This window comes from Anabrus simplex, chromosome 3 (assembly GCF_040414725.1).
Source record: "Anabrus simplex isolate iqAnaSimp1 chromosome 3, ASM4041472v1, whole genome shotgun sequence".
NCBI lineage: Eukaryota > Metazoa > Arthropoda > Insecta > Orthoptera > Tettigoniidae > Anabrus > Anabrus simplex.
In genome coordinates this window covers 334612641-334900998 of record NC_090267.1, presented here as the reverse complement: position 1 = coordinate 334900998, position 288358 = coordinate 334612641, and the positions used below count along the sequence as shown (strand labels likewise).

Below are 288358 nucleotides of genomic sequence, written 5' to 3'. Positions count from 1 at the left end.
ATTATTTTGGAAGATAAATGGCGATTTGTATTCTGCGGTAGAATAACCCACGGTATCCCCTGCCTGTTGGTGGCTGACGGTACTACACCTCCTAGGTAATACTGACTTTTAAATCATTTTCCTGAAAGGAAAACACCGGACTACATTAGATTTTTGCCTTTCACTGAGAGCTAGAGGGGGGCCGTGGCCCCACCTTGCCCCCGGGTATGGGCGCCCTTGCCTCATTTTGACAACCCTGAGTCAGACAAAAAAGTGTCTATCTGAGTTTATCTAGTGCGGCCTTGGCTTGCTCCTGCCCTGGACCAAAAGGTGTTGTACCAGACTCTTTTAGAGCTACAAAATGTAAACTTGTATACTTTTTAATTTCGTGTGGCTATTTCTAGCCGAGTGCAGCCCTTGTAAGGCAGACCCTCCGATGAGGGTGAACTTGTATACTAATGTTTTTACATGAGGATTCTCAGAGAAAAATTCTGATTTCCCTTGTCAACAATGTTCTGGAAAACGAAAACGTCATGTTTAAAACATGCAGTGATTCAATAAATAGTTTTAAACATTTCGTTGACAAATGTATATACATCTCTTGTAATACATTATTGAATAACAATAGAAAAGTTACCGTAGACAAACTCATGGCTAAGAAGAAGAAACCCTCAGGAAAATAAAAAATGTATGAACTGAAACCTTAGAAATTGTTGGGTAAGTTTTAAGTTGCAGCTTCGTTTCTAAGAAAGGTTTCAGACTATTGTGGTGAATTGCCATCATGTACTTTCCTAGTAACATTACAACTATATAATAAAATTCTTCCGGGCTGTTATGCCGTGGTCCACTCCTCTCGCTTCTCCGGGAGAGGAGTGGACCACGGCATAACAGCCCGGAAGAATTTTATTATATTGACACCGGCCGTGAAAGCCTTCATACTTTAACATTACAACTATTTGTATACGTATTATGCGTTCTAATCTTTTACATGAAACCGTTTTCAGTTACAAGTGACAGATGTCGGCATAATTTTACGTAAAGAAATGTACATATACTGCCCAGCCAGTTTTCTCCCCGCATAAAACTCGTGTAGTATACAAGCCTAAGTAATGCCACAATTGAAGGAGTGTTCAATTATATCGTTAAGGTTGAATAAATGAACAATATCATTGTGAAAGTGAGAGCGGGCCCTACACTGCCATGCTGAACGCCTGCCACTCTCGTGACGTCACGGTCCGAGCCTTGTGGCCTGTATATCTAGTGCGGCCTTGGTCACACACGGTGCAAGTTGGATCTGTCCCGCAGCGATTTTCGTGCGAAGATTTTTACGATTATAAAAATATTTTTTTTTTTTTTTTTTTTTTTTTTTGCTAGGGGCTTTACGTCGCACCGACACAGATAGGTCTTATGGCGACGATAAAAATAATTTAAGTGACGAAGAATGCCGTTCTTCTTTGCTGCATGTTTTTGGCGAGGCTTCCCTTTCTAGGTCCACAGTTGGATATTGGTTTCGCGAGTTTTCAAGGTGTCGGCAGTCAATTGAAAATGGACCTCATTCCGGTCGCCCAGCAACAGCTGTGATTCAGGAAAACATTGATGCTTTGAGGAAAATGCTCAAAGAAAATCCACATCTTACATTTTGTGAAATTGAGGGGACTCTAAATATTGGGTCAACAGCAGCGCAGACCATCGTTCACAATTATTTAGGCCTTACCAAGAGATGTGCTCGTTGGGTGCCACGTTCCCTGAGAGAAAGCCAAAAGGAGGCGAGAGGGGACTGGTGTCGTTTTATGCTACAAAAATCCAATGAAGGGAAGTCCCAAGACACGTACAATATCATCACAGGTGATGAAACATGGTTCTACGATGATGACCCTGAAATGAAGAGACAGTATTCTATGTGGTGTTTTCCAGGGGAGGAACCAACCACAAAAGTTCGACGAAGTCGGTCGGAGCTCTGGAAAGAAGATGGTGGCAACATTGTCTTTTTAACGAAAATGGGACATCTCGTCTCTGTGGCATTGGACACACGTCGTACAGCCAATGCTGAATGGTACGTGAATGATAGTCTTCCCAAAGTCCTCGCACATGTAGGTCAAAACATCCGAAGTGCAAGAGAGGGCACTTCTGCTGCATCACGACAATGCATCTGCGCACAGGGCTGCCAGAACAATGGACTTTGTGGAAAAGGAAAAAGTGCGAGTGTTACCTCGCCCCCTCCCTCTACCCCCACCGTAATCACCTGACGTTGCCCATGTGAGTTAATTCTGTACCCTAAGACCAAGGAAAAATTTCGTGGGCAGCGGTTTTTGTCAGACAAAGAGAACATTGCAGCGTACGAGAGTGCACTAAGTGACATTCCGAAAGAAGCTTGGACTGAGACGTACTGCAATCAGAATATCAACATAATATACTTGTACTCGTATCAGTGTCCTTATAAAGGAACGCATGGATGCGCACACCACACACTCACAAGCACCTTCATTATGTTCTATTATAATTTCGTATCTATAAACACACACCTCCCAAAAAAAATCGGTCGATCGTGGCTACGCTACTGGCTTGTACAGTATCACTTAAATGAATTTAAAAACACAACGGTTCCACCTAATCGATACTGTTTATTTGCTTAAGGCAAATTCAAAACTTTAGTTAGAACATGTTTCGTCTACTCTGTAGACATCTTCAACTACATATTTTTAGGCTTATTACACAATTAACAAGGAAACATTCCTGTTATATTAATTTTAAAATATATATTAAAACATTTTAAAATTTAAACAATTATATTAAAAATTGCATGCCATGAAAAAAAGGGGGAGGGGAGGCTGCGTTCACGGATGGAAAGGGAATATAGTACATTAACTACTATCACTTAAATATCCTGGTAACAAAAGTACTAAATTTAAAATGTTTGCGTTGTCACTGTACAGATATCATGTAAATCATCTTGTAAAATCTTCGTGGCAAATCTGGCAACAATAAACTAGGTGGACGATAATCTGGTGTTCTTCTTTAGAACGCTATCCTTGTTGTGTGTTGGTAGAGAGCCATTGTCTTGTTGAGAATTTTCTACCGTTCTGTGTTTAACTGTTGTCAATTTTGATGGTAGCTTGTAACCAGATTTTCTGATATCCCCGAGTTACTTATTTGATATATTTTCGAGGATCGGTTTTCCGGTCCATGTCTGGACTGGCAAGTGAACTGGTTGCAAGCTAGCATAAAAAAAACTACCAATATTTAAATACAGGACAGTACATGATTTTCAAGAAGACAATGGCTCTCATCTAACAAACAACGACAAGGTTAGCGCTCTAAAGAAGAACACCAAATTCTCGTCTTCCTAGTGCATTACAGTTAGATTTATCACGAAGATTCTACAAGAAGTTTTTACGTGATGGCGAAACTTTTAACTTTTCTGTTCATGACACGCACATTTTAGTATAATTAATTTTAATTTTTTAAATATTTTAATATGTATTTTAAGATAACAGGAATGTGTCCTTGTTAATTATGCAATATGCCTAAACATATGTAGCTGAAGATGTATACGAGGTAGACGAAACATGTTCTAACTAAAGATTTAATTTGCCTTAAGCCAATAAACAGTATCGATTAGGTGGAACCGTTGTGTTCTTTAATTCATTTAAGTGTAAAACATCGATACGGAAAATGCGGATAATTGCTTGCAACTTCTATAGTATCATGCTCGTATATCCACTATTGAGTAACTACTATAAAAATTAAATAATTATGTAAATAAGTATTTGAATATGATAATAATAATACAGATAGCATGAGATACAGATTTAAATTACTTCGCAATGAATAACGCAAAGTCCAATTGTACAGCAGTGCGCATGCGTGAGCATGTGATTGCTTACAACCAATCAGTAACCAGAACCAAGTCTTGGATTTCCTGTCTGTTGATAAATGTAGGTCAAGGGCGGGCTTGTGGTTGGGAACACGTCGAAGTCAGAGATCGGCCGACTCTAGAGGAAAAAGCGGAGCCATTACCCCAACTATCTATACTCCGCACGGCCTTACTTCTAAATTGAAGTTTCGCAAAACAAATGAGCATCGCCTTCCCTCTGTTGCCAGCGCGCCACGCCTGCGAGAACAGCTGATGCAATATGACCGCGGTGAACAGCCCTTTTAAATTGTAATACAGTACTCAGAAAAACGAATGAATATGGATTGAAAACAAATTCACAAGAACTACACTTTCTAAAAATATCTGGCACTAAAAGAGAATATATATTAACAATAAAAGAGAATGAGGAAATAACACATCATTAACGGCTAATGGCTGGCACAGAAAGGAGGTTATGGCCTACAAAGGGAACACACTACTGATCTCAGAGTCACTGGAACCCTCCAACAATACGAAAAACACACTAAATATTGAAGGAAAATGCAAAAGATCGCGAACCGTACCGAATACCATACACGCTGAGCGAGATAGGTTAACCACGTGGCGAATGTAAATATTAGAGTTGGCAACAAAGTTTCGAGATTGTGCTCTGCCTATACAAATCGATATGAATGGCAGCTTGGGATTGGTTGGATTTCTATGCTTCAGCGCATAACCACCAGACAGAGCCAAAATCTGCTAAATCGTCAATGTAGAAGTAGAGCCGTACGGAGTATAAAATACAGAGAGTATTATACGCCGGTTCGTTTAAAAGCAGGCCATTGACCCCTGCTGTACGGATTTTTATATTATTATTTCATCTGTATTATTATTATATCAGCATTATTATTATTTTATCTGTGATATTATTACTATTATTGTAATTATCATTCGTATTCAATTCAATTCTGCAACGCTTGTCGCTTGCATAATTATAGCTAAATGTATGCATATATACGTATGTGTAGAATAACACTCAAGACATGTACAGTGAGAATTGTTAAATATCAGATGTTGGATATGACATTGCTATATTGTGCAATACTGCTGACATTTCTGTCAAGTCATCGCCACGTCATGGCTACGTCATCGTGCTCACTTAGCACTGAGCTCAGTTCCTTTGAGTTTCTTAGGGAGCCCCAGGGCATTTCGCCATTGTAGAGGTGTACAAACTCCGCATTTAACTTGCCCATGCTTGCCTGCTCTCCAGGCAAGCAAGCTAGCCGCACGTAAACAACAGTACAGGCAGGCTGCTGCACTCCTGGCCAGGTCAAGCTCAGCCCAACTTGGGCAGGCTACAGGTTAGCTTGCTTGCTTGCTTTCTTCTTCCTGCTGCATTAATCGATGTTTGCTCGTTCATTGTGCTGATATGAGACTCGCATGAATGCAGGCAGGAAAGGGGTTGTTACATGCCAGAATTTATATAGGATTCGTCAACACAAATATTATTTTGTATGGTTATTTAGTATTATGTTAATCATTACAAAGTTATGTTTAAATTTATTTCGTAATTCAGACGTCTTATGTAACTAATTAACAAATAATATTTCTCACTGTCAAACATAGTTACTTAATAAAAAGTAGTTTCTCTGAACAAAATATTTGAATATTTAAATAAACATAATGACAGCTGATGGAAGTATGACCATAAATATAATGCATTATTTATTATTCGAGAAAATTAGAAACAAAGATATACGCAATGTAGCTACAGGTCATAAATATCTTTAAAAGAATCGTTTTATAAGTAACTTTTTGAAATACATTTAATAATTTAGGAACCCCTTCCCCACAAAACCAAAAGAAATAACTATAAAACTAATCAGTTTAGAAATGTAATTTTACCATTTGCTCTCTTAGTTTGTGGTCGCCTCATACTATGCATACTGCATACCAATATTTAATGCATGGACACCTTTATCGCTTGTGTCATTGTGTCATTAAGTGTTTATAAAGACGGGAACGTTTTCGCTGATAAAATTTCCCGAACAGCTGAAAACCCTTTCGCTGGAGAGACTCGTAGCGGGTATGTTAAGCACCTTTTTCGCTACACAGGCCAGTCGCAGCAGCCTGTGCGAATTATTTTTCCACCACCGCAGTATATTTTCGTCACTAATAAACCCTTCTTGCAAGTATCTACTGAATTCATCATGTATCATTGGCGAATTTTCTACCCAATCATCAAATTTCGTTTTCTTACGTTGCACTGAATTTTCTTCATTTGAAGATGGGACTTCTTGTCTCTTTTGATTGGGTAGCTGCTCTGAAAATAATTGATATTTTATGCTAATAACAGAATGTTAAAATATCTAATTTGCATAGGTATAATAATAATAATAATAATAATAATAATAATAATAATAATAATAATAATAATAATAATAATAATAATAATAACCAGAGAACCTTACCTTCAGCACACATTTGTCGAGCTGCCTCGTAAACATACATTCGTTCTCCTGCATTTAGTTTCTTTAATGTGCGATATTTAGGCACCAAAAGTGTTGCAATTTTGTGTAACATAGTGACTTCCATTTTCTGCTCCAGGAAGACATTTGTTTCAAAAGCGTCAAGTAATGAAAATTCATTTAGTATGAAAACATTAAAATTTAAAAGAAATGAAATATTAGCTGTTCATCGTCATCCTGTGGAGTACAATGGGCTTTTAAGGCATAAAACCACGGAAAGGCCAGATGTAAAGTCGGGTCCTCATCACCCTCAAGATCAATTGTGGCTTCCTTAAATGGCTTAAGAAATGTTATAAGCAGGCCAGTAATGTCCTGATCATAACCGAGCATTTTATCAGAGGCACCCTCCTTCTCTAAAATAGTTCTCACAGCATCTATCTGGGAGTGAACTGATTGCAGCATGTCAAAATAACTGTTCCACCGAGTGGAAACATAGGGTTTCAGAGATGATTGTAACCTCACACATATGCCTCTTCTTTTAAAGTACGAAACCAGAGATTTCACTGAATGGATAACAGCTAACACATTAGGAACAGTTTCTTTCAAAAAGGGTTCACTCAGAACATGCTTCAAAACCGTATTAATAATATGAGCCATGCATGGAAGACGCTTGTATATGCTGAAGGCCTTAACAATATTGCTTCCCTGGCCTGTTACAAATGTAATTTTGCAAATATCTTCATGAGAAACGCCATGTCCTTTCAAACGATCTTCCAATTCACTGTGAATATTTTCACCAATTTTTGGACAGTCAGGGAAGGCCGAACACATTAATACATACCGTACTTATTGAGAGACCAATCTCTATTTATATAGTGCATTGTGACAGACATATAGTGCACACCCTTGTACTTATCTGTCCACAGGTCAGTGGTACTCGCACAGATACCTGATTTAATAGCACGTACTGTATCAGGAAGCGTTTTACTGTGCACTTTGTCCGCGAAAGTTGTACCTTCCTAGCAACTGTGACTCGAGAGAGTTATAACATTTTAAATATCCACCGAGCCATAATTTTTGCCCATTTCTATCAACGTTTGCCCTAAATTTAAAAATCCTTCACCCTCAATAGTTGTAAACGGTCTCAAGTCCTTGGCGCACATTTCCACGCACTTGTCAGTCACCAAGTCCTTGTCCTCTTTCAAAATATTTTTAGACTGTGGAAAATTTGGGTCAAATTTGCAGACATGTCGCAACATACTTGAGGTCCCTGAATGGGTGTTGAGTAGCTTTTTGCAAAAATTGCATTGCGAGTAACCTACTGGCTTATTTGATACCTGTTCATAAACACATGAAAATGTTTCCCATGCTAGACTTGAGCCCTGTTTTATTGCTGGAATAAATCCACCACTTTTTAATTTTTCTTCGATTTCCTTTACGGTTGATTTGTTCATTTTCCTGCTGGTTGCACCTCTAACTACAACAGAGCTACACTCGACGCAATACGTAGCTACACTAACATATAACGGCACAATCACGTCGCATCGATAGCAAATTTCACGTTCACTCTTGTCAAGTCCGGCAGTCCGAACGGGTCCCAGGCAACCTGTCAGGCTTAGGGAAACCCAGGTTTTGGTTTGCTATGACTAGCAGCTCAGTACGCGTGCACTCTTGCTTCGCTGACGCTCAAGCTAAGCTGCTTTGCTTGTTGCAGAGCAGCTTGGGGCAGGCAAGCCTGAAGTACAATTTGTACACCTTTACGCCATTGTAGGCAACACTTGTCGCGAGGTGGGGGTCGATGATGGTTATTTCTGGAGGTTACGTAGGTGCGTCAACTAACGTCTATAAAAGGTGGTGGCTGCATATTGTAGCGTCAATCATTATTCAACTGGAAGGAGAGGCGACAGTTGGTCGTAGTGTGAACGAGATGGAGAGGCCTCAGTCAGTCAACGGGAGTCATTAGTTAAACGGAAGCTGAACAGTGAAGAAGTCAAATGGATAAGTGGACAGTCATTATTCTACTGGAAGCAGAGGCCACAGTTGGCCATTGTGTGAACGAGATGGAGAAGACTCAGTGAGCCATTAGTCTTTGGTCATTGAGAGAGTGAGGCCAAAGTTGGTCGGTCACTTAGTTGAATACCATACAGATTTACCAAGAAATCATATGATATGGAGAAGAAGCAGTCACAAGGATGCATCACCAAGTTAGGCGTGACACATCTACAGTAAACACCAGATCTAAGGAATACGTCGTAATTACACTCAAAGTGTTGAAGGCACAGTCAAGTGAAACAGTGAGGGATATATTTTGTATAAATTGTTAAATGTCCGGTCAAGAAGAATTCAATTAAATAATTATGTAAATAAGTATTTGAATATGATAATAATAATACAGATAGCATGAGATACAGATTTAAATTACTTCGCAATGAATAACGCAAAGTCCAATTGTACAGCAGTGCGCATGCGTGAGCATGTGATTGCTTACAACCAATCAGTAACCAGAACCAAGTCTTGGATTTCCTGTATGTTGATAAATGTAAGTCAAGGGCGGGCTTGTGGTTGGGAACACGTCGAAGTCAGAGATCGACCGACTCTAGAGGAAAAAGCGGAGCCATTACCCCAGCTACCTAAAATACAGGGAGTATTATACGCCGGTTCGTTTAAAAGCAGTCCATTGACCCCTGCTGTACGGATTGCCTACCTCACAGGCGCTAAACTCCCCCCCCCGCCATTTTTAATCCAACCCTCGAATAATTTCCCGTAGTCATATCGTGTTTCTTCCGAACTATTTCCTAGACATTATCGTTTTTCAGAATTCCTTAGTTCATATTTTCCCTTCCGCCATATTTCAGATATTTGCTTCTAAGTTTCTGAAGCCATCCGTATCGCCGCCATGGCACCTTCTACTCAGTTGTTCCTATTGGTTGCTCTGCACATTTCACTTCCTTGGTACTCTATTACTGAGACGTATATCCATTTAATATTCATTAAAAAATTCCCCGTCTCACTGGGATTCGAACTCCAGCATTTAGCATCCGCACTCCTGCGCTTTGGTGTCTGTTTTTTTGTCACTCAGTTTGTTTGTTTGTTTGTCGATAACTTAAAAACTACGGGATATATTTCTACCAAACTTCATATTTAGAATCCACCAGTCCTTGGGGGGGGGGGCAATATTGTTTCTAAATCCCTGAACTGGCTGGGTTTTTTTCGAAACTGGAACCGTGATTTTGCTCTCCCACAAAACATACGCAACCAAACTTAATGTAAATCTACCTGCCTTAATGGAGATATCATTCACGTACCGTTTTTCAGTACAAGTCCCACCGGTCTTAACTCAAGAGCGGGTGCGTGTAAAGCATATTTATTATAACTTGAAAACTACTGGAGATATTTCAAACAGACTTCATATTTAGCAGCCACCGGTCTAAAGGTTAAGTCTCTAGGTCCATACCATGTCAAATTCCCAGTATGGACTGGGGGTTTATAGGGAACCGAAACAGTGATTTTACTCTCCCACAATATATACAAGACCAGTCTGACTGGAAATCGACCACCCTTGATGGAAATCCATTTCTAAAACTTTTTCTCATGTGCATTTTTTCGATAGAAGGGTTAATAAGGGAGATATCATAAACGGTCGGTTTTGCAGGCTGAATCCAACGGACATAGCCCAAAAGGTAGGTAGAGCAGATTCCTTATCTATATAAATAAAATCGTAAAGACCGTGTGTCTGTGCATTGACTATTTTGGCGGAATTTTCGTACAGTTATCCGTTTCAAGTGTAATAATGACCATCTGCATATTTGTTAGCTTTAGTTTCCTGAAAGTCATCATTTTAAAACCCCCGCCCCTCCCCAAAGCAAGATTAATGCACAATCTTCCAGACGAGCTAGAAAAGTGATATTTGGCAAAATTATATGTCTTAGCCGGTAATCAACGGGAAGCTTCCAAGATCTTTAAATATTTCATTTTCTACGCCCAAAAAATATCGGAATAATGAGACAATTTTAATTTCGGTGCAGACCTTCGTTTCGAAATATTTCGTGGCTAAACGGTTAAGTCATATTACAAAACGGATGACACAGTCTCAGTTCAATTTGGAGTGATCTACAACCTTGGTCCTATGACGTTTCGTCGTATTCTTTGCCCTCACGTTTTGAATTCTGGTCAGTGGAGTCTTTTGGACTTTTAATTTGTCATTCCATTTCGTCTTATTTCGTACCATTAGGGACCGATGACCTCGATGTTAGGCCCCTTTAAACAACAAGCATCATCATCATCATCATCATCATCACAACAGCCAGTGTTCAGCCATGGCCATTTAAATGTTGCAATGTCAAGGAAGCGATATTTTGAAGATGCGGTAGTACCAAAAGGTAATTGTTACGAGGAATGCACCGAGCAAATGGCTGCATGGTTTGGGTCACGAACCTATCAGTCTTTTTTTCACGATTATACCTACATTTTGTTCTTTGTACACGTATAATTCGTAGTTCGAATCACTTATACGAAAGGTATAATCTTATAATTGTACACGAACGTTGGCCAACCCAGTATCCATACGCGAGCCAACTTCTGTGTTTGTAGCTGTCATATTAGTACCCAAAATAATGCATTGTGAGAAACCCTTACCTAAATTTAACCCTATTCAACGTTTCTAACTCCATTTTACCCATAAATAGATGAGACAGGAGAAAATATCTTAAGACCAGCCACTTAGACCGCTAAATGGGGCGTCGTATGGTACAGTCCGTTTGTCGATAGGATGTATCGTTTAGCAGCAGTTAATCTGTAAATGAAGGTTTGTAATATTGTAAACATGCATATACTTCGTATGTCGATCTATATACACTGACTGACAGAGCAAATGCAACACCAAGAAGGAGTGGTTCGAAAGGGATGAAAGTTGGGGAAAAAACAGAGACGGCACGGACGAATAATTGATGTTTATTTCAAACCGATATGCAGGTTACACAATGCGCACGGCATCGACTCAGTAGGATGAAGGACCACCGCGAGCGGCGATGCACGCAGAAACACGTCGAGGTACAGAGTCAATAACAGTGCGGATGGTGTCCTGAGGGATGGTTCTCCATTCTCTGTCAACCATTTGCCACAGTTGGTCGTCCGTACGAGGCTGGGGCAGAGTTTGCAAACGGCGTCCAATGAGATCCCACACGTGTTCGATTGGTGAGAGATCCGGAGAGTACGCTGGCCACGGAAGCATCTGTACACCTCGTAGAGCCTGTTAGGAGATGCGAGCAGTGTGTGGGCGGGCATTATCCTGCTGAAACAGAGCATTGGGCAGCCCCTGAAGGTACGGGAGTGCCACCGGCCGCAGCACATGCTGCACGTAGCGGTGGGCATTTAACGTGCCTTGAATACGCACTAGAGGTGACGTGGAATCATACGCAATAGCGCCCCAAACCATGATGCCGCGTTGTCTAGCGGTAGGGCGCTCCACAGTTACTGCCGGATTTGACCTTTCTCCACGCCGACGCCACACTCGTCTGCGGTGACTATCACTGACAGAACAGAAGCGTGACTCATCGGAGAACACGACGTTCCGCCATTCCCTCATCCAAGTCGCTCTAGCCCGGCACCATGCCAGGCGTGCACGTCTATGCTGTGGAGTCAATGGGTCAATGGTAGTCTTCTGAGCGGACGCCGGTAGTGCAGGCCTCCTTCAACCAATCGACGGGAAATTGTTCTGGTTGATATTGGAACAGCCAGGGTGTCTTGCACATGCTGAAGAATGGCGGTTGACGTGGCATGCGGGGCTGCCACCGCTTGGCGGCGGATGCGCCGATCCTCGCGTGCTGACGTCACTCGGGCTGCGCCTGGACCCCTCGCACGTGCCACATGTCCCTGCGCCAACCATCTTCGCCACAGGCGCTGCACCGTGGACACATCCCTATGGGTATCGGCTGCGATTTGACGAAGCGACCAACCTGCCCTTCTCAGCCCGATCACCATACCCCTCGTAAAGTCGTCTGTCTGCTGGAAAGGCCTCCGTTGACGGCGGCCTGGCATTCTTAGCTATACACGTGTCCTGTGGCACACGGCAACACGTTCTACAATGACTGTCGGCTTAGAAATCACGGTACGAAGTGGGCCATTCGCCAACGCCGTGTCCCATTTATCGTTCGCTACGTGCGCAGCACAGCGGCGCATTTCACATCATGAGCATACCTCAGTGACGTCAGTCTACCCTGCAATTGGCATAAAGTTCTGACCACTCCTTCTTGGTGTTGCATTTGCTCTGTCAGTCAGTGTACATTCACTGAAGTCGAGTGTAGCGATGTAGAAAGGGTGTGTTTGCCATTATAATTAATATTTGACATCGATAGTGACTCTCAGCAGGAGGGCGTCTGCTATTGTAATCATTATTACTCTACACTTCGATTTTGACTGCCATTAGGAAAGGGATCCTTCTCCAACTCCTTTGTAACTAGCCTTAGTGAGGAGGAACTACCATTGTAGTTAATAATTTCCTTCTCGATTTCACTGGCAGATGTCAAGGAATGATGCATTTTTTCAAAACTCCTCTAACAGATTATGTCTGGGAGTAGACAAATGTTCCCGCCATTATAAACAAATTTTCCCATCTAAACTGTGACTGGCATTAGGCATGGCTTTGCTATTATAGTGGAAAATCACCAACTCGGCGTGACTGTCATAGAAAAGGAGCTTCTCATTATAATGATAACAGCACAACTCAGTTTTGACTGGCAGTAGGGAAGGTACCGAACCAGCTATTATAATAAAAACTCCTCAACTGTAATCTGTCTGGAAGTAGGAAAAGGGTACCTGCCATTGTAATGAAAACTCCCCAAATCGATTTTGACCACGCAGTAGGTAATGGGACCTGCCATTGTAACGAAAACTTCCCTACTCGACTGTGAATGGCAGTAGGCAAGTGAGGCTGCCGCTATTATCACAACTCCGCAACTCGCTCTTTACACTGGAAACAACGTATGGGAACCTCCCCCTCCCCCTCGCTGTTTCTGGATAACGCTAAGAGATGCAAATTTAAATGATCAAATCGCCTTTTGGGGTAGTGATTTGTGTGTTTAGCTGCCACACTCGGAGGCCCGGATTTGATTCCCGGCTCTGGCACGAAATTTGGATAGTGGTACGAGGAGTAGAGAGGTGTTCGATTCCCACCTCAGCCATGCTCGAAGTATTTTTTGCGTGATTTCCCGATTCTCCTCCGGGCAAATACTGGAATGGTACCTTCCAATCTTCCCATCCCCCACAACGCCTCTGTTCAGGATAACAGGTGAGGTACTGGTGCTCCTCCCCAGTTTTATCCCCTAACAGAAAGTGTCATGCTCCAGGACACTGCCTTGAGGCGCTAGAGGTGGGATCCCTCGATGAGTCCAAGGGAAAATCCAGCCCTCGAGGGTAAACGGATTAGGAAAGGACAGGATATAATAATAATAATAATAATAATAATAATAATAATAATAATAATAATAATAATAATAATAATGGGAGCACTAAAATAGAACACCTACAAGTAATATACAGCGTGTCATTGACCTAACCAGGGCGCGCGGCGTGGCGTGGTGGAAGGTCAATGGAATGACTAGCAAGCTGGACTCGCACCAGTTGCAAAGCAACAGTTTTTCAACGCCTCGCATTCTATGCTAGAGTGATGAGAAAAGAAGACTTAATTAAGATAACTTCCAGATTTCAGGTTCCTAATACTTCAACATATAAACATAAATATTTATACACACCGAGCTCGATAGCTGCAGTCACTTAAGTGCGGCCAGTATCCAGTAATCGGGAGATAGTGGGTTCGAACCCCACTGTCGGCAGCCCTGAAGATGGTTTTCCGTGGTTTCCCATTTTCACACCAGGCAAATGCTGGACTGTACCTTAATTAAGGCCACGGCCGCTTCCTTCCCATTCCTAAGCCTTTCCTATCCCGTCGTCGCCATAACACATAACTGTGTCGGTGCGACGTACAGCAAATACCAAATATATATATATATACATTCCTAAATATTTCAGTGTGATTTGATAGACTTTGATGTTCTTTCAAGAATGAAACACAATATTCTATTTTAAGTTGCATCCTGGATAATTTTCGTTAGCCACGAACCTGCTACGCAGGCGAAGCAGGGGGAGAGGTGATACTCCCACGTGGCGCGTCCCAGGTGGCAGATAGGGGGTCCTAACCGGCTTACCGGCGGACTTGAGGGAAATAAAATACCCCTCGCGGACCAAACACACTACCTCCTGTGGGTGGGGGAGGCAGACGAATAATACACCCACGGTATCCCCTGCCTGTCGTGAGATGCGACTAAAAGGGACGACCAAGGGATGATTGTATTAGAACTATGAAACTACTTGTGATTAGTACCACCACGCGGAGAACACCAAGGGTCGCTTTTACTTGCGCGTAGTACCACTATATTAGGTACGAAATAGGTTTGTGATTAGTAGCACACTGGAGCACCGTGCGGTCGGCTTTTGCAGTACCTGTGATTAGTACCACCATATGAGCAGGACCATGGGATGATAGCTACCATGGCTCTGCCTTGCCCATGATTAGTATCCACTATTTGAGGAACACCACGGGATAGGGGAAGGTCCCTGTGGTTAGTAGTCTACTCTTATGTGATGAACACCATAGGGTTGCGTTGCCTGTAAATGGCGCCGCAATGTGAGGAAAACCATAGGTCTCTATTATATGTCGAATTTCATAACCTGTGAGTAGTACCATAATGTGTGGAATACCGCGAGTCTCTGCTACTTTTGTTTAGTACCGCAACATGACAAATACCATGGTTCTACTTTCCTAGCGATAAGTACCGTTATGAGGGGCCGATAACTTGGATTTTGGACCCCCTTTAGACTGCAAGCATCCTCGGTTCAGTATTATGCTCTAGCAGCAGTCCCTTGGTCAGTAATCCTATTGTTTTTCCGTCAGTTTCTATGAATGTAAGGTATTGCGGGTGGCATCCACTGATTGTTTTAAATTCATATCCATCCATTCATTCTTCGTCCTCATGTTTTGAATTCTGGTCAGTGGAAAATTTTTGGCTTTTAATTTGTCATTCCATTTCGTCTCATTTCGTACCATTAGGGGCCGATGACCTCGATGTTAGGCCCCTTTAAACAACAAGCATCATCATCATCATCAATTTTCGTTAGCGACTTTGTGTGATGAATGTGATTGATATGTTCCTCTACAGGATCTTTCTTATAAACCCAGGCCGAGCGCACGGTGTGTGTATTCTGCGGTACAGCAGCTGCCTCAGCGCAACTTACGTCGCGCTCGGCTGCCCTGCTTTAAGTGTATATACGATCTTCATGAAATCTTCGCTTATAAAATATGCTGGAAGTGTCATCCTTTATAAACACCATTAGGACTTTCTGCACACCAATAGCGAGAGTTATGTCTGTTCACGCCACCATTTAGATGAAACCAGGTCTCATCCGAAAAGAACACAAGATGTGGGTCGAATAAACGATGCAAGATACCACTCAAAATATCTCACTCTTGTGGCCAGATCAGCAGGTTGTAAACAATGAGCCCGTGTAAACCTGTACGGTTTGATATGTAACACCTTTTTAGCTCTGTGTGCAGAATAAACCGAAACCCCTATTTGTGCTAGTTTTTTGAGTGATTTATTCGGTGATCGTTCAAGATTCGCACCCATGTCATCTAGCTTTTCATCTCTTAAAACTGCTCGTGTGCGCGCATGTTTTATTGAGCACTGAGCCAGTAGTTTCAAATTTATTGACAGTTACGTGAATCTGTGCTCACCAGGAAATTGCTGAACAAATGCATCGCGTCGCCGTCGAGCCGACACGTACATAAAATAAATTTTACATACGAGAATGCGGTGTTTCAATTACAACTGTCTCAACATGTTAACAGCTGGCTACTGATGCTAGGTCGAGCCCGTGCACGCCCCTTGCAAGGTCAAGAATTAAGCGCGCGCCTCCCGTACAGCTGCTTAGGTCTCCGAGAGTAGAAACGCCGCTGGACGGTCTGGGTTTATAAGAGAGAGCCTGTATTTATCGCACCCCATCTGCGTGGTATCGTCATTTATTGAATACGTCATGCATTTATTAAAACTAGCGCGAGGTTGCGAACAAAGGAAAGCGTGCCAGACCTATGACACCCATGACGGAGAAAAGTAGACCAGCGAAGGGGGAACCGCGACCGGGATTTACAGATTAGTCTCCAACTCTGCTAACCGAGTCACCTAAGTACTAACTACAAGTATAAATATCGGAAAGAAACAGGGATGGAATGCTTGTAAAATGTACGGATAATTACACCTAGGAGCTACATGACGGAAAACTGGAAGGGACAGAAAATATTGATTGGATTTATCTAGTGTCGATAGTTGATTAGATCTGTTATATCGAATATTCAAATATTAGTCACCGTGGGAACCGAAGCCATAGCAACACAGTGTTTTTGATGTTTTATCAGTAATCCCCCTAGTGTAGCGTCTCCCCACGTATGTGATAAATGAGGAACGACAGACGCTCGGTCTATTCCCATCTAGAGAAGGTTGTGCGTATGAGCTATTGCGTGTCAATAGAACAATAGAAGTGTAGAACCGCACGATGGCAGTGTAATAGTAATTGCGATTATTCAATATAATCTCTGAACTTACTACGAGAGAAGAGTATTTCACTAAAGGCATAATTGAAATTACCACGGTGAATGCTACTATAGGGCGTGTAACTTATGAGAAACGGTGCAATAAAACAATAATCAAATAAAGCGCGAAGGGAAAACTAGATAAAGGCGGAAGTATTGGGCATGTTTCCATATGTTATTTAATACTAAATTCCAGTACAACTTGAGTAAGCAACCAGAGTGGTCGTGTTGAATGCAGAGTGCGGAGAAACATGGTAGGCATTGAGCAATACCGGGCGGCGATTGGGAGCTGGCAGCGAAGGCAGAAGAAGACGGCAGGACGTGCGGCGAACAACGGAGAGCAAGATGGGAGAGGCACTACTAGTAGCGGCGGTGATAACCATGCTACTAATTATAGGAGGTGTGGAGATGAACCCGGGCGCAAACATGAGCTGGGAGGACTGGGAGAAGATTAAGGAGCTGATAGGGGACGCTGTTAAAGTAAATGCTAGAGACGAACTGGTAAAGGAATTGAGAAAGGAAAGGTTTATTGGATAAAATATAGAAGTGAAAAATATAATAGAAAGTTTGACATAGTATCACTCTTGGAAACATGGCTAGAGGTAGGCAGGGAGATAACTTGGGGGGATTTACGGTCAGGCACAAGTCAAGAAAAAAAAAAAAAGAATCAAAATGGCCGATCGCCCGGAGGAATAGTTGTGTTAGTTAAAGAAGAGTTTAATGAATTAATAGAAGATATTGAGAGTGACATTGAAGGAGTTATATGTATAAGATTTAACATGGGCAGAGAGGTAGGGAGAGAAAAACATATTTGCTTGGCTTTTGCCAACTGTCACCCCAAAGGATCTCACTTCCTTTCAATCTACAATACAAAACCAATAAGTGGTACCTATCAATGTATAAAATAATAATTTTACGAACCTCAACCTAGTTGTTTCGCAGCAACCGTGTAAACAAAATGATAGGCCCTACAAAATAAAGTCACCATAACTTAAAAGAGCAACGAACACAAGACCATTCTTATAAACACATAAATACTTCTCTAAAGTTACAGTAAACACTATATTGATGTAAAAATACCATAAGAAATCACGCTAATGATTATAAATAGAGCAAGCATGTAAACAAATCGCCAGTCTGTTTACAGCCTTCTCAAGTTATTATTATTATTATTATTATTATTATTATTATTATTATTATTATTTCATTCTTTCTTTCTTTCTTTCTTTCTTTCTTTCTTTCCTTCCTTCTTTCTTTCTTTCTTTCTTAAAATCGGTTTACCCTCCAGGCTTGGTTTATCCCTCGGACTCAGCAAGGGATCACAACTCTACCATTTCAAGGGCAGTTTTCTGAAGCGTCAGATTTTGGGTTGGGGATACAACCGGGGAGGAGGACCAGTACCTTTCCCTGGCGGCTTCACCTGCTTTGATGAATAGGGGCCTTGTAGGGGGATGGGAAGATTGAAAGGGATAGAGAGGGAAAAGGGAAGGAAGTGGCCGTGGCCTTAAGCTAGGTACCATCCCGGCATTTGCCTGGAGAAGTGGGAAACCACGGAAAACCACTTCGAGAATGCCTGAGGTGGGAATCGAACCCCCTCCACTCGGTTGACCTCCCGAGACTGAGTGAACCTCGCTTAAGCCCTCGTGCCACTTTTCAAATTTCGAACCTGGACCTCCGGGGATGGCAGCTAATAACGCTAACTACTATACCACAGAGGCGGATTATTATTATTATTATTATTATTATTATTATTATTATTATTATTATTATTATTATTATTATTATTATGTGCGACTCCTCGGCTGAGTGGTCAGCATTGAGGCCTTCGGTTCCCGACCGGGTCGGTAATTTTAATCGCGTCCGATCAATTCTTTTGGCTGGAAGACTGGATATTTTTGTTTGTCCCAACACTTTCCTCCTCTTCATATTCAGACAATACACTACACTATCAACCACTACAGAAACACGCAATGGTGATTACATCCCGCGTCAGGAAGGGCATCTGGCTGCAAAACAGGGCCAAATCCACATGTGCGACACAGTTCGCACCCGCGACCCCACAGGTGTGGGAAAAGTAGTAGAAAAAGATTATTATTATTATTATTATTATTATTATTATTATTATTATTATTATTATTATTATTATTATTATTATTATTATTATCATCATCATCATCATCCGAAATCATCCCAGTTTTAGACTTCTCGGAACACTAACACTTCCTGGTAATTATCACTAAATTGAACCTCAGTGTTAAGTGTCACAAATTCTTGGCAGGAATCGGGTTGAAAGGTAAGAGGTTGGCCAGAGAGATAAACGTTTTACCCAGGAGAACTAGGAAGAAGATAAAATAAATTCACGATACGAACATTCTCTTGAAGGTGCCCTTCCGGTCCGTCTCTGTTATAAGTGGGCAACATTGAACTTTAATAAGTTACTTAAATTACTTATCATTGCAGTTACTGTCTGGAAATACTGTAATTATCTGAGCTATCGATGCGCGTTGTTCTTACGTAAAAGGAGAAGCCTTGAGTATCACTGAACAAACAAACTGGCCCTCTTATCCTGTGCTACGGTTTTGCGGTTCATATGATGGCTGTCATTCTACTAAACTACATTGATCAGTGTTATAAGATACTAGAGTTAATTTCATTCATCAATAAGGTAACCAGATAACTATGCTGAATTGGGGGACACATAAGACTGAAATGTAGGTCATCTGATTCTGATATAAAATATTAGAAACTGTATCAATCCGACTAATTTTGTCTCTAGTGAAGTTATGGTTGTTCTCTACATATAAAGGCATTAAAGAAAACTGCGTTACGGATATTACAAAGAAATGGAATGGCGTATGGCTTTTAGTGCCGGAATGTGTCCGAGGACTTCGGCTCGCCAGTTGCAGGTCTTCTTATTTGACTCCCGTGGGCGACCTGCGCGTCGTGATGATGAAATGATGATGAACAGGACACGCACACCCAGCCCCCGTGTCAGGGGAATTAACCAATTATGTTTAAAATTCCCGACCCTACCGGGAATCGTACCCGGGACCCCTGTGACCAAAGGCCAGCACGCTAACCATTTAGCCACGGAGCCGGACATTACAAATGAATGATGTAATTAATAGGGGGCAGACGTTGATGACCTAAAGAAATCGCTGAAAATGATCAATAAAATGCCAAGGGGGGGCTACTAACGCCATAGGGGAAACGGAGTCATTACTCCAGCTTATAAATACAGTAAGGACTCTATGTTGTTTTGTCTAAACGTAGATCATTGAGCCCCAAGCTGTGTGGGTTGCCTACCGCACAGGCGCTGCTACCCCCCCTCCCCCCATTTTCAATTCAACCCTTAAACAACTTCCCTTCAGAACCTGTGTCCATTACAATGGACATAGCATATTTTCACTTATAACAGAAATGAAAGGGTTTCCGTAGTGTTTTTGACCGTCTTTCCATCTCGGTTGACATGTACACTCAACACACATTCAGTGCTGCAGCCACTGTTGGCAGCTGGATTTTAAGGCGGAAATTACAACCAAATAATGTTTAGTGCACATAAAAAAATCAGGTATGAAGGGGTTAAATTTATGGGAAAATGCTATAAAATATGTAAAAAATGACTTTAAAATATTTACTGAGCAAGTAGCCGTACGGTTAGGGTCGCGCAGCTGTGAAATTGTATTCGGGAGATAGTGGGTTCGAACCCCACTGTACCGGGCGAGTTGGCCGTGAGGTTAGGGGCGCGCAGCTATGAGCTCACATCCAGGAGATAGTGGGTTCGAACCCCACTCTCGGCAGCCCTGAAGATGGTTTTTCATGGTTTCAAATTTTCACCCCAGACAAATGCTGGGGCTGAACCTTAATTAAGGTCACGGCCGCTTCCTTCCCATTCCTAGGCCTTTCCTATCCCATCGTCGCCATAAGACCTATCTGAATCGGTGCGACGTAAAGCAAATAGCAAAAACCGAACCTCACTGTCGGCAGCCCTGAAGATGGTTCTCCGCGGTTTCCCACTTTCACACCAGGCAAATGATGGGGCTGTACCTTAATTAAGGCTACAGCCGCGCTTCCTTCCCACTCACAGCACTTTCCTATCCCATCGTCGCCGTAAGACCTAGTAGAATCCTACAATCATTTAGCATAAGCTGAGAAGGGATAGGGATGTTAATTTCTATTTTTACAATTCGAATGCCATTACTTACATCGGCGAATTCGTAGGCTTCATTCCGCCGTTCTTCGGGAACAAAGTGCTAGCTCTACATCCAGTAAAACATTATTTATATTCACTTCCAAGTAAATTAGGAATAATCATTTATATAAAACGAACTGTGCAGTGAATAGTAGTAATTTATTGCTTTAAAACCGTTGTTTCACATTCGCCAGAATTCAGTTTACTCTAATATTTTAAAGTTTTTAAAAATTTTATTTACAATTTGTTTTGCGTCACACCGACACATATAAGCTTTGTGTCTCACGGTCAATCACACCTGCTTCAAGCTAAGTGTAAAATCTGTGTATGTATAAGGTAATATTTAATTGAAGAATGTATCCTACAATTTTGAAGGGCTAAGTTGGAGTTGGCTGGCATAAAATGAAGTTGAGATAACTCCACGCCAAGCGACTAAATTTACAGGTCTGTCTAATTTAAATATTATGTTTTGTAGCTAGAGATGTAAATGCTTGTCCCTTTAAATTAAGTAATTAATAAATCAGAAAATCGCGTTCTATAAGTGGCGTGTGTAATCGAGTATATTGCGATGGTGAGGAAATGCCTTGTCGTTATTCTAGTGTGGTGGCGAATTGTCTATTATTTATATCAGCGCGCAAGACTTTAAAATGTGTTCAAAGTTCTTTAAAATTTTAGAAGTGAAGTTAAATATTGCACTGAAAATCAATGAAATAAGGTTCGGGCTGGTAAAAGTTACAATAATGATAACGATAAAATAAACGTTATGAGTGTGATGAAGTAATCCAATAATAATAATAATAATAATAATAATAATAATAATAATAATAATAATAATAATAATCACGTCAGGATAAAATTGAGATGATAAATAATGCGTTCAGCAATTATAAGCGAGATTTGTGGCTTATATCGAAATCGAGTGAGGTATGATAAAGTAGGCATTTTTTGTAAACTTAAATTTTGTGACACCGTGTATTTGTGATACAGAAAATCACGGTATGATATTTTGCTCCTGAGGTCAGGGGAAGTAAATTGTGAGATCATTATAAAATTGTTTGCTCATGGGATCGTTTGTATTTTAAAAGTTTTAAATAAGGAGAAAATGGATTGTAATGGAAATGAAATATTGTGAGAATACTTAGGAAGAGGTTAAAGGCAGAGTGAGCCTGTATTTTATGAGTGATGTTGCATGGGCAGGATGCCGAGGATACGAGGTCCTGTATTTCGATGGAGATGAATTTTTGTGACATGGTGTATAAGTTGAGGTGTAATATTTCTGAGGTCCGGCCCCGCGGTGTATGGGCAACGCGTCCGCCTGTCACCCGGCGGCCCGAGTTCGATTCCCGTTCGGGTCATTGGTTTTTAATTGCTATGATTAATATCCCTGTCCTGGGAACTGGGTGTTTGTGACGTCCTTAATCTTCCTTTTCTCACACACAACATTCCACACTACCGCCATTCCAGTTACACGCAGGTTCATACAAATGGTGCCAGTAGGGGTAAAAGATCCACATGGGTCGACTCCCCGAACAAATAGCAAATATATATATACAGTGGTGGTCAAAATAATAGAGCCACCTGGCAAGGGTTTGGAATTAAGTGCAAATTTATTACTGTACATGTTTGTACTATGATGGAAACAACATTTTACGTTGTACAGGAACCATTACAACAGAGTCACATTGTACCACAGTCAGTTATATAGATAACACAACTCAAACTAATCAATAATATTCAAAAGAATACCAGACCACAGGGTCAAAAAATAGAGCCAATTGACACAAATATTTTGTACTTGATCTCAGTCTTATGAAAGTTACAGGAACAGTCGTTTCTGCATGGGAGTGCATTAGTACTTCGTGGGGTAACCCTTATTTTTGAGGATTGCCCTGCACCTCTTACCCATAGAGTCGACTAAACGCCTGCATTCGTCGCTGCTGATCGCATACCAGGCTCTCTGAATTTCCTCCCAAAGTTTATCTAAAGATGTAGCTTTTGAGCGGTCAATTCTCTTGTCTACGATCTCCCATAAGTTCTCAATGGGTGATGCGTCAGGGGATTGAGGTGGCCACTCTACTTCGATATGGTGATCTTGAAAAAACTGCCTTAAGATCCTTGCAGTATGCTTTGGATCGTTATTGTGCTGAAATTTCCATTTCAGCGGCATTTCCTCTTCAGCATAAGGCAGCATCACATTTGCCAAGATGTCTTTGTACACTTCTGCGTTCGTTATGCCGTTGATACGGTGTATTGGACCAATGCCGTACCATGAAAAACTTCCCCATACCGTAACACTTCCGCCACCGTATTTCACAGTTTTTAAAGTGTACTTGGGATTAAATTCCTGGTTTGGTGGGCGGCGCACATAGACTTTTCCGTCTGAGGCAAACCTATTATACTTGGATTCATTGGACCAAAGGATGTTCCTCCATCAAATATTAGGTTTTTGTTCGTTTCTCCGGGCGAAGGCCAACCTTTTCCGAACATTAACTTTTGATACATGTGGCTTCTGTCTCGCAATGCGCCCATTCAATTTTGCGGATCTCAGTCGTCTTTGAATCGTTGAGGTTGATGGTTGAACATCATTTTTGTCGCTAAACAAAATGGCTTTCAGTTGTGGTGTTGACAAAAATGGGTCTTTCTTTACTTCCCTAGTGATGAGTCTGTCTACGCAAGGAGTAGTTACACGAGGTCGCCCCCTGTTCTCCACCTGCGGCTTTGTCTGTTTTGCCAATTTAATGGCGTTCTGGACTAGTTTTCGTGAAACGTGTAAATCTTTGGCTATTTGATTCATGGACATCCCACTTTTGAACATCCGGAACATTACTATACGCTCATCATCACTCGTATGCTTTGCTCTGCCCATCTAGAAGAATGTAAACAAAACAAAACGTCAATTTACATACAAAATAATATTGAGTGGAGGTTTGTTGACAAATAATATCGCTGGCTCCCAAAACAACTGCAAAAATCAATTTGAACGGGACTTCTGTAAAACGGCTCTATTATTTTGACCCATAAGATTCTTACCTTTATGCCTCTTTTCGCACATCTAGCTCAAACGCTTCCTTTCGTACGAGTACAGATAGCAGCGACGTCTTCCCTGATGTTATCTAAAAGGGACTGACAACACGGCACTTATGGAGATTTTGCGAACTAATAGATATCCTAGTTCTTAATCCCGTCAATAGAGGTGGCTCTATTAGTTTGACCGCCACTGTATATATTTCTGAGACAGGCTGTATAAGATCAACGATGTCCTGTATCAGTCCAGAACGGTTGATGAATTTAAAGGTTGCCAATTCTAAGTGAACGCATTGTAACGTCTATTTTAAGTACAAGTTGATGTTCCCCCATGACTACTATTTTATGTAAGACCGTAGGTAACAGCAATTAAGTTTAAGTGACGATTCTATTTGATACCAGCGAGGTGCAATTTTGTGATAGCCGAATTCACGAACGAAATGCATTCTGACACACGGTCAAGATAATACTTGATTATCGTAAATTGAATTCTATTGTGTTTCTTTACGAGACGAAATCATTGCTGACTAGAAGCATTGCAGGTGTGAAAAATGATTTTTTTGGAATGATAGATTAGCTTGAGTAGACTGATGGAAAGTTACTTCACTGGACAGTTTACGGTGATGCCTGTTTGGAATGTTAACATGGAAGGCCAGTTGGAGCCTCACGCTCGAGTTATGCCCTGAATATCGTGATGGTAGTGATTATTGTTTTCAGTGATATTACATAATCTCAAACGAGAGTTGAGTTTATTTTTATTTAGCAAACTTCACTGCATGTGTTGAGATTGTATTGTGGAATACATTAAACTATTCGGACATGTTTAACTTCGATTTCACGCTTTATTGAATGAAATGTATACAGTAATATTTCCATGTTCGAGTTTATTTTTTGTAGGGAATTTCACTTCATGTGTTAGAGTTTCAACGAGGATCAGATTTAATTATCCGGACTTTGTATTAAAGCTTCGATTTCGCCTGACAGTATGTATGATGTGTAGATACCATAACGTTGGCTCAACGATAGATATAGGATGCCGCGTGCATTATATAACTTACGGATGAGTAGACACTGTAACGCTGGCTCGACGACAGGATTAGGGCATCGTCTGTTCATAGTCAAATCATAGGTTAGGCATTTTTGCGAATCGACTTGAACGATGTTAGTGTTTGCAGTAGTGGATACGAATGCGAAATGTGTTAGCAGGGACTATTTAGGCCATGTTTCGGCATAATTCTTACTAGCCAGAAGGTGCTCCCATGATAGCGTTGCATCAGTAATGGCATGAAAGTAAGGGTTGTCGCACGTGGAAACCTAGCTAATGGAGACTGATCCTTACTGGTTAGCCGCGCGTGTTCAAGTTCGATGAACTTTCGTTTTATATTTTTTTATTTTCTTTACTGTACTTTAAGATTTATTGTTCCGGTGTCCTATATATTATGATAATGCCGTGTGTTGACACTTAGTTGATTTATGTATGATTTACACGACGAATACGGTTTCTATTCGTAAGTTGTTAATATACTTTATTTTCATCTTTCGTTATACACATTATTTATGTGAGACGTTGATCTACCGATCACTTGTAGTTTAGTTTAATGGGACAATTGTAGGTAGACACGTTTATGATTGCAGTCATATTAATAGAAAATTGGAAAGATTTCCTTTCGTGTTTTTTTATCGTGGACTTGCATTTTAACAAACTTAACGAAGTAATTGTTTCATAACCTGAAAGTGGGTTTAGTAAGAACATTTTCAAGTGATTTAACACTTTTCTTTAATGAATTAATGTTAATGTTTTCCACTCGGATCAGGTGTTGTTTGTTCCTTCTGAACATTTGTTTGGGGTGATGCGTGTTTCAGCATCTGGATTCCTCTGTAACTTAAGGGTGTCACGAGATGACGATACATGGTGCAATCTTATTTTTGATTGCGATCATTGCTGTTAACTTTTAATGAACACCATGCTTTCTAGAAATATTTCAGAACCTATCCAACGCAACTGACAGTCGATTTGGTTCGATTGAGGGTCCATTCGGTGGATGTTCCAATATTCGATAGGATACTAGACTGGTGGATTACCTTAATTAAATGCAAATCTGGAATTCTACTTGATTTGCCACGGATCGTGTGGATTAACTCTCAGTTATCGTTTGGATCAATGGTGGCCAATTTTCAGGTTTTATTCTCGTTTTCTTTTTTTCTGTCCACGAAATGTTTACAATGTTTTCAATAAAACTTCACCAATAACGTTATGTATTGTGACTGCGTTAAAATATTGTGACAATTTTATGTGACTTTCTTAACCTATTTAATGAATGAATTATCATGATTTAAACTGAATAAATATTTTAGTAAGCACATTTTTGCCCCTCATTTAAGTAGTTATGCTCTCCTCTGACCCCTATCGTTCGGTCGATGAAGTGACAGAAAAAACTCGCAACGACCCCAAGATCTAAGTATACGATATTGCTCTACTGAAGCAGTCGAGGTAGACGACCAACGATGGAAGGTAAGTTCAAGGGTTCAATATGTGTCACGAGAGATTATAAATAGGCTACACAATTCTAAGGTTATATCGGTGTCCTTCAGTGACCATCATGCTCTCATGTTCCATTACTCAACAACAGTACGACCACCTCTACATGGGTAAGGATACTGGAAACTTAATGCGTCCCTCTTGTACGACCAAGATGTCCAAAATGATTATCGAACACTATGGAAGAAATTGCGAAGTAAACCATCTAAATACCATTACAATGTGACATGGTGGACTGATATTATTAAACCAGAATTTAAACGATTTTTCAAAATATTTCCAAAGAACGGACATAGGAAAAGAGGAATACATTGAACTTTTATTAAGAAGTTTGATACCAGCTTCAACGACAGCAAGCCAATGGAGGGAACGTCACTAATGCAGTGAAAGAAATCAAACGCACAATCATTAATTTTCGACAGAATCATCTGAAAGGGGCATTCATCCGTGCGAAAATGCCATCAGTAGTTGAAAAAGAGCGGTCATCACTATTTCACATTTTGACTGAAAGATGTAAAGGGAACTCCAAATTGGTGCAGACTACTTCACAACACTCTTCAATGACAACTCACACATTAATCAGCATTTTTGACAGCATTTTACATCACGGTCTACCAACATTGGATAAAGAAGATAGCTCTAGTTTGATTGTAGATATTACCTCGGCGGAAATCCTCGCTGCACTTTCCCAAGCACAGCGTCATCGCTCTCCAGGACCAGATGGAATCATTTATGAATTCTACAAAATAATGTGGAAAATAATAGGGGAAGACCTGCTGAAAGTGTACCAAGACATACTAGAGAGGCCACACATCCTAATGAAAGATTTCACGCCAGGAATTATTATTTTAATTCCCGAAACCATAAGACCTCTAGGAATGGAAGACTTCAGGCCGATCACCTTACTAAATACAGATTACAAGATGTTCGCTAAAATAATAGCATCTAGAATAAAACTGCAGTTGCAACAGATCATCGGACAATGGTAATCGTGTGGGACATCATGTCAAAATATTATCTCCAATCTGTAAGTGCTGAGAAACGTTATTCTCTTACAGTACACGACAAAGCCTCGTCGAACCTTCTTCCAACGACACTCGTAAGTCTGGACTTCAATAAGGCCTTCGACAGCCATATATATGGTCCACAATGCAAACTATCGCCTTTCCATCCAAATTGCTTGAGTGCATTAAAGGACTGTATAGAACAGCAACCTCAAGAATAATTATAAATGGGAAAATACTGTGAAAATACCTCTACGGAAATCAGTTCGTCAAGGATGTACCCTCTCTATGCTTCTGTTCATCGTAGTGCTGGAACCATTTCTTCGCCGAGCGTATGCTGACGACGTTTGTATTATCCTAACAGAACCATCCGACGAAAAGCGAACTCCAAATATAATCCACTAATTTGAGGAAGATTCAGGATCGAAGGTAAATAAGAAAAAGTCAGGAATGCTGCTCCTTGGCTGACATCAATTACCTGCGCCTAATAGATCACTGCCCATTGTAACTAAACTGAAGATCTTAGGAATTGCTTTCCAACAAAATTTTAAAGATATGCTAACAGAAGATTGGACGTCGGTAACTAATAAAGTTAGGAACACCTTAATGCAGCAGCATACTAGGTCTCTGAATTTCACCCAGAAAGTATGGCATATTAATGTGTTTGCTTTATCCAAAATATGGTACTTTGCTCAAGTTCTACCTGCAACAAAACAAATAACACAGCGCACAGAACTCTGTACAGGGCACTATCTTTGGGGAGGTTCTCTGTGTAGGGTGAGACGTGATCAGCAATACTTGCGACTACACATGGAGGACTAACCTAATTTGCGTAGACCTGAAATGTAAGGCTCTCCTGGGAAGGACGATACTTAAATCATTATCAGGAGTGCAAAGTCGAAAAGAACTGACGTTTCTTCAACCTCCTGAGCCAGATGTAAGAGGTGGTCGACATAGGAACATACAGCCTGCTTTCCATACCATCATTGGAATACTTGACAGTCTCCCGCAGGACCGAAAAGAAAGAAAAGAATTTCACTCGACGAAGAATTGCTACACTTACCTGCTGAAAGGATTTCAGAAACCAAACCGACTGAACAAAAATTCCCGCAAAGAAAAGGGTGTGGTAAAATGCTAACAACAAACAAGTACCAACACAGTGGAGATCATCAGTCTACTCGGTAATTAACGATATCGCTCCAACTGCAACAAAGCGCTTTCGTCACAACTTGTCTGAAGGTAATATATGTGGACATTGCGGTGAACTCGATACCACAGTGACCGGGCGAGTTGGCCGTGCGTTTAGGGGCGCGCGGCTGTGAGCTTGCATCCGGGAGATAGTGTGTTCGAATCCCACTGTCGGCAGCCCTGGTTTCCCATTTTCACACTAAGCAAATGCTGGAGCTGTACCACTAGCAAATATATATATACCACAGTGCACCGAGTAACATCTTGTCGGGAAGCGCGACCTGTCCTGACATGGGCTGTCAATACAGTGCAGAAAATACAAGCAGGTCTGTCTTCGTTATCGACTGAGCAGCTAATGATTGGAGAATTCAACTGGCGGAAAAATCAAAAGTGAATGCTCTAACTTGGTTGATAGCGGCGGCAGTGCATTGGAATTTAATGTTGGACGTTAGTGGACTTTATAAAATCAATCAAGACTGCTCGTTGGGAAATGGTAAAAAACCGCAATATAGAGAAATATGCGAAACTTTTATTTCATTTTTAAATAATGTTTTTATTTTATGTACTTACTATGGTGATGTAATGAGAATTGAAAACATTGAGATGGCTTGTATTCTTTTCAAAAGATTATAATTCTATTTTTTATTTTTTATTTCAGTTATAAAGTGCAGTTTTTGTTTTATAATAATCTCAACACTTTTATACAATTATACAGGTGTGCTTATAGTTTTCAGCACACTACTTTTCTTTAAACTGTCATGTTGGTTTTTCTTTTTTAATTGATTGATTTGAAATTTATAATTTGATTTGTAATTAGTAATTTTGTAATTTTTGAAAGGTTAATAAAAAATGTATATTAATAAAAATGTGCTGTTGTACAACAAACCTCCTTTCCACACTCACTTTAACACTGCAGAGTTTACGAAATAAAACACGCCCATCTGCTGTAAGACGTATTTTCCAGATTCATACACTATTTGAATTAAAAATATTTTGTGATGGCTCTTTTGGCATATTCGTTGCGCAGAATTACTTGAGAGGATAATTCTATACTGAAGCGGAAAGTTAACTGATGTTAACTGTTGTTTCTAACCCCTTTTCGTTCCCATTTATTCTTGGCTTTGAGGAACACGGGGGTGGATGACTGCTCTAGGGGTGGTTGCGAAATACATTCTCCTAATTATCCGAGTTCTGTATTGTATTCCTGCACATGACATTGGAAACACAGGACTCAGGGGTATAAATCCTTTCCTTTCTTGGTCACCAACAACTGTTGGTCAGTTTGCTTGGTTATGAAAGATATTTAGCAAATTTAATCACATGTAAGAAACATTCATAATATTTTATGTTGTCACATGTGAACTTTTATCAGTCTGGCAATAAATACAAGCATAAATTTATAAAAATTCATTTCAGAATGTTATAAACATTCTTGAAAATGCTATATATTGACCTAAAACTTCTTGAAAGTTGAAATAATGACTGAACACCCCAAATAGGCAAAAAAAAAAAAAAAAATCCAAAACAATGGTAAATAAAAACCTGTTATTTTCGTTTGTTGTATCTTTCCTTCTTTCTTTCTTTCTTTATCTTAATTCTTTTACCCTCCAGGGTTGGTTTTTCCCTCGGATTCAGTACCTCGCCCAGGTGGTCTCACCTGCTATGCTGAACAGGAGTCTTTTGAGGGGATGGGAAGATTGGAAGGGATAGACAAGGAAGAGGGAATGAAGCGGCCGTGGCCTTAAGCTAGGTACCATCCCAACATTTTTTTTTTTTGCTAGGGGCTTTACGTCGCACCGACACAGATAGGTCTTATGGCGACGATGGGATAGGAAAGTCCTAGGAGTTGGAAGGAAGCGGCCGTGGCCTTAATTAAGGTACAGCCCCAGCATTTGCCTGGTGTGAAAATGGGAAACCACGGAAAACCATCTTGAGGGCTGCCGATAGTGGGATTCGAACCTACTATCTCCCGGATGCAAGCTCACAGCCGCGCGCCTCTACGCGCACGGCCAACTCGCCCGGTCATCCCAACATTTACCGGGAGGAGAAGTGGGATACCACGGAAAACCACTTCGAGGATGGCTGAGGTGGGAATCGAAACCCCCTCTACTCAGTTGACCTTCCGAGGCTGAGTGCACCCCATTCTAGCCCTCGCACCACTTTTTAAATTTCGTGGCAGAGCCGGGAATCAAACCCAGACCTCCGGGGGTGGTAGGTAATCACACTAACCACTACACCATAGAGGCGGACATTTGTTGATTCGCAGAATGAATTTTATTAGACTAATTAGGGAAAAAATAAGACATTTCAATAACATCCGCCCCCTAATAATTAATATGGCCGGGCTGAGAGGCTCACACGGAAGAGGCGCTGGCCTTCTGACCCCAACTTGGCAGGTGCGATCCTGCATCAGTGCGATGGTATTTGAAGGTGCTCAAATACGACAGCCTCGTGTCGATAGATATACTCCTGCGGGACTAAATTCCGGCACCTCAGCGTCTCCGAAATCCGTAAAAGTAGTTAGTGGTGCCGCAAGTCAATAACACTATTATTATGTATATAATATGTTACATAACAGTTTACATTTCAATTGCATTTCACTTGCTACAACAGGAAAGGATTGCTTTTAAACAGCAATCTAAATATATATTTGTGTGAAGAAGAAATGTTTGCTAATCTTTTTTTTCCAACACATTTTTATGAAAGTCTTCAATTTCCTTGAAATTGTACTTAAGTAGTAGCACTGATGCCGGCCCCGTGGTGTAGGGGTACCGCGCCTGCCTGTTACCCGGAGGCCCCGGGTTCGATTCCTGACCAGGTCAGGGATTTTTACCTGGATCTGAGGACTGATTCGAGGTCCACTCAAGTCTACGTGATTAGAATTCAAGAGCTATCTGATGGTGAGATAGCGGCCCCGGTCTAGTGGGCCAAGAATAACGGCCGAGAGGATTCGTCGTAATCTGAAGGCCTTCGGGCTGAGCAGCGGTCACTTGGTAGGCCAAGGCCCTTCAGAGCTGTAGTGTCATGGAGTTAATAGCACTGATGCAATGTCCAGCTGATTTCTAGCGTCTATTCACTGAGTGGACATTAAAGAAAGAAAATATTCTCTTTGCATTGGCGTTATGTCCAGATATTGAAAATAAGTATTCAGCAAACTTTATAAATTCGGAATATTGGGCGGCGAGCTCTGTAATTAAAAAAAGTGGAAGTGTCATATTTGCAAACAAATTTATATTACTTTATAAATATGTGTTTAAATAGCCCCCAATTGACGGCCGTATACAAGAAATGGGGTTAAAAAATAAAAACGCTTAAAATGTAGGACCTTTTATACTTTTCCGGGACTTCCGGACATAGGGCCGAAATGTAGGACATGTCTAGAAAATGTAGGAAATCTATTTACCTTATTCAACACGAACTTTTTTCAGCCGCGTTGAGTAACTCAGACGGTAGAGCGCTGGCCTTCTGAGGCCAAGTTGTCGACTCAGACCGATGTTATTTGAGAGCACCCAAATACGCCAACCTCGAGTTGGTGGATTTACTGGCACATACGAAGACCTTTGAGACAAGTCTGCAGCCCCTCAGTCTCGAAAAACCGTAAAAATTGTTAGTGGGGCGTAACATGTGGTGATTATTGTTTTAAGAGGAGTACAACTGGGCAACCAAATTCCTTTAACAATAATCAGAGGAAGAATGAAGAGGTCCCACCCTCAGAAACTCAGGGTATCGGCAAAAGAAATGTAAAGATCATGAAGGGCGTGAAAATTAAAGGACTCTAGGCACCGTAAAGCTAGTACCGTAGATGGGGTTGGAAATGAACGAGTGTTCAGAAAGTGTGGTTTGGTATGGGAGATCAAGCAAGGAAGCTAGTACAAGTAAGTGGAATCAATGCCAGTCTCAGCAAAAGATCCCTTGATAGTTAACATTCGCTCCCAAGCACAGAGTCCTTTAAGCCTCTTACGACATGTAAGGAACAACCTGAATACCGCGGATGCATTCTACCGCCCCTGCCCACAGGGGGGTACTGCTCCTTTCTGAGCAGTCCGCCTCTGTGGTGTAGTGGCTAGTGTGATTAGTTGCCAGTACCAACTCTGCCACGAAATTTGAAAAGGGGTACGAGGTCCCCTCAGCCTCGAGAGGTCAAGTGACTAGATGGGGTTCGATTCCCACTTCAGCCATCCTCGAAGTGGTTTTCCGTGGTTTCCCACTTCTTCTTCAGGCAAATTCCAGGATGGCCACGGCCGGTTCCTTCCCTCTTGCTTGCCTATCCCTTTCAAACTTCCCATCCCCTACAAGCCCCTGTTCAACAGCCTGGGCGAGGTAATGGGCGTTCTCCCCAGTTGTATCCCCGACCAAATGTCTCACGCTCCAGGACACTGCCCTTGAGGCGGTAGAGGTGAGATCACTTTCTGAGTCCGGGGGAAAACAAACCTTGGAGGGTAAGCGGATTAAATAAAAAAATGCAAAAGAAAATCTTAAACCGAACATCGCGACAGTGGCTAGCCTGAGTGGGATTGCATTGGTGGTTGGTGACGCAGTTTAATGGGTTTAACATTGCCGTTATCAGTATCATGAATGGTGGTGTTGGTGCTAAGAGGAACTACAACTGGGCAACAAATCTCTAATACTATTTAGATGGTAAAATGAAACAGCGCGCCTGGTGGCCGTGATCGTTAAGACATAAAATCTGTATAGTCTGACACCATGGTTATCCGGTTCGAGTCCCGTTGGTCGAAAAACTCACCATCAAAATGTAGGAGAGGTGTGGTATACAATTTCTGATCACTGGATTCAATTCCAAACCTCTCCGCAGTGGTCATATAATAATAATTTAGTGTGGCTATTTCTAGCCGAGTGCAGCCCTTGTGAGGCAGACCTTCCGATGAGGGTGAGCGGCGTCTGCCATGTGTGGGTAACTGCGTGTTATTGTGATGGAGGATAGTGTTATGTGTGGTGTGCGAGTTGCAGGGATGTTGGGGACAGCACAAACACCCAGCCCCCGAGCCATTGGAATTAACCAATGAAGGAAAATCCCCGACTCGGGCTGGAATCGAACCTAGGACCCTCTGAACTGAAGGCCAGTACGCTGACCATGCAGCCAACGAGTCGGACAGTGGTCATATGAAGTGAAGGCATATGACGCTGTTGATAGTGATTCGTCTGGCGGACGGAGACGTAAAGCTTTGAGCAGACCCCTTCCTGCTATTCGACAGAAGTAGGCTATGTCAAGGCCAACTAGATATACAGGCCATAAGGCTCCCCCTCCACTTCGGGCGCTACGTCACACGAGCCGCCAGCCGCTTCATTTCTCGCCAGTGACTTGTAGGCTGATCTGAACCTCGTAGCAGTGAGGCTATCGATGGTGTTGAATGATTTAAACGCGTGTGAACATAGTGAATTAAGGCCATGTCGTATTGTACACTTGGTTGTAGAATCAACTACAGTTCAAAACAGCCTAATATTTCAGTGTTTAAATTTCCTACTGGCTTGTTTCGGAAACAAAAGTGGATCATAGCCATCCATCGAACAGAATTCATCCTTTCAGCAAGCTCAGTTGTGTGCATAAAACACTTCGACGAAGTTTCGTAATTAGGGACGATTCTGTTAAAAGACCTGATGAGTCTCTTTTAACTGTAAAACCTAACCATTTAAAACTCTCAAACGATGCTATTCCCAAGTTTGAAAATGTGCCTGCCTATCTGTCTAAAATTCTTCCAACACCGAGCAAAAATCCTATTCAAAGACAAGAAGAAATTGAAAAACGGGAAGAGGAAGGAAAGAAAGAAAGCTGAGGAAGAATATGACAGGATCAAGGACTTCGATGACGTTCAGGGTAATTTCAGTATTAAACGCAAATTAGATTTGGACAAAGTTTCCGTCAACTTTGATGATGATGATGATGATGATGATGATGATGATGATGCTTGTTGTTTTAAGAGGCCTAACATCGAAGGTCATCGGCCCCTCCGTCAACTTTAACAGCCAAAGTCGGTATTTTCAAAATGTATATGACTGAGGAAAATATTCCGAAAATTGGTACTTCCTTTACATTAAACGAGGCTCTTGATTTTAAATCCATTAAACATGATATTTTCATGAGTGATAACCCTGATATACGTGCATTAGGTGACGGGGGCAAGATATTAAAATGGTCAAATTAGAAAAGTATTTGTAACTTCCTGTTTAGTCTAGACCTGCTTGTAACTCAAAAGTGACTGTCCGCGACAAAATAGAATCTGTACACAAAATAACCGATGAAATTGAAAGTGAAGTTGATGAGTGTATCATTACTGATAAATTATAATTTTGTAAGGAACAGTTAAATATAGCCTTTGCAAAGAAAGTATTTTACTCCTGTATTCTAATAACATGGTTCACTTCAATATTTTTCGCATTTCCTGGGGCGTAAAAGAAGATAAGACAGTCAACGTTTCTTACAATGCCTCACCCGGTTATTCATAGTCTTTTACTGCAAAACTAGGCACGGGAAATTCGGGTATTGACGGTTCACATTGGAATTACTTGAAAAAGAAACTAAAATTGTTAAAGGAGCATGAAATATTTTGTAACTTGTTGGATGGAGTCTACATAAAACGTGAGCTTAACTATAAAGGACGAAAGGTTTTATTTTTGTTTTTGCTAGTGGCTTTTCGTCGCACCGACACATATAGGTCTTATGGCGACGATGGAATAGGAGAGGCCTAACAGCTGGAAGGAAGCGGCCGTGGCCTTAATTAAGGTACAACCCCAGCATTTGCCTGGTGTGAAAATGGGAAACTACGGAAAACCATCTTCAGGGCTGCCGACAGTGGGATTCGAACCCACTATCTCCCGATGCACGTTCACAGCCGCACGCCCCTAACCGCACGGCCAGATCGCCCTCTAGGAGGAAAGGTAGAGGGAGTTGCTTTTAGTGGTAAAAGCGGAGAAAATAACACTACATTAGCTACAACTGCACAAACTTTTATGTTGCCATCCAGTTAAAAAAAAATAAAGACGTTCTTGATTTGTTTCCATGTAAGAAGCTAACGTGACATTTCTTAGAAGAACTAACTTTGCAAGTCTTTAAAGTATTAACAGACAGGCCTATAGCTTATAAGGTAGCATGCATAATTTCTAATAATAACAGTGTTAGTAGGAAAATGTTTGAAAAGCTGTGCAAAAGCAATTTGCAAACCACTTTTCAAAATCCATTTGACGAAACACACGCACAAAAAGTTGTTTGATACTGGTCATTTATTTAAAATCTTAATAAATAACTGGCTTAATCAAGCTGACAACTTATCCTGACTTTGACAACTCTGAGTCAGACAAAAAAAATGTATATCTGAGTCTATCTAGTCAGTGGCGGCTCGTGAAAAAATCGTCCTACGTGCTACAAAAAACAAGCTAAATACGCTGTTTTAAATCTGCATATTGCCATGATGAACAACGCATACTTCAAACTTGGTAATAATAATAATAATAATAATAATAATAATAATAATAATAATAATAATAATAATAATAATAATAATAGTAATACAACTTTTCTCGCAATTTATTACTCAGAACAAACAAAAACAACATTAATTTGGAAGCAGATGAATTCTCCGACAACTGTCTACGAGATAAATAATTCATTGAAGAAATATTGTTTTTACTAACCTAATGGCGCAACTTACATCAGTGCAAATAGAATCGTGGGAATATAGATCCCCACTAAGAACACTAATTTAATTTCACTTTATATACACTGCAGTGGATAAATAATTTGATAAATCTTCGTATAAACTTTAGCACTAACACAATGACAGGAAAAACACGCACCAGTAATATAACCGCGAGATTAAAAACTGCACAAAGCAACTGAAAGAGCTGCCAACTGATTCATTGAGACCTCCCCTATTAGGTTACCAGAGTAAATGTCCGGCTCCATGGCTAAATGGTTAGCGCGCAGGCCTTTTTAGTCACAGGGATCCCGGGTTCGATTCCCGGCAGGGTCTGGAATTTTAACCATCATTGGGTGTGTGTGTTGTCGTCATCATCATTTCATCCTCATCACGACTCGCAGGTCGCCTACGGGTGTCAAATCAAAAGATCTGCATCTGGCGAGTCGAACATGTCCTCGGATACTTCCGGCACTAAAAGCCATACGCTATTTCATTTCACCAGAGTAAATTACATTGTAATGTGGGATAACATTTAGGGTCAGTCAAAGATTCTTTGACTCACCTAGGAATTCCTTATTTTTGACACAAAAGGAAGATGGATATTTTAATAAGCATGTATGAGATAGATTGCCTCCACTTACGCTTTACTTTCGAACCCAGACGATGCTACTCTCTAGTGGCAGATTCGCTTACCACGTTCAACATAAGCACGGCCGACTGGATCAAGACCAACTACAATATATCAGACCTTAATGCAGCTATCGATATTAGCTAAAATGGCGGCCCGATCGGTTTGTTCAAATGTAAACATGAGCATGTGCGAAGCATCTGTTTAGTTTTTTCTGTTGGTTTGGATTGCTTAGAAAACGTTAGTGTAGTCATGTTTTTTTGAAATATGGTTTTAAAACTATTTTGATATATTAGAACGTGTCGATCGTATTGCATGCCTGGATGTAATTCGTATTACAGGAGATGCACTCGCATTCAGATCAAGTGTACTTAATGCATCGTGACGATTTCGTAGTTACAAGTAATTTATTATGGTGCATTAAAACATTCGAGGATAAATTTGTCAATAGAGAGGATGTGTTCCGTGTACTTGATGAGCTGTCTTTTTCCGGATAAGGCCAAAACTCTGTGTTGGTGCCAATCCTAGTACATTTCTCAATTACTATACCTTTTGAGGATTTTAAAAGTGAGGTTATAAAAAGTGATAAAGCTATTTATTCATCTGTCAATGAAGATTATATTCTCCTTGTTAAATTAGAGGACAAAGTATCAATTGATATACTGTCCCTTACAGCACGTATTTACGTTGCCAACGATGTGGGTGTTAAAGTGCTTTAGACGAAAATGAATATGCTACCAGAGAATTTCAAGTTGATTCTCCTATAGATTCTCTGAGGTGAAACAGATATAGCAGTTTGGTGGATCATTAGGCCCTATCAGAATCATTGTTATGAGATAATTGAAATTCGCGACAAGGTTAGGCCTATGTTTCTAAAAAATTTCTTGAACGAGGTAGGCTATTATAGACCAAACCAAACCAAACCCTTGAAGCCCTGCTCAGCCCGAAGGCCCGCAGATTACGAGGTGTCGTGTGGTCAGCACGACGAATCCTCTCGGCCATTATTCTTGGCTTTCTAGACCAGAGCCGCCATCTCACCGTCAGATAGCTCCTCAATTCTAATCACGTAGGCTGAGTGGACCTCGAACCAGCCCTCAGGTCCAGGTAAAAATCCCTGACCTGGCCGGGAATCGAACCCGGGGCCTCCGAGTAAGAGGCATGCACGCTACCCCTACACCACAGGGCCGGCTAGGCTATTATAGGCCTACTTTAAACATATGGTAATAGAAAGGTCATTCAAATAAATGTATTTCTAAAACAAGTATTGATTTATAGGAAGAAGAATTACGGTCTGGAATAATTTACCAAGGTGCTCCCTACTATTTCTACACCAATTCGATAAATTTCCGATTTCTTTGAAATCACTGAGTAGACAATTGATATGTAATCTGCCACTTGGTTGACAGCCCAAAATTCAGATCATAGGTGAGTTATTAATTAATTGACTGAATTGAAACGTACCAAATATTCCTCCAGGACTGTTATTTTAGAATGCAATCCTATATTACCTATTTACTTTACCATACTAGTTCACAGAAAATATGTACCGTATATTTTGAATTATCCACACATTGCTTATCTAAATATAGGCTATTTCTAGATAGTGTTGGTCTATTACCCAAAGTAAAGTTTCTGTTCGTTATTATTGACAGCTTAGCAATTCATTACGATAATTCAAAAGATTATGTTTATGTATCACAGGCGTGTTTAGATGGAACCGATGCGTCGGCCATGTTGTTTTTGTATTAAGGTCTGATATTATTGTAGATGGTCTTGACTGGATCCCTCGCTGCGCTCCGGGTAGCAGGAGACATCGAGTAATTCTACCCCCTTGCGGGAGAGGAAGTAACTATAAACGGGATCAGTGAAAGTTGATCCCGGTTTACGGTATACTCCGCCGGCTAGGGGGAGTGTTGCAAGCTTGGCTGCGCCTGCGTATTGCTTCCTTCAGGCTACAGGCAAGGGCTCATTTCACATGAGCACGAGCCTTGTTTCCCGGGAGAACGGCGCTAGGTGTTCGACAGATCTCGTCCTGATTTTCACAAAACACAAATTCATATCGTACTCAAAACAATGAAAAGGCACCAGGATAATTGTACTGTGCATAAATAATATTCCTTACAGTTCCAAGCTACGTGCTGGAGCCCGGTAGCACGTACTGACCGGCCGCCACTGTATCTAGTGCGGGCTTGGCTTGCTCCTGCCCTGGACCAAAATGTGTTGTACCAGACACTTTTAGAGCTACAAAATGTAAACCTGTATACTAATGTTTTTACATGAGGATTCTCAGAGAAAAATTCTGATTTCGCTTGTCAACAATGTTCTGGAAAACGAAAACATGTTTAAACATGCAGAGATTAAATAAATAGTTTTAAACATTTCGTTGACAAATGTATATAAATCTTTTGTAATATATTATTGAATAACAATAGAAAAGTTACCGTAGACAAACTCATGGCTGAGAAGAAGAAATCCTCAGGAAAATAAAAATGTATAAACTGAAACCTTAGGAATTGTTAGGTAAGTTTTAAATTGCAGCTTAATTTCTAAGAAAGGTTTCAGACTATTTTGTGAATTGCCATCATGCATTTTCCTAGTAAGATTAAAACTTTCTGTATACGTATAATGCGTATAATGCGTTCTGATCTTTTACAAGATACCGTGTTGAGTTACAAGTGACAGATGTCAGCATAATTTTACGTAAAGAAATGTGCATATACTGCCCTGCCAGTTTTCTCCCTGCATAAAACTCGTGTAGTATACAAGCCTAAGTAAAGCCACAATTGAAGGAGTGTTCAATTTTATCGTTAAGGTTGAATAAATGAACAATATCATGGTGAAAGTGAGAGCGGGCCCTACACTGCCATGCTGAACGCCAGCCACTGGCGTGACGTCACGATCAGAGCCTTGTGGCCTGTCTATCTAGTGCGGCCTTGGCTATGTGCCGGCATCGGATTTCACCCTTTCCCTTCCTACTATCATCTACATAATTTCATCCATTTCATCTCATTAATTTAATTCATTAATTAATGAAGGTGAGGAGACTTATGCAAGTAAGTGGTAGCAATGCCAGGCTCAGCTAAGGGCACCATTGTCACCAACCCACACTTCCAAATTGAGAGCTCCTGGGGTACCCTATTAGTCACCTCTTACAACATACAGGCGATACTGTGGATGTAGGCAGACGTACCGCCCCACCCACAGAGGGACTGACAGGAGAGCAGCTCTAGCAACAGAAGTAGAGCTTTAACCTCTCGAATATTGTGGAAATCAACACGGAGGGTCATGAGCGGCAGGAAGATGAGGCACGCTCTGGAAATCGTAAACTTATACTGTACATCGGGACAGGAAAAAGAGCAACAGAAAGTATTATAGCAGAGTGATATCGTCGCTGGCTTCTCACCAACACGGGCGTGCTTCGTATCCCGGCCAGTGCTTATAAGATTTTGGATATGAAAAGTCACATTCCTATGCATCGGATTCCACATAAAACTGGAGATCCCATGGATATGGTCATGTTTCTTGCAGTCCCGCCGAGGCCGGAAGAGACATTTGATCAAGGGAAGTCGGATAGGATAGAAGAAAGTGAGGAGTCAGGCAAAAGTCAGTGGAGGCAATGCCAGATTCAGCTAGGACCCCTTGGTCACTTCCAAGTTGAGGCAGTCACCTTTTAAGACAGGCAGGAGAAATCGTCGATATACTATACCCAATCACAGGCGGTCCTCGGTTCCCCTTTCAGTCGCCTCTTATAACAGTCAGGGGTACCGTAGATGTGTTTTACCACCCCACCCGTAGAGGAGATATTGACCGAGCTCGATAGCTGCAGTCGCTTAAGTGCGCTCAGTATCTAGTATTCGGGAGATAGTGGGTTCGAACGCCCACTATCGGCAGCCCTGAAGGTGGTTTTCCGTGCTTTCGCATTTTCACACCAGGCAAACGCTAGGGCTGTACCTTAATTAAGGCCACGGCCGCTTCCTTCCCACGACTAGCCCTTTCCTGTCCCATCGTCGCCATAAGACTTGTGTCGGTGAGACGTAAAGAAACGTGAAAATAAAAGAGGAAATATTTGTATCCTCGGCACTAAAGAGAATAGAATGATGATTAGCTTCACGCTCGGACGCTTCTGACCAGAGGAATGTACTGAATACCCCAGTCGTAGAGTATCCCAGAGCTATGCACCAGTCCAGAAATGGTAGTGGTTCGAACCCCACTGTCAGCACCCCTGAAGATGGTTTTCCGTTGTTTCCCATTTTCTCACCAGGCCAACTCCGTTTCCTTCTCATTCTTAACCCTTTCCTATCCCATCGCCGCCGTGAGACCTATCTGTGTCGGTGCGGCGTAAAACAGATTGTAAAAATTAAAAAAGTAGCATCTTGCACCCACACATCCTTCTGGATGAATCAAGTGCACTTCACCTACTCGGCTAGACAGTATCATCAAAGAATGAAATCCTAATTACAGCTAAAACTGCTGTCCTCAGTGATACAGTCAGTCAATCAGTCAGTGTCCTGTTCCCAAGATAAGCGGGTTCGATCCCATCTGAAGTCTGTGGCACTTGACGGTGTCTACATACAACTCCGTGTTGTTGGTTTCCTGCATATTAAAGTTTCCCTGTAGGGAAAAACATCCGACATAGTAAGGCATCTCTTAAAATTTATAGTAATTGAGAGAGCGCTAAACAGCAGCAACAACAACATCAATTATTATTATTATTATTATTATTATTATTATTATTATTATTATTATTATTATTATTATTATTATTATTATTATTATTATTATTATTATTATTAAACGAATTACGAGAAAATACCATTTTCAGCAACTAATGACGAGGAATCACCAAAATGATTCACATATTATCCTACGGATACTGCCTGCTACCGTCTCGATAATTTTGCTAAATATTCATTGAAGCAGGACAGATCAAAATGCAGGAAATGCAAGTATTAGTTATGTGTTCTCACACGATCCTAATGAATAAAATGCAAAATTCTGAAAAATAATGCTGGTTGTAGTGGTAATAACTGTTTTAACAGGAAGTAGGCCTACAACTGGACAATCATCCTCTTTTAACCAGAGGGCAAATAGAACAGGTCCGACCCTTTTAACAATGAAGGTATCGACAAAGGAAAGGGAAGGTCACGAGTGGCATGAAAAATGGAACACACTCTAGACCTCGCAAACCCAGTACCCCTTGGTTCGGAAAATAAAGAGAGTTGACGAAGGAGTGAAGGATAGGAAAAATGAAAGTGACGAGCCTGGCACAAGTGAGTGGAAGCAATGGAGAGATTGAACTAGGGGACTTTGTGATCGCCAACTCTCCCTTACAAGTCGGGAGCCCCTATGGTTATCCCTTTTAGTCACCTCTTTCGACAGGCAAGGGATACTGGATGTAATCTACCATCCCCATGCCATTATGAGCAATGAAATGAAATGGCGTATGGCTTTTTTTAGTGCCGGGAGTGTCCGAGGACAAGTTCGGTTCGCCAGGTGCAGGTCTTTCGATTTGACACCCGTAGGCGACCTGCGCGTCGTGATGAGGATGAAATGATGATGAAGTCAACACATACACCCAGCCCCCGTGCCAGCGAAATTAACCAATGATGGTTAAAATTCCCGACCCTGCCGGGAATCGAACCCGGGACCCCTGTGACCAAAGGCCAGCACGCTAACCATTTAGCCATGGAGCCGGACTATGAGCAATGGTGGTGTTATATTGGCGCTTTCTGTTTCGGCGAGGAAAGCAATAGTAAACCCTCACACTCTTCACCTAGCCTAGAATTATCCTTTATAGCAATACATAGTAGTAGTTTTTTTGGACCGGGCGAGTTGGCCGTGCGCGTAGAGGCGCGCGGCTGTGAGCTTGCATCCGGGAGATAGTAGGTTCGAATCCCACTATCGGCAGCCCTGAAAATGGTTTTCCGTGGTTTCCCATTTTCACACCAGGCAAATGCTGGGGCTGTACCTTAATTAAGGCCACGGCCGCTTCCTTCCAACTCCTAGGCCTTTCCTATCCCATCGTCGCCATAAGACCTATCTGTGTCGGTGCGACGTAAAGCCCCTAGCAAAAAAAAAAAAAGTTTTTTTGGGTGGAGTGGGTGTGGGTGGGGTTTACTGTTTGAGAATCTGGCTGTCAGTAAAAAATAACGCACACATCGTTATTCAACTGAAGAGTGTCGGTGAATGTCGTACCAAAGGTAAACAGGAAAACATTAGGCATATTACGATTTTGCCCTGGGACTTTTCACAAGACGTATGGTCTATTACGCCACTCCATTAAAACTTGCGGTATATCTACAAATGTACATAGTAGCCCGAGGGAACTGGAAACGGTTTGTTATCGCCGTTAACACTGCTCCTTTCTGTTTAAGAAAGAGCTGGGTATTTCAAGTTTGTCTGCCGGTAAATCTGCTGATACAGGTTTCTCACACCTTGGTAGCGGTGATTATTGTTTTAAGAGGAAGTACAGCTGCGCAACAGTCCTCTTTCAATTCTAATGTTTTAAGAGGAAGACCAACTGAGGAAACATCTTCTCTTAATACTAATCAGAGGAAAGCTAAAGACGCCGATCCTTCGAAGAATGAAAGGTATCGGTAAACAAAAGAGAAGGGCCATGAAGGGCGTGAAAATGAAAGGCTCCCTAGGCCTCATGAACTTAATAACTTCGGAGTCGGAGGGGAACAAGAATTGACCAAGGGTGATCCGATAGGAAAGATAAAAGGAACCTAGAATAAGTGGAAGCAATTTCAGATTCAGCTAGAGGCCCAATGATCGCTAATTCACTCTCCTTTGGGTTACCCTTTCAATCGCCTCTTATGACACGAAGAGGTTACCGTAGATGTACTCGACCACTTGCACTCAGAGGGTTGCTTACGAGTAAGGTAACATAATGATCACAAGCAGCATAGAAGTGAGATATATCCTAGGCTCTTCCTGTCCACACAAAGCTTTTTTTTTTTTTTTTTTTTTTTTTTGCTAGTTTCTGATTACAATTTGCTTTAAGACGCACCGACACTGATAGGTCTTATGGCGACAATGGGATGGGAAAGCCCTAGGAGTGGAAATGAAGCGGCCGTGGCCTTAATTAAGGTACTGCTCCAGCATTTTTTGCTTGATGTGAAAATAGGAAACCACGGAAAACCATCTTCAGGGCCACCGACAATGGGATTCGAACCCACTATTTTCCGAATGCAATCTCATCTTTTCGCGCTATCATTATAGAATTATCATTTCTTCAACTTATTTTAATCTAAATATTTTCTTAACATTAAGTTCTAGAATCGTGTACATCTAATCCGAGCGTACAGACAAAAATTATCAATTTATTTATATACGTGAAAGTAGGCTGAGTGGTCGCGCGATTTAAAGCGCTACGGCTGTGGAGCCAAGCTCTGCATTCGGGAAATGTGTGGGTTCAAACCCCACCGTCGGCTGTTCTCAGAATGGTTTTCTGTGGTTTAATATTTTCTCTTCCAGGCACATGCCGGTACAGTTCCTATTCATAGGCCAGAGCTGAGTCCTCCCGGTCCTTACCCCCCCCCCCTGTGGGTGGGAGCGGTAGAATAACACCCACGGTATCCCCTGCCTGTCGTAAGAGGGAACTAAAAGGGGCCCCAGGGGCTCTGAACTTTGGAGCGTGGGTTGGCGACCACGGGGCCCTCAGCTGAGTCCTGTCATTGCTTCCACTTACTTGTGCCAGGCTCCTCACTTTCATCTATCCTATCCGACCTACCTTGGTCAACTCTTGTTCTTTTCCGACCCCGACGCTATTAGGTTTGCGAGGGCTAGGGAGTCTTTCATTTTCACGCCCTTTGTGGCCCTTGTCTTTCTTTGACCGATATCTTCATTTTTCGAAGTGTCGGATCCCTTCCATTTCTCCCTCTGATTAGTGTTATATAGAGGATGGTTGCCTAGTTGTACTTCCTCTTAAAACAATAATCACCACCACCACCACATCCCGGTCCTTACCCAATTTCATTCACTATAACAAATTTCATCTTCATTAGCTCCTCAACTGAGGTTGGTGCCAGGAAGGGCATCCGGCCGTAGAAACATCCTGTATAAATTAATCTCATCTCATCCCGACCCAGTATCAAGAAACGAGACTAAGGGGTAGACATACAAACAGATAGATGGAAGTAAGCTAATTATATCTTGAGCAGCTGCTTACTTAACGTGTCAGTATGATGTTTGAACAGTTTGAGCATTATGTAACCATTAATATTGTCCCCTATTGTATAAGAAAGTGTAGGTTAACTGTTAAGTTTGAGATGAGCTACAACATTGCTTCAGAAAGGGTAGCACTATCGAAGAAGCAAAGTGTTACAACAAAATCCTTTGTTTTGAAATTGGAAAATGAAAAATTCAACGGTTTTAATACGCCCATTTTTTGCCCTACTTGAAATTCATTTAACCGCTTTTACACCCACAACCATCTGGTAACGCTAAATAAAAGGTTCACTAGAGTCCTGTTTATTCTCTGTCAGTCGCGATATTAACGCATCAGTCTTAAACGGTAAATATAAGTAATTTAATGAGTTTCAACATACGATTCGTAAGAATTCTAGTATGTAGTTTCGCCAGTTACTTGAGTGATGTCTTCCTGTACCAGTCCTTCAGTAGGGAATTCCCTCACAGCGACCTGTCTGTTTGTATGTCACATAAGAGTGATCGGAAATGGGACAATGCTTAACCCGTCAAAAATAATTTTTCTTTTTTGCTATTTTGCTTAACGTCGCACCGATACAGATATGTCTTATGGCGACGATGGGATAGGAAAGGTCTAGGAAGTGGAATGAAGCGGCCGTAGCCTTAAGGTAAAGCCCCGGCATTTGCCTGGTGTGAAAATGGGAAACCACGGAAAACCATCTTCAGGGCTGTCGACAGTGGGGCTCGAACCCACTATCTCCCGATTACTAGATACTGGCCGCACTTAAGCGACTGCAGCTATCGAGCTCGGTCAAAAAATAATTTAGTCTTGTATTCTACCTGAGTGATCGCAAAATGGGACTGATCGCAATTGGGACACCAACCACACGGCCAACTCGCCCGGTTTTGCTAGTTTCTTTTCTAGAAGGAAAGGGGTATGACTGTAAGGCACAGCCCTAGTATTTAACTAGTGTGAAAATTGTGGAGTTCGAACCCACCATCTCCCGAACGCAAACTTATAATTACGTGACTTGTGCTGGGAATCCAACTCGTTCGGTGCACCACAAAGTTATTACATTCTTTTTTTTTTTTTTTTGAAGGGGCATTACCCTCTATACTGCACGTTCTTCACCGGAAGGAAATGGCCGCAATTTCCAGTCATTTAGTCTACTTCAAAGCAATTTTCGTGAAATGAAATGTCATGGAATACTCAAAACAACTCCATAAGTTCTTGAACTTAGGTGACGTCACAAATAATATGACTGGAAATGGTATTCATTGTGTGACATTCAGGGTTAGGTAAAATGATCTATGCTGAGCGTTAATGACGGCATACGTTGCTACTTCGCTGATCATTAGTCAAGAGAATGTTTTACATATCATCACTTGAGAATGGAGAACTCGTATCTGCAGTTTCCCCGACATAGTATTTTTTAGGTATTTTTAGGAATTGCTGGGCTGAGTGGCTCAGAGGGTTGAGGCGCTGGCTTTCTAATCCCAACTTGGCAGGTCGATCCTGGCTCAATCCGATGGTATTTGAAGGTGCTCGAATACGGCAGCCTCATGTCGGTAGATTTGCTGACACGTAAAAGAACTCCTGCGGGACTAAATCCAGGCACCTCGGCGTCTCCAAAAACCATAAACAAGTACTTAGTGGGACGTAAAGCAAATAACATTATTCAATATTATTATTTTAGGAATGTCCTATTGTTCAGGGATTCTATGTGTATCAGATTCTCTGGCACCAAGTTTTAAATTTTTTGGGTGCCAGCAAGTGCCTCGTTAATTCATATATATGAAATGAAAATCAACAGCCTGTTTCCAGTCATTCGACCGGGTTAGAAATGGAATGAATGAAGCCCCATCTAGCGGCGAGGATAGGAAATGTGCCGGCTGCCGAAGCCTGTCGCACTCCTCTGGGGCAATGATAAATGACTGACAGATGAAATGAAATGTTAATGGAGGGTGTTGCTGGAATGAAAAATGACAGGGAAAACCGGAGTACCCGGAGAAAACCTGCCCCACCTCCGCTTTGTTCAGCACAAATCTCACATGGAGTAACCGGGATTGAAACACGGTATCCTGCAGTGAGAGACCGCCTGAGCCACGGAGTCTCCTAATTCAGATATATATATATATTGAACCCATGACAGTTATGCCCTAAGAATTTGAAATCTTAAAGTTACCACATGAGGCAACATGTCAATTGTAATGAGAAGCTCGAACCTATTTTTTTATATCGCAGATGCGACACTAGGCAGGAAAATGGCCGTTTTCTTTCCCACGCTATGGGATGTAACATCATCCGCACGTGTCAAAGGTGGATGGATACAGAAGAAAGTTTTGGTTAAATAAGCGTATTTAAATAAAGGAATTAGCAATGAACGGGGTATAATGAGTGGCATGTAATTATGTGTAAGACAATTGGTCTTTAGTAAGACAGATTTGAGATTGATAAGCCATTTCTGTGGATTTTTTCAGGAAGGACGCGCGTGTCAATGTTACCCACGCCGAGTCGTCAGAAAATAGTGCCTATCAAATGAGGTCATTTAACCAATTAATGTGGTAAAAAATAATTTTAAATGTTCGTGAACACTGTCGACAGCAAGTTAGCAAGTACTTTTCTTATTTTCTATTTTATATCAATTCGCTTTCCGTCGCACCGACACACACAGGTCTTACGATGACTACGGGATAGGAAAGGGCTAGGAGTGGGAAGGAAACGACTGTGGCCTTAATTAAGGTACAGCCCCAGCATTTGCCTGGTGTAAAATTGGGAACCATCTTCAGGGCTGACGACAGTGAGGTTCAAACTCACTATCTCTTGACTGCAAGCTGACAGCTACTGTATGTGACCTAAAGCCTGCAGCCTCTCGCTTGGTATATTGCACATGATTTTCCTGGATATTCGCTTTCAAAGACATGGCCATTCACTGAAAGGAAAATGTCATGCCCTATATTTCGTAAAACAAGGTAAGATCCAAAGAATCTCATTCACGCCGATAGGGGAATCAGTCGCGAAGTCACCCCAAGTAGGCCAATTCACATGACGATGAGTGTCACGAAAAATATTATTTTATACGCACGGAAATGAATTTCAAGGAAAATACCTGTGATATGATACGCCATTGCCCTTTATGAACCTCTCTATGAGGCCATAAGCTGCACAGGAGACTGTCATTTTCCTTCAGAGAAGTATTGAACCCATAATTCTACGATGAAAATTAATTCCAAATATTTATTTCAGCTACAAACAACTTTTTTGAGAGTAGCCATGTTTTTATTTCAGGAGCCTCGCTTTCTCGTGGGAACGAACTTACCGTGACGAGCGAGCCGCGAGCTTGTGAAATGCCGGTACATTTCGGTGGACCTCGAGTAATGAATAATTTGTCAATTTCGAGAAATCCTTCATAACGAGAGATTTTGGCGACATGGTAAATCCTGGAATAAAGGATCTAAATTATTTATAAACCGTATGTGAAGATAGAATCACCAGGGTAAATATAAATGCAGTTAAGCCTCGAGGAAAATTTGCGTCATGCTCGCGGAACGGCGACACGGGGCGAGGTCATTTCCTGAAGAAAATGCCGCGAAACTCCAGGGCAGAAATAATTCGTTTCGCCCATTGCAAGTATGGGAAAAATGAAATTAACACCATAATGAATTGCAAGTCTGTCCGAAGTTAAGGAATAAATTTCAAGAAAATTGGTCCAGTGGATGTGGAATTAGCAGATTGCACAATCGAGCCTCGTGGAGAGGGTGGCGTCCCTCGCAGAGGTTATAAAAGAAACCCCCTCCGCCTATTTTACACACTCTGTCTGATTGTCTGGATGGTGTAACCCACGCCGCTCGTCTGCAAGAAAGTGCGGGGTTTTGTTCTCAAAGTACTTTGTTATATATTCGTGTCATTGGTTCAAATAGAATATTAAATGGAATGTGTTAGAAATTTTCCTGAACTGCCGCCGATGAAAACTTTGAAGGTTTAGAGATTTGGGTAAAATACGTAGCTGAGTTTCTCTCCGTATTAGAAGTGCATGTGTGTTTGATATTTGTAAAAGGGAAGTCTGGAGGTTAGCAGTGAGGTCTGATTTTCTTATCTGTTTGGAACACCTGACCAGAAGTAGAGTGAACGGAAGCAGGGTCCGGGGAAAACTGTGGTAGTCGCCATTTGAGAAGCGTGCTCGTCGCATGTTAAACGCGAAGAAAGTGCGGTATTTGCGGTGTTAATCGACACCCAGTATAAAAATCCATAGCTTAAGTTATATATGTATAAGAAGATGATGTCAAATGTAGCCATGGAAGGCTAAGCACGAGGCCAGCTGGCTAAATGCAGCCAGAAATCCAGGATGACGACTATGATTACAGGTCTGTAACTATATTTTTATCAATGTTATAGTTAGAATTTGCTTGTCCCAATAAATTTTCAGTGCGTGCGTCGAATTTATATTTAATCATGATTAGGCGAATGTATTACATTTCTGGTCATCGAGTGAAACTCTTCAGGGCTGTAAAATTCACGTCGAGAAAGTACAAAATGTGAAGTTTAAATAATGTGTTAATATTCTTTGAGATATTGTTCAAATTGAGTAAAATTAGAAAGGTGATGACGATCATGTAGCCGTGGTGAATGTCTTAATTTCGAATATCGTACGAGTTCAAATTTTTTTGTCGAAATAATAATAATAATAATAATAATAATAATAATAATAATAATAATAATAATAATAATAATAATAATAATAATAATAATAATAATATTTATCGCAGGATAAATTTTTCTATGTTAAAAGTGTATTTAACAGTTATGTTCAATAAGGTTTGCGCGTGTCTCGAAACCCAGTGAAGTCTGATAAAGGTTTATTTATTCATGGGAAGTTAAATTTTGTGACACCGTGTATGTCGGTGATATAGGAAATCACGTTGTGTTGTATTCCTGAGGTCCGAAAATTGTAGTAAAAGTAAATGAAAAAAGGATTTTTATAAAAGTTGCTTGTCACGAGAGGATTGAGGTTTGAAAAGTCTTGAAACAGAAGAAATGGATTGTGCCGGAATGATATGTTGAGATAAGAGTTGTATAGATGTTGAAGGCAGAGGAAGCCTGTATTTCATGTGTAATGCCGCCGTAAGAGGCGATGAGGATGAATTTTTGAGACAGGCTATATTTGCTGATGGCGATGAATTTTTGAGGCAGGCTGTATATTAAATGTGATATTTCTGAGGCAGGCTGTAGTATATTCCTCTAACAATCCCGAACAGCTGACCAGGCGAAGGTTGGTTCGAAGTGAGTGCTCTCTGACGCACATTATGATTTCAAGTTAAGATTCCCAGTGAAGAAAACAATTTCTGTTGAAGATTGTAGCTCTTGGCAGTTAAGTCCAAGTGACGAGTCTACGTAAAGCCAGCATAATGAATATTATATCATACGACCTCAAGGGTAGAAGAGCATTCTGAATACACGGTTGGTGTTATTTGACTGTTATAACAAATTTCCAATCAGTAAATTTCTTATATTACAAGACGATAATTTATCGTTAAATCGGAAACATTGTGGGACGAGATATTGGACGTTATTAAAGCGATAGTTTGGCTGTGTAGATTCATTGAATTTCGCTTCATTGGATAGATAATGGATATGGATATTTGGAATAGTGAGATGGTAGGCGATTTGAGGGCCTCACCCTAGAGTTATGTCGTGGATTTTTGCGGTGGTGATGATTACTGTTTTGGCGATATCCACGTAATGTTAGACGTGTGTTGAAAATCATTATTATTTTTCCAAACTTCATTGTATATTTCGAGATCGTGTTTGAGTTGTGGATTGCTTGGCACGCGTAATTTATTTTCAATTTCACGTTTTATTAACAAGATAGGGACTTAGTTGCATTTCCCGACTTGCGTTCATTCTGTGGAAAGATTCGTTTCATTGTGTGCTATTAGTTTCGACAAGGTTTACAGCTAAAATATCTAAGAGTGCGTTTGAAGTTTCGATTTCACCTGACATTCTAGAGGAAACGTAGACAACCCAATTTCCGCTCGACAATATATTTAGGACGTCACATGTTGTCCTAGGAGTATACTGATGATAAGACGTCCCAGTTTACGCTCAACGATAGGTTTAGGAAGGTGTGTGTATGTACATAGAGGTTAGTGTTAGGGTGTGTATACACTAGGTAGGCCCGACGATAGGTTTAGGGTGTAGGCTGTATAAACTCAAGTCTTAGATTAGGTGTTTTTGCGAAGTGACTTGAGCGATGGTAGTGTCTGTAGCAGTGGCGGCCCGTGGCCAAATTATCCGCCGGGGCACAATTTACAAAATAATATGGACAGTCAAGTAGAAACTTAAGGTATCGATTGCAAAATATAACACTAATGCGCATGTGAATAAATACACTAACACCTGACTTGTAGATCAGCTTATCCCGTTTACAGATGGTGCCACTTAGATATTAATACCAAGGAAAATGACAGTGAAAGATGGGGTCAAAGGCACCGGGACACGAACCCGTGACCTCTCCATTTCCGGTCAGGTGTTATTTCACTGAGTTAAATGGCCAGGGATAAGCTGATCCACATTTCATTTATAACCTGTTCCCCTACAAGTCAAGTAATAATGAATACACTAACCTTCTTATTTATAGATGAAGTCCATTCTTTGATCCTTTGCTTGAGCAAATACTTCGATAATTCGCTGGTTGAAGTCGGGATTCGAACGTACCATTTTACTTTCAATTGAAAGCACGGCCAGGGCCGTTAGTCTATCTTGGCTCATCGTATTTCTCAAGAAGGTCTTTATTCGATTTAGAGTAGAGAAACACCTTTCACATTCCACTGTCGACATCGGGATTGTAACAATGATGCACAGTAACTTAACGCATTAATTGAACTTGTCTTGCATATTGATGCGCAGAAAAAGTTGCAAAAGTGCCGCAGCACCATCTGCCGCACGCACGTCTACCCTGGAATATAACACTTCAAGTTCGGTCCTGAGCCTGGCTTTGTTTATTTTCGGGTACGTGTTTACGGTTGACGCGAAATCTTTCTCCGAAAAGCGAGTTCAAAATTATTCAAAACTTGATGTCCGAAAAAACGTTGGCAGCTGCTAAATGGCCTGTGAGACGAAATCTTTCTTCTGCATGTAGTAAAATAGTATCACATGTTTCCAAAGCAGCGATTCGTTTTCGTTGCTGGAAAGTTCGCTGCCGCTTAGGAGAAACTGGAGCTTCGTAGTCATCAGTTTCCTCTAAATCAGAGCGAATGCTTCTGATGTTACAAACAAAGTTTGCTAGGAATTCAGATACCAACACAGGGTCAATATTACGCATCTGAATTTGGGAGAACAGTATATTAACATGATGCATCACTCTATGGAAGAAATTCAGCCAATATATGAAGTCAGCGTCGTTCAGTAATCTGATAAATCCAGAAGCTTGTCCTACAGGTTTTGATCTGTCTCCATTTCGCATTTTGTTTGGAAGCATTCAATCAGGACGTCTCTGTTTTCGAACACTGTATTGACAACGCGGGTCTGAAAGTTCCAACGCGTTGGAGCTGCTTTCGGCAAACGGCGCATTACTGCGGTTTCTAGTAGTTCGACTGAAAAGGAGGAAATTCCCTGCATATCACTGAAAAATATCTTCACTTCTTTTATATCGGACGTGGCTTTCTGCATAATCAAATTTCCAACATGAGCATAACAATGAACAAAATTAGCTTTCAATCAATACTGATCTGCATTTAGGGCAGTCGCTCAGGCGGCAGATTCCCTATCTGTTGTTTTCCTAGCCTTTTCCTAAATGATTTCGAAGAAATTGGAAATTTATTGAACATCTCCCTTGGTAAGTTATTCCAATCCCTAACTCCCCTTCCTATAAATGAATATTTGCCCCAGTTTGTCCTTTTGAATTCCAACTTTATCTTCATATTGTGATCTTTCCTACTTTTATAAACGCCACTCAAACGTATTCGTCTACTAATATCATTCCACGCCATCTCTCCGCTGACAGCTCGGAACACACCACTTAGTCGAGCAGCTCGTCTTCTTTCTGCCAATTCTTCCCAGTCTAAACTTTGCAACATTTTTGTTATATACTTTACTTTGTTACATACTTCTTTTATGCGTGCTTGTACACCAGTCTGCGCACCGCTCATTACACTAGCCCCATCAAATGTTTGACAAGTTAGTTTTTCAGGGGTTTTGTCAATACCCAACTTACTTAGTTCACTGAAAAGCACAGAGCTTATACCTTCAACTGTATGACTGGGTATCAGAAAGAAACCCCAAAACCGCTCATGTATTTCGGCATTTATATGATAGCGAAATATAAGCACCACCTACATTTTCGTTGCATTGACAGTTGTTTTATCTGCTTGGATGACTAAGTAATTAGCAGCACTGATTTCCTTCATTATAAAAGTATGACGTACAGTACTTCGAGCATAGCATCAAGTACATCGTTCTGTATCGTCTTCGACGTACTCTTAAAAACTGTTGCAGATTCTAAATGTTCTTTCATTGCTATATCCAATCTAGCTACAAAGTCAGCTAAACCGCGAAATATTCCAGGATTGTTTGAATCGGTTGATTCATCATGGCTGCGGAGCGCAAGCTCAAACACACCGCAGAATTTCACACAATCAATCAGAGGAAATAAAATATATCTATTTTGTCGACCTGTTCATGTTGTTTACGAAGTGAAAGTCTGTACCCACTATCAAGTTGCATCCTTATGTCCAGCTCACCTAGAAGTGCGAGATCCATTTCGTTGTTTAAATCTTTGACACCTATCGTCACCACCGAAGAGAATGCAAGGGGGAAAAAATGAATTTTTCTCTTCACATCCACATAACCATTTCGCTTTAGCATACATACCATTATTAAATTTTCTGTTGAAATTCCTGTTTTTTTTCCTTCCGTCTGCTGCACAATATTCATATCAGGTTGAGGTGGTCCTAAACACATTCAGTTCGAACAACGTACATTGTCCAGTGTCTAACTTCTCTGTGCGCACAAACAACTAACCAATTACTGTCAGCTCTGCACTGTTTATGAATGTAAAGTATTTTGAAAAAAAATAGAAGAAAACATTGTCCATAATGTCGTTCCTGACATTCCCAATCTTGGCATGTAGCAGGGATTCATTCTAGAATATACGCTCCTATTTGATCGCAGTAGTACCTCGACCGTTCTATGGCCTACTGCAGTTTCTACGCAGTCTTTTGAATCACTCTATAGATCCCTATACCTCAACTTCCATTTATTAGTACAGATTAGTAATAGTAAACTATATGTGTCTCTTTAGGTTCGCGGAAACATTATTAGCATGGGGAAGACTGAAGGCTGAACGCACGATTCCCTTTTCTGAACATAGTAATAGATTATTATTATTATTATTATTAGACTTATTCTCGAAAATAAAAAAATAAAAACAGACATGTAGCATATCAAGAGCGCACGTACAGGTCCCTTTCGAGAACAATACGAAGATTGTCCAATCGTTAACTTCCCCTTCGCTGATTTGAGACAATTAAATAGGTCGAAAGTGAACATACACAATAACAAGACATATTCTACGAATATTGTGTGTAGATAATCTTCTCCATGATGATCCTTAATGATTTTGTGCTAAAATGATAAGAAACTTGGATATAATTCATTTGTGTACTTGAACACATTGTCATAACACACGAAGATGATAAATAGATTTTTAAAATCAGAAAAGATGGGATCGTGATATTACATAGAAAATTGACCGGGAAGGTCGCACAAGAAAGATGAAAGTGAGGAGGCTGGTACAAGTAAGTGAAAGCAATGTCAGACTCAGCCAAGAGACCCGTGGACGTATATCCACGCTCCCAAATTGAGAAAACCCCCGGGGTTTAGGCCTACCCCCCCCCCCCCCGCTGGTGTCGCAATAAGATCATCTACTGTACAGGATATAGGGCACTACAGGCAATCCAGTAGTTGCTCCATGGTCTTGGATTCTCCACAGTCGCAGTTAATGGTGTCATTTCTGGAGATTACTCTTGGATCTTTCAACTCCAGAACGAAGACGACTGACTGATCTCCACGCGATCCAATTTTGTTCCTGCCCAGATGGGAGGCTTTCCGAAGGGCGATGCCAGATAGAATTATTCTCAACTCGAGAAATCCACATTTTTTTTCTTGAAGTACAGTGAGCTTCTCTCTTCGATTGACTGGCATGCGCGCTCATATTATCTGCCTCCCTTTGGTACATCACTGCCCGCTCCGCGACATAGCAACAAGGACAGCATTTCGCTCAGTTTATCTGTGCAAGACATGAGATAGCAATTAAAATTAAGAAAATTAGTAATTAAGAATTAAAATAATAAGCTCGTGCCTTATGAGAGGAGATGTTGGAAATATTCTCCTCCTGCAACCACACATTTCTGGCACCGTCTTAGGAAATTCTGTTTCACACGTGTAAGTTCGTCTTCCGAAATCGAGGCAATTTCTCTCCGTATATGTGGAGCCTAAAAGCAAAAGCCGCAATCTCCATTTTTTTTGGAAAATTGAGTTATTGGTAACACTGTATGCTCTGTAGTGTATAGTTTTCGAATATAAGACTTACTTGCAAAAGCAGCACACAAGGTATCCTTAGAATCAAAGTCTGCAAACTCCAAGTTTATTTTGCGAGATCTGAGAAGCAAAAGCAGCAAAAGCAGCAAAAGCAGCAAAAGCCAAGTTCACAAATCACAGCGTTCTATTCAGTCACGTGACCTGTCATGGCTGGCCACTGTCTCTGAGCTTACAGTTTGTTATTGTTACAGTGGTTTGGTGTTGTGTTTTGCACTGTGTTGTCTATTTCAATTATTTTTATCGAGTTTTAATTAATCTTAAATGATTATGGAACCTGAGTTAGGACAAGGAATTTCTCTTGTATCACCTAGGAAAGCTAGTAAGAGGCCCAGCTGCCCTGAAAAGTGGAAACGAAATGTTGCTAAAAAGTTGAGGTTAGTAGGCCTATTTTTGGTTGAACAGTTTCTTCCTACACATTTTAAATTTAATTAGAATTAAAAATTGTGGTAGTAGTAGTTCATAGATAGGTTAGCGTTACCATACGTTTTAGTTTGATTTCTCAGGCTGACCTTTCTTAAATGATTTTATTTCAGATACAAGGCAGAACAGATGCCGACATACCCTTCATGTGGCCATCACACAAAAAGTTTTAGGTGTAGCGTGTTGACTATGAAACAGTGTTTAGAGTTCATGATCTTCTTTATAAGAACAAAGACAGACAATCCCAAAATCATTTTCTTTTGAAATACACTGAAACCAAGGAAGTACAAAGAACAAGGCCCAAAACAGGTACTAAAAACTCAAAAAATTTCCAAACAAAGTTCTTTGTAAGGAAAAATGAAGGAAATAAAATGGTTCCTGTATGTCAAAAGGTCTTTTTAGGTATACTTCAAATAACAAGATCACAAGTGGAATTCGTCACAAAGAATTTTCAGAAGAGTGGATCTCTCCCAGAAGAAACTGATGATGCTTGTTGTTTTAAGGGGCCTAACATCGAAGGTCATCAGCCCCCCCCCCCCCGCAGAAGAAACTAGAGGGGGAGATCGTGTATCAATAAAGTTCAATGAAAAGAAACAGTCAGTAATTAAATTTATATCCTACTAGTTGATGTACCCGTGCTTCGCTACGGGATTCTCAGAAAGACCGACTTTGTGGTTTTCCTAACTGAAATCAACATAAGTCATTACAAAAACGTAAGTATGAATGTAGCGATTAAAAGCAATGCTATCATATAAAATACTCGATCAAGTGGAAAGCCGCACGTTTTATCACTTTTAACGAATAGTGCTGCGGTTAGATTGCGGTGCCAGTCTAATAGTCCAAAGTTCCAGAGCTGGGATGACCAGGCCGCAGATTGCCATGAACACTCATCTGCCATTATTCCGCTAAATATGCACACTGTTCATTCCAATCGGTGCCTCAGAGTAGGGATTGAATAGCCCGAATGCTATGATGATCCAGTGTGTTACGTACCAGTAGTATCAGAAAATTTATAAACCAGGGGAATGGCATGCCAAAGAAGAAAGTTGTCTAACTCCCCAGCTACTTCCCATCAATATTCAGGCAGGCTGTTACACTCTGTACGACTGGGCGAGTTGACCGTGTGGTTAGCGGTGCGCAGCTGTGAGCTTGCATCCGAGAGATAGTGGATTCGAATCCCATTGTCGGCAGCGCTGAAGATGGTATTCCGTGGTTCCCCACTTTCATACCAATCAAATGCTGGGCCTGTACCTTAATTAAGGCCTAAGGCACTCCTAGCCCTTTCCTATCCCATCGTCGCCATAAAACCTACCTATGTCGGTGCGACGTAAATCAAATAAAAAATACTCTGTACGCAGCAGTAGTCCTATCTACCGAAGATGAGGGGCAACAGAAGACACAAAGCACATCACGACAAACAATGGTCAATATAATGTTATTGTTGATCAATGTTAGGAGCTTTCTATATTGTAGGCCTTCACATTTAGGTTTCTTTCGACTATGTGATTTGTAAAATATTTTATACCGTAAACTGCAGTTTCTTATTCTACGACTTACGTAGCGATTTTCATTAAATACTGTTTACCCATTTTCTCGTTACTCGGCGCTGATATGGACTTAGTAACAAAAATCCAAATTCATGAATATGTTTGTGATCATAGCCAGTACGGTAACAATGTATAAGACATGAATAATAGGAAATTTAATACTATATAACCTTAGTTATGTAGTATTCATTGATTACACCTCTAATAAGAAATATTTGAGAATTACATTTTAGGCCTTCCCCTAAACTATCATTTCACTCAGCGTGAATAAAATAATTTACAACCTAGACTATAGCGACTTATTTTCGGACTTTGCATACTGATTTTCATCAAGATAGGACTACCAAGAACAACAATATTTGAGAATTAAATTTTAGGTCTTCCCCTAAACTACCATTTTTCTCAGCGTGAATACAATTATTGATAGCCTAGATTGTAGCAACTTATTCCCCAACTTTGCATACCCATTTTCTTTAAAATACGACCACTAATAACATAAATAGTTGAGAATTCAATTTTAGGCCTTCCCCTAAGCTACCATTTCACTCAGCGTGAGTAAAATTATTTATAGCCTGGACTGTAGAGGCTCATCCCCCGACTTCACATACCGATTTTCATTAGACCACTAATAACATAAATAGTTGAGACTTCAATTTTAGGCCTTCCCCTAAACTACCATTTCATTCAGCGTGAGTAAAATGATCTATAGCCTAGATTGTAGAGGCTCATCCCCCGACTTCACATACCGATTTTCATTAAATTCTCTTCAACCGTTTTCTCGTGATGCGTGTGCATACAGACAGACAGACAGACAGACAGACAGACAGACAGACAGACAGACAGACAGACAGACAGACAGACAGACAGACAGACAGACAGACATAAATTACGGAAAAGTAAAAAGTGCATTTTCTTGTTACTATGGACATGACCGATACAGAAATACCATTATTTTCAAATTCTGAGCAATGTACAGACAAAACTCTTATTTTATATATATAGATTTGACCTGCAGTGATGCACACTACTGTCGATCGAAGAGTGGCCGTAAGTACTTATCAGGAGAGCTCAGTATAGCAAACTTACACAAAATGTATTATGACAGTGTTGAGGAAAATTTAACGGTGAAAGAGAGTTACTTTAGATTTGTCTTCAATCGTAACTTTAATATTGGCTTTGGCAGTCCAAGATTGGATATGTGTTCCGCATGCATAGAACTTAAAGAAAGAATGAAATTGGAAAAGGACCTAGAGAAGAAACAATACTTTTTAGTTCAAAGACCAACACACAAAAAAAGGCTAAGGCTGTTTATGATCATTTAAAAGAAGATGACCATTCAGTTATGAATGTCTCGTTTGACTGTCAGAAAAACTTAACCACTCCCTAAATTTCCAGACCAGGAAATTTACTGTAGACGGCAGCTTTATCTATACAACCTTGTAAAAGATGCCTCTAGGAATCAGCTAACGAAAGATAACTGCACAAGCTATTTATGGTATGAAGATGTTCACAAGAAAGGCTCGAGTGAAACTGCATCATGACTCCACCACTTTTTGACAAACACAGATTTTACCGGTAAAACCAAACTGAGGCTGTTTGCAGATGGATGCGGGGGCCAAAATAAAAAGCAGACCATTCTTGCAATGTGCCCCAGATGGATTTTGGATCCCCCACCAAATCTGAAAGACGTTGAAATAATATTTCGGATACGTGGACATTCGTACATGCCACCGGACCGGGTTTTTGGCCACTGTGAGTAGCAATTCAAATCCATGCTGCAAAATGAGAACCCTGAACAATATGTGGAGGTTATATCACAGTTTGCAACTGTAGTAAAAGTGTGTGTGGGGGGGTTAATCGTTGGGTTCGAGATTGGCGGAATGAGGCCTACAGGGTTTTCAAATCGATAAATCTATGGCATTTCAAATTCGCACCGAGGAAACATTTTTCTTCGAAGATCAAAGTCAAACAAACAACAGGTAATGAAAGGAGAACATTTTTATTACCATGAAGTAAATAAGTTCAAATGTGTCACAAAAGATGAATGTACAATCTCAGACATCAACCCTCCGTTAATTCCGTCAGGATTGCCAGGCCTGGTAAAAGGAGTAAAAATCTCAGACGTGAAAAGGCTGCTTGAGATACACTTTGGCCCAAATTGGGTAGAAAACTCAGTCGTAGGCTATTATGAAGATCTTTTTGCAAAGTGTGATGGCCAAGAAACCTTCGAGAAGAACTAGACATCCAATGTGAGCCAACAGAAGAATCACCAGAAACAATAGTGTAGGACAGAACTGTTTCAAAAAAAGAAGCTTACCATGACAACTTTGTAGTTTCAAAGTTTACGTGTTCTTAAATTTATTTTAATAATCTTTGTTTCAGAGAGCTTTGTATAGACATTTTCCTCAAAGTTTGAGTGTATTTTTATGATGTAACATTAAATTTAATGCTTTAAAATATTCAATGTGTAGCTTCTTATTTCCATAATTAATTCCTTATTTTACATGGCAACGCTATACAATCTAGCCTAAGATGTTTCTAATTTTTTTTAGATAAACAGAGTTGGTGTCTTAAAATAAAAACAATTTTAGTAGCAAAAACAGCAAAAGCCAAGGTTTGGTGGCAAAACCAGCAATCTCCAAACATTTATAACCTGTAACTACTTAAAAAAAACGTTTGGCCATAATTCCTTGTATGTTTTCTCATATTATCCTTAGGAACAACAGGAAAATAATTAGCTATATACCAAGATGTTTCCAACCTCACATTTTATTTTGCTCTCTTGTAAAATTTGCTAGAGTGGAGTTTGCGCCTTTTGCTTTTGGGCTCCATATATGTTCTTTCAGTTCATTCAACGAATGAGGGTTTCTTGCATACACTTAGTTCCCCCATAAATGAAAGTCACAAACAGTTAAATCTGCGGACCGTGACGGCCATAAGTCCGTACTAATAAAACGGTCTTCAAAAATTTCCTCAATAAAGTTCCATGCGCCATTAGTTATATGCGCAGTAGCAGTGCCTTGCTGAAAATATCCATTTCGACAGTCAGTGTCAGTCAGTTCGTAAAAAAATGGTTTGAGTATATTATCCCTGTATCTTTGTGCATTAATTGTGTCCTGAAAAAATATAGGTCCTAATAGTTCCATTCACTACGTAGCACACTCCGATCCGTTCGTCATGTAGAGGAATTTCGTATATGCAATGGGGGGTTTTCCTTACTACAGTATCTGTTATTCTGCGTCGAAACATACCCGTGTAAATGGACTCATGCTTCATCAGAGAAAATTATTAAGTGCGGATCAATTATTTCATCATGAATGTTTCGCAACACCCAATTACAAAAACGTACTGTAGCCCTTAGTATGATCACATGGATACAGTTCGTGTACTACAGTTAGCTTGTATGGTTGTCCGGCTCCATAACTAAATGGTTAGCGTGCTGGCCTTTGGTCACAGGGGTCCCGGGTTCGATTCCCGGCAGAGTCGGGAATTTTAACCATGATTGGTTACTTTCTCTGGCACGGGGGCTGGGTGTATGTGTCGTCTTCATCATCATTTCATCCTCATCACGACGCGCAGGTCGCCTACGGGAGTCAAATCAAAAAACCTGCATCTGGCGAGCCGAACTTGTCCTCGGACACTTCCGGCACTAAAAGCCATACGCCATTTCATTTTTACCTTGTATGGTTTTAATTTAACATTTTCGTAGCCGCCTTGCTGAGCTATTTGAAATCCCGGCTTCTTGTCCAGGCCATCTTACAGATTTTGTAGGCGAATGTTCTAATCTTTCTGCGATTTCATTTACTTTTTCCTCATTAAGTACACTTCGCCTCTTATCGAGTACAGAACCTGTTCTTCTCAATCGTTTACGAGTTTCTGCACGGTCTCTCTATGTGGAGGGCGTACAGCTGGAAAATGTGTTACAAATCGCCTTACGACTTCCCTATAAGGCTCTGTTTTTACATAATTATTGTACTTTAAATACCCTTTCTTCTACACATGTGGAGGAATTATGAGAATTATACCCCGAAGTAACACTTCACAAGTCGTGAACAGTTGGAGCGACAGATCAGCACTTAATGCATGTTCTAAGCACGGACCTGAACTGGGAAGTGCAGGCATTCCCGTGCTGTCGATGCGCTGTGTAACGTGAAGTGATGAGTCAACGGGAGGCAGATAAGCTGGGAGCGCCTGCCAGCCGACCAAGGAGAGAAACTCACTGTAGCTGCTGTAGTTCGCAAGACTACAATGGTTTTGAGAAAGCTTCACCTGGACTTCAATCTTGAGGTAGCTGATACATAACCATAGGCCTACGAGTACCCAAAAAACCGGAATTATTTTTAAAAGCAATAGATTTTCATTTTTCTACAAAAAAAACCTAATTCCCTTCAAAATACTCTCCATTACAACTAATACATTTGTCCCACCGATGCTTCTACTGTTCGAAACATTTTTTTTGGAATGATCTTTAGAAATGGCTGACAACTCTTCCCTCGTTTTTATCTTGACCTATTCAATATTGCCAAATCGGTGTCCTTTCATGCCCATTTTCTTGCGTGGTAATAAGAAAAGGTCGCACGGAGGTAGGTCAGGCGTGGGGCAGCGGAACCATGCCATTTTTAGCCAAAACTGTCTAACAGATATGGCTGTGTGTGCAGGTGTCTTGTCGTGGTGGACTAACTTGTCTCCTCTCTGCCACAAGTCGGGTCTTCTTTGACGAACACTGTTGCGCAATATTCTTAAAACCTAATAAAAGGTTTGCACGTTGTTCACTTAAACTTGCCATCATACAAAACGAAACAAGAACAAAACAGCGCTAGCAAAAACAATCACTGCAGATGAACAGAACAAGCCAGATCGACAACGCAGGCAGCACTGAACTGGCAATCAGTTGCGCTATACACGCCTAGTGGCAGAAATGCGTACTATACAAGCTTCGCTCACGGTAATGTTATCGGGTTATTTTTTAGTAGCCCTCGTATAACGGGCGGGATTGCTGATGGGCCTGTTTAGTTCTCTCTGCATTGGCAGCTACCTCACAACGAATATCTGGTGGTGCTATCCCTGCAAGCTGGTAGAGTTTTACAAGAAGTGTACGCTTCAAACAACCTGTAATAAGTCTAGATATTTCATTGAGCGCCTTGTCAACTTTGATTGCGTGGGTAAATTTGTACCAAACTGGGCATGCATATTCTGCAGTACTGCAACATAACGCAGGAGCTGTCATTAGTGTCATAACAAATGTGGTACGGGCCCACATACCAAAATAGAAATTCGGGCCCTCTCGAAATGTAAAACCTATGAATAATACAAACGTAATTACAGCAAAATAGAACTAACGAAATACATTTTCAAAGTATATCAACAAAGGGATTATTCACTATCGCAAGATTATTAAAAAATATTGTAATGTTTTAATGGGTTTTATTTTACTGCCTCTGTGGTTTAACGGCTAAGCTGTTGAACTGCCAAGGCAAACGTACACCACTTAGATGTTCGCACTTAAAATTGGTTTCAATTTTCAGTAGAAATATACTATGTAACCGATACTGAATTCACGGTTATAATAATTTATTCGATCACAACTCAGAAAAATATACGAACAAAATTAAATAAATTGTGAAAAACAAACCGCACAAATAACTGATAAGGCTATAATTACCCCTGATGTAAGTACATCATGTAAGTACCTTCGCGCAAAGAGAGCTCATTCGAAACTAAATTGACTGATTGTTACTACATCAAGTACCGGGCGAGTTGACCGTGCGGTTAGGAGCGCGCAGCTGTGAGCTCGCATCCGGGAGATAGTGGGGTCGAACCCCACTGTCGGCAGCCCTGAAGATGGTTTTCCGTTGTTTCCTACTTGCACACCAGGCAAATGCTGGGGGCTGTACCTTAAATACGGCCACAGCCGCTTCCTTTCCATTCCTCGGCCTTTCCTGTCCCATCGTCACCATAAGACCTATCTGTCTCGGTGCGACGTAAAACAAATAGCAAAAACTACATCAAGTTATTGTTGGAATTATACACTGTTATATAATAAATGCGTGAAAATAATTAAATGATAAGGAAATTGTGTGCATAATACAATCTCAGATACTCTACACATCAAGAAGGTACCATTATTTTCTAACTAAAATATAGTATTTTGGTTTCAAATTTCACTTTTGTAATTATTTTTTAATAATTTGGTGCAAGTCTTCTCCCTGGTAATTCCTCTACGTACACATTGTAAAAACAAACTACCTGTACTTCGTCGTGATCTGGTCTTCTGTCCATTTCCGTGCAAAGTGACATTAGGCTATATATATGTTATTTTTTGCTTTTGCGAGGAGTCTGCGGTGCCCCTTGAAGTCCGGACTCGCCTGCATTGCAGCTAGAGTTACGCCCCTGGTTGTCGTTCTTAGGTTTAGTGGTTGAGAGTCACACGTGTTACCAGTAATCTTATGAAGGATGTTATTCCTAGCCTCCAACTTCAGCCCTGTATTCTGGCAATGTTGCTTGTATGTCAGATTACGATCAAGAGTGAATCCCAGATATTTTCGATCAATCACTACTGATCTGCATTTACGGCAGTCGGCCAGGTGGAAGATTCCCTATCTGTTGTTTTCCTAGCCTTTCTTAAACGATTTCAAAGAAACTGGAAATTTATTGAACACCTCCCTTGGTAAGTTATTCCAATCCCTAACTCCCCTTCCTATAAACGAATATTTGCCCCAATTTGACGTCTTAAATTCCAACTTTATCTTCATATTGTGATCTTTCCTAATGTTAAAGACACCACACAAACTTATTCGTCTACTAATCTCCAATGACAGCTTGGAACATACCACTTATTCGAGCAGCTCGCCTCCCTTCTCCCATATTTTTGCAACGCTACTCTTTTGTCGGAAATCACCAAGAATGAAATCGGGCTGCTTTTCTTTGAATTTTTCCAGTTCTTGAATCAAGTAATTCTGGTGAGGGGTCCCATACACTGGAATCATACTCTATTTGGGGTCTTACCAGAGACGTATTCCCTCTCCTTTACTACAACCCCTAAATATCCTCAAAACCATGTGCAGATATCTGTACCCTTTATTTACAATCCCATTTATGTGATTACCCCAATGAAGATCTTTCCTTTTATTAACACCTAGATACTTACAGTGATCCCCATAAGGAACTTTCAGCCCATCAACGCAGGAATTAAAACTGAGAGGAATTTTCTTACTTGTGAGACTCACATCCTGACTTTTAGCCCCGTTTATCATCATAGCATTGCCTGCTGTCCATCTCACAACCTTATCGAGGTAATTTTGCAGTTGCTCACAATCTTGTAACTTATTTATTAATCTAAACAGAATAGAATCATCCGTAGAAAGCCTTATCTCCAATTCTACTTCTTTACTCAGATCATTTAGATATATATAAGAAAACATAAAGGTCCAATAATACTGCCTTGAGGAATTCCCCTCTTAATTATTACAGGGTCAGATAAAGCTTCGCCTACTTTAATTCTCTGAGACATATTTTCTAGAAATATAGCAACTCGTTCAGTCACTCTTTTGTTCAGTCAAATTGCACTCATTTTTGCCAGTAGTCTCCCATGATCCACTCTATCAAATGCCTTAGACAGGTCAAACGCGATACAGTCCATTTGGCCTCCTGAATCCAAGATATCTGCTATATCTTGCTGGGATTCTACAAGTTGAGCTTCAGAGGAATAACCTTTCATAAACTCGAACTGCCTTCTATCGAACCGGTTATTAATTTCGCAAACATATCTAATATAATCAGAAAGAATGCTTTCCCAAAGCTTGCCTGAAATGTATGTCAAACTGACTGGCCTGTAATTTCAGCTTTATGTCTATCACCCTTTCCTTTATACACAGGGGCTACTATAGCAAATCTGCATTCATTTGGTATAGCTCCTTCATGGAAACAATAATCAAATAAATACTTCAGATATGGTACTATATTCCAACCCACTGTCTTTAGTATATCTCAGAAATCTTATCAGTTCCAGCCGCTTTTATAGTTTTTGGATTAGGCGTGAGGCGTGAGATGTTAAGTTCGCGACGTGACTGATTGTGCTTAAAATGGAATGTGCACAGTTGGGTTTATCCTAGGTTTGGGCGAAGTTGATTGTTAGAGTAATAGGTATCCAATTCCCTTTAAGCATCTGTTAGGTGGGCTTCAACATCTTCAAAAGATTTCCCTTGACTTGTTAATGCCAGATCTTTGGCATACAGGAAACCTACTGCGTTCACCGCAAGGGGTTTGTCATTAGTATAGATATTAAATAACAACGGCGACAGAACACTTCCTTGTGGTAAGTCATTTCTTTGACATCTCCATCGACTACGTTGTCTCTGGAAGTCCACAGAAAATCTCTTGTTTTGAAGTAAACTTTCAATACGTTTGGTGAAAACATAAGTTAATCCTTTGTGATCTCGTAGATCTTTTGTGACAATGGACGCTGGTTGACAGTGTCATAGGTAGCGGTCATATCAATGTAAAATACTCCTGTGATTTTCCGGGTTTCAAAGCCGTCCTCAATGAATTGTGTAAGATTAATTTGGAATAAACAATTTTTCCCTGATCTGTCGTTTCTGACAACAGTCAGGAGATATCATGGATTTATTATGCCATCTCCACCTAGTCGGGTAAAAGAGAAGATTTCCGACCTTTCAAAGCACGAGGTCATCGGGAGAAGAATTGGAAGGGTCGCGAAGAGACTGTGTACGCCCTGCAAACATAATATCGTCGGAATTTAATATGAGAACAGTAGAAACTCAGGATGTTGTAGTACGAAGCGACCGCCATTCTCGTCAACCTTTTACGGTTGGACTCAATAACAATGATGAAATTCGTATCATCATCACCATCATCAACCAGCAAGATATATACACCCTGTAACCCAATGGTCAGTGTAACTTTTCCCGATGCCTCTATCTTATGTTGTTGCGCCACACTGGGCGACCGATTTAATGCAACCAACGGGTTAAACATTCTTTGCCCGATACCTCCATTTTCTAACTCGTCGTTAGACAGCCTAGTTTGACGAAATGGAGTCGCTCAGCGGATACCTCAGGGTTTAATTATGGCTAGTAGGACATGTAATCCCACTGTAGAATTCGCTTTACGTGAGTCCATGAGAAATCCGACCCACGGATGTCACCCAACGTTACTCACGACATTATAATAATCATCGCCGACTACCTTATTAGAGTTTTGACCTCGAGAAACTTGCCATGGTTAAATGATTATTTAATTACACCATACCTTACTTCGCTATAAATTAACTTACAATCTAGACAATAATTAAAGAACTCATGACACCAGCAAATTGTAGAAAAATACCAAGATATTTATTAATAAATATTAAATTACCAATTTCCATATTATGTAACGCAGTATTCAAATTGACTGGTAATATGTATGAAAAGATGAGTCAGCGCTGGCTCGTATGATAAACAAAAATAGAATTCAATATTTAAATTAATAAAATGATCAGTTCCTTTGTGAAATTGAAATTCAAAAATTACATATTTACAACAGATCACTGGTCCTATTCGAGTTCCACCTCGCATTTGAAATGTAAGTAAAAACATCGACACAATAAACTCGTTTCGAAAGTTCACTTTCTTTAGTCTTATTTAAGCAATCTCACTTGGATATAATATCCAGCCGCAACGCATCTCAAATACACCAATAAGTCTAGTGTGAATAAATTGGAATTCGTTTAAGTAATTCTAATTGAGTTATAGGAAATCGAAAATAAATCTGAATGTTTCAAGTTAAATTTTAATAAAATCCGAAATCATGTTTTTGTTGCAAGGATCTCGTTGTGCTTTGTAACTACTTATGAACTAAGGCATTCTTTCCTAGTGCCTGTTAAATACAGCTCCTACTCTAGCCTTTCCCTAGCCGAAATTCGTTAAAAAAAATGTACTTTTAAACGGAGAATATTAACCGATCTAGCTATCTATCTAACTTCAGTATAATCTTTGGTTGTCCCACACATGCCCTTATCGGTTCAATGTCCCATTAAGTAGTTATATTTCAATAACATTCAACCACAATGCAAGCTACATTACTCTCTTGCAATTAACATGGAAGCGCTTTGCTGCGAGGTTTGGAAAAACATAATCTCATAAATATCGGTGTTATAATGTTTCTGGTTAACTACAGCTATTCAAAGTCGTAGAATTTTAATATTCATTATAAAACATCTTCACTGAAATATAATTATGTCACGAGCATACATCTATACTAATAAATCCAGTTCGTACCTTGGCTTGTGCAGCTCCTGCGGTGTGGGCATTCTTACGCAAATAAAACATAAAATTCACTTGTAGTGCAGGTACACGATGGTCCTGCATCGCGTAAAAACCTTCTCAAATCACAATACATAACTCGACACTTTCATCCAATCTCATATTCATATTCTCATTACAACATCAATCTAATATAAACACCGTAGCCTCCATAATAATATATCGCGTTCCCAACTTGACGACTACGTTAAAAATACCACACTGTTTCTTAATAAAATTTACAAGTCGCAGATCCTCATAACCTACAGACAAGTTCAATGCCCTTTTTATGGACCAAACAAATGCGTAATTCCATGTTTCTTACAACACCGCGCACAACCATTCGTGACGTCAACTTTATGCATTACATCAATGAAATCTCTATAATCTCTCATTATGTCAATTCAATCAGCTGTTTCATATTTCTCTTCAAACCTCACGCTTCCTACAAGTATTCTGGTCGATATAGCATAACTTCTGCTATGTTATCCAATCGTAACTTAATTATCTCACACTTAGTTGATAATCATCACTTGCATTGCCAAATTATCGGTCTACAATTAGCCATCAGCACATACCTAAGGTACATGTGTAAGCAAACCAAAAATTATGCAAAAAATGTTATGAATGACTTAGCTCGCTCATAGTTGTCCCTGGTCCAGCTGTTCCATTCCCATTGGATGTAGATGGGTCTTCGGTTCGGTCACGGGTATGACATCTGGAACGTCATCCGCTCCAATGCTCTGGTAGTTCTATCTGGTTACCCGTCGCCTTCTTTCGTCATGGCTCGGTCGGATGATTACCCGTCGCCTTCCTCGACATCTCCTGGTCATTTCCTGGTCGTCTGGCAAGATGAATTGTTCCCAGGTCGGTCCATCATGTGAATTCAGTGCATCATCTTGATCATCTTCTTGACAGACTCAAAATTGAAGCTAATAATATTACGATATGCTGCCATTTTTCTATTCTTCTTTGACGTCGTTTATCCTTAATTTTTTTTTAATTTCCTTCGTAGCTCTTCGTCGTATTCGTAATTTCTTCGTAACGACTTCAGTACTTTTATTTTCGTCTTAACCGACTTTGAATTTTGGTGAAGACTGATACTTTATTCTTATTCAATAGTTGTATTCTTTCTTTCCTTTTATACGCAATCCTTTGCTTCTCCAAATGAAATATTACGATTACGGTGATTACGTCCGCTCTCGATGCCTTGCAAATTTCAAGATGAAGATTTTCAATAATAATGTTTTTCTATTTTTTTGAAAACAATACTGTGCACCGTCCACTGTCCGTCTTACTCGAATACATGACCATTTCATGAAGTATATGGCCCTCTGAGACATCATAGCAGGCGACTATTCCTTGCTTGCTTTAGATTACAAGGCCCATACCTTAGGTCGGCGCCATTTTGTAATCTGTCGTGGACGTGCGAACGGGCACATTTAGACGTGCGAACGGGCACATTTATTATCCCCCGTCACGAACAAAATATATTGGTCACAATATATTTTCCTTTCTTAAACTCAAATCATAAATGTGCCTTCGCTTCTTATACATATTCATTGTCCTATTGTGACTGGCAAATCGATTTTAATATATCGACCTTTTATTATCGCTCCTGATTTAGAGATGTTCTTTGCTACACTCGACTGTGCTTATGTAATCAGTTGATTCTTTCCTACAATAAACATAATAAATCGTAATTTCAAATGACTTGCAGACGATAACTTGTTATTGGTATGTAGCTTATACATTCTTGTCCCTTTATTCTTCTAGTTCTGTGGTTCCATTAGTCTCATTCTCTTGGTAATAAGGCTTGATGTTAGCGGCATTGTGTACATTTCTGTACTTTCCATTCATGCTCGTTAATTCGTATGCATTATTTCCTAGCACACGCTCTACTTTATATGGGCCGTTGTATAATGGTAGGAACTTCGCACATACTCTATTCGGTGCATTAGATATTGGTACCGTTTTAATTAATACAAGATCACCTCGTTTATAAGGTGCATGGAATTTCTTATTTTGCATCCTCTTTAATCTTTTTCGTGACTGTTCCAGTAGTTTTTCCTTTATCATAATCTCTATTTGCTGTGGATCTGGCTTCCTTTCCAAGGGCATATTAAATATTCTGTCCCAACTCCTTTCAGGATGTATATTCTTGTGAGCTACGCTGGGAATCTGTCCGATGGATTGATTAATGGTGTTATTCAAGCTCCTTTCAATAATATTCAATATCTCCACCCATTTCCAATGCTGTTGGTTACAGTATATTCTGCCGAACTTGGCGATTTCCCTCATGTATCTTTCTACAGGGTTCGCTTCTGGGTGTCGTACTGAACACATCGTATGTTTGATGCCTTCATTTTTCATTCGTTCACGGAATATTTCAGACGTAAACTGTGTACCTCTATCTGTGAGTATTTTTTTCGGCTTACCCATCTCAGGAAAAACCTTTTCCACTAGGGCTCGTATGACTTGTTTAGCATTGGCTCTTTGTATAGCTTGAAGTGAAATGTACTTGGAAAATATGTCAACCACCACTAGTATGTATCTTTTTCCTCTTTTTGCGGTCGGTAGCTTGCCAAAAATATCTGCCGCATATATCTCGTGCGACCTTGTTGGAATGATTGGCACTGGTTTATGTCCACATACATAGTTGTTGTGTTTAACACGCTGGCATATGTCACAAGTTTTAACTAGGTTCCTGACAGATTTTCGTAGTCCCTTCCAAGTGAATTTTTCCTTTAACGTACTGATCACTTTTTCTATGCCTGCATGTCCCGTGATGTTATGGGTGTGCCAAATCAGTTCTTTTTGTAATACTTGTGGTATTATAATCCTTCTTTTTCGGTCAACTCTATCCATAATTTTGATCAGTATTCCATCTACTATCTCATAATTATTCTGCCATTCAGAATCCGGTTCCTTCTCTGTTAACCTGTTGATAATATATTTTAATTCTTTGTCAGACTCTTGGTATTCCTTTAGGTTTTCGAGCTTTCTCAGTAGTTCTTGCTCTCGATTGTCTATCTCGATTTCTAAAATATGTTCTTCTTGTTCTGGAGGGTTCCTACTCAAAGCATCAGCTAAAATATTTTGTTTTCCACTGCAATGCTCTATCTTCAAATCAAATTGCTGTGTATACAACATCCAGCGCGTTATCCTCTCGCTTATCATGACTGCCTTTAATCCAAAAGTTAATGCTTTATGGTCAGTTCTTATGGTCACTGGGTATCCAAAAATGATCCTTCTCCACTGTTGTAACGCGTGGATTATCGCTAGAAGTTCAAGTTCGGTGGTAGTGTAGTGCATTTCATGTTTCCTTAATTTCCGGCTGGTGAATGCCAGATATATTCTTTTCTGTTCTTCTTCGTTTTCTTGATACAAGCATGCGCCTACACCGATACTCGATGCATCTGCCTGTATTATAAATCTTTTCTCATAGTCTGGATATCCCAGTTTTATGCTCTGTTTCATCAATTCTTTCATCTTATTGAAAGCGTGCTCAACCTCGTCATTCCACTTCCACTTGTTATTAGCTCTTAATAAATTGTATAGTGGTGCGGCTGTCTCAGTATATCCCTCACAGTGGTCTGAGAAAAATCCCGTCATTCCTAGGAATTGTCTGACGTGCTTGACCTTTGTCGGCCGAGGAAACTCGCAAATAGCTTTAATCTTGGCAGGGTTAGGTCTTATTCCTTCACCATCGATTATGTTACGGAACCACATTTATTCCATGGACTGCCGTGTCATATCTTACTGGCATATCTATGAACATTGCAAGTGACACAACACTGTTTATCTTGTTTGTGTAATCTTTGGTTGTGGTGTGGATCATGGCGTACAATGTATCTCTTGGTCAGTGCAGTGAATTGTAAACTTGTTTTATGTAAATAAATTGGAGCGTTTGTGTTAAATTGTGTTAACGTTACATTATAAGCACTTTTCTCAACATCTGGCGACCGTGACAGGATTAGTTTCCGCGTAAATATGGCAGAAATCACGAAATTGAAAAGTGAACGAACACAATTGCGCCGATTGTTTACACGTGCTGGCAATGACTTTGAACAGAAGTTAAATGCAGAACAACCCACAAGAGAAGAGGTCTCCGCAGGATTCAAGATCTTCGAGGACAAAGCTGAACGATTATTCGTGCTCGATGAAAAAATTCGTGATGTTTGGTACGCCGGAGAGCACGAAGAAGAAGAAGAAGAGATCGCTGCCGAATACGAAATCATGGAGGGATACCGCGAAAGGTGGTTAACCTTAAAGACCAGGTATGAGAATTTTTTGCATGATGACACACGCAGTGACAATGGGGCAAATAGTATTGCTAGTACTAGTTCTAGTAAATCCAGGAGTAAAAGAAATTTAAGATTGCCGAAATTAGAACTTAAACAGTTCGATGGAGATGTGCGCAACTGGATAGCCTTCTGGGGGCAGTTCAGAAAGATACATGAGGATGACGAAATCGAGGAAGAGGATAAATTCCAATACCTTTGCCAGGCTACTGTACCCGGGACGTCAGCTAGAGAACTCGTGGAATGTTTCCCACCCTCAGCTTCAAATTATCAGAAAGCTATAGAGCAATTAAAATCGAGGTTTGCAAGAGATGAACTTCTGATTGAGATTTACGTTCGTGAACTCTTGCAATTAGTACTTCAAAAGAGTAGCATGCTAAATGATATAAGTCTACGGAGTCTTTTTGATAAACTGGAGACCCAGTTAAGGGCACTAGAGTCACTAGGGGTTACTAGCGATAAATATGCGGCAATGCTCTACCCGCTTGTAGAATCAGCACTACCAGATGACATTTTGAAAGCATGGGAGCGGTCTCGTATGTCGCAGGCATGTAAGAAGGGTGACCAATCTAATTATCTCGAGACACTTTTGAGATTTTTGAGACAAGAGGTAGAAAGTGAAGAACGTCTCCTTCTGGCTCGTTCTAATTTCCTAGGTGGCTGTGGGAGTGCATCGCAAAACAACAAAGAAAAGCTACCGACAGCAGCAGTAATTTTCTCGAGTGAAGAGAAAAGGGGTGATAGGACATGTATTTGGTGCGATAAAGGGAACCACATGTCTCAGGACTGTTTTAAAGCTAGAGGTCTCACTACAGAGAAAAAACAAGAAGTTTTGAAAAAGAAAGGAGCATGTTTCCATTGCCTCAAGGTGGGCCATAGTGCAAAAAAGTGCAAAGTTGTACTCAAGTGCTTGATTTGTTGCAAGGGGCATCACACTATTATGTGCAAGGGTTTAAAGGATATAATTCCAGTTGATAGCAGCAAGAAAAGTTCAGTTGAGAAAGGAAACGAACCAGGTAGAACAGAGAACTTACTGTCTCATCAAAAGGGTCAGACATTGTTGCAAACTTTGGTAGTTAAAGTGTCGGTGGACAAGGTTGTTAAGTTGGCAAGAGTGTTACTAGACTCGGGATCTCAAAGATCATACATCACGAAGGACAGTGTTCACAAGCTTGGGCTGAAGAAGATAGGGGAAGAGACGTTAATACATAATCTGTTTGGTGGAGTAGAGACAGGGCGAGAAGTGCATGGTATTTATGAAGTTACTCTTAGAAGTTTAGATGACAAATTTGAGTGCACCATTCCTATGTTGGACCAACAGAAAATTTGTGATTTTGTACCCCGGCTTGAGACACAGCGGTATTACCCAGTGCTTCGAAACCACAACATAATCTTATCAGATGTAGGCTATAATGTTCCTGAGGTAAAGATATTACTTGGGGCAGACGTAATGGGGCAACTGCTAACAGGCTGCAGATTAGTTTTAGATGACACGATGGTTGCTCTCGAAACTAAGCTGGGCTGGACGGTGATGGGGCAGCGTAGAATATTCAGCAACTGCAATACAGTAACTGACCTCTTTAGTATGGCAGGTTTTAATGTAGCTGATTTGTGGCGTCTGGAAGCCATAGGCATTAGCGACCCGGCAGATGTCAAAACCAAAGAAGTTCTAGAAGCAGAGACACTTGAATTCTTCGAGAAGACAGTGAAAGTTGACCAAGAAGGAAGATACGAGGTTTGCCTTCCCTGGAAAGAGGGGCACCCGCAGCTGAGGGACAACTACGATCTAGCGGAGAAGAGATTGTTGAGTGTAAGCAAAAGACTAGAAACCATTGGCAAGTTGGAAGAGTATGATGAAATCTTTCGTGAATGGCTGCGGGAGGGCATAGTGGAAATGATACCCTCTGCCAGCAAGAATGATGGTCACTACCTCCCTCACCAGCCAGTAATAAAGGAATCTAGTATGACCACCAAAATTAGGCCTGTGTTCGATGCCTCAGCCCAAGATAAAAGAGGCAACTCACTTAACAGCTGTCTGGAAAAGGGGCCCAATTTGGTGGAATTAATACCCAAGCTGTTGATACAATTCAGAAAACATGCTATTGGAGTGACAGCTGATATCAGAAAGGCATTTTTACAAATCAAGCTAGCCCAAGGTGACAAGGATTTTTTAAGATTTCTTTGGTGGAAGGACTGTCGTAACAAAGAGGTGGCAATCCTCAGGCACTGCAGAGTTGTCTTTGGAGTGTCGTCTAGTCCATTTCTACTGGGTGCGACTATATCACATCACTTGAGACATGCGCCTGAGGAACTGAATAGTACTGCAGAGCGACTCAGAGACTCTTTCTACGTGGACAACTGTGTTACCAGTGTAGCCAATGAAGAACAGTTGCAGAAATTTGTGAGGGAAGCTACTGCACTGATGTCTACAGCACAATTTGATCTTCGCGGATGGATCAGCAGCCCCGTTCATCAAGAAGACAGAGCTGCTATGCAAGATGGAGTTGTTCCAGTCCTGGGTCTCTTATGGGATGTCACTACAGATGAGCTTCTCTGTGATGTCAAAACCATTGCGATGACCACTTGTCGAGTTACCAAGAGGAATCTGTTGTCTGTGGCTCAGCGTGTTTTCGACCCAATTGGCTTCACATGTCCGTCTACCTTACTACCAAAGCTGATGCTGCAAGAAACATGGAAACACAAATTTCGATGGGATGAAGAGCTTCCGGATAGCATTACAAGTAAATTCAAGAACTGGGTGGAGCAGATGCAATGGTTAGCTAGATGTCGCCTTCCAAGGAGAATGGTACAAGTGGACTGGGGAGCGGAAGATATCAGCCTTCATGTATTTTGTGATGCGAGCAAACTTGCTTATGCAGCTTGTGTATTCTTAAGGGCAAGGAGAGGCGCAGAGGTATCGGTCCAGTTGGTCCAGGCTAAGGCGAGGATTGCTCCTGTCAAACATGTCACTATACCACGTTTGGAACTGTTGGCAGCAGTCATTGGTACCAGAATTTCTACCCAAGTGAAAGAGGCATTGGGACTACAACGGTGCAGAACATTCTTTTGGAGCGACTCGTCAGTAGCCTTGACTTGGATAAAGCGGGCGGACAACTGGAGTACATTCGTGGGTAACCGTTGTCATGAAATACGACAGTACACCAATACTGAGGATTGGCGCCACCTATCGGGGACTCTGAACGCAGCAGATCTTCCATCAAGGGGATGCAGTCCAAAGGCACTCTTTGAGAGCAAATGGTGGGAAGGACCACGCTGGCTAAAAGATAATCCAGAGCAGTGGCCTTTTTATGAAATTGCCGCACCTGAAGACGAAGTCAATATTGAGAAACGGAAGACAGTTATATCGAGTGTGGCGTGTAGTTCACCTGACTTTTGCTCGCGTCTCTTGTATTTCTCAAGTTATGTCAAGATAGTCAGAATGATTGGTTGGATCATCAGATTTTTCCGCAACCTTACTAAGGCAAAACAAGCAAGAAGAGGTGAACTCACTGGTGAAGAAATGCAACAAGCCGAGAACACCTTGTTGAGAGTTGTGCAGCAGGAATGCTTTCGAGATCACGAGCAGGAACTTGAGAAGAAAGTCAGGGTATTCAAGGACGAAATGGGAGTTCTGAGGGTTGAAACAAAACTTACCTTTGGGGAAGAAAGTGAAGCATTCACGAAACCCATCTTGTTGCCGTCAAACCATGCCATCATGACCAGATTGGTTTGGGACGAACATCATCGGTCACAGCATGCAGGGCTACTGACGCTGTTAGCTAGACTCAGGGAAAGATTCTGGATTCTTGGAGTTAGGAAAGTGGCAAAAAGAGTTATTGCAAGATGTGTCAAATGTAAAAGGTACAAGGCTAGTCCTACAGCACCAGCTTTTGCTCCTTTGCCCAAGGATAGAGTGGGCTCAACAGCAGCTTTCGAGGTCTCGGGAGTGGATTATGCTGGACCGCTGTACCTAAAGTCTGGAGAAAAGGCGTGGGTTGTATTATTTACTTGTGCGGTGTATCGTGCTATACATCTGGAGCTGGTGCAGTCTTTGACAACTGATGCTTTCATTCTGCCGTTAAGAAGATTCATTGCCCGGCGTGGAAGAATTTCTGTGCTGTACTCAGACAACGGGACCAATTTCATAGGACTTAATAATGCCCTGAAAGCGTTGGATTGGGATGAGATTGTCACCCACTCGGCTGTGAGAAAGATTACTTGGAAATTTATCCCACCTACAGCAGCCTGGTGGGGAGGATGGTGGGAGAGACTAATCAGAACAGTGAAAGAACTACTGCGTCGAATCTTGGGACGAGCCTCTGTGTACTATGAAGAGTTATATACTGTTTTATGTGATTGCGAGGCGACGATCAACTCTAGACCACTTACATACATTGAGGACCATTCGTCTGAACTAAAGCCTTTGACACCAGCAACATTTCTGCAGGGTATTCCTACAAATGAGACTCCAGATTTGGATGCAGTTGACAAGGTTGACTATGTTAAACGATGTAGGTACCTCCAGAAACTACGTGAGGACCTACGACAAAGATTCAGGAATGAATATTTGGCGCTCCTAGTTCACCACGGCCAGAGGAAGACCAACAGCATCAAGGTGGGAGATGTGGTATTGATAGGAGCAGATTCCACAAAACGCATCAACTGGCCCCTCGCGGTCGTCGTGGAAGTGTATCCAGGGAAGGATGAAGTAGCAAGAGTAGCCAAACTGAAGACATCTGAGGGAGAGCTGATCAGACCACTCCAGCGTCTCTATCCATTGGAGGTGCACACAACTCCAGAGGAGTGGAAGCAGCCTGAAACTGTGACTATCACTTCGCCTGAGACAAAGCCTCCACATGAAGAATTCAAATTGTCAAAAGGGGGGCGGAGAATTAAAGTGCCATCAAGACTTGATTTGTGAATACTCTTGATGTGACCTTGCTTTTGTGTTCATTTATTTATTGTGTTATGTGTTTTTGTTTCAGTTGTGGTACGGAGTATTTTGCAATTGAAAATAACAATTGCAAGGTGGGAGGATGTTACGGAACCACATTTATTCCATGGACTGCCGTGTCATATCTTACTGGCATATCTATGAACATTGCAAGTGACACAACACTGTTTATCTTGTTTGTGTAATCTTTGGTTGTGGTGTGGATCATGGCGTACAATGTATCTCTTGGTCAGTGCAGTGAATTGTAAACTTGTTTTATGTAAATAAATTGGAGCGTTTGTGTTAAATTGTGTTAACGTTACATTATAAGCACTTTTCTCAACAGATTAAGTGTCCGACAAAGAGTACTTGGCTTTGGCAAAATCTCGACTTCGAGATATTTATTTTGAAACCAGTTTTCTGCAGATTCTTGAGCAACTTTTCTAGGTTAATACAATGCTCTTCAAAGGAGGAACTTCCGAAAACTATGTCGTCGATATAACAATTAATAAATTCTTTCACTTCACTAGTAAGGCTTCTATCCAATGCTCTCACCAATACGGCAGAACTATTCTTCAATCCGAATGGAAGACGACAGTAGGCATATGTTTGGTTGTTGAACATAAATCCAGTTAACAACCGTGACCTTTCCTCGAGGACAATGTGATGGAAAGAAGCCGTGCAATCCATGGTCGTAAAGTACCTCTGACCACGAAATTTCTTTACTATCTCCTTGATCTTAGGAGCCCTATTATACTCAGGAATCAGTCTTCCATTGATACATCGCGCGTCTAAACACAGCCTCAGTTTCCCGTTGTTTTTCCTTACGATTACAATTGGATTCACGTAGGGAGTGGTGGTTTTTATGATTATTCCATCGTCTAACATTTGCTGGATAATCGTCTTCACTTCATTGAAGTACTTCTCTGGCACGTCATATATTTTGCCCATGTATGGAGTCCAGTCATTCACTATTATCTTATACTTGAAGTTCGGAATTTGCCCTGGTTTATCATCGAAAACGTCAATGTATTTATCGATAATTCCGTACAGTATTCTTTTTCCTTCAGATGGTACGTCGGCTTGAGCAAGTGCCTCCCATATCTCTGTTTTTTTATTATTTTCTTCCTCCATAGTTATGATTTCTTCGATCCTTTTTGTCATTTCGATGTCTTCTTGCAGCTCTTCATCTTTCTCTACCAAAGCTGGATTCTCTTTACTCAATAAGTCGACTTCCTTTCCCTCAATCTTCAAGTATTCTTCAGGATGTAACATGTCTTTAAGTTGGATTGTTTCTATAGTTTTATTCCCATCATTCTCCCTAATAGGGAATCTAATTTCATAACGTTCCATATCTATCGTCATTTGGGAAGCCATCATGAAGTCTATTCCGAAAATTATACTGTATTTTATCTTCTTCATTACCAGAAATGGGTGTTCGAACTCGTGTCTACCTATTCTTATTGTTAAATATGCTTGAGTCTTGCATTCTACCGATTTATCTGGAATGACACCCCTGATCTTAACTCCAGATACGGGTATTATCGGTATTTCCATTCTCTTTGTCAATTCTTGAATTAACGTATTTGACATGACACTAATGCTGGCCCCGGAATCAACCAAACAGTATATTTTGATATCTGCTACCCTTACTAATATTACTGGCAATTTAAATACTGGTTCCTTTGTGTCGCATGTCTCATCTCGAACCAAGTCTTCTGGTCGGATGTCCCAGTGATCAAATTGTGTTATTACCCAACTACGAATTTTGACAATGTTCCTATTTTCCCGATCATTAACATCTTCCAGCTGAGTTATTGTTCCATCGGCGTTTTTTTTTTTCTTACCGATGGTTCGGAATCAGTCGTACCTCTCTGCGTATTGTTTTCTCTATATCTCTCCTCTTCTCTTTTCCTCTTAAAATCTTGGAGCTCGAGACTCTCGGCTCCTTCGAGGTCTCCATTGATATCTTTGTCTCTAATAGCATCCTCCCATCGGGTCTTATTTTGCCTTTGCTCTCTAAGCTCTTGTATATATCTTCTATTTTCTTCATTTCTATTATACTCATTAGGCCGTCGTTTTTCATTATACCATCTTCTATTTCTTGGATAGGGTTGGCTCCTATTTCTATTATATCGAATGTTGTTCCTGTATTGTGGGTTACTTCTGTGATCTCTTGGTTCCCATCTCGCAGGTTGCTCTCCGCTGCATCTACAACAATGTCTCTTTCGTGCTTTATCTTGAGTGTTAAAATGATTCTCCGTCCTGTCTTGTTCAGATCCGCTCACTCTACCGCTTGTGCCTTCATCCCTAATAGTATTAATCGCTTCTACTTGCCTAATATTTCTGGAATTTCTTTCTACCAGGCATGATGATGTCATATCAATCTGCCTCAGCCGTTTCTCCATGTCTACAGCGGTCTGTATATCCGTGGCAGCTAACAACCTCTGCACCTCTAACGGTAGTTGTCTCTGTATAGTCTTGATCGCCTCTAACTCACTTGGTGCGCAATCTAAGTCTTGGAAACGGTGAAACTGGTAAGAAAAGAAATCGGAATAACGTGTTTGCCCTGCATTAGAAAATTTCCTAGAGTAGAGCTCCAATCTCAACTGCTGTTGTATTTCTGAGTCCCAGAATTTTCTCAGGAAAGCCGCTTTAAATTCATCGTAAGTGTGAAAAGTGTATTTAAATGCTCGAAACCATATATTCGGGTTCCCATCTAAGTGTTTCTCAATTATGCGTAATTTCTTATCCTCCTGTATTCTCCCTTCCCTAAAGTATTCCTCGATATCTCTAAGGAATTGTTTGGGAGAGATCTTCGCTGAGCCGTCGAAGTGCTTGGGCCGATCATCATAATTTTTAATGATATTAATAATGGGAGTACTATCACTCTGGTTGCTTCCGTTCATCATTTCCATGTCTCGCCTGTTCGAATCGATTATTACCGAAGGTGTGTTTTCTCTTTCCTGTACTTGTGTTTCCATAACTCTTTGCCGTTCACTTGAGTTCGAAAACACGGATTTCGCCGATTGGTTTTCTACCCTCATCTCCTGAAGTTCTTTCCTTATTTGTTTCATTTCCTCATCGTTCTTCTCCATCTTCCGCTCTGAATCAGCCTTATCAGTTTCCATTTTCTCCTTCAGTTCATTTATTTTGTCGGCTACCTGATCTGAAGCTCGGTTAAATTTTCCTACTAAGTCTTGTTGTTTCAGGCTTAGTCCTTCCATGCCTTTCGCTATTTCATTTATTTTCTCATCTTCTAATCTCTTGATAGTTTCCTGTCCTTCTGTTATCTTCTTCTTTATTTCGTTTACTTCTTCCCATTTCTTCTCATTAGTGCCTTTGATTTCTTCTAGCTTGTTAGTCAGTTTGGCAATTTCTTCATCCACCAGTGTAGTGATGATATTCGGATTCTGTGCCACTTCTGCCCTCATTCTGTTTATCTCCTCTCGCATCTCTTGGTTTTTATTTTCCATGGTTTCGGTCAACTCGGCACGCAAACCTTGTATTTCATTTCTGACTCCAAAAAATTCTTCAGTCATCTTTTCCTGTTTCCCTTTTAATTCTTGGATCATCCCTTTATGTTCGCTTTCTATTCTGCTAACGATTTCCTCCATAGTCTCCTTTTGCTTCAGTTGCCACTCTTCCTGTTTCTTGTCCAACTCCTGTATTAGTTCGTAGCGTTCTTTTCTCCTTTCTTCAACTTGCTTCTCATATAATTCCTGTATCTCCTTTCCTCTATCCTCAACTTGTTTTTGTTGCCATTCTATTAATCGTTCCTTTTCTGCTCGTCTTCTTTCCTTCTCCTCTTCCTGTCTCTTTCTTTCCTCTTCCTGCTTTTTCTCCTTCTCTTCGCGTTCCTTTTTCTCCTTCTGTTTTTCTTCTTCCTGCTTTTTCTCCTTCTCTTCGCGTTCCTTTTTCTCCTTCTGTTTTTCTTCTTCCTGCTTTTTCTCCTTCTCTTCGCGTTCCTTTTTCTCCTTCTGTTTTTCTTCTTCGCGTTCCTTTTTCTCCCTCTGTTTTTCTTCTTCCTGCTGTTTCAAGTACTCTAAGAACCATATCGGGGTTCCCTCATGTCTTTCCTGTATTTCTCTCATTTCTTCTTCCTGACCCCTTCTGGTCTGTACTCTTCCTTGCATCGCCATATTTCCGTCAAGTAAAATTCTATTTAGTATGCTTTCTTTAAATTCCTAACAATTTTTCAATTTTCCTAAGGTACTCTAAGTTTCCTAGCAATACTCCAAGTTCACAGGGTATAAATACACATACATATATATAACACAATTCACAACTCCTTAAACTACTTATACTAAAATAGTCTCTTATGTCACTATTGTGCACTAGCTTAAAGTTTCTTGTTTTCAATCACTTATGATATGGATGGACCTTGCTGGAAACAGCATCATCTTACCAGGTAGACCATGAACAACTAGACCATGAGTTCGGATTTTATCATTTTGAATTCACTCCGGAACTGATCTCAAAGAAGAAAATAAATTGTTACTATGTGGCATCCAACCAACGTTCAGTATTCACAAGCCTACATAGTGTTTAACATGTGCAATATATTTAAAAAAGAATCACTTAAAATTAACTCATATTATTAACATGACCAGAAGAAAATAAACATTTAACAAACCTCAATCACTCCTCAACATTGACCATTTCATTTAATATAACTTTATACTCATATATATTATATCTCCTTCTCCTTCACAGATTCTCGTCATATATCTTGCAAATATTACAAACCTAATAAATCCTTTCCATACAATACCTCTACATATTATTATCTATATTGATCAATATTATCTGAACTTATTGTATTCCATGACAATACGTTCCCACGGCGACTTCTCTTCTCAGTCACAATATAGGAGCTAGCTGAAATATTCTAATATTCAATCTCTTTCTTGACGATCCCGCGGTGTCTTTCACTTCTTGTCAACGTTGGTACTCCAATTTAATGCATTATACTTCCACGGTGTCTTTCTCTTCTACTCACGTTGGTACGACAACTTAATGTGCTTAGCCGCGGTGTTTTTCTCTTCAGTTAGGCCCCACGATTGGTATGACATATTATAACTTTCCCGCGGTGTCTTTCTCATAAATAGCCTCACGATTGGGCAGCCAATTAAATGTAACCCAATGGTCAGTGTAACTTTTCCCGATGCCTCTATCTTATGTTGTTGCGCCACATTGGGCGACCGATTTAATGCAACCAACGGGTTAAACATTCTTTGCCCGATACCTCCATTTTCTAACTCGTCGTTAGACAGCCTAGTTTGACGAAATGGAGTCGCTCAGCGGATACCTCAGGGTTTAATTATGGCTAGTAGGACATGTAATCCCACTGTAGAATTCGCTTTACGTGAGTCCATGAGAAATCCGACCCACGGATGTCACCCAACGTTACTCACGACATTATAATAATCATCGCCGACTACCTTATTAGAGTTTTGACCTCGAGAAACTTGCCATGGTTAAATGATTATTTAATTACACCATACCTTACTTCGCTATAAATTAACTTACAATCTAGACAATAATTAAAGAACTCATGACACCAGCAAATTGTAGAAAAATACCAAGATATTTATTAATAAATATTAAATTACCAATTTCCATATTATGTAACGCAGTATTCAAATTGACTGGTAATATGTATGAAAAGATGAGTCAGCGCTGGCTCGTATGATAAACAAAAATAGAATTCAATATTTAAATTAATAAAATGATCAGTTCCTTTGTGAAATTGAAATTCAAAAATTACATATTTACAACAGATCACTGGTCCTATTCGAGTTCCACCTCGCATTTGAAATGTAAGTAAAAACATCGACACAATAAACTCGTTTCGAAAGTCCACTTTCTTTAGTCTTATTTAAGCAATCTCACTTGGATATAATATCCAGCCGCAACGCATCTCAAATACACCAATAAGTCTAGTGTGAATAAATTGGAATTCGTTTAAGTAATTCTAATTGAGTTATAGGAAATCGAAAATAAATCTGAATGTTTCAAGTTAAATTTTAATAAAATCCGAAATCATGTTTTTGTTGCAAGGATCTCGTTGTGCTTTGTAACTACTTATGAACTAAGGCATTCTTTCCTAGTGCCTGTTAAATACAGCTCCTACTCTAGCCTTTCCCTAGCCGAAATTCGTTAAAAAAAATGTACTTTTAAACGGAGAATATTAACCGATCTAGCTATCTATCTAACTTCAGTATAATCTTTGGTTGTCCCACACATGCCCTTATCGGTTCAATGTCCCATTAAGTAGTTATATTTCAATAACATTCAACCACAATGCAAGCTACATTACTCTCTTGCAATTAACATGGAAGCGCTTTGCTGCGAGGTTTGGAAAAACATAATCTCATAAATATCGGTGTTATAATGTTTCTGGTTAACTACAGCTATTCAAAGTCGTAGAATTTTAATATTCATTATAAAACATCTTCACTGAAATATAATTATGTCACGAGCATACATCTATACTAATAAATCCAGTTCGTACCTTGGCTTGTGCAGCTCCTGCGGTGTGGGCATTCTTACGCAAATAAAACATAAAATTCACTTGTAGTGTGGCACAACTTAACTTGCAGGTACACGATGGTCCTGCATCGCGTAAAAACCTTCTCAAATCACAATACATAACTCGACACTTTCATCCAATCTCATATTCATATTCTCATTACAACATCAATCTAATATAAACACCGTAGCCTCCATAATAATATATCGCGTTCCCAACTTGACGACTACGTTAAAAATACCACACTGTTTCTTAATAAAATTTACAAGTCGCAGATCCTCATAACCTACAGACGAGTTCAATGCCCTTTTTATGGACCAAACAAATGCGTAATTCCATGTTTCTTACAACACCGCGCACAACCATTCGTGACGTCAACTTTATGCATTACATCAATGAAATCTCTATAATCTCTCATTATGTCAATTCAATCAGCTGTTTCATATTTCTCTTCAAACCTCACGCTTCCTACAAGTATTCTGGTCGATATAGCATAACTTCTGCTATGTTATCCAATCGTAACTTAATTATCTCACACTTAGTTGATAATCATCACTTGCATTGCCAAATTATCGGTCTACAATTAGCCATCAGCACATACCTAAGGTACATGTGTAAGCAAACCAAAAATTATGCAATAAAATGTTATGAATGACTTAGCTCGCTCATAGTTGTCCCTGGTCCAGCTGTTCCATTCCCATTGGATGTAGATGGGTCTTCGGTTCGGTCACGGGTATGACATCTGGAACGTCATCCGCTCCAATGCTCTGGTAGTTCTATCTGGTTACCCGTCGCCTTCTTTCGTCATGGCTCGGTCGGATGATTACCCGTCGCCTTCCTCGACATCTCCTGGTCATTTCCTGGTCGTCTGGCAAGATGAATTGTTCCCAGGTCGGTCCATCATGTGAATTCAGTGCATCATCTTGATCATCTTCTTGACAGACTCAAAATTGAAGCTAATAATATTACGATATGCTGCCATTTTTCTATTCTTCTTTGACGTCGTTTATCCTTAATTTTTTTTAATTTCCTTCGTAGCTCTTCGTCGTATTCGTAATTTCTTCGTAACGACTTCAGTACTTTTATTTTCGTCTTAACCGACTTTGAATTTTGGTGAAGACTGATACTTTATTCTTATTCAATAGTTGTATTCTTTCTTTCCTTTTATACGCAATCCTTTGCTTCTCCAAATGAAATATTACGATTACGGTGATTACGTCCGCTCTCGATGCCTTGCAAATTTCAAGATGAAGATTTTCAATAATAATGTTTTTCTATTTTTTTGAAAACAATACTGTGCACCGTCCACTGTCCGTCTTACTCGAATACATGACCATTTCATGAAGTATATGGCCCTCTGAGACATCATAGCAGGCGACTATTCCTTGCTTGCTTTAGATTACAAGGCCCATACCTTAGGTCGGCGCCATTTTGTAATCTGTCGTGGACGTGCGAACGGGCACATTTAGACGTGCGAACGGGCACAACCCTAGCTCATGAAAGATACCTCTATATCGAAGGACGCATCGAAGACCAAGCACATCTCATCTAAACAACAATGGTCTAGCTTTTCTGAGGCGCGTCAGGAAGTAAATAGTTTAGAAATAGATAGATCAAAGAATGTTGGTATTATAAGTGCAATGAAACTCTACCCTTCACTTAGTGTTGAAGAAATTATAATTTTACGCATGACAGGATGGCTACTAACAACTGGATGATTAATGAGGACGGTACTTTTACAGGCATGTTATCAATAAAACATATTCTTGGCTTCGCTGAAGAATATAGACATATTATAATCAACGCGAAAGAAGAGCTAATTCTGATCCGTGATCGAAGTGATTACAATATTCTTAAAGGAGCAGAAACACCAGTAGACTCGAAAATTACTCTTCAACGTATATTGTGGAGGATTCCACATGTGTCATTATCTGATCGACAAAAAATCGATTGCTCGAGATTAGAAAAATGATACACCATTACTATACGTTTTCGAAGCTAGGAGCTGCATGAGTATCCTGTGTTCGTACCTACAAACAGGCATAGTTGGGCTGTTAAAACGTCACGTTTTGCTGAAGGGTATCTGTACATTATTTGCGTATTTCCAACTCATCGTAAATTCAACTATGAGAAAGATAACTCTGGGTTTGATCACTGCAAATTAAGAAATATTAGATTATACCTCGACGGGCTTATTTAACGCTACGAAAACATGGACAGTAATTTTGAGAAAACTAAATTTGGCTTTCCCTATGACTTGTTTTGTAAATTCCAATCATCGCGTTACCAGAAAGACCGCCCGCTGTTTTCTCCTCAAGAATTTAAAAATAAAGCATCGATTATAGTTATAGACCGCTCTTAGCATGAAGAATCTATAGAAGAATCTCCCGTCGATATTGGTTTGATAATTTGAAACAGGTTAAAATATCCCTGCTAACACTACAGCCTACTATCTTATTCACATGACTAATGTCACTTCGAATGTCGAATGTTGCTACAATAGATACTAAATCAAGAATATGTCTACATTATTATCATCAGTGTGTGCTTCTAAACCGAATGTTATGAATCGGAAAGAAGAAAGAAGAAAAAGACTGTACAGTTCCAATCAATCCTCTTCACAACAAACAACACTATAAATGTGCAACCTTTTTGACTAGCAGCGAGACTGATACGCTATATCTTATTTACGTCTCTCAAGTAAGTAAGACTATTAAGATGTTCTATAAACACGGATTCTTACATCGGATGCCAAAGCATTTGATTCAGTGTTTACCGCCAGTCTTTTTGTCTACGTACGCTGCTTATGAGGTGGATGATTTTTTGGAACATGCTACCCCTCCACAGTAAGATGTCAAGCGATGTAGCTGCATGCAGACGCTGTCGACGATATTACAAGCACCGAGATCAAAATGGTATCGATTGGGATGGACCTAATCCGAAGATTGTAAACTGTAGACAATGTATGCGTGAACTTGCAACCATATTTGCATTAGTTGATGACTTTCAAGGAAACAAGGCACGTGGATTTCACCATAAATAGGATGCATGGTAAGAACAGTGACAGTTTTGCAAAGTACAGTGTAACATGTATGGTATATTTGTCAAATTTCAATATTGCAGGGACTTCACAACTTTTCGGGAATGCTACCTCTTCACAGTGTGATGGCAAGGAGTATAGCAACCTTATCAACGACATTATACGCATTGTAGTAACACCGGTAATAATTTACATAATTTTGTAAATAATTACACAATAAATATTTCGTTAAATGTAAATTTTGTACGAATTTCATTCCCTTCGCCTCTTCTCACCTATCACATGTTTTCGTAGTCGTCACCGCCTTATTTCTAATATGTAGGCTAAAGAACTTCTAGTTAACTCCTCATCACCTCTCCATTGCTCGCCTCCTTGGTTCAAGTGAATACGAAGTAGTAATTAGTTACCTTATGCACGCTGCATAAGGTTCGCTTCCCAAACCTAGGAGACGAATATTTTATTTCCTCAAGCACAATAGGAAAAACCTTGCACAAGGTAGACTAGAGACCTAACACACACAGAGAGAGAGAGAGAGAGAACCTGTCAGCGAACAAGTCCAAGGGTTTGGTCTCTGAGTGATGTAAACACCACTGTAGGCTACTATAAGTCTCTAGAGTTCAAATCTATAAGCTTTAAAGTTAAAATAAAAGACTGAGTGTTCCAGACACTAAAAAACAGAGCGTTACTCATCAGTACAGACGCTAGCGTATTTGACTCCGCGGTCGCTCAGATGTGAGACCCTGAGGTAGCCCTGCAAAGTTATACCTATATAATCAATGCATACGTATCAGCCCTTACACCACATCCCTAGGGCCATAAGAAAAAATGTATAGTCGTGATTTTGTTCAAAGCTGGCAGCTCAGCTCCGAGGCCCTCAGATCGCCCTCCAAAGTTATTGCTATATTAGCAATGCATACATATTAGCCCTTACACAACCTCCCTAGTCCCATAGGAACAATATCTATTCACCATCTTCTTGTTCAGAATTCCAAGGTCAGCTCCGTGGTCATGAGGTCGTCCTTCAAAGTTATTTCTATATAAGCAATGCATACTTATTAGGCTTTACACCTCCTCCCATAAGAATAATGTATAGTCACCTGACCGATTTGACTTCTCCAAGGGGAGCCGGTTAACAGCATGTATGGGATTAGGTTAGCGTTCGTGACAGCAAGGTTATATTAACACGTCTGACGTCTTAACCCCACCTGAGGTCACCTGACCGATTCGGCTCCTCCAAGTGGAGTCGGTAAGGGGCCTGTGTGATGTTAGGTTAGCGTTCGTAAGGTTAGGTCAACAGATCACCTGACAGATTCGGTTCCTCCAAGAGGAGCCCATTAGTTTAGGATTGGATTCGTACGTAACGTTCTGACGTCTTGCCCTCACCTAGGGGTCAAAAACCCCAGGTCATTGTACCCAATGCCCTGACCTATTTGGCTCCTCCAAGGGAGCCTGTGAGGTTAGCATTGCTCTCGTACGTCATGTTATGATGTTATTTCAGGTCTTAACCTCACCTAGAGGTGAGAACAATTAGAACAATGGAAATTACACATATTTACACTAACTGAAAACAGAGCTAATCCACCTGTTCACAACCATCATTGTCCTACTGCTAGACCCACTGGGCCAGAACCTTCATTGCCCTACTACTAGAAAGAGAAGTGCTGTCTCAGCGTAGGAAAACGCTGATTCAGCATCCATTGTTCCAGAACATACTTTGCTCATACTATTGATGTCGCGATTCCTACGATGGTTTATCCAGACGTAAATTAGAACAATGGAAATTACACATATTTACACTAACTGAAAACAGAGCTAATCCACCCGGATACAAATGGAACATTGCCATAGACTGGCACATAACTACATAATAGCAATTTTTAAGTCACAGATCTGATGTTGAAATTTCTTCTTCCATTGTGATTCGCTGGCGATCTCCATTAAATTTAGGCAATCATCCTCCACGTTTTAAAGAATTTCGTATTATACATTGGCTCCACAACCTTGTGGGCTTTCAAAATGGTTGTTTCTTGCCTTTACATTTTGTATATACCTGAATATACACAAAGAAAATATTCACACGAGATGTTTTTCAATCTTGCTGTATGCACTGAAATATGATCAGACCCGTACACGTAATACCACTTTTCGTACAGGGCACATAATATGATCTGCTCTGCCTGCGTGGGAAATTAACTGCCATTGCCACTGTCGTCTCGCGTCAGATACACTTTGAAAATGACCATCGGTTGAAAGTATCTAACTCTCACTCACAACTGCAAGGATCAGACAGATAAATAAAATATATCGTACTGCACATAGCAAATAATCTCATAGCAGTCCTGCCTGCGTAAGACGATGCGTTGAGTTGAGTGGTCTGACTTTAAAATGTTACAAAGTCGAAGTCATAGGATTATATTCACTGAGTAAAGGTTGAAATGGACAAGCCACAAATAAAGGCTAAGTTTTTGAAACTGATAATGTTAATATCTAGAATACTATCCCTATCTTTGGTAGCTCCGAAGAGTTTAAGTTCTTACATCGTACTTCCGATCCGTTTTGATGTGTTGTGCGATTATGTCCCTGCTGCCGACGTCGTTCAAAAACTGAGTCCCGCACTTCGGACTCTGACTGAAAATCCGGCCTTTTTGACCTGGCGTGGAGCTGCGTAGATTCCCGTCAGTTTTCAGTCAGCAATGTAAAGGTAGTTGGATATAAAGATAATATCCTGATAGAGGAGGCGAGTAATATTCACGAAATACTGAAATTTATCTATGATAATAAAGGCAATCAGAAAAGGCATAAAAGTTTAAAGCTAGAAAGACAGCTGGGATTGATAAGATTTCTTGGGATTTATTAAAGACTGTGGGTTTGTATATATTGCCATATGTGAAATGTTTATTTGATTACTGTTTGCATACCGGGCGAATTGGCCGTGCGGTTAGGGGCGCGCAGCTGTGAGCTTGCATCCAGGAGATAATGGGTTCAAATCCCACTGTCGGTAGCCCTGAAGATGGTTTCCCATTTTCATACCAGGCAAATGCTGGGGCTGTACCTTAATTTCTTTTTTTTTTTTTGCTATTTGTTTTACGTCGCACCGACACAGATAGGTCTTACGGCGACGATGGGACAGGAAAGGGCTAGGAGTGGGAAGGAAGCGGCCGTGGCCTTAATTAAGGTACAGCCCCAGCATTTATCCGGTGTGAAAATGGGAAACCACGGAAAACCATTTTTAGGGCTGCCGACAGTGGGGTTCGAACCTACTATCTCCCGAATACTGGATACTGGCCTGTACCTTAATTAAGGCCATGGTCGCTTCCTTCCCTCTCCTAGCCCTTTCCTATCTCATCGTCGCCACAAGACCTGTCTGTGTCGGTGCGACGTAAAGCCACTAGCAAAAAACTGTTTGCATAAAGAAGCAATACCAAATGAATGGAGAGTTGCAAGAGTAACCCCAGTATACAAGGGTAAAGGGTGACAAACAAATAGCGGATAATTACAGGCCAGTCAGCTTGACATATGTTGTTTGTAAGCTCTGGGAATGCATTCTTCCTGATCATGTTAGACACGTTTTCGAAATTACTAACTGGTTTGATAGAAGGCAGTTCGGGTTTAGGAAAGGTTATTCCAGTGAAAAACCTCGACAAGTAGGATTCTAGCTAAATACAGCAGATATTTTAGATTCAGGTGGTCAAACGGAGTGTATCGCTATTGATCTATCCGAGGCTTTTGATAGGGTAGATCATGGGAGATCACTGACGCAAATGAGTGCTATTGGACTAGGCAAAAGAGTGGTTGACTGTGTGGCTAAATGTCTAGACAACAGAACTCAGAGAATTAGAATAGGTACAGCATTATCTGATCCTTAATAATTAAGGAGGGAGGGGAGGGGGTCCCGCAGGGCAGTATTATTGGACCTTTATGTTTTTCTTGTGTATATAAATGATATGAGTAAAGACTTGGAATGACAGATAAGCCTATCTGCAGAAGATGTTGTACTAGGGATACATTAGTGAATGAGTTGCAGGAATGTGAGCGACTGCGGGGACACTTAAACAATGTAATAAGATGGACAGCAGACAATGGTAGGAATCTAAATAGGATGAAAAGTCGAAGTTGTCAGTTTCACCAAGATGAAAAGTCCTCTCAGTTGTAATTATTGGATTGATGGGGTTATAGTACCTCATGGATAACACTGTAAGTACCTCGGAGTTAATATGAGGAATGATCTTCATTGGGGTAACCATATTAATGAGGTCGTTAAGAAAGGTTACCGATCTCTTCACATGGTTATGAGAATACTTAGGGGCTGTAGTAAGGATGTAAAAGAAATGGCGTATACGTCTCTGGTAAGAACGCATTTAGAGTATGGTTCCAGTGTGTGGGACTCTCACCAAGACTAATTGATACGAGAACTGGAAAAAAATCAAAGGAAAGCGGCACGATTTGTTCTAGGCGATTTCCGACAAAGAAGTAGTGTTACGAAACTGTTGCAAACTTTGGTCTGGGAAGAGCTGAGAGTAAGGAGATGAGATGCTCAACTCTGTGGTATGTTTTGAGCTGTCAATGGAGAGTCGGCATGGATTGACATAAGTAGACGAACAAGCTTGATCGGAGCCTTTAAAAGTAGGAAAGTTCATAATATGAAGATTAAGTTGGAATTCAAGAGGACAAATTGGGGCAAATATTCATTTATAAGACGAGGAGTAAGTGGTTGGAATAAATTATCAAGGGAAATGTTCGCTTGTCCAAGTTCTTTGAATCTGTTTAAGAAAACGCTACCGAGCTCGATAGCTGTAGTCGCTTAAGTACGGCCAGTATCCAGTATTCGGGAGATAGTAGGTTCGAACCCCACTGTCGGCAGCCCTGAAAATGGTTTTCCGTGTGGTTTCCCATTTTCACACCAGGCAAATGCTGGGGCTGTACCTTAATTAAGGCCACGGCCGCCTCCTTCCCACTCCTAGTCCTTCGCTGTCCCATCGTCGCCATAAGACCTATCTGTCTCGGTGCGACGTAAAGCAACTAGCAAAAAAAAAAAAGGCTAGATAAACAACTGATAGGCAACCTGCCACTTGACCGACGGCCCTAAACGCTGATCACTGATTGATTGATTGATTGATTGATTGATTGATTGATTGATTGATTGATTGATTGATTGATTGATTGATTGATTGATTGATTGATTGATTGATTGATTGATTGATTGATTGATTGATTGATTGATTGATTGATTGATTGATTGATTGATTGATTGATTGATTGATTGATTGATTGATTGATTGATTGATTGATTGATTGATTGATTGATTGATTGATTGATTGATTGATTGATTGATTGGAAGTTGCGCGTAAATCTCAGGACTTGGCATGTGGCATGGCCACCATCACAAACTCGTGGAAACGGATCGGAACATCGTCTGGCCTCTAACTTTGCGGTCACCAACTTAATAAAAATGTCTCTCTTTCAGCATTAAAGGTTATGGGTTCAGCACATGCATATATTATCAGTCATGTTCACAGATAGTCAGTCACTGGCCAATATCTTTGCTATTGACTTTACATGGGCGGGGGGTGGGGGGTGGAGGAAGGTGGAGGCCAAAGTGAGGAAAATTGTCTTCGGATATGGAAGTTATTTTTTAAAACATACCCCACGTTCTTATCTCGCTTGGTTCTTAATTTATGAACGTCTCTTTAGTTTTGGTTTCACGCATGGCTCAACTGGCTATCTGCCGGCAGGAATCTCACAAAATGTGGGCATTTTCGTCTTAAATGCAGCGCTGTGTTCGTGTAGTTCGTGAGTTTGTTATCTTATTTCAAAGAACAAAGGCAGAAAGGTGTACATTGGATCCTCAAATTAAGAAGGAAATTTCCATCGATAAACTCAGGGGGAAAGAACGTAATATTTAATGAGTGTCCTGGATTTTTTTTTTTTTTTTTTTTTTTTTTGCTAGTTGTTTTACGTATTTTTAAAGACAATTAATGTGAGTAGCGTAGTAAGTGAAACATCTAGAGCCCAAGGTTGTTCCGAAAGAACAATCGTACGCGAACCTTTTATTGAGCCCTAGTTCCCATTCAGCACTATGGAGCTCAGGACTCAAGAAAAGGTTTTTTATTTTATTTTGCTATTGGCTTTACTTCGCACCGACACAGATAGGTCTTATGGCGACGATGGGACAGGAAAGGGCTAGGGGTAGGAAGGAAGCGGCCGTGGCCTTAATTAAGGTACAGCCCCAGCATTTGCCTGGTGTGAAAATGGGAAACCACGGAAAACCATATTCAGGGCTGCCGACAGTGGGGTTCGAACCCACGATCTCCAGAATAATGGATACTGGCCGCACTTAAGCGACTGAAGCTATCGAGCTCGGTCAAGAAAAGGTTAGCCTATTTTATATTATAATTAAGGAATAGCCACACACATGGTTCTTCGTGAACTCTCGCTATGAAAAGGCAGAAAAGAGAAGGACGGCAGAAAAATCATTATAATGTGCAAATTTGAGTGCGTCGGGTGGTTCACTCTCTTATTTGCAAACATACGAATACCACCGACATTGAACGTGATTTTGACTGGGGAAAATGGAAACGATTATTTGCCACAATTTTCCAAAACTATGTTTTATTACTTCTTACATGATATAAGCTTCCATTACTAAAGACGGAGTAATAAAGCAGCTTTCATCCAAACCAATTAAATTATTAATTGGAGGTACAGATATCTAAGAGAGGTAACACGTTTATGGCACAACATAGATATATAATGTAAACAGACGAATTCTGGGTGAATGCTTATCAGACAGTGACAGAATCAATTTAAAAAAGAGAGGAATACGACGATGGTGGTGGTAGTGATTTTTGTTTCAAGAGGAAGTAAAACTAGGCAATCATCCTCTCTGAATAAATTAAGTGGAAAATAAATTTTAAATGAAACACAATTCGTTATTCAATGAAGGAATTTCGAAATGCATTACAAGCAACTTCAGGCAGCAACTCAATGTTGAAAATATCCTAGGCATATGAGCTATGTATGAATTGTAAGCAAATAAAATATAATAAAGTATGAGAATATAATCTTTATTTATTCCTAAAACTTCCAATCCTTTTCTTAATTATCGTTATCAGGTCGATTAGATAAGCAGTTTGCCTTTTTTTTCTACCACTACGAGCGCTAATGCGAGTCCACGCACTGTTTAACTTAAGGGGAGATATGATTGAAATTTGAAGGATTTTGACGATCGACTCGCACAGGATTGTCCTTGGATCTTACAGGCAATATCCACAGTTAGTTTATTAAACAGCCGTAACTGCACACGCAATACAAGAACCCACTGCAGTTAACACATTTGTCAGTCAATGAATGCGCCAGATCGTTTCTCCTCTCGTCTGCTGGTTGCAGTAACATTCTTTATTACTTTGTATTTAACTCGCTCGAAGGTGCAACGCTGCCGCTCCATAATTGTGTATTCCTTCACTCACAACATTATAAATGGAATGAAATACTGAAGGTGGTGGTGGTGGTGGTGGTGATTATTGTTTTAAGAGGAAGTACAACTAGGCAACCATCCTCTATATAACACTAATCAGAGAGAAAAATGGAAGGGGTCCGACACTTCGAAAAATGAAGATATCGGCCAAAGTAAGATAAGGGCCACTAAGGACGTGAAAATGAAAGACTCCCTAGCCCTCGCAAACCTAATAGCGTGGGGGTCGGAAAAGAACAAGAGGTGACCAAGGGAGGTCGGATAGGATAGATGAAAGTGAGGAGCCTGGCATAAGTAAGTGGAAGCAATTCCAGGACTCATCTGAGGGCCCCGTGGTCGCCAACCCACACTCCTAAGTTCAGAGCCCCTGAGGCCCCTTTTAGTCGCCTCTTACGACAGGCAGGGGATACCGTGGGTGTTATTCTACCGCCCCCACCCACAGGGGGATGAAATACTGAATGAAAGAAACAATACGCCCAATGGTTTGATTACAGCAGACGTTTAATATGTTCTCACGGCCCCCCACCCCCACCCCCCACACACACTCCTTTGATGCACAATTAACAACGGTGTAGTAGTGACCCTGCTCAGGATGTGTGGTTTGTCTCACATTACCTCTGTCTCCCACTTCCCACTTTCCCTCCCTTCCCTTTCCTCCTGACGCACAACAGCAAGCAGTGGCTGGCTCTCTGGCATAGCAAATACAGCAGTTCGTCAATTTGAATCGCGCGCTCGGAAGTAACAAAGCAACCTTATTTTCTCGAAAAGAAAAATGTTCTCCGCCAATCCGATTGCACCATCGTTCTTAACACGAACAGCATCCCTGATTTTTTGTCGGTATAGTTATGTATATATATAGGCCTATAACACATCACATCTGGTAAAATGGAATGAGTGCCAAAATAAGTTTTTATTTTACATATTTTTCTTATTTTACTTCTGGATTCTACTTCAGTACGAGGAACTAACTGCTCGACAACATTGCAGTCAGTTTTCGTTTTCATTTGTTGTAGCATCGATTGTATTGAGAACAGCGATTTCTGGCGCGACCTTCTTATTTCAGGCCTTCGATTAGAGCAGGGATGGCGAACCTTTTCCAACTATTGTGCCAATTTAAGTCTGGTTTATTATTCTCAACTGCTTGCTGTGCCACTTGTTATTTTCTTTTAAGGAATGGCTAAAACCCCTCCCCCCCCCACAACCGATTTATTACTGAATTCCCCATTATGTTTCATAATATGTTACTTACTCATTTAGTCATTTATTTAATTATTTATTTAATATATAACTTGTAAATACATTTGATTGCATGGTTTGTGGTTGTATTTTGCAAATACATTAAAATACATTTTTAAGTATGTAAGTTTGGAGAATACCTAACATTACTTGTATAAATAAGATATATATATATATATATATATACAGGGTGTTAGGTGTATACGTGCAGATATTAAGCTAGTCGGCTAAGAAAAATACATCTCATAATATATGCTATGTACTTTTTACCTTGTCCTATTAGTTTGCCCATAACTGAGCCAAATATTTCAGGACCTAATGTGTTTTGAACGGCCGTAGCAGGATACGCCGGTGATGTCATTCTGTCCACGCGTAACGGAAGTACAGTAGCCGAGTATAGGGCTTGTTGAACCTGTTTCTTATCGCAGGCCAACACATGTTGTTGTGCACTTCCCCTAAAGGCTTGGCAAGTAGAAGAGGATGACTCACGTGCCAGGTCACTTGCTGTACTCGAAAACCGGTGTAGGGTACTCTGTGTAAAAAGTACACAGAATCCTTACAGTGACGTCGAAGATCCGTACAAGCACATACGTGCGAATCAAGTGTTGTGTATTTGTGTGCGATTTTTAAGACGTCAGTGGCATTACTCAGTGATCCAAGCTGACAAAATGAAAGGAAATGGTTAATAAGTAAATGAAATATGGGCGCAACATTTCTGTGCTGTTATTGCGACAGTCTACGATGAATTTCTGACAATAGACAATGCGGGTTGTCTATGCTTATTCATAAACTTTTTAGGTCATTGAAAGGACGGTGGACACTGAAAGAAAAGGCTATAAGTATTCAGTGAAATTGTTATTAATGAGACAAATTTCAAAAACCGTAGTTGCATCCATCGTGAACATTGCTCGAAGGAAAAAGACCTGCTGTGGAATTGCCGCCGGGCATTTCTAATAGAAGGCTTATTCTTCTTTTTCCTAATCTGTTTACCCTCCAGGGTTGGTTTTTCATGGGACTCAGCAAGGGATCCCACCCCTACCGCCTCAAGGGTAGTGTCCTGGAGCGTGAGACATTGGATCGGGGATACAACTGGGGAGAATGACCTGTACTTCACCCAGGCGGCCTCACCTGCTATGCTGAACAGGGGCCTTGCGGGGGTATGGGAAGATTGGAAAGGATAGACAAGGAAGAGGGAAGGAAGCGGCCGTGGCCTTAAGTTAGGTACCATCCCGGCATTTGCCTGGAGAAGGGGGGAACTACGGGAAACAACTTTCAGGATGGCTGAGGTGGGAATAAGACCACCTCTACTCATTTGACCTCCCGAGGCTAAGTGGACCCCGTTCCAGCCCTCGTACCACTTTTCAAATTTCTTGTCAGAGCTGGAAATCGAACCCGAGCTTCGGGGGTGGCAGCTAATCACACTAACCACTGCACCACAGAGGCGGACGGAAGGCTTATTACTGAACAGTAAGTATCGATAGGTAAAATGATGACTGTAATGGACCCGTTTAATTAGAACTTCCGTAAAAATAATATTACTACTACTACTACTAATACTAATAATAATAATAATAATATCTTTACGTTCCACTAACTAATTTTCACGGTTTTCGGAGACGCTGAAATGCCAGAATTTTTTATCGCAGTATTTTTTAATGCAAATAAATCTACAGACACGAGACTGACGTATTTGAGCACCTTCAAATACCACCGGACTGAGCCAAGACCAAGCCTCCCAAGTTGGGTTCAGAAGGCCAGCACTTTACGCAGTGCTGCACCAATCATCTTGCCGGGCTGAGTGGCTCAGACGGTTGAGGCACTGGCCTTCTGAGTCCAGTCTTGACAAGGTGCTCAAATACGTCAGCCTTGTGTCAGTAGATTTACTGGTACGTGAAGAACTCCTATCGTACTAAATTCCTGCAAATCCGCGTCTCCGAAAACCGTGAAAAGTAGTTAGTGGGACGTAAAGCCAATGACATTATTATCATCATCTTACCTGCACAGTTCATAGGGGTATCTTACCTGGAGTTCCTTATAGGTACGTTATTAGAGCTTTCAGAGGATGCTCCGTTTCGACTACGCCGAAACATGTGGTTTTTACACGATGGTCCACCACCTGATATAAGTCGCTTACTGCGTGATCATTTGGATCAGTCCTTTGGTCTATGGCGAATAGGACGACATGGACCCATCAATTGGCCCGCCAGATCTCCAATGGATATTACGGAAGACTGGATTCGGAGAAGTGATTTTCTGTTGTTAGTTGCTTTACGTCGCACCAATACAGAGAGGTCTTATGGCGACAATCGGACAAGAAAGGCCTAGGAATGGTAAGAAAGTGGTCGTGGCCTTAATTAAGGTTCAACCCCACAATGCCTGGTGTGAACTTGGGAAACCACGGAAAACCATCTTCAGGGCTGCCGACATTGGGGTTCGAAGCCCCAATCTCCCGGATGCGAGCTCACAGCTGTACGCTCCTAACCGCATGGCCAACTCGCCGGGTACGGAGAAGTGAAGTCTGCAGAGTAGTCCAGGGAGGTCACTTGAACAATTGCTACGTGATTCACATTGGTATGTCAGATGTTACACCATTTCTGCAGCGTATTGAGTTGGGAGTTCAGTTCCCAATCGATGTAGTATTTTGAGTCTCGATAGTTCGATATTCTCATAAATCCGAGCAGAAAAATTGAAGTACCGGTAACAAAAATTATAAATCTAGAGTTTCAGTTCGCGATTGCCTTGTACGTGGCGCAAGCTGAACACAACACACGGAAGACGTGCTTGTTAAAACGCTAGATATTGACCTTGAACACAGCATGGCATTTCTTCATTCTACACTGTACTGGTTTGGGTACATTGCGTGTGTGTGTCTGTTGGTGTGCATGTTTGATGTTTATACACAAAACCTGTTTGTCACACTTTGTCATCTAGTGCTAACCACAATACGAAGATACACCTGACTCATCGCAAAGAGACCTGGTTCTGGTCTTACGCATGCTATCCTGTAGTAAACTACTGCGAGCGATGTAGGCACGGGTGAAGTACATTTCATCTTGTTTCCTCCTACACCACGCATATTTTACTATTTTCTTCCCTGCCTTTCAGCTCCTAATGACCTGATAATACCGGTAATGTTATTTGCTTTACGTCCCACTAACTACTCTTACTGTTTCTGGAGGCGCTGAGGTGCTGTAATTTAGTCTCGCAGGAGTTCTTTTCACGCGCCAGTAAATCTACTGACACGAGGCTGACTTATTTGAGCATCTTCGAATACCATCGGACTGAGCCAAGATCGAGCCTGCCAAGTTGGGGTCAGAAGGCCAGCGCCTCAACCGTCTGAGCCACTCTGCCCGGCAGCAAAAAATATTATTATTATTATTATTATTATTATTATTATTATTATAATTATTATTATTATTATTATTTCCGGGCGAGTTGGCCGTGCGGTTAGAGACGCTGGGCTGAGAGCTTGCATCCCGGAGATAATGGGTTCGAATCCCACTGTCGGCAGCCCAGAAGATGGTTTTCCGTGGTTTCCCATTTTCACACCAGGCAAATGCTAGGGCTGTACCTAAATTAAGGCCACGGCCGCCTCCTTCCAACTCCTAGGCCTTTGCTATCCCATCGTCCTATAAGACCTATCTGTATCGGTGCGTCGCACCGACACAGATAGGTTTTATGGCGACAGATATAACTAAGGACTAGGATCGGGAAGGAAGCAACCGTGGTCTTAATTAAGGTACACCCCTAGCATTTGCCTGGTGTGAACATGAAAAACCACGGAAAATCATCTTTAAAGCTGCCGACAGAGGGATTCGAAGCCAGTACATCCCGAATATTGGATACTGTTCGAACTTTGGCGACTGCTACTATCAAGCTCGGTGATGATTTAAGAGTGGATTTCTGCCGCTGGTTAATTGATCAAGCACTCAATCCAGAATTTCTGTCAAGTGTATTAGTGACACATAAGGCAATTTTTATAGAAGGAGTGTTTAATATTTAGTATACCAAGGCAACCTCTAGCACCGGCTCTCAATTAATATCTGGATGGATGCAGTGAGAAGTCTGTCTCTTTGACCAATCGTCTTTTTATTAGCGTTATTTTGCTTTACGTCCCACATACTATTTATACCGTTTTCTGAGACGCTGAGGTGACGAAATTTCATATCGCAGGAGTTCATTTACGTGCCAGTATTTCTACGACACGAGACTGACGTATGTGTGCCCCATCAAATATCATCAGACTGAGCCAAGATTGAACCTGCCAAGTTGGAGATCGGAAGATAAGGACCTCAACGGTCTCAGACACTCAGACCGGTACCAATCACCTTACTTGCATAAATTTGATCGGTGTAGCTTTCCTTATGGTGACGATGGGACGGGAAAGGGCTAGTATCGGAAAGGAAGCGATCGTGGCATTCATGACGTTACAGCCCCAGCATTTGCCTGGTGTGAACATGGAAAACCACGGTAAACCACCTTTAGGGCTGCCGACAGAGGGGTTGGAACCCACTATATCCCACTCATGAGCTGTGGAATATCCCCATTCAATAGGACAAGGCAGTTCCCAGCACCGGTTCTAATTAATATCAGGATGGGTGTAGTTGGAGGTCGGTTACATCTTTTTATTAATGTTATCTTGCTCCTGTACAGTAGATACAGTACGTTACTGGAGCTTTCAGAGGAAGTGTCGCTTCGACTACGCCGAACCACGTGGATTTTACACGATGGTGCAGACATTTCCTCAACGGTAGACAGGACGATGTGGAACTATCAATTGGCCAGCCCTTATTCCAGTGGATTGTTATGCCTGGGGGGACATGAGAAACAAAGTATACCGAACTGAGGTAACCACTTCGGATGACCTCCGTGAACGTATGTTTAAGCACCAGAGGATATTATGAACCACAGTGGTGTCTTGGCTCGAATGACAAGTTGCTTTACGTCGCACCGACACAGATAGGTATTATAGCGATGACGGGGCAGGTAAGGGTTAGGAGTGGGAAGGAAGCTTTTTTTTTTGCTAGGGGCTTTACGTCGCACCGACACAGATAGGTCTTATGGCGACGATGGGATAGGAAAGGCCTAGGAGTTGGAAGGAAACGGCCGTGGCCTTAATTAAGGTACAGCCCCAGCATTTGCCTCGTGTGAAAATGGGAAACCACGGAAAACCATATTCAGGGCTACCGACAGTGGGGTACGAACCCACTATCTCCCGAATACTGGATACTGGTAGCACTTAAGCGACTGCAGCTATCGAGCTCGGTGTACCAGTAAATGTACCGACACGAGGCTGACGTATTTGAGCACCTTCAAATACCACTGCACGGGGCCAGGTTCGAACATGCGAAGTTGGAGTCAAAAGGCTGGCACCTCAACCGTTTTAGCCACTCAACCAGGCAGGAAGCACGAAATGTAGGTACGTTTAATTTACTTAGTTGTATAATATGTCCATTTTTCGTTTGAAACAAAACGTTCGATGTGCTTCGATAATTCAATTCTGATTCTACTCATATGGATATCCTATGCCATGCATTTGTTCGTTGGCGCAAGGAACTGTCTTCCTTCTTCTACCTTTACGCAATGCACAACGGGGATCGTACCGCATTTCACGTCCCGGCGTGCGTATCCCAACCAATAATTATATCACACGCTCGTACAGGTCGCGCACCGACACAGGTTTTCAGGTCATTTCCATACTCACTAGACCACAGGGCTGACGACCACAGATATCCCTATCCCCTAAAGGACGTAACAGCAAATGAACCAGTATTAACGCTGAGAATTCAATACATCTCCAGGGTCCGAAACCGATAACTAGTGTTGTCTGAAACCCCTAAGACGGAAACTAAATACTAACAACATCAAACCAGTCTGGCGATAATGTAACGTAACATGTTGTAGACTGGTAGCCTTCAGCTGTTACCGTAGGTCAGTTGCTCGTAAACATAAAACCAGTTTGGCAAGTACTGTATATTACGTAACATCTCGTGGCATTGAATAGGGAGCGCTCAGCTGTCACAGTAGTCCTTTGCTCTTAAACATAAACAGAACAGAAACCAGTTTGGCAGGGATGGCGCGTGACTTGCCTGTTATCAAAGGAAAGCTATTCATTCACAAGAACAAGGCATACTACCTATTCTAAAAACATTGTACCCCTTTGCTCTCGAAAATAACTTCCGAGGATTACTAAAAGTTTGATATATAGTGGTTCGTCACATCGTTCTCTATTGCTACAATAAATATCTGCACGTATACACCTAACACCCTGTATATATATATATATATATATATATATATATATATATATATATATATATATATATAATAATTTCCCATTGTAACATACTTAGTCATCACACGTTATTAGATATACCAATTAAAAATACTAATATTGCTAATGGACTTCAAGTGAAATGTCGTTCTCACATTTAGTACCCATGTCATTTATATTAGATTCATAACTTTTGACTTCAATACCACCCAAGAAGCACTTAGGTCTGAACCGAGACGGCTTCTAACTGTTGACTTCACAACATTTATTGTAGAAAATAGCTGTTCGTAGGCATATGATGACCAAAACAAAGTAAGTAATACTGTAGCAAGTATATTCATCACCGAAAAGTTTGTGGGATGCTGTCCCATTGTTCAGGTATTAAGTTGTCTGGCTTCTGGAGAGAGCATTCACCATCAACAGCACAGTCTATTTTCACCCATGATTCACCAAGTTGTACGAATTTGTTCACGCAGCGTTTCACATTCAGCCAACTCCATTTCTAAATGGTCAGTAAAAATGACCTTAATGTCACTAATTTGTGCAATATGAGGTTTGTAATAAACTGCAACGTTTTCTACAAATCTCGAAATTGGGAAAATCTCTTGGAAATTACTTGCTTTGAATTTTGTGAGACGCCCACATACTTCTTACATATACTTTCTGTGCCTCCAAAAGTTAATTGATTTCAAAATTTGACATCAGTTCAAGTTGTACTTTAGGTGAAGGAAGGTACTCAATATTCCTTGTTTCAACGTCCCTGACGAATACACGTTCTCTCTGGTATGATTTTATGATCTCAAACAATATATCTGCAGGATGGCCCTTTCCTTGTAGTTCCTTGTTCATAACGTTGTATACTGCTTTAAAATCACGAAGGAACATTCATTCGTACAGCCAAATATTTTCCGTGAGTTCTGGGAATTCTTGATACTTTTCTATCACGAAGAAGCGAATTTTGTCGAAGAATTCGACAAGCCTCTGGAGTACTTGCCCACGACTCATCCAGCGAATATTATTGTACATTACAAGTACGCCACAATGAGATTCCACTTCGTGTAACATTTTCAAGAACTGGCGATTATTTAGAGCACGTGCAGGTATGAAGTTCACAATTTTAGTTACCACCGAGAGTACTCTTTCAAATGATTTCATATCTTCCTTCGCACAAAGGGCTTCCTGGCTGACACATACGATGGAACTGTAAAATAGGGTGTTTAATTTTTTAAAGAGAAATTTCCCGAACCCATTATGAATACCCACCATACTTGAGGCAATATTCTGAAAGTCAAACCCCATTATTAATACTAGTTCTTGCTTCACATGTTTCGTTATATTTTTACCTATTGTCGTATTTCTTAAACTCACAATTTAACTAATTCCTCCCTGATCGCATTAACACAAGGAAATCAGTCAAAAAATAGCAATCCTTTCTTGTAAGGTCACATCCGTGCTTTCATCAAGACATACGGAATACATCTGGGAGATATCCGAATCAGCTTTCAGTTGCTCTGAAACATCTTCACTCATTCTTATTATTCTACCCTTGACAGTATTTCGTATAGCTGGCTGGCATTTCTTTAATTCTGTTAATTATTTGTTGTTTGTTAGGAATGTCTTCAATTAACGTATCGGACGTCAATAAGAAAGTCTCTTTTAAGAACTCACCGTGAGAAATCTGTTTCCCATGCTTTAATATGCACTGAGACAGATGGAAACAACCGCACTGATATTATTCCTTGGCCTGAAAGATGACATAAAACAACACGACGGGGTCAAGCACAAGCAACACAAAGCTTTATTGCTTCTTTCTATCGCTCCGAATTCCCTTGTCCGCTGTTCTTGAAGAATCCGGTCACTAACTTAGTTAATTTTCTGTTTCTTCGGCACCGAAAACATGTTTATGAGGTCTGTATGAAAACGAAATTCAATAAACAGAGACACACAACGAATAATTACGCGCTACTGGCTACCACACACAAGTCAAACTTCACTCACTGACTGACTTGCGGCCAGGTTTTCTATATTTATTTCTTACACGTCAAACACTATGACTATACGATCCACGGGATATGCATAGTCTGTAGTACAAGACGTCTATAAAAACTTCAATATGTTCAAGTGCCGTGCCACCGAAACCGTGTTCGCGTGTCACCTAGTGACACGCGTGGCATAGGTTCGCCATCCCTGGATTAGAGGATGTGTTCAACTGCTAATGGGAAAATCTTGTCCATAAAAGAACGATGAAGTTTAATTTTGCGATGTGCAAAACAGCAACTGCCTCTGAATAGGAATATGATGAATAAGGGATTGAGTTAAATTTCATAAAATGGTCGTAATAAGATTTTACGAAATGATCATAGCAGACTTTCAAGTTGCACAATGAGGATTAAACGAAGACCGAAGCATTGTACTGATCGCAAAACATCATAATTAAAAGCGAACGCCTTCGGCATGGTAAAGTAAACTATTCAGGCCGATCAGACCTGAGTTGGAGGAAAAATGGAAGAGGTCTGACCCTTCGAATAATGAGACTGGTAAAAGACAGAGAAGGGCGTAAAATGGAAGACTCCCTAAGCCCTAAGGTATCGCGAACCTAATATCGTCGGGGTCGGAAGAGAACAAGAGTTGACCATTGCAATAGATCGGATAGTAAAGTTGAATATGAGGAGGAACTCACAATCAACAGGGAATACAGACGGGAGATGTGGTGGTGGTGATTTTTGTTTTAAGAGGAAGTACAACTAGGTAATTATCTGTCATCCTATCTGAACAAATAAAGTGGAAAATAAATTTAAAATAAAACAAAGATACTATGGATGTAGGCTAAATGCACCAGTGAGCTTGCATTCGGGAGATAGTGGGATCAAACCCCACTGTCAGCAGCCCTGAAGATGGTTTTCGTGGTTTCTCAATTTCACACCAGGCAAATGCTAGGGCTGTACCTCAATTAAGGCCACAGCTGCTTTATTCCCGCTCTTAGCCCTGTCCTATTCCATCGTCGCCATGAGACCTATTTGTGTCAGTGTGACGTAAAGCAAATTGTAAAAAAAAAAGAAATAATAATAATAATCCTACCGCCTCCATCCACAGGGGATCTAGATAAGTACAATGTGCCTTACAATGCTGCACCATTTCGAGGAAATGAGAACTATATTCCATGGTGACGAATTTCTATATAGGCTATATCATTATAATAAATGCTGTTGCTACAGTGCCCCCCCCCCCCCCCCGCCTTCCCACCTTCGCCCCTCTAATCGCTACTGCCTGGAGACGACGAGAATTTAAACGTTTCACATTAGTGACAAACGGGAACATTTTGGTGTCTTATATAGTTAGACATTTTTAGTTAGACTGGGGCAACGGAACAAAATTCCTTTAGTAAGGCCCGAAAGTCGAGGAAAAATATTGTTTCCTCAAGTCCGAAGACGTGGCCCAACATAATATACATATTCATTCTGGGTCATTGTAGGCCAGAAAACGGTGAGTTTTATTTGTACTTTTTTTTTTGCCTTTTTCGGCGTTTTTGGCTTATTGGTCCTTTTTCAGGCTTTTTTTTTTTTTTTGCGAATTCACTTTCTTTAGACTAAATATTTACTGACCTTTCTCAATTCGAATCACCATTAGTTCATCCAACACCTCTTTAGCAACCTTTCTCTAGTAAAACATATCTGAAAAGAGAGAAAATTAAATTAAAATGGAATGAAAAATGAAAATAGTGCTTGAAAGAAACGTGAAGTAATGAAATGAGAAAATTTTGATGTGAGTGTTTTTTAAGAGGAAGTTCTCACTTGCTTCATGTATGAGCCCCTAACATCCGCTGACGTGGAGATAAGTATTTCGATTGTTTCGCAACGTGCTGTCTGAAAACCGACGATCCTTTACACCTAAGAACTTGGAGATGACTATTGTGATACTGCAAAGGCAACTGAAAATCCACAGCCTGTTTCCAGTCACTTGACCGGGTCAGGAATGGAATGAATGAAGCCCTATCTAGCGGCGAGGATAGGAATTGTGCCGGCTGCTGAAGCCTGTCGCCCTTCTCTGGGGCAATAATGAATGACTAACAGATGAAATGAAATGATATTGGCGAGTGTTGCTGGAATGAAAGTTGACAGGGAAAACCGGAGTACCCGGAGAAAAACCCTCTCGCCTTCGCTTTGTCGAGCACAAATCTCATATGGAGTGACCAGGATTTGAACCATGGAACCCAGCTGTGAGAAGCCGGTGCGCTGCCACCTGAGCCACGGAGGCTTATGTTTCCAGTTATAGGCCTACTAATTATAATTTCTTTCCCCAGAATGTCCATTGCTGGTTCGTTGAATTCATTCTAGGAGAAAAAAATATCATTCTTAATTCTGCACGTACCGTAGAACTACTTTTTTTAACAAACACAGAATTCCTTTTTTTAAATTATATTAATCTAAAATATATATAGTGTCTGAAAGAAGAAGTATTTCTGTCATATATTTTTTGCATACCACCAGATTTTTTTATTTGCTATTTGCTTTACGTCGCACCGACACAAATAGGTCTTATGGCGACGATGGGATAGGAAAGGCCTAGGAATGGGAAGGAAGCGGCCGTGGCCTTAATTAAGGTACATCCCCAGCATTTGCCTGGTGTGAAAATGGGAAACCACACGGAAAAAACATCTTCAGGGCTGCCGACAGTGGAGTTCGAACCCACTATCTCCCGGAAGCAAGCTCACAGCTGCGCGCCCCTAACCGCACGGCCATCTCGCCCGGTCCACCAGAATTTTTCATTGTTAAACATCATATTCCTTCGTTAAATATGTCATTAAAATTAAGAATGAATTTGGATCGTATTTTTACGGCCCTTTTGCTAGTTTTAGGACCTCTTTAGGATATTTTTATCGTTGTATAGGTCTTTTTTTTTGGACAATTTATAGGACTTCAACTTCAAAACCCTGATTATTAATTTCTTGTGGTTAAAGCTACTCTTTAAAGTGCTCTAATAAAAAGACGCTGTGAAAAAATGTGAGGTTGAAATGAGTAAATAGTTATTAACAGTGCTTAATTTCTAAACTTTTAGGTGCTGGAACGCATACCTACACATTTTCCCCGTTTTCAACCATATGCACCCCCCTAACCCACCCTGATAAAAATCACAAGTTTCGATATTTGAAAACTTGTGATAAAACTGTATGAAGCATGTATGAACATACATGTTCCAGTAACTTTTTATTGAGCTATCCCCGTAAAAGTACTGTGCAAAAAAAAAAAAAAAAAAAAAAAAATCCCTGGAAATTAAGCACTGTTTATTAGGTAAGAGAAGTGATGGAAGCTATCCATACTATCCGCGAAACTTTTCGCAACACTTTGTTTTACTGGGGTGAGGGGCAAGGAAGGAGCTTAAACGTTCCGGTATGCCAACTGAATGGAACTGAAATCTGTATTGAATCAATAGAATGGGGTAGCGTACCTGCCTCTTATCCGGAGGCCCCGAGTTAGATTCTCGACCAGGTCAGGGATTTTTACCTCATTCTGAGGACTGGTTCGATATCCACTCAGCCTGCGTTATTATGATTATATTCCATTAACTGACTACTATAATGTATGTAGACTCTGTTCGTAGTTATGCGAAAGAGTGGTTGGTAGTAGTGATTATTGTTTAAAGAGGAAGTGCAGCTGGGCAACCACCCTCTATTAACACTAATCAGAGTGAAAAAACGGAAGGCGTCCGACACTTCGAAAAATGAAGGTACCGGCCAAAGGAAGGCAAGGGGTACGAAGGGCGGGAAATTCTCTCTTCTAGCTACCGTGGGGAAAATGATAGACTCCCTACGCTTCGCAACCTAATACTGTCGGGGTCGGAAAAGAACAAGAGTTAACCAAGTGAGATCGTGTACGAGAGATGAAAGTAAGGACCCTGGCACAAGTAAGTGGAATCAATGTCAGCACTCATCTCTGAGCCCCGTGGTTGCCAATCCACTCTCTCCCAGTTAGGAGTCCCTGGGACCCTTATGCGAAATATAGCATATCAAGAAGTGTAATTCGAGACTCTGTTCAATCAGTAAGCTTATTAAAGGACCAACACTAATGCATATAGTGCACACTGTATATATGATGATGATGATGATGATGATTATTATTATTATTATTATTATTATTATTATTATTATTATTATTATTATTATTATTATTATTCTTTGTCGTTTAGGCCTACTGAGGACCACGGGGCTCGTATCTACTCTTCGATAAAGTTGTTGCTTTCTTCTTCCAATACTCCATTTGCTGACTATGAGCCAGCTTTCTCTCCTCTGTCCACTTTGTTCCTGTAGTCTTCTTACTTGTAAGGAACGTAGGGAAAACTCCGTGCCGGATGGCTTGACGGAACAGTAGTCGGTCATGAGTTTGTCCCAGTTAATTATTATTATGATTATAGTAGGCCTATGTCTCACGGCGATGCATGATCGATTCATTGATGTAGATGCATTTTGCATTTTTGCCATTTGCCAAACCGTATCTCTAAGATAACTGAGGTCTTCCAATTCAGCATTAGGGAACCGAAATGTCACTCAAGTTTCGCGGATCCGGATATAGTAATTCTCATTCTACGTTCACAATTATGTGTATTATGGTAACTACATTCTATATATCAAAATCGCATAGCTCTTCCATGATCCCAAGCGAATATTTTATTGACAGTTGAGAATAAATTCTTATAATGATTTTGTATGAATCGGAGAAGTGCATTCGATTTGCAAATTGGAAAATTACTGATCAGAAACTCGGAACTACAGTCAACCACACAAAACAATCTCCGTAACATACACCAATCCGAGTAGCCCAATATGGGATCACGAACCAACTGTTCGGTGCGGGTGCGCAGCCGCAGCTGGTTAGCTCAAAGAAGTTTATGTATAAAGAGTTGCCTTTTTAAATGATTTTTGATGGATATATGAATAAAGAAGTTCAAATAAAGGTCTAATAGACAAGTTTTCAGATACTTATTCATGCTAAGCATCTCTCTACCCCTGCATTAATTTAAAAAAAAAAATCACAAGAAGACTCCTTTTCCTGGTAACCTATGGCACTTCTTTCAAACAGTATTCTTTGAGAATTTGACGTAATTTTCAATGTTGATGTACGATGCATTAGTGCAAAAATGGTGGATTATGTTTTAGAAACGGATATTTTGATATTAACCTTGTAAATAGACTTAAACTTTGTCGTTGTTGTGTTGTAGGTTATATGTTAGTAACGAATAAGAAGGAATTTTGTAAAGTTGTTCAGGATACCATTTTGTGAAAAATATGGAAGCTTATGATAATGAAGGTAAGAATATTGAAAATGGCTTATGTTTCGAAAATTAAGACCGATGTTAAATGAACAGGTTGTCGCCGCTCTGCTCTCATGTTGTAGAATGTTAAAACGAATCCGTACACTCTTAAAAATTAGATATATATCACTGATAATATTTCATTTACATGTATACCTGCGTAGCGTGTTTACGCACAATGTAAACATTACTTTCAGCATGCGATTTTCGGGAGAGAAATACTGTTAAACGTTATAGCAGCCCTGCCAAATAATAGATCATTTTTTAGCTTGGTGTTTAGTGGTTCCCGGGTCGACCGTCTAATTTATGAACTTCTAAATGTGAAACGTTACCAACAAATGGGGCCTACTGGCTTAGTAAACAACTGGTATCTCATGGTTTTTGACTGTGAAGCAATTATCGCAGAATTCCTTTGAGTCCTTGTGTAAATTTGTATATTCGCCCTTGCAATTTATTGAATCGAACAGGAATAGTTTATTTGCCGTGAGAGTAACTTAGTTTACGCTAGTCTTAGAGTTACCGGTATGCAATAAACTGAATGGACAGTTGATAATCTATGTAGGTCAGTGTTAAATTATAAATGAAAGGTGTTTTCTTCAGTGGAACAGATATTTCAGATAATAGAACACTATTTTTCTTTATATATAGTATTCAGTCAGTCACCACTGATCTGTATTTAGGGCAGTTGCCAGTTTGGCAGATTGCGTATCAGTAGTTTACCTAGTCTTTTCTTAAATAATTTCATGGATTTAGAAATGCAAGAATGCAAATTTCAGTATTCAATATAATTCAATATTCACAGAACAAAAAAAATTTCTGTGATAAACTCTCAGGGCATTTTAGACCAGTTTGTGGTTGACAGTAGCCCTATAACAGTAATAGGTTTGATTCCTCTATAGTTAAGACTAACTTTTGTGTACTATAGATTTTTTTTTTTTTTTTCTAACTGTTAATAGCGTAGGCCCTATCAAAAGTCCCATCCAAAAGCTAAACAACAGTAATTGATGTTCAGAGCAAGAAAATCCCCTGAGGATGTGTGTTTTTTTAGTGGGAAAGAGACTTACTCAGTTTTCAAATTGTTGCCAGCCTTATTTATAAAGTTGCTGTGGTGTGTGTGTGTGTGTGTGTGTGTGCGTGCGCACGTGCAGGATTTTGATGTGATTTGAAATATAATTATACCCATTCTTTCCTATTTCTTTTAAGATTGATTTGATACCTTAATATCAAAAGATTTAAGCTTTCGGTTACGGTACACAAGCCGGCTATCGTCAGTTCACTCGTAGGCGCCATCATATGCTGTTAAATATGTTCATTAGGGTACAAGGAAGGAGTAGAGGTGCGAAAATACTAGGTTTTTGTATTATTACCTGCCATATAGAACACTGAAGAAGACACTATATAGGACTGGTAGAGCACATGGCGACCATGTTTACTTGGTGACGGAGGGGTGATGACGTCATACCTGACGTCACAGGGTGTAAGAGAGAGACAGGGAATTAATATCCGAAAACTAAGGCTACTCAAAATTATCCAACCAAGGGAATGCTGGTGTATGTCATTATCCCACCTGCTCAAGGAGTTGCACTCTCTGGAAAAGTTCACTGCGTTAAATATCATTTGTGCAAGGTAAAAATATTTTTAGGGTCACGTAGCTGTGAGCTTGTATTGGGGAGATGGTGGGGGCAAAAATTGGCACCTTGCTCCCTTATGTTTCTGAGGGAGTAGAAATAAATCAAATCTTACTTGGAACGAGTGTCAGAGGAGACATGTGTTCATTATGATGTCTAGGAACCCACCATCCCACCCCCAGAAGTACATTTACTTTTATAATCTAATGAAGAGCAGTACACACTATTTTCCATTGCTCAAGTAGCTACTTGCATTCCTATTGGCCAACGTAAAGTGGGATGTGCCTTCATTCCCATCAGTCATGATAAATTAGAAGTTTCCGTTACCAGCCCCGGCAGAATAAAAGCACAGGTAAATGGAACACATGAAGCAAACAATGTGGAATACAGAACCGCAATAATGTTATATGGTACGTACCTTACTGTAGTGGTGCGTACAGGGCTGCTGCAGGGGCCTGCTGGCCCTGTTTCATAAAACTAATCTAATATTACCTAATAATATTAGAACTCATAAAAATAATTATTAGTTAACCAAATTCTGTTTCATAAAGATTTATACATGACTAATAAAATATCTTCACTAATAATATTAGTTCATTAGTCAGCTGATACAAATGGAGGTTAAAATCAGTCTTGCATACGTTCTTGGTTTGGGTTTGTTTCTAGCAGTAGGCTAATGCTTGACTACGACGACTATTAATCCACATGTTCGAGAGGCTCGCTTGATATTTTCGTTGTTGTGACTTTGATACATATGAAAATGGATAAAAGAAGTGAAAATAATGTGAGAGAAGAAAGTTTCTTTGCAGAAAGTGATTGAGTTAAAACATCAACTATTTGCAGCCTTTTGCACACTATAACCCTCCTTATTCCTTTTACTTTTTTATTTCATGTGCTCAAAAATCTCTGTTGAGACGGACTAGCAAAATCTTTGTTTACTACCCTCTGTTGGTGGGGGCGGTAGAATAACAGCCACGGTATCCCTTGCCTGTCGTAAGAGGCGACTAAAAGGGGTCCCAGGGCTCTCAACTTGGGAACGTGGGTTGGCGAACACGGGGCACTGAGATGAGTCCTGCTATTGCTTCAACTTACTTGTGCCAGGCTCATTTTCATCTGCCTTTCCGACCTCCCTTGTTCAACTCTTGTACTTTTCCGACCCTGACAATATTAGGTTGCGAGGCCGAGAGAGTCTTTCATTTTCACGCCCTTCGTGGCCCTTTTTTCTTTGGCCGATACCTTCCTTTTCCAAAATGTCGGATCTTTTCCATTTTTCTATCTGATGAGTTAGCTGGAAAATTTATAATGTCCAATAACGGACCATTATATTGGTATTATAAATTTACTCATTCGGGACAAATATTTTAGGTTCCCTATGGGAATCAGCTCTGCATCATTTGATGGCCAGGCAGGCATCTATTTTTTGGAAATGAGACATAGCTCTCATAGTGCATTGGCACTGCTGGTGGCTTCAAATAGCCTATGCAGTGGCCTCCACGGTATGCACTAGCCTTGCGTCTTGGGTGGTGTGCTAAGTCCCAACTGACGAGCCTAACTTAGCACACGAGGGCGAAACGCAGGCAACCAAGAATGAGTTAGCTGGAAAATTTATAATGTCCAATAACAGACCATTATATTGGTATTATAAATTTACTCATTCGGGACAAATATTTTAGGTTCCCTATGGGAATCAACTCTGCATCATTATCTGATTAGTGTTATTATAGATGATGGTTGCTTAGTTGTAGCCTACTTTCTCTTAAAACAGTAATCATCACCACCATCATTTTGGTTTACTGGTGATTTAAGCCAAGATTTTAAAGGCTACCTGGAGTGTTCGAGCAGAACTGCACTAGAGAAACACAATGATTCTGTGTATCACTACCAACCGGTGGAGTGCAATGCAAAGCTGCTATTTTAAGGTTATGCTCCATTCCTTGCAGTGGAACATTCTATTACCAATCCTATCAAGCAAATACTCAAAAGTTCTGTAATCTAACCAAATCTCCCATTGTATTCGTATGTTTGTTTCATGCCAGTACAGGCTGTTTTTGACGTGACGTTTATTGAACGGTGAATACCTACACTCGTTTCTTATCACTATTTGAATCAGAGTCGACAATTTCAGTGATCTTCACTATTTTATGCCAAAATATTAAAATACCACTCACTTTGGTTTCACTAATAACATGAATTATGAGTCAAAATACACTCGTGAAAATAATCCTAATAATATGAGTAACTTTTATTAGTTTATTATTATTATTATTATTATTATTATTATTATTGTCCATGAAACAATTTACCGGTACTAATAGTCTATTATTAGGAATATCTACTAGGCCTAATAATTTTGACTCATAAACTAATTACTAATATTATTAGCTAATAACTCTATGAAACATAATATATACTATTGGTTTTTCTACTAATAATATTAGTGAAAGATGTTTTATGAAACAGGGCCCAACAATCTCTGTCAGGAAGAAAGTACGGAAGGAACTTGTAATTCACCTATCGACCACTAGCCTACATACTAGCTATCTGTCCGTGCACGGCAAGAAAAAGATTGCAATTCACCTTTTCACCACTAGCCCACATAAAATGCGTTGCTATCGCCCTAACTCTACCCTAACCAGTGCAGACCAATGGTGTTTGCACAAGAAACTAGAGGCTCTCCCATATGCTTGTCTCCATATCACTTGTCTTGTTCAGGCCCTACCCTAACCAATCCAGACCAGTGGCATGTCTGCACAGCAAGAAAAACTTTCAATTCATCTTTCCCCCACTAGCCCCTTCGTTCCTAAGTAGATATGTTGGCAGCCTTGTGCACCACCTTGGTGGGTTCGAATCCTGCTGTTGGCAACCCTGTGTAAAAATTATTCAGCAGAAAACAAGAATTATGGTGTGCAAAAGGGTAAACATGATTTTGAAAAAAAGTGAAAAGTGGCAGATGGGTGCCTATGTCAGCAACGTAAGACACGCCTCCTCTGTACAGGAAGAACAATTATTTGCAATACTCGTTTCAAAAGGAACGGACAATTCCACAAACATTCTGTTTGCTGCTAGCAGTTCTAACACATGTACCAGCAATGTAAATAGGTTGTACAAAGTGATCTGTTATGGTAGAATGCTAACTGAACGCTATAAATCGTGAATCAGAGAAGTTGTTTTAAGAATTTTGAATTGCCTACCTAGGGGTTGTTAAAGTCAATAGTGGCATATAAAGAAAGCCAAGAAATGGGATAAGTGCTTTGCCTGGTATAAAAATATTGAATTGAGTAGGCTCTATAAATTTCAGGGGGAAAAAAAGTTTTTGATTCAGTACTGTACTTAAAACAGAAATTTGGGAAGTAGATGTTAGAATTGTAACATGGGACGAAGTCACAAGTAAGTTTGCCAGAATGATAATAGGGTTGACAATTTAGGTACTGCAAACAGTGGTGTGAGAATGATGACTGATGGGTCAAAAAACAAGCATGTATTGTTAAACAATAGTTAAGTATTGGTTGAGACTAAACAATGCAGCAGGATATGAAATTCTAATGATTGTGTATCAACACCAAATGAAACCTCAAATCGAGGCACCCTGGGTGAATAGGGGTAGGAATCCATAAATGACATAGGAATGAGTTATTACTGGTTTCTTTCCTCAGTATGTCATCAGTCATGGCCAAGGTCAAAATAAAAGTAAAATTCATCTGCACATCCTTTGAACCATGTGACGATCTTGAACTGCCCTCCGTCGAGTTCGTATCAGCCGCACTAAGACGAAGTACATGGAATGTGACTGGTGGCAGTGAGAAAACAGGCAGCTAAACATGGATAAGTAGCAAACACCTCCTAAGTTTCTTGCAGTTTAAATACGGCATCTGTACTGACAGCTAATGTGAATGTTGAAGACTTAACAATCGAATAAAGACTGCTTGAATGAAGTGGGTGTACTGTGCAATTCCTAAATGCCAGTAAGAACCAAACGCAAGGTTTACAAAACTGTTGTTAGGCACGCCATCATGTATGAAGCAGAATGCTGGACCACCAAAAAAGTGCTTGAACAACCATTGCTCATAAATGTTAAAAATACAGTGCTTAGATGCGCAGAAGGGAACAGCTGAGTCGATAAGATCCGGATTGAATATATAAGAGGTTCCTTTAAAGTCACCCCAATTACTGAGTATGCTGCATGAGGTGGTATGGTCATTTAATGAGGACGAATGATCCGTACATTGTCAAAAAAGTACCTAGCACTAGTACCTTCCACTCAGGCGAAGAGGCTGTCAGCAATGTGGTGGACAAACATAGAAATAGAAATCAGGATCGCCAGCTTACCATCAGTGACAACACAAGATTGAGCAATGTAGTGCTGCATTATGAGGGGACCCGACCCCAAATTAATTTGGGGAAAGAAAGAAAATGAGAGATGAAATGCTGCCATCTTAAGAGCCCCATACACGCGCAGACTTAGTCGGAGGTAAGTCTGCGCAAACCAGTCTCTTCAGACATGTCTCTGTGTGTATGGCCGATAAGTCTGCCGACAAAAAGTCTGCAGGCAAGTCTCTGACATTCTGGCGCTGCTTGAATTCAGCTGGAGACTTTGCGACGAAAGCGCTATCTCGGAGTTGTGGCAATAAATGTAAACGTGGTGAACTACAAATATGAATATTGAAATAATTTTTTGCGCGTCTTCTTCGTGCCGAGCGCTACATTATGTCCAAATAACAACTTATTTTCTATACCGACTATCTAATTAATTTCAATCCGTATATATTTTTCAACCATCCGAAGTGCATAATCTTAAACAGAAAACAGCTGAGCGCGTCATATTCAACCTCCTTGGTAAATAATCATTTAGTCTGAGCGTGTGTGGGCAACTGCATACTTCCGACTTACCTCCCAGAGGCAAGTCTGTGCAGGTAAGTATTCCAGAAGTCTGCGCGTGTATGGGGCCCTTTACAGTCTTGAGTCACTGAGGAACAAAATTGTAGTTTTCTTAGTATGGAAAGGTGGCATAGTTGTTGGCTTCTCACCAAGGCAGCCAAGGTTTGAATCTTGGCCAGTGTATGTGAGATTTTGGAACTGAAAAGTTACACCTTATGGTTGGAATTCCACGTAAAACTGGAGGTCCTCTGGCTATGATCACGATATCAACTGTCAGGCCTATATAAAACTGCGAGCTTGCTCGTTGGCTGTTAGGTATGGCAAGCATAACTGGTGATCCAAAATCATTATTTATGTCTTGTTTGAAGTACTTTAATATTTCCATGTACATATCCTACCTTGACTGTTTTACTTTTCATTTTTTCAGGTAGTCCGTGGAACAACTCCAGCCCCAATGTTGAGGATGAAAAGAAACCATATCCAAAGCTTGAAAAGAAGAATAATGTTCTACCTCTATGGGGCAATGAAAGGACAATGAATTTGAATCCTCTCATACTGACTAATATCCAGTCTTCCCATTACTTCAAAGGTAGCAATTCATTAATGAGTTTTTTGTATGTATCTAACTCTCACTTTTTTTTTTAAGCTTTAGTGTAGGCCCTAGGCTAGCACTGTAAGAGCGCGCTGCAGGAGACATGGAGGATAGTGCACCTCACTCGGTGTCTGAAAATGCTGTCAACTCTTACTGGAGCACGCTTTCTTTATAGGTCTGTGCATGTCCGAGTTAATGACAAAATTTGTTAGTCTAGCACAGCTGGTGTGCTTAGCATTGAGGCTTTCGAAGGGAGTGTGAGGTGGGGCCACTGTTTCATGGCAGACCATTAATCTAATTATTTAAGAGTTTTTATGTTGTATCCTATTTGGTAAAGAAATTTATTTGTGAACAGTTTTCAAGCTTTGATTGATTTTGATTGTAAAATAAAAGTAAATGTACAACGTCAGATCAAATATAAACGGGAATTATTTTTAAAAATTTATGCCATCAACCAAAAAACAAAACAAAAATACACATACAGAGATCACGTTTCTACATAGTGTCCTGCTTTCCATACACATTTTCTCCATCAGATTGGTAAGTTTTGATGCCATCCTGATAGAAAGGAGAGGGATGTGTGCTGAGCCAGTTGTGCATGAACTCTTCTACACTCTACTGGACTGTACGGAGGGTGTTCCAGAGCTGTCCAGTGAATTTCCTCCAGTTTTACCCACGTTAAAGCAGCAGTATGCGGCCTTGCATTGTCATGGAGGAGAATGACATTTCAGATTGGTTGCCCACGTCGCTTGTTGCAATGCGCAGCTTTTGCTTCGTCTAAAAGGCAACAGAAATAGGCTGCATTAGTTGTCTTTTTTTAATGAAGAAAATCCAGCAACAAAAGCCTGCGGAGTCCCAGAAAATGGTTGCAAGCACCTATTCAGGCGTGTTTTGGTTTTGACTGGACCTGCTTCGTCCCCTCGCCACCACTGCATGCATGCTTGCTTGCTTGCTTGCTTTGACTCTGGGGTGTAATAGTACACCCAAGTTTCATCACAAGTGGGTGGTTCAATTAGGTACATTTTAGTGACCTAGTAAATATTTCTCACATGGAGTTTTCACACAGGCCAGTTCTTCATTCAAAAACTCGGTAATCCTTGCTCGTAACTCTTGGTTTTTGACCTTTGCCAATGGGATATTCACTTTTGTAAACACTTCAACTGTTCTTTCTGAGAAGTGATCTGTGGAAGTTTTCCAGTGTTTACAGCTATGTGCCCCATAACCTGAACAATTAATGCTGATTTATTCTTTTCACCTTGTGCACAACGCAGTTGAAGCAAGAATGACAGGAAGTGGAAACACACATCTCGCATCTTGTCTCGTGCTTTTCAGTAATAATTGATAGAAAAGTTGTATGAAACCAGAAATTTAGGAAGAAATTAACACACTTCTTGTGTCTTGCAGATATTATTTACCAGTAATAATCGATAGAAAGTCGTATGACCGTTGTATAAATTTAATATTAATCAATTCAACTTCTTCTTATTAGTATTCTTCAAGTGCCATATCCAGTCCCCCAAATGTTGGCGATCACCCTGGAGGAAGCACCCCTTTCTTTAGCTAACTTGAAGAGTTTTCTGGTGTTGTTGATGCAAGTGCAGTCTTTGATATTTTGGAGCCATGACATTGGTGGTCTACCAGCTCACTTGCCTTCTATCTTTCCTTGTAAAATGAGGTGTAGAAGCCAATACTTTCTTCCTCGTAGAACATGACCTAAATAAGGTGTTTTCTTGGCTTTGATGATGTTTGCCAGCTCACGCTAAGCTCTAGCTCTCTTTAACACTTCATTATTGGTTACAAAATCTGTCCAGTATGAGTATCAATTAGCAATTAATACTAATCGATAGTAACAGTTGAAAATTGAATTCTGGACGTTTTTCTGTCAATAAACATGGTTTTTGCTTTAAAAAAATGATAAATTCATACCTACAGAATTGCAAGTATTTGCTACTTTAACATTATTCGTATTTTGAGGCAAAATTTGCATTAAAATTTGCAGCTATCGTAAAATGCAAATTTTTCCAGTCCCTATTCATATGACAATATTTCTGTTGTATATCAAAGTTAATGATAACATTTGTCAGAAACATTACTTTCAGCTCCCATTTTTATTCTTCTTCCTGGTTCAAATGGGCCTACTTTGAACACGCTTGTTGAACTATTGGGCTTTGATCTTTGTCCAGTATTGGCGCATTTTCTGCCGGTGTAACTTTCTTTCATCTGTCCAGGGGTTACCTTTCTTCCGGGGTTTTCCTGAAATCCATGGATTTCCTTCAGGGTACCTCTATCTTGAAGATCTGATATTCCCAGTTCTAGCTGCTGATACAAAAATAACTCGGAAACCCCTGCCCCAAGGCCACTTTCCAAGCCAGCCAGTCACCTTGAGCCATCCCTCTCACTTTTGTCTTTGTCAGTACGCTTTATCATACAGTAATCGTTCAGTCAAATTACAGTAACCCGCTGGTAGTCAGGGAAAGTTACAATATCATTGGAATTAGTTGTGTACTACTCTGAGTGGTAACGTTAATACCAGTAAGTGTAAAAGTTATTCTGCTTCTTGTAAACTAAATGTTCTTACGTTTGCCAATAATAATGGTGTGCGGGTCGCTGCCCGTGAATTCGTTGTTCAACCAAACATGATCAGATATTGGCGAAAACAACAAGGAAAACTAATGGTCGCAGAAAAGAATGTTGGATCTTTTCGCGGACCGCAAACGGGTAAATATTCTGAATTTGATAAGAATATGGTGTGGGTACAGGAAACCAGGAACAGCGGCAACATCATGTCTCATGAAATGCTAGAAATTAAGGCACGTAAGATGGCAAAGTGTTATGGAATCATGTCGGTGATGAATGAACTGTCATAATTTTTTCCCTAATAATAACGCATCTATTTTTAATTTTAAAAGAATATCCCTACTGGTATTTTCCGTTTATTTCAGACGCGGTGAACATGAAATTAGGCCTACCCTACCACGCGCGGATACTTGCCGCAAGTGGGGTAGATTTAAATCAGGCTAATATTGTATAATGATCCATAATTGTATCTTTTGAAACCTGAATAATACATTTTCTGTTTTGATATTTTTGAGGATGTTCTTATGTATAGTTATTTAATGGATATTTTAATATGCTCTTAATTTTTGAGATATGCGTATATAAGATCCTCCTCGATTTTTCAGCATTAAAAATAGGATAAAAAGTGGGTCTTATACGCGAGTAAATACAGTAACTCAGTTCGTATGCAGACCAGGTCAGTGTCGAGTTTTACACCAGAGGTCAAGTGCGCTTTTGGTTTACGTCTTTCTCACGTTAGGGCAGAACGAGTGTAAAATGTCACCATCACTTCAGAAGGCATTCTGTGTGTTGCTGTTTAAAACGTTGAAATCTGTAATCGCTGTGCAGTGTGCATTCTGGAATCAATTCAGTGACACTGGATGTTTATGTAAGGTTCTGTGATAAGAGTCAAACAGGTATTTTCATGGAGTCCTCGTAAATCAACCAAACGGTCCAGTCAAGAGCTGCAGATTCCATAATTGATGATAGCCAGGGTGAAGAGAAAACATCTGAAACAAATACCGTACAAGTTGTAGCTCTTACTGAAGCTTGGGGTTAAAGGCATCCTTTTGTGTAGACATCCTGCGTAAAATGGAAGAGACACCTTTTTCACCTCTTTTGATTTTCAGTGGCTCGGCTATGTTCCATGTAAACGGTTAAATGTTAACCGGCACAATGACTACATCTGACAGACAGAGAAACCACATGCACACATCAAGCACAGGTGCAATTCACCAAAGTTAAATGTGTTCTCTGAACTTACTAAATGAAGTTAAATGTGTTATTCACACTTTTTCTTTGCTGAAAATTCTGTGACATGTTTCACCCACCAGGGCATGCTGTAACAGTGGCTGTTCTCGCAAATCAAAAGTTATAGTGCCGATTACATTTTCCAATGAGATGGGCATCACCCCATTGTCACGGTGTAGTGCAACATTTCCTCAATCATACTCTGCTGCAAAGGTGGATGACGGCACGCTACTTCCATGGCTACCCGGATCACCCAATACTATATTACACTGTGTAACGTTTTGTAGGATCTGGCAAAGGACCCTGTTTACGTTCCACCTCTGCCTGTGGATTGAACAGACCTACACAACACCAGGTATGATGTCAATTTTGCAGGTATGCTATAGTGTGTGTAGAATAAATTGGACTGTCATTTAGATGTGTGCTGTGTGACCAATGGTGCCGCTTACATTGACAGACTTTATATGTACCATTACAAACTTTGGCAATTTATATAGACTAATCAGAGTGGGTATTATCAAGATCATTTGGGTTTAGAAGTTGAAAATCAGTACTGAAGCCCTTGTTCATTATCAGACTGTATCTAGAAAAGCAGAGAGCCTCCGTGGCTCAGACGGCAGCGCGTTGGCCTCTCTCCGCTGGATACCGTGGTTCAAATCCCGGTCACTCCATGTGAGATTTATGCTGGACAAAGCGGAGGCGGGACAGGTACTCCGGTTTTCCCTGTCATCTTTCATTCCAGCAACACTCTCCATTCTCATTTCATAGCATCTATCATTCATTAATAAATCGCTTTGGGAGTGGCGACCCTATCGTACTAATAGCCTATATCTACTTCATTCATTCCATCCCTGACTCGGACAATGACTGGAAAACAGGTTGTAGGTTTTGATTTTCATCTAGAAAAGCATTGGGAAAATGGGAAGGGTATTGTCAGATTGGGCAAATATTACTAATGTGGAAGAACTGCAACACTGCTACTTAATCTTTTACATAATAGCCAATTATATATCCAACATGACAAAAGACTACAAAATCGTACAAAGTAAAACGTTTCGACTTATCAAAAATATTGATCGATTTATATTGGTGCAAAACAAGAATAATACAAAACATTAAATTGTAATCTCAGTGGATATGATATTTATTGATTTAGAAAAGGGCTGTGATCAGTGGCGGCCCCTGGCCAAATTATCCGGCGGGGCACAACTTATAATATGGACAGTCAAGTAGAAACTTAAGGTATCAGTTGCAAAATATAACACTAATGCGCATGTGAATAAATACACTAACAACTGACTTGTAGATCAACTTATCCCATTTACAGTTGGTGCCAGTTAGATATTAAAACCAAGGAAAAAGACAGTAAAATGTCTCAGTGGACACGAACCCGTGACCTCTCCCAAGTGTTATTTCACTGAGATAAATGGCCAGGGATAAGCTGATCCACATTTCATTTATAACCTGTTCCCCTACAAGTCAAGTAATAATGAATACACTAACCTTCTTATTTATAGATGAAGTCATTACTTCGATAACTTGCTGGTTGAAATCGGGAATCGAACGTACCATTTTACTTTCAATTGAAAGTCTGTCTTGGCTCATCGTATTCCTCAAGAAGATCTTTATTCGATTTAGAGTAGAGAAACACCTTTCACTTTCCACTGTCGACATCGGGATTGTAACAATGATGCTCAGTAACCTAACGCATTCATTGAACGTGCCTTGCATATTGTTGCGCAGAAAAATTGCAAAAGCGCCGCAGCACCATCTGCCGCACGCACGTCTACCCTGGAATATAACACTTCAAGTTCGGTCCTGAGCCTGGCTTTGTTCACTTTCGGGTACGTGTTTATGGTTGACGCGAAATCTTTTTCCGGAAAGCGAGTACAAAATTCTCCAAAACCTGATACCCAAAAAGGTTGGCAGTAAAATAGTATCACATGTTTCCAAAGCAGCAATTCGTTTTCGTTGCTGGAACGTTCGCTGCCACTTAGGTGGAACTGGAGCTTCATAGTCATCAGTTTCCTCTAAATCAGATACCAAGACAGGGTCACTATTATTCATCTGAATTTGGGAGAACAGTGTATCAATATGAGGCATCCCTCTATGGAAGAAATGCAGCCAATATATGAAGTTAGCTTCGATCAGTAAGCTGATAAATCCAGAAGCTTGTCCTACAGTGTTTTGATCTGTCTCTGTTTCAGATATTGTTTGGAAGCATTCAATTCAATCAGGACATCTCTGTTTTCAAACACTGTATTGACAATGCGGGTCTGAAAGTTCCAACGCTTTGGACCTGCTTTCGGCAAGTGGCGCATTTCAGCTGTATCTAGTAGTTCGGTCTGTTTACTAGAGCAACTGAAAAAGGAGGAAATTCCCTGATTATTACTGAAAAATATCTTCACTTCTTTTATATCGGACGTGGCTTTCTGCATAATCAAATTTCCTACATGAGCATAACAATGAAGAACAAAATTAACTGCATTATATACTTCCTTTATGCGTGCTTGTACACCAGTCTGCGCACCGCTCGTTATACTAGCCCCATCAAATGTTTGACAAATTAGTTTTTCAGGGGTTTTGTCAATACCCAACTTACTTAGTTCACTAAAAATCACAGAGCTTATACCTTCAGCTGTATGAGTGGATGCCAGAAAGAAACCCCAAAACCGCTCATGTATTTCGTCATTTATGTGACAGCGAAATATAAGCACCACCTGCATTTTCATTGCATTGTCGGTTGTTTCATCTGCTTGGACGGCTAAGTAATTAGCAGCACTGATTTCTTTCATTATAAAAGTGTGACATACTTCGAGCATAGCATGTAGTATATCGTTCTGTATCGTCTTTGACGTACCCTTAAAAACTGTTGCAGATTCTAAATGTTCTTTCATTGCGATATCCAAGCTAGCTACAAAGTCAACTAAACCGCTAAATATTCCAGGATTGTTTGAATCGGTTGATTCATCATGGCCACGGAGCGCAAGTTCAAACACACCACAGAATTTTACACAATCAATCAGACGAGATAAGATATATCTATTTTTGTCGACCTGTTCATGCTGTTGACGAAGTAAAAGTCTGTACCCACTATCAAGTTGCATCCTTATGTCCAGCTCACCTAGAAGTGTGAGATCCATTTCGTTGTTTAAATGTTTCTTCGATTCGCTGTGTTTTTTTCAGTTTTTCATTCAAATGCTTTAAATCTTTGACACCTGTTGTGCTCCACACATCGTCACCACTGAATAGAATGCAAGGAAAACAAAAAAACGAATTTCTCTCTTCGCATCCACATAACCATTTCGCTTTAGCATACATACCACTATTTCATTTTCTGTTGAAATTCTTGTTTTTTCCCTCCGTCCGCTCCACAATAATCATATCAGGTCGCGGTGGTCCTAAACTCTTGGCACGAACTCTTGTCTCAAAATTTAATTGCTTTCCAATTAACTCACTGACTTTATTCGTTTTAAAATAAACAAGCACAGAAATACACAAAATATAACACTGAAGAGAATTCACGTCACACCCAGTGTTTTTGTAACTAACTTAACAGTAGCACTTCGAGCAAAAGAGAACGTGTGTAAGTGCCGGAACAAAATGTTACTGTTGCTAATTATTGGTCTCTTGGTTATCTGATATAACTTATTATATCTGATATAGAAACACGGTAACCTCATTTAAGATAACTTAATTTAATAATTCAAACATCTGAAAACAACTAAATCCTTGCAGGAGCGATATGAACACATTTTTTAAATAAACAAGACTAAAATAATATTAGATTTACTTTAGTTACAGAATTGGTGAATTGGCTACACTGATGTTTGTAAAGCGTGGTTATTTCTCGTGATCTGTTATTTGCTCTATGCGTATGAGCTGCAGAAGTCCTCAAGGATCTGAGTGCCCAACCTGAAGTACTCCCCGTCGCCCGCTCACCCACACAAGCCCACAGCTGTCATGGATGTTCACCATCTTCAAATACTGTGTTCTAAAGCGCAGGCGTGTCTTTTGGGCACAAGACGGTCTAGTGCTCAGAGCTGCGAAGTTCGCCTGCCACTCGTCTCGCAAGGCTCCTGCAGTCATTGTCGCACTGACAGCCACAGCTTGTCTCTTTAAATAAAAAAGGTATCCTCTCTTTGTGCTTAAAGACATTGTGGGTTTAAATACCTACCAAAATCCGTAATCCAGTTAAGAATATAACTTTTTTTTTAAAGGTGTGATCAAATGTTCCACCTTTACAATACTAAAAGTTTTATTATTTAATTATTTGAATAACATTTTTAAAATATAACGGAATATGTTTCATCTATCTTGTAGACATCATTAGCCACAAACATCCATACCACGCCGAGCTAGTTATTCTTGGGTAGGCGAGAACGGCCCTCCACTGCACATTCCACACACGATACTACGATCAGATATTCCACCCAATTATTTTTTAACAAGAATTGTCAACATCATCACGCCAATAAGACGATCTCAATATCTTTTTACTGGAATCCTCACTCATGTTTATCACGTTATTCGATCGTCTTTATTCTACTGAAACTAAACATTATGCTCCTTATCAAGTTTTTACCGACACATCGGAATACTGTCCATCAACACAGCACCATCAAGTCAAGAAGGACTCTAATGCCAATTTTACTGAATCATCTCATGTGTACAATTTTTTAATTTCATTTTTAACTGTATCCAAGTGTTATGCTCAACATTCCAGCACATTCTTCACTATTTTAACTGACGCATTCGGCAATCCGAATTATTTTAATGTGTTGTTTCTTGTCCTTGTCCTTTGTGCTTGATCTTGAAACTTTTCGGCTGATGGTGTCTACAAGATAGATGAAACATGTTCCGTTATATTTTTAAAATGTTATTTAAATAATTAAATAATAAAACTTTTAGTATTGTAAAGGTGGAACATTTGACCATACCTTTAAAGTATACGTACGACAATACAGGCTTTATAATGAAATACATTTTATACGATATAACATTTTGTCATGATAATATATGTAGAAATATTTCTGTTGTTCGGCTTTAGCCCAACTAAATTATAAATTATTTCCCGAAATTCTGAGTGCAAAAACTTGACAGGGCACATGCCCCTGTGCCCCTAAGGGCCCATCGCCACTGGCTGTGATAGTACCCCCGGAACAAAAATTTTGGAAATCTAATTCAGAAAGATACTGAAAAAGAACTGTATAAATGATAGAATCATTTCTGTGTACTACAAATGTTCCAATTGTGTCAAGACACAAGTGGGCAAAACAAGGTAGTTTGAAATTGAAATTTGACTGAATCATGGTGGTATACTGTCACCTTTACTGATTTATAATTCTGTTCATTAGGCCAGGAGTGTATGGAGGTAGAATAATGACCTCAGTGTTACTGTTGATGATATTGTATGAAAGAAAAGTGTAAGAACAACTGGATGCAGTAAAAGGGAAGATTGAAAAGTAGAGAATAAGGATCAGTGTGTAGAAAAGCAAAACAAAAGAATTGACAAGAGAAGAATAGGGAGCATTGCAAACGAGTAACAAGGATATTGAAGCTGTGAAGAATTTCTGCTATTTCAGACCTAATAGAGAATTCAATAATAATAACAATAATAAAAATGACATGTTGTCTCCACAGGGGCCTGGTGCCAGTCTTTCGATTTGGCAGCTCGTAGGTGACCTTCATGTCTGAAGATGTGGCCCTACCCAAGATAAGTTTTAATGATGAAGGCGGCACAAACACCCGAGCCAAAGGAATTAACCACTGAAAGCTAAAATCTCCTACCCAGCCGGGAATCAAACCCGGGACCTGTCAAAAGGCCCTGCATGCTAACACTATAGTCATGGAACCAGACTAAAGAATTCAATACTAGGTATGGAAATCAACAAGAGGATAGAACTTGGGATTCATCTTAATTGGAAAAAATGGTAGACTGGAACATAATGATTGATTAGAAGTGAAGGGGGCTGAAAATACGATACATTTAACCCCTTGACGTCGACCTCCATACGACATATAGACCTCATTTTCTTCACATACTGCCGACCTCCATGCATGATATAGACACCTGCTGGCCTAAATTCATTTTGTTGTAGCTTGTAAAGTTTTCAAGTTTTCAAGATGGAAATGGTATATCTTTGAAGGAGAAGATCTCTGCCTTCCCTGTATGAATCAGCCCAAATCAATGTTTCTCCTTTGTAAAATGTTTGAAATAGTCTGACCTCTTTCCGCGTGAGAGCATATAGGGCCAGAGTTCTGCTGCATTCTAGCAGATGTACGTTTCATTACAGGATGTTTCCTTATGTAGATTGATAGCATAAATCACCATTTCTTCCCTGATATGAATGTTGACATCATCTAGTGAGAATTCCTATAATTCTTTTAACGCCTTGAAATCTCTTACAACTCATTACTTCACTCACTGTCACTTTGAAATACAATATTGTGTGGTGCAGAAGCATGGCACAGTGCGGTTTGAATGAAAGAGAAGTAAGTAAGTTTTAATAAATCAGATGATAACAGCACTACACCAGACTGAGCTGAGCAAAGTGAGAGTAGACACACAACATAAGGAATGGGAAGGCATGATAAGCACGGCCAAGTAATGGACGACAAAATATGCCAAATTATACCCCCTCTTTCTCATGAAGTAATCGTCCCATTAAACTGGGATTTATGCTAAATGAATCTTTGAACTATTGTTCACGGTTCTTCTGCTCAAATTTCCCAAGGCAACGATTACCGTCCTTTTCATTGCATTGTGAAACAACCTAGGCAAATACAAGAACATTACTTTCATTCCGTACAAAATGTGGAAGATCTATTCTCTATTTCTACACTATAAGGTAAATATTAAGTTAATGAATGTAAACTACAACTCTACTGTAAACATTTCAAAATAATCTGAGCTAAACTGTTGTAACAGTGAATTTTTAAAGAAATCGCTGCATTTTCGCAGTGCTCACATCTGAATCACCTCTGTCCGCTGGGTAAAGCGGCACTCAAACGTTCTCCATTGCTGAGGGGTTAAATAAAGGAGATGAAACATTTATCTACAATGATATTTACAATTTTAAAAGTTTATGCCACCTTTCTACTTATGTTATTTACTTCCAAGTTTTATCTGATATTGGAATCACTTCTATCTTGAAACTACTGTATATCTGTTAAGAATTTTAAATTTTTTCAGTTAATTTGTACGAATTGAAGACATACCACGAGGTAATAGACGAGATCTACTACAAGGTCACTCATTTGGAGCCATGGGAAAAGGGAAGCCGCAAGACAGCAGGCCAGACGGGCATGTGTGGAGGGGTGAGTTATCACATATTCTTAATATAATAATTACTTCAGCTATCATAGTACCAGTTAGCCCATATTCTGACAAGTTTCCAGATTGTTCTTACTTGGGAAGTGTATACAGGTTTTTACCTGCATTCAGCATAATTCTGATAATTTATTGATAGTTCACTTTTTTGGAGAAGTTTTCTGAATTACAAATAATAGTGCTATAGGACTGATTTCGAAAGGGACTGGGCGAGTTGGCCGTGTGGTTAGGGGCGCGCAGCTTTGAGCTTGCATCCGGGGTTCGAACCCTACTGTCGGCAGCCCTGAAGATATCTGTGGTTTCCCATTTTCACACCAGGCAAATGCGGGGCTGTACCTTACTTAAGGCCACAACCTCTTCCTTTCCACTCCTATGCCTTTTCTATCCTGTTGTCACCATAAAACCTATCTGTGTCGGTGCAACGTAAAGCAAATTGTTAAAAAAAAGAAATTGAATGGAAGTTTGACTAGGCAAAATTGAATTAGTGTTGTTTAGGTTTCCAATTATATTTTAAAAAGTTAATTAATTATAGAATGGATTCTGTGTACCAGGTGAGCAGTGCTGGTGGATAGGCTCTTATTGTTTGTGCCCTAGGTTGGGTTGTAGGATCAAATCCTAACTCAGTTGTTTGGAATTTGATGGTAATTTGATATGAGAGATCCATTTCAGTAGATTTACTGACAATTTAAAGAATGCCTTTTCAGGGAAACTTTTTGGTATTCCACACATATCATTAGACTGATAGGAGTTGAGGGGATGTTAAACACACATTATTATTATTATTATTATTATTATTATTATTATTATTATTATTATTATTATTATTATTATTATTATTTGGAAATTCCAGGAATATCTTTGTCGAGAATATGTTTCCCACATAGTATTAATACAGTACAACCTCGTTAAGACGTTTCTGCAGGGGATGAGGAAAAATAACGTTAAGCAGAAGAACGTTCTGCTGAATACACAAGTATAAACTATCGAACAGTGATATGGAAGTACTTAACACGATTTTTTTCTTCCTGGCATGAGAACATTTTACATTATATATTCACAAATACAGTGAAAACTATATCTACCATTTCTGAAGATGAGAGCAGAGTATCAATAGGTGTGAAAAACATGAGAGAAAAGTATGGAAACCTTTTCTCCTGGGGCTTAAAAATAACAGTGAAAAACACCAGACAACAAATATGAAAACATTTGCATGGGGGCCCATAAAAATATCATCGTATTATTGAAGATCACACACTTTCTAAAACAAATCTTAGCAGAAGCCCTTTATTTTGACCAGTGGGTTATTAACATCATTTTCTAGTCACTCTCTTATACAATATATTAGAGGTTACATGTGGCAATGTGCGACTGCAAGGAAATTTCTTTGGCCCCCATTTTGAATCCGACAAAAATTCGACCATCTCAAGTGATTGAGTCGAAACTCGAAGGTGCGAGTTTTGGAATGTACTTGGTCTTGTTTCAACATTCGTGCAAGTCGGTCTTGATTCGCACCATCTCTGCGCACTTAGAGTTGCAAATGCCAGTCCATTTTCTGGAGGATTTTAATTTTGTCTTTATTAGTAAGGAATTGGTTCGTTTACAGTTCAGCTTCCATAACTGCAACAAAAATAATAAATCGCTTTATGCATGCAATACAAGGGATCTATTTCATGCATATTTCAAAAAAAAAAGATGGGGTGGAACGAATCGGACGTTAGGTGAAGCTTTGGAGGGCATTCACTGAGCATTACCGTTAATGAGCTGTATTATTTGCTCAAGTGAATTGTTAAAAAAAGAAATTGAATGGAAGTTTGACTAGGCAAAATTGAATTAGTGTTGTTTAGGTTTCCATTTATATTTTTAAAAGTTAGTTAATTATAGAATAGATTCTGTGTATCAGGTGAGTAATGCTTGTGGATAGGCTCTTATTGTTTGTGCCCTAGGTTGGGTTGTAGGATCAAATACATATGCAACTGACAAACTCACTTCAGTCAAGCTGTATTTTGGAATCGTGTGGAAAGAAAACATTACTAAAACGTATTCTGAATAATAAAAGTTTACAAGATAGCTGCTAAAAAGTCGCCACTTCGATGATGATGCATTCTGCAAGTTTTTATCTGACCTAGATTTTCAGTCAAACATCATCAGAAGCACGTGCGCTAACTGTGCCTTTTGTCAAAATGAAAAGAAAGAAAAGAGGTTTGTTTTATTTAATGCAATAATAAATTTTGTTTGTGACCGATCCTTTTCTTATTTTAACTCGGGGACTGTGGCCATAACTTGGTCATGAAATGCCATCTGAAGTTGAAGAAATTGAAAAAAAGGAAGGAATGCAAGGAGATGGAATCTAGACAAGTTGAAAGAAAAGAGTGTGAGGAATTATTTCAAGGAACATGTTGCATGATGACTAAATGAAAAGGCTGAAGGAAACACGATAGGGGAAGAATGGACAGTTGTGAAGAATGTCATTAAGGCTGCTGAAGATAGGTTAGGAAGCAAGGAAAGATCAACTAAGAATCAGTGGATAACACAGGAGATATAGTCCTGATTGAACAGCAAAAGTGCAAGAATGCAAAAAATGATAACGGCAGAAAAGAATACAGGTGATTAAAGAATAAAATGGGTAGAAAGTGCAGGAGAGCTAAGTAAGAACGGCTGAAAGAGAAGTGCAAGGATGTTAAAGGTTGTATGGTCCTAGGAGAGGAAGATGCTGCAAACAGGAAAATCAAGGAAACCTTTGGAGAAAGGAAAACTAGCCACTTCTAGGGAAAGAAGACAAGGCAGAAAGATGGCAGGAACATATACAACAGTTGTATCAAGGTACAGAGGTAGATAATAAGGTTCTGTAACAAGAAGAGATTGTTGATGGTGATGAAATGGGAGACCCAATTTTGAGGACAGAATTCAACAGCTTTGAGAGACCTAAATAGGAACAAGACACCTGGAATTGATGGCATTCCCTCTGAATTACTGACTGCCTTAGGAGGAACCAACATGGTAAATGAAATGGCGTATGGCTTTTAGTGCCGGGAGTGTCCGAGGACAAGTTCGGCTCACCAGATGCAGGTCTTTTGATTTGACACCCATAGGTGACCTACACATACACCCAGCCCCCTTGCCAGCGAAATTAACCAATTATGGTTATAATTCCCGACCCTGCCAGGAATTGGGTTGAAAATATTTCGGTATTTATATAAAAAGGGTTATTAGAGAATGCAAACATTAAGATAATGAACCCAGGACCCCTGTGACCAAAGGCCAGCACGCTAACCATTTAGCCATGGAGCCGGACACCAGCATGGTGAGCTGATTACATTTGGTGTGTAAGATGTATGATACAGGAGAAGTGCCATCCAATTTTCAGCAGAATGTAGTTATACCTGTTCACAAGAAAGCCGGTGCTGACAAGTGTGAAAACTACCGCACCATTAGTTTAGTATCTCATGCCTGCAAAATTCTAACACGTATTGTTTACAGAAGAATGGAAAGACAAGTAGAAACTGAGTTGGGAGGCGATCAATTTGGCTTCAGAAGAAACTTATTAACACGTGAAGCAATCCTGGCTTTACGTGTGATCTTAGAGTACCGAATTAAGGACAAGCCCCCGTACATGGCGTTCGTAGATCTAGAAAAAGCATTCAATAATGTGGATTGGATCAAGCTATTTGAGATTCTGAAGGTGATCGGGATCAGATACCGACAGTGAAGAATTATCTACAGTCTGTATAAAAATCTGTCAACCGAGCGAGTTGGCCATGCAGTTAGCGGCGCGCCGGTGTGAGCTTGTATCCGGGAGGTAGTGGGTTCTAACCCCACTATCAGCAGCCCTGAAGATGGTTTTCCGTGGTATCCCATTTTCACACCAGGCAACTGCCGGGGCTGTACCTTAATTAAGGCCACTTTCTTCCAACTTCTAGCCCTTTCCTATCCCATCTTCACCATAAGACCGATCTGTATCGGTGTGACGTAAAGCAGATTGTAAAAAAATATCTGTCTGTGGTGATGAGAATCAGGGGCTTTGAAAAAGAGTAAGCAATCTAGTAAGGAGTGAGGCAAGGCTCCAATTTGACTCCCCCACCTCCCCTTTCAGTGTTTATATAGAACAGGTGGTAAAGGAAATCGAAGAAGAACTTGGAAAAAGACCCACAATCCAAGAAGAGAAGATCAAAACCCTGGGATTTGCCGATGATATTGTTATTTTATCTGAGACTGCAGAAGATCTGGAGAAATTGCTGGATGCTATGGACAGAGTCTTGGGGAAGGAGTACAGGATGAAAATAAATAAATCCAAAACAAAAGTAATGGAATGCAGTCGAACAAATTCAGGTGATGGAGGAAATATTAAATTAGGAAGTGATGTCTTAAAGGAAGTAGATGAATATTGTTACTACTTACTAATAGTAAGGAGGAAGTGTTGTTTGGTGGTGACAAGCTGAACATTGATCGCTCGTGTAATATTAGCTGATCTGATCAGTACGTGTTGTCAGTGAATGAATTCGGGGGATTCTCCCGTTGCCTCGTCGCACGGTTGAGTTTCCTCAAGAATTCGCGTTTGAAATACCGCCATTTCCAAATCTAGCGAGAAATTACTAATAGTAAGGACATAAAATGAGACTAGCACAAGCAAGGAAAGGCCTTTCTTAAGAAAATAAATTTTCTCACCTCGAACATTGGTGTAGGAATTAGAAAGATGTTTTGAAAGACTTTTGTATGCAACATGGCATTGTATGGAAGTGAAACATGGATGATAACTAGCTCAAAAAGAAAGAGAATAGAAGTTTTTGAAATGTAGTGTTACAGAAGAATGCCGAAGGTGAAGGTGGATAGATCGAATCACGAATGAAGAGATACCAAATTGAATTGATTAGAGGAGATCTATTTGGCTAAATTTGACGAGAAGAATAGATAGGACACATCCAAATCACCCAGGACCTGTTCAGTTGTGGGTTTTTTTGCACCGACACAGATAGGTCTTATGGCGATGATGGAACAGGATAGGCCTAGGAATGGAAAGGAAGCGGCCGTGACCTTAATTAAGGTACAGCCCTAGCATTTGCCTGGTGTGAAAATTGGAAACCACGGAAAAGCATTTTCAGGTCTGCCGACAGTGGGGTTTGAACCCACTATCTCCTGGATGCGAGCTCACAGCTGCGCGCTCCTAACCGCACGACCAACTCGCCCAGTCAGTTGGTTTTTTGAGGGAAGTGTAGACGGTAAGAATGGTAGGGGTAGACCAAGGTATGAATATGACGAGCAAATTGGAGTAGATGTAGAATGTAGTAGTTACGTAAAAAATGAAAAGGTTAGCACAGAATTTTGTGGCATGGAGAGTTGCATCAAACCAGTCTATGGACTGATGACTCAAATGACAACAACCACATAATACTGTGGAGTGAGAAATGAAAAGAAATATGAAGCAAGAAAAATCGTATGTCCCTCAAATTATAGTTTTGGCTCCCTGTGCAATACTAACAAAAATAACATACAGTAAAACTCTGATATGACGGGCAATAATGAACACAGACTCGACAGATATTTGCAACTCTGATAAACTTCATTATTAGGTATCCGCATTGATGCTATCTAATTAAAGTTGAGAACTTTCCACCATTCAGTGCAGTTATAGACTTTGATGCTTTAACGATCATGGCCACCAGGTGGGCTATTGTTCAGTGGCAGAATGACCTAAATTATATTTAGATAAAAGGTACAGTAGAAACTGTACCTCATAAAGTACATGACTTAGAGAGCTACAACTTTGTACAATTACATAATATCTATAGAGTCTATGCACTTATCACATTTCATGAAATTCAAAAAGATCAGGTTGAAAATTCCACCTAACTGTATTGATTTCACATTGAATGATTCACATGTGTTCTGTTGTTTCTTTCGACTTCATTTTGAATAGTTGTCGTTTAAGCTCCTTTGTGTTGCAGGTACGAGGTGTAGGTGCGGGAGGCATCGTGTCCACTGCCTACTGTCTGCTCTACAAACTGTTCACCCTCAAGTTGACTAGGAAGCAGGTAAATGGGCTACTCACGCATCCAGACTCGCCTTATATTCGAGGTCTGGGTTTTATGTACATCAGGTAAGTAGGCTCTAGGTCTCTATTCTGCCTAGTTCCTATTGGCTTGTGGGATTCCTTGTGTAATAATCATTAAAACATGTTGCAACAAATATTCTGTGGTGTAGATTGAATTGCTGCCTCATATATCTGAAGAAAATGTGTGGTAATTTCTGCTTACCTTCTTTTATCTTGCTGATTTTACATTGGCTGAATAAGTTGTCAGACTTTACAAGATTGCTAGTCTGCATAGATGTCTGGGAAAGGACAATGACTGTCCCTCAGATTACAAGATGGATGGTTAGCAGTTACTGAGTTGTCTCAAAAGTAGGCAGAATAGTAAAGTATAGAAGATGCTATTTGCAGTTTATAATATGATCAAATTATATATTGGTAAAGGATGAGGAATCTGTTAACACATGGGTGACGGGCCCCGAGAAATCTCGTAGTACGCTCGCCAGCGGTAGGTGACGGGCCCCGAGAAATCTCGGTTTTATTCACAACATTGTTTTTGGTCTTCCCGTGACATCTCTTGACCATATCTTGAACTATTTCGGACGTGCACATTGAGTAGAATAAATCGTAGATGTATACCTGCCACTTTTCTTTTATTCACGGCCTCTTTTATTCTTTGATTTAGTTTCGAAACGTCGACTTTCTTCCTGCCGGTTCAGTCAATGACAAGATGGAGCGCCCGCGGAATACGGTGTTAGCTGACGACGATATTTTAGAAGAATTATATGCCGATGATCGTTCAAATGGAAATAGTCTAATGAATTAGTGGAAACTGAATGTGAGAGTGATAGCGGAAGCGATATTCAAGCCTCTACAGGCCGTAATTTACCTAGTGTACTTATTTATTCAAGTGATTCTGGCGATGACAACGATGTAAACATTAATGATGTTTTAGGAATTGACGCTGAATATGGTTTTGTAAAGGCAGATCCAGAATTACTAGGGGCATTGGAGAGTACCCATACCAACTTTAAAGATAAAATATTGACTGGTTTAATATTTATTAACGTCTTTATAATCAAGTGCACCCTAGCATGGTTAGTAGAAAAATGTCCGGTCCACAGGGTATGTGACAAGCTCAAGCATCCGGTCAGCAATGTGTTAACACGTTCGCGGCCGCTCGAATATCGGCAACCATTACCGTGGTACCGTAATACTTTTTTTGTTTAAAGGAGTTCATTTCTGTGTCCTTATGCATTTTAGATTATTATTTTAATTATTTCAATATTATTTATGTGCATACGAGCCATGACGCACACTCTGCGTCAGCGGCACTACCGATGAGTTTTTCACCTTCGGTGCCGTTTGACGCAGCATGTGCGTCATGACTGGTAATGAAGTGGAACGAGGAAAATAATGTTTTGTTTGATTGTAGAATTTCTTTACAACAAAAAAACAAGTTTTTGAACATTTCACACAAAAATACTGTGCAGTAGAATCTTATTATTGCTGTGTGAACAATGTATACTTACATTACTCCATAAGCTGTTCAATGTAACTACAGTAGTCCATACAGTATGCTACAGTGACATTTCCTCGCAAAAATAACTCTTCTGCAAATGCGTTACATTCAGTTACAGTGTTATTCAGCGAGTTGTCATCTGCAATCAAGCGAAAACAATCAATAGGTTTCGCGTCACTTGGCAGTGGAACCTTCATTCCCGGCCGACGAATAAAGTTTGTTTCATTGAGGACGAATCTGAACTCCAAGAAATGGCCCCTGAAATATTGCCCATGTTATTTGGCGGGAGATTTGGAGATGAGATATTATTTATGTCTTCCTCATCTTCTGTAATGTGAGAATTGGGAGTAGACACTCAACACACACATCCATGATTAAAATTCTCACTCAGGTGGCTACAGTCACTTTTCACACTGTCATCGCTGTCGTCACTATCATTGCTGTCACTGTCACTAGCGTTCAGGAGAGCTTCCAGACTATCATCATTAATTGCAAATTGCCTGTTTATCCCGCTAAGACGGGGTTTCTTCCGGTGAGAAGGTACTGAAACTTCACTGTTTCCTCTTGGCATAGCGGAAATGTATGCCAACTTGTAATGGCTACAGAGATTGTACCTAACAATTGATCTGATGCCCGGATGGCGCATATGTTTAATAACACCTTAATAATGCACATATAAGAGGTCTGTTTGTTTACATACATATTGGCAGAAATACGAGCTTTAATATTTGGCGCGGAATGTGACGCACGTGTCGTCATCGGCACTGAGTGAAAGTGGAGTCATGACGCATGTGTGTCGTTATCGGCCGCGAACGTGTTAAGCGCGTGCATGTATTCTAGGTTATGTGAATCCTCAGCAGTATTTTCATGCAAATTCAGTTAGAAATTGTTGAATGGTATTGTCTGTAATACTATATGTATTTATAAGAAGTTTGCTGTATTTTTAGTTTACTAGGTCAGTAATATACCGTATTTAGTCGCATATTGGCCACTTTGTTTTTACCACTTTTAAGTTTCTAAAATCAGGAGTGTGGTTATTATATGAAAAAATTTCAGAAAACGTTTCTAAAAGATCTGGAGACATATAGCCTTTTAAACTGCAGTAAAACCTTGTTAGTTCAAAGTTGTTGCAACACAAAATTCGGACTTCAAATTACATGATTTTGATTTAACCGCCAACTCGTAATTCAGCCCTTGCTGTGTCACAAAATATTCTAAGACCCGTTACTGCATGCAATTAACCTTGATTCACACTTTGAACCTTTCAAATACCATGGGGGAAAAAAAAAAAAAAACCACTATTTCCTAAATGTATCCAACGAGGTGCATTTACAATATTCAAATAATGCACTTGGATAACTCGCTGACAAACGCAACCTCACGCTACGAAACAAAAAACGTATGATTCAAAGATGACAAGAAATCTATGCTGGCTCCCCTGTGCTAGTGCTTTATTAATTGGATTTCTGTACTGTGTGCATTTTAGATGCCCTGTACTTGCACGGAAATTTCCTGATGCCCTTAAAACATCGTGTCTTATCGAACTTTCCTATGACGAGGGGAGAAAGTCTCTCACTTCTATCTGCATTACAACGCAGTAGAGTGACTCTGTCCTTGTACGATTTCCTGCAGTGGCACTTCTCTCGTAATTCAGAAATGCCAACACTTGCCGCGTCACTAAGTTTTCTAAGACCCCTTAATGCATGCAATCACCTTGATTCACAGTTGAAACCTTTCAAATGCCAAGGGAAAAACTATTTCTGAAATGTATCAAACAAGGTGCATTTACATTATTCAAATAATACTCTTGGATAAATTACTGGCAAACATAACCTCACGCAACGAAAGGAAAAAAACACACGATTCAAAGATGAGGACAAATTATGCTGGCTCCCTGTGCAAATGCTTTATTTTCTGGATTACTCTACTGTTTGCATTTTTTAGGTGCCTTGTACATGCACGGAAGGTGACCGACGCCCTTAAAACATCGTGGCTTATGGAACTTTCGTATGACGAGGGAAGGGAGTCTCTCGCTTCTGTGTAAATTGCGACCCAGTACAACGACCCCCGCTCTTATACGATTTCCCGGCTAGCACTTCCCTCTTTTAAAACCATAAGTCCGTTTGGGCTTGGCGTTAAAAAACAATGCAGTTTCTTCAACATTGACAATATTATTCGGTGCGTACGAATTTACCACGTATGAGCCACACTTTTTCGCCAACTGTCGGTATCGCTAGTGCTCCCGGATTCTGCTACTCCGCACACTGCCTGCCACATGATATTGTGGCATTCCTTAGAACACTGATATGAGTAAAGGAGTGGAATCGGAAGTAAGGCTTTTTGTGGATGATGTTATTCTCTATAGAGTAATAAATAAGTTACAAGATTGTGAGCAACTGCAGCGTGACCTAGAAAATGTTGTGAGATGGACAGCAGGCAATGGTATGTTGATAAATGGGGTTAAAAGTCAGGTTGTGAGTTTCACAAATAGGAAAAGTCCTCTCAGTTTTAATTACTGCGTTGATGGGGTGAAAGTTCCTTTTGGGGATCATTGTAAGTATCTAGGTGTTAATATAAGGAAAGATCTTCATTGGGGTTATCACATAATTGGGATTGTAAATAAAGGGTACAGATCTCTGCACATGGTTATGAGGGTGTTTAGGGGTTGTAGTAAGGATGTAAAAGAGAGGGCATACAAGTCTCTGGTAAGACCCTAACTAAAGTATGGTTCCAGTGTATGGGACCCTCACCAGGATTACCTGATTCAAGAACTGGAAAAAATCCAAAGAAAAGCAGCTCGATTTGTTCTGGGTGATTTCCGACAAAAGAGTAGCGTTACAAAAATGTTGCAAAGTTTGGGTTGGGAGGAATTGAGAGAAAGAAGAAGAGCTGTTCGACTAAGTGGTATGTAATACCAATATAAATGGTCCGTTATTGGACATTATAAATTTTCCGGCTAACTCATTCCTGGTTGCCAGCGTTTCGCTCTCGTGTGCTAGGCTGGGCTCATCAGTTGGTACCTAGCACACCTACCAAGACGCCCAGCCTAGCACACGAGGGCGAAACGCTGGCAACCAGGAATGAGTTAGCCGGAAAATGTATAATGTCCAATAACGGACCATTTATATTGGTATTATAAATTTACTCATTCGGAACAAATATTTCAGATTCCCTATGGGAATCAACATTTATATCATCTGATGGCCAAGCAGGCATCAATTTTTGATAATGAGACAAAGTCTCTCATAATGTATTGGCACTGCCGTTGGCTACAATTAGCCTATGCAGTGGCCTCCATGATATGCACTAGCCAGCGTCTTGTTAGGTGTGCTAGGTACCAACTGATGAGCCCAGCCTAGCACACTAGGGCGAAACGCTGGCAACCAGGAATGAGTTAGCCGGAAAATTTATAATGTCCAATAACGGACCATTTATATTGGTATTATAAATTTACTCATTCGGAACAAATATTTCAGATTCCCATAGGGATTCAACATCTATATCATAAGTGGTATGTTCCGAGCTGTCAGCGGAGAGATGGCGTGGAATGACATTAGTGGACGAATAAGTTTGAGTGGCGTTTATAAAAGTAGGAAAGATCACAATATGAAGATAAAGTTGGAATTCAAGAGGACAAATTGGGGCAAATATGCATTTATAGGAAGGGGAGTTAGGGATTGGAATAACTTACCAAGGGAGACGTTCAATAAATTTCCAATTTCTTTGAAATCATTTAGGAAAAGGCTCGGAAAACAACAGATAGGGAATCTGCCACCTGGGCGACTGCCCTAAATGCAGATCAGTATTGATTGATTGATTGATTGAAAAGAATTACGATTTCACTGTAGACATACCGAAGTGAGTGAAAGTGTGCAAAGCTACCCTACACGTTTTAGAAGATGCGTTCTATCATGACATGGATAAAGTTTTAATTTAATACTCTGTGGTTTTTTTTTAAAGGCAGTTTTGAATTAAATGTCTGAATTTTGGTCAAATTAAACAGTTTAAATAACATGCAAAATCGTACCTCATAGTTCCGGGAACGAGAGCTTCTTCGAATTAGGCTGGATTTTGAATTATCGAGTTTCTACTGTATTAATAGAGAAGTATTTATATAACAACAAAGAGATGCTGTACTATTGCCAATAGGGCTTTTGACTAGTACAACATTATAGGGAGCTGAGATCGGTACATCCACCGTCAAATGAAGCGTGGTAAATATTGTGTGAGATGTGAGATAGTAGTTAAATCGAGCCATGATTTCAGTACAACTTCAGTGTAGGCCAAGATGGAATTTAATGGTATACCATTACTTATTATTGCTGGGAACAGAGAGTGATGCTGTCGCTTTTTTCATCAGGTGCTATGGAAATATTAATTGCCATTTTAAAATGTCCAACCTGTGTGTGTTCAGTCCATTTACTTAGAAGTTACCATGTGCCTTTAAGGCAATAATAATTACGCTGCATGCTGAGTTAATAGCCTAACCTTAAAATGTCACTCTAGGAGCATGCTCAAAGGACAACATGTTTTGACCACCTTACTTGCACCTCATCACGACAAAAGGCAACTGTATTTAACTTCAACCATTGATTTACTTTTTCTTCGCTGCATATCTGACGTCAGATTTGTAGTCAGCCTAATTCATTTCTAGGAGATGTGCATGCTGTGTTCCTGCATCAGCTGGGGGTTTTTTTTCGTGCATGCGTGCGTGGTTGTACATTGTCTGCTGTTGTCACTCCACTGCAAGCTGTACAGCATTGTCAATAACATGATAAAATATTTCGATTCTCCTAGTAGGGAACTTCATATATTTGTTCTGAGTAAGTAAATTCATTGGTCTCTCTTACAAAAATCTATGCTTGTTAGGCCATCAGTTGGTAAAGGATTCTGATTCTCATAGTGCATTGGCACTGCCGGAGGTTCCAAGTAGCCTGTGTATTGGTCTCCACTACATGCACTAGCAGTGCGCCTTGGTAGGTGTGCTAGTGACCAACTGATCAGCCCAAATTGGCACACTGGGGCGAAAGTCAGGCAATCAAGAATGAGTTAGTTGGAAAATTTAACTACCAATAACAGACCAATTGTATTGGAATTTTTTAATTTTTAAAAATTTTTTAAAATATTTTTTTTGCTAGTTGCTTTACGTCGCACCGACACAGACAGGTCTTATGGCGACGACGGGACAGGAAAGGCCTAGGAATGGGAAGGAAGCGGCCGTGGCCTTAATTAAGGTACAGCCCCAGCATTTGCCTGGTGTGAAAATGGGAAACCACGGAAAACCATCTTCAGGGCTGCCGACAGTGGGATTCGAACTCACTCTCTCCCGGATGCAAGCTCACAGCTGCGTGCTCCTAACCGCACGGCCAACTCCCCCGGTGTATTGGAATTTTGTCAACACACAAAAGTAATTGATACTCCTAAGTTTAACATAGTAATGTATACTGTATGAAATGAGTAATGTTGCATGTATTGTTGAACAGTCACCGGATACACACTTAGAAGATTTTATTTACAAACTTACAAAACACAAAGTAAAATTGAAACTGTACAAGGAGGCTATTATTAGTTTTTATTCTGTTTGTAATTTACCAACTCTGTCATTTGCAGAGGAGCTAGATTGTTTACAATTTGAAAACTTTGTAGAAAGAAATGCATACTGTCATACTTTACCAATGTTGTTCATTTTAAAAATCCATTGCATATGAATTGGCTAGTTCCACTTTAGTCTGCATTAGAGGTGCTCAGCTGGGCACCCATTGAGGCTGGCACAATGCGGTCGGGCTGACCCTACGTATGCGGGCAGCTTATGTAGCAAGCATACGTCACAGTGAAGCGAGAGAGCGAACAACTTGGCAGGGAAGTGAAGCAATGATAATCGATTGTGACTACGAAGCTCTCTTCCCTGTCCGTTTCAAGATATTCCGGTTTGCTTTATACTGTGCTGGATATAAACAGTCAGTTTTATGTATTTTCTTATATTTATACATTCCAAATAAATAACCTAACTGATGTTATTCCCGGTAAGCATGATTGGATTCTTGGTGAGTTTATCAGATAACTTAAACCCAAGCAACACAAGCTACAGCTTATCCACCCTAACTCATATTATTTTAGAAATATTTCTAAAGTACCTCTTAAATATAATAGTGAAAAATTGTAATTTATTACATAAAATACAAAAATATTTGAGGTTGTAAGTCCAACTCTTTATTGTATTCAGTCAAAATACAAAAAATGCAATGAACATAAATAACTTATTTCTTACAGTGTAAATTGAAAATGACATGGATTTCTGCCCTCTTTCTTTCATTATTTTCAGTCCCCCATTTCAAACTCGGGTATTGCCCCAGTGATCCAGAGTGACTAGGAGAACTTCGGCCAACCTTCACGGCCTGTGATGTAACCAGGTCACTGTGGCCAGCCTGCTTACAGTGCTGTGCGCCCACAGGATGAAATGCCTAGCATGAGCATCTCTGGTCTACATCCATGTCACACACCAAATCCTTCCCATTTCTGTCAGGCCGTATAGCGCCATCGTCAGTGCATTGGAAATCCCAGTTTACATTAAGCTTTTGGAGGTGATCACTTCTGATTGTCAGATCAGCTGGAGCAACGGATGCTTTGACTTACCACTCAGCGTATACAGAAATTTGTGGTTTCCAGCAGCCATCCGGTTGGAATACTCTAGTCGCAAATGGTCTTTAAACGGATTGTTTGCTGACATGCCCTGAAGTTGCAAGATCGATGTTAGACCATCTGGAATCACAGCAAGATCAGTTTTATTAGTGCCAAGATCTTGCTCTACAGAATCTTCAAGGTGGTGGCCTCTAAAGCTGTCCAGCACAAGTAAGGCCTGCTTTCTTTGCTGCCACATAGAATGCATCCAGTCAAACATCGTTTTCTCATCCATCCAGCCTTTTACCTAAGCACGCACATGGATACCGGTTGGGAATGTGATGTTCTTCGGAATTGTCTTGCATTTAACATACAGGGGTAATTTACGGCCATCAGGAGTAATCGCCACCATCACTGTACATTACTTTTCATTGCCAGTAGTTTTAATTGGAACACTTGCCACTCCCTTCTCAGAAACAGTAGTGTTCCTTGGTGTGTCAAAATACAAAGAGGTTTGGTTAGCATTGTCAATAGTATTTAAATATTTTATTATTAAGGTCCACCTTTTCAATACAAACTGTACAATGTTTTACATTACATTTACGTTCAGGGACTAGTTTCGACCTAACTGTAGGTCATCATCAGCCTTAAAGCAAATCAACAGAGGACAGCGTGACTTGCTCAGTTAAACTTTGAATAGAAAGCAGCATATTTAAGGAGCCAGCCTTTATTGAACTTCTACGCATCATCCCTGACCAGCAATTTAAGGATCTCTATCGTAAACAACTTTTTAATGTAGTGCGGTGCACCAGATTTTTATGAATCTCTATCAAAGAGCAACATTTTAATGTAGTGAAGCGCATCTCTCAAACCTTACCTTAATTTCTTACATGGTATGTATATATCATTTTTTATGTCATTGACACTGCACTGCATCTTAAATTGCTTTAACTTTCAACAGAATTTTATTTTATGTAACCAGTCTTAGACCATTGTTGTCCGGGCGCGCGCTTCTCCATTCTTTCCTCTGGACCGGCAACAGAAGCACACCTAGCATGAGAAGTTGGATGAAATATAAATACATGTAACTTTTAAATGACATGAAATAAATTATTGAAACTTGGTGAGAGCACTTACCAGTGATTCTAGTACTTGCTGTTACCGGGTAAGTTGGCTCTGCGCGTAGAGGCGGGCGGCTCTGAGCTTGCATCCAGGAGATCGTGGGTTTGAGCCCCACTGTCGGCAGCCCTGAAGATGGTTTTCCATAGTTTCCCATTTTCACACCAGGCAAATGCTGGGGTTGTACCTTAATTAACAACGGCCGCTTCCTTCCCACTCCTAGCCCTTTCCTATCCCATCGTCGCCATAAGACCTATCTGTGTCGGTGCAACGTACAGCAACTAGCAAAAAAAAAGTACTTGCTGTTAGTGTGGTATTGCGTGAAGCAGCTGCGATTGTGCCTATGAAATGACTACTACCTCCGGAATACTCTCGGAATTACTGGCGTATAAGTGAGGTCTGTAAAACCTGTAAATGATTTTTTTTTTTTTTTTGCTAGGGGCTTTACGTCGCACCGACACAGATAGGTCTTATGGCGACGATGGGATAGGAAAGGCCTAGGAGTTGGAAGGAACCGGCCGTGGCCTTAATTAAGGTACAGCCCCAGCATTTGCCTGGTGTGAAAATGGGAAACCACGGAAAACCATCTTCAGGGCTGCCGATAGTGGGATTCGAACCTACTATCTCCCGGATGCAAGCTCACAGCCGCGCACCTCTACGTGCACGGCCAACTCGCCCGGTGTAAATGATTCTAGGAATCTTTTCATCCTTCTTTGTCCATCCATTAACCTCACTGTTACTACTATCACTGGCATCTTCACTCGTATTATTGTCGCCGTCAACAGACTCGTCTGAACTGAATGTCGCACTTTCACTTTCGCGGGTATATTTTGACGTTGACGGACACACATCTTCACAATCACTAATACTTACACTTTTGCAATCACTACGGACATCAGATAAACTATCAACATGCAATTCTCCAAATATTTCATCATCGTTCAAGCTGTCCTTGCTACGGCGCGCCATGCTGACACCTGACAATACACTCCATCACACGGGACTGAGTGTTACGAAACCACACTTCCTGTGCCAAAAGCATTGTCAAGGGAAGAATATATCTATCTAAATTCCGATCAACAAAGACTTTTTGTAAACAACACGAAATATTTCGATTAATAAACATCACAGGGGATAAAATCACTCAAGAATGAAGCTGTGCAAAAACGTTCATTTACGTAGCCGGTCGCCCACGCACCAATACGAAACTACGTTAATTAACGTAGCCCGTCATTAATATGTTAACTTCAATTCTATGAGTAGCGCATACATTTTTTAAGACCTTTGTGTCTATACATTGTTTATTTTCTTTGATATATTTGTGTTGATTTGCTTTAAGGCTGATGATGACCTACAGTTAGGTCGAAACTAGTCCCTGAACGTAAATGTAATGTAAAACATTGTACAGTTTGTATTGAAAAGGTGGACCTTAATAATAAAATATTTAAATACTATTGTAATCACAGTTCAATACGGATCATTCATAATGAAATTTATATCTTTTAATTAAATAGCATTGTCAGTCTTTGAGAGGAGGTACGAGTTCTGCTGCCTTAACCTGCTTGTAAAACTCTGTAACTTTATCGGTACAGTCTTTAGGCAGTTTTTGGCACAAAGACATTTTGTAATACAATGACATGTTATTTCGCTGTATAAACTGCAGTTGGCAGCAGTACTCCAAGAATAAGTTTCCCAGAATATCATGGGAACGTGTAATTTCCTGTGCTTTTAGTTGTAACATTTTGTGGGAAACACCGCAACCATTGTTCCACATCTCTCTCACCTACCCCAGTAAAGCTTCCTCAGCACCTGGGAACGTGCCCTAGTTTGGGCCTTGAAAAGTATGTCTGGATAAACTACCGGTTTTTAATTCCACTTGCTACTTTCTCTAATTCCTTGCTTGTGTTTCGTGAATAGAAAACTCACGGCCTGCTACTCTGTTACTATTTTCTCACGCAAATTTCACCACTTTTAGCTTGAATGAAGCTGTGTAGCTGTTAACTTTTCCCCATGACAAATATTTACCAACTAGCTTGACAAATTGTGCACGACAGTGGCCCTTTCCTTTTGTTTCTTCTTCTAAGGTTGTCAGCCCGCATGTTGGTTGGCAGCTGTACTCCAAGAGTTGCGGTCTTGTGTCAATCTCTTAAGCTCCACATAGGATTAGCAGCCCAGCTCGTCCATAATGCACCTTACTGCATCCAGTAAAGGTGTATTAAAATTCTGTGGGAACTCGGATACAAATTTGTATGGAAATTGTAGCAAATTTCAATACGGGTCTAAACATGAGATTAGTTACATGTAATAAATCTCAGATGATCTCAGGGTATGGTTATGGTAAATATTTTCGCTTAACATGGGATCTGAGGGATAGTACGGTGCTCCTAAAATTATAGCCTATCAATACCTCAGATGGACGTCTCCACCCTATTTACCAGATTAAACGACATGAAGAAACAAGAATCGCATCTCACTTACATCTATAAACTTATTGTACAGCTTCTACCTATAAATAACTACACCACACATGGTTAATCTTAACTATATGGTTTGAAAATGAAAACCTACAACCTGTTTTCCTGTCATTGACCGGGTCAGGGATGTAATGAATGAAACATATATAGGCTGTTATTACAATGGGGTTGCCACTCCCAAGGTGATTTATTAATGAGTGATAAATGCTATGAAATGATAATGGAGAGTGTTGCTGGAATGAAAGATGGCAGGGAAAACCGGAGTACCCGGAGAAAAACCTGTCCTGCCTCTGCTTTGTCCAGCACAAATCTCACATGGAGTGACCGGGATTTGAACCACTGTATCCAGTGGTGAGAGGCTGACGCACTGACGTCTGAGCCACGGAGGCTCTCAACTATATGGTTTACTAAAGTAAAATAAAATGTCTTGGAAAGAGAAAATTAAAATAACGGGTTCATTTCATAACTCTTGAAAATCAAATAAATCACATGGGAATGGTTCTATTCACAACTAGGGTACGTATTCGTTTTCCAAGTTTGATTATCACTTGCTTGACATGAGCTGACCTAACATATAACATTTTATTCCGGTGACTGAACTTATTTCTTTCAAATAATATCCACTGACATGCTGACTTCTCTTAAAACAATCTTATTTACAATGTATGTACCAATTTCCTAAATTTGAAATTATTCTGGACCACTAAATTGCTTTTCCACCATGATTATTTATCATGACTACCTTTGAATGACATGCTAAGTTTCACAGTTTTCCTTGCCAATTAAAATCTTGCATCTACTAGCCTAACCATAATTTACTTGAATACTTCGATCATATGTCATAACCTCAGAAAGTGAAAGTCTCTAACAGAACTCTAATTCTATTCATTCTTAATTGATTACAGTTCTCATCTGAAAACATATGCTCAGGAAGATAGGAAACTTAAAAGGGGTCCACCTTTTCAATACAAAAATTTTATAGTTTATTTACAACATATATTTACACTTGGAACTAGTTTCGACGCTGTTTGGCGTCATCTTCAGCCAAAATGTGGGAAATAGGCTAGCCATTCTCAGTTCAATACGGACAAAAATGAAATTCTTAGATTTAAACATATGCTCAACTATCAATGTAGTAGAACACTCCTCTTACACGTGTATTCAGCTCTTTAAATCCATTGAACAGCTTAATTGCGACTACCGATATCAACTAATCATTTCAACTATATACTCTGTATATTTAGGGGCTGCCTGGCTGAGGCGGTAAAGGCGTGCTCGGTTCTCCCGGAAGGACGTGTGTTCGAATCCCCGTCAGGAAGTCGTAAAATTTAAGAAACGAGATTTCCACTTCCGGAGGTGCATATGGCCCTGAGGTTCACTCAGCCTACACCAAAAATGAGTACCAGCTTAATTCCTGGGGACAAAGGTGGCCGGGCGTAGCGCTAACCACTCTACCCCATCACGTGCCGAGGTTAACAATGGTGGAAGCCTTTACCTTCCACTCCTCCAAGGGCCTTCATGGCCTGTACGGAGGTGACTTTGCTTTGCTTACTCTGTATATTATCATTTGAAACACACAGCTGGGATGTTTATCTTGGGTAACTCCTAACATGTATAACTTTATTTCATGAATATGGTTATAAGAAGATGGACTTGGCTGTACATTCACTAATCTAGGTCAGATATGTCAACATTATACTTCTTTGCTCCCTCAATGAGATTTCCTTTCATCTCAGTACTGCCTGTACAAGATCCAGTCCTAAGCTACATATGTCTCATATTAATTCTATCTCTTATGTGCCTTCTTAACATCAATTCTCTTCAACGATTATTCATTTCCTTCAATACAACACATAGCTTACTTATTTCAACCGTAATCATCTCTTAACGTATCTATTTCCTCTTAAATATCTCAATCTCTTCTCATAGACACATTTCCCTCGACGTAGAGTACTTAAATATAGCTATCCCCACTACATTGGATCACATATTATCTCATCGCGACGATATTTAACTTCCTAGTCTATCATAATATTCCTTCTTATTTCTCCAATTACAAAGAAAACACATATCTGCTGCATATCTCTACCTAACCATATCATTATGATTTCCAAATAAACATTAGGTTGCTCTACCCATTCATAATATCTACATCTCAATAACTGATCATTTTCTGTCATAGTAAACTTTACCTATTCATAATATCAGTGGCAAGATTCCCATGGCTGTTGCATTGTATTCTAATTTATATACATTGAAGAAGGTTACTCCAATCTTATGTATCGATTCCAACATAGCTCATTCACGAGAGGTTGACTTTGAGGTTACATTTCACTGAATACATCAACACTACAGGTACATACCTTCGGTTACAAGTTCCAAACATTGTTTTGTGTTAATTCAATTAAGAATTGTAATTTAGGAAATCGTAGCTTATCATGCTCCTGTCCAGGACGATTCATCAGCAATCCAATCTAGGGCTGCTGCGCTCGGCCGGTTGGAAACCAAAGATCAGCTGGGTTTCACGTTCCGCATCAGGTGGGCTGGATCCATTGTGTCGAATACATCTCTGAGACTGCCCACTGTACATCTAGTAGTACATTATGCCCTTCTTCTTGCTTGAGCTCATGATAACAGAATACAAATATGAGATATGGGAATCCATATCGATATTTTTAATAAGTCGACAATATATAACTGCTTTTTTGTCTTTGATATTCAATGAAGACTGCTTTCAGTTGTACTATATTAGCTTCAGTACTGCTTCAGTCTCTATTTTATTTACAAGAGAGCTTGATTTTGATAATCTGCTCGTTTTTGTCGTGTTATTTTTCCGTATTCTTCTTCCTTCCTGAATTTATTGTTTGAATTATGCTTGGTATTCTGCCGGTAACTGCTACTTCGGTTCTCGTATAACGACTTGCTTTGCTTATTAAGGTTTTCTCTTATTTTATTGTGAGAACACTGCTTCTTTAAAATAAATGTACTTCTTTCTTCTATGCTTTCTGTTTTTCTTGCTTGAAGAATACTTTTTTTTTCTGCACTTAAACGCAATTGACAAACGTGTCCTTCATTTGCTTTTTCTTGGTGAAGAGTTATAATAATACAATTCTTTTTTTTTAACAATTGACTCGTATTTCCTTTTCTTTTCCTCCACTGCCATAGCGATTATGCTCTTTTTTTTTCTAAGTTCGGCCTTCATGAACTTCTGAATCATACTATTATTTGCATTCGCTCTATATAAATTTTGTTATAACTTCATTTATTCAACTTGGCAACATTTTTTAACACTGCGGAAAATTCAACGGTACAATAAGTAGCCCGATGTACTTCAGTCTAGGTCCACCTCTGTAATTCCCCCCTCCACAGAACCCTTCAAGATAGTGGCCAGTAGACTTCCATACCTGAATATTTCCTCATATACTGTGTCAGGCATGGTGTGTCTTCTATTCTTCTCAGTACTTCTTGGTTGCTAACTGTTGTCTCTCCCGGATATCTTGAGCATTCTTGTGTAACATCATAACTCAAATGCTTCGACCCTTCTTCTATCTGTTATGCCTAGTGCCCAGGTCTTCTATAGAAAAACATACTTAGTCTTAGTCTTAAGTTGATGTTGAACCTGAACAGCTTAACTCATTTTTTTATTGCATGCTGTCTTTGCTTGGTTAATTCTGCTAACCGGATCTCTCTTACTTCTACCATCAGCTGTTATTTTGCTTCGTGAATAAGTGAACTCTTCCACGTTTTTGACATTATTCCCGTGCAGATTTATTTCGGCTTCAATATTTTGCCTGCTTACCACAAGTATCCTTGTCTTGTACGTATTCATTTTGTTACTGTAGACGCACATTCGTGCAGCAAGTTCACGAATTAGTCATGCTGCTCTTCACCGGGGCAAAATATTTCCGTCAAAAAAGTAGGGATTCAGCTGATATTCGAGTAAATACGGTAATATTGGGTGAATATATTTACTATACTATATACTGCAAATAAACTCTTGCCTAATTTTTCAGTGGCATAATCAGATGAAGGAAAGAAAAGAAAATGGTATATTTTAAATGTTATTTTAACTAATAAAAATCAAACTTCTCATCTTTTAATTGCTCACTAAATTAAGTAAGAATAGTTAACTTTTCTTATCACTTGACCACCCTTTGTACTATTTATAGAACCTTAAACTGAAGAGAGATAATGTTTCTAGAAATTTCTAGAGTTCTGTTGCTTAGCTTCTATAACTTGTTGGGATGAGCATTCAATCCTGTTTAGAAAATCAGCTTGTACATTTCCGTTGATAGGTCCTTCAGTGTAAGTATTTTTTTTAATGCACTTGTCCATTGTTGGAAACTCTGATGTTATCCTGTCAAAAGCCAACATTGGAGTTGTCACATTTTAACACCCTTAAATGCCGCTAACTTCAGGTAGGATTGAAACCTTTATAGTGAGAACAGGAGGAGAATGACGGATTGCAATGCTAAAGCTGGCAAAATTGACTGCATATGTCGTAGCACAAATTGGTGAAATGTTAGGAAGAAGTTCTGCATCTTTCCCCAAAAGTTTGTTATTTAGTTGTAATTTCACTAGTATTTCTCCCGGTTACTCATTTTCAGTGGATCATACTGATAGACTTTGCAGTCATCAGCTATCTTGAGGGTACCAAAAAAATTCTCCTCTTTGACTTAGCTTAACTACAAGAATTCCTTTGTCACATTCATCTGTTTCTCAACCAGTGTCTAAATATTGCAGAACCATTATGGAGTGTAACTTGTGATTAGTGATATTAAAACCAATCTATGGCTAATGTAAACCTTACAAACAATATCTTCAGTAGTTGTGCACTTATCAGATATGATCACAGTTCTATGCCGCTATTCCTTGTTTCTCAGCAAATATTCCACTCGGAGGTGTATCTTCAGGGTTGGTTTGTCTTCATTCAAAATGTTTTTCCCACCTCATAACTGTGTCATTTAATGGTACACGTTCGTGATACACAGTGGTTATCTGGTTGCCTTTTTTACAGACTTCTCATGCAAATGCAGGGATCATAAGCTCACCGGACAAAAAATTAGTCGCCCCTGGAGAAATCATTACAAGCATCATTTAATACCGTGTAACTCCACCTGTGGACTTGATAAACACCTAGATTTGGTTAGAAAGCGAGGCCACAAGGTTGTGCAGGTATGTGGCATCCAGGTTAAGCCACTCGCAGTGAATTTGATCGCGTAATTCGACCACATTGCAGGGATGCTGATTACAATAAATAAAATTGATATTTCCACCTATTCAATACAATTTTAATGCTGTTATTCAATTACAACATATTAAATTTCACAGGACTAGTTTCAATGCGTACTTGCGTCGTCTTCAGCTGTTTTCGGAAAATAGGCAACCTTAAAATTCATGACATGTCTTAAAATGTTTGGCATGAAATCCCATTAAATCTATAATTAAAACCTTAACTCATTAAAATCTATTATGGCAAGTAAAAGACTTGCAAGTCAGTCGTATAATAAAAGTTCATTTGTTAAATGATATTCTTATGAACAATCAGTTGTGGAGTCCTTAAATTTGTTGAGCGATTGATAAAATATTGTGTTCCATTTCACTACAACTTGTATATTTCTTACGTTAACGGGATGCTGATGTCGGCGTATTACCTTCTGTTCCAACCTGTCCCACAGATTTTCAGTCAGATGATTTTGCAGGCCAATGAAGATGTAATAGGGTGGAGGAGTGTTCATGAAACCAATCACATGCGTGTCCAGCTTGATGAACTTTGCTGTAGTCATCTTGAAAAATCGGGGTATCAATAACATACTCATCGTGCAGATATTGACTGAAAGACAACACCTGGTCATACAGAATGTTTAAATAAACATACTGGTTCATGTAAGTGGTCACCTCAGTAGCGGGCCCAATCCTCAATACGAAAAACACTCCCAAAACAGCACAGACCCGCCTCTGGCTTGAATCTGAACTTGCCTACATCCAGGATGAAATGCTTCATTTGATCTTTGGCACACTTGACGACATGCACCATTGGAATACAAGCTGAAACGTGATTCGTCAGACCACGTTACATTCCGCCAGTCAGCTACTGTCCATGTTCAATGATATCTAGCCTATTGAAGATGCACATCTTTATGTGTCTGTGTGAGCAATGGCCTCTTGCGAGGTGACCAACTCTAAATGTCCATTGCATGCAGTTCCTGCCGCAATTTTCTCTCGCTAACAGGTTGGGATGTGCCTTCATTCACTAACTGCAACAATTCCTGTTGGGTTTGGAAATGATTTTGATTCACAAGCCATAAAACACGTCTCCAGTCCCTCTCAGTCAGGATCTTTCGCAGACCACAATTCTGACGTCATGTTTCGTGGCCACTTGCAGTACACCACTACTTATAGACACTTTGAACAGTCCACTATGAAATACCAACAAATCCAGCAACTTCACGCACCGTATGGCCATGGGCACGGTCAAACACGATTGCCCCCTTTTGCCACTATCACATCGTTACATCTACCCATGTTGACATACACTGTCTGCTTGAAACATCGATGTCTCACTGATCGCTACTGTCTTATGCTCATGTAGAGGCACTGCACATGCAGTTGAGCGTGGGACTTGTTCGCTGTGCCATCTGTACAGACTTAACGATCTATCTGTGCATGCGCACAAGGGTGACTAATTTTTGGTCCGGTGAGCTTATCACTCACAGTGATTACTTCCACTGTAACCACTGTCACTATTGTACTTCTATTCTTAGTGACTCCCTTTCTCCTCTTGGTGTGGAAAATGTCACAGTTCAACAAGCTAAGGATGATATTCTAGTATGTATTGTGATTTTCTCATGGTGATGATTAAAACATTATCACTTTCTCTCATACTTGCTTCGTTATTAATACATGACCATATTGAGAATCCCTTCTCAGTAGTCAGGTGGAGAAGGGTAAAGCTAAAGGATATAATTCCTATAAACGGGTAATATACTCTTTTTTGAATTTTTTAATATTCATTCAATCTTTCCGGCTTGATAGCGAGAATTATTAAAAGTTTCATAACAGCGTCAGAGTTTTCTTTTCTTCCTTTCCATAATATTGCAGAGGAATAGACGTGGGAGGAAAATTTTGTGTGTTACTTGTAGTTCAGATAACTGAATGAACATTATGAATATCATGAGCAATTTATGATACTGTCCTTTTGTTTGGTAGATACACCCAACCTCCTGCTGACTTGTGGGACTGGTATGAACCTTACTTGGAAGATCCTGAGGTATGTATGGCAGCCTGCCATTTCCCTGCCCAGCTCAGCCCAGCCCAGTCCATCTCTCCCCATCTTTTAGATAGCACCAGTAGCCTCTGTAAAGCTACCAAAAATATTATTTCATTGCTTGTTGTAAGAGGCATTCAGAATGTATTCTAATATGAATACCACTATTACAGTAATAATAATAATTACTATTACAGATTGTCTAATGGTTTCAGATGTCTCAAGTTTTAGCCATTTGTTTACTGATATAATGATTTGTCAATATATTTTTTTTCTAGAGACTTTTATAATAATTTTGGCGATTTAACATTAATTTTCTGTGATTAGCATTAGTTGTACAAGTGTTATGTGCTTATATGCAATTTGTGCCCCACTGGGACTGTCAGTCTGCGACGTGTGTTACAGCCACAAGCTCAACCAAATATGAGTTACTTTCATTTAACCATGCCAGGCTCTTTTCTCTCCCTTGGACTGATGACTGTAGCATTAACTGTCCTATGCATTAATTGATCAGTCCAATAGTCATTGCTTACCTGTAGAGAAACCATTTTATTATGGTGCAAACACAGTATAACTACAGCTTTTCCCTTTATGCCATCTCCACACTTCAGTCTCATAATTGATGAATGAGTATGACATTGAACTAATTGAAGACTCACTATATTCTGACAATACTAAAATGTTTTCATGCACTTGATCATATGAAAGAGAGATTAATGTTTTAGGCTAGTGACCTCAAACTTACAAAAACATAAGCATTAATCCAAGTTTGCTGAGGATGCTCTGGAACTTTAATTTGAAAGCACTGCTTCATAATTCGGTAGTTGTGTGAAAATATCAATTTGGAAAAGTTTCTCTATTCTTAAGTAATGCTTTCGTGTTTTACAGAACAAACTTGAAGGGAATTAGATGCTAGCAAATTTTTGCAATTTTGAGGCAGATGATTATGAAATTTTCTGAGAAAGTGATGTGTACAGAAATATTACTTTGAAGTCAAAATTTCATCACTGGATGGAAAATAGTCTTTTGTAAACAGCTCATTTTATTGCTTAATATTAGGGTGTAAATAAGGCTATATTTCCCTTCCTCCTTACCCTTCCTCTCATCTCCCCCTTAATGGAGGCAAGGCTCAATTTACTTGGTAAGTAAAATACTCAATTTTCTAATTATTGTAAACAATAGTCTGTAGTTTTGGGAGTAAAATTGAGCATGCTCATTTTAATTAAGACGTTTGTGAGGGATAAATATTTAGGCCTGTAATGAATTTTCAGTTGAATGATTGTTTTGTGCACAAGGAAATTCAAAATAATGTTGGAGTTTTATTATTTTTGTCCAGTGGCTCTCTTTCTTGAAGTAACAGCAATTCCGTGTTCCTACAGGACTGCGGGCCTGCTCCACCTAAGAGTAACGGAACCATGTAACCACTGCAAGTACTAAGTGTTCTTGATGCATCTCTTAGAGCATAAGATGTGGCTTATCACTTGGCTCTTTTTATGTAAGACAGCATGCAATAATGCTTTAATGTTGTTAAACTTGTGGGCATGCCTGGTGAGTGAATGAAAAAGAGCCTAGTGAACCACAGCTAGGACATTTTATTTTGTACATCCCATGTGCTCACAACGTACTGCATTAGTATTTAGTGTTAATAATTACAAAGTATCCTCTTTAGAGCTTAAACATTGATATGGAAGACGCAGAATGATAGCTAACAATGGCTTAACTTAATATGAAAAGAAATAACTTAAAAAAAGAGAAGCTATTTATGAATTTGTTTGTAATTGTTATTGAAAATACTGTTTCTCTAGATGTCTCTTTGGGAATATATTTTTAATTATTTATTTATTTATTTAGGGTTTCATGTTTTTGGTAAACTTTTAGAAATCTTATTTCATCATTTTAATGAGCTTGGTTATTTGATTAGCAGGAAAAGGTCAAATTAGAGTTATTGTGGAAAAAGTATTTTGTTTATATCTGGAGAGTACAGTGGAGGATTTTTATGCAGTGTTCTTTATGTGTGAGAAGTTGCAGGTTAGATTGTGTTATTGTGCACTATTACTGTATTTAATCACATATTAAATCCCAGGTGACTGGAGTGGGACATTGATAATGATGATGATGATGATTAGAGTTCGTGGTTTATAGCATTTAAAAATCAGAGATTTAGCATTTTGATTTTCAAATTTAGCATTTTGTAGCAAATTGGTTAAAAATAGGCATAATTTGCTAATTGAAACCGACTTTCAACCTATTAGGTCGTGTTACGTACATTTAGTGCGTGTTGAAGAGATGGTAAGTACAGAACAAAAATGGCCAACCGGACACCAGTGGAATCCAAGCCCACAACCTTTGAATTCACTATAGAAAACCAGACAAACAACATAAGACTGCAAGAAGTATTAACGCACGCACACGAATATGCCTATTTACAAATTTACAAACTCAATTTCAAAGTGAAAAATACTATTCTGAACGTATTTATTTATCACAGTACAACACACTTGCAAGGAACAGGAATTTCAATGATGATTGAAGTACAACATGCCAATTGTTTAAATGGTGTCCTTCATTCGAGACCGCCTATCAGTTACAATTGGCTTTTACTTGCTAAAAAGAATTCTACATCTACACTGTTCGTGGAGGCCCAAATGCACAGCAGTGCTGCCGAGGCAAAGGAAAGACTGCAAAACATTTTTTTCTTCAAGTCTTTGATTGCAAGGTCGGCACATCAGTATAGGCCTATCTGTATCGCTTACATGAAAATGTCCCGATTTGTGACTCTCGGCATGCTGTTTGATCGTCACTTTGCTTCTACCCATGGCTACCAGACAATAAAATAAATTGCTACCATACTTTAAAACAGAACTACTGCTCAACACCAATGTCAAGAATAACCGACTATGAACAAAGGTCAACACAAAGAGAATGAACGTGTGTGCTTGAAAGTGCATTTGCTGTTTGATTGATTGTTCATTGCAGTGTTCTTTGGCCAGTGAAAGATATTCCGCACATTGAATGATTTAACCCTTTGGCCCACCATTACTTGTGAAAGGAAATATTCCCTTGCATACCATTTTTTAATTTTTTCGTTCACTTTAACATAAATTTGACTAATCACATACATAAGAATACACAGAGCAAAGTGAGCGTTTAGCTCGTCTATAGTAATAGGAAACCAATGATTTTGTTCGTAAGTATTACTGGTTTCAAGGTAAGCAGATAAATTAGCAAGAAATATAGAGGTATAGGCATTGGTTTCCTTAGTAACGTGATCCCAGAGCTGTGGGGTTAGAAATTCATTCCCTACGTCCATTTCTTTCAGATTATTTCCCAACCCCCTCCTCACTATAGAGTGAATTTCAGAAACTGGTTTACGTGTTACAGAAACAGGCTTATTGTCAACAAGATCATAATTCCAAGTATCATTTTGCTAGAATTTTCACCCGCTCTTGCATTCTGGTTTTGTCACGTAGTTTCAATTGGCACTATCATCTCGGAACTGAAATCAGAATCACTTTCATCACTGTCAGTTGAAAAAGAAGTATTTTCACTCTCCAAAGAATCATTTCTACTTTCAAAATTACTATTTTCAAGCCAGTTTACAACAAGCGGCAAACTGAGGTGCTTTTTATTTTCCGTACTTCAGCTCAGAGTTACTATGTACACAGAGAAAATAGCTTCAGGAGTCATCTGATATCAATCGGGTAGGCTGCAAAACAATCAGAATAAATCTCTCTGACCAGCTAACCGCGATAATGAACTTATAAATGTTCCGTGCACCAGGACGGAAGTGTCCGTCAAAGTATGTTACCACCTTACGATCGTAATGGGCGTCGTAATAATTCTTTCTCCTGAAATAAATAACGACATATATCTTATTTTTAAGAAAAATGCATCATTTTTAAAAAGATATATGTTTATTTCGTGTAAAACAGAGAGTTTAGCATAAATTGCATCATTTCGCATTTTATCGCTGATTCAAAATCACAAAAAACCACTTGTACGGGTCATATAAGATAAAGGCACATACACAGACAAAGTTTCAACGTTTTTTGCATTTATCGCAAATGCTAAAAGTCACAAACTCTAATGATGATGATAATGATAAGATCCCCCTGGCTTGTCAGTAAAAATGTAATATTGAAAGTTCTCTTATAATACTCCCCCCTGCATAATTTGTCAATGAAGAACAATAATTCCACTTTTGTAGCACTACAACAATGGCACAAAATTATATTTCCATTATTAATGGATTGATGACAACAATACCATGACTCCCTTTTTTTAGAGACCTGTGTTTTGTGCACTAGCTTGCTGCTGAATGAGGTTCTGTTTTGTGAATTATGGCATTGAATAACACAAAAAAACAAGAAATATGGTTTCACTGCAGCTTTCAAATTAAAGGCTGTCTTTTGCAGAAAAGCAGAGTGTGAAGTCAGCAGACAGTGAATTGAATATGACATCTAACGTGCACGCAACATCGTTTCTGTTAGGCACATAAATGAGCGAATGATGTGGGTAGATTTGGCAGTTGGAGGAATTAAAACTAGAATTGTCTCCGTGTATTCACCATGTGAGGGTGCAGATGTGGATGAAGTTGACAAGTTTTATGAAGCATTGAGTGACATTGTGGTCAGGGTCAACAGCAAGGATAGAATAGTGCTAATGGGCGATTTCAATGCGAGAGTTGGGAATAGAACTGAAGGATATGAAAGGGTGATTGGTAAATGTGGGGAAGATATGGAAGCGCATTTGCTGGACTTCTGTGCTAGTATGGGTTTAGCAGTTACAAATACATTCTTCAAGCACAAGGCTATTCACCGCTACACATGGGAGGCTAGGGGTACCATATCCATAATAGACTATATCTTAACCTACTTCAAATTCAGGAAATCTGTTAGGAATGTACGAGTTTTCCAGGGATTTTTCAATGATACAGACCACTATCTTATCTGTAGTGAACTAAGTATCTCTAGGCCTAGGGTAGAGAAAGTGAAATCTGTCTGCAAACTAATAAGGGTAGAAAATCTCCAGGAGTAGGAAGTTAGACAGAAGTACATGGATATGATTAGTGAGAAATTTCGAACAGTGGACAGTAAGCAGGTTCAGGATATAGAAAGTGAATGGGTGGCATACAGGGATGCTGTAGTAGAAACAGCAAGGGAATGCCTGGGAACAACTGTGTGTAAAGGTGGGTAAAGGTGAATATCTTGGCGGAATAATGAAGTGAGAGCAGCTTGTAAACGTGAAAAGAAGGCTTATCAGAAATGGCTCCAAACAAGGGCCTAGGCAGACAGGGATTTTTACGTTGATGAAAGAAACAGAGCGAAACAAATAGTTGTTGAATCCAAAAAGAAATCGTGGGAAGATTTTGGTAATAACCTGGAAAGGCTAGGTCAAGCAGCAGGGAAACCTTTCTGGACAGTAATAAATAATCTTAGGAAGGGAGGGAAAAAGGAAATGAACAGTGTTTTGAGTAATTCAGGTGAACTCATAATAGATCCCAGGGAATCACTGGAGAGGTGGAGGGAATATTTTGAACATCTTCTCAATGTAAAAGGAAATCATCCTGGTGGTGTTGCAAACAGCCAAGCTCATGGGGAGGAGAAAAATGATGTTGGTGAATTTACTCATGAGGAAGTGGAAAGGATGGTAAATAAACTCCACTGTCATAAAGCAGCAGGAATAGATGAAATTAGACCTGAAATGGTGAAATATAGTGGGAAGGCAGGGATGAAATGGCTTCATAGAGTAGTTAAATTAGCATGGAGTGTTGGTAAGGTACCTTCAAATTGGACAAAAGCAGTAATTGCACCTATCTATAAGCAAGGGAACAGGAAGGATTGCAACAACTATCGAGGTATCTTATTGATTAGTATTCACTGGCATCTTGGAAAGGAGGGTGCGATCAGTCGTTGAGAGGAAGTTGGATGAAAACCAGTGTGGTTTCAGACCACACAGAGGCTGTCAGGATCAAATTTTCAGTATGCGCCAGGTAATTGAAAAATGCTACGAGAAGAATAGGCAGTTGTGTTTATGTTTCGTAGATCTAGAGAAAGCATATGACAGGTTACCGAGAGAAAAGATGTTCGCTGTACTGGGGGACTATGGAATTAAAGGTAGATTATTAAAATCAATCAAAGGCATTTATGTTGACAATTGGGCTACGGTGAGAGTTGATGGTAGAATGAGTTCTTGGTTCAGGGTACTTACAGGGGTTAGACAAGGCTGCAATCCTTCACCTTTGCTGTTTGTAGTTTACATGGATCATCTGCTGAAAGATATAAAATGACAGGGTGGGATTCAGTTAGGTGGAAATGTAATAAGCAGTCTGGCCTATGCTGACGACTTGGTCTTCATGGCATATTGTGCCGAAAGCCTGCAGTCTAATGTCTTGGAACTTGAAAAGAGGTGCAATGAGAATGGTATGAAAATTAGCCTCTCGAAGACTAAACTGATGTCAATAGGTAAGAAATTCAACAGAATTGAATGTCAGATTGATGATACAAAGCTAGAACTGGTCGATAACTTCAAGTATTTAGGTTGTGTGTTCTCCCAGGATGGTAATATAGTAAGTGAGATTGAATCAAGGTGTCGTAAAGCTAATGCAGTGAGCTCGCAGTTGCGATCAACAGTATTCTGTAAGAAGGAAGTCAGCTCCCAAATGAAACTATCTTTATATCGGTCTGTTTTCAGACCAACTTTGCTTTACGGGGGCGAAAGCTGGGGGACTCAGAATATCTTATTCATAAGTTAGAAGTAACAGACATGAAAGTAGCAAGAATGATTGCTGGTACAAACAGGTGGGAACAATGGTAGGAGGGGTATTCAGAATGAGGAGATAAAGGCAAATTTAGGAATGAACTCAATGGATGAAGCTGTACGCATAAACAGGCTTCGGTGATGGGGTCATGTGAGGCGAATGGAGGAGGATAGGTTACCTAGGAGAATAATGGACTCTGTTATTGAGGGTAAGAGAAGTAGAGGTAGGCCAAGACGACGATGGTTAGACTTGGTTTCTAACGATTTAAAGATAAGACGTATAGAACTAAATGAGGCCACAACACTAGTTGCAAATCGAGGATTGTGGCAACGTTTAGTAAATTCACAGAGGCTTGCAGACTGAACGCTGAAAGGCATAACAGTCTATAATGATAATGTATGTATGTATGTATGTATGTATGTATCTAACATGATCAGATATTGGTGTAACTAAAAAAAGAAATCGAATGTGGTAAATAAAAGTGTGTGTTCTTTTTGGGGTGCCAAAAGGGTAGATATCCTGAGATTGATACTGAAGTGCTAGAGTATGTAACTATGTTGAGAAATGATGGTTTTGATGTAACTCATTATATGCTTCAACAAGCAGCAATAATTTACAGTTGACAAAAATAGACATGCCTTTTTGCAATTTTTATAACAAAAATCTAGGAATTGTCTTTTATGTGAGGAAAAATTTGTAATAGATAAATTAGACATAATAAACCATGCCCCATCTTGGATACGAAATAAGTAATCAATGGGATGAATAGCGATATAGCAAACTAGTAAAGACTACAAACGATGTGTTGATTGTCTCTTGAGTCTGTGATAGATCGATAACTTGGCATTAACTGTGTAACTTAGGTAACAAAACACAGATGGTGTACAATGCACCATAACTTAAAATTGGGAATAAAGTACAGGGGTAATTACTGGTAAAACAAAACCTTACTAACTCAATTTGTAAGTGGAATATTGTGATTTTTTCTTATCCACTGCAAAACACTGTTCATCAACACAATTGACTACTGCCGATGGGTTATTAGTAGCTGAGTATATTTTGTGTGTGTTGTAAAGGGTCGGTTGTGATTCGAGATTTTCTTGTGTTGTTTAAAAACTTGAAATTGAGCATAACTACTCCATCCTTTGTTTTTCGTCATCACCAGTTATTACTGCACACTATCATCCCCTTTACAGTCCGACTCATTGGCTGAATGGTCAGCATATTGGCCTTCGGTTCATAGGGTCCCGGGTTCGATTCCCGGCCGGGTCGGGGATTTTAACCTTAATTGGTTAATTTCAATGGCTCGGGGGCTGGGTGTGTGTGGCGTATTCAGCATTAGAAATCATCCTAGGTAGGGTCCTCAACTTCACAGACATGCGGGTCGCCTAATAGGCCGTCTACGAGAAAAAGACCCGCAAAAGGCCTCTGCGGAGGCCATACGCCATTATTATTATTATTATCCCCTTTACATATATGGAATGGTTTGGAAATAATGGCTATCCTTTGCAGACAGCGCATTGTTGAAATAGAAATGCATCCATCAAGCAGGCAATATTTTTTTCCATAATTTTAAGGTGAAAATAGGGGTTCATCGATTACATGAATAAATGCAGTATGTAGGCCTAAAAGTCTTATGTTCACCACATGAAATGGGAAGTTCCCCACACGTTGGAGACCCGCCCCCATCTTTTAAGGTAATACAAATGAAAAGAAGAGGGGGGGGTCTAATATTCAAGTTACATGGTATTTCTGTTTTTTGCTATATGAACCTACAAGGGTGCTTTACAATTTGTGAGTGGGTGAATACCATATTTCCCCCCTTTTCTCCTTAAAATTTAGAGCGCAAAACAAAACTCGTGGGTGGGGGGCGGAAATACGTGGATATTACACAATGACAATAAAAAGTCGGACGTAAAATTGAGATATACAAATTCAAATACTTCATTCATTTATCAGATTAATCTTTAAAAGCAAATAACTAAACTAACACAAAATTTGAACAGTTATGAGACATTTCTTCAAACACTGTGCCATGTTCAATTTAAAAAGCGGTGGCAATACGGTGAACTTAATCTTGGGGTCAACTCTAGCAACACAACCATTGCATAATAGATATCAGGTATAAAAAGTGTATGAATCAAAATTAGCTCATTAAGTGCATAAATAAAATAAATTTACCTGTCCTTTATTCTCCACGTCTTTCTTCGGAAGATGTGCCAGTAGACAGATAATCATCAGCGGAGTTGTTGATATCTATTGTGTTGCCCCACATGCCATCCATAGACTTATATATTCCAGTTTTCATGAAGCTCTTCATGACAGTGTCTTCCGTGATCAGATCACAAGCTCAAGAAATCCAAGAGCACAATTATTCGATCTATCTTAATGCTGCCCCTTTTTTGTCATTTTGAAGGGATTGGGTGCCATCCATTCCCCATAAAACCAGCAGAGATAACCTTTGAATGGTTTATTCACCGCGATGTCTAGTAGCTGTAAAATTGATGTTCGCCCACCTGATGTGATGGGAACGGTGTTTGGATGGGACATCTCATTTTTAACAGGCTCTGCTAAATGACCAAGAAAACTGTCCAGAAGAAGCAAAGTTTTTTTTAATGAAGTAAAACTCCAGGGCATCGATCCCATACAACTTTCATTCAGTCTTTCATTACATCAACTGACACCATCCTTGTTCCTGCACTCAAACGACAATGCTGCCACCTGGAAGATTGCACTTCGGCTCAGTTTTTCTTTTGAAAATAACAAAAAGTGGAAGCATTCTACAGTTTGCTGTTAACTACCAACATGACGGTACACTGTATTTTCTCCATGTCTGTTGTTTTAAGTAAGACGCTGGACGCACTCTTCTTATGCACTGTCATACTTTGCAGCATATCAAAATAAACGAGAATTTGGTCTGTGTTTCCAATTTGAGAAAGTTTGATGATGAACTTATGAAATTCTATTACTTTATCCATGTAATCACATGATAGATGCTGAGCCAGCGTAGTTCATCTTCGCAGACTAAGACTATGTCTCCACATATAATAAACAGCCCATCTCATGCTCGCTTTAAATTGTACACTTGTAATGCTATGTTTTCCCGCTATATCCTTCACTTTAATCAGCATCATTTCATACGAAACAGCAATACCATCATTTCTCAGTTCCACTACATAGTCAAGCACTTCTCTCTTGAAGTCGGGAAATTTTCCATACTTTGGACCACAAAACAATCAATGTGTGGATTTAGCTTTCTTTAATTCTTCTTTCTGAGTCCAGGAGTAGGAAATTAATTTTGGTTCTATACCAAACTCCCTTCCCACACACTTGATTCTGTTATTTTCTGCAGAATAAACAATTCAAAATTTAAAATGTGCAATCTAACTAGTATTCTTTCGTCCCATTTTGCATGCCACTTTTCAATTAACTCATCTTGCTGCTACAAAGACTGAATGTAGCTGTTTGATTATTTATCCCTGTCCTGCTCGGAGGCATGCCCAAGCTAGCAGGTAATTGGAAAGGATGGTTAATGGCCTTGGACTTTCCATTTGCTGAGGTATTTATAGATTCTTGGAATCAGGAAACAGGCTTATTAGGCGTTAAGGGGTATCCAAAGATGCTTGTGGAAGTGACGCAGCATGCAAAAAATGCGAGAATAACAAGATTCAGAAAATATGTCCTGAAAATCTCTAGGGTGAAATTATGCGTGGGGTGGGGTTGGGAGCTTGTTATGCGAGTAAATACAGTGGATATTTTGAAATATATAATTCATAAATCTGTTTACAAATAGCATGTTTCTTTTTAAAAGCCAAAATCAAAGGATTTTAAAATTTTGTAAGTCAAGGTTAAAAGTTAACAAGATGGATCAGTGATCTACAAATAGAAGGACATAGTACTGTTTAAATTGAACTCTAAAACTTTGTGTGAATTTCCTGTTAAGTTATTAGGCCAGAGGCTGGGCTGGATTCTCAAATAGCAATTGTGGGAAACTGCAGAAACTGATGGCAGCACTGAATGAGGCGTACTAGGCAAGATGAGTAATGAGGTAATTTGCCGTTGCTTTCCTCACCGGGCCAGTGTGTGAGCACTATTCATAACAGACGTAAAAGGCATGTTCTTAATGTCATTACTCAGCACCACCCATACCTTAGCATCTTCCATACTGTCACAGTAATGAATGAGACTGGGACTTAAGGGAAAGCTGCGTTTTGCTCTGGCCTGTATCAAGAGATTGTTGCAAAGATACAGTATCAATCAAGAAATGAATTAGGGCACATTAAATTTGTTTCAAACAAGCCATGTGATCAACTTTTAACAGAAATACTGAGACGGTTATTAATTTGCTTTATACACTGATATGCCAAAAGTCAAGGAATAGGGTTCTAGCATTGTGTAGGCCCTCCTGTAACCTAGCGAAGTGTAACAATTCCTTGTACTGAACGAAAATCCTCTAGAAAGGTATTGATCCATGTTGTCTGAATAGCTAACCATAGCTCTGTGCTATTTTTAGGTGCAAGATCTTAGATACAAATGGACTCTCCACCATGTCGAATAACGCTCGATGGGGGTTCATTTTGGACAAGTTAGGTGGCTGTAGCTGAATGCTCCTCGGATCAGTTCTGAACAACTTGGGCCTGATGACATGGTGCATTATCCTGCTGGAATATCGTGAAGTCCATGAAGGGCAGCAAGCGATTCACCGTAGCCAAAACTAGCCAGCGACCTGTTCAAATGGAACAGTGGACCCAGCCCAAGCCACGTGAGGCCTGCACTACACCCGAGTCCTGCCATCAGCTCAAAACAACTGGGACTAGGACTCGTCAAACCACATCACGTCATCAGTCCTCCAGGGTCCAATTAGCATAGTCACATGCCCAGATGGGACACTGTGTTCGATGTCGTGATGTTAACAAGGGCACTCTAATTGGGACTTCTGCTCCCATATCCCATGGACACTAAAGCTGGTTCATAGAATCTGTGAAGTGACAGCGAGAAAACAGACCTTTTGCGTGGGCAGCATCATGGTTGGTTCAATGAGTAGTCAGTCTAAAATGAATAGCGTGGTGAGGGAACAGAGTGATCTTAACTCATCAGTTTCCTTCTTTAAGACTAGCTAGGAGAAATTAAAGGGGGGCATGCGCTGCCTGGTTACGCGTGACTATACTTAACAGATTCCATGAACAAACCGTAAGAGCGTTGCACAGACCTGGATATACATCTGGTACCTGCTGCATTGAATGTAGATTTGATTTGAACCAGTGTTGGTCGTCTGTTACCATGGGTAATTCTAGCCAGATGCTGCTTATCTCTATCATTAAGCACCCATGGTTGACCACTATACTGTTACTTGTGGGTGGTAGTGTCGTTCATGAGGTATTTCCCTCTATACATGTGGCACAGTCGATTGTGGAATGTTAATCTGTTGCTATGCTATTAATTTTTCTGGAAAAAGTACCTGGGAATACAGTTATTTCTTTCACAATTAATTGTATCAAAGTAAGAAGTGTTTACACAACACCATATAACCAACAAGCTATATTTGGAGTTTTATTTTAATTTTGTACCTTTATCAGATGTCTTTCAATGCACTGTATGACAGACTCTGAATAACCCATCCTTGTGAAGGCCTGCTTTACATTTGTCACACTCTAAATAAGATGTCTTCCAGATTCCACGCTTGAAACAGACTTTGCATCTCTGTAATGGGGCCGATTTACTAGGTGTAGCACCATTGTTATCACTATCTTCTATCACAGGGGTTTCCAAATGGCTACCCACAGGGCTTTATCAAACAAATACTTTAAGACCTGTGAGGAAAATTTACCCCAAAAAAATATACCATAGCTCGTTCAAAAATGTATTGATAGTTATACCCTTTATACACCCAAATCAGAACTAATTCATTCTTTAATACTATTTCCTTTCTTCAAGTATTCACTTGGTCTAAATAGATTATTTTTTATTTAAAAAAATATAAAATCCAAACTTCGGCAGAAAATGAGCTCTCACAAATGCCAGTGCTAAGCGTGAACCATTATAAAAATGGCTTTGGGCTCCATACCAAATCTTGAACTCCATGCCAACCTGCAACGTAGTATGCCGTGAATTCCAAGGAATACTTAATTGTCGTTCGTGTAAGAATCGGTTTCAATTCTTCGTTCTTCTCTCATTGGTAGTACTGGCTGGTACACAGTGGTGCACACTCTAAGAAATGTTCAGGGACGTGCTCCTGGAAGTATGTTGCTGGGATTTTAGGCTCTTACAACTGTATATCATTGTTCCCTTCACACTACTCCCACTAAATTTTCCTCAAGTTTTGTTTTGACTACATTATTATTTTCAGTTTGTCTTTAGGTAGTTTTTTTCCCCTTTTTGTCATTTGTCAAATATTAATTCAAATGAACTGACATTGTGTGGTGCTCTTCTTCTAAATTCAATTGTCCTGGGTATAAGAGTGTTTATTTTTAATTTCACTCTGTGCAAATGTAAAATAGTGTTTTAAGCAATTAAAATGATTAAACTTTCATTCAATTGAACTATGCATGTTATTTCATACTGGTACCTCTATTTGCAGAATTTTATAAAAATTAGCATATTATTAAAGTGTGGCCCGTGATCATGTCTAAGGTTTCCAATGTGGCCCTCAAGCCCCTACTAATTAGAAACCCCTGTTTTATCATATTAGGTGTATTCTTAATAGTTGCAATTAATCAAACCCTTAGTAATTGCTAGGGACCTTAAAAAAAAGTAGTGAATAAAATGCTTCATTATCGGTGGAAAAAAATTCCTTAACACGACATCTTGTTCACTTTCGTACATTTTAATCCTCCGGACTGGCCATTTTTCACTAATTTTGGACTTTTAAATTAAATACTAGTTTTGAACTTGGGTAATTTTTTAGTTCACTATATTTGAGTTCATACTTTCTACTTCATATCTGTAAAAGCTGTAACACAATTGATAGCCCCCTTAACATGGAAATAGTGGATTGAATATAGTAGGTTTTTCATTCTTTTAAAAGTTCAATGTATAACCTTAACTAATAAAATATGGCTGATATTAAGTTTATTTGGTTTTTAAGTCGTTCCAAATTGTTTGTTCTAGAGAAATCTATGTAATAATTAGTATATAAATATTAGGTGTGTTCTGTTAGATCTTTTCAGTTGGTATAAGTCACTGTTGTTCAGTCTATGGTTGTGCACGGCCACCGTTACACGCACACTCCTGTTGAGTCGACGCAAGCTCTGATACAATTTGAAAGGAAGATAATGATGTATAAAACTGTAGTTTGCTGCCATCTATATTTTTTTTGTGAACTAAATGAATCAAATCTTATACTGCAGTGCCGATCAACGCACATAGTAAATTTATTTCATAGTAACAACGATGAAAACCAGAGAACGAACACCAGTCAGGCTTTGTTTTCTGCAAAAATGACAAGGCCCGTTGGACGTACGGTCTTCGATCGCAGTGTGTTACGGGTGATTAAAAAACCAAGGAAAAAGAAGATGATGTAAAGTGGTAAATAATGTGACGTGACTGTGGGCAGGTACATAAACACGTAACTAGTAGCACTTACTGTAATTATTGGGTAACTAATAATTGTTCATATAACTACATAGGCATACCATTATAGTAGTTTGCACTCTCTTTACTCTCACTAATTCAGTCACTCATATTTAGTTACTTTACTCTCACTAATTCAGTCACTCACAGTTATTCACTTTATTATTTACAAATTAACACAGTTCACATTTACACTCACAGTTTGCATGCATGCAACACAGTCTTATACGTGTATACTTACAAGGTCACTGTCCCGCGTCGTTCAACTGCACTGCCTCAAACTCGCCATCAGGATATACACACAGCGCTCACTCTTCACTGTCCACTGATGATCCAGTGCTACAGTCACTTAATCGAACCATCTTGATCGCTGGTGGAACTAAACTGAAACTGAACTACTGAAGCTTGTCCGACCTGCCTTAAATAGGGAGGCTGCCCCTTCCAGATTCTTCACAAAAAGAGAGACTTCCAGAGCCCCCTGGAATCAGAAAGCTCTGGGTTTACCTTCTAGTTGTTTCTTGCCCCAACGGAGACGCCTGCAGTGAGATAATGTAGTGGTAGCAGAGGGGCTGGCTTTGAGTGCTAGGCTTGATCCTGACTGGTTGCAGCAGTGGCGAGCATGCGGGGTCCTAACTTGGTGGCATCACTCTCGGCTGGTGCCAGGCTAAGTTGTTCCTCCTAAATCTGACAGAGAAATGCCTTACTCCGTCACAATAAATTCATTATATAAGCTGAAATAATTTTAAATGCTTTATAAATATTGTAAGCTAGCTATAGTTCTGCTCTGTAAGCTAGCTATAGTTCTGCTCAGAAACCAACCCTTTTAGCATTGAGCATATTCATGCAGAGAGGATAATTATGTAGTTGTACTTGGAAAACAAAAACACCACCACCACCACCACCACCACCACCACCACCACCACTGTTAAGTCCTCATCCTAAAACTTGTTGGAACCTCAACAACTCTATCAACAGCTGTCATAAGTAGCCTAGGTATCATTGAAAAGACGTAATTGGAAAATGAGGAGTGAGTTAGTTTTCTGTTGCTTTCCTAACCAAAACAGGAGGTGCTATTACATATCATTCTATCAAGCGAACCAAAAGGCATTCACCTACCTACCCTAAGACCAACACTTTCATAACATTCCACAGGGACTGGCTGCATAGGGAATGATATTACTAGCATTGCTTATACCTCAGTCCCTTTTGGTAAGGCAAGGATGACACTGAGACAGAAAAACTGAAAGTAAAAAAACTTGATCTAGCCCATACCAGAAGACACACAGTACACTATCTCACCAGATCTAGGCAGATAGAGAATATTAGAATATAACAAATGCCTAAATATTTTGGATTAAATACAGTGGAACCTCGATTCTCCGTTTTTTATGAGGGGACCAGGGGAAGTAATGTACAATACGAGAAAACGGTAAATCTGGGAACGAATTGAAACAATTTGGCTAAACATTACAATAATTAAATACGTATAATTATAATCTAACAAACACTCCTAAAACAAACCAAACTACAGTCCTAATGGCCCTTGGCCTACCAGGCAAATTACGAGGTGACGCATGGCGGGTGTTATTTCTCACTCTCTAAATCAGGATCGCCTTCTCACTGTTAGATAGCTCCTCAATTAACGGCAATCATGTAGGCCGAGTGGACCTAGAACCAGCCCTCATATCCAGTTGAAAATGCCTGACGTGGCTGGGAATCGAATCCGGGGCCTCCGGGTGAGAGGCAGGCAAGCTAGACCCTGCGGCTGGCTTCAAACATTAATTACATGAGTTAAAAATCTCGATACACATTCAGTTTACTGGGGAAAATTGGTCAGTTTTCCCTTGAAATCTTTCACGTCAGCAACTTTGATCAGCTAAGCTCATCGAAAAATTTAATAAATAATGCCAAGCTGAATAACAATAGATCGAAAGTAGTTTTTAATTCTCAAATCTAATCAAATAAAGCACATCAGATACAAAAATGCCCAACATGATGGCAAAATCCCTTCCTTTTTTTATCTTCCATTGCAGTTTGGTGACCGGTATACTGTGTGTAGTAAGTTTCTGGAAATCTTATACCACGGAAATTAGGGCTACATCAACTTTTAAAGGTTATGTTGAACTTGAGCGCGAATGTCAGTGTCGATTCTCAAAAGTTCTCCAGTGCACTTAATATTCAATTCTGCCCATCACTAATCACAAGCAGATTAGAAAAAGAAGAAAAAATCACTGTAAATCCAGAAATTTCCGTTTATTCATGGCCGAGAGCTCAACTGGAAGCACTCTCGCGGCACAAGCCAGTGCGAGTGGGAAATGATACAATCTTTTTAAATGTAATGCTGTGCAAATGAAACGACTGCTGTTTTTGTAAGAACATTTTAACAAAAAACATAAGCATAAGGATTCCCCGTCTGATATTAGGACCAAAACAGTGATGGCTTTATATATGTAAGGTGCAACATCTCTTCTGGTCTCGAGAACATAATCGTACACGTTATAATTCTCATGTAAATACAAAGTATGTTACAAGTGTTATTTTTAATATCCACCTATTCAATACAAAGAGATCTAGTAAATTAAGAATTAAATCTTATCATTTCATGTTAGGTCCGTATTGAAATGTCAAAAATAAAAAGTGAAAAATAAACTTCTAAACCTGGACATAATGTAGATGTTTTTGTCGAAACTCATTCAGTCTTCAAATAGAGCTGTCAAAATGCGCTCTGTCTTCTTCCAATTGTTGTGGCCACTTGCTTTATGATTTCCGAGCCTTCCCTAAACAATACCAGCCGAATGCGATGCTAAGATGGTCCTCTATGCAAGTCCTGTCCCCTCTCCTTTTTAATATCTACTCTGAGGCTGTGTTCAGAGGAGCTGTTGAGGATGTTAACCTAAGCATCAGGGTAAACGGCAATGTCATATTAAAAAACTAGATTCATGTTAGGAAGGAGCAATTTTTATTCCTGTCTGAAAGCCCAATGACTATATATAGTGCCCTGTGGGAAGTGCCGAAAACTTGTTTGGCAATACAATCTAAAAAAAAGTCAAAAATAAACATCTAAACCTGGACATAATGTAGATGTTTTTGCCGAAACTCTTTCACTCTTCAGATAGGGCTGTCGAAATGCGCTCTGTCTTCTTCCAATTGTGGCCACTCTGCTTTATGATTTCTGAGCATTCGCTAAACAATACCAGCTGAATGTGACGCTAAGATGGTCCTCTATGCAGGTTCACCGCCGATTGCTTTTCCAGTACTTGCTGTAATTATCATTGTGGCAGGGCGTTAACATCAAGATCCATAGGTATGCCATAGCCGTCCTTTCATGAAATGCTTTTTATTGAAAAATGCTTGATCATGAATTTAGCATTGATGGGACTGAAATTTTGGGCGGTTGACCCAGAAAATTGTTTCTTCGAGAAGCGGATATTGCAGAATTTTTACAGCATGATTTAATTAGGATGTTTGTGGGACCATATAGTTTGAACGAATAATCCAGGAAAATGTAGTTCCCGGGAACAGTTAATCGAGGTTCTACTGTACTACATGCAAAAAGAGTAACTGTTCCAAAACATTCATGCAAGAAGCTTATTGAACATATTCAAAATATTTTAACAAAATATTCTGAACATCATTTGATAATATCAAATATTGAAATATAATATATTTTAAGTTACATATATGCAAAAATAAATAAATAGCTCATACATACAAGCCCACTGCCACACTGGAACGGAACGCTGATAATTTCATGATTGAAAAGGCCCAAAGAGTTTGAATACTTCAGTATTCACAATCAGTGAATTTGAATTATGGTTCTCCACCCATTTAAAAAAATTCTCTCTCTCTAGTGTATGTATAAAGGGGCTGCCTGACCGAGGTGGTAAAGGCGTGCTCGGTTCGCCCGGAAGGACGTGGATTCGAATCCCCGTCAGGAAGTCGTAAAATTTAAGAAACAAGATTTCCACTTCCGGAGGTGCATATGGCCCTGAGATTCACTCAGCCAACACCAAAAATGAGTACCAGGTTAATTCCTGGGGGGCAAAGGTGGCCGGGCGTAGAGCTGACCACTCTACCCCATCATGTGCCGCGGTTAACAATGGTGGAAGCCTTTACCTTCCACTCCTCCAAGGGCCTTCATGGCCTGTATGGAGGTGACTTTGTTCTTGTAGTGTATGTATAAATGTCAACATGTACACATGCTTCATCGACTAACAAAAAGCTTTTGATTGCATATCTCTTGCAGAACTTGCCAAGATTTTAAAATCTACTAGTTTTAATGCTGGTAATCTCCATATTAATAATAATCGTATGGCCTCAGCTACCGTGTGCAGACATTTCGATTTGACGCCATCTGGCTGTCTGCTCGTCAATTTCGACGTTCCGTTTTACTCTAGGTCCGCTAGATGGCAGACAAGAGTAAACTGGATCTCTCTTGGGCGTCTATGGCTGAGATTTAATTAATTTTGTCGGGTAAATACCAAATGTATCACCAGAGATCTTTTACATGCCGACATCGTACGACATGGAGTGTCGAATGGACTTTTTTCCGCCCTTCAAAAATCCGACTACCTCTGCCGGGTTTGAACCCGCTATCTTGGGATTCGGAGGCCGACACTCTACCACGGATCCACAGAGGCAGCTATCTCCATATTGAATAGGTTGAACCACTTAATTTCTTATTTCAATTTAATTGTAAGCATGTGAATATTCATGAATATTTTCGAAAACGCCTAAGCAGGTCTCCCTGCACATCAATAACACAATTGTTCAGCAAGTGTCATCCTTCAAATTTTTTGGGACTATAATGAATGAGCATTGCGATCCCAAGAATAAAATCTTATCCAAGATAGGGCAAGCCAAAAATTTGTTCAAATGTATGGGGGCCTTGTTCTTCAGTAGAGATCTCAACATTCAGCTCCGAGTTTGAATGTTGCAATACTATGTTTTCCCTGTCCTTCTGGATGATTTTGAAGGCTAGATGCCCTTTGCTGGAGGGGCAGATTGAAGCTTTCAGAATGAACTTATACAGAAGAATGCTTCAAATATCCAGGATAGAAAGGAAGAGCAATGAAGAATTCCTGAACTTGTTAAATAAGAAGAAAAGAGCTCCTAACAGCCATCAAGGAGCGAAAGCTCAGGTACATCGAATACATCATGAAAGGTGAACAATATGAACTTCTCCAGCTCATCATTGAGGGGAAATTGAAGGACAACGATCTGTGGCTAGACGAAGAAATTCCTGGTTTAAAAACTTCCGCTACTAGTATGGACAAACTTCTTTTGAAATCTTTTGAGCCACTCTTTTGCAAGTAATCACATTCAACTGGGTAGCCAACCTTCGTAGGGAGATGGCGTCCTAAGAAGGAGAAAGAAAAGTGTATGTACTGTATATTGGATTGGTTATTTTGAACTTATGGTTTTCCCTGCAACTGTGAGCCACTCAAGTGGAAAATAGACATATCTGGTTGGGTGGTGTCATCATCATCACAAACACATTTTCCTTAGTTCAGTTTTTTCTGGTACTTACTTGGCAGCTCTATGAAGGAAATTATAAAAAGCAATTGCTTGGAAAATCTCATTAAAATTGGTGAAATAGTATATTTTGCCAAAAACATGTACTCTCCAGTTAGTTACATATCTCACAGTAGTATAACCTTTTGAGTTTGGATCATTTTTAAAGTGGTACATTCATTGAAGGTTTTAAACTCACTGTTATTGATGTTAATTTTGTAGTCTGTATTTATTGCTGCACATGGTTTGTGTGAATTTTTATATTTATGAAAGATCTTTTTCAAATTCCTTTTTGCAAGGTAAAGCACTTGCTGCTTGTATACGAGCTAAGAACACAGTACTACATTCCCATAACAATTCTCCCAAAACTACACCTCAGTTTTCAAACAACATCCACCATCTGCAGCAGTTATATTCAATTTAAATGCTATTTAACCCTAGACGGATATTAGGAACATTGGAGGAGTTTAAAGTTCACATGATTTTGAACCATTTCTAAAGAAGTAAACTGTAGCATGATTTTCTGTTCAAACCTTCTTTTTGCCTTAAGTAAGTCAAACAAACACTGATAGAGTGTCTTAGAAGCGTGATTTTAAAGTTTTCTTTAGTATATACTGCATTATAGCCAAATCTGTTCCAAGTGACATGTTTCTCTACCATGCCTTTATTTTTTGGGGGACATTTATTGTAGGTATAATATTTTGTCGCTTCCTTTCGTTTTCCATTCTGAACTGCAGATTGTCACCAAATCATTTTCATGTAGATTTCCGTTATTGAGTCAATTGCAAATTTAGTGGGCTTTCTAGGGCAGATGGTTAGATATTTGCTTCCTGTGTACCAGGTGGCAGGATTAAATACTAAAACTGCTGTCCGTTTGCATCGAAGGATATTAAAATTATGAGAGATCTTTCTTAGTTTTCTGTTCAGGGAAGAATTCTGGCACCTAGGGGTCTCTAAGACCTAAAAGTTAAAGGTTTGTTCTTTGAATGGTAGAAGTAGCAATGAAGTAAGTTGGTTGCAGAATACATGTTTTAGTTACCTGATCATGCATTAGCTATAACAAAATTATTTTATCAATTGTGAAAGAATTTGTGGGTTATAAACCGTAAAATGTTGGAAAGCTGTAACTTGTACCTTATTCAAATTCTAAATAAACACAGATAAATGGAATACTCCCAGAACTGTTATAAATTCTTGTCTATTGATGAAAACACGTTCAACTATCTTTCTGTGTAATTTCCTTTTTTTTTTTAGCTTGCTGTGTCCGTTTTAACATTTCCCACAATATTTCTGTATGTGCTGAAATGCAATCTTAAAATCGGTTGTAAAGTGTATTGGATGCAATCCAACTAAGCTGTTGGATTAAAGTTTCCAGATGAGAATGAATTGTAATTCGCTGTATTTATACGTGGATCAACTAAAAGTTATTGATGGTAGATACTGTGCTCTGATTAAGATACAGTTATTACATTTTTCTCTAAATTTCATGAAATTTGCAGGAAATTTATTTTTATGTGAACGATAACAATAATTGTAGGCCCGTATAATAAAAACATACCTGTTCTCCATACTACATTGTTTTCTTGTATCTGCTGTGTTTATATTTAAAATGGTAACCAGCCATCTATGGTTGGTTATAAACCACTTTGTTTATACCGAGAGTAGTCCATAGAGTGATTAGATTGATTTTTTGCTGTTTATTCCATCATACATCTGGCTTTTGCAGTTAGATGTCAGTTTTTTCTACATCAGTTTACCTACAGTATACACAAATTACTTCTTATATTTGCTGTTGTACACTTAGAATATTTCGTATTCATTAGATTCATTGGTACTGATGGTCATATTTTCAAAACACAGCAGTAATTGTCTTTATATGCCCTCTCATAAGACATTGTAGGGCTGATTAAAAATTTTGATTTTTCCAGAAAGAATGTGTGCATGACTGGGGAGTGTATGCATATAGAGGCTTGAAGCACTCCAGTCTGGTTGCTGTCATATGGGGAGCATGCAAGTGACTACTAGCACTAAACGTGGCGAAACAGTGAGATAGCAGGCAGTCCACACTGATTTAACTAACACACGACTGTGGTGTTGATTCATGGAAAAATTCGTTATTTGTCTGTATAGTAGTATATTGTAACACGTAATTTACATATAGAGGCAATATGAAATGTCCTCGCTGTGCTAAATGACACTGTTGTGTCGTGAACTGTTATAATTCAGAACGTTTTAGTGATTCTAGTGTAAAGTTTTTCATATTCAATAAGAAAAAAAAAGACAAAAATGGATATTGGCAGTGGACGAATTAAATTAGTATAGTGAAATAATGCCAGAAGTATAATTCAAACGTAATTGACACCTTAAGAATGACAGTGATATAAGTCATCATTAAAGCAGACATTAAGAACATCTCTAAGTTCCTTGTCTTTGTGTATTAGAATGATAAATTCGTATAATTCATTTTGTGCTGATTCCAGATTTCACGCTTTCTGTCAATAAATCCAAATTCTTTCGTGCGAAAAATATTTAGGAGAGGTATGACTGCATTTTGATACTTCTTCAGTATTGATTCTACTTAGTGATTTTTGCCGGGCTAAGTGTCTCAGACAGTTGAGGCGCTGGCTTTCTGAACCCAACTTGGCAGGTTCGATCCTGGCTCAGTCCGGTGATATTTGAAGGTGCTCAAACACATCAGCCCCATGACGGTAGATTTATCAGCGCATAAAAGAACTGCTGCGTGTCAAAATTCCAACACCTTTGCATCTCTGATAACCAAAAAAGTAGTTAGTGGGACATAAATCCAATAACATTATTATTATTAAAAACATTTTGAAGTACATCAAATGTGATACATAGGACATAAAAGAATAACCTTCTTGTAAAATTATAACTTGTACTTCAAACTGTTTTGGAGGGATGAATAATTTCAATTCCGGAGCTAATCTCACTTAACCCCTTAAGTGGACATGACGGCATTAGTCGATCGTAAAATTTATTGCGTACTTGAGGGTGAAGGCATATGGCGTGTCTGTGGAATCTATCGCATTAGTTGATATGTTTTCTTTGAGATCACGCTGTGTATTGTTTTTTAGAGCTGTCACAGCTTCGTGAAATGTATTTGTTTTGGCGCCTTGCACGAAGTTCCCGCGCAGCCATTTATATCGCGAAGCATGGCTTCCAAACGTAAATTAGATCAGCTTGATGGTGCAGGTATTTCGACAGTTTTAGAAGGGGAGAGTGGTGATGAGGTATCTTCCTTGTCTGATGATGATGATGATGATGATGATGATGATGATGATGATGATGATGATGATGAGTGGATTCATACTGATGAAGAGGACAGTGAAAGTGATCCTGAAAGTGAAAGTGAAGTTGTTCCAGACAAACCAAGTGATGCAGACGACATTCAAAATGTAACTTCGTTGCGAATGGTGCCCCAAGACCAAGGTTTGCTTTTACAGGTGTAAATAAGATAAATATAGACTTAAGTGACGTGCACAATGTCGCAGAATACTTCAGCACGTTCATAGGTGATGATATATTCCAGTTATTAGCTGAACAGACTAACATGTATGCTAGCCAATTTTTAGCTGCTAACCCTAACCTAAAACCATGATCCCGAGTGAGAAGCTGGAAAGACACAAATGCTGCTGAAATGAAAACTCTCCTTGGACTTCTCCTTCTACAGGATGTCGTTCACAAACCAGGAAACGGTCTCTACTTCACAAAACGTGGAATTATAGCTACCCCCATTTCTCCAAAATTATGTCCGAAAAAAGATTCCACCTGCTTTTGAAATTCCTTCACTTTGTAGATAATTCCAAGTTTGATCCTCATATCCACAATAGGAAACTGTACAAAATACAGCCAATTCTCGACCATCTCGTAAACAAATTTTCCTCCATCTATGTTTATGTTGATGAATCCCTTCTCCTCTCGGGACAAATATTTTAAATTCCCTTTGGGAATCAACATCTGTATTATAAGCTGGGTACAGTTCATACCCTCGAAACGCAGCAGATTTGGCATGAAACTCTACAAATTGTTGAGTGTAGTTCTGGATATGTTTGGAAATTTGCTGTTTATACTGGTAAGGATACTCTATATGGTCACAACCATCCAGGAGAGAGTACAACTGCAAGAATAGTACTCGAACTCAGTGATGTGTTACTAGACAAGGGATATTGTTTGTACCTTGATAACTGGTATACTAGCCCGACATTGGTTGATAAGCTTTGTGAAAGGAAAACTGATGTTGTAGAGACCATGAGAACTAATAGAAAGGAGTTTCCAGACTTTGTGAAGAAGGCAAAATTACTGAAGGGAGAAAAGAGTTTCAGGTTGTCGAAAGAAACAGATGATAATGAATTGGAAAGATAAGCGTGATGTCACTCTTGTAACCACTTTCCATGATGATTCCATGGAGAATATGAACTCGAGAAAGGGAGTTATTGAGAAACCAGTGGTAGCCCTAGACTATAAAGCGTTGGATAAGAATGACAGTCAACTTCACACCTATAAAAGTGCTCGGGAACATCTCAAGAAGTATTACCAAAAGATGTTCCGATACTTGATTGATATGGTTTGCCTAAATGCCTACATCCTCTACAAGAAACAAGGCAGGAAACTTAGAGACTCGATTTCCAATTGTCACTTGGTGAGGTATTGTCATCATATGGAGGGGTGGTGACCTTCTAAATCACCAAGGCCATCTCATCTCCTCAGCCGCTGCTTCCCGGAAGATATTCCCATCACAGCGTCAAGGAAAAAACCTCTCCGAAGGTGTGTTGTGTGTTGGTACCAAGGGAAGAGGAAGGAAACATCATACTGGTGTCCTGACTGTGAAAAGGCTTTGTGTATAACACCTTGTTTCCGCCTATATCACACAGATAACAATCTACAAAACCTATAATCATCTGGATTCAGAACAACGTAAATAAAGTTAGTAACCCATTTGGATTCATAACAATGTAAATAATGTATAGAATGTTAGTATCCCATTATTGAATAATGATAATTACTATCGTATTAGATTGAACTAATTTTGTACACATTTATGAAGGAAATATTTCAATATCACAAAGTGGGGAAAAAGTACTCAGGGCAGGTTACGCATGTGGAGAATTTAGTACCCAGTTAGGGGTGGAATGTTTTAAAATATTTCCTATTCTACATCTAGGATTTTAAAATATTTACCGCCATTTGGAATTTCGTCTTCGTACGTAAACGGTTTTGGAGGAATGAGTATTATTGTTTTCGGATCTTAACCCCCATTTAACACCCTTAGGGATTAATCTCTCTCTTTTCTTTTTTTTTTTTTTTTTTTTTTTTTTCTTCTTTTTTTTTTTTTTTTTTTTTACAACTTGTTTTATGTCACACCGACACAGATAGGTTTTTATGGTGATGATGGGACAGGAAAGGGCTAGGAGTGGGAAGGAAGTGGTCATGATCTTAATTAAGGTACATCCCCAGCATTTGCTTGGTGAGAAAATGGGAAACCACGGAAAACCACCTTCAGGGCTGCCGACAGTGTGGTTCGAACCCACTATCTTACAAATTGGATGCCGGCCGCACTTGAGCAACTGCAGCTGTCGAGCTTGGTAAACTTTTAAAAAAATTATTGGCTTTACGTCCCGCTAACTATTTTTTTTTGGTTTACGGAGATGCTGAGGTGCCAAAATTTAGTCCCATGGGAATTCTTTTACGTGCCAGTAAATCTACAGGCACGATGCTGACTTTTTAGAGCACCTTCAAATATCACCGGACTGAGCCAGGATCAAACCTGCCAAGTTGGGGTCAGAAGGCCAGCGGCTCAACCGTCTGAGCCACTCTGCCCAGTTAATCTTTTTTCACACCAGGTAAATACTGTACCTTAATTAAGGCCACGGTCGTTTCCTTCCCGATTCTAGCCCTTTCCCATCCCATTGTCCCCAATTAGAGCTACGTGTGTTGGTGCTACGTTAAGCAAATTGAAAGAAAAACCTACTCCTGTTATTTAACACTTTTGTGTATGAAATTTATAGCATTAAATCCATCATAGATGAAAATGCCCCTCGATCGCTCCTGGCTCACTATTTGTGTTAGCAACTCACAGCGTTAGACTGTGCGGTTACTTAACTCATGCAAAGTGGTTTATTTCCACAGGGATTTGATAAGGGCTTCTCATGATGTTGTCATTTGAAATCTTGCACGTCGAGGCGTTACCAACGTACGGAGGTTAAGGAGGCGTGTCGTGATAAGTTGCTCGATATGGGCGCTTTCATATTGACCTTTGACGGCCAGTCACTGCCTGAACGTATTAATATCACGATGTACCGTTTAACTGTATGCCCATACATTCCAGCACCAACGAGATGTTATAACTGTCAAAAGTTTGATCACACCTCATTGCGTTGTCATGGATCATCGACCTGTGCTAAGTATGGAAAATATGAGCATGCTGGTATTGAGAGTACACCGCCGCCAACGTGCGTCAATTTCACTGGAGTGCAGCTTCCATATCCAAAGAATGTCCAGCATTCAGGGAGGAGAAGAAGATCCAGGTGATAAAATTACTGGATAAGCTTTCTTATCCAGATGCCCGGAGAAAGTTTAAAACTATGGCTGCTCCGGAGTTCTCCATCTCCTTCGCTGAAAAGGTCGCGAATGTACGGATCACACCACAAAGCTTCAATCCTGCAATAACTAGTATAGAAAGCCAAGCTCCATCAACCAACCATGAACAAAGTTTTACCACAACAAGTATAGATGGTCCCAAGAAGGTTCTCGTACCTTCTGGGAAACCAACAAGAGCATCCTTGCCAACGGTTGCCTGGGAAGGGCCCTTCCCAGACAGGTTCGGCTGGGAAGTCCTCCCTTACCAGGGCAGGGGTAAAGACTTCCCCAACCATGGCTGGAATATCCAGCCTTCCTGGGAATGCCCGGAAGTTGAAGGAGGAGCGACAGCGCTCATCTAAAACATTGGAGAGAAAACCTTTTCCAACCCCACTGGAGGTCAGAGGATTCCCAAAGAAAACCGGCAATTCATCTGCCGGCACTCCTTTAAAGATTAAAGAAACGGTGGGCAAGAGTGAGAAGCCCCGAAGACAGACTAGCTGTAGATGGCGCCGCGACTGGGGGCATTTGTACCCTAGTCAGCTCGGACATCTTCAGCGATGAAGTACCATTCTGTACTCAGCTAGATGCTGTTGCAGTTCACTCTCCATTGCCAGTAATGACAGCAGTGTGCAACGTATACATTCCACCGAACTACGGTCTTCAAATGCATGTACTACAAGATTTGATCGCTCAGTTACCTCCTTTTCTCGTACTGGGAGACATGAATGCCTGTAACACACTCTGGAGTTCTCCGTCTTCCTGTGCTATGGGGAGGATGCTTGAGCAATTGATCAAACGGTTTGTTCTTTGCATGCTAAACACAGGGGAACCGACACATTTCAGCAGTGCGCATGGTGCATTCTCATACCTGGATGTCACTTAGTGCAGCCATACGCTAGTTCCCCTGCTGTGGTGGCAAGTAGTTCCCCTGCTCTGGTGGCAAGAACACGATGACCTCTGTGACAGTAACCACTTCCCAATAATTCTCTCTCTCTTGAATCAAAAGCAGTCCGAAGTATCCAGGTGCTGATTACTTCGGCGGGCAAATTGACCAGAATTTTCGAAACGCGCAGTGATGGCCGATGATACGCTGGAGTCTGACGACCCTGTTTCTTCCATTACTACTGCAATTCTGGCTGCTGCGGAGGGAATAATTCCTTCCTTGCCGGAAACAGGCCTCATGGTGGACCGACGAAATTGCAGCAGCCTTACGTGATCGCCAATGGGTTTTTAAGCATTATCGTCAGAATCCTACGATAGCCAATCATATCACATTTAAGCGTCTGCACACGAAGGCTCGTTTTTTTTATTCGAGAAAGTAAGAAAGCTACATGGCAAAAATATGTGTCTTCATGATGGCACATACTCCGTCATCACAAGTATGAACAAAACTCCACCGTATTGTACTTGCTCTCAGGAGATATAATTACGATTCCTTCAGTCATTGCAGACCGCATCGTGTCACATTTTGCAGATACGTCCAGCTCTGGGAATACAACTCTGCATTTCTACAAATTAAGTGTGAAGCAGAGGCGCACTATCTTTCGCTTCTAGTGCTTCGCATTCCTATAATGTGACTTTGACGGAGTGGGAGTTGCGGACTGCTCTAACGCTACGCAGATGTACGGCTCGTGGACCGTAAGCATTTGAGTGACCTATGTCTCAACGGTATCCTCACCCTATTCAACAGAATATGGAGTGAGCGAGTGTTTCCATCTCAATGGCATGAGGGAATCGTGATACCAATTCCCAATTCTGGATAGTTATAGGCCAATATGCCTTACAAATGGCCTTTGTAAGCTATTTGAAAGGATGGGTAACCGGCGTCGTGTGGGCCATGGAAAAGGAAGGTCTCTTGTCTAACTACCAGTGTGGTTTTCGCTCTCATGGGTCTGACTGGAGAGCGCCATTCAGGAGGCCTTTCTCCAGAAGGAACACGTAGTCTCCTTGTTCTTTGACCTGGAGAAAGCTTACAATACTACCTGGTGATATGGGACTCTCTCCACACTACACCAGTGGGAATTTCGGGGAAATCTGCCAACATGTATTGAGAACTTCATGTACCTTGGGCTCTTTCGAGTCCGAATGCGTTTTCTCAGTATTACGTTCAAGAAAATGGAGTACCACAGGGATCTGTACTGAGTGTCACGCTGTTCACAATTGCCATCAATGGCATAGTTGCCGCTGCTGGGCCTGTAGTCATTCCATCGCTGTATGTAGACGATTTAGCTGTACATTACAGCTCCGTAAGGGTGACATTTGCTGAGAGATAGCTGCAGCAAGCTATTAACAGAGTCGACAGATGAGCCTTGCAGCATGGTTTTCGATTTTCAGCGGCGAAAACCTCAGTTGTATACTTCTGTCGACGTCGGCTTGTGCATCCTAAACCAGAGCTCCGCTTGCGAAACAGTGCCTTACCAGTGGTAGACACCTGCATATTCCTGGGTCTCCATTTTGATAAGAGACTAACGTGGCAGGCCGACATCAGTCAGATGAAGGTTGCCTGCATGAAGAGACTTAACATGCTTACGTTTAAGCTTATGAAAGAAATATCTCTTGGAAGTCCACCTTTTCAATACATTGTTATTTGATTTATTAGAAATCAGTCCGACTCATTGGCTGAACGGTCAGCGTACTGGCCTTCGGTTCAGAGGGTCCTGGGTTCGATTCCTGGCCGGGTTGGGGATTTTAACCTTAATTGGTTAATTCCTACTGCACGGGGGCTGGGTGTATGTGTTGTCTTCATCATCATTTCATCATCATCATCATCACGATGCGCAGGTCACCTACGGGTGTCAAATAGAAAGACCTGCACCTGGCGAGCCGAACCCGTCCTGGGATATCCTGGCACTAAAAGCCATACGACATTTCATATTAGAAATCAAAAACAAAATTACATGTTAAAATTGGGACATGTTTTGCCTAAATGTAGGCTTCATCAGCCATGCTATTCTTAACATTAAGGTTAAAATTGAGGAAGAAGAAATGACTTAAGGCTAAGCGTAAATATATTACATTTAAAAATGAACACTTAGGTGAAAATGAAATAATATTGAGTCATAAAATATCATAGTGAATAAAATAACAAATATCATATATGGTAGTTAATGTTTGTGAACATTCAGGTTCTTTTTTTATTATGTTCTTAAAACTTGTTCCTTCTTGGAAAAAAAGTGCTATCACTTGAAGCTGTAGTTGTGACTGTTTAAAATCAAAATAAGTAAGCTTCATGTGGACAAGGTGGAAGAGGGGACTTCCAGAGAAGTTTCTCCCTATAGCTGAATGTTATGTTTAGTTACTAGAAATTCTGGTTGTGGTAGGAAGTTGTCCACTTGTCGTCAATACTTTGCTGCTGACACCCTAGGTGCCGGAGTATGTTGATGCGGCTGAGGCCAAGGTTGCGCGTCTAGGCTGAGGATAGGTCATGGACGATCTACGCACTCGTATCTCCTAAAGAGGGAAGACGCCCCCACAGTGTGTTCTTGTGGTGCCGACTTCACTGTGGACCATATCCTCACAGAGTGCGCCGATCTCTCTGGCCTAAGACGGAGCCTCGGCCTGCAGGAAACACACTAATGCATATTAGCCAATGACGCGACTACTGCTGATCTTGTCATCCATTTTATATGCAACAGTGGATTAATTGAGGTTATGTAAGTTACAGGTGTATTGTTACTCGAATGCACATTCCCTTTTGATTCGTCAGTAATTTTTCAGCTTAATTCAATAATTTTTTGTTTTATTTTGTACTTCATTTCCAAATTCCTTCATTGAATAAATCATTTTGTTTTATTTTAAATTTCTTTCCTACTTAATTTGTTCAGAGAGGACAATTACCTAATTGTACTTCTTCTTAAAACAAAAAGTACCACCTCCTGTGTGGTAACTCAGGGAAGTCCGCTAGGTCGCTCTGAATCTCGTGGCTTGCACGTTCCCCATTTGAATTGTTGGGTTGTACATTTGTAGCTTTTAGGGAGTTTTTCACTTTTTCTTGTATGATAAGTCTTCTTGAACAGGGATGGCCACCATTCATAGAAATTTTTCTACTATTGGCTAATCTGCACATAGGTTGTAGGAGTATATAATCTGTCAACAGTTTGAATTTTATTTTTGAATGCACCAAGGAATACAGCAGTGAATGGCAGCAGGTCATTGACTTAACACTTTCTTCCTCCAATCGTGCTACATGTATCGGTGGTTTCTGGCATAAAGAGAAGGCTGACTTCATTCTTTCCTATGCTGTTTGAAGGTTTTTGGTTCAGTACTTCAGAATATTGAATGTTTAAAAAATGTGCAATTTTGAATTGATGCTTTTCATCTCTGGCCGATTCCATTACACTCTTTAAAAACTTGACATAATTTATGAGTTAAAAATCTCTGTACCTTAAAACCAGTTTTACTAGGGAAACTTTGTTACTTTCCCATGCAAACTTCTTTCAGGTCAGCAACTTTGATCACTCAAGCTCATCAAAAAATATGCTACCAAATAACACCAAGCCAAGCAACAGTGGATCCCAAGTTGCAATGGTTTCTTAATTCTGTAATCTAATAAAATAAAGCACATTCAATACAAAAGTGCCAAACGTGATGGCAAAATTCCTTCCTTTTTAATCTTCCCTTGTTATTTAGTCTCAGGTAGTTGTACTAAGTTTCTGCAAGTCTTGTAGTGCATATATTAGGTTCGTTCCAACACGAGTCCCTGACCGTCCGACGCATGCGCAGTTGAGAGAAAGCGTTCCAACACACACCAAACCAATCCCGGACTGATGCATATACTCAAATGCGGTGTTCCAACATACCTCAAACTGTAGTTACTGACCGCCAAAACTCGTCCGAGGCCTGTGGCATGAACCGGTAGTACGGACATGCGCAATGGAATACATGCGCGAGAGAGGAAACTCACTGGACAGACCACGTGCGTTTCCACTCCTGTTCTGTTCCTTGTTCTTCTCCCATGTGGTTTGTTAACATTGCCATAACCTCTAAGCGGTAATAGTTATTTCTAAATCTGTTAATGAATTCTGTTAAGGTACTTGTGAATTGAGGAGTAGAAATAATAAATTAGTAAATAACGAATTAATAAATACGCAATAAAAATGGAAAAGTATGGGGATTTCGTTGAATCTTCATCCAGTGGAGATGAGTTGGATATGCAGTTATCCGCGCCAAGGAAGCGAGAAAATTATTTGCGTAAGTTTTATTGTTGCTAGTGGAATTCTCGAGGTACTTTCTAATCGCGTCATTCTGATTTCACTGTCCAAACTCAGTAGCGATTATTATAGTTGTTTTTTCTAATGGTAGAAAATGACAGGGTCACGGCCACATAAAAGTTAATTACCGTAAAACTTGTAGGTAATCCTGGTACATCAAAACGGAAACATGCTTACCACTTGTTTCACTGCTTTCGTCTCACCCTAGTGGGACCTGGGAGCGAACTGTGTTGTACATGTTGTGGAGGGATGTATTTGCTTTACGTGTTTCTCCATTGGTTGGTTGGTTGGCAGTAAGTTGTGTGTCATGTATTGAGACGAACACGACCACCAAGTTTCCGCGTTCATGGAATTAATTGGACCTGGCCAGGAATTGGACCCGCGACTGCTATGAAACGAAGGTTGTGACAATGGCCTTTGATAATAGTGAATTATGATGATAAATAATAAAGAACGTGCAAGTGTATTTATTTTTATAGCGAGCGAGTTGGGCACGCAGCTGTGAGCTTGCATTCAGGAGATAGCGAGTTCGAACTCCACTGTCGGCAGCCATGAAGATGGTTTTCTGTGATTTCCTCATTTTTACACCAGGCAAATGCTGGGGCTGTACCTTAATTAAGGCAACCGAAACTTCCTTCCCACTCCTAGCCCTTTCCTATCCCATCGTTGCCATGAACTATCTGTATCGATGCGACGTAAAGTAGCCTGTAAATTTATTTTTACGCTTGTAGTTTGGGATTTACTATGCCTAACGAAAATGTGACAATATCAGCAGTTCCCTTACACAGCATTTTCTGCCGAGTATTGGGAGCTGAAAACGTTTATTTTCTTCCTTACACCCTCAACCATAATCTCCTTTAATATCATTCAGTATCTCGCTATAATTCCTTAATCGCAAATATTTAGATATGTATAAACATTTGTGTTTCATCCAAATTCTTATATCAAAGACTATAACATTTGTTTGAACCAATTTACTTACATCATAGTTCCTTAACGGTGAAATACAGGCCTAAGGCTTCGAGGCAGATATCCCTCCCTAACCAGTTAAAACGAATATAAACCATGTGTGTGTATTTCATTCTTTATTCATTTTTAAAATACTTGTTGCACCGTGTTCTATACGTATATTGAATTTCATCAGTATTTCAGTAATTTACCTTTCCTTTTTCTCACGAATCTACAAACTAAACAGGGCAAGGTAATACGCGCCATACTCTTTGTTTACACGTCAGATTGCTGTCCAGGAAGCGTTCCAACACGATCAAGTTCGGGACCAGCCGCTGACCAATCCCAAACCAGCACATGCGCACAGGGCGATGCATGAACCCGCCGGTGACCGTCAGAAACTCGTGTGTTGGAACGAACCTATTACCTACTCAACTTGTAAAGGTTATTTTGTACTCAAGAATGTGGTTTTGAATGAAAGTATTGATTCTCCAGTTCTCAAACGCATTATATTTAATTCTGCTCATCACTAATCAGCCACAAATTGGAAAGAAAAAAAAAGCATCAGAGCTCAAGAAATTTTGCTTTATTTGTGACCTTTAGCTCGGCTGCAAAGCACACTGAGACACCCACCGCACAAGCTAGTACAGGTGGGAATTGGTACAAAGTTTTTAGATGTTAGGCTGCGCATATAAAACTATTGTGTTTTTATAAGGGCATTTAAACATAAAAATAAACGTAAAAGTCCCCATCTTTGGGCTAATGCGGTAATATCCCAAGACCTCATGTGGCTTGATATATGTAAGGTGCAATATCTGTTCATATCACAAGAACACGATCATATATAATGCCTTATGGTGCCAGAAGATTGAATGCCTTATTGAAAATTGCAATGAATGTGAAAGGTTCACCTTAGGCAACCCGTCAAAATGAGTAAAAGTCCAGAGAAACTACATTTTGTAAAGACTTTGTTCCATTTACTCAGAAGTGGGTCATGGCCAGCCACAGCAGTAAGAATGTCTCCAGTCATGAGACATCCGACCATATTAAAATACTAGACTCGTGTTCAATTCCTCTCTGAAAGGTCAGTGGCTATTGCCCTGAGAGAAATACCAAAAACCTGCTCAGTAATACAGTCGTAAAAAAGGCTGTCAAAAATAAACATTTAACCCTGGATGAGAAAATTTGTTCCATCTTCAAGTAGAGTTGTCTGAATGTACTCCGTCTCCTTCCTCCTGTTGCAACCACTCTGATTTATGACTTCTGTGGTTTCCCCATTCAGTACCAAGCAAATGCAATGCAGAGATGGTCCCATAAATAAGTAGTTCGTTGCCGATTGCTTTTCCGGTACTTGCTCTAATTACTGCAATGTTAGGAAGTTAACGCGAAGATCCATAGGCATGACATAGCTACCTTTTCTTTAGATACTGTTTCTTGAAAAACACTTGATTGAGGATTTAGCATTGATAGGACTAAAATTTCTGGATGGTTGATGTGCGAAATCATTTTGAAGAATGTATAATGTGGGATTTTTTAAAATATATTTAATTAGGATGATCGCAGGACCACGTGATGTGAATGAATAATTGAGGAAAACAGATAACAGAACAGATAATTGAGGTTCCACTGTATTTGAAATGAATAAGAAAGCAAATACTTCAGATTAGGAAAGACATTTCCTAGAATAGATGTATAAAATGCTAATGTAATTGTACACCTCCATCATATCACATTTTCGAACAATATGCTACTGTTCCTCTTTTATGTATATTATACCGATACAACACAAATTAAATCACTGACCTCAGTTATAATGGGGGAAGTTGGTACTTGCCCAGAAGTCACATATTCATGTAGTGAAAATTTGATCCTGCAATGTTCCTTGTTTCTTGTCTAGTTGGTTCTCAGTGCAGAATTCTTATTGGAATAAGTTGGAAGCTGAGGTATACTATATGGCCCTCACAGTAAGACTCTTCTTACACTTAACCTAATGATGTGTGATTGTGTTTGGTTTCAGGAGGTTGATGTGAAAGCTGGAGGTGGTCAGGTCATGACTGTTGGAGAGATGTTACGAGCATTTCTCACCAAATTAGAATGGTTCTCAACCCTCTTTCCCCGAATACCTGTTCCCATTCAGGTGAGAGCTGGGCATTCAATAGTAATTTGCTCACACGGATATGTTCTGTAGTTGAAGATTTTTTTATCTGTTGAACAGACAAGGATGATGGAAGTACATAGGTAGTCTCATTTAACCATACTATATGTTCTGGTAACATTTCCTTAACTGTGTAATAAATTATCTGCTGAGGCATTCCACATGTATAACAAGGTGGTATTCATTTGTTTCTTTTGTACAATAACATAGATGCCTCTTGATGTGTGTCCTTCATAATTTAATATAACAATATGCTATTGTTCTTCTCTTATGTATATTATACCGATACAACACAAATTCTTGTGCTAGTCTGCATTTTATGTCGTCCTTACTTCTGCCATCGTTAGGTATGTTACTACCAAAATAACAGTATTCATGTACTTCCTTTAAGATCTCATTTCCTAATCTAATATTTCGTATATCATGTACTTCATTCAACTGCACTCCATTACCACAGCGAGTAGTAGATAGAAGTGTGATCTCTCCCCTAGTTCATTCCTGGTTGCCAGCTGGAAAATTTATAATGTTCAATAAAGGACAATTTATATTGGTATTATAAATTAACTCATTCGGGACAAATATTTCAGATTGCCTATGGGAATCAGCATCTATATAATCTGATGGCCAAGCAGGCATCAATTGTTGGTAATTAGACAAAATCTCTCATAGTGCATTGGCACTGCCGGTGGCTCCAAGTAGCTTGCGCAGTGGCCTCCACAGTGTGTACTAGCCATTCATCTTGGTAGGTGTGCTAGGTACCAACTGATGAGCCCAGCGTAGCATAAGGGGGCAGAACGCTGGCAACCGGGAATGAGTTAGCTGGAAAATTTATAATGTCCAATAACGGGCCATTTATATTGGTATTATAAATTTACTCATTCGGGACAAATATTTCAGATTCCCTATGGGAATCAACATCTATATCACCTCTAAAATCAGACGTAAAGTCAGGATTGCTTCACGTGTTTGTACATTTCTTCTGAAGCCAAACTGTTCTTCTCCCAATTCAGTTTCAACTTTTCCTTCCATTCTTCTGTGTGTTGAAATTTTGCAGGCATGAGGTACTAAACTAATGGTGTGGTAGTTTTTGCACTTGTCAGCACCAGCTTTCTTGGGAATAGGCATAACAACATTCTGCCAAAAATCGGATGGCACTTCTCCTGTTGCACACATCTTACACACTAAATGGAATAACCTTGCCACGCTGATTTCTCCTAAAGCAGTCATTAATGCAGAGGGGTTTGATTTAGGGGGGTTTGATTTAGCGACTTTTAATTTAGAATTTGGTGACTTTTGGCTAAAACTGGTTTGGATTCTTCTGTTGTTGATTTTTCTGTTATATAATTGTGTTCAATGGTGTTCTATCCTTTTTGGTTTGATGTGCGCGTGTTTCAGTGAAGCTTATACAGTATTTATTGAAGTTTTTATAGTGGGCTAAATGCTATTTGGTTTCCTGAATCCGTGAAGGTGGTTAATTTTCATGTTAACTGGCTGTGTATAGATTATAATGCAAATTTGTCATCTTTTAGTGTTTTTGCTTGGTGTTTGATTGTTCAGTGTGGCCAAGAAATACAATTCTGTTTTCTTGAAACAGTTTCTGTGCATTATTGAATCCAGGAAAGGTGCATCTTTTACATTTTGTACTGTTTTCGATGTGATATTTCTGTATCGCATGGTGGAAAAAGTGATGTTTCATAACTCGTGGAAACAAAGAAGCACAGAGAAAACGTCAAGTGTATAGACAGTAATAAAAACTAATTTTTTCTGTTAAAAGTCAAGGTGGTGGGTTGATAAAGGGTGAATGCTTGTTTACATCATTTATTTTGGAGCATAATTTGCCACTTAATTATGCAGATCGTCCAAGCCACATTTCAGAAAAATATTCCCAGACAGTGATATTGGAAAGAAATACGGCTGTGCAAGAACAAAAAACTGCTGCAATTATTGGGGAAATTGCAAAGATAGAGAAAGAAGAAATAGTAGAAACTTTGAGGAAATGGCCATTTTCTTTTTCGACTGATGGAAGTAACAAAGAAGATTGTAACCTATATCCCATAGTTGTTACCATATAACAAAAAGTTGAAAGCTGCTTATTGTCTGTTCCTAACTTGAAAGGGGGCTTAACTGGTGTGAACATAGGTGCCCTTCTTCTCAACACCCTGAAAGAATGCAACATTGCACTTAGCTGTTAAGCCTTATGTTGTGACAATGCACTGGCAATGGTTGGATGAAGAATAGAGTTGCTCGTGTGCTGAAACATAATATGCTTGATCTCTTTGTTGTTTGACTGCAGAAAAGGGAGCATCATGCTTGCCATTCAGGATTGATGATAATTTGATGGACATATACTATTTTCTGCAAAGAAGTACTAAGAGGAAAGAGAAACTGAAACAATTTCAGGAACTGTACAGTGTCGAGATAACGAAAATTTTTAAGCATGTGTGCATCCGTTGGCTTTGTGTGGGCAAATGTTTATCGGGTTGTTGGAACAGTGACAGCCTTTGTCCAATCTGCTCAGTTATGGAGTGAAGTCTAGTAAGACTAGTCAGTTTGGAAGTCTCAAAACTTACCATATTCCAAAGATGAAATAAACATCAGTAGAGGGTGCTGCCCCTTCAAGGAAAAGAACTAATGAATCACCCGTCCCATGTTCTTCACCCAAAACAACTGAACAGGATTCCTTTTGTTAAGTGCAGTCTTTCTCGTGAAGAAAGGATTTTTATGTTCCTGTCATCAAATTTAAAAAAGGGCTTTATGTCTGTTTGCCACTTAATTATGCAGATCGTCCAAGCCACATTTCAGAAAAATGTTCCCAGACAGTGATATTGGAAAGAAATATGGCTGTGCAAGAACAAAAACTGCTGCAATTATTGCGGAAATTGCAAAGAAATAGTAGAAACTTTGAGGAAATGGCCATTTTCTGTTTCGACTGATGGAAGTAACAAAGAAGATTGTAACTTATATCTCATAGTTGTTACCATATAACAAAACATTGAAAGCTGCTTATTGTCTGTTCCTAACTTGAAAGCGGGCTTAACTGGTGTGAACATAGATGCCCTTCTTCTCAACACCCTGAAAGAATGCAACATTGCACTTAGCTGTTAAGCCTTATGTTGTGACAATGCACTGGCAGTGGTTGGATGAAGAATAGAGTTGCTCGTGTGCTGAAACATAATATGCTTGATCTCTTTGTTGTTTGACTGCAGAAAAGGGAGCATCATGCTTGCCATTCAGGATTGATGATAATTTGATGGACATATACTATTTTCTGCAAAGAAGTACTAAGAGGAAAGAGAAACTGAAACAATTTCAGGAACTGTACAGTGTCGAGATAACGAAAATTTTTAAGCATGTGTGCATCCGTTGGCTTTGTGTGGGCAAATGTTTATCGGGTTGTTGGGACAGTGACAGCCTTTGTCCAACCTGCCCAGTTATGGAGTGAAGTCTAGTAAGACTAGTCAGTTTGGAAGTCTCAAAACTTACCATATTCCAAAGATGAAATAAACATCAGTAGAGGGTGCTGCCCCTTCAAGGAAAAGAACTAATGAATCACCAGTCCCATGTTCTTTACCCAAAACAGCTGAACTGGATTCCTTTTGTTAAGTGCAGTCTGTCTCGTGAAGAAAGGATTTTTATGTTCCTGTCATCAAATTTAAAAAGGGCTCTATGTCTGTTTTTATCAAATGTTATACAGTGAAACCTCATTGGTCCGCTCCTGATTAACGTGTTTTCCCTCTTAGTGCGTCATAAATTCAAAGTCCAGATCCTCATCGTATTAAATCTGTATAAAAATATCTCGCTTAACAGATCACGAATTTTCGATATTATCGCTTAGTACGATCACATTTTTCCTATCCCCAAAAGTGTTATTTGTCATCTCTTGTGGAAGGAATATGATTTCCAACTCGGTTAAGAGCTCTCGCCACAGTTGTGTGATAGTTCGAAAAGGCCTTGAATCTTGAACTTCACAGGATAAATTGCACCTTCAGGGATCAAGCCATTAGCCTCAGAAATGCTCAGTTTTGCTTGCCGGTTAGCAGTGAAACTGCAGAATAACACACTGAGCCTGTTTGTGCTTGTTTTTTGCATTCCATTCAAAAGTTAGTTCATTTCGTGTTTAGTTGTACAGTGACGGGTAGCGAATATTTGATATAGATATTGATTCCCATAGGGAACCTGAAATATTTGTCCCGAATGAGTAAATATTTGTCGCGTGGTAGCCTACAACAGGAACATAATCGTGTGAAGTTGACCAGCATGGTGCATATTTTTCTTGTGATTGCCTAATTATGGATACGGGAAAAGTCTTGAAATCCTTACTAATGAAGACAAAATTGAAGTCTGTTGGCAAGTCGACTGGCATCTACATCTTTAAGCGCGCAGAGTTGGTGTGAATGTTGAAACTTGCACCTTCCAGTTTCAACTCTATCACTTTAAGAGTGTGATCTGCAATAATACTTCGATATTTTTATGGGGCCCGTTCAAATGTTTTCATATTTGTTGTTTGATGTTTTTAACACTTTTCAGTGCACTATTTTCTTTTTTGACTGATGTAAGTAACAAAGAAGATTGTAACTTATATCCCATAGTTGTTACCATATAACATACAACTCCAGCAGAATAAGTTCTCATATTTGTTCTCTCTTGTTTTTTTCACCTCTTAATATTCTCTTCTCATAGAGTTTCACTGTACCCGTGGAAATAAAACAGAAAATCCCCATATGTCGGAAATAAATTGTATCTAGTGTTTCCGTATTCCTGTTGGATAGTTTTTATTCATGTAATCAGTAGTACGTTTTCTCGCTTAACACGTTCGTTTTCCTTGTCCCTTGCAGAAACGTCTTAACGAGGTTTTACTATACCTACATTTGATAAAACAAATGTAATTTTGCAGCCAAGTGTGCCTCACATCCATTTACTGCAGGATCTGCTGCTGGACACAAAAAGGAATTTGATATCGAAATTTGTACGACCTTCAGTGGTTAAATCCTCCTCTCTTTCCCCAGCAGGGGAAACCAGAAGAGTGATTGTGACTTGGTCATTGGTAGTTGCACTTCCCAATTCATAGAGCATATGAAGCATGATGAGAAGGAGGAATTTTTCTCAATAGTTCGAAAGTACTTCATTGCTGTATGTGACTACATTGTCCACAAGTTTCCAATGAAGAATGAAATGCTGAAGAATGTAACAGTTGCACAAATTACATCTGTATCCGAGGCTTCATTTTCTTTTTTAATGTATTTTGTGGCTAAGTTCCAGTGTTACGGAATGCAGATGCAGGTGAAGAGCATGAAGCCATGGATGAATTACAGTTCCAGTTCTGTGATTTCTGATAATGATATACTAGATGAGATCTTAATGGAAGAAAGAATTGATGTGCAGTGGTCGATGGTGAGAAAATTAAGAAGTAGTGATGGGAGCCTAAATTATGATAGATTAGTTTGTGTTATTCTTGGTATTTTAACAATCCCTCACAGTAACGGTGAATGTGAGAGGGTATTTGGTCGGGTGACTAAAGCACAAACACAGTTCAGGTCAAACTTGGAGAGGTTGTTGACAGTAAAAGCAAGGCTACAGGGCAACTGCTTTCAACAAACTTTTGACAGAGGGTTTCTTAAACAGTCTAAATCTGTCACTGCTGCTGCTTTTAATAAACATCAATTTTCTAATGATCGCAAAGCATCTGTAAATCAGTAAGGTGGAAGGTATGCCTACCGTAACATACATGTTCTTATAAATTTTCCGGTGTTGTATATTTAGGTCTCGCTGAATACGAATACATATGAGTGTAAAATATTTATGGATTTAGATTCCACTCAGTTTCCCTGGAAATATGTGTTAATTTAAATGTGGTCTTGACGACATAATATACGGAGCTTGCTAGGATAAAGTATGTATTGCCCAAGCCATGTAGAATAAACAGTTTGACCAGTTGTATCTCCTGATTTTCATATCAAAATCTCCTTTTTTTTTTTTGGTTTTGTAAAGTCGGCAGGTATGCATATATTCTTCAGTACAGTGTAAGGGTGAATAGCCTTGGCTTTCTAAGATGAAGTGATGTTTGAAGATGCTTAGAAATGCCAGCATCATGTTGGTAGATTTACCAACATGTAAAAGAACTCCTGTGGGATAAAATGTCCAGCATTTTGACTTCTTCAAGAGCCTTAAAAGTAATTAGTGGGACATAAATCGAAAAACATTACTATTAATATAATCACTACATTATTTGGAAGAATAGGTTTGCAGTATTGATGCATGTAGTTTGCTTATCTTTTGCATTATAAATTATATTGATTTTATTTTTCCTCAGCAAAAACTGGAGAAGAAAATGCTGGAGCGGTTTCCTCCTTCTGCACCCGTTCGTCAACCCAAGTTGGCTCCTCAGCAGCCGCAACCCTCAAAAGAGGCACGACACATTCCAGACAATGAGGTATCCTTTGGTGAGGCTGAGCGATTTTCACGCTTGCGACGTGCAGATGGCCCAGTAGATCAGAGAAGACGAACTCCTCCCCCAGAAAAGGAGCGCAAACGGCCACACAGTCCAGATCATCGGCGTCGAGAAAAGAGAGACCGCAGTCCTAGACATCGAGAGAAGGAAAGAAGCAAAGAGAGGGATCACCACCATCACCATCACCATCATAGATCCAGGGACCACAGGGAAAGGTGAGTGGATGTCTTATCTTTTATTACATAATTCATACCACCACCATTGCTATGCACATATTTCTTCGTGTATTAGACCCCCCCCCCCCTGGCTTATCGAGACAGTGAAAGTGAAACAAATTAAAGTTTGCATATAAGATCCCCCCCAATGTAACTCATCACAGAATAACCACGATTCCGTTTCATAGTTAGTACAGACCATACTGCAACTTTGATGAAATCACACAAATAGGTGAATAGTTTCGTCTGTCCGACTCGCGCAATGCAAGCACGCATCGAAGTCACGCAGTGTAACTACGTTTCATAGTTAAGAAATACCCACTTCCATAGTATACTGCAGCTCTGATGACATCACGCAAATAGGTGAACAGTTTCATATGTATGAACCACACATTGCAAACATGCATCAGTCATGTGATATGTCTGTGTTTTGTAGTTAAAAATGTCCGCCTCCGCCATGTAACGGTTAGGACAATTAGCTGCCATTCTCGGGGGCCCAAGTTTAATTTCCAAAACTGCCAGAGATTTAAGAATGGCAGGAAGGTTGATATGTGGTGAAAGAGTACATGGCTGCTCACCTTCAATGGGGCTATGGTTGGAAAGAGCTGCACAACCTCAGGATGAAGACACGAGCTTACTTTAGTTAAGAAATATTCACGGATGTTGCTATTTATGTAGCAGGAGAGATCATTTAATATCTCATAAGTCAGGCCAACATAGGTAACGTTTAGAGAAGTAGGTTTAAAATGCGATAAAAACAATCCAATCATAACAGTTGTTTTACTCATCAAAGTACCTAACAAATCATACTACGGAGATGAGTGTATGAAATTAAGCATTATGATAATACATAGAACTCATTACCTCTACTGCTGTAGATATCCATTATTATGGCAAGGTTTCCTATTGTTTTTTCATTGTGGAACTTCTGGCACTATCTGGGCATTTAGAGGTAGTAGCATACCTAACCTAAACAATGCAGTCTCTCTATCTCAGTTACAACTGTTGAGGTAAATCCTGAGATGATAAATGTAGAGAACAAGCATGAAGATATATGAAACAAGTATTGCCGGTAAATTTTCAACGGGTTCTCATCGATATTGCCTATTAAACACTCGGAAATGTAGAATAATTGTGCAGCCGCAAGAAAGTACGGCATAGGCCTAACTAAAGCCGACATTCGGCGTTAGCATAAAGACAAAATTATCTTTATAATGCATACTGTACAAAAAATTCATTCAGTTGTCCGCCACATGGACGCTTTAAAGAAGTCGAAGATGAAATTGTGAGGTACGTGCATGAAAGACGCAAGGGCGGAATTGCTATACCGCAGCGCAGTAAACTTGTTCGTTGACCTTCAACATCCGCGATTAGGCACAAATATTTCAGATTCCCTATGGGAATCAACATCTAATCATCTGATGGCCAAGCAGGCATCAATTTTTGATAATGAGGCAAAGTGTCTCAGTGCATTGGCACTGCCGGTGGCTACAATTAGCCTACGCGGTGGCCTCCTCGGTATGCACTAGCCAGCGTCTTGGTAGGTGTGCTAGGTACCAACTGATGAGCCCAGCCTAGCACACGAGGGCGAAACGCTGGCAACCAGGAATGAGTTAGCTGGAAAATTTATAATGTCCAATAACGGACCATTTATATTGGTATTATTAGGCATATACATCGCTAGCCGCTGAAGTTGGCCTAACCCGGCAAGTCGGACATGCGTGTAGTGGCAGCCGATAGTATCTGACGCTGAGTGAAAGTAACAGTTGTTTTATAGTAAGCAAGAATATTTTCCTGATGGATAGTCGTATTGTAGAGACACATGGAATAGGTATTGCCGGCAAATTTTCAATGCGTTCTCTTTGATATTATGATGCCAATTTTAAGTTAATGGTTATTAAACCCGCTCAAATAAAGAATAATTGTGCAGCCACATAAGAATACGCCGTAACTAAAGCCAATGTTCGGTGCCTGAAAATAGTCTAAAATGCGTACAGTATAAGAAAGGCATTCATACGATTTTACAAAGCCCTTTTAAGACATTTAAATTTTTGAAGGAAAAATTGGGGGTCATCTTGGATTTGGAGAAATACGGTACTATCACTGTCACGTAGTATCGGATTTCGAAAAATAACAAACAAGTAAGCCGTAATGTGGATATTATCCGCGAAAATGTAAGTTTTGAACAAACTGATTGCCGTTTCATACTGATTTTAATGTGTATGGGTGCTTTCACGACTTTTACAAAAAATCGGATGTAACGAGTAAATTTTTCGCTGTTATGAATTCTCGCCATAACTGTCTACTACTGTATTTAAAAAATTAAATTTTAGGCACCTTCCCCTAAACTACAATTTCATCCACCGTGAATAAAAGTTATTTATAACCTAGATTGTAGCACCTTATTCCCAGATTTTACATACCAATTTTCATTAAATTCTGTTCACTTATTTTCTCGTGGTTCAGCGTTGATATGGACTTAGGAACAAAAATCGAAATTCGTGAATATCTCTGTTATAGCTGGTACGGTAAAATGTATAAAACAGATCCATACCGTTCCACCAATCTGAACCGAATTTTGTATGCATACCTTTTGGGAACCTGCTTTTAACGCCATCTTAAAAAAAAAAATTAACAGCCCTCTCCATTCCATAGATTTAAGCCCTTTGGCACATGTAACGTATTTTGTTAGAGTTTAATGAAGAGTAATAGGAAAAGAGTTGATGTAGAATATTAGTAGCAGAGTGGGTTTGCAGTGGAAGCATAATAACAATACAACAAAACAACTAGTGGAGAGCTGTGGATGGTACAAGATAATATACAGATATTGATGTTACAAGCAGATAAGAATCTGAGTACATCAAAGAAAATCAGTTTAACAAATAGATGTATTCAGGCACAAGCAAAAGAATAGAATAGTACATTTCTGATCATTACAAAAGATAGGAAAGTTTTTACAAAACTACAGATGCTTGACTGTATTCCATAGGTTATGTATCATCTGAGTGAGATTTGTCAAGTACAGACTGAAATACATAGAAATGATCTTTCCCAAACAAATTTGTACAAACCGTAAAAATACAACATATTTAGGAAACACAGGTGAACAATTGAATAGAACACTGGTAGGTTAAAGTAACATTGAGAATCCAGAATATCCTCAAATGAAAATATATAGAGGAAAATTTATAAATTCAAATCAAAGGCATAGGCTTAACTTGAAAACACTGAGCGGACGAGATCTGATTAACCCCTCAGCGCCGACCTCTATACGTGGTATAGACCCTCTTTTCTTCCGTAGCCGCCGACCTCTATACATGGTATAGACCCATACATGGTTTCACATTTACGGCTATAGAGCGAAGAGTTTTGGAGTTACTGATATGCAAATTGTTTTGTTTCCAAGAAGACAGTTTCGGGTTTATCAGTGTTGTAAATAAGAATTGAAAAATCGTTATAATGTAGTTGTTTTTGCAAGGATAATTATTTGTCAAATAAGTCTGAGCACTAATCTCTTGCTTTTTTTTTAAAGTCTGTTTGCTTCATTCTTTCCCACAGAATAAAATAAAGAAATGATGATCTGAGAAGTTTGTCTTTTCGTGTGATGTTCTTTGCTCTATTTGTACATTGGGAGTGCGGTTTATTTATTATATTTGCCTTTATTTCTCAGCTTGTAATATTTTCGTAACTCTCCACGAGCGCTCTTTGTAGGCATCAGTTAGTGCTGCTTTCTGTCATACGATACGAGAACCAGTTGTTCATGGTATATATCTCGTTTGAAAGACGATATCTCAACCATTTATCTGAAATATGTATCGAGTTGGTTTGTTTCGTCATAAATGTTATTCCCCTCATTCAGTTTCGTCCTGCTGCTTTCGGTCTCGCTGCAGCTTCACCAGTCCGTGTGACGCGCCACGCTCAGCCGTGGTTTGACTGACAGTAACGTGCTTGAAATATTGTGTAATTCAGATGAAAGTTTAGTCGGAAGTAGTAGTGACAGTATAAGAAGCAGTGATAATGAAATAGATGATGTAGCAGTGGAAAATGATAAGAGTGACGATGAGGAGGAAACAGTACTTGGAAATTTCGTGTAAGAGACTATAGATAATTATACAAGTCAAAGAGAAGTTTTCAACGGTGAATTCTGATTGCTAAATTCTCTACTAATACTCACACAGGTCACAGAGACAAATATTGAGCAATTACCTTATCGGGTTCAGCTGGTGAAAGGTTTGTTTACAAAATACGCTCGGGAGGGAGGGGAACGAAATATTCAAGGCCGGCGCCCATCACATAATACAGTTCCAAGGATGCAGGAAAGACATTTTATCAGGAAATTAGCACCCAAGAGTTGGAAATCCAAACCTTAGAGACATTGTATGCTGTGTTCAAAACACGGCGGAAAGAAGACGTCAGTGTACTGCTGCCAGGAGTGTGACTTGAGTCCCTGTCTCAAAGAGTGATTCGAACTCTATCACACGGAACTAAATTACTAAGGAAATGTGAAACAATTATGTAATTATTTGCATGTACATAGTTCTGTCATAAGGAATTCCAAATTTCGTGAAAATCGGGATACTCTTATACTTGTAGTAACGCTTTAAGTGAATCGATGTATTTCAGTCGCGCGTAGTTGAAATCTCATCCGGCCGCGGGGTAGGAAGCTATTTAAATGGCTGCGACGCTGAGGGGTTAAGAGAACAGTTGGAAAAAAGTCCACAAATACGAAGAATCTTTAACGAAACAGTCCATCTGACAGTAAAATTATACAAACAGCATTTAAGTACAAGAGTTCTGAAGTATTGACCAAAATAATATTGTGTGTCTCAAAAACCACAACATTGAATGGAGTGAATGGATTAACAATTTATTGACTGTCATATTGATTCCAAGATCGAGTTCAAACACCCAATAACCTTAGAAATCAGAATTTAAAGATATAAGTTCAGGTTACACTGCCTCATGGTGCATACTGGTATGAAAAGTCCTGAACTTGATTAGAATTTTACAGCAACATCGTAAAGATGATCTTCTCCCATTGTCTCTCTCCCCAACAGTCGAAACGTGTCTCGATGAGAGGGCTGTGTGAGGCAGTATCTATTGCCAAGGCAGAGAGTGGAGGAACACGAGGGGAGGTTATGTCACGCAGAACAGAACACAATCAAAGATAATGGAACATTGAAATAATAACATTAAGTTATTTTATTAATTTTAATAACTTAATGTTATTATTTCAATCAAATATCATCAATATGGATCAAAAATGATATTTATCACATGATAATGGAACATTCGAGGCATGAGGTAAAGGTGGCAGCAATGACGTCAGCAGACTCTTGACGCATAACCACGAGGTTCAGTGATTCATCAGTCAGTGAAGAAGGAAAGTGGTGATCACTGTCGGTGTTGAACATGAGGTGATAGAGAAGAAAGTGCAACGATAATTGACAGAGATGGTAAGTCCATTACACACATACATAGGCTAATATAGGAGAAATATCAAATTTGTCGTACAAGGATAACACCACAATCTTATTTTAAGCCCCACGATGCAAAGAACAAACCTGTTTTAAGGGCCTAAAACCAGCTGTTATGGATATATTGGCATCACACTACCCCACTACAGGAATCAAGTGAAGAAATGACCAGCCGTAACCATGGCAACGTCAGCTAAAGTATTCAGCAGTAGAATACAGGCCTGGTGTTCAAAGTAGACACGTGCATAAATTTAGGCTAGGCCAAGGAGAGATTCTGTTGTGGAGTGTTTTTAAATATGTTAAATATGTTCCATGTCTTACATGTTGGGTTACAACAGGCATTACTATACAAAAAGCAATATGTACATATAGTGGTCTAGAGTTGAGGTTATACAGGACAATGCTTAATGTTAATAAGCTAAATGTTGTATCTTGAGACTTGTGTAAGGTAGATTTTGATGTAAATATGCTGACGAAGGGAGTTAAGGCTCCCGAAACATGTATGTATAAATTATTTATTCAGATATCAATAATATATTGACAGGGTGTACCAAACAATCACCCGTTGTACATTATTGTTAAATATATAGTAATATAAATTCATATCAACTAGTGAAGACCTCTTTTTTTTTTTTCTGTGCGGTTACACGGTAAGCCAAAGAAATGCAAGTTAACCGCTCCATCCAGTTGATTGTTACAATACATGCTCGGCCACTTTTCCGTTTATTGAAATCTTGTTTACTATAATCGTTTGTGATGACTGATTGTCGAAAGGGCTACCTGTAGTATATACAGCTGTAACAACATAGCGAGTAGAAATCAAAACTGTAGATTTCCAAATCGAGGTAAGCCGCCTCGTAGGTTTAGCAGTTGGTACAATTTTGCAAGAGGAAACAATTTTTTTTCCCGGTAAGGGAGTTACTGTGTTTTTTAGTGCCTTTAAAAAAATACAGACTATGATGAAACATAAGTTTTGAAAATGTTGATGCCTACAAAAAAGCTACAAGGTCCAAAATTGAAGCCAGGGGCTTTTCCTTCAATAATATGTCCAGCACCGACAGATGGATATATTTCTCATTACAGGAATGCTAATTTGTATGGAAGCCGCTGCACAAAATACATACACTGTGGGAGTATTCGTCAGTAACTACAGGTAGAAAGAGCAGGGCAGAAAGGTACGAGACTAAAAGGAAAGGTAATTTGTTGACACAGTATTAAACAAAGTGGTAACAATAAAGATGTACACAACATTCAGAATGATATAAGTGAAAATATTTTACCATACGAACACGAATGTAGTTTACAAATACAGTGTGAGTTAGGAAGTGAAATAGCTAGAAAATAGTTAGACATTGCAACTTCTGGCCCAGCCATGAATTTACCGAGGAAGTGAACTGTTTGAAATAAAAATGCCACGTTCTGTTTGATGGATTTTAAGCTGAGTAAACATTTGTTTGCCCTGTTAATTCTTTTTAAGCTCATGTTATGCCTTTTCATTGTAAACACCCCATGGTTTAAAATAAGCCATCTAAACTAGGGATTTCTTGTTACACATAAATTCCTCTAATTTCATTGCTTTTACATTATCTAATTCACAACAGCATTCATTTTCTTCATTCATATCCATGACTAAAAGAAAAGGTAGTTTGTTGGCACAGTATTAAACAAAAGTGGTAACGATAAAGATGTACACGACACTCAGAATGACATGAGTGAAAATATTTTACCATTACATTTACACCAAATTCGCATACAGGCTCAGCCTGTAATGTTTAGTATATCCATATCAAGATCATTACATGAATGGACATCAGCAAACCTCATTCGTTCTGGCTCAGACTGATACTGTCGAATGTTATATCCATTATAAGTGAAAAATAAGCCCACTAACTATGGCAGCAGCAGATGGAATGTGGGGAAAGAGAGCCTGAGTTTATGCTCAGCATCAAGGCTGTTGGGTAGACTCGACAGCACAGTGACGTCACGAGCAGTTACTACTTCTACACGTAACTTGGAAACGGTTGGATATAGAGGCACTGGATTAACAGCATTGTTATTGAATTCCCATATTACATATTTTGCAATGAAAATCAAAATAGGTATTTTATGTTCTCCTTTAATTAAGCACACTATATATGGGGAAATATGATGAATTACGTGCTAATAACAAAAGTGTAAAAATTTCCTTCATTTCACCACAGTTTTCTGCCCAATCCAGAGATTACTTTGTAGTATACATTATTAAGAGTGAAAATTTTTTCAGCTCGAGTCATCGGCACAGAACACCGGATGATTTTGCTGAAGAGCTGAGAAGAGAAAAGGAACGACAGAGGCGTGAGCGAGACCGGGATCGTGAGAAATCGAGGTAGGTCAGTATATTGATGACATACATTAAATATTCATTATAGTGTTACATCTGGTTGTTGTATTAATTAGTTTGCACACAACTATTTCTTAAATACCGGGTCATCCTATTATCTGGAGAATGGGTGGTTGCGGAAACTTTGTTCAAGGCCAGTTGCAGGGAAGGAGGGTTTACTGCTATGTTGGCCTTGAGCTTCATACTGCTTGGTCAGTGTCATTTGAACAGTGTAATAAACAACATACGTGTAATCTACAGGCATTCATCTTTGAAAGCACTATAGTTCTTTTCTTCTTACTGATTGTAGTTTGGATACAAGTAGGAGACATGTGTTTTGCAAATATGTTTATTACATTTTCCACACAACATGTGTGTTTTATTGTCGTTTGATGGACAGAATTTACAACGTGCATGTTTTGTAGGTTTTTTTATTTGTTACTAATTCTGGTACACTAGCCACATCTTTAGGATTTTGGATGCTCCTGATCCTTCTCGAAGAATCTTCTGTTCTTGGGAATTACCCATGACTTTCCAAGTTCCTCCAAGAATATCCTCCTCCTAGTCACTTTTCGTGAATTCTAGTTAGTCAGTCGAAGTCCACGAGATGTTTGCGTTATAAGCAGAAACGTCAAAAATATTGTAGAAATCAATCATCGTCCACCTGTTGGGTTTTAGTTTGCATGTATATGTACCTGATACAGTAGAAGTCCGTTTTAGCGAGAATTCACAACAGCAGAAAATTTACTCGCTATAGCGAATTGTCGTTATATCCGATTTTTGTATAAAGGTCGGAAAACCCCCATACACATTAAAATCGGTATGAAACAGCAATCATTTTGTTCAAAACTTGCGTTTCCGCGGTTGATATCCACACTACGACTTCCGTGTTTGTTATTTTTCGAAATCCGATACTACGTGAAAGTGTATGTTTAATTTCATTCTGAAAAAAGTACAGTTTCGTATTTCTCCGAATCGAAGACGAACGCCACATTTACCTTCAAAATATTTAAATCAGGCTCAAAAAGTGCTTTGTAAAATCATAGGAATGCCTTTGTTATACAGTTAACATTTTTATATTATTTTTAGACGCCGAACATTGGCTTTCGTTATGCCGCATTTTTTATGCAGGTGCACAATTATTCTTTATTTCCGCGGGTTTAATGACCATTAACTTAAAATTGGCATCATAATGCCGAAGAGAACCCGTTGAAAATTTGCCGGCAATACCTGTTCCATGCGTTTCTACAGTACGGCGATCCGTCAGGAAAATATTCTTGCTGTCTATAAAAACTATTACGGTACTTTTACTCAGCATCAGATATAACCGGCTACCTCTACACGCACGTCTCACTTGCCAGGTTCGGCCTACTTCAGAGGCTAGCGATGTATAGGCCTTATCGCGGACGTTGAAGGTCACTGAACGAATTTATTGCGCCACGGTAATACCTTTCTGCCCTTGCGTTTTCCGTGCACATACCTCACAATTTCATTTTCAACTTCTTTAAAGCGTCCTTGTTACGGACCACTGAATGCATTTTTTATATCTTTGTCTTCACGCTGGCGCCAAATATTGGCTTTAGTTAGGCCAACGCCATATTTTCTTGCAGCTGCACAATTACTCTACATTTCCGAGTGTTTAATAACCATTAACAAAAAATTGGCATATCGACGAGAACCCGTTGAAAATTTGCCGGCAATGCCTGTTCCACGTATCTTTACGACTATCCATCACGAAAATATTCTTGCTGTCTATAAAACTTAATTTTACTATGAGTCAGGTACGGTACAGTAGACGCGTTATAACTCTGCCACTGAGTGCCTGGGGCCATTCTAAGAATTCGAAGGCTCGCACGTTTTGATGCCATTCTGCAGATTTGAGAAACGTTTTTATAAAGGCTAATAGAATATCATTCTCTCTTCACTATTTCCTGAGATCCAGTGACGTTACACACAGGATGCCGGTTGCCAAGGCTAGCGACGTATAATAAAGATGCGGTCGTTTATTCTCAACAAATTTTGTGTGTGCGTGCGTGTGTGGGGGTGAAAAGAAGCAGCGTGGCTACCACGAGTGTTGCTAGTGGTATTCATTACTGTAAGGCTGCGATTGCAAGACGAACCTTGATTTTTCGCATGAGATTCTGAGGAAATAAATGTCATCTTGGATTCGGAGAAATACAGTATCACTCCAGAGTTTTCTTCTTCAAATGGCGTCACCTAACCTAACCGTATATGTGTCACAAAATCATATTTGAAACGCATGTAGAGAAATGAGTTATCCTCGCTAAAAATTTACATGTGAATAGCCTTTCCGAAATTCGACTAGACGCGAGAAAATATGAACTACCCTCTGAAATCAGTGATATACTCTGCCATATCTTTAGGTGTATCACATTCTTACTTAATTTCTGTAAATAACATTAAAATTAAGAGATCGTTTACTTCAGCCGTTAGTTTTAACGAGTTACCAACTGCCATCGGCCACGTTATTTACGCATTTATTACGAAAACATGCTATTATGTTTCGTTCAAATTTTCTCTATTCGAATTAGAACTATCAGACTATCAGAGAATAGCAGTCGTTGGGTATTACTAATCAATCTCAACATCGCCTTTGAATGTCGACGAGAGAGCTCGCAAATGCACATAGAGAGAAAACTATACTGTACCAAACATGATCGATCGCATTTTGTGGCAAACGTTTTAGTTTCCTTATTCTTTTTTTTTTTTTTTTAACGTCGCTCCAACACAGATATGTCTTACGGCGATGATGGGATAGGAAAGTCCTAGGAATTTGAAGCAAGCGGCCGTGGCCTTAATTAAGGTACAGCCCCGGCATTTGCCTGGTGCGAAAATGGGAAACCACGGAAAACCATCTTTAGGGCTGGAGACAGTGGGGCTCGAACCCACTGTCTCCCAATTACTGTATACCTGCCGCACTTAAGCGACTGTAGCTATCGAGCTCGGTGGTTTCCTTATTCAAACAGCGTCACCTATCCTTCATACTTCAAGCGCCACTAGAGAAATGATAACCTTCTCGCTATAAATCTACATGATAATGACCTTTCCGTAATTTAACCAGACGCGAGAAAATAAAAACTAACCTGTGAAATCAATTATGCACTCTGCCACATATCGAGGTGTATCCCATTTTTACTTAACTGCAGTATTTAGCATCAAAATTAAGCGATCGTTTATTCAGCCTTTATTTTTAATGAGTTACGAACTGTTATCGGACATGTTATTTACGCATTTATTATGAAAATATGTTCTCTTTCATTTCAAATTTTTTTACGGAACAGCAATCGACGGGTATTACTAATAGACTCCGACATCGCCTTCGAATGTTGACGAGAGAACTCACTAGTGGACATAGCGAGGAAACGATACGAAGATAATCAATTGCGTGCATCATAATCGCTGGGTGCATAAATATCGATAATGGAAGAAATCGCGCGCGCTTAATCGCTCGTAATAATGGATGCATCAGTGATAAGGTTCTCGCTGTAACCGAATGATAATTCACAGTTTAATATAGGAATTTTGAAGGGACTTCAGAATATTGTCGGTATAATGGGGTTTTCGTTATAAGCCGTACTCGCTATTGTGGACTTCTACTGTAGTTGATCAAGCATGTCTACCAGCCCCTTTGGTTGAATTATCAGCCCTGTGGCTGTGGCTGATAAGTACAACATTCTTATTTCTCTTAGGAATATAATTGACCACAGTAGTATCATTCGTGAAGTAAAATGATTTTGTACTGGCTGTGGACTGTCGTAACTGTCACCAGAATACTCGTTTTCAGATGTATTACTGACATGATCTTCAAACTCGGAAAGTGATTCTTCATCTGCTGAGGCATTTACTAATTTTTTCAACTCATCTTAAGTCAGTGGTCTAATTGCCATAGTGTGTGCCGTTCCCGTCCTAGAAAGAATATGCCGGTGCTGTCGGAGAGCTTCGTGGTTACCATTCGAAAAGAAAACTAGAGCAGTAAATAAAACTAACATCTAAAAAACGGATACCAGGGGTATATGGACGGGTAAACAACAACATAACTACGTGGATAAGAGGCAATATAGGGGGTAGAATAGATTTATTAAACTAAGCACATTGTCAAATATCCACACTAAATGCAAAAATAAAACAAAGAAGACGCTGGAAATTGGCTCGAATAAATGTCAAACCAACACAAATGTGCCAGGATCGATCTTTAAATGATTTCAAAATCAAGTACATAAGAAAGTCGGGCAACGTCCTGAAATGAAATAAAAGATTTACATAACTGAATCTTGGGGAACACTACACTTCGCTTTGAGTCGACACCACCAAATTCAATATGCCTAAGATCCCGTACGGGATTCGATTTTTAAACCGTCTCTTAAGTCATCCCACGATAGAAGCAAATCACACTAGATCCGATCCATATTTATTTATATACAGTAGAACCTCGATAATTCGAAATCGGTTAATTCAAAATCCCACGTAATTCAAAGAAGCTCTCGTTCCCGAAAACATGAGATACTGTTTTGCATGTTATTTAAATTGTTTAATTCGAAATACCGGTACGGATAATTCGTAATTCGAAGTACAATGTCGGCCCCATTACCGATATTCAGACTTTTAATTCGAAACTGCCTTTACATTTTAAAACAATAGTATGTTACAGAGTAATTTCAACTCGAAATTTATCCGCGTCATAATAGAACGCGTGTTCCGGAACGAGGAGGGGTAGCTTTCCGCACTTACACTCACTTCGGTGGGTCTACAGCGCGCTTCATGATTGCCAAGTTGAATGAAATCGGAATTCTTTTGTATTCAACCTTTTAAGGAACGCCGTAATATCACGCAACAGTCAGTGTGCGGGAAAACAAAATGCGCGAACACTGGCGATGCCGACAGTTGACGAAAAAGCGTGGCTCATATAATAAATTCGCAGGCACCGAAAAATACTGTCATTGCCGATGAAACTGCATTGCTTTATTTTAATGCGAGCCCAAACGGTCTTATGGTTTTAAAGGAGAAAGTGCCAGCCGGAGAATCGTACAAGGGTCGGGGATGGGGTCATTGTAGTGCGTTGCAATTGCAATGCACATGGAAGCGAGAAACTTTATCCCCTCATCATAGAAAAGTTCGATAAGCTACAATGTTTTAAGGGCGTCGAACACTTTCCATCCCAGTACAAAGCATCTAAAAATGCAAACAGTACAGATATCCCAAAAATAATGCATTTGCACAGGGCAAGCAGCATAATTTATCCTCGTCTTTCAATTGTGTTATTGTTTTTCTTTCATTGCGTGAGGTTATGTTCGTCAGTGATTTATCCAAGTGCATTATTTGAACATTGTAAATGCACCTTGTTGGATACATGTCGGAAATAGTTTTTCCATGACATTGGAAAGGTTTAACCCCTTCAGTGGCGGGTTTTGGCAGACGACCTGTGCCACAAAAGTGAGGTTTTTTGGAGGAAATAATTTATTTTTATGAAGCAAGGAATGAGCAGCAATTATTAAGGGAACACGTTCATATATTATTCAAGGTTAATAAAATCTTACTTTACACTCTATTTAGACTTTTTTTACAGTAGGCCTGTGATATGGTTTCTAAAATATTGGTGATTTGAGAATACTGTCCTGTGAGCAATACATTTTTATTTCAGGCTTTTGTATTATTCCCATCAACAACACTAACGCAACACATTTTTCAAATTTCATAAGAGCTTTTTAAAAACTGTTCCCTTGCATGCGGAGATTTATTTACAAGTTTTTGAATGCACTTTTAGCATAGGCCCTATGAATTTTTTTTGGTCACTGTCAAATTTACAACTTAAACCGTTATACGTTATAACCAGTTCAAAACAGTAGATCGTACTCATCTCTGGTAATAATCCAACCCTCACACCAGGATTTCCCGTAAATGGAATTATATTCGGTCGCACACTATCCCAGACTTACTCTTTTTCCACACGAATGTATATTCAACATCTACCATCACCTTAGCTTCTGACGTAATATTTTCTTCACTTCCCCTATAATTACTAAGAAGGTCATCATCTGTAGAATCAATAGAATCATTACCACTACTATCAGAAATACTAATGTCACTTAGAGATTCATCTTTGATATAGTTCCTTATTTTGTCTTCAGACAAACTTCTCTTCCGTTTCGCGCTCGCCATTTCTGTTTACCTCGTCAGCTGGCCAGAGATTGTATATGTAAAATAGAGAAAATAAGGCATATTTTAGGCCAGAGGCTTCATGAATACAGCTGGAAATCCTCCCGCCATCTGTTGAGAATGCTGGAAAACATCCAAAAAGATTACAGTACCCTAGAAATTATTGGGCAATCACGAAATGAACACTGCAGTTAAACGAGAATTTCTCGGGCGGTGACGTTATGGGCAGGCGAGCGCCACCCGAGAATTTCTCGGGCGTGCCACTGAAGAGGTTAAACTGTGAATCGAGGTGATTGAATGTATTAATGGGTCTTAGAATACTTTGTGACGCAGCAAGTGTTTACATTTCTGAAGTACAAGAGAAGTGCCATGGCGGTAAATCGTACAAGAATAGAGTCATAGGAAAGTTTGATTTTAAGGGCATCGGGTACTTTCTGTGTAAATACAGTGAAACCTCGATTCTCCGTTTTTCAAGGGACCATGAAAATAAAACGTACAACACGGGAAAACGGAAAATTCGGGAATGCATGAAAACCATCAACAATTTGGCTAAACATCACAAAAATGAAATATGTATAATTATAATCTTACAAAAACTCCTAAACCAAACCAAACTAAGCTACAGCCCCAGTGGGACTGCCTGCCAAGCGACCGCTGATCAGCCCGAATGCCTGCAGATTACGAGGTGCGCATGGTCAGTGCGACGAATCTTCTCGGCCGATATTCCTGGCGAACTAGATCGGGATCGCCATCTCACCATTAGATAGCTCCACAATTAAAGGTAATCACGTAGGCTGAGTGGACCTGGAACCAGACTTATACCCAGGTAAAATGGTCTCAACTGGTCGCAATCGAACTCGGGCCCTCTGGCATGTTGGACCGCGAAACCGTATTAATTACCGGTACGCGAGTTCAAAATCTCGATACTTTATATTCAGTTTTACAGGGGAATCTTCGTCAGTTTCCCGTGAAAACTTCTTTCAGTTCAGAAACTTTGATTAGGCTAGCCAAACTCTTCGAAAAATCTAATAACGCCAAGTCAAACGACAATCGACCCCAAGTAGTTTTTAATTCTCTCATCTAATAAAATAAAGCACATTAGATACAAAAGCACCCAAAATGATGGCGAAATCCCTTCATTTCTTAATCTTTCATTGTAATTTGGTCTCCGATATACTGTTCGTACGTAGTCAGTTTCTGGAAATCTCGTACCGCGCAAATTAGGCCTACATCGACTTTTAAAGGTTATGTTGAACTCGAAAACACGGTTTCGAATGTAAGTATCGATTCTTAAAAGTTCTCGAATGCATTATATTCAATTCTGCCCGTCACAAATTGGAAAGATAAAAGAAATATCATCAAAACTTCAGAAATTACGGTTATTCGTGACCTTGAGGTCACCTGGTAAGCGCGCTCGCTGCACATGTCAGTACGAGTTGGAAATTATACCAACTATTTAAATGTGACGTGCGCAAATAAAACGACTGCGGGTTTTGGTATTTTAACACGAAAACGTAAAATTCCCAGTCTTACATTAGGACCTAAACAGTAATAGGCAATCCCAAGACCTCCCATGGCTTTTTCTTTTTTAATGTAAGGTAGAACATCTGTTCTGGTCTTGCTAACATAATAATGTACGATAATATAAAAAATACTGAATTTGTGTTAAGAAGGAGCAGTTTCGATTCCTGCCTGAAAGCCCAGTTACTCTACAGTGCCCTGAGCAAAGTGCCGAAAACCTGTTCGGCAGTACGATCGAAAAAAATGTAAAAATATAAACATCTAACCCTGGACATAATGTGGACGTTTTATAAGTGCAAACATTTGACGAAACTCGTTCCGTCTTCGAGCAGAGCTGTCGAAATGCGCCGTGTCTCCTTGCAATTGTTGTGGCCACTCTCTGCTTTATGATTTTCCGAGATTCTCTAAACAATACCACCCGAATGCGATGCTAAGATGGTCCCTTATGCAAGTTCACCGCCGATCGCTTTTCCAGTACCGGTACAGTAGGCCTACTTGCTTTAATTATCGCAATGAAGGGGCGTTAACGCCAAGATCCATATATATATATGCCATAGCCGTCCTTTCGTCAGATACAGCTTATTAAAAAACGATTGGTCGAGGATTTAGCGTTGATGGGACTGGGATTTCTGGACGGTTGATCCGGGAAATCGTTTCTTCGAGGAACGGATAATACGGGACTTTTACAACGTGATTTAATTACGATGCTCGCGGGACCACGTAATTTGAACGCATATTCCGGGAAAACTATATGTGCCCTGACAGCAGTCCCTGTGACCATTTTGTATATTTTAATTCTGTATCTCAAGGTTGGGTTAAGCCGCGGCGAAGCAATGCAGTCGGAGATCCATGTAGGCTCCACTCAAGGGACGTGCAAGTCCGACGAGTTGGGACACAGGTTAATTAAGTGGACTGTTATCATCGTGGCTTTTAACGTGGAATGTAATCATCATTTCTGCCTAAATTACGTGAATATTCCGCAATAGAGTATTAAGAGATCGAAGATATTGGCATATTCGACGAGACACATTAACCAACATTTAATCTTATCCTAAATTAAGTAACTAACCTAGTGTTCCTACGCTACTTTAAATGATAACTCCGTAAAATGTTTTATTTTATGGAAGGATCTCCCGTTTAATGACTTAAAAATAACTTTAAATGTATCAATTACATTAAGAACAAATTATCGGCAACACAAATGAAAATAGGAAGGAAAATATTATGTTAACTTGAAAATAAACACCTAACTTCAGGCTCTTGTTACAAATAAATACAACATTGTCAATCGAAACAAAAGAGACAAAGTGTCCCTCTGCTGAAGGCTTATTTGGAAAGATCGGTTATCAATCTCGCATTTTTTTTCAAAATAAATCACTGGGAATTATAGAATCGTCCACTTCAGGATGCTATTTACTACCCAAATATCTCATAATATTCCGTCATTTCCTTTAAAAATCACCGCATATAAGTCAGTATCTGTCTATCTAGCAACTTGAAAAATACCGTTATTCTAACTTCATAAAATCACCATAAATGCAACAGAAATGCTTGAAAGACACAGGATCATAACATAATGTAACATCCATCAAAATCATGTATTTAAAAGACAGACTCGATCCTCACGTACATTCATCGGTGACCACACCTAGATAAAAACATCAAATAACATTGCAACATCTACAATAACCTTGTCTAACTACGTTGATTCTGCGCCTCCGGATACCACTGCGACGTTGACCTGGAATACTACATTAGCACTAGGCGTCAACTCAAATGATCTACAAAATCCAACTAGCAAAGAAATGGTTTACTTACCATAGAAGATCATATTTCCTTTACGACATGACCTCAATATCTTTACGTTACCGAATATCTTGCGAAGATCCTAAACATCCCTTTAAAATCGTGCGCTCTGGTCAATCTTGTATTTAAATAGGATAAATGTGACGACCAACTACTAGTGTTCGTGAGTGCAACATCCTACAACATTATTCTAAAATACGGCCTCGTACCTAAATAAATTATTCATCACGACAACATCAAAATTCACGCATGACCAACATAGTTCCTACCGTCAATACCATCATCAGGACCTTCACATAACATCATCATAAAATTCGCAATCCTAATGACACGTCTATAATCATCACATCTCTCTATCCACGTAAATATTTTCAAAGATCCTACCGTAACTAACACCTTATTACATCGCACAACTCGTCATGCACAGCGAATTCACAATACTAAAGAACAATCTATTCAGGCAATTACATAAAATTACTAAATACGTTGCCGCATTAATTCCATATCACCACAATAGTATCACACTTCTATTATCAAACACTGTATTTCCACACAAGCACATAACATTTTGAAGACCACAGAATCGCACGTCGCAAAATACCGAGCTCCTCCGAGGTATTCTGAGCTCCAAGTTAAATTAGCGTTCAATACCATAACATCATTACGGTACCAATAACATCCATGTCGAAGAAACTTTCGCAAAACCTTGCTAGCAAACATTAAAGAAATCTTACACAACTATCGCATATTATCACAACGTAGTCTGGCTCACCACACTAGACGTAACGATCATAAATATCACAACGCAATGTCCAACAAATAACGGTCGTTTTCAAGTTAAAATTGTTCATGTCAAAATTGACAACAAAATAAATACTACTCTACAACTACAATAAGCAATTACGTGGCGGAATATGTATAAGATATTCAAGTACTCATCCTGGGTTGTTACTCCACGACGGTGTCACCTTCCGAGTTCAGCTCTCACTCAATAACATTATCAAGTATTGTCCATCACATTTTTGATCAGATCCTTTGAGGTCCCTCTATTTTAGTTGTTCATGTTGATACGTGCACACACAGCATCTGAATAATTATCTGATGACATTTCCATATTACCTGAAACTTAGAGATATCAATTAGAACAAGGTCATACACCTTAATACAATTTTAACAGTTCAAGCGATACACTTGCCTTTTCATTCAATAACAAGATATCTTGTTTTACAATATTGTATGTTTATAATATGCCAATATCTCTTTAGTAACTCCTTTCAATACAATCTTTTCCCTATGAATTCTTGCTTCCGATCTTTCTGAGGTGCAGATTTAGAGTGTCAACTTCTTCAGAGACAAAACAGATTCTACTACAACATAATAATTGCAGACGGTTTGCTTTTCAGAATTCTTCTCAGCTTCTAGCTCCCATATGTTTCTGACAATTGGAAACATTTGACACATAATGTAAGACGATCTCGTACAAATCAGCTGTACTAGTAAAGGAACTTATTTAATAATTGCCGCCTCGTATTTAGGTTAGTAATCGACAGTTTCCTTTCTTCATCTCGATCGCCGGATCGTGCGAGACTAGATGTACAAGGTATGGCCCTCTCATATAAATTTATTGTTTACATATTTCATGGCCCTCAGTAACATTCTGTCGCAGATATACTGCCGTTCATGCATTCCGGAAACTTTACTTGCAGAATGCGTATTATTCATATAATCCTGCCCTACGTTTCACAATATTAACTATCTACCAACATTTCCAAGATACCACGGGGTTTAGAGCTGATTATCAATCTGCTGATATCTTCAATTCGGCGATGCCGTTCACGTAATTAGACAAATCAACTGCTTTCTAATTCATCTGGAGGTGTGATAACCGGATATAAGATTTCATTGACATTATTTCCTGACATAAACTTCCAATGTGTTCACCAATCTCATCCTGACATACATTGGAAGGTTATATTCCTCCTCTACTCAAAAATGAAATTTCGTATGAAAGGAGAAATTTCATGTTCATATCAGATCTTATCATAATTCTCTTCTTCAATGAAATCTTCTCTTATCAAGTCTGAAATGAACGAAGAATAACTCTGGTCTTAAGATATTGTTATTCCATATCCTGTCTTCCAATCCTGTCTGGACTTTATCATTCGTCATCTGATCCGTCGGTCAGCGAATAAACATCCCAAGCATCTCCGTTTCTTTCGTCTTCCACGATGATATTGACTTCCTCCTCTTCAACGATCGGGAAACTGTACTGTTTAAGACTTGAAGCATTGAAGATAGCAATGTTGTTGGACTCCAAACTCTGTATTTTATAGGCGTTATTGCCCAGTACTTCAATAACTTTGAACGGCCCAATGTACAAATGTGCAAACTTGGAATAGAATTTTTCCGTGGGACAAGATACGGCTGGTTTTCTTACGAGAACATATGTTCCAACCTCCAAAGGTTCTCGAAATCTCTTATGCCTTAACTTCTTTAGTCGTTTTTCGGCCTGCCTTTTCATACACGCCTGAGCTTGCTTTATGTTCTCTTCGACGCTAGGACTTTCTTCGACTGGTCTAGCAATGATCTCGTTCCAGGGACGTCTTGGTTGCTCGTTCATGTGAAGAACGCTTGGAATATTGCCGATAGACTCGTGCCATGTAAAATTTATACAATCGGCTATTGTCGGTAAACAAGAAGTCCATGTCCAATGACGTTCATGGCAGAAAATCCTACAATATTTCGCAATTTCCTTCATGACCCTTTCAGCTGCATTGGATTCAGGGTGCCTTATGGAACTAAACCGGTGTTGAATGTTCATTTTCCTTAAAGCTTCCGCAAATTCGTTTGACGTAAACTGTGTTCCATGGTCCGTTATTATGCATTTTGGTTTACCCATCTTTGGTATCGTTACTCTTTCTAAACTCCTAATTATGGACTTAGAGTTGGCCTTCCTAATGGGCTGAAGTGATACAAATTTTGACATCACATCGAGGACTACCAATACAAAACGGTTTCCACGTTTACCTACGGGTAAACTCCCATACAAATCCATGGCATATACTTCCCTAGGTCGGTCTGGTATTACAGCTATCGGTGGTTGATACAATAATACGGAGTTGTGTTTCACCCTCTGGCATATATCACAGGTTTTTACTATTCTCCCTATGGTTCTCCGGAATCCAGTCCATGTGAAAGTCTCTCCTATTGTAGCCGCTAATTTATCTAGACCACCATGACCAATCATTCTATGGATGTACCATATGAGTTTACATCTTAATTTGCGTGGCACCACCACTCTTAATTTCTTCCGATCTTTGTCTATGTACTTATACAAGATGTTATTCGTCAGCACATAACCATCTATTTGATCTTCGGGTCCATCATTAGCTGTCCTTCTTAGGCAACCCTCAATAATCTCTTTCAGAGATGAATCTTCAAGTTGCAGCTCTGACAATCGTTTTAGGCTTTCCAAACATTCTTCATCCTCTTGAGTTATTTCGATAACATTGACCTCCAGAGGCTCTTCTGTTGGATTTCGGCTTAGACTGTCTGCCAACACATTACTTTTACCTGGGCAGAACTCAATTCTTAAATTAAATTGCTGCGCATAAAGTGCCCATCGTGATACTCTCTCGCTGGATAATGTGGTTTTTAACACAAACGTTAGTGCTTTATGGTCCGTCCTAACAACTACCGGATACCCATACACTATTTTCCTCCACTGTTGTAATGCGTAAACAATGGCCAACATCTCAAGCTCAGTGGTCGTATACTTAAGTTCATGGTTTCTTAATTTTCTACTAATGAAGGCCAAATAGTTTATATTATTCTCCCCATTACTCTCCTGATACAATACGGCTCCAACTCCAACTGCTGAGGCGTCAGATTGAATGATAAACTCACGATCGAAGTCCGGATATCCAAGTTTTATACTGTTAGCTAGTAATTCCTTCGCGTTAACAAAAGCTCGATCATGACTCTCATTCCACCGCCAACGATTATTGGTCTTCAATAAATCTTGCAGGGGAGCTAATATCTCTGTATACCTTGGACAGTGGCTAGCGAAAAATCTTGTCATTCCCAAGAATTGTCGGATATGCTTAATCCTTCTGGGCTTCGGAAAGTTACATATGGCCTGTATCTTAACTGGGTTTGGTCTTATTCCAGTTCCATCAATTACATGTCCAACAAACAAGATTTCAGATTGACAGAACTTTGACTTGGATCGATTGATTTTGAATCCAGCCTCATCTAAATTTCTTAGCAGCTGTTCCAACTTGACTACATGCTCCTCGAAAGTTGTTGTCGCCAGTACGATGTCATCAACATAAATGGTTATAAATTCTTTTACTTCCGGTTTCAAGTTCCTGTCTAAAGCTCGTACCAATGCAGCCGCAGAGTTAGAAATGCCGAATGGGAGTCTTTCAAAGATATACGTTTGATTATCAAACATGAAACCAGTAAATAGCTTGGATTTACTTTCCAAAACTATGTGGAAGTATGAGGAAGTCAGATCTAAAATCGTGAAGAATCTCTTGTTCCGAAATCCTCTTATTATCTCTTTTATTACTGGGGCTTTATCATACTCAGGAATTAATTTGGAGTTGACCTGTCTCGCATCAATGCACACGCGAATCGATCCATTGCTTTTTCTTACCACTACCAGAGGGCTAACGAATGGTGTATGTGCTTTAGATATTATACCATTATCCATCATCTCCTGTATTACCTTCCTAGCCTCGGGCATGAATTTATCTGGTATAGGGTACGGTTTAATCTTAAACGGCCTCCAATCTTTCACTAATAACTTGTACTCAAAGTTCTTTATTGCTCCAGGCTGGCTTTTAAAAGCATTGCTATACCTTTTCAGCAGATTCTCAATTATCCCTTGCTGTTCAGAATTTCCTCCTATTCCACTGTCGATTGTCTGACCACGTACAGCATCTTCTGTGTCGTATCTTTCCATTATCTTCTCGGCAACATGGGCAGCTTCATTTATTGAAATGTTCATGGTTTTCTGTAGCTCGCTCATTTCCTTGTTTTCTATTCTAGCTGTAATGTCCAATCCTCTTTCACCGTCACATCTGATCCTTATTTCTTCTTTCTTTAAATCAATTACTATGTTGTTTTCCCTGATAAAATCTGATCCAATAATCAAGTTATATTGGATTTTGTCCATGACTACAAATGGATGTTCCATTAAATTTCCTCCGATTTCTATTGGCAAATAAGTTTGTATCTTGCATTTCGTGACCTTGTCTGGAATTATGCCCTTGATTTTCATGTTGGCTATCGGAATTACAGGCAAGTGTGCTTTGTCTTGCAACTCTGAGAATAGTAGTTTGGAGATGATACTTATGCTTGCTCCAGTATCCAATAATGACAATACTCGAATACCCAATATTGTGACGTAGATAACGGGTAGTCCTCTCTTTAATCTTGTTCCTTCAGGTAGACCGTCTTCGTGTAGCAATTCCTCGGGTTCAAATTCCCACGATTCGATTCCTGCTATGACCCATTCGTGCTGCCTATAATTTGGATTTAACTTATTAATTCTATTATTTGTTACTGATTCCAAAACGAAGTTTTTTTTTTCACCCCGTCATTGCCTTGATTATTCTTGTCAAATGGTGTGGCTGCGGGATTTAACGTTTTATCAGCGCTTTCTTTTCTTTGTTCTTGTTGATACAACAGACTAGTCGCGCCCACGCAATCAGCGTTCATATCTTGATTCAATATCGCTCGTTCCCATCGCTTGCACTCCTGCTGCTTTCTTAATTCGCCGAGGTACCTTTCTCTTTCCTTGTTTATCTCCTCGTCCTGTCGAATATCTGATTGTCTTGAATTTTCCCGATACCTATTTCTGCGGTACGGCCATTTATCTCTGTTCCGACTCCACCTTGTATTTCTGTAATACCTAGGATATCTCCGCTCTTCGTTTCGAAACGGTGCCCACTTCTGGCGTGTCTTGTCACTCCTCTCATCCCTATGTTCCACTCTTCTGTAGCCTTCATTCGTCCTAGGTCTGTCTCCTGGACCGTGACTATTGTATCCCTGGTTTCTTTCTACACCTTCATCTCCTGCTGGTGTTACCACATTTACCGTCGGATCGACGTGTCTTACTATGCGGCTATTAGTATGTGTTGTCGTGCTGTCAATTTGCCGAAGTATCGACTCTGCTTGCACGGCTGATTGAATGTTTGCCGCCGTCAATAATCTCTGTATATCCGCAGGGAACTGTTTGATTATTGCTCGTACCATTTCTGTTTCTGTAGGTGGAGAATCAAGCTCCTTCAGTCGATGAAATTGCATCGTGAAGTATTCGGCAAACCTACTCGGTCCCGTTAAAGAATATTTCTTTGAGTATAGATCGAGTCTGATTCCTTGCTGTATGTCGATCCCCCAGAATTTATCCAAGAAAGCTTGTTTAAAGCCTGCATAATCCTCAAAAACGTAGCGAAAAGCTTTAAACCAAATGAGTGGTGCACCTTCTAAGTGTTTCTCCACTGTCTTTAACTGGCGCTCTGTAGATACCTTTGTCTCCCTAAAGTATTCCTCAATCTCTCTTAGAAAACCACGAGGAGTCATACTGGATCCTATATTTCCGTTAAATTTCTTAGGCCTATCTTCATAAGTGCGTATAATGTTAACAATTTGGGTTCCACTTCCTGTTTGAACTGTCCCGTTGTCATTAATATCAACGCAAAGCTGTGGTATCTCAAATTGACTGTTTACTTCAGTCTTCCTTCCATCCTCAATTATCGTCTGTCGGTCGTTCAACGATGATACCAAATTCCTGTTTGTTTCGTTTTCAATTCTTAGGTTCTGTACGTCCTTTTGAATAGCATTTAAATCGTCTTTTAATCCTTTTATTTGCTGATTCATCAAAGCTTTATTCTCTTCAGATTCTTCCGTTATCAAATTGAATCTGTCATTGATCTGTTCTCTTGCTTGGGTTATCTCTTTCCGTATATTCTCGTTGGTGATAATGACTTCATCCGATACCTTCTTGAGTTTTTCATCCCAACCATTATCAGTCTCTTTTATCTTCTCCTGCATCACATCTACCTCTTCTTTGAGCTCTTTAAGATCATGGTCGACTTGAACTCGCAACTCTTGGATGCTTGACTTAAAATCATCCTTCAATTCTTCGAATTTTTCTTGAAAATTCCTCTTATTCTCATTCATCGCTGCATTCACTTCTTCTTTTAAATTTAATACTTCTCCTTGTACTTCAGCGACTTTCGATCCTAATGATACAATCTCTTCTTGCATCACCTTCATATTTTCTTGCACCATATCGGTGATTCTGTCGAAAGTTCCTTGCATTTTTTCGTGTGATTCGTGAATTTCTGCTCTAGTAGTCCTCTGTGATTCCTGTATTTTCTTCTCGGTATTTTCTTGTGCCTCCTGAATCTTTTTCTCAGTACTTTCTTGCGATTCTCTCACTTCTTGAATCCTTTTCTCAGTACTTTCTTGTGACTCACGTACTTCTTGAATCCTTTTCTCAGTACTTTCTTGCGATTCTCGTACCTCTTGAATTCTCTTTTCTGTACTCTCTTGCGATTCCTGCATTTTATTCATTTTTCCAGCGAGCTCCTCCAGTAATAGTTTTACTTGAGCAAGAGACGCCATCGTAATTTCCTATATCGTTCCTTATTGATAATAAATCACTCTCAATCTCACTCTACAGTCTTTGTCTAGTGTTTCCTCAACACCTATACCTGTCTAGCACCTCACGAATTAAATTCAATAAATGAACGTATGGGTCTCTCCGGATCTGACCCGAAATATGACGGACATCCAATAATAAGTGACACGGAACAACCTATTGCTCTATCCGAGTTAAATGACTCATTATCCCGATTAACAAGAGCTGAAACTTTACGGAAAATCCTTCCATAATGTCATAAATGAAACTAAGTAAAATCGTAGTACTGATTAACGGTCAAATCCTTCCAATATTACTCATAAAATATGTGATTAAATAAATATTTCAAACATTCTTCACCAACAACGTTGTAGATTCAATGTTCTCTGATTACCGATGTCTCTTCGAGTTTTCCTTTCTTTAAGTCTACTGCCACGCGATAAGTAATTCGACTCTAGTCGTTCGGTAATAAAACAATTCAACTCTGGCCCCACAGTTGGGTGTCAAGTAAAATTATATAACCTATATGTGCCCTGACAGCAGTCCCTGTGACCATTTTGTATATTTTAATTCTGTATCTCAAGGTTGGGTTAAGCCGCGGCGAAGCAATGCAGTCGGAGATCCATGTAGGCTCCACTCAAGGGACGTGCAAGTCCGACGAGTTGGGACACAGGTTAATTAAGTGGACTGTTATCATCGTGGCTTTTAACGTGGAATGTAATCATCATTTCTGCCTAAATTACGTGAATATTCCGCAATAGAGTATTAAGAGATCGAAGATATTGGCATATTCGACGAGACACATTAACCAACATTTAATCTTATCCTAAATTAAGTAACTAACCTAGTGTTCCTACGCTACTTTAAATGATAACTCCGTAAAATGTTTTATTTTATGGAAGGATCTCCCGTTTAATGACTTAAAAATAACTTTAAATGTATCAATTACATTAAGAACAAATTATCGGCAACACAAATGAAAATAGGAAGGAAAATATTATGTTAACTTGAAAATAAACACCTAACTTCAGGCTCTTGTTACAAATAAATACAACATTGTCAATCGAAACAAAAGAGACAAAGTGTCCCTCTGCTGAAGGCTTATTTGGAAAGATCGGTTATCAATCTCGCATTTTTTTTCAAAATAAATCACTGGGAATTATAGAATCGTCCACTTCAGGATGCTATTTACTACCCAAATATCTCATAATATTCCGTCATTTCCTTTAAAAATCACCGCATATAAGTCAGTATCTGTCTATCTAGCAACTTGAAAAATACCGTTATTCTAACTTCATAAAATCACCATAAATGCAACAGAAATGCTTGAAAGACACAGGATCATAACATAATGTAACATCCATCAAAATCATGTATTTAAAAGACAGACTCGATCCTCACGTACATTCATCGGTGACCACACCTAGATAAAAACATCAAATAACATTGCAACATCTACAATAACCTTGTCTAACTACGTTGATTCTGCGCCTCCGGATACCACTGCGACGTTGACCTGGAATACTACATTAGCACTAGGCGTCAACTCAAATGATCTACAAAATCCAACTAGCAAAGAAATGGTTTACTTACCATAGAAGATCATATTTCCTTTACGACATGACCTCAATATCTTTACGTTACCGAATATCTTGCGAAGATCCTAAACATCCCTTTAAAATCGTGCGCTCTGGTCAATCTTGTATTTAAATAGGATAAATGTGACGACCAACTACTAGTGTTCGTGAGTGCAACATCCTACAACATTATTCTAAAATACGGCCTCGTACCTAAATAAATTATTCATCACGACAACATCAAAATTCACGCATGACCAACATAGTTCCTACCGTCAATACCATCATCAGGACCTTCACATAACATCATCATAAAATTCGCAATCCTAATGACACGTCTATAATCATCACATCTCTCTATCCACGTAAATATTTTCAAAGATCCTACCGTAACTAACACCTTATTACATCGCACAACTCGTCATGCACAGCGAATTCACAATACTAAAGAACAATCTATTCAGGCAATTACATAAAATTACTAAATACGTTGCCGCATTAATTCCATATCACCACAATAGTATCACACTTCTATTATCAAACACTGTATTTCCACACAAGCACATAACATTTTGAAGACCACAGAATCGCACGTCGCAAAATACCAAGCTCCTCCGAGGTATTCTGAGCTCCAAGTTAAATTAGCGTTCAATACCATAACATCATTACGGTATCAATAACATCCATGTCGAAGAAACTTTCGCAAAACCTTGCTAGCAAACATTAAAGAAATCTTACACAACTATCGCATATTATCACAACGTAGTCTGGCTCACCACACTAGACGTAACGATCATAAATATCACAACGCAATGTCCAACAAATAACGGTCGTTTTCAAGTTAAAATTGTTCATGTCAAAATTGACAACAAAATAAATACTACTCTACAACTACAATAAGCAATTACGTGGCGGAATATGTATAAGATATTCAAGTACTCATCCTGGGTTGTTACTCCACGACGGTGTCACCTTCCGAGTTCAGCTCTCACTCAATAACATTATCAAGTATTGTCCATCACATTTTTGATCAGATCCTTTGAGGTCCCTCTATTTTAGTTGTTCATGTTGATACGTGCACACACAGCATCTGAATAATTATCTGATGACATTTCCATATTACCTGAAACTTAGAGATATCAATTAGAACAAGGTCATACACCTTAATACAATTTTAACAGTTCAAGCGATACACTTGCCTTTTCATTCAATAACAAGATATCTTGTTTTACAATATTGTATGTTTATAATATGCCAATATCTCTTTAGTAACTCCTTTCAATACAATCTTTTCCCTATGAATTCTTGCTTCCGATCTTTCTGAGGTGCAGATTTAGAGTGTCAACTTCTTCAGAGACAAAACAGATTCTACTACAACATAATAATTGCAGACGGTTTGCTTTTCAGAATTCTTCTCAGCTTCTAGCTCCCATATGTTTCTGACAATTGGAAACATTTGACACATAATGTAAGACGATCTCGTACAAATCAGCTGTACTAGTAAAGGAACTTATTTAATAATTGCCGCCTCGTATTTAGGTTAGTAATCGACAGTTTCCTTTCTTCATCTCGATCGCCGGATCGTGCGAGACTAGATGTACAAGGTATGGCCCTCTCATATAAATTTATTGTTTACATATTTCATGGCCCTCAGTAACATTCTGTCGCAGATATACTGCCGTTCATGCATTCCGGAAACTTTACTTGCAGAATGCGTATTATTCATATAATCCTGCCCTACGTTTCACAATATTAACTATCTACCAACATTTCCAAGATACCACGGGGTTTAGAGCTGATTATCAATCTGCTGATATCTTCAATTCGGCGATGCCGTTCACGTAATTAGACAAATCAACTGCTTTCTAATTCATCTGGAGGTGTGATAACCGGATATAAGATTTCATTGACATTATTTCCTGACATAAACTTCCAATGTGTTCACCAATCTCATCCTGACATACATTGGAAGGTTATAGTATTTTCCGGGAACGGATAATCGAGGTTCCACTGTACAAGGCATCTAAAATGCATACAGTATAGTACTCCAATGAATTAAGCACTTGCACATGGGAGCCAGCATAGATTCCTCCTCATCTTTGAATCGTGCTTTTTTTTCTTTCTTTCGTTGCGTGAGGTTATGTTTGCAGGTGAGATATGCAAGTGCATTATTTGAATACTGTAAATGCACCTTTTTGGTACATTTTGGAAATAGTTCTTTTTTCATGGCATTTGAAAGGTATAAACTGTGAATCAAGGTTAACTGCATGCAGTAACGGGACTTAGAATATTTCGTAACGCGGCAAGGGTTGGTACTTCTGAATTGCGAATTGGCGGTTAATTCGAAATCACGTAATTCAAAGTCCGATTTTTGAGTCCCAACGACTTCGAATTAACGAGGTTTTACTGTATATATTGTGCCCTTTTAAAGGCACCCAAATGCGGTGGTCTTCTTTCTTGATATGTGCGCCGGCTGCTCCTGAAAATATAATGACATTTAAAAATATACCCACCGCCGCATGTAGACTCTTCTTCCTCAAGCGTGGTGCGTCCGTAGATCCCTCGGGTTGATGGGCCACACGTCGATCGGGGTGAGGAAATGAAAGATGGGGTAAACTAAACTATTAAATAACGGTACCCAAAGACTGAATTAAAATTTAAATAAATAAAATGGTTTATTTAACAAATTGCAAAATGAAAGATTGAAAGTAAACTGGTGTGAAATGTAATAGTGTGAAATGAAACTTGAAATTTAAAACATTTGAAAGATCTGCATTACAATAAATTAATTATCTGCCTTAATAAATTCTGGACTGAATGTCGATTAAATTTTAGTGTTCTGAATTACATCGAACCACTGTCTCCGTGACGATGACATGACCACATTTTAAACACGGGTCAGAAATACAGTCTCATTTGAATGAATGATTTATAATACCTTGAAAAATGTCATCTGACAATAAATTTAGTAATTAATTAATTGATTTATTAATCCATCCAATTGACATTGACGTTAAGGTGTCTGTCAAATATTTAACTCATGTTTAAATTCATTTGGGAAGCACCCCACTCTAAAATAATAACAAAATACACTGACCATGTGTAATAATAATAAAAGAGAGAAAAGGAAAACAACCATGAACATTGTACTTTTCTGTTACATAATCTTTGCCACCTGTTTAAACTGCTTGTGGCTGAAAATGTGGAAATTTTTACTGAACTGAACACCTGAGTGCTACCACCACTCATTTAATTTGATAAACCTTATTTACTTGCTGTGATAGCCTGGATTCTTAAAAATTATTTAAATTAATTAGGCCAAGTCCCTCAAGTTTACATCTCAAATGAAAGCGATCCCTTTACATCATTAATTTTACTTAGTTTGCCGCTGTTTGCATTTTCATTGTGCACGCATATTTTTGTGGTACCAACTCTAGATGGAGGCAGATCCCATCTTATTTATGTCATTCATTTACGGCATTTGTGATACAACTGCTTATTAAAGATCGCTTCATTTTCTAACTGAAATGTAGTGGATTTTTAAAACTTGGTGATTACTGACTGCCTTTTATATGAGCATCCCACTACTATATTTTGACTATGAACGAATCGATGATCTCTTACCCTAACACATGAAAACTTATTTACATAACTGAACATGTCAATGGAGAAACACTGCTCCTAAGAAATACAGAAATTAAAATAATCTGACTACGCCTACTCTATTCTATTTACAGACATTAAATTAAACACAATTCACGTATCAGATTTAAATAAGACGGTGACAAAATATATACAAAGAAGTGATATCATAACAAAATCTTGATCCCAAAAAACGCTGCCAAATAAAATTTTAAAAAAATAAATATATATGCGCAATGAAGAAGAATAAAATGTTACCCTGATCCAAGTAGCAAAAGTATGTGAATTTGAGGGCAATCTTCTAACCTCAGATTAACTCTCTGGACATGACCTTATTCAATCTTTACGGACAATAATTATTCGCATTACATGTCATCAATGATTAGACTTGACTATCAAAACGCGCATTGATCAGTCGCTCTGTACACCTCTTATCTCGGGCTCTCGATTGCATATTTTCTGAGCATTTATTTTCCCTGGAAACTATTTGAAGCACTACAGGCTTTCCGCCTACAACCATAACATATGTCGTCATATATTTAATAACACTCTCGGTTAAATATTTCATCTCTCAATTCTATTTATTCATCTTATTCTCGACGTAGTAACTCATAATACGGCCCCGCTCGTATCCGGCGGGCGAATAACTGTGTCGTTCACACATCTCTTTACGACACTCTTAATTAATGACATGGTCCAAATATCACATTTTCCATCTCTCATCACAGAACATCAGGGATATTACTATTACTTTGCTCGTTACTTTGATCATCCACCGTTTCACAACTTATGAAATATCAGAGCTAACTTATCAATGGCTTCCTGTCACTAATTAAATAACTGAAATAACGAGATTGCCTCTCAAAACACGGCTATCGAACTGTGTAACCACGTTACATAAAGAAATCTTCGTGTATCAACCATCGTCGTGAAATACAAATAATGAGAGCTACCGGAAACGGTCATCTGAATAATGCTTACAGAACATGAAATAATAAACCTAATGTGCTAATAGCAAAATAAACGTTTAAAACTAACATGGCAGCATCCACAAAATCAAAATGTCAACAAAATACTGCTCATTACCACAACTATTATTATTATCATCACTTTAAAATCTGCACTACGCCGTATGTAAATTTCTTAGTAAAATAGGATTCTCGCATGTCAAACTGACTTACGTTAAAAGAAAACTGCACAAGTAACACACGCTAACACTTATCTATTATTATTATTATTATTATTATTATTATTATTATTATTATTATTATTATTATTATTATTATTATCCTAATTTATAATTACTATCCGATCAGTGAATTATTTACAGTCCTATCTAAAATTCTAAACTACATTTTGATCATCGACTGTTCATAGCCTTGCTTGTTTACAAAATTACATTATGCTCATTTTACCTTGTTTGTGCTGGAGGCAGGTCAGATCATCCTCCGGACCCCATCATGTTGAATTAGTATCTCATCTTCAGGCTGATGTTATCCAAGAGGTCACACACGCAAACTTGATGCATTTTCACAATATCGTTGCACACGTCCATATTTATATTAACACTCGCATTTTAACACTCCTGCGAAGAATATTCAATGACACTGCATTGAACACCTGACGTGAAGTCGAAAGTCTGTACTCCGCTACCTGCCTGCTGTCGCCTCTCTCTCCCCTCTCAGATTGTTTGTGTAAAGGATTATTGGTTATTCACCTTCTCTGACCATGACACTGGACTCAAGGTCTTACTACGGAAGTATTCCAATTATGAAAACAAAGTTTTTCTTCCTGTAACTGGCTGGACTAATTCTGCTCCCAAATATCTCACTTGCAATAATAGTTCTATGAGAGTGTGGAAAAATAACGTGTAATGTTCCCAATGATGTGGAGAATTTTATAATAATCGTTCTCCAACATATGACTAGGACACGTAATATACGAGCTACACGTGAAATAGGAAAAATGTGATGCAGCTACGTGTTACGACGAGATTCAATGTTCACCTCGGTCCTAGCACCTTAAGTTCATTCATGGCAAGTGTTGAGAATATAACTACCATTGTCATTTTGTTAATTTAATTGCCTGATTATATCTGCATGATCTAAAGTTGAATAAAAGTTTGTCAAAATGTTCATTTTCTGCTAAGAATAAATAAATACATTACTCACTTGGATTTCAACTACTGTATAATACACTGAAGATTCTTATAAGACTGCGAATTTTCACAAGACTGAGAATTCCGACGAGATTGAAGTTTACCACGAGACTACTGATCTTCCACCAGACTGGTGTTCTCTACGAGACTGAGGTTCACCACCCTGGTGTCTCCGTTTTTGTAAACAGTCCTCCCCCCACTTCGAAAATATTCCTGTGGAAGGGATGTGGCGTAATAATCCTGCACTTGGGACCGATTTATCATGTGTCCGTAGGTTAGAATTTTAGAAAATGTGCTCAAAATCTTCCTAATTTCGGTCCGACTTATGTGTTACATTGCGTTATGAGAAACGATCACAGATTAATTTCTACGACGTCGCGCGTCACTGGCTCTATTTTCTGTCAGAGCATGGCGTCTTCCCGCCATGGCGGTTCGCTTCTTGGGCGATTCCACTCTTCCATGTAAAGTTGAAAATTTCTTATTTAGCCATTGAATAACCATACACTTGCACTGATAAATCCTTCAATATTACTTGGAAGTCAGGACACAATATTTTACAGCTACTTCAGTCACCAAATCACGAAATACTAGCTGTAGATTCCCGCTATGACAAGCCATTAAATTTTGCAATTTTGTGATTGGCTGAGACTTTCGCGCTCTTGGTAGTTTGGGTTCTTCCATTTTCTGCTAAGGGATGATGGGTATTATTCGTGTCTCACTCACTCTTCTGGGTCAAGTGCATTCCAATCGTGCGAATTCACATGGGAACTGGATAGAAAGTTTTCACTTCCCGTCGGCACCATAAAACCTAATTGGACGTACCACTCAGGCTAGCTACATCCCGTCCGTGCCTTAAGACGTATTCTGTGGATTTACTTTCAGTCTGTACAGCGCCTGGCAGTTGCTTTGTTAGACTGCAATCTTTTCCCAGCCTACTGCTGTATTCTCATATGCGAAAATTGAACATTTAATATATGCATTAATTACGCACATTCGCTTATGGGTGCAATATATATATAGTAGAAGTCCGTTATAGCGAGTACGGCATATAACGAGAACTCCGTTGTAGCGATGACTTTTTTCTGTCCCTTCAAAATTCCTATATTAAACTGTGTATCGTCCTTCGGTTACAGCGAGAACCCTATCACTGGCGCATCTGTTATTACGAGCGATTAAGCGTGCGCGCGTTTTCCGTTACCGATATTTATGCACCACAGCGATGATATTGCATGAGATCGATTACCTTCGGCATCGTTTCCTCGCTATGAGCACTAGCGATTTCTCTCGTCGACATTCAAGTCGATTAGTAATACCCGTCGACAGCTGTTCCGTAAAGAAAACTCGAAATGAAAGAGGATAACATGTTTTCGTAATAAATGCGTAAATAACGTGGCCGATAGCAGTTGTTAACTCGTTAAAAATAAAGACTGAAGTAAACGATATCTTAATTTTAATGTTATATACGGAAATTAAGTAAGAATGTGATACACCTCAAGATATGGCAGAGTACATCACTGATTTCAGAGGATATTTCATATCTTCTCGCGTTTAGTTACGGCTATTTACATGTAAATTTTTCGCGAGGAGGTTATTTCTCTACAGGCATTTCAAATATGTTTTTATGATAGGCTACATATACGGTTATGTTAAGTGACACTGTTTGAAGAAGAAAGCTGAGGTGTTTGCCACATACCTAAATCTCTGGAGTGATACCGTATCTTTCCGAATCCAAGACTTTTTTCTCAGAATCTCAAGCCAAAACTCAAGGGTTGTTGCATTCGTGGCCTAACAGTAAGTTAATGGATACCACTAGCAACTACCGCAGTAACCACGCTGCTTCTTTTCACACACGCAGAACTCGTCGACAATAAACGACCGCCTCTTGACTACACATCGCTAGCCGCGACAACCGGTTGTGCAGTGCCTGTGTGTTTCTCAAATCTGCAGAATGGCATCAAAACATGCGACCCTTCGAATTCTTAGAAAAGCCATGGCTACTCAGTGGCAGAGTCATAACGCGTCTATTGTACTTGACGCTTAGTAAAATGAAGGTTTATACACAGCAGGAATATTTTTGTGATGGATACAGTGGAACCTCGATTATCCATTCCCGGAAAATATATTTTCCCGGAATATGTGTTCAAATTACGGGGTCCCACGAGCATCGTAATTAAATCACGTTGTAAAAGTCCCGCATTATCTGTTCCTCGATAAAACGCTTTCCCGGATCAACCGTCCAGAAATTCCAGTCCCATCAATCGTTTTTTTAATAAACTGTATCTCACGATAGGACGGCTATGGCATATTTATGGATCTTGGCGTTAACGCCCCGTCACTGCGATAATTAAAGCAAGTACTGTACCGGTACTAGAAAAGCGATCGGCAGTGAACTTGCATAAGAGACCATCTTAGCATCGCATTCGGGTGGTATTGTTTAGAGAATCTCGGAAAATCATAAAGCAGAGAGTGGCCACAACAATTGCAAGGAGACACGGCACATTTCGACAGCTCTGCTTGAAGACGGAAGGAGTTTCGTCATATGTTCGCACTTATAAAACGTCCATATTATATCCAGGGTTAGATATTTATAATTTTACATTTTTTCGATCATACTGCCGAAGAGGTTTTCGGCACTTTGCTCAGGGCACTGCAGAGTAACTGAGCTTTCAGGCAGGAATCGAAACTGCTCCTTTTTAACACAAATTCAGTACCTTTTGATATTATCGTACATGATATGTTAGCGAGACCAAAACAGATGTTGCACCCTACATTTAAAAAAAAAAGCCATGGGAGGTCTTGGGATTGCCTATTACTGTTTAGGTCCTGATGTAAGACTGGGAATGTTACGTTTTCGTGTTAAAATACCAAAAACTGCAGTCGTTTTATTTGCGCACGTTACATTTTAAATGGTTGGTATCATTTCAAACTCGTACTGACATGTGCAGCGAGCGCGCTTTCCAGATGACCTCAAGGTCACGAATAACCGTAATTTCTGAAGTTTTTACATTTCTTTTATCTTTCCAATTTGATTGGATTTGTAACGCGCAGAATTGAATATAATGCATTCGAGAACTTTTAAGAATCGATACTTACATTCGAAACCATGTTTTCGAGTTCAACATAACCTTTAAAAGTCGATGTAGCCCTAATTTGCGCGGTACGAGATTTCCAGAAATTGACTACGAACAGTATACCGGAGACCAAATTACAATGAAAGATTAAGAAATGAAGGGATTTCGCCATCATTTTGGGTGCTTGTGTATCTAATGTGCTTTATTTTATTAGATGAGAGAATTAAAAACTGCTTGTGGTCGATTGTCTTTTGGCTTGGCGTTATTAGATTTTTCGAAGTTTGGCTAGCCTAATCAAAGTTGCTGAATTGAAAGAAGTTTTCACGGGAAACTGACGAAGATTCCCCTGTAAAATTGAATATAAAGTACCGAGATTTTGAACTCGCGTACCGGTAATTAATGCGGTTTCGCGGTCTAACATGCCCGCCTCTCATCCTGAGGGCCCGGGTTCGATTGCGACCAGGTCAGGCAATTTTACCTGGATATAAGTCTGATTCCAGATCCACTCAGCCTACGTGAATACCTTTAATTGTGGAGCTATCTAATGGTGAGATGGCGACCCCGATCTACAGAGCCAGGAATATTTGCCGAGAGGATTCGTCGCACTGACCATGCGCACCTCGTAATCTGCAGGCCTTCGGGCTGACCAGCGGTCGCTCGGCAGGCAAAGTCCCACTGGGGCTGTAGTTTGGTTTGGTTTAGGAGTTTTTGTAAGATTATAATTATACATACTTAATTTTTGTGATGTTTAGCCAAATTGTTGATGGTTTTCATTCATTAATTCCCGGATTTTCCGTTTTCCCGTGTTGTACGTTTTATTTTCATGGTCCCTCGAAAAACGGGGAATCGAGGTTTCACTGTAGTCGTATTGTAAAGATACGTGGAAAAGGCATTGCCGGCAAATTTTCAACGGGTTCTAGTCGATATTATGATGCCAATTTTAAGTTAATGTTTATTAAACACTCGGAAATGTAGAATAATTGTGCAGCCGCAAGAAAATACGGCATAGGCCTAACTAAAGCCGATATTTGACGTTAGCGTGAAGACAAAGAGCTAAAAAAATGCGTACTGCACAAAAAATCATTCAGTGGTCCGCAACAAGGACGCTAAGAAGTCAAAGGTGAAATTGTGAGGTATGTGCACAAAAAACGCAAGGGCGGAATGGCCATACCGTGGCGCAATAAACTCGTTCATTGACTTTCAACGTTCGCGATTAGGCCTATACATCGCTAGCCGCTGAATTTGGCCGAACCCGACAAGCGAGACGTGCGTGTAGCGGTAGCCTGTTATATCTGACGCTGCGTAAAAGTAACAGTTTTATAGATAGCAAGAATAATTTCCGGATGGATCATTGTATTGTAGAGACGCATGGAATACGTATTGCCGGAAAATTTTCAACGAGTTCTCTTCGGTATTATGATGCCAATGTTAAGTTAATGGCCCTTAAACTCGCGGAAATAAAAGAATAATTGTGCAGCTGCAAAAAAAAAAAAAAAAAAGGCGTGACGAAAGTCAATGTTTGGCATTTAAAAAAGTCTAAAATGCGTAGGCCTACTGTACAACAAGGCATTCATATTATTTTACACACTTCTTTTTGAGCCTGATTTACATTTTTTGAAGGGAAAAGTGGGGTTCATCTTGGATTCAGAGAAATATGCTACTATATTTTTTTCAGAAATAAATTAAACATACACTTTCACCTAGTATCGGATTACGAAAAATAACAAACACGTAAGCCGTAGTGTGGATATCATCTGCGGAAACACAAGTTTTGAACAAACTGATTGCCGTTTCATACAAATTTTAATGTGCATGAAGGGTTTTCCGACTTTTATACAAAAATGGGATATAACGACAATCCGTTATATTGAGTGAATTTTTCGCTGTTGTGAATTCTCGCTATAACGGACTTCTACTGTATTAACAAACTGACATCAACAAATCAGAGTTAATCCAGGCTATCTTAAAACTACACTGGCTCTACAGACAGACCGTTCTGTCACAAATCAGACAGCACAAAGCTGACGTCCCTTTGAAATTAGCTTCGGGCTAATGTTTAAGATACAAGTATTTAAGCAGCGTTGAAACAATGACACATAAGCTGCCTCTGTGGATCAATCAATCAATAAATAAATACTGATCTGCATTTAGGGCAGTCGCCCAGGTGGCAGATTCCCTATCTGTTGTTTTCCTAGCCTTTTCCTAAATGATTTCAAAGAAATTTATTGAACATCTCCCTTGGTAAGTTATTCCAATCCCTAACTCCCCTTCCAATAGATGAATATTTGCTCCAATTTGTCCTCTTGAATTCCAACTTTATCTTCATATTGTGATCTTTCCTACTTTTATAAACACCGCTCAAACTTATTTGTCTACTAATATCATTCCACGCATCTCTCTGTTGACAGCTCGGAACATACCACTTATGATACAAATTCTTATAATTTTGTTAATTACCACCTATTCAATTCAATAAGAACATAGTACAAACTTTTTTTTTTTTTTTACGTCGCACCGACACAGATAGGTCTTGTGGCGACAATGGGACAGGGAAGGGCTAGGAGTGGAAAGGAAGCGGCCGTGGCCTAATTAAGGTACAGTCCCAGCATTTGCCTGGTGTGAAAATGGGAAACCACGGAAAACCATTTTCAGGACTGCCGACAGTGGGGTTCGAACCTACTATCTCCCGAATACTGGATACTGGCCGCACTTAAGCGACTGCAGCTATCGAGCTCGGTACATATTTATTAAGATGTTTATATGGTACATGTTTCGCTCCTTTTTCGTGAGCATCATCAGCCAACTATCATTCACTTAAGGTTGTATAAGATCATGAAACAATTCTTTTGGATCAAGATTATTCCCATAAAACTAATTGACAAATCTTATAACATTTTAAAAGTCACACAACAATAAAATTATGTCTTTAAGATAAAACTTTTTGTCTAAAATCTATCCAAGTCTAACATTTTATTGACGAAACTCATCTGTTGAACATCTTTTAAATTGTTTAAAAATAAAAAATAAATAAAAATAAAAGCTTTTGAGATCTGGCTAATTGTATTGATTCATGTTGCTTAACTTGTATGATTGTCGTTAAAACTTCGTAAACTATATTGACAATTTTCTGCAGTTGATAATTGTCTATGTTATGGACATTTGACTTGTTCTCATTGCTGGAGTAACTTTTATACAAATGTATTGGTATTAATTTTATATTGTCAATAGGATAATATTGTTCGTGAACAAACTTGATGAAACGCTTTCTAATGTGATATTGGATTTAAAATGTTCTCGTACGTTCCATAATTGCTTGTTGGTATATTTTTCTTTCTGCTGTGTAATTGTTCGATGTTACTCCTAGCCTCTTGAGAACTACTTGTTGTTCTGTTTGCACTTCTTGTATTATATCTAATAAATATGCAAGTTTGTACTATGTTTTTATTGTATTGAATAGGTGGTAATTAACAAAATTATAAGAATTTGTATCACAAGTAGATCTTCAATACGGACAAAGAAGATGAAATTTATAACCTGCAACATACCACTTAGTCGAGCAGCTCTTCTTCTTTCGCTCAATTCCTCCCAACCCAAACTTTGCAACATTTTTGTAACGCTACTCTCTTGTCGGAAATCACCCAGAACAAATCGAGCTGCTTTTCTTAGGATTTTTTTCCAGTTCTTGAATCAGGTAATCCTGGTGAGGGTCCCATACACTGGAACCATACTTTAGTTGGGGTCTTACCAGAGACTTATATGCCCTCTCCTTTTCATCCTTACTACAACCCCTAAACACCCTCATAACCATGTGCAGAGATCTGTACCCTTTATTTACAATCCCATTTATGCGATTACCCCAATAAAGATCTTTCCTTATATTAACGCCTAGATACTTACAATGATCCCCAAAAGGAATTTTTACCCCATCAGCGCAGTAATTAAAACTGAGAGGACTTTTCCTATTTGTGAAACTCACAACCTGACTTTTAACCCCGTTTATCAACATACCATTGCCTGCTGTCCATCTCACAACATTTTCTAGGTCACGCTGCAGTTGCTCACAATCTTGTAACTTATTTATTACTCTATAGAGAATAACATAATCCGCAAAAAGCCTTACCTCCGATTCCACTCCTTTACTCATATCATTTACATATATAAGAAAACAGAATGGTCCGATAATACTGCCTTGAGGAATTCCCCTCTTAATGATTACAGGGTCAGATAAAGCTTCACCTACTCTAATTCTCTGAGATCTATTTTCTAGAAATATAGCAACCCATTCGGTCACTCTTTTGTCTAGTCCAATTGCACTCATTTTAGCCAGTAGTCTCCCATGATCCACCCTATCAAATGCTTTAGAGAGGTGAATCGCGATACAGTCCATTTGACCACCAGAATCCAAGATATCTGCTATCTCTTGCTGGAATCCTACAAGTTGAGCTTCAGTGGAATAACCTTTCCTAAAACCGAATTTCCTTCTATCGAACCAGTTATTAAGTTCACAAACTTGTCTAATATAATCAGAAAGAATCCCTTCCCAAAGCTTACATACAATGCACGTCAAACTTACTGGCCTGTAATTTTCAGCTTTATGTCTATCACCCTTTCCTTGATACACAGGGCTTACTATAGCAACTCTCCATTCATCTGGTATAGCTCCTCTGACCAAACAATAATCAAATAAGTACTTCAGATATGGTACTATATCCCAACCCATTGTCTTTGGTATATCCCCAGAAATCTGATCAATTCCAGCCGCTTTTCTAGTTTTCAACTTTTGTATCTTATTGTAAATGTCATTGTTATCATATGTAAATTTTAATACTTCTTTGGCCTTAGTCTCCTCCTCTATCTGATCATTATCCTTTTTTTTTTTTCTTGCACCGACACAGATATATCTTATGGCGACGATGGGACTGGAAAGTCCTAGGAATGGGAAGGAAGCGTCCGTGGCCTTAGTTAATGTACAGCCCCAGCATTTGCCTGGTGTGAGAATGGGAAACCACGGAAAACCATCTTCAGGGCTGCCGACATTGGGGTTCGAACCCACTATCTCCCGAATACTGGATACTGGCCGCACTTAAGCGACTGCAGCTATCGAGCTTGGTGACATTATCCTTATAACCAACAATCTTTACATACTGCTGACTGAATACTTCTGCCTTTTGAAGATCCTCACATACACTCTCCCCTTGTTCATTAATTATTCCTGGAATGTCCTTCTTGGAACCTGTTTCTGCCTTAAAATACCTATACATACCTTTCCATTTTTCACTAAAATTTGTATGACTGCCAATTAAGCATGCCATCATGTTATCCTTAGCTGCCTTCTTTGCTAGATTCAATTTTCTGGTAAGTTCCTTCAATTTCTCCTTACTTCCACAGCCATTTCTAACTCTATTTCTTTCCAGTCTGCACCTCCTTCTTAGTATCTTTATTTCTCTATTATAATAAGGTGAGTCCTTACCATTCCTTACTACCCTTAAAGGTATAAACCTGTTTTCGCATTCCTCAACAATTTCTTTAAACCCATCCCAGAGTCTGTTTACATTTTTATTTACCGTTTTCCACCGATCATAGTTACTTTTTAGAAACTGCCTCATGCCTGCTTTATCAGCCATATGGTACTGCCTAATAGTCCTACTTTTAAGACCTTCCTTTCTATCTCATTTATTTTTAACTACGACAAAAACAGCTTCATGATTACTAATACCATCTATTACTTCAGTTTCTCTGTAGAGCTTATCTGGTTTTACGAGCACCACATCCAGGATATTTTTCCCTCTAGTTGGTTCCATCACTTTCTGAATCAACTGTCCTTCCCATATTAACTTATTTGCCATTTGTTGGTCATGCTTCCTGTCGTTCGCATTTCCTTCCCAATTGACATCTGGCAAATTCAGATCTCCTGCTACAATCATATTTCTTTCCATGTCATTTCCCACATAGCCGACTATCCTATCAAATAATTCCGAATCGGCGTCAGTGCTACCCTTTCCCGGTCTGTACACTCCAAATATATCAAGTTGCCTATTATCTTTAGAAATGATCTTTTACACCTAGAATTTCATGTGTCTCATCTTTAACTTTTTCGTAGCTTACAAATTCTTCTTTCACCAGAATGAATACTCAGCCATGATTCAACTCCTATTACAATATCTGGTAAATATCATCATCATCATCATCATCATCATCATCATTTCCCTTTATCCAGCTGTAGCGGGGTAGGGGCAAATATGGTTCCTGTCCACTTTCTTCGGTCTTTCCACCACTCCTCCTCCAACACTGTGTCCCAGTCCAGGTTTTTTTTTATAATGCTACGTTGGATGGTATCCTGCCATCTCAACTTGGTCGTCCACGGCCTCTCCTTCCTTGGATTTGCATTTCCATCACCTTTTTTGGCATTCTTTCGTCACTCATTCGCTTTATGTGCCCAAACCATCTTAGTCGGCTCTTCTCTATTCTATCATTCATTTTTTCCACTCCAATTTCTTCCCAGATTTTCTCATGCCTTATTTTGTCTCTTCTACTCTTCTGTATCATACTCCTCAAGAACTTCATTTCGGCTGCCTGTATTCGACTCTCATCCTTCTTTGTCGTTGTCCAAGTTTCTGCTCCGTAAGTTGTTATGGGTACGTAATACATCTTGTACATAGTATCCTTTGCTTCCGTTGGCACATCTTTGTCGCATAACATGTTTCTTACACTATGATAGAAACAACTTCCAGCTTGAATCCTTTTACTAATCTCAGCATCCAGTCGAACATTCTCCATTAATTCACTCCCCAGGTATTTAAACGTTTCCACTACTTCCAGGGGCTTGTCTGCAAGTCTAATCTGACCTTTCCCTTCTTTCTCCCCTCTAGTCATAACAAGAGTTTTACTCTTTTCTACACTTATTTTCAATCCACATTCCTCGATCTTCCCATTCACCACATTCAACTGTTCTTGAACCTTCCTGTCGTCTTCTCCCCAAATCACAATATCATCTGCAAATAACATCATGTTCATTTCTCTTCCTCCATATGCTGCTTTTGCTGTTCTCATGATGTCATCCATTACTATTGTAAACAGGATTGGTGATAGAACACTTCCCTGTCTCAGCCCACTAGTTATTTTGAACCAACTTGTCCTGCCAACTTGTGTTTGCACGCAACTACAACATTCCTTATACAATGCCATGATCATTTTTATTAATCCCTGTCCAATTCCTTTTTGCACCAGACTGTCCCAAACTTTCGTCCTGGGGACACTGTCATATGCCTTTTCAATGTCAATGAATGTCATCACCATATCATTCTCGTACTCCCAATGCTTTTCCATTAGTTGTCTCATAATGAAAATGGGCTCTATTGTTGGCCTTCCACTTCTGAAACCAAACTGATTTTCCTGTATCTGATTCTCAACCCTCAACCTTATTGTACTTTCCAGTATCCTTTCCATTATCTTAGCAACATGGAATATTAGAGTAATTCCCCTGCAGTTCTTCAAAACTTTCTTATCACCTTTCTTGAAAATTGGGATGATTATTCCTTTTTGCCAATCCTCAGGGACCTCCTTATTCTCCCAGACATTCCTGAGAACCCGATATGTCCACTGCAGGCCTCAGCTCCAGCTGCCTTTATCATCTCCACTGAAATTTCATCTATTCCAGCAGTTTTTCCATTCTTCATCTTTCTTACTGCCATTTCAATTTCATTCATGTAATTTCTTTATCTATTTCTTCATCAACTAATTGCCTTTCCTGGTCGTCCATTGAATGACTGTCATCCGTTCTTATGTTCAGCAGCTTCTGAAAATACTCTCTCCATCTATTTCTTATTTCTTCCGGCTTTGTTAAAATTATACCACCTTCATCCTTCACAAATCTGGTGTTTACTTGATCTCTCTTTTTGTTTCTTAAGATACCATAGAGTAATTTCTTGCTGCCCTGCGTATCATCTCTCAATTTCTGTGTGAATAAGGCCCAGCTTTTCCTCTTTTCTTCCTCCACTACTTTCTTGGCCAAATTCTTTGCCTCCACATATTTTCTTTTACTTTCTTCAGTCTTAGATGTTTTCCATGTTTTCCATGCCATTTTCTTTTCCTTCACTTTAATCTTTACCCTATCATTCCACCGGTGTGTTTCTTTGTCTTTCACATTTCCTGATGTTCTACCACACACCTTTTCTGCACATCCAACCAGTGCTTGCTTAAATCTTTTCCATTCCTCTTCAACATTCCCCGCCTCTGTCCTGGGTACCAAGGGTATTATTTCCCTTTGAAATTCTTCTTGTATACTTTTCTCCTTCAACTTCCATATTTTTAATTCTTTTCTCTCTTCTTAATTGGGGTTCTGGTAAATATATATCTATTAAATTACTTAATTCTATTCCTTTCTTTACAATACTTCTACAGTTCAACACTAACAATTTTATGTCATCCCTACTTGATTTCCAGTTCCCTGTTCCCTTATCGCCGCTCCCTAGGATCAGTGGTAGAGTGTCGGCTGGATCCCAAGATAGCGGGTTCAAACCCGGCATAGGTAGTCAGATTTTTGAAGGGCGGAAAAAAATCCATTCGACACTCCATGTCGTACGATGTCGGCATGTAAAAGATCTCTGGTGACACATTTGGTGTTTACCCGACAAAATTCATTAAATCTCAGACATAGACCCCCCAAGAAAGTTTCGGTTTACTCGGTCTGCCATCTAGTGGGCGTAGAGTAAAACGGAACGTCGAAATTGACGGGCAGACAGCCAGATGGCGTCAAATTGAAATGTCTGCACACGGTAGCTGAGGCCATACGATTATTATTATTGTTGTTGTTGTTATTATTATTATTATTATTATTATTATTATTATTATTATTATTATTATTATTAAACATAAACAACAAAAACACATGACACAATCAAACCAGAAGCAAAAAATCACACAATAAAATCCTGTAAAATAAATGTATGCACAAGAGGAAAAATCACTGCATATCCGGACACCTGAAATAAAATATACACGAAATAAATGCACTTCTTTTTATTGGAGGCTACTGGGATTCCTGACCCAGTTAACATATGCGCCGAGGGCGGGTTTCATCACTGGGCACGTCATGGCCTATTTCTGCTTTTCCTTTCCTGCTGGCCTCCAGGTGTAAAATCTCCCTGTCCAGCAAAGGGACGACAATGGCTAGTGGTATCGGATGAGCTCTGCCTGAGAGGGGCTGTCACAAGGGAGTTTCAACTTCCATCGCTGCACCTACTGTTTCATTCATCGTAAAATAAATCAACCTCCCTTCTATATCAATGCTCTGTACTACACGGTAATAAGGCCCCAATCTCTCATCTCTGTACGTACGCAGCTTCACTATTAGACATTAGGTGCCTCCGGCCTTCTCCCTCACGGTACGGGAGTTCAACCCTTTTCTGTACCAATGAATATCTAGGCAATTCTAGCTCTTCTCTGTATACGCAGCTATAACATATAATTTCCCCTTCACTAAATTTTCACAGGCATCTCAGCCCTGTCTTAACACCCTTGTGTGTCAAATATATATCTCTTTGGCGATCCCTGCCTTTCTCTCATAGCTCTCTTGCTCGGTCCTGCCCGTATTGCTTGCCTTCTTTGCAAGAATAAAGGATACTAACTACACAGCGTCGCACGTAGTTTCCTCATCTGCCATGAAATAAACCTGAAAAGCGTGCCTCATATATAACAATAAAAGAAACCTGTACTATATTGAAATATTCTGCCGAACGATCTTAAGGTGCATAGCTTCTACAACAAAAGAATCTCTCTCTCGTCTCATAACATGACACACACAAATGGAATACACTGAAGTAAAATAAAGGAAACACACTCCTAACTATAACCTAATAATTTCCCTCTTCCCCGTCTAGTAAACAAAACAAAACCAAGGGCTCGAGCATGCATATACCCCTGGGATCAACCACAACGTTACTTTAAACAAATAGCACAACTCAGCTCCAATTAGCTGACATTTATCATTAATTTAATATTTACAAGAGGATCGAACTAGGCTAATTCTCTTATCTAAGGCCATGCTTATAATTTTGACATATTGAACTTAACTTTGCCAATCTCTGCTTTCATAACGGTCCCATGGCCGCTACGTCTTGACATCTTAAGCCATCATCACAACACACTGCATGGTGTTAGAAGCCACTCTGCTGGTCCTGGTTGCTGCCATCACTGTCTTTGAAATGTGGTGCTCCTATAATGGAAATGATGTTAGGATTTCTTCCCCACTCGAAGTACACGAGTACTTACACATATACCTAAAAGAATGGCTGGTTGTGGGTAGCAGCCGGTGTATTACATATTCCCGTTCACACACCGTTAGTTCAGAGATCGGATCCCAGGTGTAGCAATACACAAGAGCGGTACAGAACGCACTCGCTACTACCGCGACCACGATACGCGAGTCGATTATAGTTTGTGCACAGCACAAATGCAAATTAACTCCGCAGGCTTTATTATGTCCGACACTTATACCGTCTCTCACAGTTAATAGTTTCCGTGCCGATACCGTACCTTTACACACAAGCCAGAGGTAACTGCCACACTAACTCGGACTGTTCACTACTGAATCTAAATAAATTCAATCGCACAGGGAATGTGCATATTAATTATAGTCTCAAAATAGTCTCATATTTTGCGATAAATTGTTCTCTCGTCGCCGTAAGACCTATCTGTGTCGGTGCGACGTAAAGCAACTAGCAACAAAAAAAATTTGTTCTTACGTCTAACTTGAACATAGCGTCACTCTTGAAAGTACAAAAGCATACCTGCCAACCCTTCCGATTTACCTGGAAACTTTCCAGTTTTTAACTCTTTTTCTAATTTATTTTTACTTTTTCCTATTTTTGACCAATATAACCTCTAGTACGGCCAATACTCTTCCCCTAGGATAAAGGATAAATTCTTACGTGCTTGTGTAATTTACGAAACCTGATTTTCAAGCATATTTATGTGATTCTTTATTTCTTGAGCGTTTCGTCCGTCGCCTTCGTGTATCGTATTTCCCGCTCACTACAGCTGCGTGTCCTCTGTATACAGCTGGGGATTCTGGGTGGCAATCGTCCTGCAAGCAAGAGAGGCTAGCGACTCAGTTAATCGGGACGAAAGAATGAGTTTGTTATTGTGCTGTTCGCACGCTGTTAACATCGTTTCTGTGCGTAGTTTCGTCGGAGTTGTAGGCCACGTGTTTTTTCTTGGATTTCTATGTTTTCCCCGTCTGTCAAAGTCATATGTTAATAATGTATGGGATATATTGAATTGTTTTGTATGTGGTAGTATTTAAGTGCATAATCTTAATGAGTTGAGTGTTTTTAAGGGGGTTGTGTCAGTGACAAATTCTGGAATTTTCTTTTCTCGTTATGGCCAAAAAAATATAACAAACGATATCTCCAAGTTTCAGAGATACCTATAAATTTCCGTTCATTTTACCGTCTGATAAAGGATACTACCATATTTTCTCGCATAATTAACGCCCTTACATAATTTACGCATCCCAATATTCTTGGGTCCAAAGTGGAGAAAAAGAAATGTTCACGTATTTGACTTACCCACAACTTCGAAACAACTATCAAACAGTTCCGGACGCGTTTCGAAATAAAGATGTCATCTATTCAAGTAGCAGGCTTCCTATTGCAAAAGCAGGCATTCCAAATACAGGGCAACGTGCTGTTATTAGCCGACAGGAAATCCCACTGCACTAGTTTTAAGAGTGTTTCGGCTACAGGACATTGTGTGATCTCAAAATTGTTTGTCAGTCTACAGTTTTCGTATAATACTGCATCATGCAAACTCGCGGTGATCAGTTACGCAGAAACATACGGGATTAGAGCAGCGGGCAGCAGGTATTCAGTGTCCAAATGAAACGTGCGCTACCGCGGTAACAGAAGTGCACTTCAAGCGGCCAACAAGTCTCGCAAAGCATTTCGCGGACCGAAAAGCGGCAAGTTTCGGCAAGTTGAGGAATATCTGCTTAAATATATGATTTGGTTACTTTGCTGTTTCTCACGAAATGAAGTATTTAAAGAATGGGAAATAGCTGCTGCACCTGGGATCATTGTCTCGGATTTGAAGGTTAGCCGAGGCTTGATTAATTTTATGAAGGGAAATGGACTTACTCTTCAATGAAGAACATTATACCAAAAAATGACGAATGATTTCAACCTTTTTCATCGCTTTGTTAATGAGAAGCGTAAAGTGAAGGAATATTTAATCTCCTTTATAGGAACCGCAGGTCAGACGCCAGTCAGTTTCCATATTCCACAAAGTCGAACAATCGATAAGAAAGAAACATACAGGATTATCGTACGCACTACCGGAAGCAAGAAACAACGATGTACTGCAATGCTTGCTGTAACAGCTGATGGCAGAAAGCTTGCACCTTACATTGTACTAAAACGAAAAACAATGCCTAAAGCAAAATTTCCACTAGTGATCCACGTTCGTATTCAAGAGAAAGGGTGGACGGACACGTCACTCGTACAAGATTGGATACAAACGGTTTGGGGTTTTCTTTTTTATTGCCGGTATATCATTGTTATGACATTACATGAATTGTACTTTTATTAGTTCATGTTTATTTCACTTCAGGTCGTATTGACAGCTCGTAATGTGAAGAATATTTTCCAGTGTCTGTACTTCAACCCCACGTGTCTAACTTACCTGATGTACAGTACTGACTTTTCAGAAAAAAACGCACGCCGGAATTTTACGCAAAATGACAATAACCGCAAATGAGTTGAACCAGTTGTGTTTATATTATATTTGATGTATCTTTTAAATGTAAATGAATTGTAAATCATTTGTAAATATCTGAATTCTTTGAATAATTTACGCATCCGAAGTTTTCGCCTGTATTTTTTATCAAAAATGTGCATTAATTATGCAAGAAAATACGGTATTATGCATTTTGTTGTGTGTGTCGGTGTGACATAAATATTATTATTCATATGTAAGTGTCATAAATGGGAATGATTAGGTACATTATCTTGTAACCAATTTTATGTTTTCTTATTTTAATATTTTAAATTTAATGGTCAATTCGCATTGTAACTCTAGATATGCATGCCTTTTATCCTGACTTTTTTTCACCTAGACAGTGGTGGAATACATGTGATGATATCCAAGAATTTAAAAATCTTCCTATTGTTGGTTTCTAATAGTTGGCAGGTATGCAAAAGCATAGAACTAGCATGTCAGTCAGAGGCTGCATCGACTGCCGACCGGAATAAACTGAGGACGAAAAACGAATGAGAGCGCTTTCCCCGCGACTCGCTCTTTTAAAGATTCCTTAGCTTTATTCAAACAAGGGGAACCCCCAAGATACAATACCCTGACGGTTCTACCGCTTTCTGAGGACAAAGCACTGAACTGTTGCATCAATTCTATACCATGATTAAATGTAATCAATACTCCTGCATACAGGTAGTTGTAAATTCACAATTAACCCTTTGGACATATCAAAACTGTGGAGCACAGGTTTAATAACAGATTTTGTACGTAAAGTGATGATGGTCCAGCACTGCGGTAAGCGAAGTTGGTAGTTCTGAAGTCACTGTTTTGGGGATCCCAGCTGCCAGAAACCCCGCCTCCAAGCTCGCGATTAGCCTCTTTCAAACGTGCCGCACACAGGCGATACTGCGACACTCTCAACCAAATTATTTAAAAATTTCAAACTGAATGCAGATACGAGGCATTCTAACTTCGCACGGTCCAGAAAGCGTCCGTTAACCAACTGCCTCTCACACAAAGCTATCCTTTTTAAAATGAGCCCACAGTATTATGCAATATTTCAAATACATAGACTATTCATGGGGCATGTACGATATGTAGAGTTCGTGGTTTATAGAATTTAAAAATCAGAGATTTAGCATTTTGATTTCCAAATTTAGCGTTTTGTAGCAAACTGGTTGAAAATAGGCATAATTTGATTGCAAAGTCGGCACATCAATATATCTGTATCGCTTACATAAAAATGTTCCGATTTGTAAGTCTGTACGCTGTTTGATCGTCACTTCGCTTCTACCCGTGGCTACCAGACAATAAATCGCTACCGTACTTTAAAACAGAACTAGTACTCAACACCTATGTCAAAAATAACAAGACTATGATCAAGTGGCAAGACGAAGTGAATGAATGCGTGTGCTTGAAAGTGTATTAAGATGTTTGATTGGTTGTTCTTTGCACTTCTCTTTGAGTGTTGAAAGATATTCCACACATTGAAAGATTTAAGGTGCCGTAATAATGCTTTCCCCTGAAATAAATAACATAGCCTATGTTTTATATTTAAGAAAAATGCATCTTTTTAAAAAGATATACGTTAATTTGCGTAAAATCGAGTATTTCGCATAAATTGTATAATTTTGCATTTTGAACCAATTTCGCATTTTATCGCTAATTCAAAATCGCTAAAAACCACTCATAGAGGTCATATAAGATGAAGGCACATACACTGACAAAGTTTCAACATATTTCGCATTTATTGCAAATTCTTTTTTTTTTTTGCTAGCGGCTTTACGTCGCACCGACACAGATAGGTCTTATGGCGACGATGGGATAGGAAAGGCCTAGGAGTTGGAAGGAAGCGGCCATGGCCTTAATTAAGGTACAGCCCCAGCATTTGCCTGGTGTGAAAATGGGAAACCACGGAAAACCATCTTAAGGGCTGCCGATAGTGGGATTCGAACCTACTATCTCCCGGATGCAAGCTCACAGCCGCGCGCCTCTACGCGCACGGCCAACTCGCCCGGTATTGTTGCAAATGCTAAAAAACCACAAACTTTAATGATATGTCTCAATAGTGTCACAATTCAAACTGAACAGAAACAAAAAAAATCAAATTGTTGAGACTGCTAATTACAATTTCCTATTAAAAACGGGAAACTACAGCCGTAATTACCTCCCGAGGACATGCAGCTCTCTCTGTATGAATGATGTACTGATGATGGCTTCCTCCCGGGTAAAATATTCCGGAGGTAAACTAGTCCCCCATTCGGATCTCCGGGTGGGGACTACACGAGAAGGGGCGATCATCAGGAAGATGGATACGGACATTCTGCGAGTCGGAGCGTGGAATGTTAGAAGTTTGAATCGTTGTGGTAGGTTAGAGAATCTGAAAAGGGAGATGGATAGGCTAAAGTTAGATGTAGTTGGTATAAGTGAAGTACGTTGGCAGGAAGAACAGGATTTTTGGTCAGGCGACTACCGAATTATCAACACAAAATCAAACAGGGGAAATGCAGGAGTTGGTTTAATAATGAATAAGAAAATAGGGCAGCGGGTAAGCTACTACGACCAGCATAGTGAAAGAATTATTGTCGTCAAGATAGACACCAAACCAATGCCCACCACAACAGTGCAGGTCTATATGCCTACTAGTTCAGTGGATGATGAAGAAATCGAAAGAATATATGAGGAGATAGAAGATGTAATACAATATGTAAAAGGTGACGAGAATCTAATTGTGATGGGAGACTGGAATGCAGTGGTAGGCCAAGGAAGAGAAGGTAGTACAGTAGGAGAATTTGGATTGGGACAAAGGAACGAAAGAGGAAGTCGGCTGGTTGAATTCTGCACTGATCATAATTTAGTCCTTGCCAATACTTGGTTCAAACACCACAAACGACGGCTGTATACGTGGACGAGACCTCGAGACACTGGAAGGTATCAAATAGACTTCATTATGATTAGGCAGAGATTCAGAAACCAGGTGTTGGATTGCAAAACTTTCCCAGGATCAGACGTGGACTCTGACCACAACTTGTTGGTCATGAAATGCCATCTGAAGTTGAAGAAATTGAAGAAAGGAAAGAATGCAAAAAGATGGGATCTAGACTAGTTGCAAGAAAAGAGTGTGAGGGATTGTTTCAAGGAACATGTTGCACAAGGACTAAATGAAAATGCTGAAGGAAACACTTTAGAGGAAGAGTGGAGAGTCATGAAAAATGAAGTCAGTAGGGCTGCTGAAGAAATGTTAGGAAGGAAGAAAAGATCAACTAAAAATCAGTGGATAACTCAGGAGATACTAGACCTGATTGATGAACAACGAAAATACAAGAATGCTAGAAATGAAGAGGGCAGAAAAGAATACAGGCGATTAAAGAATGAAGTGGATAGAAAGTGCAAGGTAGCTAAGGAAGAATGGCTGAAGGAGAAGTGCAAGGATGTCGAAGGCTGTATGGTCTTAGGAAAGGTAGATGCTGCATACAGGAAAATCAAAGAAACCTTTGGAGAAAGGAAATCTAGGTGTATGAATATTAAGAGCTCAGATGGAAAGCCACTTCTAGGGAAAGAAGACAAAGCAGAAAGATGGCAGGAGCATATCCAACAGTTGTATCAAGGTAAAGATGTAGATAATTTGGTTCTGGAACATGAAGGGGCTGTTGATGCTGATGAAATGGGAGACCCAATTTTGAGGTCAGAGTTTGACAGAGCTGTGAGTGACCTAAATAGGAACAAGGCACCTGGAATTGATGACATTCCCTCTGAATTACTGACTGCCTTAGGAGAAACCAGCATGGCAAAGTTATTTCATTTAGTGTGCAAGATGTATGAGACAGGAGAAGTCCCATCCGATTTTCGGAAGAATGTTGTTATACCTATTCCCAAGAAAGCCGGTGCTGACAGGTGTGAAAACTACCGCACCATTAGTTTAGTATCTCATGCCTGCAAAATTTTAACACGTATTATTTACAGAAGAATGGAAAAACAAGTTGAAGCTGAGTTGGGAGAAGATCAGTTTGGCTTCAGAAGAAATGTAGGAACACGTGAAGCAATCCTGACTTTACGTCTGATCTTAGAGGATCGAATCAAGAAGGACAAGCCCACGTACATGGCATTCATAGATCTAGAAAAGGCATTCGATAATGTTGATTGGACCAAGCTATTTATGATTCTGAAGATGATAGGGATCAGATACCGAGAACGAAGAATTATCTACAATCTGTATAAAAATCAGTCTGCAGTGATAAGAATCGAGGGCTTTGAAAAAGAAGTAGCAATCCAGAAAGGAGTGAGGAAAGGCTGCAGTTTGTCCTCTCTCCTTTTCAATGTTTACATAGAACAGGCAGTAAAGGAAATCAAAGAGAAATTTGGAAAGGGAATCACAGTCCAAGGAGAGGAAATCAAAACTTTGAGATTTGCCGATGATATTGTTATTTTATCTGAGACTGCAGAAGATCTCGAGAAATTGCTGAATGGTATGGATGAAGTCTTGGGTAAGGAGTACGAGATGAAAATAAATAAGTCCAAAACAAAAGTAATGGAGTGCAGTCGAACGAAGGCAGGTGATGTAGGAAATATTAGATTAGGAAATGAAGTCTTAAAGGAAGTAGATGAATATTGTTACTTGGGTAGTAAAATAACTAACGATGGCAGAAGTAAGGAGGACATAAAATATAGACTAGCACAAGCAAGGAAGAGCTTTCTTAAGAAAAGAAATTTGCTCACTTCAAACATTGATATCGGAATTAGAAAGATGTTTTTGAAGACTTTCGTGTGGAGCGTGGCATTGTATGGAAGTGAAACATGGACGATAACTAGCTCAGAAAGAAAGAGAATAGAAGCTTTTGAAATGTGGTGTTACAGAAGAATGCTGAAGGTGAGATGGATAGATCGAATCACGAATGAAGAGATACTGAATCGAATTGGTGAGAGGAGATCGATTTGGCTAAATTTGACGAGAAGAAGAGATAGAATGATAGGACACATCTTAAGACACCCAGGACTTGTTCAGTTGGTTTTTGAAGGAAGTGTAGGTGGTAAGAACGGTAGGGGTAGACCAAGGTATGAATATGACAAGCAGATTAGAACAGATGTAGGATGCAATAGTTACGTAGAAATGAAAAGGTTAGCACAGGATAGGGTGGCATGGAGGGCTGCATCAAACCAGTTTATGGACTGATGACTCAAACAAACATTAAAAAAGTAAGAAACAAGCCCATTGTTGTAAACACATAGAGGCTTAGTTGATTGGAATGATTAAAAAAATATTAGTATAAAATATAACAAAATAAGGTAGAGAATTTCCATTTAAAAAAGTATTCATTGTGGGTCATATAGACCTGAACAGAACAACGGGGTTAAGACAAGTATGGGGTGGTATAAATAAATGATGCAGAGTTCACAACTATGTTCAAAATGTCACAGTACAGTAGAAGTTAAGAAAGGAACCAGCAACATAAAGTATAATATTTATGAAGATGAATCATTATAAATTTTACATAGGAGAGCTATGTGTTCATTGACAAGGCTAGGAACTGCCAACCAAATTTCATAAATCGTATATTCCATAACACTTGTCTGAAATTGATACAATATGACATCACATTTGCATGTATGACACAGGTCTAACAAAGTCGAACCACTTATGTCTCTCTCTCTCTCTCTCTCTCTCTGACTTTTACAGCTTCATTGGACCACTTAATTCAATCATTTTCTGGTCATCATCTTCGATTTCTTTCTGAATTGCCTAGTAGCTTTTAATTCATTCCGATCTTTTGTGTTGGTCATCATCTGTAAATACCTTTGGTGTCCTTATAACGTGATCTAAAAAGAGATCCATATATATATATATATATATATATATATATATATGTCAATCACTGCGTTCTACTGTGTGTGTTGTTGCCTTATGCTGTTCTTAAACAGACCTGTTTATCATAATCTGGATCTTGGCCGCTCTTTCCTTTCATTTGTAATTCCATAGCTTTGGCATGCTTTCTTCATTCCATACTTAACATGCTAAAACTTCCAGAATGCCAAGATGTTTAGTAATCATAAACTAGGTATCTAATATTTAATAAATCAAGTATTTATTAATTCATTCATTCAAATCAGTTCATAATTAATGTTGGAGTTGGAATTTGATATGACAAGGTTGACTATTTACTTGTTATTATGGTGACAATATTATTCTTAGGCCTTTTTTTGTTGGTTTTGTGATTTGATACCTTTTTTTTAACTTATATTGTTTTAAATTTGTTTCTTTTTTTCAGGCACAAGTATAGAAGCTGAAAAAAGACTTTCTGCGTAAAGAGTTGTAGATGTGATGAGAAACATTACTTGGTAGCTCCATTACTTGTTATCTGAGTTTTGTTTAAGAAAAAGAGAAAAAATGAAGAATGGCCGTAATATTTTTACATTTGTAATTGTTGTAGTGTTCACTTCTGCAGTATGTATGAGGAATGCTCAAAATAAGTGTGTGTAGTTTTACCTCAAGGAAAGTGTGTGCCAGTACTTTTCAGGGGATTACTTGTTGAGAATGATGTAAATAATGTTAAATACTCTTGGTTTGGTAGAACCATGCGTTGCTCTGATGGTAAGCTTCGTATCTCAGCCAGTGATGTCTCATATTTTCAATTGCTTTTACAAATGTCATATAACCAGTGTGAACATTTCTTGAGTGTGGAGTTTAAGTATTACTTATGAGCGTCGCATTGAAGTAAGAACATAAGAGCAACCAACAAGTAGAAGTTAGGTTTGTGAATTTTGAACTCTGTCATTGAGGGAAAGATGGAAGTGATTATAGAGGACAGGACAGTCCTGTTATACTCATAGTATAATGATACAGTAAGTGGTGCTGATGTAATTCGTATGGTATTGTTGTGGTGAAATGCAATGGTGTTAGTGGTTCATAAGAATGAAGAGGAATAATTCATTGGGAAGAAGGAAGGATATAGTTGTCCAGTGTCAGTATTGTTGTATGTGACCCCTCCAGAATTTGGTTTTAAAACTTCAAGGTAGGATTGTGGAGATGACTAGATTTTTTGTGATGCAATAAGATAGAATAACTTGTTTTACCATAAATGTCTTGTATTCCTTTCAATAGTAAGCTTTCATCTAATATTTTGTATCCATTGGCGGAAAGTAAGTTTTCATTTCTTGACTGATCACGGTATAATTTGAATCTCTTCTTACTTTTAGGTGTTTGTTTTATTTGGCATCAGTAGTCATTCATATGTGGCTGATTATCTGAGCCAAATATTTGCGAATGTTGTGATTATTTGGCGGATTTTTAAAAATACAGTGAGGTCTTGATTCACTGTTTTTGATGGGAAGATGAAACTAGAAACAGCTGTGATATTAAAAGTCATTACCAAGCTGCTTCGCCATATCCTGTATGCTCGACATGGTATGAAATATAACTTTTTTTTTTAAATAAATGTACGTTGATACTGTATATACGTGAATAATCTGTGTAACCTTGTTTTAGGAGAGAATTTATAGAAAAAGAAAATTGGCTATAATTTGTATTTTATTTGCAAGAAATGAATCCGACATAATGATAAACTCCAATCCTGAGTAAAATACAAATTTGTTTTAAGAGACTAAATCATAATCTTCACATGCTGTTGGGTAGTCAACCTGTTTGTCAGATTTGTTGTGCAGTTTGCTTACCTTTCTCCGATATTTGAAATGAGCTAATTTTGCCTATGTTGTAAGGGGTGTGGTGTCTGTTATTAGCTGTATAGGGATGCGTTGTGCTAAATGCCTGGCGGTTACTATTTGATTTTTGAAGTTGCTCTCTTTTTTTTTTCCGGTCGCGAGTACAGCTTTCTCTGGCATACTTTATTCTTGCTGTGCGGTTTCCAACCCTAAGTTTTTTTTTTTTTAGCCTTGAATGAGCGATTATGAGAACTCATCATATTTAATATTGTGTGAACACTTCACTTCTAGGCCTGACAGTGCTATAGTATAACAGGATCCATTGAGGTAAAATGGTACCAACCTTATTTCGAAAAGTGCGCGCACCAATATTTTTCTTCACTAAATTCCGTAAAAAATATGCGCAGGGTGTTCTCGTATATATGGTATGTTTCATGTTGAGTAACACTCTTTCCTTCTGTACTTCAAATGAGTGATTCTGGAAAGATTTTAAATTAAATGCTGATGTAAATGTAACTGCACAAGCCCTTATCGTACTCTTTATGTCTCGTGAATAAACTAATGCTGCCGTCTTTTCCTATTTGCTATATTTATAGAGAATGTGGAGAGTTTTACTCTTATCAGTTTTTGGCTGGAGTTTGGGAAGGATACTAATGTAGAGGGGGAACAATGATTGTACAATCCTACACTCTTACAGGACAAAACTCTCAAAACTTCTAAATAAAAGTATATTATAGTTCTCAAAATGATTTTTGGTGAGAAGACTGGCTGTAAATATTGAATTATGTCAGTGAAGAAGAGAGGAAATGTATTGCCTGTAGATCCTGCCATAGTGATAGATATCTTAACCCTTTGTTTACTGATGGGATTTTTAAGTTCCACCTTTTAAAAATCTCTGCAGAAATTGCATGTTACCTGGAGACCTGACAGGACTCCTCAGTCCTCTTTGGAAATAGTTTCAGAATCTAGTGAGAGATGGGAGCATCAATCATGCACGATATACAGCAGCTATCTGGCTGACATGCATGGCACCAAGTAGTGGTGGTGAAGCCATTATGGTGAATGTTGAAGCACCAAAAAAATTGATTTGTGATAGCATTTCTACTGCTCAAATGGTACGCGAATATATATATATATTTGCTAGTTGTTTTACGTCGCACCGACACAGATAGGTCTTACGGCGACTATGGGACAGGAAAGGGCTAGGAGTGGGAAGGAAGCGGCCGTGGCCTTAATTAAGGTACAGCCCCAGCATTTGCCTGGTGTGAAAATGGAAAACCACGGAAAACCATTTTCAGGGCTGCCGGCAGTGGGGTTCGAACCTACTATCTCCCGAATACTGGATACTGGCCGCACTTAAGCAACTGCAGCTATCGAGCTCGGTAAGCGAATATTTTTCTCTCCTAAATGACTGCCTGAAATAACAAATTCTTCTGTATGAACTTATTCATTACGTAGCATTGTGGAATTCTGGTGTTATAAAATACTGGGAGCCTGTAAGTCACGTCAGGTACCAGAGATAAACAAGAGTGGTTAAGGTTATATTTGGAAGTTGCTAACTACATTAGTATCCATGGATTATTTGACAGCCTATTCATGGTAAATAGCTTCAGTGCCATTGACAAATCATTATTTAGCTTTATTTCAGCAATTAAGTGTTTAGTTAGTTGTCCACCTAAAATAACTCGTGAACCATTCAAGATATTAACATTCTGTTTTCACTTTCAGTAATGGTACCAAGGGGCTCATAATTGGACTTACAGTACTTTTTCATGGTGTCACTATCTTCAGAGATAATGGTACTAACTTTGTTTTTTTAAATGGAACTGTACTGTTTTCTACACATAGCATTAACACGTTGACTGCCAAGGCACATAGCAAGAAATGTCCCGGTGGCCAAAGCATTTTTTCTTCTATGCATGTAGTAAATAAGCAGTAAAGCAAAATAGGAAGTGATATTTCACTTAAGTGTTCAATGTACGTACGAAATACAATAAAAATTCCCAGCACCCCGAGGTACTGCCGTGGCCCCACAGAAAAGTTCACTGCATGGTTTTGCCTAGGCAGCCAGAGCGGTTCAGTCTAGCGGTACTAGAAGCTTGCATCGCCTGAGAGTACACATTGTAGATAACAGAGCGTGCCACGATTTGTTTACTAGCACTTAGGACTACAATTGCAAGGTACTCGTTGTTTTACATTAGGGTGTGTGTGAAATACTTGCGAGATATTTTTAAGTTATTTTACCAGTGAACAGAGAGGTTAGTTATAAAAATAAAACTGTTTTCTTCTCGAACTCGGAAGATAATGACGCTAGCCCTTCAGTGTGTAAAACAAAACAACTCTTCACTAAATTAAATTTGAAATATATTTATTTCCTATTTACTCCTTGCCAAATGCTCAATGGTAATGTAAAATGTTGCTATGTTGTCAATTTAGAAAATGCAAATATGCTCATGTTTACGCTATATTTATTACGATAAGCGTAGAAATCAGCTCAGGTATGGGTGCAACAATTTGGAAGGAATCAGTATGGCCTGTTGATTAGGTAAGCATAAGATTGGGGTGAAGATGGGAAATCACAGAAAACTATAACCAGGTTTCCCGACATTAGGATTCAAACCCACAACCTCCAAAATCTTAGCTTGCGAGTTAGCTAACCCGGTACACCTAAGCGCATGGCTAAACTGATTGGACAAATACTTGCATATTGCCAATAAAATGAGGTTGGATTAATAAAAAATAAAGACTATATTTTGGAAACCAAGCATGCCAGGATTGGCTCCAAGGCCATAGCGGTACGCTAGCATAGCGACTTCAACAGCTCAGCGGTCCGCCGGCCCGGCAGGGGACGTCATATAGCAACATCTGTCAGCGGTACTTTGTACCACCATGGCCTCATGAGACACTCGCTCAGCAGTACAATGTACCACTCTGGCAGCCAACGTGTTAAACATAAATATTATAAATTCATCACTGTGATTATTTTGAAAATCGGACAAGTACTTCTCGAGAAAATGTAATGTATTCAAACATACTTCATTTGCCTGCTGGGGACTGCCCTGTTCGATTCACGCTACATACGAAACAAGCTGGCTGTTGACATATGGGGTTGCTTCACTTTTATCTGACAAATATTTGTTGGTATTCTCTCTACTGTGCTCATAGATACACTATGATAATGTGTATGATTTTATACCCTAAATATCGCCATAGGTAACAGGTAAAGGAAAAGCAGACTCAGACTTCCCTTAGTTAACCATTGTTCTTTTCTGATATCATCATCATCATCATCATCATCATCATCATCATCATCATCATCATTTCTTTGCTCCAGCAAGCCGGGTGCGGTTGTGTATGAGCCGCCTCCAGTTTGTTCTATCCATCCACATACAGATGCTGCTCATATATGCGACACCAGTACACATCTCTAATTTCAAGGTCCTTCATTATCCGTTTTTCCCAAACATCACGAGGTCTTCCTCTTGGTCTCTTCCCAGGAACATTGTGGTCAGAGTATGTTCGAAGAGTCCTGTGAGGGTTCATTCTTTTCATGTGACCACGCCATTGCAATCTCTTCACTTCTAGAGTCTCCAGCAAGCTTCTTTCCAATCCAAGCTATTGTCAGATATCCACATTCCTTATTTTATCCCTTTCTTCTTGTTTTTTGTAGACAAGAACGGAGGAACTTCATTTCTGTTGCCTGAAGACGACTCTTTGTTGGTTCAGTAAGTGTTGCTGCTTCCAGGCCGTACGTCAGTATAGGTACTAGATATATTTTGTACAAGCTGATCTTGGAAACTGGAAATGTTTCATCCCAAAGTATTTGACGTACAGCGTGATAGAATTTGGAAGCTTTTTGTATTCTGTTACTAAACTCTTGATGTATGGTATTGTCTGATGACAGAACGCTACCTAAATACTGGAAGTTGTCTGCAATATCCATCTCCTCATCTCCAGTTCTTCGATGAACAGTTGGAGAGTTTCTACTCATCACCAAGCCAACTGTCTTCGTTTTGCTGATTTTGAGACCTAAGGTTGTAAAACCTTCATGCCAGAAATCTAGTCTAGTTTGTACTTCCTCTTCTGTCTCACCCCATACCATTACATCATCAGCAAAAACCAGGGCATTAGTTGTTGGACCCTTTCTCTTAACTGCTTTTAAAACTTCATCCATTATGATTATGAAGAGAAGTGGTGAAAGACAACTTCCTTGCTGTACTCCACTCTTCGTTTCAAACCAACCTGACCTTCCATCCTAGACCTGGACACAACACTGGGTAATCGTTGTACTCGTGGTATTATGTCATTGGGCACTTTCTTGTGTCTCGAACCTTCCCATATATGCCTGCGTGGTACATGGTCATGTGCTTTCTCGATGTCCAGAAAAACAGTTATAAGTGTTTTACCTTTCTCCCAATACTTGTCATAGAGCATTCTGGTGGCAAAAATGAGGTCTATAGTAGATCTATGAGTCTAAATCCATGTTGTTGTTCCTCAGGTGTAGGTTCAACATGTTTTTGAATCCTGCTCTCAAGGATGGATTCGTAGATTTTGAGGCCATGTGACGGCAGAGTTATACCTCTGTAGTTGGTACATTTCTTTCTATCACCTTTTTTTCAACAATGGGATGATGACTCCTTGTTTCCAGTCATTGGGTATTACATTCTCTTTCCAGATTCTATTTAGTACCTTGTACATCCACTGTTGTCCTACCTCTCCTAGTGCTTTGATCATCTCAACACTTAATTCATCTGATCCAGTTGATGTGTTGTTTTTCAGCTTAGATATTGCTGTCTCTACTTCCAACCATGTCAGACTAGTGGTATTTGAGCTGCCAAAGTCATAAGGTTCGTCGTCTAATTGAGTGACATTTTCATAACAGTTCAGCAAAGTTTCAGAGTGCCTTTGGAACTCCTGTAATATTTCTCAGCGGTAGTATTAGGTATATTCTCTTTCTTTTGTTTATTCTCCGAAGAATTGAACCACTTCTTTTTTTCCACTTTCTGATTACCCCAGTTGTACTAGATGTACTTCTTCATAATACTCAGTTCCGTTACCTTCATTACTTCTAAACATTTAAACTAGGCCTTTCTTTTTGTTTATTAGTGCTTCTCTGCCACTTTCCCCACAGCTTGGTGGGATATATTGTGATTCTTGTCACACATATCGATTTGGCCGTGTTTTACTGGCAGATGTCCTTCCTGACGTCAATTATGTGCGGTTTTCTTTTTTCCTAGTATTAGCACTAACTCAGGTGGACTTTTGGTGTCGCTGGGTTAGGAAAGGGCTAGGGCCGGCCTTAATTAAAGTGAATAAAATGGCAAACCACAAAGAACCATCTTCAGGACTGCCAGTGGTGGGGTTTGAACCTACCATCTCCTGAATGCAAGCTAACAGCTAAGCAGCCCACACCGTGCAGCTAGTTTGTTTGGTTGTGTGCTTTAATGCCACGTCAGGATAATAGTGTTATCTCATAGAACCCATTGCATATCAATTTTTCCTTTACTTGTTACCTAGCTACGGTGATATTAAAGGTGTTAAGTCCTATATTTCATCATAGCGTATTTATATGCACAGTAGAGAGAATACGTCTTGCAAATATCTGTCAGAACAAGGTGAAGCAGCTCTGTATGTCAGCAGCTAGCTTGTGTTTCATATGTATCGCGAATCAAACAGGGCAGTCCCCAGCTAGCAAATGAAGCACATTTGAATTAAATTACATTACATTTTCTCAAGAAGTACTTGTCCGGTGCTGCATTTGTAATGTTTGTAGGTTTATTGGTATGTGTAGAAAACAGTGCAGTTCCATTTAAGAAAACAAAGTGAGTACCAGAGGATATTGATACCATGAGAAAGTTCTATAAGTCCGATTATAAGACCCATGGTACCATTACTGAAAGTGACAACAGAAATATCGATATCTTGAATGGTTCACAAGTTATTTGAGGTGGACAATTTAACTGAATGACCCTGTATATTTGTTTTTTACTGAAGACTTCATTAGTATTAATGTTACTAGTATGGTTACGTCTGCATTTGATGATGATGATGATGATGATGATGATGATGATGATGATGATGATGATGATGATAATGGTATGTAACCTCAGGAGAGGCCTTTTGAGTTGACGCTCTGTAGGCGGCCTGTACATCCGCTATGATAGGGCTCTACCTAAGATGAATTCTAGTGATGAAGACGGCACAAACACCTGGCCCCCAAGCCAGAGGAAGTGGAAGTTAAACTCGCCGACTTCGCCGGGATTGCACCTGGGACCCCTTGTGCCAACGGCTAGCGTGCTAACCATTTAGCCATGGAGTCAGACAACACTGTCGGATGAAATGTACTAATTTTTAGGCTTACGATTCCATTTTGGTTATCATAGTTGAGTAGTTTGTTATTCATATGCACCTTGTCACTCCAGTCAGGACTTTCAAATCCCAAGTTACATGTTGACTCTAATTACTAATATTTCACATATTTATGGTTTCATGCATGCTTGTATATCTAAATCTACATATCAGTAAACCATACAAAATTTTTGTCCAGAGAAAATTAAAAATTAATCATTCAGTAAACAAAGGGTTAAGCAACACACATACCACTTGCAAAATTTCTTTCACAGAACATAAAAGACCTTGAAGCCCATGGTATTGATCACAGCTGACATTCTCATAATTATGAGGGGAGAAAATGATAGGTTTTTGCAAAACTGCAATCATCCATCAACAAGCATTAAATGGTGTCTGATAAAACAGCAATCATCCATCAACAAGCATTAAATGGTGTCTGATGAAATTTTGTTTCTTAGGACTAAGTTGAAATTGTAATGTTTTAAATATTCCATGGAGTGTAAGTAGCCAAGCATTTAATTCACATGTTAAATGGTTAATATGTTGATAGCCTAGATAAATGTTCGTAAACAGATCATTATGTTGATGATTTATGGTATATATTTTAACTGGATTTGTTTCTTGATCTGCTTGCTTATGCATGTAAATGTGTGTTTTTAAGTTTGTCAAACACATTTTCAATATTTCAGTTATAACCTGCTTCTACTTAAGTCCTGGATGCTAGTTATGGTAGTAGCATTATTACAGATTTCTTCCAGTTCCTATATTAAGAGATCACTATATAGCGGTATCTGTGTTTTTAATCCATGGGCTCGTGTCTTAATACAGGTCTTCATCTACACACTACACTCTAAACCTGTACAGTAAGACGTACTAGTTAATACAACCCTCAACATAGGGTTGACATCGGAAAGAGCATCTGGCTGTAAAGCTAAGCCAAATTCACACAAAATATCAATGCCAAGAAACTGGGAAAGAAGCCAAGAAGAACACCTGATTTCCAGACTTTTGATTCTAGAAAATTTGGACAGCTTTACTCATCAATTTTTCTGTCATTTGCAGGTAACCTGCAATGTATTTGGTTAGTCATTTAAGTGTTCATCTTTCGTTTTTCATTTAGATTTATTAATCAGTCAATTGGCCGATCAATCAATCGCTGATCTCCATTTGTGGCAGTCGTCCAGGTGGCATATTCCCTATCAGTTGTTTACCTAGTCTTTTCTTAAACGATTTCAAAGAACTTGGGAAATTTATGAAACATATCCCTTGGTAAATTATTCCAGTCCCTAACTCCTCTTCCTAAATGAATATTTGCCCCTATTTTTCCTCGTGAATTCTAACTTTATATTCATATTGTGATCTTTTTCTACTTTAAAAACACCACTCAACATTATTATTCTACTAATATCATTCCGCTGACAGTTCGGAACATTCTGCTTAGTCGAGCTGCTCATCTCCTTTCTTCCAAGTCTTCTCAGCCCAAAATTACAAAGTTTGCAACATTTTCGTAACACTACTATTTTGTCGATAATCATTTATTTCTTCAGTAGTTCTAATGTACTTATATTTGTAGGTAACAAAGTGAGATGAAAATAAAGAATGGCATAAATCATCTGAAAAGCAACTTATATTTGTAGGCAACAAAGCAAACAGCACTGTGTAATAGGTTTTAAAATTACAGTATTATTAAAGATGTGATCAAGGGGGAAAAAATAACTGATTTTAATTTTTTTAAAGGAATAAGGTCAGGCACAAAATAACACTGAGACAGAATAAATTAAAATCACTTAGAAATTTTAACAAGATTTCAAACAAAAGATAAGATTAGTACCCAAATAAGCATTGTACACCGTGAAGTTAAATAATTTGAATTCAATAATGTAACCACTTGAATTCTCAGAGACACTTTGTAAAGTTTACTACAATTCTTCAGTGACTGGTAGAAAAGAACCCTAGTCCTAGCAGCTGGCTAGAAGTTCCATAATAATCAATAGAAAATAACTGTGTATGTATATACTTCTATTTGTACTGTGTAACAGATAATTTTACTGTTAGAGATTGGAATTTTTCGTTCAGTTGGAAGTGGGGAAAGAGGTATCTTAAAATGGGAAAAATTAATGTTTTCTGTTGACAAGCATTAGCGCCTATCAGAGAAAACATTTTTGTAATATAAGAAAAGCGTTCACAATGTTCATTTGCATATGGAATCCATATTACTTTCAGCACAGAATGTGCAAAATCAGCATATTTTATGGTCATTCCCTACAACACAGATATAATACCCACTTCTTCATCAAAACTAGGCTTGTTTTTCACTACTCTCTGCAGATCACTTTAGCAGATGTTTTACATTCTTACAAGGTATCCATCAACAGTCATCTGTGTAATTTCTGCTGGATCAAGCACATGCGGCTTTATAGAATTCACAATCAGGATCATCACTTCTTAAAGTTGTTAGTTTTGTCAAACTGTATGATACAGCTTTGGTCATCTGATTTTTTACTTTAAATCTCAGAGTAGCACTGTGAGAAGCATGCAGTAATTCCTTTACTTTGTCACTGTGATACCCAGATGCAGCAACCTTGATTGTTTGTTCTATATCTCGTAGCCACCCTCCAAAAATGGGACAGTAGGATAGGACTGGGCCTCTAGAAAATTCCTTTATAAAATAAGACTACTTTAGCAGAATATTTTGAAGAAAATTAACTCCAGCAGTTTACCCTCCAAATTCCTCACTTTTCAGGAATGTCACCACATCTTTTACATGTTCTGCAAGATATTCCGCTGATTTGTACCAAGAAGACCACCTTGTGAAAACGGGTAAGAAAATAATGGTATACACTGTCTTGGATATTTACTGTCCAGAAAATTCGTGAAGAGACGCTTTTGTTTCCGCATACATTGTCCTTAATATTTACTCCCCAGAAACTTCCTGAAGAGGTGTTTTTATTTCTTCATATTCAAAAATGCAGACTTAACTTTAGACATAACAAGCTGCAAATCTTGCAAGTACTTACCTAACACATTCAGCACTAAATTTAGCTTGTGCGCCCAACAGTGGACGATCATAACACCATCATTTAGAATATTTCCTAGTATTTCAAAACATTTTACCATATAACTGCTGAATTTGACACAAGGGTCTCAATGTCATCAAGTTGGATGTCATACCCTATTTTCTTGTGTAATTGACGCATTTTTTTTTTTTTACGAAAAATACAGGTGAAAACTTTGGATGCATAAATTATTCAAGGAATTCAGGTATTTAAAAAAGGGCCTCTAGGTCTCATTTTAGATATTACTACTGGTGGCGATATCAAGTAACTTGGGTAATGATTTACTGAGCTTTTACCTGTGATGTAATAAATCGTTATCTTATAGCTTTCCTCTTGGGGTGGGGTCTACTTTTCAGATCAATGCGTGCCACTTTGTGCAGTCTTATCACATCCTGTAGATTAAGATTTTGTGTTTGTAGGTCAGCATTCATGGTGTCCAGCCACTTTAATTTAGGTCATCCTTGTTGCCTCTGACCAATAGTAAGATAGTAGGCTGACCAGAATCCAGTGGAGCTCCTAAAACATGTCCATACTAATGAAGTCTCCATTCCTACATTTTCCTAGTTGTCTGATAATGGTGTTATTGATATGGTCATGCAGAAAAATCTCCAATATTCTTCACAGCATTCATATTTCCATAATATTCAGAAAATGAGTAGGCCAGCACTTGATACAACTAGTCTCACCACTAAGTAATCTAGTTTTGATTTCAGGCAGGTAGACATTTTCCTGTCACACAGAACACCTACGACATCTCTGAATTGCATCCAGGTGGCATTGACTCTTGCTTACACATCTTCATTTATGCAACCATCACTCTGCAGTCGAGACACTATAGGTATCAGAATGTATCTACCTTGGTAAGAAGAACTCCATTAATTTGTATGGAGCCAGGAAACTGAATCATTGCTAGGTATTCAGTCATATGGATGTTCACACAAAGGCCAAATCTTTTCAAATGACCAAAGCATGCTTAGACTTGAGGTCCTGCCTGGTGTCTGCTGCTTCACAGTGTAATAAATGTTATAGAGTATTTATATTATCAACCATCTGGTGAGGAGCAAGGGTACTCCTACATTTTATGCAAGCCTATTTTGTAAATAAATAATACTCGATGGTGGGTTTTTTTGTCCTGGGGGTGCTAACTCTAAGGAATTCGGGCAGCTGCCGTTTTACTTGGAATAAATGTAAAGGATTATCAGTCATTAATAATTTATTGCATATCTTTAAAATGTTATAAAATTTGTGCATTAGTTTTTTTTAAATGTGTTAATTTGACTGTATGTTATTTGTTATCGATTTCTAACTAATAGAAGTAATCAGTTGATTTCTCTCTTTTTAAGATGTGCACCTAATATATTTGTCACATTTTACTGGAATGTTTAGACCATCTTTTATTGTATAAGATGGTAGGCTATGTGATGAATTCTAATGCAGGTGACTCACCTGATATTTTCTAAAGTTGTAGTTGCTGAGAGTGGACTGTTTTTAATTAATCAGCTTTCTTTTCCTAGTAATGTAATTTAACTGCTAGCCAGTAAACTATTGCCAGTGTAGAATTGACTTATGAAGCATATGCTGGTTAGCTTTTTATAGAACTTCTCTTATTCATGTGATTGAAAAAGAATATTCTTGGTTTTCATTTTGTCCACCAACTCTACTCTGTGGGCTATCCCTAGTCAACTGACATTTGCTTATATTATGTGTTTGTAATACAGTAGTACATAAGTCACTCCCAGGATTCACTTTTTGTATGGACATCCCTGAACAACTGGTAAAAGATTGTAAACATACTAGTCTGTTCAGTATTTCTAAGAACATGCATTGTTTTTTATAACAGATTTGTTGTACTTAAATTGTGTCCATCACTGGCTGAGGTTTGTAAAGGAAACCAGTGTTTTCATAATATACAGAGTTACATATTTGAGCAATACTCTTGTCATGGTGACTAACCAGTAGGCAAAAGTAGTATTTTTTAACGATATTTATAATGATTTAATGAGATAGACTGGATGATGTACAGATTGTTTTATATTTCTGTGGTTACAGTATTATAATGAATTGAACTAAATCAGGTCATGTTACTCTTCACTTCTTGCCATATGAATGCAACCTATGTAGGAATTTTATTCATTGTTTTTTGTAGTTGTAGATATTTGTATAATTTAAATTTGATATCTTCAGTGATGTTTTCAGAGGAGTCATAGTTTTCACAGGACTGTAAAAATATTACATCATCTGAGCAAGTGCATAAATATTTGCAGTAAACTGTGATAGTGCATGAAACCAAACAGGAATAATAATTCTAAATAGAATAGAGGTAAAATTGGTGAATGTCATCAGGACTGAAAACTCTGTTCTCACAATTCATAGATGTTTACAAAGACTGTCCATGCTAGAATGGCCAGCACATGCGAGGCCTAAGTTTTCAAGCCAGAAAAAATGGAGCAGCTAAAATACAGCTGGCAGATTTGAGTCCCTTGATCCAACATTTTCAGCTCAACTTTATTGAGAACTATTTGCTTATGAAAAACAATCTGGTCTCAAAGAGTAGAGAATTTGTTAAACTTTTCCAGTAAATCACCAGTAAAGAAAGCAACCATGATACCATGCGAACTGTTATTGGAATCCATGCCCTTGCTGTGAGTTATAACATTATTGTAGGAAGCGGGTAAACGAATACCTTATAATATAAGTTTCTGAAATGATTTTTTTTTTTTTTTTTTAATTGACCATAGGTCCTCAAAACTTTATGCTACAAGGTATTTATAGCTTAAGAAAATGAGAAGGTGCCTTCTTGATATGTGCTTACATTAACTTAAGGTCAGATATACAGTAATGGCTATCCCAATTGTAGATTTAGTTAAATAATGATTTTTGTATTTGATTTTACAAGTTTAAGTTCCAATTATGTAGCTCCATTGTTGACTCTGGAATTAGATTTAATTCTTGAAGCATTGAGCTACACTAAAGGTATCCCTGATACGAATATATCCATAAAATACAAAGTAATAATAATTTGTTCAAATTTTGTATGCATCCTTACAATGGTGGACATCAGAAAATTTCAGTTACTGAAGAACACCGCCTCACTTTCTGCACTGCCAAGTAGTCATCTTCTTTCTTTGCTATGATTAACACTTGCATGTCTTATGTCACATATTTCTTTATCTTTGTTGGTAAAGTGTGCACAGGAAAATGAGCCTATGAGCCTGTTGCTTGCAATTGTAGATTCATGCAAGTTATGTGATAAAAAGTCGGGAACACTTTGAGTACAGTAATAAGCAACAATTGTCACAAACTCAGCTCGTTATATGATTTAGGCACCAAAAGGCTGACTATGACCAGAACTCATTAAATGATCCGAATGGGTCAATAAATACAAATTTGTGTCTTGGTCCTGACGTAGTGCAGCTCTTTGCATGCACACAACCAGTGGAGGTAAGCTGCATGTACCGTTCTAACCACATACAAGCCCTCCTACCAATCATAAATTTCTGGCAGTACCAGCAATCGAACCTAGGCTTCCAAGGACGGCAACTAATAGTGCTAATCATTACACTATGAAGGTGAACATGGATCAGTAGAGTGGCTGTAGTATTAATTTTACATCTGGAATAATATGGCTGTAGTCAGAAGGTTACTTCCCTTATGTGTACCATAACCGGAGTAAATCTGGTCAAAAACCACAGTTTTTTAAAAAATATTCTTTTTAGTGTACCTTAGTTAGGTAATGATGCAAATTTAACATTGTTACTTTTTAAACTTGACGATGGTAGATTCATGAATTAATTTATATTTCATTTATTATTTGTATTTGATTGTTGATCAGTTTCGGGGTGAATCTAGCCATCAATATGTGAATCCAATCACTGTTTTGAGTTTTTTAAACTATGTTAGTGTATTTACAACAGTGTATCAAATTTAATTTCAACCTTAACATAAAAAGTTTCCATGCATTAAATTTTCAACATTACTGCTCTACAAAACAACTGAATTAAGGAAAAGTTTTCAAATAAATCTAAATTACAATAGTTCTACGAGGTATAAAAATACACTATCAACATGAAGGATGATTTAATATCATAATCATTAATTTCATTAGGTATATTTACCATGTTGTTCCATATATATCATCATCTTTGCTTTCAGTTCAGACCGCACATCATTAATCAGTTATTCCTGCCAATAAAAATGAACCCTTTTCTTTTTTGCAGGAAATTTACAATGGTGAAATAATTTTCTTTGAATTAAGTCACCCTTTTTCTTCCTTCTCCTTGTCTGTTTCTTTATTTTCATATGCCTCCTATGCCTCTACATAGCAGTTAGATAATCTGAAGGTAGAATCAGAACCTAGAGAGTCCTTGCTCTCAGCACTGCTGCTGTCACTTTCTTTGAAGTCCCTTACAACAATCCCTTTGCCTGGAGTTAATGCTAAGCACTTTGCTCGACAAGGTTTTTACTTCAGTTTTCATCAGAATAAGTCTGCTTCAACTGCATTTTGAAGGCTACTGTCGAAGATGCTTTTGGTGAGTTAGTGCCACCTGTATCTGTCTTCTTGAATCTGTGAAATTATTAGGGCAAACAGAAAGGATTTCTGCTTTTCTGAGCCCAGACATGACGTTAGTTTTAGAACCGATGGCAACCTTTTCAAAGGCTCCTTTCAGTAATCTACAAAATTTGTATTTTGGAAAAATACCACATCAAGTGACTGGCATGAATGAGTAGTCAGATGGTAAGGTTACAAATTGCATGTCATGTTCTTGGCACAGTTTAATAACGTTAAATGATAGATGACTAGACAGATTGGATTGTCACATAAAATCACTTGCAGTCCCTCTAAATGCCTTGCACATATGGTAACACAGTATGAAAAACTGATTCTAACATTTTAAGGTGAAGCCAACTACTTTGATTCCTATTGTAACCTGCACCAGCTAAACTTCCTTCAGTCCGAGTATCGTAGAAGTGTTTTGCCTTATAAACTGTGTACGGCAGAAGCACTGTGCCATGTACATTCACTGCCACCATTACACTGATGCTGGTCTTAGAACTATCCAAGCCGGGCTGAGTGGCTCAGACGGTTGAGGCGCTGGCCTTCTGACCCCAACTTGGCAGGTTCGATCCTGGCTCAGTCCGGTGGTATTTGAAGGTGCTCAAATACGTCAGCCTCGTGTCGTAGATTTACTGGCACGTAAAAGAACTCCTGCGGGACTAAATTCCGGCATCTCGGCGTCTCCGAAAACCTTAAAATAGTAGTTAGTGGGATGTAAAGCAAATAACATTATTATTAGAACTATCCACAATCCTTTCACTACTAATGTTATTGTCCAGGACCATTTAAAAAAATTGGTGTCATCGTAATGATGTGGAGGGGGAATGCCATTCAAGGACACGTCAAGGTTCTTAAAATAATCACTCACTGTTGCTTGGGTAACTGCTCCCCTTGCCCTCTTTACATTTTCACCCACTCTTAACAGTTCCTTATTTCTCATAAGGAATTCTTTTACCCACTCATATTAGCTCTTCGTTTTTTTAAAGTCTGCCCTGCTGTTAACCTCTCAATTGGATGAACTGGGTGAATAGTCTCCTAGTGCCATCCAGCTAGTGGGTAATTATTCAACACAGCTGCCATTTAGTTACCATGCATGGGATGTAAACAACCAATAGAGGATGCAGTTTGATTGAGTTGTTTAAGTTAATATTTATTAATTGATTTTGAAAATTAATTATCATTAATCATCATCCATTTTCCTCATCCAACTCCCACCATGTTGGGATGTTTATGGCACATTTCCATCTTCCTTTATCCAGCCACCATTGTTCCTCCTCAACTGTGTTCCAATCTAGGTTTCTTCTAATTATACTATTCTTGATCATTTACAACCACCTTAGTTTGGGTCTCCCTCTTGCCCTCCCTCCTGTCTGAGTCTCTGTTATCCACCTTGGCATCCGCATCCCACCCTCTTCCATCCTCTTAACATGTCCAAACCATGTAAGTTTATCCCTTCATAAAGCTTTCCCCTCCGATTTCGTTCCTGGTGTCCCCACTTATTACTTTTTTTTTTTTTTTTTTTTTTTTGTCAGTGTCCAGGTCTCCTTTGCATATGTCAGGCCGAGCTGAGTGGCTCAGACAGTTGAGGCACTGGCCTTCTGACCCCAACTTGGCAGGTTCGATCCTGACTCAGTCCGGTGGTATTCGAAGGTGTTCAAATGTTGGTGGATTTACTGGCATGTAAAAGAACTCCTGCGTCTCCGAAAACTTTAAAAATAGTGGGATATAAAGCCAATAAAATTATTTATTTATACATATGTCAGTATTGGGCAGTAGCACATCTTATACATCACCTCTTTACACTTCATTGGTACTTCCTTCCTCCACACAAGTATTCTGACACACTGGTAGAATTCCTTTGCCTGTTGAATCCTTTTACTGATCTCCATGTCCACTCGGCATCCTGCATCAGTGTGCTTCTCAAGTACTTAAAGCTCTCCACAATTTCAAGGTTTTGTCCCTTTATTTTTATAATTCCCGTCCCTTTCTCCTCTAGCCAGCACCATTGTCTTACTCTTTTCCACACTGATTTTCATTCCATAATTTTCAATCATTTCACTCAGCATGTCGAGTTGCCCTTGTACTTCCTCTCTGTTTGCTCCCCTTCATCATCTACAAACACCATTACCTTCAGCTCCCTGTTCCCTTAATTTTCCTTTGTTTCCTAGTCAGCAGCCCTGGAGATGGTTTTCTGTAGTTTCCCATTTTCACACCAGGCAAATGCTGGGGCTGTACATTAATTAAGGCCATGGCCGCTGCCTTACCAATCCTAGCCCTTTCCCATCCTTCCGTCGTTGAAAAAGTTTGTGTTAGTGCAACATTCAACAAGCAACAACAAAAACACTTCCTTATCATAGTCCAGTTTCATTCCAAAACCACTCTGTCCTCTCTACATGTGTCCAGATGCTACTACAACTTTCGTGCATTGCTTGCACATATTCTATCCTTTGTTTTCCTAAGCCTGTTCTAAATCAAGGAATGTCATCATATGTATCTTTTCTGAATTCTCAATGTTTTTCCATTAACTGCCTCATACTGAAGATAGGGTCTAATGTTGATCATCCTTTTCAAAGCCCCATTACTCGTTTTGTAATTGTCCTTCCACCTATCATCTCTTTTCTAATATACTATAAAATATTTTTGCTATCTGAGGTATGAGTGCGATTGCTTGATAATTTCCACATATCTTCTTGTCCCCCATTCGGGTCCTGCTGCTGTTAATCATTTTTTCACACAATTCATCCAATCCCACTTCTTTTCTCACTTTCATTCAACAGCAGTTTCCACCTCTTCCATTATTATTATTATTATTATTATTATTATTATTATTATTATTATTATTATTATTATTATTGGGTAATAATGAAGTAAAATAATTATTCCTTTAAATGGAATGTTGTATATTTTGCACCAATACTTACAGAAGATATAAATACATAATTATATTAGTACATGTTTTAGTCTCTGTAGAGTACCTGATCTATTATTGTTTGAATTCTCTGCAGCATCCTTTATGAAATAAGGGCCCACTATTGTATGACCGGACATGGCGCACCAAATCTTAACCCCCGCAATGTGTAGTGATTTGTGTATAACAATATAACAAGGTGTTTTGTCGGTTGATGTACTCGTCAAGGTAAACCTTGCTTTCATCTGAAAACCGTTTGGGGACTGTAACACCTATTAGAGAAGTTGTCCTTGAATCTGTGATTGTTCTTGGGCACCTGTTCCCTTTCATTGACAAAAGACTGATCTCATAATGGAACTTGACAGCAGCAGCGAATATTGTTCTTATATTTGGTGCCTCCTTATTAAATTGCTCCTTGTACTGTTCTTTAACACGAAGCAAACTAAGCCCATTCTGACGCCCCACTCCTTATGACCAGAAATAATGTTTCACGATAAACACCTTTTCCTCTGTTGTGAGAACCATAATTACAGAAATCAACACAACACTGAATTCACAATATGTCAAACTATTATACACAGTAAATAAATACTTTGTTGCTAGGGCAGCAGATGAACAATAATTTCAGTGTCGTTAGTTTTGCTGCGTACCGTATCATAAAAATTTACTTCATTGCTGACAGCTTGAGTGACACTGAAGCAGGACTGACTACATTCACTCTTTTCATGGAGCAGTGTTCACAAAGATTTCAGCTTACAGCATTGCACTGTTGTCAGTTCAAAGTGAACTTGTTAAGTATAGGCTTTCAAACAGATGGATATAGAGGTTTGTGGAATAAATTTAATGTTGTGCTTCTCTGCAGCTTGGACCTTCACCATCAGAATGAAAACATTCCACCCTTTACTTGCTGATTTTGCAAAATATTGACCTCATTATCTGTGCTTTTTAACCCTATACACTTGTACAGAAAAACACTGAAACTGTTGTTGGGAAGATGCAGGACATGCAATGATTTGGAGAAGATTTTTAGTTGAATGGCTTCATTAGCCCCGGAACTCAACAATACGCTGTATATCTTTTGTACTATACATAGTTGTCTTCTGCTTAATATTTTGTTAAAGTGGAAGCCATTTTCTATTCAGTTTTGACTTTGCTAAAATAAAACCTTGTAAGTTTTCCAGTCTGTCAAAACTGATGCCAGGTTAAGAAATACTAGGAGATACCTGAAAAACATTCTTAGTGTGCGGTCCCACTTAACATGCGATTTCTTGAAGAGGATTTTACTGTAATATTTCATGACCTTAAAATAGCTTCTGATTAGCTGATGTTCTTAGTACATAACTAAACTTTTGAGCTAATCCGTAAAAAATTCCAATTAACAGGAAAAACCTGATATCCAGTCTGTGCATGTAATTTTTCTTTTTTTTAAGGAGTTATTCATCAGCTCATGGTCAATTTAAACATAAAAATATGAGTACAATTTAAAATAATATGACGGATTGTAATACAGCCTGTTGATATACCAGAAATGTGAATCATCACCATGGTCTTTATCATAGCAAATCATTGTGTATTTCTGTTATATAATTCTGTACTGTAGCATATGTTGTATTTACAGATAATACTGTAATGTGAAAGACTGAGTGTAAAAATAAGTGTGTGCTACAATTGATGTAATCTTCAAATGGCCTCAAACATATTTAGATGTGGGGAGAATGAAATGTAACAAAAGCTTTGTATGAAGGACCTAAGACTAGATTTGATACCTGGCACTAGTCAGGAGGTATATTGAAAAGAATGTCATCTGAAGAACATTGTGCTATAAGTATGCTGGAAACAAACTAATAGCATATTTCTTGAAATAAGGGTATTTACAACAAACTTTCATTTAGCAGTAATATCTGTGACATTTTAAAATGAACAGTTACTGGTATCCACATGGTGTTTGTAAGTTTCAGTGGAATACTGTATTTTTACACATTTGTGCAAACCTTTATTGCAACAGTTCACGACTAATTTCCTTTATGTAATGTCCAAAGATCGATTGTTCTGCAATTTTATTTCATTTAATTTGTGGATATGCAATGAGTGCATTAGTTCTTGATAATAAAGCCCTGCTAGAATGAAAGTGGTGAGAACCTATGCTGTCTTCGCATTGGATAATAGGTTTTGTGATTTGGCCATGTTATATATTTAATGGTTCTAATGAATAAGGTGTACTCTTCAGCTTCGATTTTACAGTTTAGTTTATGAACCATTGCCACTGCCTCATCAAGAGAGTCCTTTTTTAACCTGCATATTAGATGGGGTTTTCCTTATTACTAGAAATCTGATTTTCAGTTGCATTACAGCGAATTCATTCAAGGACGGATAACAATTATAGTTGTGAAATGTAAAGCTGAAGTTCTTTGAAGGAAAGCGGTGTTTATAAATTTTAACAATGAAAATTCTCAACTTATTCATCAAGAACATTTTTAAAACATACCTTCTGAAATTATAATGTTTATTCTCTTGATAGAGCAACATAATGCATGTATGCATCAGACTGTTCAGTGTTGAAAGTTGAGTGTCTTCATGTATACATTATTTTCCATTCTGATGATCGTCATAATGTATACTTCATTGTGTTAATCTGCTCTTCATTAAACTTTCAAACTACCTCTTAACAGTATAGCAGTATAGCTTAATATGTATGTGATGTTGAGCTGTTTATGTTAGAAGTTGATTTGAAGGTCTTCTGAGGCTTTTTGCAAGCTTTCTTTATACAAGATCCAGCTGTTTTTCGTACAGTTTTACCTTTACTTTTATTCTTTCTTCACCCCTAATGTTATAGAAATATGTGTTATGAGATCACGGATATTGCATCCTACATACCTCTTTCCCATTGCATAACTTACCAGCAATTTCTTTTCTTTAATCTTTTTTGAAAAACAGATCAAAGAAAGTTAATATTCAAAGTTTATTTAATTGCCCATTTCTTCAAAATTTTGTAGAATTCTTCAACAGACTCATTTTTTAGCCCATCAAAGAAATCTGTCCAGTCAAACTTCATGACTATTCCTGTGTAGTTTCAGACTGTCAAGTCTATCATAATTCACATAATTTACTTTAAAAGGCATGTGGAATGTATGTTACGTGGATTTTGGTATGTGTGTTCCACATTGTTATTGGACATTGCAGGATGATTATACCTCACTTGTAACTAAGGTAATTTCTCAGGAATTATGTTGACTTGTCTATTACAATTGCTTATTATTTGGAGAACTGCCTGAATGTAGGGTTCTCAACTTGGCACAGCTATGTTGTATAGTTAGGTAGTTTTCAGTTGAGTCAGTGGTGGGGTGACTTAAATTCTACCTTTAACATGGGATGTCATTTCCAAGTAAGTTCTGTGCATCATAATAGGGTATTTCCGTAACGTTCAGTATAGTAAATCTATTTTCCCCTTTTTGAGATCATCCTACGTTTTTCCCTACATGTTGTTCAGTTATTTGGTTAATATCAATAGGCATAAAACTCGTTATGATACTGTTACTTCGAACAGGATAATGGAGACTTGTTCTCCTTTGTATACATCGATTGAAAAAGTATTGACTCTTCATATAAATATAAACTTGAAACTGGTTATTGGAAACAGAACCAGTCCAGAACTGCCTGATATAATTTTATGAGATCCAGTACTAGGCTGTTTAACCTTTTCTTTAATATACAGTAGATTTATGATAGAAGAAAAATCATTCACACACACACAAAACCTGTTGTGTAGTGGATCACACTTAAGTTGATAGTGGGTGGTAATTTTTAATAACCCTTAAAGAGAGGTAAGTAAGACCTAGATATTTCAACAAAATGTGTATTAGTGTGGAGGTAGTGCACCAAAGTGCACTCTTCGTAAAAGATTTTAATCAGTATGGTACATGTCAGGGTTATAATATCTTCATTATACGTTATAGGTTATAGTATATGTTGCATACTGTTGAGTTTTTCTCTGCCTATTTTGTCATCTCTTTGTGATCTAAACTGCCTGTTGGGATTCTTACTTTTTCATCCTTGAATGCGTTGTTGGTAACATGCTTCAACTTGTACCTCATCAGTAACTATACCCTTAAGGTGCCAACATTGTGTCATACAGTGTTGGTTCCTCTATGAAACTTACCTCATTACCATGATTGAATTTAGACCTGTTGTGTTGTTATGTTTTAAGTTGACTAGTGTATCAGTTTCAAATGTGAAAGTAATACTGCAGGGCAATTGAAACTAGTTCTGTAAGAATACGTCTATTTATACACCTTCTGCTATTCTGTACCAAGTTAGACTACAACATCTCAGATGTTTTTATGCATTCATATTGGGAAATGTTTGAAGGTATGATAATCATACAGTGTTATGATGCATATTTAAATGTTTCAGACTTGTGGTCTAGACAAAGTGACAATTGTGTTTTACCTCAAAAGAAACAGGTAAAATTATCTCTTTGCAGAAGAACTGTCCAGACTGTTGTTGATTTCAGTCAAATGTGTCATTTATAAAGTCTTACGTGTAACTTGGATATGTTTTGATATAATAAAACATTGAATCAGAAACTTGTCAATGGTTTATTTTGCCACCTTCCCAGTGTCATTCAAGACATTTGTATATAACATTCAAATGAATTTACAGAGTAAAAGTTGAAGAACACCTATCTAGTGATTCATCTATAAATCAGTACTCATACTTACTAAAATGCTTATTTCAACTGTTTTTGCCTGAAATGTAACTTATTTCATTTTTTATTATTTTATTTTTTTGCTTCAATATATTTTGGTGGTCAGCAGAGGACATAGCCCAATACATTGTGTGAGGCTGAGAGGACAATTTTATTACCAGTATCCTGACTAAAACAAGGAAAAATAACACCAGAAAACCTTGAAAAATACACAGAAATCAACTTAAGTTGGCCAGAGAGTAATTTGTTTCCTTGTAAGCTTGCATTCAGGAGATTGTGGGTTCAAACCCCACTATCAACAGTCCTGAAAATATTTTCCATGGATTCCCATTTTCACACATAATAAATGTTGCAGCTGTACCTCAATGCCATGGCCGCTTTCCCAACCTAGCCCTTTCCTCTCCCATCATTGCCAAAATCCTATGTGAGTTATGGCAAAAGAAGAAAAGTGTTTCAGTATAGTTTCATTCTCTCTTTTGCAGAATTGACAATAACAAACTAACACTTCCAAATATACACTGCCTAAAGCAGCCTGAAGAAAGGGTTAGATGTCATTGTAACTTCGTACACGTACACACCATCAGCGGGTATGTAAATGATTAGAATTGCAATTCTCTGTGACAGGTTAGAAGGGCCACCAGAGTGCATTAGTGTTGTTCATGTTTGGTGTTTTTATCAGGCCTGGTCAAGTATATAAGAGGTGCGAACAGCGTCAGATCTTGTGATCATTGTGAAGGACACGGAGTTGCCACGTACTTGTGTGACACAGAGTTTGAAAGGGGCCTCATTGTGGATCTCCATTTGGTCGGTTGGTCGAATTGTGCAATATCCAGATTCATTGGATATTTGGATGTGACAGTGACCTGATGTTGGACTGCATGGTTTTCTGTGGTTTCCCATTTTCACATCAGGCAAATGTTGGGGCTGTACCTTAATTAAAGCAACAGTTGCTTCCTTCCCCCTCCTAGGCCTTTCCTATCCTTCGTCACCATAAGACCTATCTGTGTCAGTGTGACGTAAAACAAATTGCAGATCAGCATCGACACACATTTACGGACTCACAGCCATTATTTCTCTGAATCCCCCTCCAGGATGAAATTTCTGAGGCTAGATGCAGCAGGGGGTACATCTGTAGGTGTAACATGAAAATTTAGGCTTTTAAGAGCAGAAATACCCATGCCCATTGCCATCAGTTCCAACTATCACTGCATGCCTTTTAGGTGTGTCCGCAGGGCTGAGTGGCTCAGACAGTTGAGGCACTGGCCTTCTGATCCCAACTTGGCAGGTTCGATCCTGGCTCAGTCTGGCAGTACTTGAAGGTGCTCAAATACGTCAGCCTTGTGTCGGTAAAATTACTGGCACATAAAAGCACTCCTGCGGGACAAAATTCCGGCACTTCAGTGTCTCCGAAAACCGCCAAAGTAGTTAGTGGGACGTAAAACAATAGCATTATTATTAAAGTGTGTCAAGTGCACTTCAGGCCCGTGGTGTAGGGGTAGCGTGCCTGCCTCTTACCCGGAGGCCCCAGGTTCGATTCCTGGCCAGGCCAGGGAGTTTTACCTGGACCTGAGGGCTGGTTCGAGGTCCACTCAGCCTACGTGATTAGAAATGAGGAGCTGTCTGACGGTGAGATAGCGGCCCTGGTCTAGAAAACCAAGGATAACGGCCGAGAGGATTTGTCGTGCTAACCACACGACACCTCGTAATCTGCAGGTCTTCGGGATGAGCAGCAGTTGCTTGGTAGGCCAAGGCCCATCAAGGGCTGTAATGCCATGGGTTTTGGTTTAAGTGCACTTCAGGACATCCAACAAACCCGGAAGAGAAAATACATTGTATTAATTGTGGTGGTGATTGTCGTGGCTCCTTGGAAGTATACCAGTTGTTAGTTAACAGACAGGTGCTAAAACACAAAATCGCATGATTCTACAACCAGCATGACCGGTCACTAGTGACGTTTTGTTTGTTAATGCTTTAGGATGTTCACTGTACCAGTGACCTATCGGCGATGCTCTGGTTTATGCGTCTGATGAACCCGTGTACTTCCCGTAGTCGTCAAGGGGTAGACCAGATATTTTGGATGCTCTGTGTAAAGGTTGTCCAAGACCAACTATAACTATCAGGCCTGAATGTACAGTTGCTCGGAAAGTGAGTGGGCTCATGGTATTGTATAAGTTACTCGCAGGTACACTTTTCTCAGAAACAATTGAACCTGTGGATGTAATGTTTGTTGTGGATGTCCATAGGGTTTTTATCCACATGAGAGGTGAATTATATTTTAATGATGATTAAAATGAAGTCTAATAAAATATTAAATACAAGGACGTACAGTGCCATGTGCTCCTGTTTTTTGAGTGGCTGTACATCAATATATACAGTAGTGTTACAATTATTTATATTTTTTATCTGTTTTTTATATGTTAATGATAACCTATATCATTGTTTGCTGTGTGATGAAGGAGTGGCTGCAATCTGATGTAATGGACTGCAATTATGGTTCTGGGTTCGATTTCCTCCAATGTTGGGTTGCCATTTTTTAACTCAATATTTCTTGAACATGATGTACCCAACACGACCTAATAACCTGCAACTCCATTTCAAATGACAACATTTTTACCCTAAATTTAAAATTTTAGAACTTCTGCAGGACTGATTTTAAAGAGCAGTATATGGTATTTATAAAATGTACATCCCCATCATAAAAACATCCTGCTTCATTGGAAAATAATGATTTTCTCTCTGTGTCTGATGATGACAGAACACATCCAGGTTATCCCCTGCCTGTCATAAAAGGTGACTAAAAGGGCAATCTTCAAGGGTTCTCAAATTGGGGTGGGTTGGTGACCAAGGGTCTCTAGCTGAGACTGTCATTGCTTCATCTTACATGTGTCAGGCTCCTCCTGGTCGTGCCTGTCTACCTCCCTTGGTCAACTCTTGTTCCTTTCCAACACCTATTGTACAGTAAAACCTCAGACTGCATCCATAATTTGTTCTGTAAAAATGTTTGTAATCCAAAGCACTTGTATATCAAAGCAAATTTTCTTATAAGAAATAACTGAAAAACAGATGTTTCGTTCCACAACCCTAAAATATGTATTTATATAAAATGATCCACATGAGAAGTAGCTTTCCCTCATCTTCTCGAACATGTGGTCATTGCTTTGATACTCTCATGGCTCCTGCTGCATCCAGACCTTTTAGTTCTTTCATATTGTGCAAACAGTTAATGTAGGCTCTGTATAAAATCTTGCAATATCAGGCACATACATACCTTGTTTGTAAGCTGCTTTTCAATGATTTCATTCTTAACTTTCACTGTAATCATCTCCATTTTACTGCCTTCTTCCTTCTCAACCTTTTTCTTCATGGGACCCATTGCTGTAGTAACGTTACTAAATAGTAACTACACTTGGACACAAAACAGGAAATGCTATTACAGTGTTATAGTATGTACATACGTATAAGCTCGATTGGATTTTTTTTACTATATGAGTGAGGCATGTTTAAGCCCGCCTGATGGTCATGATCGTTAATGTGTTGAAGTCTAAACGGTCTGATACCGCGGTTAGCCGTTTCAAGTCCCGTTGGTCGAAAAAAAAATCACCATTAGAATGTTGGCTGGTAGGGTAGGGGAGGTGGTGGTATACAATTTCTAATCACTAGATTGTGTGCCAAAAGCCTGGAATAAATTCCAAACCTCTCCGCAGTGCTCATATGGAGTGAGGGCATATGACACTGTTGATGGAGATTCGTCCATCAGTTGAGGACGTTAAGCCTTGAGCAAACCCCTTGGTGCTATTCGACAGCGGTAGGCTATGTGCCGGCACCGAGTTTTACCCACTCCCTTCCTACTGTCATATATCACGTCATTAATTTCATCTCATTAACTCCTCTGATTAGGTTGACATTAGGAAGGGCATCCGGTCATAAAAACCGAAACCACGTGGAGGAACGGTACAAGGGTTGGACAAACAAGTGGCATGTTAACTGAACTCAATCATGGGAGAAGACTTTACGAGCGAGGCACTCTAAGTGGACTCAAGCATGGGAGAAGATTACCCACAATTCTGCAGTGTGAAAGAAAGGGGAGGAGGAAATGCAGGACGTGTTTGTGGTTTGGTTACATGACGCTCAGCAGACACATCAGAACTACTCGTAGAGCAAAACCTTGCTTGTTTATGAAGTAAAAATGTATTTAAAATTTTTGCTCATCTTGCAAAACACTTGTAGACCAAGTTGCTCACAATCCAAGATTTAACCATATTAGGTCTGCGAGGCCTAGGATATCTTACATTTCCATGCTCTTCATGGAGCTTCCCTTTCTCTTGCCAATACATTCATCCTTCGAAGTGTCAGACCTCTTCATTTTCCCTTCTGATTAGTGTTAATAGAGGATGGTTGCCCAGTTGTACCTTCTCTTTAAACAATAATCACCACCATACCACTCTTTGGATTGATGGAAGTATATTTTTGTAGAATGTTATATTAGGTTGGACACAAAGGGTCTTCACAGACCTACGTGTGGAGCCCTGCGGGATCCCTTAATAAAGAAAAATTCAAGAGACCCATTTTCACCAAATTAAATCAAACGACAATACTCGCTTCGGAAAAGAGGAGCAGCTGAAGAGAACAGTTTTTTTTAATTTAGATGGAAAATTGACTTGAAAAAGTCCTTTTCAAAACCTTTTTTAAAATTAGTAAGAAAAACATACGCATCATATATGAACAAAAGTGTATACTAACAAATTTTTAACATCTATTTAAGTAAATAGGAAATTGTTTTAAATTAGTTTAGAACATAAGATCCATCTTCCCTTGCCATTTCACCGTCCCACTCAACCCTCCCCATGTATTTTAATTATTTTTATCTATTTTAAATTAGTTTTGTTTTAAGCATAACAAAGGTACTATTTTAAGATGGTTTATTTTAGAAGAAGAAAATTCTCTGTAATTTCACCTAAGCAATGTTATGTAGTTGAAGATGTTCCTAAGGAATGAAACATGTTCTACAAATAATTAATTTGCTTAAAGCAAATATGTAGTATCAAACAGGTGGAAGCTTACCTTTGTTGATTTAATGTAAGTGGTATGTTCCAAGCTGTCAGTGGAGAGATGGCATAGAATGACATTAGTAGATGAATAAGTTTGAGTGGTGTTTTAAATAGTAAGAAAGTTCACAATATGAAGATAAATTTGGGATTCAAGAGGACAAATTGGGGCAAATATTCATTTATAGGAAGAGGAGTTAGGGATTGGAATAATTTACTAAGGGAGATGTTCAATATTTTTCCAAATTCTTTGAAATTATTTAAGAAAGTACTAGGTAAACAACAGATAGGGATTCTGCCACCTGGGCAACTGCCCTAAATGCAGATCAATGGTGACTGATTGATTTAGAATGGAAAGTAATGCCAGTGAAACAGAAGAAATTATCCAGCCACCAAGGAAGAAAAAGACCATGGAATGAGCTGGGATGATGAACGGAGATTTGGAAAATGGGATTATGGTATGATGGAATAACAAATTATTACCTCCACTAACTACCATATATCTGATAACAGTGGGCCTCTGGAATTCTATGAGTTGTTTCTTAGTGCCATTTCATTTGGACTCCAAGTGAAGTACCCTGTAATGTATGGAAATTTTAAAAACTGTAGGCTAGAACGTAGCAATGAAGACATGTATACTTCCTTTGGAATAATGCTTTTGAGTGATTATGTACCATTTCCCCGTCAAAGGATGTTCTGGAAAATTTTAAAAACACATAGATTAATTTATAGGAGGAGGAGTTAGTGATTGGAATAATTTACTAAGAGAGATGTTCAATAAATTTCCAAATTCTTTGCAATTATTTAAGAAAATACTAGGTAAACAACAGATAGGGAATCTGCCACCTGGGTGACTGCCCTAAATGCAGATCAGTGATCATCATCATCATCATCATTGACCAACTCCAGTTTCCCAGGTGTGGTATACGAGCCCCTTCCATTTTGTTCTGTCCATGAACCACTCTTCATTCACAATCCGCTCCCAATCCTGACCTCTCTCCTGTACATCCTTCTTCACTAAGTCTGTCCATTTTTCTCTAGGTCTGCCCACTGATCTCTTTCCCCTGATTTCTCTTTCATACTCCTTTTTTCTTGCAGACCTGTTGACACTCATTCTTTTCACATGACCAAACCACTTCAGTCTTGTCTTTTGGATCTTCTTGAGTAAGGATTCTTCTAGTCCTACATCTTCTCTGACTTTCATTCCTGATTTTATCCCTCCTTGTCTTCTGGATCATTGTGCGTAGGAACTTCATTTCTGCTGCTTGGAGTTTCAAGTTGTCCTTTTTTGTTAATGTAACGGTTTTCAGGCTGTATGTGAGGATTGTAGTATGATTTATAAAGTGTCAGCTTGGTTTTGAGTGGTACTTGTGGTACTTGTGACTGATTGGTGACAGATTGATTTAGTGGCCACTTAGTAGCCATCTTCAACCAAAATAAAAATCAAACTGATATTGTGATAACTATAACATATGTAGACAAAGACAATGTTGCAGGAATAATTATAACATTAAAATACATACAGTAACAAAAAAATTTGGTTGTGATCGTCTTGTCATAATGTGATGTGAGGGAAGAGATGCTGAAACTAAAAACGCATTCGCTGCCATATTGCAATCAACAAGCCAGTCTCGACTGGTAGGGAAGTGTGCATGGCAATAGAACTAAAATGCATTTGAAGTCAGTATTGATTATTGATTGATCTAGTTGTTTTAACTTTTACTGTACCATAGTGTACAATAAATATGTGTTAATATGTTCTTAATGGACAGTGAGAGATCTAGACCATAGCCATCTATATTTACATGTCGAAGTCATGTAAGATCGGCTATGTGCAGTGGAGGCTAAGGCGAAAGCACAGGAGCTATCTGTGTCTTTGCATTTCGTTTCATTTTTCATTGCTATGTTCGAGTATATATAGCAAGGTAAGTGATTGAATAAACATACATAGAACCTATTATCAAAATATGTGAATGCCCAACAATGCTGAGCAGCTTGGACGGTAGAGAGCTGGCTGAGCCCAACTTGACAGGTTTGATCCTGGCTCAGTCTGGTGGTAATTGAAGGTGCTCAAATACACCAACCTTGTGTTGGTAGATTTACTGGCACATTGAAGAACTCCTGGAGGACAAAATTCTGGCACTTTGGAATCTCCGAAAACCGTAAAAGCAGTTAGTGGGACGTAAAACAATAACATTATTATTTGTGAAGGGACTGAATTTGGTTTATTAATAAAACGTCTCATGTATTTACAGATGCCCAGAAAATGATGTGTTCCCATATGTCGTAGTAACTATAACATTTAAAAAAAAAATGGTTATGTTACCTCTTTTAGGTTTCCTTCAGATGAGGAATTAAAACAAAAATGGATTCGTCACATTAAACAGGATACTTGGGAACACTAGAAGGATTCAGTCATGTGTGTAAAACATTTCACAGATGAATGATTTTCAAGAGGGAAAAAATGTTGTGATAGTAAGATATAATACCTGTCGCCCATAGTCTTGTTGTGATAGTAAAGGCAATGTAACTATACCACCACCTAAAACTTCTTCCTGATGTATGTCCAATTATTTTCCCAACTATTTGTCATAAAAAGTGTTAAATGTAAAGATCCTGAAGGTAGGAGACTGGAAATTAAGTGTAGGGAAAACAAGAAAACAGAGTTGGAGAAATTGAAGCTTCAAGATGACTCGAGCTGATTTTAATAATTTAAAATCCCTTCTTCATTGCAACATTGACATGTCAGTATGGCATCAATCAATCAATCATGCAACCACTCTCTTCTTTCATTGGCTGTTCGTTTCAGTTCCATGTAATTGTCACAACCTAACCTCTTCTTGATGTCCAAATACTTCACCATAGGTCTTTCTCTTCCTATCTTTCCCAGCAATTTCCCTTCAAGAATGTTAGTGATGAAAGTGTTGTGTGTGTTGACACGTCCAATAAATTTTGATTTCCTGTTTTCCTATTTCCTTTAATAATCTGGATGATTTGCCAATTGTACGCTATTTACTCAAAATTCACCTACTGTATATATGAATGTCATGTCACTGTCAATGTTAATAGTTATCAGGGCCGGTGAAAGAAATTAAATGTTTAGATGGTAAAATATTCAAGTGGTCTCAATTAAATGAATACATATAAAATTATACAGGAGCCACTGCTAGTAGTGTTAGTGTCGATGTGTACAAAGTGATATATTAAATATGCTTGTCAAGCTCATAGAGTCTCCTGAGGTAAACACTGAAAGCACATAGTCTTTGTCCAAACATATACACTGACTGACAGAGCAAATGCAACACCAAGAAGGAGTGGTCAGAACTTTATGCCAATTGCAGGGTAGACTGACGTCACTGAGGTATGCTCATGATGTGAAATGCGCCGCTGTGCTGCGCACGTAGCGAACGATAAATGGGACACGGCGTTGGCGAATGGCCCACTTCGTACCGTGATTTCTCAGCCGACAGTCATTGTAGAACGTGTTGTCGTGTGCCACAGGACACGTGTATAGCTAAGAATGCCAGGCCGCCGTCAACGGAGGCATTTCCAGCAGACAGACGACTTTACGAGGGGTATGGTGATCGGTAAGGGCCTTATTTTTTGGTGAAATAAAACTGTTGATTTCGGTGTTAAAACTAACACTATTTCGGTAGGTATTTCGTGAAATAAATTGTCATACTGATCGATGTTTCTTGTGACATATTCCTTATGGTATGGGGTAAATCTAACTAATTTTTGTGATTAGCGGTTTTAAAGTGAACACTTGTAATGCACCTATTTAATTGTTATTAAACCTTAGAACAACCAAATATACAAAATGTTATAGAAATAAATACCGGTAGGCCTATATAAATCACTGAAACCTCGAAACGAAGTTAGGCGGAAGTTAGGAATTTATACATAGCCTACACTTTTTTGCCGGTCATGTGGTGTAGGGGTTGAGTGCCTGCCTCTCGCCAGGAGGCCCCGGGTTCGATTCGCGGCCAGGTAAGGGATTTTTCTCTCGACCTGAGGGCTGGTTCGAGGTCCACTCAGCCTACCTGATTAGAATTGAGGAGCTATCTGACGGTGAGATGGCGGCCCCGGTCTCGAAAGCCCAGAATAACGGCCGAGAGGATGCGTCGTACTGACCACACGACCCCTCGTAATCTGCAGGCCTTCAGGCTGAGCAGCGGTCACTGGACAGGCCAAGACCCTTTCAGGGCGTTAAGTGCCGTGGGGTTTGGTTTGGTTCTACACGTTTTTACATTTTGAATGACTTTTCTCCAAAGTAAAAACTACGCATGGTTTCAACATTATCAGGATTCAGAGTTGTGCGACAGTCAGAAAGTGTATTTTTGTAAACAAAGCAGCCCCTTTCACTGACCACATTAGACGTCGGAAACCATAATGCTTGCGAACACTTGGTGCAAATTTACTGTGGTCTTCTATCGAACCTCCTAAAACTTCACTAACAATGTCTTCTTTTTTCTCTTCTATCAGACGTGCTTTCACTGCATTTTGCAAAGCCATATATCCCTGGAGGATATTTATGGATATGCTGGTGCTGCCAGGCCGGGGATGAGTAACTCAGACAGTTAAGGCGTTGGCTTTCTGAGCCCAAGTTGGTAGGTTCAATCCTGGCTCAGTCCGGTGCTCAAATACGTCAGCCCCGTGTTACTAGTTTTATTGGCGCGTAAGGAACTCCTGTGGGACAACATTCCGAGATCTCGGCGTCTCCGAAAACCGTAAAAGTAGTTAGTGGGACGTAAAAACAATAACATTATTACAACTCAGCCAGGCGAATTTTTTATTTTTATTTGCTATTTGCTTTACGTCGCACCGGCACAGATATGTCTTACGGCGACGATAGGATAGGAAAGGCCTAGGAATTGGAAGGAAGCGGCTGTGGCCTTAAGGTACAGCCCCGGCATTTGCCTGGTGTGAAAATGGGAAACCACGGAAAACCATCTTCAGGGCTGCCGACAGTGGGGCTCGAACCCACTATCTGGATTACTGGATACTGGCCGCACTTAAGCGACTGCAGCTATCGAACTCGGTGCGATTTATTTACAATAGGCCTACTAATATCGTCATATTTTATAATAAAGTCGGCATTATTTATCTTTCCTTTTATATTCATCCATGTCCTCATGCCAGGATTATCCAGTTTTTCTATAGAAATGCTGGTTTACATGAATGCTTTTGTTGTGTCTATTACAAATTGCTCTCTACCAGTTTTCAACTCCTTTGCGATGTGTAAAGTATCGCCGATTGTTATTTGCCGCTTAAAATTATGTTCATTTGCTTCATTCTTCTTCTTTTTGTGTGTTTCTGATTCTCTACAGTATTTATCGCGCCTGTCTCTTCGTTTTCACGTAATGCGAACATTACAGTACTTACACATTAGAATCTTTCTTGCAGCATCAAATACATAGAACGCCTCACTGTTGTATTCCTCGGCCCTCGGAAAAACTGTTGTGACTTTAGTTTTCAGCATTTTTGTACTTAAATGCTGGAGATTTGCTGATAAAGTTTCATAAGTGGCGAACTCTCACTACGAAAGAGTATAATGCCCACTGCTGTATCTACAACCGATCTTGCTACGAACACAACGCCATTTGCTGTAATCGATAACAGATATCGATTTTTAATGATTGCCTTAGAGATCGCGGAATTGAATACACATACCTCCGATAAACAGGGCTCATCGCTTTGTGTGTATTTGTGTAGAGAATATACAGCGCTATCAATCAACTGAGAAAGAAACTACTTTAGTCAAGTTCTCAGAAGCATTTAAACGTTTATTGGAGATCTTTTCCGATACGATTTCGCATTTTTCGTACCAAGTGGGGTATATTTCGTGATTATTTGCGCGATTCGCGTAATAAATCCGATTTCGCGATATTTCGCGAGTTCATTTCGCTAAAATACGTTACGGTACGGTACCTACAAGGTCATATATAGGCTAGAAAGAAGATATGAAAAATTTCGTGCGTATCGCTATTACCAAAAAATACGGCCCCTAGTGATCGGGCTGAGAAGGGCAGGTTGGTCGCTTCGTCAAATCGCAGCCGATACCCATAGGGATGTGTCCACGGTGCAGCGCCTGTGGCGAAGATGGTTGGCGCAGGGACATGTGGCACGTGCGAGGGGTCCAGGCGCAGCCCGAGTGACGTCAGCAAGCGAGGATCGGCGCATCCGCTGCCAAGCGGTGGCAGCCCCGCACGCCACGTCAACCGCCATTCTTCAGCATGTGCAAGACACCCTGGTTGTTCCAATATCGACCAGAACAATTTCCCGTCGATTGGTTGAAGGAGGCCTGCACTCCCGGCGTCCGCTCAGAAGACTACCATTGACTCCACAGCATAGACGTGCACGCCTGGCATGGTGCTGGGCTAGAGCGACTTGGATGAGGGAATGGCGGAACGTCGTGTTCTCCGATGAGTCACGCTTCTGTTCTGTCAGTGATAGTCACCGCAGACGAGTGTGGCGTCGGCGTGGAGAAAGGTCAAATCCGGCAGTAACTGTGGAGCGCCCTACCACTAGACAACGCGGCATCATGGTTTGGGGCGCTATTGCGTATGATTCCACGTCACCTCTAGTGCGTATTCAAGGCACGTTAAATGCCCACCGCTACGTGCAGCATGTGCTGCGGCCGGTTGCACTCCCGTACCTTCAGGGGCTGCCCAATGCTCTGTTTCAGCAGGATAATGCCCACCCACACTCTGCTTGCATCTCCCAACAGGCTCTACGAGGTGTACAGATGCTTCCGTGGCCAGCGTACTCTCCGGATCTCTCACCAGTCGAACACGTGTGGGATCTCATTGGACGCCGTTTGCAAACTCTGCCCCAGCCTCGTACGGACGACCAACTGTGGCAAATGGTTGACAGAGAATGGAGAACCATCCCTCAGGACACCATCCGCACTCTTATTGACTCTGTACCTCGACGTGTTTCTGCGTGCATCGCCACTCGCGGTGGTCCTACATCCTACTGAGTCGATGCCGTGCGCATTGTGTAACCTGCATATCGGTTTGAAATAAACATCAATTATTCGTCCGTGCCGTCTCTGTTTTTTCCCCAACTTTCATCCCTTTCGAACCACTCCTTCTTGGTGTTGCATTTGCTCTGTCAGTCAGTGTATTTTAAGGGAACAATTCGAACTTTGCACTGAAAGGAAGAAGTGTTACTCAAAATTTTTCTTTTTTTTTTTTTTTTTTTTTTCATTTTTCATTATTTGCTGTTAGGGAAGTTTCAAGGTAATAATCTAGAAAGAAGGTTTGATCAGTACTGACAGCTTAGCAGCTGCGACTACATTGTTACCGCACTTCAAGTCCTAGAAAGTGAGAAGAAAAGTAGGATTAAGGGTGTACTAGACTTGCACTCATCTAGATATGTAAAAGTGCATTTTGACTGTAGCAAATTAGAAATTTCTGATTCCATCAAGACAGGTGACATTACGCCCAATATTGCAGAAATAAACAAGTTAGACTCGCTGTCATCATGTTTTTTTTTTTTGCAATTGGCTTTACGTCGCACCGACACAGATAGGTCTTACGGCGACGATGGGAGAGGAAAGGGCTGGGACTGGGAAGGAAGCAGCCGTGGCCTTAATTAAGGTACAGCCACAGCATTTGCCTGGTGTGAAAATGGGAAACTGCGGAAAACTATCTTCAGGGCTGCCGACAGTGGGGTTCAAACCCACTCTCTCTCGAATACTGGATACTGGTTGCACTTAAGTGACTGCAACTATCGAGCTTGGTTGTGACATTTTTGGTGGGCATTTTGAGATGTCGGGGTAATATACATTTCTAGGTATGCAGCAAGAACAATATCCATGAGAGATGAACTGTGACACCTATTTAGGTCTCCTGCAGACTAATGAAACAGAAGACAACTATTTTGAAGACCTTCAGATAGGTGGGTTAGTGGTGCCATCAGATTGTGTTGTGTTTGCCTGTGTAACAGTGTCAAGAATATTTACATTGTTGGTATCTGAAGACTACAAGGAAGACTACCTGGATAGAGAAAATCATAAAGTTCTTTTTACAAAAGAGTAGCGTTACAAAAATGTTGAAGAGTTGCATTACAAAAATGTTGCAAAGTTTGGGCTGGGAAGAACTGGGAGAAAGAAGACGAGCTGCTCGACTAAGTGGTATGTTCCGAGCTGTCAGCGGAGAGATGGCGTGGAATGATATTAGTAGACAAATAAGTTTGAGTGGCATCTTTGAAAGTAGGAAAGATCACAATATGAAGATAAAGTTAGAATTCAAGAGAACAAATTGGGGCAAATATTCATTTATAGGAAGGGGAGTTAGGGATTGGAATAAATTACCAAGGGAGATGTTCAATAAATTTCCAAATTCTTTGAAATCTTTTAAGAAAAGGCCACCTGGGCGACTGCCCTAAATGCAGATCAGTATTGATTGACTGATCTCTGTCCAGAGCTGTTTTAGGAAGAGATGCTCTACAATTTTCACATACCAGTACGTAACACACAACAATTTTCAGAATTCTGTATTCTTAACTTCAACTGAGTCTGCTCTCAGAAATACAGTAAATAAACAAATTATTAATTCTGTTATGCAATATATGTGTAAATCCATTGTGAAAAAGAAATGCAATATTTTCCTACTGCTAGAGGGTAACATGCACAGCATTCAATTTTTCACTTTTTGGCTCCTTGGCTGAGTGGTGAGCATAGTCGCCTTCAGTTCAGAGGGCCCCGGGTTCGATTCCCAGCTGGGTCAGAGATGTTAACCTTAAATAGGTTTTTCCCCTGGCTCTGGGAATGGATGTTTTTACTGTCCCCCAAATTCCTTTAACTCACATACAATACAATCCTCCACTACAAAATAACATGTCATCGGACACTACCGCCACTAAAAGCCGAACGATAAATAAATCCATCAAAGTCTACCACTCTATTTCTACATTCCTCTTGAGGCAATCTGCACATACGAATCTACACATTGCTGAACAGTATTCTCAGGGATATCATTACTTCTCTGTACTGGATTAATTACGGAAGATGTCTGAATAGTAAACGGTTTACATTCTGTAAATCAGACTGTAGAACTAAAAACTTACAATGAAAGAAAACAACATATCTAACGTACAACTTATGAGTGCAACTTGTAGACGGACTGGGTAATTCGGACGGTAGAGCACTGGCCTTCTGAGCCCAACTTGGTTAGTTTGATCCTGGATCAGTCCAGTTGTATTTGAAGGTGCTCATATACATCATCCACATGTCGGTAGATTTACTGACACGTTCACAAACTCCTGTGGGACAACATTCCCGCACCTCGGTGTGTCCAAAAACTGTAAACGTAGTTAGTGGGACATAAAATCAGTAACATTATTTATTATTTCAACTTGTAGGCCATTGTCTACTTTCTAGTTATATAAATAATTTAAGCTAAGAATATTTTTTAACAACTAAATGTTAAACATAATGTGTTTTGTACAGTAATATTTTATAATAACAGAATATATTTACATTTACATTGTTTTGTCTTGAGGAAAGCGAAAACAAAAACATTATTTCAGTAGTTTCAAAAGTTCAAAATTACTGCAGCCAAGAACAGCACAAACCTTGCAAGACATAGTACATTGCTTGTCTGTTTGTGGTTTCGAGAACTTTTTGTCCGCAGATAAATTACATTTCCACAAAAAGCTTCTTCTTAATGCAAATCCAAGAACAAATTTCTCACAAAACTAGCCGATCGTTGTCATTAACACACACTGTCTTCCTTATACAAGGCCTGACCGATGGCAATGAATGTCTTGTGATATCTTGCAAAATGGCACGTATTGTCTATAGTGTATTTGAATATACTTGCAATGTGATAAAGCATAAATTATTATTAAAGCCCTTATGAAAAATGAAATACTGTATATCAAACAGGAAAAGCATACCACTATTAATCCTAATAGTAGTGATGGGATTTTCGATTACTTTTAACAATTGAATAATCTCCATCCAATTATTTAAATAATTGAATAAAATAATTGAATGAGCTTCAAATATCATTCAGTTGTAGCGATGGCATAATCAAATACTTTTAATATTTGAATAATCTCCATCAGATTATTTAAATAATCAAATAAATAATCGGATGCATCATGAATAAATTTTTCGGTTTAATTGTGTCATATGGATAATCGTTTGAAATAAGCGAATAGATGAACTCTTACGGAAAATAAAAATAAGCCTTTTCTTTTTCAAACGTATCTCCAAATGTTGAAACTAAATGAGTGAATTAACTGTCTTAATCTTAAACATAAAGTTCCTTATTTAAGTAAATGCCATCTTCTGACCACACAATGGAACTATAGTGCTATTAAAATAACGTACGTGTTCTGAAAGCTCCCAGCGTGGTAGTAAGAGGTGGCAGTTACTATGGCAACCAATACACACCTCCCGTTTAATCAATCCCAGGTAGACACGCACTCTACCTTTTCCTACCACCTCTGCTTGAAGCTCCGAAAGGCGGTCGGTCCGAATTCCACGTTGCCAATTAGTATACCATAGAACATGTGGCTGGGCTATATAATAGTGTCTGCTTTGAGAGATAGCATCATTATCTGTATAGTGTGTTTTGAAATCAGCTAAGTATTTATAGTGCTAATGTGTTAGTGTTAATAAATGTATTGTTACCAAGACTGGCATTTTAGTCTTGTGTAAATTTTATTATTGTGTAGTATAGCATCAATTTTAACACCTTGTTATTTACTGAACTACTACTAAGATATGAAGTACAAAATGTTGCAACCCATTCAGAGCGCTACTAAACGACAACGAGAGCGACCAAGAATTCATTCACTTTGAGAAAAGACAAGCGTAATGGGGAGGCACGGCTTAATTATTCGTGGTCAAGCTCACGATGTGGTGTGTGCCTTACAGGAATATTTTGAGGCTGAAAGGGAAAATGGAGGCCCACTGATAGACATTACAAAGTTGTAGAAAGAACAGAAGCAGCTTAAAAGATATCTGAAGCTACAGTAATTAGAGTAGGCTTCTACACAAGGTCGAGGACAGCAGAGATAGATACAAACTCGTAAACATCGGAACAAGAACAAATTGGACAGGGTTACAGGTCGTACACCAAACATCCCAACTTAACGATTTCCGAATAGAATTTGTATAACCGAATAATTGGATAGGGGTCGTATTCCAAACTATCCAACTTAACGAAACCTGAATAATTCGACCAACAATAAACATAATCTTCTCCACCGGGCAGTAACGAGATACAAACAAGAAAGGTCTAGCAAAGAAGAAACATTATACAACCAAGACAAGTTTGCAAGAGCATCATGCTAAAAACCGTCGAATTTAATATATAACCAGGCCAGTGACATAGAATGAAACCAAAAACTTTTTAATTCAAAAAATAGTTTTTTAATTTGTATAAGTTTTTAATCTTTAACTAACAACTGCCCCCCACCCCCACCCTTAACGTATCCCCCCCCGTCGCCCACCACCTAATTGTTCCTTACTAACATAATTTTTAATCTTAATTATGGAATTGTTTTATGCTAATTTTACCTAAGCATTATGTGAAACAGCTGATGATGATTGCTAAGCAATCGAAACATGTACTGTAAGTTTTAATGACAAAACAAAAAAAACAGCCAAAGGCTAAATAATAAAAAAGGAAAGTATCGATCATTTTTCATTAGTTAACTTGATTACAATATCGATACAGAATGAAGTGGATAGTATGTAATAACCCTATAGGGAGCGATGTAATCACTATTCCGTGTCCCTGTGGTGGTTGGTAGTGTGGTATGTTGTCTGAATATGAAGAGGAAAGTGTTGGGACAAACACAAACACCCAGTCCCCGAGCCAGAAGAATTAATCAGATGCATTAAAATCCCCGACCCGGCTGGGAATTGAATCCGCAACCCTCTGAACCGAAGGCCTCAATGCTGACCATTCAGCCAAGGA

At 39.3% G+C, this 288358-nt stretch overlaps 1 protein-coding gene across 2 annotated transcripts; it reads left to right on the top strand.

Annotated features, from left to right (window-relative positions):
- Positions 1 to 109107: 109107 nt before the first annotated feature.
- Positions 109108 to 250909, top strand: LOC136867305 (pre-mRNA-splicing factor 38B). Of its 2 annotated transcripts, none has more exons than XM_067144458.2 (9): positions 109108 to 109277; positions 116212 to 116373; positions 127379 to 127503; positions 133456 to 133607; positions 152481 to 152541; positions 187157 to 187276; positions 193605 to 193957; positions 201698 to 201799; positions 248407 to 250909. In XM_067144458.2, the coding sequence occupies exons 1-9, from the start codon at positions 109256 to 109258 to the stop codon at positions 248423 to 248425; spliced, it is 1116 nt and encodes a 371-aa protein (XP_067000559.1). In that variant the 5' UTR covers positions 109108 to 109255; the 3' UTR covers positions 248426 to 250909. The 2 variants fall into 2 exon arrangements, with proteins under 2 accessions (XP_067000559.1, XP_067000560.1); XM_067144459.2 differs by having other exon boundaries at positions 201698 to 201803.
- The last annotated feature ends 37449 nt before the right edge of the window (positions 250910 to 288358 follow it).

Coding starts and splice junctions, on each gene's coding strand:
- LOC136867305 (XM_067144458.2), top strand. CDS start 109,256: ATGGAAGCTTATGATAATGAAG. Junction 109,278..116,211: donor GGAAGCTTATGATAATGAAG/GTAAGAATATTG, acceptor TCATTTTTTCAG/GTAGTCCGTGGAACAACTCC. Junction 152,542..187,156: donor CTTACTTGGAAGATCCTGAG/GTATGTATGGCA, acceptor GTTTGGTTTCAG/GAGGTTGATGTGAAAGCTGG.